The 243793-nt window shown below is 41.0% G+C and overlaps 7 protein-coding genes across 15 annotated transcripts in view; 6 read left to right on the plus strand and 1 right to left on the minus strand.

The window, feature by feature from the left end:
• LOC124140305 (soma ferritin) overlaps positions 1–364 on the plus strand; it is a 4047-nt gene extending 3683 nt beyond the window's left edge. The window contains exon 4 of the mRNA XM_046507813.2: positions 1–364. This exon is cut by the window's left edge and continues 49 nt beyond it. Within this exon, the coding sequence (XP_046363769.1) occupies positions 1–89 (89 nt within the window). The 3' untranslated portion in view covers positions 90–364.
• A 5867-nt stretch (positions 365–6231) lies between these two features.
• LOC124140363 (protein TRACHEARY ELEMENT DIFFERENTIATION-RELATED 7A-like) lies at positions 6232–6960 on the plus strand. Its single transcript, XM_046507915.2, has one exon. It carries the CDS (start codon positions 6232–6234, stop codon positions 6958–6960), a length of 729 nt encoding a protein of 242 aa, XP_046363871.2.
• A 19148-nt stretch (positions 6961–26108) lies between these two features.
• LOC124140306 (soma ferritin) lies at positions 26109–32037 on the plus strand. The gene is made up of 4 exons (XM_046507816.2): positions 26109–26344; positions 30510–30656; positions 30921–31046; positions 31673–32037. The coding sequence occupies exons 1-4, from the start codon at positions 26240–26242 to the stop codon at positions 31808–31810; spliced, it is 516 nt and encodes a 171-aa protein (XP_046363772.1). The 5' UTR covers positions 26109–26239; the 3' UTR covers positions 31811–32037.
• A 9062-nt stretch (positions 32038–41099) lies between these two features.
• LOC124140307 (betaine--homocysteine S-methyltransferase 1-like) lies at positions 41100–56294 on the minus strand. Its single transcript, XM_046507817.2, has 7 exons — positions 56111–56294; positions 47220–47416; positions 43961–44155; positions 43166–43277; positions 42850–43028; positions 41973–42054; positions 41100–41578 (listed from the first exon to the last, which is right to left on the minus strand). Exons 1-7 carry the CDS (start codon positions 56121–56123, stop codon positions 41289–41291), a joined length of 1068 nt encoding a protein of 355 aa, XP_046363773.2. The 5' UTR covers positions 56124–56294; the 3' UTR covers positions 41100–41288.
• An 8535-nt stretch (positions 56295–64829) lies between these two features.
• On the plus strand, positions 64830–85278 carry LOC124140308 (BTB/POZ domain-containing protein 10-like). 3 transcript variants are annotated; one of them, XM_046507818.2, is made up of 11 exons: positions 64830–64939; positions 65574–65635; positions 70154–70384; positions 70907–71332; positions 71450–71552; positions 72131–72251; positions 73889–73986; positions 75764–75863; positions 76163–76273; positions 76579–76632; positions 78472–85278. In XM_046507818.2, the coding sequence occupies exons 3-11, from the start codon at positions 70239–70241 to the stop codon at positions 78723–78725; spliced, it is 1413 nt and encodes a 470-aa protein (XP_046363774.1). In that variant the 5' UTR covers positions 64830–64939; positions 65574–65635; positions 70154–70238; the 3' UTR covers positions 78726–85278. The 3 variants fall into 3 exon arrangements, with proteins under 3 accessions (XP_046363774.1, XP_046363775.1, XP_046363776.1); XM_046507819.2 differs by lacking the exon at positions 65574–65635 and having other exon boundaries at positions 64836–64939; XM_046507820.2 differs by lacking the exons at positions 64830–64939; positions 65574–65635 and adding an exon at positions 69404–69490.
• Positions 85279–91938: 6660 nt separating this feature from the next.
• On the plus strand, positions 91939–107346 carry LOC124140373 (calcium-activated chloride channel regulator 3A-1-like). Of its 2 annotated transcripts, XM_048384580.1 has the most exons (18): positions 91939–92314; positions 93223–93336; positions 93997–94227; positions 94980–95238; positions 95596–95728; positions 96129–96271; positions 96575–96679; positions 97020–97187; positions 98151–98325; positions 98797–98906; positions 99475–99643; positions 100441–100691; positions 101987–102164; positions 102641–102748; positions 103472–103720; positions 104533–104646; positions 105608–105769; positions 106079–107346. In XM_048384580.1, the coding sequence occupies exons 3-18, from the start codon at positions 94004–94006 to the stop codon at positions 106327–106329; spliced, it is 2799 nt and encodes a 932-aa protein (XP_048240537.1). In that variant the 5' UTR covers positions 91939–92314; positions 93223–93336; positions 93997–94003; the 3' UTR covers positions 106330–107346. The 2 variants fall into 2 exon arrangements, with proteins under 2 accessions (XP_048240537.1, XP_046363878.2); XM_046507922.2 differs by lacking the exon at positions 91939–92314 and having other exon boundaries at positions 92842–93336.
• A 12637-nt stretch (positions 107347–119983) lies between these two features.
• LOC124140309 lies at positions 119984–239788 on the plus strand. 6 transcript variants are annotated; one of them, XM_046507821.2, is made up of 20 exons: positions 119984–120549; positions 181932–182066; positions 186708–186806; positions 191347–191405; positions 199624–199652; positions 203477–203515; positions 205779–205892; positions 208315–208418; positions 216541–216594; positions 221239–221335; positions 221699–222288; positions 227145–227216; positions 230582–230695; positions 231053–231131; positions 231780–231928; positions 232531–232746; positions 233556–233706; positions 234164–235224; positions 235910–236041; positions 236253–239788. In XM_046507821.2, exons 1-20 carry the CDS (start codon positions 120109–120111, stop codon positions 236574–236576), a joined length of 4059 nt encoding a protein of 1352 aa, XP_046363777.1. In that variant the 5' UTR covers positions 119984–120108; the 3' UTR covers positions 236577–239788. The 6 variants fall into 6 exon arrangements, with proteins under 6 accessions (XP_046363777.1, XP_046363783.1, XP_046363778.1 ...); XM_046507827.2 differs by having other exon boundaries at positions 221699–221922; XM_046507822.2 differs by having other exon boundaries at positions 208315–208415.
• The last annotated feature ends 4005 nt before the right edge of the window (positions 239789–243793 follow it).

Here is a 243793-nt window from a genome sequence, read left to right on the forward strand (position 1 = left end):
TCAAGAAGCTCTCCGACCACGTGACCAACCTGAAGCGCGTTGGACCAGGTCTCGGAGAGTACCAGTTCGACCACGAGACTCTCAGTTAAATTGGTCCGCGGCCTTCCGGTCACCATGGTAACCGATGACAACGCCCGACAACGCCTACTGCTTCTGTCCTATACTTTCTTGTAAGAACTAAAGCCCCGCTTCTTGTAACTGGCAGCCTGCTTCACGTGACGCGTGACGTGAATTCCAAAATGAGATGAAACATTTAATTTTTATACGTGTCTTATCTTTTTATACATTTTGTCTGTTGAATTTTGTTAATTTTCCCTGTTATAAACTCCTGTAAAACAACATCTGCAATAAATCCAAGCATGCATATGGGCGTCTTCATCCTCTATAGACATCTTCAGTGATCCGTACGTGTGCAATTGCTCCTCCTCGGCCCTATACACAGAGACAGGCAGAAAGACTCGTGTGAAGAGAACAGCATTTGAATCTGTTGGAGACCCGTGAAGCACCGGGTTAGAATAGATCTTCAGCAACCCATGCTTGTCGTGAAAGGCGACTATGCTTGTCGTAAGAGGCGAGTAACGGGATCAGGCTCGCTGACTTGGTTGATGCATGTCATCGTATCCCAATTGAGGGGGTCGATGCTCATGATGTCAATCACTGGATTGTCTCGTCCAGACTCGATTATATACAGTCCGCCCTCATATAGCTGGAATATTGCTGAGTGTGACGTTAAACAACAAACAAACAAAAGTCAGTTAGACAAAGTCACTTTGAGCAGAATTTCAATCATTTCACAGACACGGATTGTCAGATTCAGCAGGTGACTGGCGCTAGAAAATATCAAAGTGATGTAGATCCTAGACGACTGCCGGTCTAATTCTACATTCAGTACTCTATATACATTCAGTACTCTACTCTGCCCTGCCCTGCCCTGCCCTGCCCTGCCCTGCCCTGCCCTGACCTGCTCTGCCCTGCCCTGCCCTACCCTACCCTACCTTCTACGCTCTACATTCACCACTCTACACCCTACCCTACCCTACCCTACCCTGCCCTGCCCTGCCCTGCCCTGCCCTGCCCTGCCCTGCCCTGCCCTGCCCTACCTTCTACATTCTACGCTCTACATTCACCACTCTACATCCCACCCCACCCTACCCTACCCTACCCTACCCTACCCTACCCTACCCTACCCTACCCTACCCTACCTTCTACATTCTGAGCTCTACATTCAGCACTCTACACCCTACCCTACCCCCAGCCCTACCCCCCTACCCTATACATTCTACGCACTACACAAAATTTACTTTCTTCAATCAGCAATTTATACTCTACGCTCTACATTCTACGCTTTATATTAAAGACTCTACATTCCACGCTCTACTCCCTAACCTACAGTCTACGCTTGACACCCTAAGCTCTACATTCTACTCTCTCCACTACTCACACTATGAATCCAGAAGGGACATTTTCGCCCTTTGAAAACCAAGCAAAAAGTATGACAAAAATTAACAATTGTCGTATTTGGAATAGTTTTGATTTTTTATAGAAGGGGGACAAAGTGGCAGGTCACGTTGTCAAGTGGTTTGAAGTGCTATTCAAACACATAAAGATTTATAGTGATGTAAGTCACCTCATATACCTTATGGTTGGATTCGAACCTGTTTTAATTGTATTTTGTGCGAACGCATCCAATAGTAGACCGCAGAACCCTGTAAGATGTGGTTGAAACATTCAGTTCCTGTACAAAAATTATTAATCTCAGACGTGACCTCGTTCTATACTTCTCAGGGAGCTGAACGTCATGGCACCCTGTAATCTGAGTATGTATCTCTGCTCATCAATGAGTGTCACTGAGTTGTGCTACAGAGACCAGGGTGTCATTATACAAGAATAAAATAATGGAAACGTGGTAATAGGTTCACAGGTTTATTATTATCAGCTAGTTGTATAGACTAGTATAGATGACAATAAAAAGGATCAAAATACCCATGTTACACTGACAACGACCACTGATTAATTAAACCAGGACACATATACAAGCTGAACGGAACTTTTTTCCACTCAGGCTGCTATCAGCATCTTCCCGAGGCAAGAGAGTTAACTGACTATAAAAGTCCAGTTTCCACCCTTGCCGAACTAGGCTGGTATTATGGAGTTACAGTTTGGCTGGACTAACGAGTCTATGCATAGTCCAATCAAAATTGCGCACCGAAATCGAAATCCGGTTCGTAAACTGTCGAGCAGATTTCGATCGATTGCAGGATTTGCAAAGCATGTGCACCGCCAACTCGTTTTCAGCAGATATTCTCCGAATCTTTTCATGTTTTTAATCAAAGTGATTTGATGCATTTCGCGATGTAAGACCCGTTTTATCACAATATAGATCTTGATTATCGATCAGTTCATCCTGACTTGGGCGCCACCATTTTGTGTAAAGCAAACGCAAGTGATACGAGAGGTGGAATCTGATTGGTCCATAGGAGAGGCTTAGAAGGGACATAACTGGTAATAGCCACTGGTGGCGCTACGATCGAGCCCAGTAATTCCAACCTAGTTCGGCAAGGGTGGAAACTGGACTTTTAAAGTCAGTTAACTCCCTTGCCTCGGGAAGATGGCTGTCAGCGGCATCAGAGGTACACAATTATTTCAACAACATAATACATATAAATATGCATGCATATATACAGAATCACTAGGGTAACAATGTACCTGTATGTACAATTCAATCAGAAGAGAGTTACTTGATAGATTTGAACAATGACAAGATGGTTTTACAAAATGTGGACAATTTTCTCAATGGTCCTAATCGTGGATTTTTTAGAAGTAAATTCATTATACACATATTGGGTTCAATGTCGTAAATCTGTGTAAAAATTGTTTTCTTTCGTTTTCTGAAGATAGACAAATTAACAAATATTGGAATCACCTTAACAAAGCGGACATTTTCTTTCGGTTAAAGCTTTTTTTCTCCATCTCCCAGTTTCAACAGGTAGATTAGGGTTACAAGTTCAAAACTGAAGTAAGACACGCCAAACGTTTTCCTGCAGTAGTTTAAGTAATATTCAAAATTTAGACAATCATTTGTCATGACACTATACATTGTGCCTTTCAAAGACTTATCTCTTGCACTTATCAAACGCTGTAGGTTAATGTCATTTAATTTAGATTAAGTAGGATTAAGTAGTAGCTAAATCAAGACTTTTACAAGATATTGACAAGATACATAGACGGCCAATTAAGTTGACTGTGACTGGGTTAAATAGCAGGAAATAAACACAGGGTCCATCCCCAAAACAAGTCTCTTGGACAATAAAATAGGCGAAAAACGCCGAATAGCTAACTACTCTTATAGACGAAAGACTTAGTCACTTTGACAGGGCAAGGAAATTCTAAACTTCCCAAAGATACAAGGTACTTGACCTACGGAGTATCTAGACTCACAATCATTATAAATGTACTTGGCCGAAAGAGTAACTTTACGCCCAATAAGAAATAGGTATTTGACCTAAACTAGTCAATCCCGGGTTAGTTGGTTATCCATGGATTTCTAGAAGAAGGGAGTATGAAAAATCCTAACCAACAAGTTGAGCTCAGTACAACTAGAATACGTCAGTACTAGATTAAAACTGCCCTGTAATTACTTACGAGTGAGTGAGTGAGTATGGTTTTACGCCGCTTTTAGCAATATTCCAGCAATATCACGGCGGGGGACACCAGAAATGGGCTTCACACATTGTACCCATGTCGGGAATCGAACCCGGGTCTTCGGCGTGACGAGCGAACGCTTTAACCACTAGGCTACCCGACCGCCCCAATTACTTACGAAGGAAACGTATGTATCGAATGACAACCCAGCAGCAAGACGACCCGTAACGGTCTAGCGTTGACTGTCGGTCAAGACACAGGATTTCGCCGCGGACCTCGGAGAGAACAACCTGTCCTGGTCAGCAGTGGGAATGCAACAGCCTGGTTAGGCAACCGAAGTGAGTTTAGTTTCCCTAAAGATGGCACTTGTTGTTACCCTGCCAGCGCTCGGCATTTTGGGGCTAAAACAAGGTCAGGTCGGCTCGGCGTCAGTATACTGTGTCTGAGTGGGGTATTCATGTTAAACTGCGGCATGGTACCTCAGTGTGCTAGCACTATAAATCGTACATGCACGTCGCTATATAAGTGCAATAATCTTGGACGCGACGTTAAACCCCATTTCAACTCATCGGTAAGATTGATATGGCATGCAAACGCATACCCAACGTTTTTATAGCCCAACAAGTAATGTTGCACGCGCATATCATGTTGGTGTGGTTCGGCGCCATATATTATTAGTTATGGTGTCTTTACGTGTCATACGGTGTCATATAAGGTTAGGAGAAAATATTGTGCCTTGCCCACGCCTCGCCCAATATATTTCTCCAAACCTAATATGACACCGTATACGGCAACTAAAGACACCATAACTAATAATATGAAGTATTATATTGAGCCTTGTTATACTAATTTCTAACGGTTTTGGTGAGACTCTGGTGATGTTCTACAGCTGTCCTACAAAATCCCAGGCCACCCCCATTGTCCTCGAACTCGGTGTCGCGAAAGAGAGTTGTCTCCCCCTAATAACTGGAGGGAGCATTTGTCACCACGCATCTTTGTGGAGGAAGGTTAATGGGAAACGTTCGTCCTCACTAGTGTCCCATGGTCCAACCCTATGTCGTTGTCATTCGGTGCACAAGTAGTTGTTACTTGACAAACTTGATAAACAGCACGTATGTAATCAACATTATCTATTCCTACAAGATATGTCCCGTCACGCGGTGTTTGTCCATCTGAGCACCATTGTGGCGACACATTTATTGAAACATCTGTTTCTTATTATTGACGTCAGGGAAAGAAGTAGTATATTAAATCTGTCAACATTTGTATCACCTGTTGGGGGCACGGGTGACCGAGTAATCTAAGGCGCCGCGATTCGCTGTGCAGAGTTGCGTCCCTTAGGCACGCCAGAAAACAATGATTGTGGGTTCGAATCCCGGTTCGCCCCGATTATGTCTCTAGATTTGTCAGCACCATACCCGTGCTCGTGGGTTTCACCGAAGTGGTAAACGTCTGAGACCTGCATCACTTCGGGCTTTCCTCCTACATTAAGCTGACACGCCGTGATATAATAATGTTAAAAGCGGCGTTAAACCCAACTCACTCACTCACTCATTGTATCTCCTGGTATGAATTTCATATTCACACGCCATCCTTAAAACAATGACTATCATGTGTAAATGTGCAATTTGTATTTAAATATCAAAATCTACAGTCCTTCACCTTTTTGTCCCGCGACTTCGCTCATCACATATATTCTGTAATACACTGGTTTACACGGTTTGTTACGGGTACTCGTCTTGTTGTCATTAAGACACACCCAGTTGAACTGCACTTTATATAAAAGCTATTATATGCGTAAATTTTTAAATGGATCCGGCGGTCAAGTTTGGTGACTTGATTGCTGACATCGTACCCCTATCGTGGGATGTAGCTCAAACCGTCAATCACTGGTTTATCGGGTCCAGACTCAATTATTTACATACCGTCGTCATATAACTGCAATATTGGATGATGTTGAGTTCAAAAACAAACAGGGCGGTCGGGTAGCCTAGTGGTTAAAGCGTTCGCTCGTCACAACGAAGACCAGGGTTCGATTCCCGACATGGGTACAATGTGTGAAGCCCATTTCTGGTGTCCCCCGCCGTGATATTGCTGGAATATTGCTAAAAGCGGCGTAAAACTATACTCACTCACTCACTCAAAAACAAACAAATAAAAAGTTATGCAAGTTTCTACTGCCAGTGGTGCTGTGTGATAACAGGTGTTATCTCGCCAGGTGCCAATCCTAGTTTATGTGCACTACTAAAGACGTGCACGTCTTGCTATCATGCTTTCGTGACATATGCTGTAATGGTTTCATTTCATATTCCTTTGCCAACATAAGTTAAAAAAGGGTCGGTATGGGGCGGGTGAGGTGGCATTGGTTTTAACGTCGCGTGCATGCACGCCGCTAAAGAAGTGAAATACTCGTGATGTTAAACCCCATTTCACCTCACCCCCATCTCCATTCCTTAACAATTAGGCGTTATTATTGTTACCAGTATAGGGTATGAATGTATTCATATAATATATAGGAAATATATAGGAAACCCAAATCAAACCGACTACAGCTCCATCATCCCGCGTCACACCGAAAGACTGTGACTGATGAACCCGCCTACGCCTTGCCCTAACAGCATCTGGACCTGCCCCCCTTCCTCCAACCTCCACCTCACCTTGTCCCACCTCCTCTCACCTCCTCCAACCACCACCTCACCTTGTCCCACCTCCTCCTCCTCCTCTCACCTCCTCCAGCCACCACCTCACCTTGCCCTGCAGCATCTGGGCCTGCCCCCCTTCCTCCAACCTCCACCTCACCTTGTCCCACCTCCTCTCATCTCCTCCAACCACCACCTCACCTTGTCCCACCTCTCACCTCCTCCAACCACCACCTCACCTTGTCCCACCTCCTCCAACCACCACCTGACCTTGTCCCACCTCCTCCTCCTCCTCCTCTCACCTCCTCCAACCACCACCTCACCTTGTCCCACCTCCTCTCACCTCCTCCAACCACCACCTCACCTTGTCCTGCAGCATCTGGGCCTGCCTCCATTCCTCCAACCACCACCTCATCTTGTCCCACCTCCTCTCACCTCCTCCAACCACCACCTCACCTTGTCCCACCTCTTCTCACCTCCTCCAACCACCACCTCATCTTGTCCCACCTCCTCTCACCTCCTCCAACCACCACCTCACCTTAACCTGCAGTATCTGGACCTGCCCCCACCCACCCCCCACCCCCACCCCCCTGCCCTCTTCCACCAACCACCACCTCACCTTGTCCTACCAGCATCTGGACCTGTCCCCTTTCCTCCAACCTCCATTCAATCACCTTAGAGTGAGTGAGTGAGCGGGGTTTAACGCTACTTCGGACAGAATTCAAGTCATATCACAGCGTGTCAGCTGGAGGTGGGAGGAAAGCCCGTAGTGATGCAGGTGTCTGACGTTTACCACTTTGGTGACACCAACGAGAACGGGTATTATAGTGCCGACAAACTTCGAAACATAATCGAGGCAAACCGGGATTCCAAACCTAAATCAGAGGTTTCTGAGGCGTCCAAGGGATGCAACTCTGGACAGCGAAATGTGGCGCCTTAGACGATTTGGCCACCTGTGTCCCCATGAAGATCCGGATTAGAAAACATCAGCAGCAACCCATGCTTGGCGTATAAGGCGACTAAGAGCATGCCATGGTATCCCAATTTCTCTTCCTTAAACATAAATCTGTTCAACTATAGTCAGTAAACACACAAATACAGAAAATATACATCAACGTCCGTACATAGCAGTGATCAGTTTTTGGGAGATGAAGTTCCCTCCTTACAACACAACCCGCAATGTGTAGAATTGAGCTAGATTTGCATCAGTGAGTGAGGGTCCAATGCAACTTTGATCTTTATTTCAGTCTCAGCAGCGTGTCAGTTTATTGTGGGTGACCCATGTCACAAACGTTTTACTACAATAATCGTGTGTGACAAAAGGGACAAACAAGGACAGTCGTCGTGGACTCGACTTTTAATTTGGGGGCACAGGTGGCCCAGTCGTCTAAGGCGCCGCGATTCGCTGTGCAGAGTTGCGTCCCTTGGGCACGCCAGAAACCTATGATTGTGGGTTCGAATCCCGGTTCGCCCCGATTATGTTTCTAGGTTTGTTAGCACCATACCCGTGCTCGTGGGTTTCACCGAAGTGGTAAACGTCCGAGACCTGCATCACATCGGGCTTTCCTCCCACATTAAGCTGACAAGCCGCGATATAACTGGAATACTGTTAAAAGCGGCGTTAAACCCAACTCACTCACTCACTCGACTTTTAAGTAATGCCAATCAAGCAATAGATCGGCCAGCGAAAAGGGGAGGCAACTCTGCACCGCGAACTTCTTGGCCTCACGTGATTGGCGTCTGTGTCTAGTTTTGGTGTGGTTGTCTATCCATACATCTGAGCATCTGTGTGTCTTCTGGCCGTTTCGACGCCGACTCAGTGTAGCATGTGACCTGAAATGCACAGGCAGGCAGGGACAGCCAGAGAAAACAGGCAATGATAGGCCCTCTCAGTCCTGTGAGATGCTACTTGACCCAGTTGCAGGGGTTAAAGATCACATACATGTGTTATTGTTGTAGATAAGGGAAGGTCATCTTCACTGATACCGATCTGTGAACAACATTATGTTTGTACAAACACCTGTTGTATCTGTATTTGTGACCTGTGGATATATTTGAAATCATTTGCACAGAAATCTGTAATTAATATCAATAAAATAATTCCAGATTTTCATCGAGTGAGTGAGTGAGTGAGTGAGTATGGTTTTACACCGCTTTTAGCAATATTCCAGCAATATCACGGCGACGGGCACCAGAAATGGGCTTCACACATTGTACCCATGTCGGCAATCGAATCCGGGTCTTCAGCGTGACGAGCGAACGCTTTAATCACTAGGCTACCCGGCCGCCCCTAGATTTCCTTGGATTTCCTTGGAAGCTGCTGTGGACTCCCCATGAACGATATATCTGAACTGAACTCACCTTGGAAACGCTACATCTGAACTGAGCTCGACCTAGAAACGATTCATATATGTGATTGATTTACACATACATGTTTGATTTGTAAAATAATATTTTGATGTACTTTTATATGCATGTACTTGTTCCATCACTAATAAGGGTTATCACCTGTCTTCACTGATAACACATCGTTACATGGATGTGATATATCAGTTACACAGGGGGCGAAGAACAGGTAGTGAGATTGTAAATCCGTACGTCACATCGGCACCATACAAGGTGACCTCGTATTGACCTCGTTTTGATAAGATAACTGTGACCTTGAAGCGGCCATGTTGGAATATCAAAATAGTCAATATGCAATAGAAAGTCCACTCATTTGAACAACGGGTATCTGACGAGTACTAGTTTAGTATCATATATTTACATTTGACATAAATAAGCAAACGATATAAAGAATTTAGAAAAATGCATTCTTTGTATCGGAAAGTCTACCCCATTTTTCCCACACAAAGAAATATTCAACATCCTCCCTTTCATTTAACTCACAACCCGAGAAGATCCGGGCTAGAATAAGTCATCAGAAACCTATGCTTGCCGAATAAGGCGACTATGCTTGTCGCAAAAGGCGACTAACGGAATCGGATGGTCATGCTCACTGACTTGATTGATGCATGTCATCGTATTCCACTTGCGATTGTTTGGTCCAGACTCGATTATTTACAGACCGCCGTCATATAGCTGGAATATTGCTGAGTGCGGCGTTAAACAACACACAAACAAACAAAACAAACATTTTACTTAGCAAGGTACTGTATAAGTCGAAAACTGTTTTATTGCGCATTTGACAAGACAGGACAATAGGTATGACTCATGGGCCGTTCACTGGCAGCGCTCCAACCTGAGCATCGTCCCATGATCCTGTGTGTGTGCGTGAACATATATGCTTTGCGTACTTGCGTTTATTTACGTGTTTATTCTGTGTGACTGTGATGTTAACTCATTCGATACAGACCATGTTCTGGTACTGAATTTGCAAATTGTTCATATCATTCTAAAAGCAGGTGACTGTCAATTGCGCTATGCCAGGTTGAACGCAGATCGCTCGATAACAACGCGACTAGCAAACCTTCACTATAACAACGTAACTTCGTTTTATCGCGGAACCAGCATAGATCTTGACATCAATGCAATAAACCGACTGGAACGGCTGAGCTATCGGAAGTCTATGAGGCAGATTGTTTCAACCAGATAACTATTCTTTAGCCAAAACAAAATCTCCATCAATGTTTGTAAGTATCATAACACTCAAACATCCCGGGAGTCCCGGGATCCACGAGCACGTGGGATGGTGATGTGACACAGTGGTCACCTGACTGCTTGGAAACCTTTGGCCTCAAACTGTTTAGTTGTCTTAATGTGATAACATGATAACATATATCCCAACAATCAATATTGGTTATCAACAGCCGGCTATACGAGCGTCGGTTTGTGGTTGGTTGGTTGGTTTGTTGTTTAACGCCGCACTCAGCAATATTCCAGCTATATGGGGGCGGTCGGGTAGCCTAGTGGTTAAAGCGTTAGCTCGTCACGCCGAAAACCCGGGTTCGATTCCCGACATGGGTACAATGTGTGAAGCCCATTTCTGGTGTCCCCCGCCGTGATATTGCTGGAATATTGCTAAAAGCGGCGTAAAACCTCACTCACTCACTCACTCACTCACTCCAGCTATATGACGGCGGTCTGTAAATAATCGAGTCTGGACCAGACAATCCAGTGATAGTTATCATGAGCATCGATCCACGCAATTGGGATCGATGACATGCATCAACCAAGTCAGCGAGCCTGACCACCCGATCCCGTTAGTCGCCTTTTACGACAAGCATAGTCACCTTTTACGGCAAGCATGGGCTGCTGAAGACCTATTCTACCCCGGAATCTTCACGGATCGTGTCGGTTTGTGACTGATGAGTGAACACAGTCAGTTGCATCACAAAGTCCCCATCCACACTGGTAATTCCCCAATCTCAAATACAAATACAGTAAACTACGTTTATAACGAACACGCTTATAACGAATTGACCTATATAACGAACTAATTTTTTAGTCCCGACCATTTGTTGTTTAAATGCTGTATATATGCTTTTAACGAACTACGGTTATAACCAACTGAAATTAGAGGTCCCTTCGAGTTCGTTATAACCGTAGTTTACTGTATCAGATGATATTTCATGAATATATTTGTGATGCAAATAATCGTTCTGTAGTTGAGAGTAGGTGCCTTGCATCTGTTTCACGACGACCTGTAAACAATCGAGACCAAGCAAACCAGTGGCTAATAGCATGAGCAAAGATCCAGTCAGTCCCACATTGTGACCCACCGATCCGCATTTATATTGGCATAAAACCAAACATAGGTACTGAGGGTCAATATATTTTGTAACCCCCTAATTTAATACTAAACACAGAGTTCAGACAAGCAAAAGAAATCCAATTAAGTTTGTGTTGCTCAGATACAAATACGTATGAAAACCCATTAGCATAACAACGCTCTGTATAATTAATCGACTTGCGTGTATATATTTCTTTACAGATATATTTACTGATCGAAAGTTGGTACCACACATGAACTAAGCTGCAGTGAATATTATATAGTGAGTGAGTGAGTTGGGTTCAACGTCGCTTTTAACAGTATTCCAGTTATATCACGGCGTGTCAGCTTAATGTGGGAGGAAAGCCCGATGTGATGCAGGTTTCAGACGTTTAACACTTCGGCGAAACCCACGAGCACGGGTATGGTGAATAATATATAAAAAAATGACCGTCTATTTTTTCGTTAATTGGACATATACATGACTGTTGTAAGTTTATGATACATGTTACAGACTTGGGGTAACATCCCAATACATATTATACTCAACAACAAAAGTTCCTGTGACACCAATATTTTAGTGTATTTTTCAAACAAGTAAAATTTGGTTTTCAATATTGTAGGACATGTATGGAATCAAGTCACAAAAACGAAATTGCTGCAGAAAAGCATGCATTCCATGCAAAAGTTGACTTTTATGCAAGCCCCATGCATTTCACTACCCAAGAATGGGTATAAAAACATGTGCGTTAACGGGATTCCATATGGATTGTTTAGCATCGTGCTGACAACAACCACTCAGAAAAACCACAAAATTTCGCAAAATATTCAACATTACGAAATGCCATGCCTGTCCGAAAATGAGCGTCTGCAAGCCATTGGTATGCTTGAAGCAGGGTCGAGTCAACGTGATGTTGCAAGACAATTTAACGTCCACAGAAACACCATTTGGTGTTTATGGCAACGTTGGCAACAGACGAATGCAGTCGGAGACCATCCTCGGAGTTGCAGGCCAAGCGTAACCAATAAACGACAAGACAACACACCTACGAAATCGATTCCAGCCAGCAACAGTGACTGCAAGAAGCATCCCTGGACTTCGACGAATATCTTCACAAACCGTACGTCGTCGCCTCAGATGTGCAGGGATTGTGGCCAGAAGACCCGCCAGATGTCCCATTTTGACAGGAAACCACCGTCAAGCACGTCTACAGTGGTGCAGACAGCGTCTACGCTGGACGGCCATGCAGTAGGGACAAGTTCTATTCACTGACGAGTCTCGTTTTCACCTCAACCACAGCGATGGACGGATTCGAGTGTACCGACGTCGAGGTGAACGTTACGTCAATCATTGTGTCATGGAAGAAGATCGGTTCGGGGGCGGCAGCGTTATGGTATGGTGTGGGATTACAGCAAGACAGAGGATTGATAGTGGTAGAAGGAAATCTCAATGAACAGCGCTACCGCGGCCCTGCTGTTCTACCGTTTTTGCGTCGTCATGGCCCAGGCATTACCTTTCAAAATGACAACGCCCGGCCTCATATTGCTCGACTTGTTCAGGATTCTCTTCAACAAAACAACGTGAATGTCATCCCCTGGCCGGCTTGCTCCCCTGATCTCTCACCAATCAACCACGTGTTCCACAGACATTCCAGGAACTTCGAAACATGCTCCAGCAGATATGGACAGACATCCTACAGGACTTTGTGCGACGCCTGGTCCATTCCATGAGGCGAAGATGTGTTGCTTGCATCGCAACCAGAGGTGGACACACACGCTATTGATTTGTAAATTGACATTTTGGCATGTTCATGATTTTTTTTATGAAATCACGCATTTTCTGAAGTCAGTATGGCAAATTAAACCATTTGAACACTTACAGGTGTCTTTTATATGTTGCAAATCGAAATTGTTTCAAATTTGGTTTTACATAACTTTGCATTAAATCTTATTCAATGTCACAGGAACTTTTGTTGTTCAGTATTTATAAATTACAAGTCTCTTGAAACAGCATTTTAAGCAGACCTATGTTAAAATAATATCTACTTATTGGTGTAAACATACCCAAATGACAGGACCCAAGGGAGTAATATTTACTGAATACCCCCCCCCAAAAAAAAATAACAAAAACCCCACGTGAATGGTAACTTGGGAGTGAATACACAAAGGATGAAAAAATGTCCGGAGTCACATGGCCAGGAAGTTAGCCAACAATGGGAAACTGTCACTTGACTGAAACACATTGTGACAGTTGCACTATAAGGAAATTATTACCACAGTTGATCCATGAACAGTTTCCCTGTAGCGTAGCTTACCACAATTATATTAATTTATTTAACAATGGCAGCAACAACTTGATCTATTTAGTTGAATTATGTTTGAAGACAATCAACATATGCATTTTTGACCCGTGAAGATCCGGGGTAGAATAGATCTCCAGCAACCCATGATTGCAGTAATAGCGACTATGCTTGCCGTAAGAGGCGACTAACGGGATCGGGTGGTCAGGCTGGCTCACTTGGTTGATGCCTGTCATCGTTTCCAAATTGCTTGGATCGATGCTCATGATATCAATCACTGGATTGTCTTGTCCAGACTCGATTATTTAAAGACCGCCGTCATATAGCCGGAATATTGCTGAGTGCGGCGTTAAACAACAAACAAACAAAACATATGCATCATTCGGGGGATAAACCTATTCTGTGTTGTCATCTAAAACGGAATGCGTTCAACTATGATTCAAGTCAACACTTAAAAACAGGGGGCGGTCGGGTAGCCTAGTGGTTAAAATGTTAGCTCGTCACGCCGAAGACCCGGGTTCGATTCCCGACATTGGTACAATGTGTGAAGCCCATTTCTGGTGTCCCCCGCCGTGATATTGCTGGAATATTGCTAAAAGCGGCGTAAAAACCTCACTCACTCACTTAAAAACAGGATAGGTTTGTCTGTGATCATGACGAAAATTCGTACCTAAAAAGGACTCTTTCTCGTACACACGTATTCCCTACAGCGAGGCGGTCAGAAGTAGTTAATGCTGTTTATAAGCACTTTCAAATGAGCAAGATCATCTTCCCCAGTTCGGCAAGGGTGGAAACTGGACTTTTATAGTCAGTTAACTCTCTTGCCTCGGGGAGATGTAGTAAGATGGACTAATCAAATTAAGATCATCCTTCGATGTCATGGTAGAGTGTGTTTTATTGCTAATGTAGCTCGCCTTCCATGACCACTACACAAACACGCAGCACAAGAGGAAGAAGGGAAAGATGGGGTGGCCGTGTGGTTAAAGCGTTCGCTCGTCACGCCGAAACCCATGTTCGATTCCCCACATGGGTACAATGTGTGAAGCCTATTTCTGGTGTACCCCGATTGGTATAGTGTTCAGAAACTACAACAGTTCATCTGTGTCAGATTTATCTGCGTCGCACTCACCATCCTCGTGAGCGATTCATAAGCGCATCCTTTTACTGCACTATAAACGTGGTGATGAATATGCAATTATATACCACCGTGCGGATGGCGTTATTAAATCGTGATAAGCCCTTAGGACGTGAAAAACAAATGATAGAAGTATTTGTGCTTCAATCAGAGTTGTATTTTATATGATCTGGCGTTCAGCTGTTGCTCGTAGATTATAACGACCTCATCATTCAGATGTATCTATCACGTGACTGTTTACGGTTTCAGGACCATAAAGCATATCGGCCGCATCATAAAGCCATGGAACGACGGCAAATTACAGTCAACACAAAGAGGTGTCTACTTGCAGCAGGTGGTACTGTAGCATGTACATGGTATTGGGTCAGAATGGTGGTGCATGACTGTCCTGTTCATAAATAGATGGGTGATTGGTGTCTGATTATGGTGTATAGGATCGGTACAGACAAAGAGACGGTCGGTGTCTGTATGGTGTCTAGTGTCGGTACAGATTAAGATAGACGGTCGGTGTCTGTATGGTGCCTAGGGTCGGTACAGACAAAGAGACGGTCGGTGTCTGTATGGTGCCTAGGGTCGGTACAGACAAAGAGACGGTCGGTGTCTGTATGGTGCCTAGGGTCGGTACAGACAAAGAGACGGTCGGTGTCTGTATGGTGTCTAGGGTCGGTACAGACAAAGAGACGGTCGCTGTCTGTATGGTGTCTAGTGTCGGTACAGAACAAGATAGACGGTCGGTGTCTGTATGGTGTCTAGGGTCGGTACAGACAAAGAGACGGTCGGTGTCTGTATGGTGTCTAGTGTCGGTACAGATTAAGATAGACGGTCGGTGTCTGTATGGTGTCTAGGGTCGGTACAGACAAAGAGACGGTCGGTGTCTGTATGGTGTCTAGTGTCGGTACAGATTAAGATAGACGGTCGGTGTCTGTATGGTGTCTAGGGTCGGTACAGACAAAGAGACGGTCGGTGTCTGTATGGTGTCTAGTGTCGGTACAGATTAAGATAGACGGTCGGTGTCTGTATGGTGTCTAGGGTCGGTACAGACAAAGAGACGGTCGCTGTCTGTATGGTGTCTAGTGTCGGTCCAGATTAAGATAGACGGTCGGTGTCTGTATGGTGTCTAGGGTCGGTACAGACAAAGAGACGGTCGCTGTCTGTATGGTGTCTAGGGTCGGTACAGATAAAGATAGACGGTCGGTGTCTGAATATGGTGCCTAGGGTCGGTACAGACAAAGAGACGGTCGGTGTCTGTATGGTGTCTAGGGTCGGTACAGACAAAGATCGGGGTTTGGATTGGGTCTGATTGGGTGGGATCAGCGCTCCTGTAACGTTGTGTCCTCGTCCTTAACGAGATCCTCTATTACGGCTTTCACGTCGCATTTCTCGTCGACCGACTCCATGAGTTAATCCCGCCTCATGACAAAAAGTACATGCCTACACGTTAGCCTCTATCCCACTGCTTGGTGGACCCATTGTTACAGCATTACATAATTCATTACGTCACATACACACTGCATCGTCACGCTGACGCACATTGCCGTGACATTCGTTACAAGACAACATTGCGGGCCTTCTGCGACGCAAGCACGACAGAAAGGCTGACCTAACTTCTATATAACACCTAGCCTTCCTCCTGAGCAACGTTTGTTTAAACCTCACCTGAAGCCTACACAGGGCCGCCAGCAACAACGACTTCATCAACCTCCTCACATTGGCAAGACACTGACTGGACATAGGCTGGACATAGGTCAGTGGCGACTTACATACAGTTGGATGGTTGGTATGTTGTTTAACGTCGCACTCAGCAATATTCCAGCTATATCGAGTCTGGACCAGACAATCCAGTGACAGTTATCATGAGCATCGATCCACGCAATTGGGATACGATCACATGCATCAACCAAGTCAGCGAGCCTGACCACCCGACCCCGTTCGTTGCCTCTTACGGCTAGCATGGGTTGCTGGAGACCTATTCTACCCCGGATCTTCACGGGTCTACATACAGTTAATGATATTATATTCTGACAAATGTTCTATTCGGGATTACACTTTCTCAGTAAAGTACAAATTCTAGTACTGTTTTGGGTTGAGTCCCACCCGGGATTAGTGATTAGCTGCCTTGCTCTGAGACCCTATCTGTTATTTGATCACTTTCTGAAAGTCATTGAGTATAATATTCTTTATCATTTAACTTAAGCATTTATCCATGACATAAGCTTATGACATAAAAACATGTATGTCATACCCCAATGACATAAGTATGCAAATTAGATATGCAAATTAGATAACCGGAAGAGGGAGCGGTTTGATTTGAAACTATATATTATAAGTGAAGTTACACCAGAGATATAATCAGATTACACAGAATCGTTGTTGTTACCGTTATTAAAGTTTCAATTATTCTGCAAAAGTCTGTTCAAGTATTTTGTTTAAAATAATCCGAGGAACTTTTTTTCTCAGCGAATTGTTTATTTTGGTTTACATGGCTATGGAACACATGTATCACTACGCACGATCTATACGTAAGATTTCGACAAGTTGCTGATGTTAATGTTTAATGCAATTATTCCTTTATTTTGAAGCAAAAATGTGAAAATGATAAATAGAATTCATCACTCGTGTTTTTTAATATGGGAAATATCAACCTCGTCCCGTTAATCGGTATTTGCCTCGCCAAAGGCTCGGCAAATACCGATTAACTAAGACTCGGTTGATATTTCTCATATTAAAAAACACTCGTGATGAATCCTCTATTTATTACTTGCCCGTGAAGAGATCACCCGTTTAATAAACATACAGCTGTATTACACATTGTGTAATACCAAAACGTGTGCTTATGTACTCTCGGAACACGTTTCACGAACAAATATTAAAAGCTCTCAACATCCCTTGGCTTATTCAACGACATTGCGTGTGGAGATGATAGATCACTGAGAGGAGCTTATGCACACTGGATGACCCCAGCAACCTTGTTGCTAGGTTGACGTCACATGGCATTGTTTCGCCGAAGGATCTTGCAACAAAATTCCACAAATTACGTCATCGGGTATTGTGACGTGATTGTAAACTTTGAGGTGCAAGGCCCCGTTCCACAAGGCGATCGTACGGTAGCGCGACGACATTCGTTGGTCAAAGTTAAAGTATATGAGTTGCGATAACCTTAACGCTACGATAATTTTGTGGAACGGACGCCTGAATTCTAAAGGTGGACCCTTGGATGGTATTAAATTCAAACGTTTCAACTTTTGACGTATTTGAAGTATTACTGTCTTAAACTCAGTTTGATTATGCCGTGGATCGTGTAGGTGTCAGCCTATTCACACTCAACAGTATAATTCTAAAAACGTTATAAATGGCCAGTAATAAATAAAATACTAAACTCGCTCCCGTGTAAAACCAATTTTATGAAACTCGTGAATAGTAATGGTATCTGACTCGCTTTCGCTCGTCAGATACCAGACCTATTCACTCGTTTCATAAAATTGGTATTACACGGGAGCTCGTTTAGTATTCTATATATCCTGAACAGCTGGCTGGAAGAAAAAAATCACATCATACAGCTATCGCACAGTTTATACCACTCCACTGTTAATAGGGCTATTGAGACATTTCATACATACAAACATGTCCTTGTGATAAATATTTAGATTGACGTATCCTCGAATAATGAGAATACCCATATCTAAAGTTTGTTATTATTTATCATCCAAATCATCCACGTAAGATATTGCGTGAGTGACATTAAGTGAGGCGATAGCCCTACATTGACATTAACTCACAATACTTTGCAGAACAACGTGACGTCATAAGTCACCATGACGTCACAATCAAATAACTTTTTATTTTTAATTTTACACGATATAGGGCTTTTTCCATTGGATGAGAGATAGGTCACATGACCGCGAAATTGACGTTCATATGTGTATTCAATTTGACTACTGCCACATTCCTGGGGAAACCCTGGGAATTCCCTAGCACGAATACATACAAAAGCGTAGCCACGAGTGAAAATATCTCCTTTTACCCCGTCACGAGATAAGAGAAACATGATATTTCACGAGACATATCCTATTTATAATACATTTTTTTTGTGTAGGTGTCAACCGGAAAATTAAATTATTTCAATAAAAACGAGACCGCCTCCGTGGGCTAGTGGTAGAGCGTCCGCCCGGAGAGCGGAAGGTCCGGGGTTCGATCCTCGGCCGCGTCATACCAAAAGACGTTAAAAGATGGTACTTGTTGTTACCCTGTCTGGCCCTCGGCATTAGGGGCTAAAACAAGGACTGGTCGGCTCGGAGTCATTATACTGTGTGCTAGCACTATAAATCGGCATCAGTCCGGACTAGTACAAGCAGCCACACAAACACACACACGTACATGCACGTCGCTATATAAGCGCAATAATCTTGGACGCGACGTAAAACCCCATTTCACCTCACCTCATCAATAAAAACGAAAAATCTTGAAGCGTAAATTCTCCAAACCTAACACACAGGGACAGGTCATCACCCCTTGTGTCTGCGACTTAAAAGTAGTTTTGTGTTTGCAAAATCTTAAACAATATAAGCAAAAGTATTAAAAAAATGTAAAGGGTCATGAACATTCTTTATCATGCATTTAGATATGATTATATACAAAATCAACTTTAACAAAAATAATTCCTTAAAACTAGGAGACCGCTGTTGGAAGCGAAAGAATACACGCTGCTCAAGTGACAATAATGGCGCTTTGCGAAACGAACAGTCTCGAGTTAGAAATTAGAAATTTACAGTTTATAACGGAACATTTTCGAGAGAATAACAAACGGCAAGAAGTGATATTAACTCCATACATGACAATCTGTCAGTATTTTTGCCTTGTCGGTGTGGAACTAACGTAAAAAGGAAGACAACAGTTTGTGTACGGGCGCGACACTTACGATAAAGCGAGACAAGTGTTATGTTCACTGCTATGAAAATGTCACTTTTCTCAACTTCAGAAAACTCAGTCTTTCACACTGAAGTGTATAATAAACCTGTACACTGGCCATTACTGTATATAAGATAGCTACGCTATAAATCACAAAAAATTAGGAAGAATGAAGCGTGGTTTATTTCACGATAAAACATTATTCTATCACAACACAATTTCTGGAGATTCGCACATGCACTCACAACTTGAGAGGAGGTGTCTGGTGAGTTGTTTCCCATAGATGTAGCTGGGCAACGTAGATAAACGCGATAGTCGAACAATTGCATCAAAAAGCGGGAGAGATATGACAATCGGTATTGGGAGAAAAGGTACAGGTAATCGACGTGAGTATTGTGAGAATATGCGGGAAATACCCACCTGTTCACGAAATGGACTTGTCCGACATTGCTGAAGTTGGAGTCTATTTAGAGAGTCACCATTATTTAAATACGGGTAAATCTTATAAATAAGCGACTCGTGGTAGTTGTTAATCGTACAATAAAACACTGCAGGGAGACTAAACCATGAGGGGCGCACGAGCTTTTTTCTTTTCCTTAATTACAAACAGATGATAAATAGAATCTCGCTCTCGTGTCTTTTGATATCAAATATATGGATAAAAGTTTAAAACTCCACTCCTTGTGTTGACACTATTTGGTATGAAGAAACACTGAGGTGAGATTTTCTATTTAACTAAGTCGCGTATCTTATAGGGACAAAAACGCTTTCCTCAGGCACGTTGAACTATTCTGAGATGAGAAGAACCTGTCAGCTACACCCAGCGTTTGTTCAGACAACACTCCGTGCATTGAAACAATCGCGCTGGTTAATAACAAAGCTATGTCCGGCAATTATACAAAGAAATCGTTAAATGCCACATGACATATGATATAAACATCATATAAATACAACAATATCACACCTTGCAGTTCAAGTAGTCCCGGGTCCTTGCTTATCTAACGCCTAACACTGCAATTACAAATCATTCACTGCACCGGTCGACCCGGATATTACCATAGAAGGCATCAATTGCCACGACACCGGAATCTTTCTGTGACTTACTGCGTGCTAAGTGGAATGACGATGCAGATCAGGAATAAGTCATTATGCGTTGCCTCGTATTATGTACTAAAGATCGTGTTTGTGTATGATTGCAGTGCCAACTGTAACACCGCGTGACCGATAGTTAATGCCGATACAGAAACCAGCTCCATATGTTGACCTCGTGTGATCTCCGTTATGAAACGCCCAAGGGCACATTACCCCATACCGCACACATTAAAGCCACTTAGTACCACTATTGACCGTTTGCCGGAGAAATCTTGGAACAAATGACGGCAACAAGTGTGTAGATTTAATAATACATATATAACGACAGGGCATGACCGGGGTGTTGACAGGTCATTCCTACACGGGTACCTGGTCATGGAATCACCGGCATCTACCCGATGGAAACAAAATGGGGTGGGCACCCTTGCTATATCCCGTTATAGCGGGTGGGTTTCTAGCTACACCCTCTATATCCCGTCACACGGGGTGGGTTTCTAGCTACTCCTCTATATCCCGTCAAATGGGGTGGGGTTCTAGCTACGCCCGCTATATCCCGTCACATGGGGTAGTTCCAGCTACCCCTCTATATCCCGTCACACGGGGTGGGGTTCTAGCTACGCCCGCTATATCCCGTCACATGGGGTAGTTCCAGCTACCCCTCTATATCCCGTCACATGGGGTGGTGTTCTAGCTCCCCCTCTATATCGCGTCACATGGGGTGGGGTTCTAGCTACCCCTCTATATCGCGTCACATGGGGTGGGGTTCTAGCTACCCCTCTATATCCCGTCACATGGGGTGGAGTTCTAAATCCCCCTCTATATCGCGTCACATGGGGTGGGGTTCTAGCTACCCCTCTATATCCCGTCACACGGGGTGGGGTTCTAGCTACTCCTCTATATCCCGTCACATGGGGTGGGGTTCTAAATCCCCCTCTATATCGCGTCACATGGGGTGGGGTTCTAAATCCCCCTCTATATCGCGTCACATGGGGTGGGGTTCTAGCTACCCCTCTATATCCCGTCACATGGGGTGGGGTTCTAAATCCCCCTCTATATCGCGTCACATGGGGTGGGGTTCTAGCTACCCCTCTATATCCCGTCACACGGGGTGGGGTTCTAGCTACTCCTCTATATCCCGTCACATGGGGTGGGGTTCTAAATCCCCCTCTATATCGCGTCACATGGGGTGGGGTTCTAAATCCCCCTCTATATCGCGTCACATGGGGTGGGGTTCTAGCTACCCCTCTATATCCCGTCACATGGGGTGGGGTTCTAAATCCCCCTCTATATCGCGTCACATGGGGTGGGGTTCTAAATCCCCCTCTATATCCCGTCACATGGGGTGGGGTTCTAAATCCCCCTCTATATCGCGTCACATGGGGTGGGGTTCTAAATCCCCCTCTATATCGCGTCACATGGGGTGGGGTTCTAAATCCCCCTCTATATCGCGTCACATGGGGTGGGGCTCTAGCTACTCCTCTATGTCCCTCTATATATCTAGCAACACAAGACAACACCGAATACATACAGAAAGTAAGGAACGTGGGAACACAAACAACTAAATGTTTCAAAGAGCAAACTTCTGCACAAAATACAACACATTTACATTTACACAACAGAATTACCAAAGGTCATGACGTCATAAACCCAGGTCAGCGAGCAGTTCCATGTGGAATATACAACCCAAGCGGCAGAACTCCTGTAACTTTTGTTTGTTAGTTTCTTGTTTAACGCCGCACTCAGCAATATTCCAGCTATGTGACCGCGGTCTGTAAATAATCGAGTATGGACCAGACAGTCAAGTAATTGACATCATGAGCACCGATCCACACCATTGGGAAACGGTGACATGCATCAACCAAGTCAGCGAGCCTGACCACCCGATCCCGTTAGTCGCCTCCTACAACAAGCATAGTCGCCTTTTACGGCAAGCATGGGTTGTTGAAGACCTATCCTACCCCGGATCTTCATGGGTCTGTAACCTTTGTTGGACAGCATTGTCGGTCTCTCCGTGTTTTTGTTTAGTCATTTCTCTTGTACATTCTCACGGGAACTCAACCTTGTTGGTAACTACATACTGTATTGTACTGTACTGTACTGTACTGTACTGTACTGTACTGTACTGTGGGCTTTAAAAGAGATAGTCATTGTTAGAAAATGAACAATTAAACACTCAGATATGAATTTCATATAAACATTTGTGACAAAATATAGGTAATTAAGCATGTGACTTCGATGAGTGATAGTCTCGGCAGGCCTGGGGTAGCTGTCATGCAGGGAATACCGCTGACCATGACGGTACATGAATGTGACTGTTGGCTCACGTTCCTTCACATGTGATCTATGACGTCATAATAGGTACAGTGCTTATGCAACAGAAACAAGTTATACCCCTGTGTCATGGTGTGAAAATAATGTATGCCTGGTCACATCACGTCGTGTGTTATATTGCGACGTCATAATAGTTAATAATAATGTGATAATGTGAGGCGAAATTTGGTTTAACGTCACGCTCAATATTATTGCACTTATATGGCATATATAGTGTTGTGTGCTGTACAAGGGGGAGCTGTGTGTACTAATCCGGACTAATGTCGGTTAATAGAGCTTAATCACTGCGATACCATGCCGCAGTTTAACAAGGATACGATAATACCCCACTCAGAAGTCTTGTTTTATACCCCAAATGTCGAGCGCCAGGCAGAGTAACAACAAGTACAATCTTTAAACCTCTTTTGGTATGACGTGACTGGGGATCGAACCACCGAATTCCGCTATCCGGGCTGACACCAAAGCACGGACGCGGTCAGTGTGATAATAAAATTGAAATAGGTGATAATCATTAGTATTGGTTCAGAGGAGAGGAAATATTTGGTCTCTTGACGTCAATTCTCATTTAGCTAATGTTATGTCTCACCATTTGCATTCATTCCGCTGTGCAGAGTTGTGTCCCTTGGCTACGCCAGAAACCAATGAGTGTGGGTTCGAATCCAGGTTCGCCCCGATTATGTTTCTAGGTTTGTCAGCACCATATCCGTGCTCGTGGGTTTCACCGAAGTGGTAAAGGTCTAAGACTTGAATCTTCAGGCTTTCCTCCCACAATAAGCTGACACGCTGTGATATAACTATAATACTGTTAAAAGCGGCGCTAAACCAAACTCACTCACTCATTTGTTCGTGTAGAGAATAGGTCTTCAGCAACCCATGCTTGTCGTAAGAGGCGACTAAAGGGATCGGCTGGTCAGTCTCGCTGACTTTGTTGATGCATGTCATCGTATCCCAGTTGCGTGGATCGGTGCTCTAATGTCAATAACTGGATTGTCTGGTTCTGACTAGATAATTTACAGACCGCCGTCTTATAGCTGTAATATTACTGTGTGCGGCGTTAACCAACAAACAAACAAATCTTGTTCGTGTGACCTGTTCTATACTGAGTATAATGGGTGTATCCATACTTCACTCCAACAGCTGCTGTCAGCTGAAGGCTTATCAGTACGCTAGACTAACCACATCGAGTGTTACGTACAATAGTTGTTCCTGGCATGTCTAAACATCTATCAGTCTACCCAATGCAGTGTATACAGTCTAGTCACGGCCCGTACACGCTCTGTGCTCATCCAATGAAACACAAGTAATCAGAGCGGAACCGTTTTCTAAAGAAGATAAAACAAAAAAAATTGGAATGATCTCGAACATTTAATACTCTATCAATCAAATACCTTTATTGGAAAAAGGCATATCCATGGATGGGGAATCAAAGGAATCAAACCGAACATAGAACCTGAATATAAAAAAGAAAAAAAAGATAAATCTACATAACGTACATAGGTCATTTTCAGTACAAATGGATATATATGTATCAAATGGATATATATATATATATATATATATATATATATATATATATATATATATATATATATATCAAAATGGATAGATATATATATTATCCATTTGTACTGAAAATGACCTATGTACGTTATGTAGATTTATCGTTTTGGTTGTTTTTTTGTTCAACGCCGCACAATATGCCCGATATATGACGTTAGCCTGTGTATAATGGAATCTGTACCAGACAATCCAGTGATTGATACGCGTATCGACCCACGTTACGATGACACAAAATCAAGGAAGTCACGGAGTCTCAGCCCGATCCATTAAGTCGCCATCACGCCACCATAGGTACCTGGAGTCTCAGCCCGATCCATTAAGTCGCCATCACGGCCACCATAGGTACCTGGAGTCTCACCCCGATCCATTAAGTCGCCATCACGGCCACCATAGGTACCTGGAGTCTCACCCCGATCCATTAAGTCGCCATCACGGCCACCATAGGTACCTGGCCACCTAGACTGGGACATCAAACTAACGGGCAAAACATTTTAGTTGATTTTATCATGTTATAATACGCATAAATTGCATAATACACAGCTGTGGATGTGTATCTTAGAAATCGTATCTTTGGCATCAATAAATTCCCTTTTTTTCTGCGCAAATTTACAACATTTCAAACATGGTATGGGTCATGTGGTTGCAAATTCATTTCTCACCCTAGACTTCACTGACCTAATTAATTGTACGCAAAACTACCCAGCCAATGATTACTTGTTTACAAACTGTTGCGGGAGTGAGGGATGGTTATACTGTAGTCTTGCACCATGACTGTGGAAGATATTTATTTTATGAAAAAAACACAATCTAGAAACGTATACAAAGCAAGTCTAGGCAGCTCTAGATAGCTCTATGACTAACTCAATGGTAGTCTCGTTACACTGGTTTAATCAAATTTAACGACAGTGCTTTCAATTTTCAATAACAAAAACACAAGTCGGTATACATACTTTTACCCATCAGTTTAAAACCGGGTAATGATTCGGCACCATATTAAAAACACGCATGAATACGTATCAGATATTCATGTACCTACATGACTGTAGAAACATCAATTTGATAAAATAGCAAGTGCGTCTGTCTAACTAAAATATATATGACCCACAAGATGTTGAGGACCCCCCGATTCACTCAGATAACTATAGTTACTGTCATGGCACTTGGTCTTTGACTAGTTCTTTTAGTAGTATATATGCAGGTTCGAGATACCAAGAGACAAGACTCTTGCCAGAACTGACTAATCCAGACACCTGTCTAAACCGGACTAATATCATCAGTTCCACAAGACCAAATTAGACAAGTTTAACTATATAAACGAGTGATTTGGGAGGGAAATTTCGCTTATAGCTACATATTTATTTAGAATTGATGCTTAATTTTGCATTGTCGTCTTTAAAATGACAACTTATTTATGTACCTTAAATAATTACAAGGCTACATAACGGAACCCGTGAAGGAATATTGATAAATGCAACTTAAATAACCTCCACTAAAAGCCACACCCCAAACTCGTATAATACATTGATAAATATACTCAAATGACACCTGCATAGGGTGATTGGTGTGTGAAATTCTTTGAGATTTTTTTGAATTGCATATTTTCCAATCTTAAGAATATATGTTTCAGCAAAACTGCATATTCATACCTTCGGTGGATTTTCCTTAAGCAAATACACCCAGCACGTGACATTGAGTTAACGCCACCTCCTCAACAGGGCCTCAAGTAACCCGGATGCTCTATGACGTCACCGTATTGTTGTGACCCAGCGCTCTGCTATAAAAGCGGGGTCGCGCGGAGTGTTCAGCAGATGTTTGTCTTGCTGCGTCAGTGAACGTACGGGCAAAATCGACGCTATCAAAAGCACTTCTTCAACACCCATTTAATCTCATTTATTCCCAGTTGTCAGTCCGAGAATCTAGCAAGATGGCCCAAACTCAACCCCGCCAGAACTTCCACTGCGAGAGCGAAGCCGGCATCAACCGCCAGATCAATATGGAGCTGTACGCCAGCTATACCTACCAGTCAATTGTAAGTATATAATGCGCATTAATGGCTGGACTGTTTCCGATGTTAATCCAGGGTAATTTGGGCAGGACTAAAGTTGTTTTGCCAAGATCTGTATTTCGAACCCATATTTATGCTTGATGACATTCACTGATTCAGATCCATGGTATGGCATACCTGTGACACGTTGTATGTGGGAACATGAATTTGCGTAATTGTTCATTTATAAGCGACTGTTGAGAATTCGGAAATGGTATGGCGTTAGCGATTTTACATTTGGTGATTGGAGGTAGTTGACAGACTGTCTGGAGGAAGGTGTTGGGACGAGGATGTGTAAAACTTGCTGATAGTGTGTCGATCTTTGCAGGAACACTTTTAGATGACTAATATGTTGACACGTATACAAACATATCCTGACAAAATGTGATACGTCCGGCATATTTCTGGTCAAGTCCTATTGACTGACAAATAGTTTACGAAACTGAACCCGGTGGTGATATGTTTACAACCTTTAGAGAAGGGGGGAAGGTCACTGATCACGTGATCAAGCTTGTTCACCTCACGAGGCAGAACACGTGACTTTCCATGATCGTGCAAAATCTGGTGTAGTGCCGTTGTGTACGTGTTTTGCATTCTTTGTATTCGTGTACACGATTTTCACGGATCAATGACTACTGACAATACAGTATACTCGTGACGCATAGAAACGTCATTCTTGCTGTATCCTCTTACTAAATAGATAAATGTAATAATTCTATATCAGTTATTGAAATGTCCCAGGTGAGAATGGTCAGCCTGTTACTGGAGGAAGAATGAATCACCACATTGCATTGCGCCCATGGTCGTGTTTAGCTCTGGTAAAAAAAATAAATCGGTTGACGCAGTGACAGGGATGATTCATAGCGTGATGAGCTGGAACACATCCTCGTCGTCATCCGTTCTCTCACACATCTCCTAACACACTGTTTCACACATCACACACTATGTCACACACATTACACATTATCGCACACAAGACATCCTCAAACAATGTCTCCAAACTTTTGGGCACATAATATATTTATACCGCAGTTATCCAGGTACTAGTATCTGCTGAAATGTGGTTTTATTTGTTCCTCGACCAGTGGATCCGTCCGTTTCCATTCCAGTTATCATTCTCAACTCACTGGGGAGTATATAGCCCAAGCTGCTAAGGGGCGCAAGAAGGTTTTCACACCCACCTCACATATCGGGTACCCATTCCCTGCTGGGTGAATAGAGGCGCATATGAACTATCCTCATACATTATCGCCCATATCACACACATCACCTTATCACACACTATCTCATATATCACACATATGACACACAGCACACACTATCTCACATATGACCTCACACAGTATATCGCATATCACAAACCACATCCTCACTCACAATCACCAATAGGGTATTATGTCATGATAATGGGCCGCCCAATATTGCAGAATTATGTTATACCTCAACTCCAACAGCTGGTCACACTTGCACACAACGACTCCTGTACTAACTAACAAGATGGACGATCTGTTATCGCTAAGTGAAGACCAAGTCAGGATGAATACGAACTACATCGTGACCTACATCAATACATCAAACAAGATCACTGAGCTACGTTAATATCTTCAGTCAGTAGGTGTGGCAGACGGTGTATAAAATACGTAATCTGGTCAGGTCGATAGACAGATCGTCTCTCCTGTAATCAGAGCGTGGACAGGCTCGCTGACTTGCTTGATGCATGTCATCGTATCCTAATTGCTTGGATCGATGCTCATGATGTCAGTCACTGGATTGTCTGGTCCAGACTCGATTATTTACAGGCCCCCGCCATGTAGCCGGAATATTGCTGAGTGCGGCGCTAAGCAACAAACAATCAATCAATCAATGTAACCGGGGCCCGAATTATCGACAAAGTGTCATAATAGGTAAACAATTCCGTATGATCGAAAGATCTATAAGTTTACCGTATGAACTGTGGCCCCACATAGATTCACAGAATCCTTTCAGCTGAGATCTAATCCTTACCAACATGTGTGCGTCTCACTGGAAGAAAAGAAACATTCAATCGCTGAGAACGCGGCGGACGGGCTTTCAAATCACCATTAATTGTCCACACAAATAGCTTATCGACAATTTGGAAACTTTCCAAACGTCGAAGGCTCCGGGAGTCTATTTTAAGTTTGGCCATATAAAGTGTTGTCATCTCTTGAAAGATTTATTACTTTCATTCGGAAAAGTCTCCCAAGATGTTCGTGCTCGCAAAGTAAACAATGATCAATAATAAACAGCCACCCTCGGAAAAAAGGGTCAGTAATTAATCTCGGAAACAGAGCAACCAGACAATGTTCAAACTTTGTCGTCGAGTTGGGAAACGTAAGGTAGCCATTGTTAGTCCTATTTTTGTATATGGTTATATGGATGAGCGTGCAACCAGTATCGTAACCCTACTGCCTGTCCCTACCCCCACCCCACACAGACTTGCGTCACAAGCGATACGCTTATCGTTTCCTTTACAACTGGGAATACGGGAGACGAAGCTTGTTTAACCCCTGAGATTCCATATAAGGACATTATGTCATAAATTAAACATCCTTATTCCGACATTTCCGTGTCTAGGTCTTTGGCATATATATTGTGAAGTAATTACGGATGAATATCTGTATGTACGCCAAGCAGCAGATCTAACTGCCCATCACGCCCCGTCCTCGTGACTTGACTCACAGCCTCGTTCTGGGCAGGTCTGCTATCTAGCCGCCGCCATTGTTGTAATCGTTAATACATATACATATAGGCGTGGTTCCTCGTTAAAGGCATAGCGTTGGCCATTATATCTCAAAATAATAAGAACATATCAGCAAATAAATGTCTCAGTCGTATTCTTAGCTATTATTCACTGAATTAGAGTCACAGTTCACAGTATACACCATACATATGTTGAGTACTGTCATTAAGCTTAAGTAGGCAGCATGACTCCCTATAGTTGTTTGGAAAAGCGTACGGCCTTTTCACACAGCATTGTGATGATACGTACGTACATGGCGAACTCAAGGCTGTACGTGTACGAAGTGAACTTTCCACAGATATATCCACAAAGGATACTTTTTGTGCGGACGTAATCTGGTACACAATGGCTTGTTATGATATGTGATGCGCCTGTCGTGTATATACATGCATTATACACATTGTGTAATTGCCCCCAAGGATATGTCAGTCAAGATTACGTAAACCAGATCGTGACAGAAATATTGCCGTCCTAATAAACTCACAAATTACTTATCAAGTGCACTCTAAAAATAGACTGGATGACGAATCCGCCTTGTGTTTGCAGCTGAACTGATATCTCAGTCGACCCGACTCAAGATAACCGTTGTGCGTTGGTTCCTGAATGTGGGTCAACGTGTACCCAAGCTCGCTTGAACCAGTGGTTATTTAACGTGTGGTTGTCGATTGAGGAAGACACCACGAACAGGAGAGCTTTGCATTTTGTTGCGGCGCTGAAGGTTCAGATGTTCCCCCGAGAACACCCTGTTTGTTTGTGTGTTGTTTAACGCCACACCCAGCTATGTGCTCGCTATATGACGGCGGTCCTTAAGTAATCGAGTCTTGACCAGACAATCCAGTGGTTGACATCATGAGCATCGATCCACGCATTTGGGATACTGATGACATGCATCAAGTCAGCGAGCTTGACCACCCGTTCCCGTCAGTCGCCTCTCACGACAAACATGGGTTGCTGAAGACCTCTTCTAACCCATATCTTCATGGGTCAAGAACACCCTGCCATAACATAGACACGTTCTACGTTCCTACAATAAATTTTGATATTCACTTGTCATTGTTATATATTCTCCAGGCGTGTTTATATTCTAGAGGCGTGTCTCTATATCCCCTAGGCATATTTCTAGTATTCCATACACATTTACGATATTCCCGAGGCGGGTCTACATTCAGTAGACATTGTTCTGTATGTCCCTTGATTTTGTTCTATTTTTCTAGTACGTGGTTACCCAAAACGCGTGTCTATATTCCTCACAAGAGGAGTACCAAATTGCAAATTGGTCTATATTTGTACGACACGTTTCCGTATTCCTTTAAGTCATCAGATGTGTTTCCAACCCCAGTTTGCTGATAACACAGACACAGTGTGTGATGGTTGTGTTTTCTCTTACAGGGGTTCTACTTCGAGCGCGATGACGTTGCTCTGCCTGGCTTCAGCAAGTACTTCAAGAAGGCATCCGAGGAGGAGCGAGAGCATGCCGAGAAGCTGATGAAGTACCAGAACACCCGAGGAGGTCGCATCGTCCTGCAGGACATCAAGGTGAGGGGACCAGGACAGCATTATCCTGGGATGGGGGGTTCGGATGGTATGCACTCTATGGGGATAAGCTTTCGAAGAGCAGACTGAGGGTGTTAAGGTTATGTTGTATTTAGGCTGGCTGTATTGGGTTACTACAGGGAGTGTATTATTTGTGGAGGGACGTGAGCTGTTTGTTTGTAGCAGTACTAATTTGTTTCCGTATTCTGCAGAAGCCTGATAAATATATGTTTGCAGCAGTACTAATAGTTTATTTCTGTTCTGCAGAAGCCTGACCGGGATGAGTGGGGTACAGCACTGGAATCCATGCAGGTGGCTCTGTCCCTGGAGAAGAACGTCAACCAGTCCTTGCTGGACCTCCACGCTGTGGCCAGCAAACACAGCGACGCACAGGTGAGGAGGCAGTCACGCCTTTACTTTCGTCAACTCACCATCGGTGTTTGTTCTCTTGTGTAAGACAGAGAAGAACTATTTAGAGCCCTGTATGAATTGCTTTATGTGAATGTGGATATGTAACTGCTTGTTTGGTTATAAATCTGTTGACCGAATGACTGGAGGAAACTATGAATGTTATGTTTGGGATATACACAAGCATTGTTAAAACGGCTGTCTTCACTATTGATGTCACCCACCATTGCTACTTTCCATCACTTGTGTCTTTTCTCATCCACCAACATGTTTCCCACGGATCACCAATGTCTCTCCCCACCCACCACTAACCTCTTCCGACAGGTGAAGATCCAGGGTGGAATAGGTCTTCTGCAACCCATGCTTGCCCTAAAAGGCGACTGTGGTTGTTGTAAGAGGCAACTAACGGATCGGGTGGTCAGGCTCGCTGACTTGGCTGATGCACGTCATCGTATCTGAATTGCGTGGATGCTTTTGATGTCAATCACCGGATTGTCTGGTCCAGACTCTATTATTTACATACTGCCGTCATATAGCTGGAATATTGCTGTGTGGGGCGTTAAACACTGAACAAACAAAACAAACCACTAACATCTTCCCTTCTCCCACAGATGTGCGACTTCCTGGAGAGCGAGTACCTTGAGGAGCAGGTGAAGGCCATCAAGGAGATCTCGGACCACATCACCAACCTGAAGCGGGTTGGGGCTGGCCTGGGTGAATACATGTACGACAAGGAGTCCATGGAGTAGTCCCCAACCGTCACGTGGGCATAGTCGCACGTGGCCGCACCCAGTCAGCCCATGTAATGCAGTGAACATCTCTGCTTGTAATACTGGGGCCGCGAGGCCGTCCTTTGATTTCATTCATATTATCGTTGATGAACGTTTTGTTTCTGTTGAACAGTTTTATATGTTTTGTTTGGGCTGACATAACCTGAAAAAAAACCAATTTAAATAAAAGGGTCAAGTGCATCGAAGACTGTATCTTGTTGTCATTTGTAAAGTCTATCATGGTGTCCAATAACTATGATCTTCTGGTATCGACCAGGGAACCATTGAAACAGATTCTAGAATTTCGATTAATGTTTCAATTATTTCACGAACTTTATAGAGAATGTTATAGTTCTTATATGTGGGGGAACTCTTGGAGAACACACTATAGTAGTCCCACAGTCAACCAGCAAACACATTGGTGCCAGTCAAACAGCAACCATTGTAGCCCCATGGTCAAACAACAACTACAGTTGTCTCACAGTCAAACAGCAAACACATTGGTGCCAGTCAAACAGCAACCATTGTAGCCCCATGGTCAAACATCAACTACAGTTGTCTCACAGTCAAACAGCAAACACATTGGTGCCAGTCAAACAGCAACCATTGTAGCCCCATGGTCAAACAACAACTACAGTAGTCCCACAGTCAACCAGCAAACACATTGGTGCCAGTCAAACAGCAACCATTGTAGCCCCATAGTCAAACAACAACTACAGTAGTCCCACAGTCAACCAGCAAACACATTGGTGATAGTCAAACAGCAACCATTGTAGCCCCATGGTCAAACAACAACTACAGTTGTCTCACAGTCAAACAGCATTAGAAATATCTGCCCAGTCAAACATGTCTCCATCGTTACTGCCCCCACCCGACTCCAGCCATCCGATAGTAAACATGCACCCGTTGTTCCTCTCCAGTAACGTCACAAAACGTCCACACGCCTCAGACAAGTACAATTGTGGGGATTAAGAGAGAAGTCCTTTCGCCATTGGTGTGACCTTAAATACGCATATCCGGTAACGGTATCAGTCTTTGCCCGACGTCTTGTGTTGAGATAAGTCAGTATTCAGTTCATCCTAGAACTCTAGCGTTTTCCGGTAAATCATTCAATGGGGGGGGGGGGGTGTACAAGATACTCCAAGAAGGGGACATTTTCTGCTAACCTCCGTTACGAAGCACTGCTGAAATTTGACAATGAATCTTTGGAGACCAGTATTCTGATTCCAATGATCGCGTCCAGTGACTAATTCTGTAAATGCCCTCAAAACTTCTCTTGATATATGCCGAGTGCACTTATTTCTCCATGCCGACTCGCTTCATGCGCGTACGAGGCCGCTGATGGCGCCTTAATAGTTAAAGGGAGATAATTCATACTGGACAATCATATATACCGCTTTACATATACGTATGTCAACTCGAGTCAACATGGGATTCTGTATTGTCGTGTCATCATAATGAAAACAAATGCAGGTAAAACACTCCCTCACTCCCAAATCAGTATATACATTATACAAATATTTACCCTTGTCAAGCGAAACAATAACCTAATGACCCTACCCCTGAGCTGGCCTGACCGATGAAGGGGTCGGGTCCGAGGGTTTTAGTGTGCGGCGTTTAACAACAAACAAGCCAAAGACATTGGACAGAAAACCCGACGAACAACAACTAAATAATTGCATTTCGAAATTCAGCAACATTCACACAGCCTTGCATCTGGCGCCACTCACGACGTATTGTCTCCCCTACCATAAAGCTTCCAGGCATCATTGTCTAAAGGACATTATGACGTCAGAAAAGAGGCGTGTACCAGAGAAATACACGCTAAATGGGTGCTTCGTATTCCCTATTGGGCACTCTTGGAATAACGGTTAGGGTATATGCGCAAGAGGAACTTATTGTCTCGTATTTAAGAGGGTTAGGCATCATCAGAGAAATTTAGAATAAAATGCAAATATTCACGGCATAAAAGTAATCGCCATTGTTCCCTAAATATATTAGACTCAACCGATGCCACGTTCTTCGTCACTTCCGCTTTTACAAAAAAATTCACGTTGACGAATACGGTTTCGAATTAAATATATCGAGCTTCGTTCGAAACCAGGAATTGTAAACACACAGGTTATCTCCTGAATTGACTTCTTCTCGATATCTTTTTGATTCATGAATTTTCTCTAATTCATTAAATGATATATCCATACAATGATCGCACCTCCTCTAAGGTAGGGGCATTTATATTATTAGTTGTGGTGTCTTCAGTTGCCGTATACGGTGTCATATTTGGTTAGCAGAACAATATTGGGCGAGGCGTGTCATCTAAAGGCGTGTCATCGAGGCGTGACACAGTATACGGTTACTGAAGTCACCAAAACAAATTTATTATGCAGAAAAGTTTACACTCTCTGGTATCCATATCGCACGTGTCATGTCAAAATGAAAACTTGACACTTACAACCGTACGTTGACGTGAAGGGTCAAAGGGAGACAACTCTTCAAACCTTAGAGACCAAACCTTGTTGAAAATTTTAACTATAACCTTAATCAATAAAGCCACGAACGCCAATCACAATTAATGATAGTAAAACATAAAACAGTGTCAAATCACGAATTTCGGTACCAGAATTTCCATGTGAAATATGTGAGGTGAGTGTTGGAAAATCCAAGATGGCTGTTACTGACGGTATACGGTCTCATATTAGGTCAGTATCAACCATTTTGGATTTTTACTGACGGTATAGGGGCTCATGTGGGGTCAGTAGATTTGCTCTATGTTTGGTCAATCTCACTTTGAGGCATAATAAAGCTTTTCATAGCTCAGATCAAGAACACAAGTTCTACTCGGAGGAAAAGGTAGGTTTGAATAACAGTAAAATGGGTTATAAATCAAACATAGTGGTGTCACTGTCTGTCATCAAAACCGTAGTGTGTGAGAACAGTCGAGGGGTGTGCATTTAAAGGTTATAATAAAGTGTGGCTGTGGTTGCGATCAAAACATTGCTTACACATTATTTCTTAACGAAAACGATTTGTGGCATATTATCTTTAGATGTCGTTGCGAGAGTGTGCGTACTGATCCTACGAATGAGTGGCAGAGTGTCTGTATTTCCAAACGAGAGCAAGGGAAATTATTTATTCTGACGGTAGGAACAGTCACGAATGTTAAACTCTTTATAAGACAAGTTGTAGCATAGAGGTTGTGGCTTCCATACTCACAGTTATAACCTCACTGCGTCACATTCACGGTCATATGAGTGTGGGGGGCACGGGGGGCCCAGTCGTCTAAGGCGCCGCGATTCGCAGTGCAGAGTTGCGTCGCTTGGGCACGCCAGAAACCTATGATTGTGGGTTCGAATCCCGGTTCGCCCCGATTATGTTTCTAGGTTTGTCAGCACCATAGCCGTGCTGGTGGGTTTCACCGATGTGGTAAACGTCTGAGACCTGCATCACGTCGGGCTTTCCTCCCAAATAATGTTAAAAGCGGCGTTAAACCCAACTCACTCATATGTGTGACGTCAGTACAACTCGCATTACCTCAACAATAGTGCCGACGCCATGCAATTGTTATCACACTAGATATCCGTATCGAGTTTTATCATATATTGGGTATAGTTTTTTAGGCAGGATAAAGCCAAAGGATAAAAACGATATTCGTTGCATGGTGTCATATTTGGATAGAGATGCAAATATTAAAGCGTATGTAGGGACTACTGTCAGCGTTTACAAACAAACATAGCCTCGCCTTTGCCATTCTGTGATCGAGTCAGAAGTAACCATCGGGAACCTGAAGAAGCTACTGGGATAATTGCTATCATTACCAAATGATGTGTCTAATTTACTGAAAATAAGTGTCTGTTGTGACGTTGCTAAGGCATTTTACAAGTTATGGCAACTTTGGAGCAACTTTCTGAATAATTTAGCGAGGACACTACCCCCACCAAGGCTCGCTAAATACAATGTTTATTCCTAAAACAGGATATTTACCACCCCTGGACACACTCGCGTAATAGCCTCTATGCATTAATTTTATTATTTTTTTAAATATAACCTATTGGTGTTTTAACATACACATGACAGTGATTTCCACGTATTAGAACTAATGTTAAAATTAGTTTGCAGCCGCCCATGCTTGTAAAGCCTCACTCACACAGACAATGCGACCGCGATGTAACCTTCTGGCGATCAACATATTTTTTTCACTGAGGTCGCTACAAGGTTTCAGAGCGGTCGCAAAACCCATTCGGTCGCAACCAGTCTTTTGAACATGCACATAAGACTGGCTGCGACCGATTTGGTCGCTCGGAGGTTTCACTGGTCTCCTTGGGGTCCCAAAGTGGTGTAATTCTAATCGCAGATTGGTTTCCACTGTGCGGCGATCGGTTTCATCTACACAAGGGTGTTGACTCTTTGCAATCTAGTGGCGGCCTATCGGTGATTGATCAGTGATGAGGCTGTTATCCACCCGCGCTTCATCGGTGACTGGTCGTCGATCAGTTGCAAAGTGGTTTCCAGGCGTGCGTCGATCATTCGCCGTTGGGTTTGTAACATGTCACCGTCTGGAAAAAGACCTGTCTGTGCATTACACTCTACAGCATTATTTTGTCATAAGTACCCAGAGAGTTCACATCAATTATTTCCATTCATCACTATGGTCCGTAAAGGCAAGATACAATGCAACTGCTGTGGTGCACAGGTCTGCTACAATTGAGCCAGAGTCAACAATATCTCAACAAAAGAAGATGCGGATACCTGATGAGGAGAAAGAGCCAATCAGGCTCCATTCTGAGCTCGCCCATGAAATCACCACGACTTTGTCTCTCCAACTCTGCCATCAGATTCACCTGTGGCCTTCTTGCGATCCAAGGTCTCAGCCAGTACTGCCTTCGCCTTATCCTTCTCATTCTTCTGGGGGCGGTCGGGTAGCCTAGTGGTTAAAGCGTTAGCAAGTCACGCCGAAGACCCGGGTTCGATTCCCCAAAAGGGTACAATGTGTGATATTGCTGGAATATTGCTATAAGCGGCATAAAATCAAACTCACTCACTCATTCATTCTTCTGTACATCATCATGGCGGCAACTGCAGCATTTTGATATTTTCTTTGCAGGCAGAGCATCTGCAACTGTTCTGCTGTTAACATCTGGGCAACTTTCAAAGAAATGATTCCCCGTTCAATTGCAACAAGTCACCGAATATTCGCTGACTAGTCACCGATCGGTCTCAACCGGTTGCAAACATTTCGCCGTATCTGCGGTGAACAGTTGCCGATCAATCACTGACAAGTTGCTAATGATCGGCGATCATACCCTAATTCAAAATATGGGCAGAAGTAGTTGCACCGGTACTCGCTAGTTGCACTCGCTAACTTTGTTGATTCATGTCATCGTACTTTGTAGATTGATGTTTATGATGTCAATCATTGAATTGTCTAGTCCAGACTCGATTACTAACAGATGTTACTGAGTGTGATGTTAAACAAAGTGGAAATAACAGCATGTAACTATCGACTAGCCCGAAGAGGGCTCTTTATACGGCTTTCTGGGGTTCAACACATAAAACAAAAACACTGTGAAAAATATGGAGTTTTTTTTATCAAATTATTATCTTCCAAATGAGAGTTGGAAAGCTGAAGTACGAGTACGATTTTGAGCTATGAGTTTTCCTCTTGTGAGGTGAATTGTCAAAATGCACACGGATTCATAACTGTCTCCAAATTCTTCAAAAACTTTCGATGTTGATACCCATTCTTGTTGATTGCGTCTGAAGGATTCCAGAAACAACATCGAAGTGAACCGTTTAATTAATGGTCAGTTTAATTCATCAATCATTCCCGAAAAAATGCCCAAATACAAATCCAGTGATTTGAATTTCACTCAGATTGACATTATCATTTTGATTGCCATCAATGTGAAGCGCACGTACAATCTCTAAATTCATCAGCGAAAATGTTTTTTTGTTTTGTTTTTTTGTTGTTTAACGCCGCATTCAGCAATATTCAAGCTATATGAAGGCGGTCTGTAAATAATCGAGTCTGGACCAGAAATCCTGTGATAGATATCATAAGCATCGATCCACACAATTGGGATCGATGACATGCTTCAACCAAGTCAGTAAGGCTGACCACCCGATCCCGTTAGTCGCCTGCTACGACAAGCGTAGTCGCCTTTTAGGGCAAGCATGGGTTGCTGAAGACCTATTCTACCACGGATCCTCATGGGTCGTGTCTATTTGAAAAACAAGGAGATATAGCTGTAAATAAGCAGACAAAATGACCCTGGTGCATGTGTGTGGTTTAATATGATTACACAACGAAACTGAATATCAAAGCAATCAATAAACAACGAAAATCCGACATCAACTTTGAAAAAATAGAAGTTCCATAATGGCGTGCGGCAACCTCTTCACTTACATGCATCGGGGTCACATTTCAACTCCCATGTAGCATTTTTTATTAACTTCGGTAACTGAAAATAACATTTATTTACGAAAGCTGTTATAACAATTGCTTGTAACGGGGCAAGCCCCACAAACCCCCTGTTAATTTTGTGGCTACAAATGGCGACCGAACAACTTTGAAACCGATACTAAGGAAGGAGCTCGCACACACCCCTTACCAAAATGGCGGAAGGTATCCGGTAAAGTGCAATCTTGTGAAAGAAACACCCAACAGTGTGTTCATCTTGCCAATATCTCTGTGTCAGAGCTAAACAGTTACTTATATTGCCTTGCCAAGCATAAACATTGTCAGGATCTCGTTGGAATCGTTTCAAACTTACGTAACCCCAAGCGACAGTCATGTTGTTGGCAATATTCAAGCTCCTTCCCAGCGCGTGACACCTTCGCTGTGAGGAGCTTGGGCAATATTGTTCCAAGGGAGATCACTTTTAGATGTCAAAAACGCCTCGTTATCTCACCACAGCCACGAGCTAATTTGCATATTTCGTGACCTGACTGCTCTCTTGTTTGTAAATGAAAAGCGACAAAACCCTTTCCATATTCATCAATAGTCGATTGTATGATTCCGACTATATCACGAGCATGTGTTTATGAATCACTATCAAATAGAGATCTAGTGATGATGCCAGTTATGGTAAGCGTATCCTGCCCCACCAGTGGTACACGTCACAAGCAAATGCAAAGGCAAGTCAATCGTACATCATATTTTGTTACTGATGCGTCAAATTTATGAAAATGTCCTCCTCTTACCATAATATTTTCGAAAGCTTTACTGGGGCCTTGAATGTTGTAACTCTAGTATGACGCTATTTGAAATCTCGGTTCAAAGAGAATGTTCGATCGTTCCTCAAAAGTTGTGATATGTGACACCGTTTATGTCACTGATGCGTCAAATGTGGAAAGGTCCTCTGCATGTCTATAAACAAAGGCTTTGAAAGCTTTACTGAGGCCTTGAATGTTTTAGAGTCGTATGTCACTCTTGGAAATCTTGGTATAAAGACTATGTTCGATTGTACCTTAAAAGTTTTGAATTTTGGACATCAAGGGCTGGAGCTGCTGGAATATTGCTCGACGTAAAGGGAAAGCTGACCATTGGAATACAGTCTTGTGGAGAGTGTTTTGTCACTCTGATTCTTTATGCATAGATCTAAATATGAAACTGGCCTTCTTTATGTCTAGTTCAGGTGAGTAAATCAGTGGAAGGGAATTGGCGTTTTGATGATTACTGAACAAATTGCTCTAATTCTAAAATCAAATCTGTCTGCATGCGCTATATACATATCCTTACACATCAAAGTGAGGGCTTCTCCAGCTATCCAAGGTCTTCGATGACTGCACGTGGAACCGTAAGGAAATTTCTTTCGTTTGAATCGAATAAAATTGATTCCTCTTCATGCCCAAACCAGATACAGCCAAGCCATAGAGAAAGCAGCTTTAATTTCAGAAGTTGGAGACAGGGTGTTGCGGAAAAGGCTCTTCGCCAATCATCTTACAGTAATATACAACGTCACTGTGGCGTCAGAGCAAGGGAGCTCAGATGGCTATCGGTTGAACCCAGAGGGTTTCGTGGAGGGATACAATAGTCAATAAAATGTGTTATGTGTAGACAATTAAAGGTCTTCGGCTAGTACTGCAGGGGGCGTACAGTGTGTGTTTGTTATTTGTGTCTGGTTTGAGGGTAGGGGAAGAGAACAAGCATTGTAAATATAGGATATAAACGCAAAAGCAAATAGGTTTTTTACGTTTCGGGATATTTTTGAAGAAAAAAAAGAAACAGATGAAAAACATTTTAACTGATTGAACAGACTGCAAGATGTGACGATGTGAGATTTGGCAGAGGTACTATGGGAAGTGGAGAGAGTCGAGCGGCGAACTTTAAAGGAAAATCATATTCGGTCACGTTTTTCACGCGAAATTATGTCCCTTTGCTTCACCGAATCTTTGAGTGTTGCAGTTCCACCTTGGTTACCAACACCGTCATGGCAGCTACATACGTAACAAAACATGTATTCCACACCAGCAAGCATATCGTGGTTCCCACGGAAAATAGATTCTGGACGCTTGCGTCACATCAGGGATTTTTCACTTAACTCTTTGTCAAAAAGTCCCCACTTTTGACCCTCTCGGCATATCCTTAAAGGTACATTATCTAGGATCGGACATATCACGGATGTATGTTAAAAGATTCGTCGCCATATCTAGAACCAAGCCTATCCAGTATTTTTGATCAACTTTAAAATTTGTAAAACATTATCGGAATAAATCTGTGGGTTGCTTGTTGCATTCAATTTCCCATTCAAGAGGAGACCAAAATGTTATTGTTGTGTGAAATGACAAGGCCTTTTAAAATTCAGATTTATGTAAGACTTTGATCTAGGTTATCAAGGCAAACGAAAAGCACACACATGTTGTGCCGAGACAGTAGATACCTCCACTCCTGCCGTCGATATAGGTCGCCCAAGTTGTAGGCCACGTCAACAGCTTACACTAGTTGTCACGAATGTATATGGGTCATAAACATATCTCTATGTGCATGTGTTACTGGTGAGTCGATTCCCATAACGTCACTTGGAACCAAGAGCTGCTTGAATTGCACTCACGTGCCACTGGTTTGTGGAAAAGGTCTTCAGCAACCTATACTTGCCGTAGAAGGCGACTATGCTTGTCGTAAGAGGCCACTAACGGGATCAGGTGGTCAGGCTCCCTGACTTGGTTGATGCATGTCATCGTATCCAAATTGCGTTGATCGGTGCTAATTATTTACAGACAGTCGTCATATAGCTGGAATATTTCTGAGAGCGGTGTTAAACAACAAACAAACTAATGAAATGTTTTATTACGTTCTTCAGTGAATGCATTGGTCGTTGTGCGTGATTTAAACCTGTTGTCATTCAGCAGATGGAATAATAAGTTAACCTTTGTCAGGTTTGAAGGATTTCTTCGTCTCAGATAATGCATGTCCATATCTCCCCTACCAAGCGACTTGGTTGTTCTCTGTGTTGCTGTCTTACGACTGAATGTCCCCAGTCACGAAGGATCTAAGTTTACTGATTCTATCACCTCTAGAGAACACCTCGACATCCCCAACAAACAGGCTCCTCTCAAGATCTGGCTTATATTTGGCCGCTGGTGGGTTGCGGCCGTAAGCAATGGCGACCTCCCTCAGATAGTAGGAGGCGCTGCCACAGCACAGACCTATGTACTGTACGCCCAACTCCCGCGCTTCTGTAGCAAACTGGCGGATCTCGGCCCGGGTACACTGCAGGGGAGCTAACTCTGTCGGGAATGCCTTGCCTCCTGGACAGAAGAATGACATATGCAATTTTACGGAAATATACACGATATGCATGTCAAATGACTCGTTGTGTATATATATATATATATATATATATATATAAAGTTTACATCCCATCCCGTCCGCAAAGGTATAGTGATGATATGCATGTCAAATGACTCGTTGTTATATATATATAAAGTTTACATCCCATCCCGTCCGCAATGGTATTGTGATGATATGCATGTCAAATGACTCGTTGTTATATATATATATATATATATATATATATATATATATATATATATATATATATATTAAAAGTTTACATCCCGTCCGTAATGGTATAGTGATATGGAGGAGGCATATTTCACAAGTTCCAATGAATTAACAACCCATTGCAACAAAAGCACTAACCTGTCACCGGGTCTGTGAGGCACTGGAAGCACTTCTGTTGGGGCGTGGTGCGGAAGGTGACAGGCAGTGCAGCTATAGGACCCTGGACAGTCAGAGAAAACAGTGCAGTATTCACAATAGTGTGGCAAGCCCGATCAAACCCTAAGATATTATCGGTTAGCTAAAATCCTAAATTTAAACAAAAGATGAGAGAATAGACTCTGTTGAAGGACAGTTGATCCAGAAGGGAGGCAAGAGAGACTTACTCTGACAGGGACCATGAATCACCTTACAGGTCTGTCTGATCTGTTGACTCACCTGAGAGACTGTATCATGGACCAAGACTCACCTTACAGGTCTGTCTGATCTGTTGACTCACGAGAGAGACTGTATCATGGACCAAGACTCACCTTACAGGCCTGTCTGATCTGTTGACTCACGAGAGAGTCTGTATCATGGACCAAGACTCACCTTACAGGTGTCTCTGATCTGTTGACTCACGAGAGAGACTGTACCATGGACCAATACTCACCTTACAGGCCTGTCTGATCTGTTGACTCACGAGAGAGACTGTATCATGGACAAAGACTCACCTTACAGGTCTCTCTGATCTGTTGACTCACGAGAGAGACTGTATCATGGACCAAGACTCACCTTACAGGTCTGTCTGACCTGTTGATCCACCAGAGAGAATCTATCATGGACCATGACTTACCTTACAGGTCTGTCTGATCTGTTGACTCACGAGAGAGACTGTATCATGGACCAAGACTCACCTTACAGGTCTGTCTGACCTGTTGATCCACCAGAGAGAATCTATCATGGACCATGACTTACCTTACAGGCCTGTCTGATCTGTTAATCCACCAGAGAGAATCTATCATGGACCATGACTCACCTTACAGCTCTGTCTGATCTGCCTCAGTAGTGGCAACATGGTGGCCGGACCTCTACCACAGTTCAGACCCACGACTGCCGCCCCCTCCTCTTCTAGCCTCCTCAATGCCTGGGGGAAGGGGACGTCGTCTGTGGTTCTGTCCGGCACATACGCCGCCATTGTGATCACAGCAGGAAGACCTGGAGTTATAAACAGTATGATGCCGCATGACTCATCTAAGTATTCGACAAAACACGCCAAAAGGAATTTAATGGTAACTGCTAATATGTCGATGTGATTATGCGTCCGCCAATAAGTAACATATATTATAACGTGCCTTTTCCATACTTCCGGACGGCCTCTAGAGCGAGGCTGGCCTCACTACACGAGTCGAATGTCTCCGCAATAAAGTAGTCCGCCCTCCCCTTCACGGCCCACTCTACTTGTTCCTAGGGAAACGAATACAGTAACATGACATCATTAGGAAAGGAAAATGTCATAATCTTATAATCAGACATGCCATCGAAGTATCCAATACGGTCATCGACAGCATTACCGTAGACAAAACAGATGTGATCTTACGTTCTGTGTGCGTGGTGGGAAGGAGGGGGAGGGAGGGGGGAGGGGGTTGATGGCGGGGGCAGATTATTTTAAAATCACCACAAATTCGATTCTTTGAGACGAGTCGCCAAACCGTTTATTGAACATTCCTTTTATGAACAACAATAATGTCCAATTATCAATGTATTTGACTTAATATATGAGGACAAAGTATTTTTCCAGCATTGCCAGGAACAGATTAATCGTTTTCAAATAAAATAGACGGTCGGCCCCTCACTCTCAGTGGCCCACGAGGAAGTACTTGCACTAAGACTATCTGACAGTAAGACTAATATTATGTTCAGCAAAAGGCCGCGGTATTTCTTCCACAAAGAGATCTTAGCTCTTAGACTAGTGTGATTCCAATACTGTAACATAAAATTAAGGTAAAAAATAGTTTATGATGAATAACCTACTGCCTATGTTGTGTTGTTTGTATTGTTCGTATTGTTCATGGGGAGTTGTTTATTTATTCCAGATCTGAATCAAATTTGGGTAAAAAGTTGTATTGACATTGTAATACACTACATACTTTGAATATGGATTTGACCTCTTCCACAGACTCTGAATTTCCCGGGTCATATATTGTTGTGTTGGAAAGGTTTCCCGCCATTAGTGTTCCCGTTTTGTCAGCAACATCTCGCGCGATCTTCAATGCTGCGAGATTTAAGGCTTCAAGTTCATCTTCTCTTCCAATCATTCGCAGCTTTGCTCGGTGGCCGTAATACTGAAGAAGAGAAACTTTCATTCAACAAACTAGATATAGATACAATGTACAATGTATGGTCGGTGGTCGTGATACTGAAGAAGAGAAACTTTCATTCAACAATTTAGATATAGATACAATGTACAATGTATGGTCGGTGGACGTAATACTGATGAAGAGAAACTTTCATTCAACAATTAAGATATAGATATGGATACAATGTACAATGTATGGTCGTTGGTCGTGATACTGAAGAAGAAACTTTCATTCAACAATTTAGATATAGATACAATGTACAATGTATGGTCGGTGGCCGTGATACTGAAGAAGAAACTTTCATTCAACAATTTAGATATAGATACAATGTACAATGTATGGTCGGTGGTCGTGATACTGAAGAAGAGAAACTTTCATTCAACAATTTAGATATAGATACAATGTACAATGTATGGTCGGTGGCCGTGATACTGAAGAAGAAACTTTCATTCAACAATTTAGATATAGATACAATGTACAATGTATGGTCGGTGGACGTAATACTGATGAAGAGAAACTTTCATTCAACAATTAAGATATAGATATGGATACAATGTACAATGTATGGTCGTTGGTCGTGATACTGAAGAAGAAACTTTCATTCAACAATTTAGATATAGATACAATGTACAATGTATGGTCGGTGGCCGTGATACTGAAGAAGAGAAACTTTCATTCAACAAACGAGATATAGATATAGATACAATGTACAATGTATGGTCGGTGGTCGTGATACTGAAGAAGAGAAACTTTCATTCAACAATTTAGATATAGATACAATGTACAATGTATGGTCGTTGGTCGTGATACTGAAGAAGAAACTTTCATTCAACAAACTAGATATAGATACAATGTATAATGTATGGTCGGTGGCCGTGATACTGAAGAAGAAACTTTCATTCAACAATTTAGATATAGATACAATGTACAATGTATGGTCGGTGGCCGTGATACTGAAGAAGAGAAACTTTCATTCAACAAACGAGATATAGATATAGATACAATGTACAATGTATGGTCGGTGGTCGTGATACTGAAGAAGAGAAACTTTCATTCAACAATTTAGATATAGATACAATGTACAATGTATGGTCGGTGGCCGTGATACTGAAGAAGAGAAACTTTCATTCAACAAACTAGATATAGATACAATGTACAATGTATGGTCGGTGGTCGTGATACTGAAGAAGAGAAACTTTCATTCAACAATTTAGATATAGATACAATGTACAATGTATGGTCGGTGGACGTAATACTGATGAAGAGAAACTTTCATTCAACAATTAAGATATAGATATGGATACAATGTACAATGTATGGTCGTTGGTCGTGATACTGAAGAAGAAACTTTCATTCAACATTTAAGATATAGATACAATGTACAATGTATGGTCGGTGGCCGTGATACTGAAGAAGAGAAACTTTCATTCAACAAACTAGATATAGATACAATGTACAATGTATGGTCGGTGGTCGTGATACTGAAGAAGAGAAACTTTCATTCAACAATTTAGATATAGATACAATGTACAATGTATGGTCGGTGGCCGTGATACTGAAGAAGAGAAACTTTCATTCAACAAACTAGATATAGATACAATGTACAATGTATGGTCGGTGGTCGTGATACTGAAGAAGAGAAACTTTCATTCAACAATTTAGATATAGATACAATGTACAATGTATGGTCGGTGGTCGTAATACTGAAGAAGAGAAACTTTCATTCAACAAACTTGATATAGATACAATGTACAATGTATGGTCGGTGGTCGTGATACTGAAGAAGAGAAACTTTCATTCAACAATTTAGATATAGATACAATGTACAATGTATGGTCGGTGGACGTAATACTGATGAAGAGAAACTTTCATTCAACAATTAAGATATAGATATGGATACAATGTACAATGTATGGTCGTTGGTCGTGATACTGAAGAAGAAACTTTCATTCAACAATTTAGATATAGATACAATGTACAATGTATGGTCGGTGGTCGTGATACTGAAGAAGAGAAACTTTCATTCAACATTTAAGATATAGATACAATGTACAATGTATGGTCGGTGGCCGTGATACTGAAGAAGAGAAACTTTCATTCAACAAACTAGATATAGATACAATGTACAATGTATGGTCGGTGGTCGTGATACTGAAGAAGAGAAACTTTCATTCAACAATTTAGATATAGATACAATGTACAATGTATGGTCGGTGGACGTAATACAGATGAAGAGAAACTTTCATTCAACAAACTAGATATAGACACAATGTACAATGTATGGTCGTTGGTCGTGATACTGAAGAAGAAACTTTCATTCAACAATTTAGATATAGATACAATGTACAATGTATGGTCGGTGGTCGTGATACTGAAGAAGAGAAACTTTCATTCAACAATTTAGATATAGATACAATGTACAATGTATGGTCGGTGGTCGTGATACTGAAGAAGAGAAACTTTCATTCAACAATTTAGATATAGATACAATGTACAATGTATGGTCGGTGGCCGTGATACTGAAGAAGAGAAACTTTCATTCAACAAACTAGATATAGATACAATGTACAATGTATGGTCGGTGGACGTAATACTGATGAAGAGAAACTTTCATTCAACAATTAAGATATAGATATGGATACAATGTACAATGTATGGTCGTTGGTCGTGATACTGAAGAAGAAACTTTCATTCAACAATTTAGATATAGATACAATGTACAAAGTATGGTCGGTGGTCGTGATACTGAAGAAGAGAAACTTTCATTCAACATTTAAGATATAGATACAATGTACAATGTATGGTCGGTGGTCGTGATACTGAAGTAGATAATAAACTATAATGAAAACATCCGGCCTGTGGTTCAAGCCAAGGTTAAGGAAACTCAAAAGCAGTAGAACCCTACACGTATTGAAGTACCTATTGAGTAACACCATGTACTTCGCATGATAAACGGGGAATTAAGGGAAGTAAACAATCTCAAGAACAGAATATACGATGTACATTGACGGAGACACACAAACACGGCTTAGTCAGCAACAAGTATCACCGTAAAGGCCTCCACAACGTCACTTCCGGCATGGACAAATTCTTCATGGAGGTTTCGGACTCTTTCTGGATGATCCATAACCACTTCCGGTGTGAAGACTCCGGATCTGAGGTAACCTCTTCTCTCCAGCTCCCACAAGTATCCCTCCGCACAGATGACGTTCTCGCCATCTCGTAGTCTCTCCACCAAACCTTTCACTTGAAATATGAAAATAATGTAAATGTGACACAAAAGACGACACAAAGGTCGAGAAAGACTTTCTTGTGAGGGATTAACAACATAGCATCACCGCCGACGATATCGACCCCAGGCCTGTTTTGCCCCTGAGGTCGTATGCGTACAGTTATACTCAACCTCTTCTGAAACCAATATAGTGAAGAAACCCACCCAGTGTGAACCACATAACCGTGTCAATTGTACAAGTTTGTTTGGTTCTGCCCAGCAAATTGGTCCTTATACACCCACGGGGAGAACAAGGACAAGTTTATAATATGTGTTGAAAGATTTCCCCATTGCCAAAATGAAATGGTCTTTTGAAGAATCGTGTCTGTGCAAATGTCAATCTTTGAGTAGCAGACAATAGATAAATCATCGGCGGTGGAGTTCCGAATCCATACAAAAGATGACACTACCGTTTTACAAAGCTGCTAATAACACCAGCTCATTTTGTTGCAACCCTTTAATTCATTCAGCCGATTCTTACAAAAGTTTGCACATCGGTTTTTCATCTGTGCTGAGCTGCGATCCACAGTTGTAGGTTAAACTAAGATTAAACTGTCAGATTTGAAGGAGTAAGCATAAACTCCGAAACGTTGTGCGCCTCATGATGGAGAAGTTGACATCCATAAATTCGCTCTCTTACATGTAGATATATATTATTATTAGCAGTCCGACGTAGCGGTGCAGGAAAAATGCTGATCTCGGTGAAAACGAGCACTCACTGACCCACTCTTTCACTTATCACAATGTTCAGGCTAGAGTCCTTGATATAGCTGCCCTAAATGGAGATCTGACCTAGATGCTGATATTGGGTAAGGCAACTGCCGTAATGCCTGTAAATATCATACCAGCATTTGTGGTTCTGTCAATATATTACTGTCTTTCACTTTCGTCAACCTGCATTTCTATAGATCACTGATATACATGGTCCGTTCCTTAAATAGCTGGACTTTTTTAAAGCCGACGTTATCTACCCTAGGCCTGCTCTGCCCTTGAGGGTCATATACGTACATTTGCACTCTACCCCAGCAACCATTTTGGTGAAACTAAATATGATGAAAAAAAACTTGACGTTTATTTATCAGTGGGTTTGCTCCAGCGCAGGAAATTAATTTTCATATTTGTATTTCCCCATCAGACTCAAGGAGGGTCAGTTTTCAATGAATCTTCATCAGTGAGTGAGTGAGTGGTTTTACGCCGCTTTTAGCAATATTCCAGCAATATCACGGCGGGTGACACCAGAAATCGGCTTCACACATTGTACCCATGTCGGGAATCGAACCCGGGTCTTCGGCGTGACGAGCGAACGCTTTAACCACCAGGCTACCCGACCACCCCTCTTCACCAGTGAAAACCCAGACCTCCAGACGCACCTGTGAGGAACACCCATACATGTATGTCTGAACCGGTATATCCCTGTCCCCGAAAACAGCCCGTGACGTCCACTGTATAATCCGCCCACCCGACTAGTCGATGCCAGACAACATCTATCCGTTCACTTTAACAGGGAAATCATTGGTATATTTGGTAAGTTGGCAGCCGTTTCAGGTATCGTAACAATGAACATAGAAATAGAGTATATTCGGTAGGTATTCGCCCAGATAACCCAAACACATCATTACAAAGGTTCAGATCTGTGACTCGATTGTCCACGTCCAAATTATTGTTTAAAATCCAAAGCTCAACTGCGTAAACAGTTTTGACATTTTCTAGTACTTATCAACCCAGTGTTTGCCTTTTATCCCTTGCTATGCATGCTAGGTGGCGCTCTACTGTTAATACACAACATGCTAGGTGGCGCTCTACTGTTAATACTCAACACGCTAGGTGGCGCTCTTCTGTTAATACACAACACGCTAGGTGGCGCTCTACTGTTAATACACAACATGCTAGGTGGCGCTCTACTGTTAATACTCAACACGCTAGGTGGCGCTCTTCTGTTAATACACAACATGCTAGGTGGCGCTCTACTGTTAATACTCAACACGCTAGGTGGCGCTCTTCTGTTAATACACAACATGCTAGGTGGCGCTCTTCTGTTAATACACAACATGCTAGGTGGCGCTCTACTGTTAATACTCAACACGCTAGGTGGCACTCTTCTGTTAATACACAACATGCTAGGTGGCGCTCTACTGTTAATACTCAACACGCTAGGTGGCGCTCTTCTGTTAATACACAACATGCCAGGTGGCACTCTTCCGTTAATACTCCACATGATGATGATGATGATGATGATGATGATGATGATGAAAGTATATTTATAACGCGCTACTTTCCATATACAAAATGTATGCTCAAAGCGCCACAATGTCAATTACTTAATTTACAATGTGTACATAGCAGTAGGAGCAACTACGAGCGTATGTCAAGAATTCATACGTCGTAGTTCTTTCGGTAAAGGCGTGTAATCAATTTCTGGAAGTAGTCCAGGCTAATTTCTAGCGGGAGTTCATTCTAGAGAATTACTGCGCTGAAGCTAAAAGATCTCTTGCCAAAAGAGTTTAGTTTCCTCTCGAGGAGAGTAGTACATGTTTGTCAGCAGATCGTAAGGCTCTTATCCCAGGTGGCGCTCTTCTGTTAATACACCACATGTTAGATGGCACTCTTCTGTTAATACACCACATGTTAGGTGGCACTCTTCTGTTAATACACCACATGCAAGGTGACACGTCTGTTAATACACCACATGCAAGGTGTCTCTTCTGTTAATACACCACATGTTAGGTGGCACTCTTCTGTTAATACACCACATGTTAGGTGGCGCTCTTCTGTTAATACACCACATGCAAGGTGACACTTCTGTTACCACACCACATGCAAGGTGACACTTCTGTTAATACACCACATGCAAGGTGACACTTCTGTTACCACACCACATGCAAGGTGACACTTCTGTTAATACACCACATGCAAGGTGACACGTCTGTTACCACACCACATGCAAGGTGACACTTCTGTTAATACACCACATGCAAGGTGACACGTCTGTTACCACACCACATGCAAGGTGACACTTCTGTTAATACACCACATGCAAGGTGACACGACTGTTACCATACCACATGCAAGGTGACACTTCTGTTAATACACCACATGTTAGGTGGCGCTCTTCTGTTAATACACCACATGCAAGGTGACACTTCTGTTACCACACCACATGCAAGGTGACACTTCTGTTAATACACCACATGCAAGGTGACACGTCTGTTACCACACCACATGCAAGGTGACTTCTGTTAATACACCACATGCAAGATGACACTTCTGTTACCACATCACATGTAAGGTGACACGTCTGTTACCACACCACATGCAAGGTGACACTTCTGTTAATACACCACATGTTAGGTGGCGCTCTTCTGTTAATACACCACATGCAAGGTGACACTTCTGTTACCACACCACATGCAAGGTGACACTTCTGTTAATACACAACATGTAAGGTGACACTTCTAATAATACACCACATGCAAGGTGACACGTCTGTTACCACACCACATGCAAGGTGACACTTCTGTTACCACACCACATGCAAAGTGACACTTCTGTTACCACACCACATGCAAGGTGACACTTCTGTTAATACACCACATGCAAGGTGACACTTCTGTTACCACACCACATGCAAGGTGACACTTCTGTTAATACACCACATGCAAGGTGACACGTCTGTTACCACACCACATGCAAGATGACACTTCTGTTAATACACCACATGTTAGGTGGCGCTCTTCTGTTAATACACCACATGCAAGGTGACACTTCTGTTACCACACCACATGCAAGGTGACACTTCTGTTAATACACCACATGCAAGGTGACACGTCTGTTACCACACCACATGCAAGGTGACACTTCTGTTAATACACCACATGCAAGGTGACACGTCTGTTACCACACCACATGCAAGGTGACACTTCTGTTAATACACCACATGTTAGGTGGCGCTCTTCTGTTAATGCACCACATGCAAGGTGACACTTCTGTTAATAAACGTTACTTACTTACTTATATTGGAGATGTTACGTGTGCTTTCCGACTGCAAGCGCATGACGCACACGCGCCCGCCAGGCCATTAAATGTGTTTCCGAAAGGGGGGAAAGGAAGTGGTGGTGCAACCCAGGAGGGGGGTTTAAGGGTTGCTTATATAGTAATTGTGAGATTTTGAAATTTGGAATGAATGCCAAGAGTGGGTAGGGGACGAACTAAAGGAGCTATGTGATTTTGGTTTTATGAGTTTATTTGGGGTTTAAATGCGACTAATTAGTCCTGTTTTAATTAAGAATATGCCTAAGGCTTTGAATTTTTCTAATTTATTTTATGGATTTAGGATTGGTTCTAGAGTAAGTGCAGTATTAAGATTTAGGGTGGTTTGTAGTGTTGTTCGGTGTGTTTGGTAGTGTGTGCAGTGAATGAGTACATGTTCTGGTGTTTCTTGTTGTTTGCAATGTGGGCAGTTTCCTGTTGCGTGTAGTTTAGCTATTTTAAGGTGGTTATTTACTTTGGTGTGGCCTGTTTGTAGTTTAGTGATTATTCTATCGATTTTTTTTGATGGGTGTAGTATTTATGGTTAGTTAGTTGTGTTTTAAGAACTTTTCTAATTTGGCTATTTGAGTTTAGGTATATATTTTGCCATTTTTTGGTGTTTTTTTGTTTAGTGACACTTTTAATTTCTGATTTTGAGATAGGTAGGTTTAAGCTTATTTCTGGGAGTTAAAGGGATAATTTGGCTGCTTTATCGGCGTTTTCATTGCCAAAGATTCCTACGTGGGCGGGGATCCAAATGAATTCTATTTGTTTGCCTGCCATAGTCGTTTGAGCTTTAGAGTATTTGGTTTATTAGTTTGGGGCGGTTTTTTGTGTTTTTAGTTTTGAGGGCTTGCTGTCCACTGAGGGAGTCGGTTAGAATAAGGATTTTGGGGTTTTTTTAGATTGCTGATTTGTAGGACTGAGGCCATGCCCATAAGTTCGGCCGTGAATATGGATTGTTGTTTGGGAGTCGGTAGGATTGGGTGATTTTAGTTGGTTGTGCGATGTGGACTCCGAAGCCTGTGTGTTTGGAGATCGGATCTGAGGATCCGTCTGTGTATATGTGACACCAATTTGGCTAATTTTCGTGTATGTATGCTAGTGTGGTGGTTTTAGCGATGTTAGGGTCAGTCTGTTTATTTAGTGTATTGGCTAGTGTTGTGTCTAGCTAAGGTATTTTAAGTGTTTGGGGTGAAGATATTTGATTGTTTACTGTTTTGTTTGAGATTACTTATTTTGTGTTCTTTTAGGTAATTGATTATTATTTGGGTTATTGGAGTAAGCAGTGGATGTTTCCGGGCTAGGGCTTGGTTTCTGGCGCTAATATTGTTGTTTATTATGTTTTGGATTAGAGGGTTTGATTGGGACGCGGCCCAGAAGTTTAGGGTTAGTTATTCCCTACGTAGTTTAAGTGGCATTTCTCCTGTTAAGGCCTGGAGTGATGTGCTGGAGGTGCCATGTTGAGTTCGTGTGATTAGTTTTAGAGCCTAAAACTGGTTTGAGTCTAGTTTTTTAATGAGAGAGCTGTTTAGGGTGTTGTAAATGGAACAGCCGTAGTCTAGTTTAGATCTAATTAGTGATATATAGAGTGAGAGGAGGGTGTCCTTGGAGGCCCCCCAGTTGGAGCCGGTTAGGCATCTTAGCGTATTTAGATCTTTGCTGCATTTGGTTATTAGGTTTTTAATGTGTGCATTCCCAGGTAAGATGTTCAACGAAGATTAATCCTAGAAATTTTGTTTGTTTTTGAAATTTGATTTGTTTGTTGTTTAGTTTGAGATTTTGGGAGGCGGGTTGCATATTTTTGTGTTTAAATACTATTCCTGTTGTTTTTTCCGAGTTTAGGGAGAAGCCCCATTTGTCTGCCCATTGCTGTATTTTATTTAGAGATTTTTTAAGTAAGTTTTGGGCCATTTTGATGCTTTTAGTGCGGATCCAGTGGGCTCCATCATCCGCAAATGTTTACTCGGGGGGGGTGGGGGGTGGGGTAATCCCTCGAAAACGTCGTTGATCATAATATTGAAGAGTGTGGGGCTTAGGATGCTGCCCTGGGAAGTGCCATTTTCTAGGGGACATTGGTCCGATAGAGTTTGGTCTATGCCCACGGTGATTTTGCGGTTTGTAAAGAAACTTTGAATGTAGTTTATGATCTGACCTTTAAGTCCTATTTTTTGTAGTTTTTTGTATTAGCGTGTGCCAAACCATGTCGAATGCTTTTGAGAAGTCTAGAAAGATGCCTGTAGTATATTGTTTGCTGAGTTGGCCTGTTTTAATGGCCTGCTCTAATCGGGCAAGGTTATCTAGGGTTGAGCGGCCAGGAGTGAAACCGCTTTGGTCTGGATTGATTATGTTTTTTTGTTCTAAATAGTATTGTCGCCTGTTTTTTTGCCATTGCTTCCATTACTTTGCATAAGTTAGAAGTTAGGGAAATTGGTCTGTATGAGTTAGCCTGGTCAGCTGGTTTGTTTGGTTTGGGGATCGGTATGACCATAGCTTGTTTCCAAGGTGATGGGACCTGTCCGTTTAGATATATGAGGTTATAGAGTTTTAGAAGAGTTTGTAGTAGTTTGGGGGTTAGTTGTTTAATTATCTGGTAGGGAGTGAGATTAAAGCCTGGGGCTGTGCCCTTTTTCCTATTTTTGAGGACGTGGAGTAGTTCTTCCATTGTGTATGGGGGATTTATTTCTAGGTTATTATCTTTTGGTTCTTTGGTAAATTTGGTTTCTGATTTTAGTTGTTCCTGGAATTTTAGGTTGAAGTTGCTGTTACTACTGACGGCCGAAAAGTGGTTTGCTAGGTTATTTGCTTTTTGAGAGGGGTTGGTTGAATTGTTTATGTTGGGAGGTTTTTTATGACGTTTAATGCCCCTAATGGCGTGGATTTTGCGCCAGACCGTTCTGGCGTCCGTGTGGCGATTAAATTCTTCGCAGAACGTTTTCCAATTTCTTGTTTTAGCTGTTTTGACTAGGCTTTGTACTTGGTGGTTTAGTTCGTGTTCTATTTTTAGATGTTTGAAGTCACGTTTGGCTTTATTGAATGCGGTTTTGCGTTTACGTCTAGTTTGTTCTATTTCTTCGTTCCACCACGGAACCGTAGGTTTGCCTATTTTAGTTGTGGAAAAGTGGATGGAGCTTTTGGCTGCGTTGATTATATAGTCTGTTAGGTTTTTGCGATATGTTTCGAGGTCGTTACTTTCTATATCCTCTAGATTAGCCTGGTTGCAGATTTCCTGAAATTTGTCCCAGTTTTGGTTCCTGGTTTTGAGTTGGTGTTGGGATGTTTAAGTCTTCTATAGTTATATATATGGGGAAGTGGTCACTGCCTAAAGGTACTCCGTGTACATCCCATTGAATGCTTTGGGCTAGATCTGGGGTGCATATAGTTAGGTTGATAGCCGACATTGTGTGGTGGATTTTGCCGTATCTAGTGGTTTGGCTGTTATTTTGAAGTATTAAATCGTTTTCTTCTATCCATTCTGAGATTAGTTTGCTATGTTTATCTAATTTGTCAGCAATGCTCCAGGTGGTGGACATTGAAGTCTCCAAGGAAGATTGTTGATTTATTTCCTATTTAGATGAGCGTGTCTAGATCCTCTGATTTAACTTGTTTTTCTGCCCAGTGGTATATATATATTTATTTACTTTGTTTTTGATTGTAATTTGGATGCCATTTGCTTCTAAGTTTGGTGTGTTTATTTTGATTTCTTCGTAATTTCGTAATACACGGCTTAGTTCTTGGTCTTATACAAGACGCACAGACACAGCGGCCTTTAGACTAACATCTAGTCTCTGAAATGAACATATCGTACAGAAAAAACAGTTGTTCAGTTGTCTTAATAAAAATATAATAAAAGGGAGCCCAGTGACTCTCTTTATTTTCAGATACTGCAGTAATCTAGACTTGCCAAACATTATAGACTTGCATGGGCTGTATTTGATATGTATTTGTATCAGGGTCTGTAAGACAGATTAAGAGGCCTCCTGCCACATAGGGACCCCAGAGCGCGGAGATGAGGTAGGAATACTCTTGTACAAACCGACTGGAGTGTGCATTGTTGTGATGAGGAATCCTCATTATCACCGTCATGAGCAAAGCGTGTTGTTATTCTTGTGATGATAAATGCATCGCAGCCTTTGCACATCAGTAACATATTTCAAACTATTTTTGAAAAAGACAACAGAAAACTACCAGTTTCAGCGCAACTGAGCAACTACTCTAAAATCAACGGGATATGTTCACGAAAACACAAAACTAACCACTGCCATATGTCCCAACCCTTTTCTTACCATACGTGTTACATGCGGAGTGGATGAATTGTCTTATTCAGTTAAGCAGACCCATCACTCCCCAACGCTATTGCCTTGTAACTGAATCCAGCACTATATTCACGAGTTAGTGATAACTGAGATAAATGCATGAATAAATACATACTATAAACGATAATTGGGTACAATGTTCAATGTAGACCCGTTACACTAGAAACACGCTCAGCGAGAATCCCACTTTCGTCTCCCCATAACAATAACGATGAGGTCTTACTAGAATAAAAACAGAAATGTTGATGAATTGCACAATAAGCCGTAGTCTGTAATCATCCTACAGGTGTTAACCTGATGGGGCATTGGCGGTCTGATCTGACTTACCTGTCGATGCCATGCTGACATACAATCTGTGTCTCTCTCCACCAGACACAACACTCCTTCTGATTCTGTGTGCTGCCACCCCTGTGTGATAATGGTATGTCCCAGGTCACTCGGTTAGGCGTGTCGTTTTCTGGTCACTGTTTACTCAGTTACACAATCTACAGTTTGATATAATCATCAGAGGTGAGGTGAAATGGGGTTTAACGTCGCGTCCAAGATTACTGTGTGTGGCTGCTTGTACTTGTCCGGACTGATGTTCCAAAAAACGTAAATGAGATATATTTTTATTAAACGAAAGACCACGGTGCAAACTAATTCTCATCTGTGCTGAGCTGCGATCCACAGTTGTAGGTTAAACTAAGATTAAACTGTCAGATTTGAAGGAGTAAGCATAAACTCCGAAACGTTGTGCGCCTCATGATGGAGAAGTTGACATCCATAAATTCGCTCTCTTACATGTAGATATATATTATTATTAGCAGTCCGACGTAGCGGTGCAGGAAAAATGCTGATCTCGGTGAAAACGAGCACTCACTGACCCACTCTTTCACTTATCACAATGTTCAGGCTAGAGTCCTTGATATAGCTGCCCTAAATGGAGATCTGACCTAGATGCTGATATTGGGTAAGGCAATTGCCGTAATGCCTGTAAATATCATATCAGCATTTGTGGTTCTGTCAATATATTACTGTCTTTCACTTTCGTCAACCTGCATTTCTATAGATCCCTGATATACATGGTCCGTTCCTTAAATAGCTGGACTTTTTTAAAGCCGATGTTATCTGCCCTAGGCCTGCTCTGCTCTGTCGATGCCATGCTGAGGTACAATCTTATATAGCGACGTGCATGCACGGGTGTGTGTGGCTGCTTGTACTAGTCCGGGCTGATGCCGATTTATAATGCTAGCACACTGAGGTACCATGCCGCAGTTTAACATGAATACCCCACTCACTGACTCCGAGCCGACCAGTCCTTTTTTAGCCCCCTTAATGCCGAGCGCCAGACACGGTAACAACAAGTATCTTTTAACGTCTTTTAGTATGACGCAGCCGGGGATCCGGCCGGACGCTCTACCACTAGACCACGGAGGGGGTCTAATTATCATAGAGAATACCTTCCTGAATAACCCGTTGGGATATTCACAATAACAATAAAATGGCAAAACAATAGCTGTGTCTGCACTATTACAGAAAGCACGAAATGTGAACTTACTCTTTGTGGTATGGTAATATTTCAGTGCAGCCTTAAGAGTCTCTCAAACTTCCACGGACAAATGAATAAACAAATGAATTAATAAAAGAATGAATCAATAAATGAAGGAAGGAAGCAAGCAAATACTGTAAAGAATCTGTTTTCTTTTCCCCATTTTGACTACTCCAACTTCACCTAGACAGTCACCGAACCATGAACAATATGTATTGAAACTAATTCAAAATGGGAAGTAGTTATAATGGAAAGACACTAGTTTCAGTTGATTATGTGAAAAATGTAATTTAAACACGCCCCTTCGTTGTAACGGCCGAACTCCTTCACCGCGAGACTACCCACACCGTCCCTGTTTTGGGTCTGATTTCCTCGCGGACTCAGTTTAAACTTTTCATCTCTTAGACGATGTTGTTCAATGTATCAAGGAGAATTATAAGAGACAGTGTTGTCTCATTTTTTCTGTACACTCAAGTTTCCAATAATATCGTCGGTAAGTCGGGATATCTGACAGTATGTGTTCTAACGCGACCACATCTGGAGAACATGGTTACGTTCAGCGATCCAGACATCAGACAGACAGACAGACAGTGGTATAACTGTGCTTGGTTCACTGTGCTCCTACAATAGACATTGTGATGTGCCTAGTTCTACACACTGATGTTGTTCCTTATCCTACACCACTGCGCCATGACGCGGCAGGTTGTTCTTTTGTTTGTTGTTTCACGCCGCTCTCGGCAATATTCCAGCTTTTTGTCGGCGGTCTGTGAATAATAGTCTGGACCAGACAATCCAGTGATTGACATGATGAGTATCGATCTACGCAACTGGGATACGATGACATGCATCAACCATGTCAGCGAGCCTTACGACACGAATGGGACCAATTCTAACCCGGAATCTTCTTGGGGCGCGTGACAGATGGTGTAGCGGGAAGTGTACATAGCACAGTCCTGGCTTCGACCCAAACACTCACTCACTAACTTAACTCTGGTGATACTACTTAATATGAATGAAATTTTAGTTACGTCTACATTTCCACTGTCAAACAATTCTAAATTAAGAGTGTTTGAGCAAGGAAGTACAGCGAATATATACTCTTCACAAAAAGAAACGCAATACGGACAATTTGGGCTATAAAAGCAAAATTAGCGGACCAAGATGTGCAAAATGAAGAGGTTTAGTGTGTTATGGTGTCAGTGACAAATTTCCCGGATCAAAATGCAAAGCTTTCGTTCTACTCCGCGCGTCACAATTACGGTATCATCTCGCTCATTGTGACGCCAAAAATATGACGTCACTGTCGTACATAGAAAAGCACCAAATTCCAAACTCTCTGTTCTCCCCAAAATTTAGAATACATTCTCTTTGTAGTTTCTATAGTGTTTTCTGCACGAAATGTATTACCACACAACCTTTGAATATTGTAGTAATTTTGCATTTTGTAACATATAATTGTAGATATAATTATATAAGTATTCCTACCGACAATGACTGAAAAAAGCTGCCGACAAACCTCAATCAGAGGGGGGTTTATTGTGATTTGACAACTTCTGATTGATCCATCACAATCGAGTAATCGGGTGTCGGATAGTGGTGTACAAAGTTGAAAAAATATGTTTAGACAGGGTTGAACTTTGGTTCTGTTCTGAGTTGCAAAAAGTCAAGCAAATCCTTTGAGTTTTTGAGAATCCACATGGTATATAAAACCACTTGTCTCACATGTTATGTGAATAAGAAGAAATTGCTTCCTTTAAACATGGAGTTGGTGGTACATTTGCTCTCTTTGTACGAATTTTTATGGAGCTTTAGAATCCATCACGAAAGAAAAATGGACATGTCTTCAGGTTTTAGGGTCAAGTCAAAAGTTCCTAGTACTGATGCATGGTTTGGGCAAATGAACATGCTGGGCTTATGTAGGGCATTATTTCATATGTCATTTTGTTTATAAAACTATAATGTGGTGATGCTTACATATTATGGTGATGATATTTGAGGCCCTGTCAGGGAGAACCACTGCAAACTTTTCCTGTAGGACAGCCCGACCTTGGATGACAGCTGGCTGGGACAGAATGGACGTATTGCAGCGTTTTCCACTTTTTCTGTTTGTGCATGTTGTGAACATGTACACATGTTGTAATTAATAGTGTCATAAACAATACGAATATAAACATGTTATGATTAATAGTTATAACAATAAAAAGGAACAAAAATATTATAATTAATACTGTACTTACAAAATAAATATTATCATGTTACAATTAATTGTGTAGTAAACAATTCAAACTTGAAACATGTTATAATTAATAGTGTCCCACACAACATTAACATTATTTTAGTCAATATAACACCTGTTGTCAAATGTGGGAGAAATTCACAAGTACGGGTATTATTCTGCCAAACCAATAAACGTAAAAGGGGCATATTTCGACCCATGATGTTAAGATCCAGGCACCAGTGAGGACAAAAAAAGACGTGAATTTGAAAAAAACGAGTCATTTCTGAGACATGCCATTATAAAAAAACAGATTCCTCGTCATAACAGTATTTATATTTATGAAAAGAAACAAAATTCAAGAGAGAATTATTTGTTTAGAAATCTACTAGCTATCCAAATAACGAAGCAGGATTTAGTCAACCACACACCTATGGGGAAAATGCCTTTTCATCACCGTTCCATGAATTTTCGAGCAAGGAAAGTCAACTTTATTTGTCAATTATATTGTAAAACACAAGAATAGCTTCAATATTGTTGAGTAAGCGGAAATATATAAACTCTCACTAACTTGTAACCTTTATATCACAATGAAATGACAGCATCACAATATTCAAAACATGAATATAAGTTTACATTGCGGTACATTTTTAGGCGAACATAACGTTTCAGTCGCTTATAACAATTGTCACTGTTTGAATAACGAAGATACAGGTGTTAATTCAAGCCTTGTTATCGTTCACCAAACTTTCTACAAGTCATCTTCTAATCTTGAATGTTTAGTTTGTTTTACAATTACTGTCTTTTGCCTAATGTACAGAAATACGGTTTTCTAATGGCGAATAAAACGTGTTGCAACGTTGCCAAAACCCTCTATCATATGATATCCCGCCGTCACGTATTAATAGATTAGAGATGGAAATGTATATCTAGTGTCTCATAGACTTGATGATTTCTTTCGTGCATATGTTAAAGAGATATTTTTAACTTTTATGTGAAGAAAGGTATTGCTTCATATTGTATATGACCCGTGAAGATCCGGGGTAGAATAGGTCTTCAGAAACCCATGCTTGCCCTAAAAGGCGACTATGTTTGTCGTATAAGGCGAGTAACGGGATCGGGAGACATGCTCGCTGACTTGGTTGATGCATGTCATTGTATCACATTATATCGATGCTCATGATATCAATCACTTGACTGTCTGGTCCAGACTATTATATACAGACCGCCGTCATTAAGCTTGAATATTGCCGAGAGCGGCGTTAAACAACAAACAAACAGTACCAGAGTATACCTTCAGTATTATAGTATTTGTACCTTCAGTACTATAGTATGTGTACCATCAGTACCAGAGTGTGTACCGTCAGTACCAGAGTGTGTAATACCTCAGTAGGTGTTATGGACTTCTGCCTTGCTAATGATAACGAAAGTGGGAGCTTATTGTGGGAGCTGTGTTAACAAAGGATCCAAGGGATCCAGTGTCACAAGGGTCAAAGTTCGCTTTGTGACGGTGCCTGTCTGCCGTCGCTATCACTGCCCCTGGGAGTGTTCCTGACCCACACACCAAGTGTTGATGCCAGTACTGGAATACACACTGCCACGAGTCATGATGAGTCAACACATTATCTCGCAATAAGCATGACTTGCACAAATTTACTCTCTCGTACAAACATTACCGTATTCTTTCTACATAATCAATGCAACAATTGGGTAGAGTATTTATTGTAACAGATATTTGAGAATCACAGAAAGGTTACGGTTAATAATCCATCTGTACCTGTTACTCTTTTGGCATTCACGAAATAATGGCTTAGGTGACTCTTTCACTGTACCAACATCTAGCCATGCCTCCATCTCAGTGTGCCTCCATCTTATTGTGCCTCCATCTCACTGTGCCTCCATCTCACTTTGCCTATATCTCAGTGTGCCTCCATCTTATTGTGCCTCCATCTCACTGTGCCTCTATCTCACTTTGCCTATATCTCATTGTGCCTCCATCTCATTGTGCCTCCATCTCACTGTGCCTCCATCTCACTTTGCCTACATCTCACTGTGTCTACATCTCATTGTGCCTCCATCTCACTGTGCCTCCATCTCATTGTGCCTCCATCTCACTGTGCCTACATCTCACTGTGCCTCCATCTCATTGTGCCTCCATCTCACTGTGCCTCCATCTCATTGTGCCTCCATCTCACTGTGCCTACATCTCACTGTGCCTCCATCTCATTGTGCCTCCATCTCACTGTGCCAACATCTCACTGTGCCTCCATCTCATTGTGCCTCCATCTCATTGTGTCCACATCTCATTCTGCCCACATCTCGTTATGCCTCCATCTCACTGTGTCTACATGATATTTTCACTACAGTCGAATGTGCCACTCGTAGACATACAAGAGATATCTCGCTAGCTTGATCGTTGTATTGTGTTGAGATAATGCACATACCGAATATTACAGAAAACGTCAACGCCAAAGATAACCATTCTCGATCATCCGCCGAAACAGTTCCACTTGGCGTTAAAGGCAAAATAGCCGTGAAACTTATATGAATGGATCACTGAAACAATTATATAGTTCATATGTGGATTTTGGGGAAGAAACAATTTTCGTTTTTCTCCATATACCATAAACCGTAAAGAGCAACGAAGAACGAAGCGTGGTTCATTTGACGATAAAACATTGTTCTGTCATTACGTCTTTTCTGGAGATTCGAACATGCACGAGCGGTTGGTGTCTAGTGAGTTGTTCCCCGTAGATGTAGCTGGGCAACGTCGATTAACGCAACGGCCAAACAATCGCATCCAAAAGTAGGATAGGTGACAATCGGTATTAGGTGAAAAGGTACAGATAATCGACTTGCAAATTATGAGAATATGCGGGAACGACCAAATGAACCGCTATCCCGACCACCATCCCTACCACCCCTTTTCATAAAATGGACTTGTCATACATTGCCGACGTGGGATTCTTTCCAATGAGTCATCATTATTCAAATACGGGTAAATATTTTCTAACCTTGTACATAATAGTAACATCCTAAAAGAGGCTGTACATAATATTGATATCTCATAAAAGAAATAAACGACTCGTGGTCGTTGTTTATCGTACAAAACACAACAGGGAGAATACACCATGTCGGGCGCAGTTTAAATATAAAACATGATCGTCTTCTCCGGGTGCCTGGCATCCTTTTACATAAAGCATCGTTATCAGTAATAATTAACACCTCAGTGATTATTAATTATTGTGCCCAGTTCTTAACCAGTTAATAATTCACCTATACACAAGAGAATGTATTTCATGTAGGTAAATAGCACCATTCATCAGTGATGTAGAATTGATGTACATTTCTAAGGATGCTCTATTTGTACACAGCCCTCCAGTCCTAAGCAGAATCATCATTGACACTTTTGTGTAACAGTCTGTCATCACCTGTGCGAATATACAGAACCAAAACAGAATACATTTATAACATGACACGGCGGGGTCTGTTAGCAACAGATAATGACATTTTATCACATGAATGTGGAAACCTATCGGGAGGAAGATTCAGTTCACACCGCCATTACATTATATATTTACATAGATATACACCAGATGATGGATATATTCCAGCTCCTCCACTCGCGACACAGTTGGATTACCTTTACCCTATTCTCAACATAAATGTACAATATGTTCTATGGATTTATTCCTAATAATCTTATATGTCCCCTTACCTTTAAAATGACACATTATTCTTATAAAAAATCGGGAACATTCGCTACAAATACATCATACCTTTTGAGATGGGATTTCGCTGGACACAGAACCATATTTGTTTGATCTGCTTCTGTCTTACGTGCCTTCGACCAGACAAGCTATGATGTGATAACTAGGCCTAAATATGTATATGCATTTAACACACACACACACACACACACACACACACACACACACACACACACATTAAACTATTGTTCACCTTTGAACGATCCCTCCTGAATCCCCCTTGACACTCTCCCATAGTTGAGTCAATTTCCAAACAGAATTCGAGACTCTGTGAATACCTTGCACATTACTTGATGAGTACGTAAAATCGCTATGTATGTGACGAAGATTCATTACGGCCACACTAAATTTGAATCTACATTTTCGAATTTTCTATGGTAACAACAGAGACGGCGGAAATAAATTATCATAACGATTTATTTTGTATGTAGATAATGATGGATTATTACTTGCAAGTTTTACTTTCATTGGGGAACATAGATATGTTTTTGGGTCCCACATTTTTGCATGACTTTACATGTCAACGCAAGAGGCGACAAAATTCATCAGCAGGTCAAGCTGTGTTACTTGGTTGACTGTCAGTCGTACCGCGACCGAGGCCGTAGTTAACCACCCCCACCACCCCTGGCTACGGCACTGGCGACGTATTATATCCAGGCTATCGTGTTACAGACCCTTGACATATCGCTATAATATGGCTTGGTGTGGCATTAAACAACACCGCGCGGATACACCTTTTTTAAAAAGGTGGGAGCATTTAACATTTTCAAAATACTGGCACATAATTCAGAGGCAATTTGCGTTTGTTAGCCTAAATCGTCACCGTGATCAGTATCCTAAAAAAAACATCAACCTGCTAACCAGCTAAGAAAATTGTAAATGCCTATGTATTTAAGCTCAGAATACAAAATGTCTTTATTCCTTTTTTTTATGTTATCCACTCGACATACAAGATATTCCAAAACAAATATTTACTACGCTCGCCTTTCAGGTTTCGCCTATTATTCATATTGTGGTCTAAGCTGTGTTGTGCGTACCCTTAGTTCTGCATCAATTATACGAGAAAACACAGTTTTGGATTATGAAAAACATTCACTCTAAAACTCAGATTAGGCCGAATGAAATTGAGAAAAGATATATTTATTTGTTTTCAAAGCTTATTGCTCCCTTTCTATTTATAACACTAAATTTTACTTAGGACAAATGTTGTTATAACGCAAAGAGAAAGAAACGCCTGTAAAATGTTTACGAAATTACAAAGGGAGAATACTCATTACAGATGGCGCTTTGACGAACCCTTGACTGGGTACTTGTCTTACTTTTACACTAGTCAGTATATCTATTGGAGAACCCGTATATCTGTAGTGCAACCAAATTGAGTGAACTGATGATATTTGTTACTATAATAGTTGATTTACACTAATTACTTATGTTTGAAACATAACAAGGAAAGAAGTATATCCTAACTGCAAATATTTAGCTAAAAACCTTTTTTTCATGTTTCAAGAACGCTTTTCCCACAATGCATTGGGGATTTGCAAAACAATCATGGCGTCGAAATTTTCTCTAATAGTCACCCAAGCCAGTCTAATCTGAAGCATCAATTTCGTCTCGAACGGCGGATCTTTTCACCTTTTAACGTAAGCTTAGATTTTATTATGGTATTTGCTTCTATTGAAGACACATAAATCGGTATAAATGGGAAAATCCACTCTTTCATTTTGGATATTGATGTTGTGCAACTGTGACAGAGCTGTGGAATTTTCAGGCAGTTCTGGAGGCTTCTGCTCTTCTGTTTCCCATTTCGTGTGTCGAATCATCATGAATTCAACAATATCGTTTTCACATGTATGACATCTAACTAAACAACTTATTCCATCTCCATAACGGTATATTTTTTTTTATCTGTTTTTATATTGTTTACTCCAGAATAGGAGTTGGCAAAATCAGGCTGATATTTACGTCTTTGCATTTGTATCTTTTTGGGCATTGTCACTGGGTCCACTACCTCGACTTTTGTAGTTCATACGCTAGTGTGTGTGTGTGTGTGTGTGTGTGTGTGTGTGTGTGTGTGTGTGTGTGTGTGTGTGTGTGTGTGTGTGTGTGTGTGTGTGTGTGTGTGTGTGAAAGAGAGAGACTGTGACTGTGCGGTGTGTGTATGTATTTTGGGTAAAGAATATATTTTCAAAACTCAATGGGCAGATTTTAGCAAATGGTAAATGACAAGGTTACTCAGTTTCAGACTTAACATGGTAACATTGTTTTCTTTGACAGAATTTGCAGACAAACAACTGATTGGTTATATGGTCCAGTCATGTGAAACTCTCAAGGTTCTTGTGAGTTGAAGTCATTAGATAAGCAAATATATGCATTGCACCTAACCATAATCCATGTCTAACTGCAGAAATGCATACTGATGCAATTTCAGTATTGAATGTCACAATTGTTATACTTTACACAAGAACATCAGATTGTTTTCATGTGACAGTTGATGATAATTTGGATAAGGGCTGCTCTATATTATATGGTTAATAAGAAAGGAAACAATCATCATGATCATAACTTTCTTTTCAAATTGCTATGTACAGTTGTGTATCAGGCTTGGTTTTCTCATTTGTAGTCGTGATCATGATGATTGTTATGTAAAGTAGTTACTATGCAGTTTATTAAATTCTTCATCTTTACTCATCATGCTCATGAGATTTCTTACACATGGAAGCCTGGTATGATACATCAGAATGTCTTTTTCTACACAATCATTGATGCTAAATACTAGTATTACTACTGCCACATATTCTGCCGTGAGACATACACCCTACCCTGCTACTGCATACAGTGAAATAGCAGTAATACCTAACACATTGCTTCATCATGCAGTTAATCATGTTAATAGAGATCCACCTAATGGAGATTCCATGTTAGAACAGGTCCCCAGCAACCTATGCTGGTTGTAAGAGGCGACCAAATGAATCAGGTAGTCAGGCCTGGTGAATTGGGGGATTGTGTTGTACAATGAAGGTGTGGGTTGTTGCTCACAATATCAGTCACTGGATTGTCTGGTCCGGACTAAATTATTTACAGATTGCCATCATATAGCTGGAATTTTGCTGAATCCAGTGTTCAACTACAAAATGCAGTTAATAGAGATACTGATTGTTGCATTGCGTGAAAAGAAATTAGTTATTTTTCTGTTTTGTTATGATATTTTGGTTTGAAAAGTGTATATTGATTAGATTCTTACTTTAAAACAATGTTTGATGAAGTATTGCATCATTAAACTAAAATAGTTAAACTTCCATGTACCTGTATTTCTTTATTAACAATCTGATGTTGGTAAGAGTTTAAACCCTCCCTGTTACAAGTATTATGTCAAATTCTTCAGATTTAAACATGTTAGAGCCTTCTGTTTTCAAAGCAAATGATAATCAGTTAGTGTTCATGTAAATGAGGGGCCATGAGTGGTCCAGTTGTCTAAGGTGTCGCAATTCGGTGTGCAGACTTGTGTGTCCCTTGGGCTCACCAGAACCATGTCTGTGTGTTTGAATCCTGGTTCGCCCCAATTATGTTTCTAGGTTTGTTAGCATCATACACATGCTCGGGGTTTGATGAAAGTGGTAAATGTCAGAGATCTGCAACACATCAGGCTGTCTTCCCACATTAAACTAACATACTGTGATATGACTGGAATACTGTTCCTAGAAGTGTTAAACCAAACAATGTCATCTCATGTAAACGACAACATCCGCGCCAGTGATGTGGTGATGTAGTTTAAAGGGAGTAATGGCATCATCACTGTACACTGATATTGACTTACTGTAATATGTAGGGCTGGATAAATTATCAGATCAGAATTATCGTCGATGAGAAGAAATATTAACAATGATCGATATGAAATAGTTGTAATCGATAATAACTTACATAAACTATTGTGATGAAATTACGTTTAGATTGATCGAAACAGACTTGTTATTGTTAATGATGTAAATTGTCGAAGACAAAAAGCAACTGTTTTTGTTATATCTCAATGTCCACAAAGTAATCTATGCATAAACGTGTCACTGCTTACCAGTGGCATGAAATATGTTGATTTCTTTTGAGACTTTATTGCATATTTGCTTTAAGTAACTTCTCTGATATTTATCGATAATAGATGGATACTTAGTTAGTGGTTATCCTTATCTATAATCTATAGTAATTATGGTCATATGAGATTGTCCAGTTGGTAAGACACACGAACACGGATGCCATTCCACAGACTGCTGTCCACAGGTACCTCACCACGGACTGTTTGACAGCCACCAAAGCAGTTACACCTCACTACAGACTGTTTTTCAGACGTGCAAGCAGTGATGCCTCACCATTGACTGTTGGTCAGACACGAGAGCACTGATTCCTCACCATTGACTGTTGGTCAGACACGAGAGCACTGATTCCTCACCATTGACTGTTGGTCAGACACGAGAGCACTGATTCCTCACCATTGACTGTTGGTCAGACACACAGACACTGATGCCTCACCACAGACGGTTCAGACATGCAAGCACTGATGCCTCACTTCAGACTGTTCAGACATGAGCACTGATGCCTTACTTCAGACTGTTCAGACACACGAGCACTGATGCCTCACTTCAGACTGTTCAGACACACAAGTACTGATGCCTTACTTCAGACTGTTCAGACACACGAGCACTGATGCCTCACTTCAGACTGTTCAGACACACAAGCACTGATGCCTCACTTCAGACTGTTCAGACACACAAGTACTGATGCCTTACTTCAGACTGTTCAGACACACGAGCACTGATGCCTCACTTCAGACTGTTCAGACACACAAGCACTGATGCCTTACTTCAGACTGTTCAGACACACAAGTACTGATGCCTTACTTCAGACTGTTCAGACACACGAGCACTGATGCCTCACTTCAGACTGTTCAGACACACAAGTACTGATGCCTTACTTCAGACTGTTCAGACACACAAGTACTGATGCCTTACTTCAGACTGTTCAGACACACAAGTACTGATGCCTTACTTCAGACTGTTCAGACACACGAGCACTGATGCCTCACTTCAGACTGTTCAGACACACAAGTACTGATGCCTTACTTCAGACTGTTCAGACACACAAGTACTGATGCCTTACTTCAGACTGTTCAGACACACAAGTACTGATGCCTTACTTCAGACTGTTCAGACACAGGAGCACCGACACCTCACCATAGACTGTGGGACAGGCACAAGAACACTGATGCTATGCTACCAACTCTTGATCAAACAAGAGTTGAAGACTCCCTCAGGGTTTAACCTTTTAAGTATATGTCATGTGTTTGATGGAAATTCATATAAGTGTAGCGGGGCTCAGCAACTAATAAAGTTGAATAACTACTTCTTTTCAAATCTTTTGAAATGTGTTTTGTCAATAATATCTAAACTTGATCAGTATTAATTACTTGTGAATGTATTTAGCCTGCTAAATGTCATCTGTTTGATACATCTTACCATGCTTATGAAGCAAACTGGGGCTAATGTAAATATCTATTGATTGCTAGGATGAATAATGTCTTCTTTATTTTATGTCTAAATTTTCGATATTGAGAAGTTATTGTAAACATGGTAAAGATAATTCAGAGCTGAGCTCCTTACGTTCAACTGCTTGAATTAACTTTGGAATAGAACATACAAATACATGTATTGTAGACTAGATTACAATATAGTATATATAATGAACATGATCATCTTGACCCCTTTCTGATCCATGACGCTAGTTGAGAGGACGCCTTGAGGCAGGTCTAGCATGATAGTGGTGATAGGTATTGATAGAGCTGATGGAGCTCTACCCTGGGGCTCGCTTTCCTTTATGATATAACATGGTGGTATTTGCCTATGTCCACTGGCCACACACAGGTGACTCATGTCAGGCTTCGCTGCCCACGAGGAGAATGTGCTCTGTCACATCACCAGGGAGTGACTGTCTCACTGAAGGCTTTTGTCCCCGACTCCACACTCTGTTGTGGTTGTCTCTACAACAATATTGTTAACTTCATAGTCGGTAGACTTCACAATGGTAAAGTATGTGGTTACTCATTCCAATGTTTATTTTTACTGTTTAGTTATTTGCTTCGTATCAGGCGTTGTTGTGTACCTATTGTCGGATGTAAGCCACTGATGGCATCGTAATGCAGTAGATGGGTTGGTTCTGTTCATTTGTTGGGTAACCCTTGATGTTTATTATTATGACCTTTTGCATTTGTAATCAAGATGTCTCAGTCAGGATTACTAGGATTGTTGTACAAGTATGAACTTTGCCTCGACATTGAATGTGGAAACTTGGTGTACCATATGCTTGTAGTTGTTGTTGTTGTCGTTCAGCTTGTTTTCATAAAGTGTAGGATTTTTCTTCATCTATTCTACAAGCATTGCATTTGCAAGACAATCCATCTTATAATAAACCCATTTCTACCCTCAAGAATTATTGAACCTTTTTGTTCATGCGAGTTTGAGACTTTGGAGCATAACAAACTGATTGTGTAGTTCCTTGAGTGTGTTGTCAGGAGTAGAGTGTAGTTTCAGAATACTGACAAGTTAATATAGTTTCATATCTCTGTGTGCTCCTATAAATAATTTTGATATTGACTATAGCATAGAGATACAGTTATCGCAGCTATTTCAGAATACTGTCAACATCTAGTGTTTGTATATCAGCAAACTTTATGTATGTTTGACAAACGAATCAAAACAATATTCACAGAAGATTACCTTGTATTTTTGAAGTATTGCTTTCAGGTTTCAAAAAAAACATTCTCATGAAGTATTTATGTGAATGTAGTAACTTTACCCATGTGTGTGTTTCAGTCTCGGGGCCAGTTAAGTGTGCCAGCTGGCCAGCGGACATTCCCGTCGTCAGCTCCACCCATCTAGTATTAGGAGCAGAAGTGGGATGGCCTGTCGTAGGCATTGCTCACATAGTCATAGGGAGCATAGAGACCATAGAGATCATAGAAGACTGTACGATAGTAATAGTGATGAGGACACAGACTTCTCGGAAACAGATGACAGAAAGAAAACCTGCATAAAAAGAACAAGGTATGACTGCTTTCTTCAGTCCCTCCCCATAGGGTTCTCAGGTCAGAATAGCAACCCGTGCTGGTTGCAGGAGGCAACTCGATGGATCTGGTGGGTACACACTTGGTGTTGTGTGGCATTGTACCTTGACTGAGTTGATCAATGCTCATTATATCAACCACTGGTCTGCCTGGTAAAGATTTGATTATTTACAGGCTGTGGTCATATGGCTGGAATATTGCTGAATGTGGCGTTAAACAATAAGTGTACTAACATTATAAACTTTGCAAAGGCAAAATTCATGATGATGAAGAACAGTCAGTTTTGGTGGATCTGATGTATTTTGTGCCTAGAGTTGAGTGTGGTGTTCGACAAGTATACAAACATTGTTAAGTTTTGATGGATGATGAAGACAGTCAGTCTGGAAGGATTTCATGTATTTCTTGTCTAGAGCAGTGCTCACACGGATATACCGTGTAATATATATTATGTCAACAATTGCAGCTTAGAACCTCATTCTCTCACCATCTCACTCTGTTTCAGTACAATTGGGCAACCTGCGAGATCCAAGTCCTGTTTGGTAAACCGTGTTCGTTCTCTGAGCTTAGAGAACACTAGCAGCAACGAGGAGGGCGGGGCATCTGATGGTCGTAGTGCCTCATCCATGCCTTTCTATATGAGTCGCAGCTACATGCAGTCGGGAGAGGTGGGCTCAAGTCGCAGTCAGAAAGTGTGTTCCCGGTTGTCGGGTTCCTCCAAGAACTACTTCACCCTGGACTACGGGGAGCAGGCCATGGCGGCTCCGAATTTGTCCTGCAATCTAAACATGAATATGAACATTAAGATGAATGGCCCTTGCTCTGCACCAACAGCAACAAAGGGAGAGAGACTTACTCTAGTTGTAGATGAGACACGATTTGTCATTGATCCAGAACTCTTCAGGGCAAGGCCAGAAACCATGCTTGGAAGGTGAGACAGGAAATGTCATTTGCTCTTTGATGCTGTATCTTTCCTAGTATGAATGTGCCTATGACTACTGTACTCACTGTGAGTGAAATGTATTTCTGAATGTGTATTGTTTTGCAGAATGTTCACATCATCACTAGAGAACAAGTTCACACGTCCAAATGAGAGAGGAGAATATGAAGTAGCTGAGGGGATCTCTGCAACAGTGTTCAGGGCTATTCTAGTGAGTGTTATTATCCTCTGCCAGTGTTCAGGGCTATTCTAGTGAGTGTTATCCTTCTCTTCCACAGTGTTCAGGCCTATTCTAGTGAGTGTTATCCTTCTCTGCCACAGTATTCAGGGCTATTCTAGTGTTTTCCTTCACTGCCACAGTATTCAGGGCTATTCCAGTGAGTGTAATCTTTCTCGGGCAGTGTTTCAGGGCTATTCTAGTGAGTGTTATTCTTCTGTGCGAGTGTTCATGGCTATGCTAGTGAGTGTTATCCTTCTGTGCCAGTGTTCAGGGCTATTCTAGTGAGTGTTATCCTTCTGTGCCAGTGTTCATGGCTATGCTAGTGAGTGTTATCCTTCTCTATCAGTGTTCAGGGCTATTCTAGTGAGTGTTATCCTCTGCCAGTGTTCAGGGCTATTCTAGTGAGTGTTATCCTTCTCTATCAGTATTCAGGGCTATTCTAGTGAGTGTTATCCCCTGCCAGTGTTCAGGGCTATTCTAGTGAGTTATCCTTCTGTGCCAGTGGTCAGGGCTATACTATTCTGAATGAGCCATAGATGGTATATTACAATGTGTGTGTGTGTTTCCAGGAATACTACAAGACCGGCCTAGTGAGGTGTCCACCAAGTGTGCCTGTCCAGGAACTCCGTGAGGCCTGTGATTACCTCCTCATTCCATTCGATGCCAGCACAGTCAAGTGCCAGAATCTGCGTGAGTAGTCACACACTTGTACACTTGTACACACATCACTTGTACACACATCACTTGGACACTCATCAATTGTCTCATACACACATCACTTGTACACTTGTACATTTATCACTTGCACACTCAACACTTATACACAAATCACTTGTACACACATCACTTGGACACTCAAAGGGGGCTAAAGTGCTGCCATTCACTGTGCAGAGTTGTGTCCCTTGGACATGCCAGAAACCTATGATTGTGGGTTCTTATCACGGTTTGCCCCCAATTATCTTTCTAGGTTTGTCAGCACCATACCCGTCCTCGTGGGTTTCACTGAAATGGTAAACGTCTGAGACCTGCTACTGGCTTTCCTCCCATATTGAGCTGACACACCGTGATATAACTGGAATAATGTTTAAAGCGGTGTTAAACCCAACTCATTCACTCACTCATCACTTGTACACTCCACACTTGTACACTCATCACTTGTACACACATCACTTGTACACACACCACTTGTACACACATCCCCTGGCCACACATCACTTGAACACACATCACTTGTACACACATACCCTGGCCACACATCACTTGTACACACATCCCCTGGCCACACATCACTTGTACACACATCACTTGAACACACATCACTTGTACACACATCCCCTGGCCACACATCACTTGAACACACATCACTTGTACACACATCCCCTGGCCACACATCACTTGTACAAACATCACTTGAACACACATCCCCTGGCCACACATCCCCTGGCCACACATCACTTGTACACACATCCCCTGGCCACACATCACTTGTACACTCCACACTTGTACACTCATCACTTGTACACACATCACTTGTACACACATCACTTGAACACACATCACTTGTACACACATCCCCTGGCCACACATCACTTGTACACACATCACTTGAACACACATCACTTGTACACACATCCCCTGGCCACACATCACTTGTACACACATCCCCTGGCCACACATCACTTGTACACACATCCCCTGGCCACACATCACTTGTACACTCCACACTTGTACACTCATCACTTGTACACACATCACTTGGCCACACATCACTTGTACACACATCCCCTGGCCACACATCACTTGTACACACATCACTTGTACACACATCCCCTGGCCACACATCACTTGTACACACATCACTTGTACACACATCCCCTGGCCACACATCCCCTGGCCACACATCACTTGTACACACATCCCCTGGCCACACATCACTTGTACACTCCACACTTGTACACTCATCACTTGTACACACATCACTTGGCCACACATCACTTGTACACACATCCCCTGGCCACACATCACTTGTACACACATCACTTGTACACACATCCCCTGGCTACACATCACTTGTACACACATCCCTTGGCCACACATCCCCTGGCCACACATCACTTGTACACTCATCACTTGTACACACATCACTTGTACACTCATCATGTATATCTTCATGAATAACACTGCTGTGGGATTTGTTATTCATTTCATTAAATTAAGGATTCCTCTGACATACTTACATCTGACTGTAAGACAAGCATCTTTGAAAGGTTGCTTTTAGGTGTCTGAAGGGGGCCATGTTTTGTCATATGGTTGCTTGTTTTCTCCAGGTGGTCTTCTACATGAACTGTCCAACGAAGGTGCTAGAAAACAGTTTGAAGTATTCCTAGAGGAACAGATCCTACCTAAAATGGTTAATAGTGCTCAGGTATGGACCACTTATTCGTTTTGTGATTTACACCAGGGTCACGGTGGCCCACTCGTCTAAGGCGCAACAATTCACCTGTACCATCCCTGTTATTGTGGGTTCGAAACCTGGTTCGCCCCGAATATGTTTCTAGGTTTGTAAGACATCACTTTGGGCAATCCTCCCTTGTTAAGCCGACACGCCATTTAAATGTTAGGAACTAACTCCTAAATATCTATCTTTATGGGTCCCACCTAATATATCCAGCATAACTGGATATAACCTTCGTACTTCTAATGACTTCGAAACCAGTGCAGGACGCTTATCCCAGTATAATCGATCTTTTTTGCCATCTGTTATACAAGCTTGGAATGCACTTGATATTAATATTAGAAATGTAGATTCCTTATCTCGTTTTAAGCAATTAATTTCTAGAGAAACTAAGCTTACTGCAAATTTTACATCTTTTGCTAGTTATGGCCAGCGGCAATGTCAGGTGATTTTATCTAGACTTAGGCTAGGTTGTAGTGATTTAAAATCACATTTATTTGACAGATTTCTGATTGATAATCCCATCTGTCCATGTGGCCTAAATAGAGAAGATGCTTTCCACTTTTTTCTATCTTGTCCACGCTATGCCAAGTTTAGAATTGATAAATACTTTTTTGTTAACCAGCTCAGCATACATACTATACTCCACGGCAATGAAGATTCATCTTCCTCAGACAATGAATACATTATAAAATCAGTTCACAATTACATCATTGAAACAAACCGCTTTACGTAAGTTTTGTGTCAACTTAAGAATATAAAATGCATTTGGTATTTTGCTTTCCATTTTATTTCATGTTGTGTTACACATTAATGTCTGCTCTATAGACTTCATTACAATCTATATGTATAATGTACAATATTAGGAGAAGCATTAATATAGGCCCTTTTGGCCTGCTAATCCTTTTTCCATTTTGTAATGCTATTTAATGTAAAATCTGAACATTAATGGAAATAAAATACTGTTTAAATCAAATGTTAGGAATATTTTGTGTTCATTATGGATTTTCTTTTGTAAAGATTGAAATTTCCGAATTGCTTTGGTAAAGATATGAACATGATTGACTCGAGAACCCAGGCATCCTTCATTTTGATTGGGCAGTCAAAGTTTGCTCAGGGTTTGCAGGGTCCATCTCCAATAGACCTCCAGCTAAACAAGAAGTAATATTTTATTGTTTTGTCGTCTTAGTTTCCGGTGCAAATAATATACAAAGCAAGTTTTTTTTAAGTTCAAGTCTTGTAATAAACATCTTTTACTTATGTTAAAATGTAAGTCTGATAAATTTAAAGTACAGGCCGATAAACATGGTAAATATTTTACCAGCAGATTTGCAGTTTATTAGCATTAGTGAATCCCAGAAGCTAAACGTATGTGCAGCTTATTGCTATTTCCAGGTTCTTCTACAAGACAATTATACATATGATAATATACATTTGTTTCCGAAACGTGTACCCAAGATTGTGCGAAGAAGTACATTATTCTCAGCATTCTTTCATTTGTATGGACCTGTCGTGATATTGCTGGAATATTGCTAAAAGCGGCGTAAAAGCTCACTCACTCACTCATTTGTATGGTACGTCGTGTTTGCAAAATAGGAAGGCAGTTGTTTGACATTGTATGGCCAGCAATGAAGTCATTATGGGATGTTCTGTGAATACATAATGTCTGTTAAACCGTTATGAAGAGTGCCAGGTATTCCTATATGACTGGGGACAGTTGACTGCAGGTGTTTTGTATGTGTTTCAGCATGGTGACCGTGAGTGTCACATTGTAGTGCTTACAGAGGAGGACATTGTGGAATGGGATGATGACTATCCTCCTCAGATGGGGGAGGAGTACTCTCAGAGTAAGTGCTTGTCCCTTATTTGAATACCATAATCATCGTATAACAGTACTTGCTTGACAAAGGTACTACCAGCCTTACCTACACATTGCATAGAAAAAATAAAGTAGTTAATCCATAAACAAGTCAGCCATGTCTTCATAGAGAAAGACTGTTCACACCTGCCTCAGGGTATGTTTAGCAGATGAGGCATCAACATGATTAACAGGAGTAGTAATGTTTATTGATCCTTACCCTCAATAATGCTGTTACATGTGTGAAAAAGCAATTTGTCTGATTTGATGCTTTCTATTCTGTTACAGTAATCCACAGCACAGCAATGTACAGATTCTTTAGATATATAGAAAATAGAGATGTAGCTAAGCAAGTTCTCAAGGAACGAGGCTTGAAGAAAATTAGACTTGGCATTGAAGGTGAGGACACTTTTCTCTTGCACACAAGTTTCCTGCTGGTTGTACTATTGGGAACTGGGACATGGCTCATGCATGTCATCAGACATTAAATGATAGCTATATCACTGTTCCTATTTGCGTGTAGTTCATCAGATGGGGTGCTTAAAGCATTCGCTTGTATCGCCAAGGACCCAGGTTCACTTCCCTCATGGGTACAAGTGTGAAGCCCATTTCTGGTGTCCCCCGCCATGATATTGCTGCAATATTGCTAAAAGCAGCATACTCACTCACTCATCATATGTTCCTAACGTGTGTTTGTGTTCCAGGCTACCCAACCAACATGGAGAAGGTGAAGAAGAGACCTGGTGGACGACAGGAAGGTATGTTAGTGGTCGGGTGGTGTGCACTGTACTCAGGCATGGATATAGGAGTATCTGGTGCTGGGTCACCCACTGTCTGTCATTGTCGGTCATATGCTTTGGATAAATCCAAACAGGATGATATTCAGATGAGCATATTTCTCTATCGCTATCCCTATCCCTATCCCTATCCCTATCTCTATCCCTAATCCTATCTCTTACCCTATCTCTATCACTATCCATATCCCTATCCCTATCCCTATCCCTATCCCTAATCCTATCCCTATCCCTGTCTCTTACCCTATCCCTATCCCTATCTCTATCACTATCCCCATCTCTATCACTATCCATATCACTATCCATATCCCTATCTCTATCCCTTTCTCTATCCCTATCCCTATCCCTAATCCTATCCCTATCCCTTTCACTTACCCTATCCCTATCTCAATCATTATCCATATTCCTATCTCTATCACTATCCATATTCCTATCTCTATCCCTATCTCTATCTCTATCCCTATCCCTATCCCAGTCACTATCCATATCCCTATCCCTATCACTATCCATATCCTATCTCTATCCCTATCCCTATCCCAGTCTCTATCTCTATCCCTATCCTTATCCCTTTCCCAATCTCTATCCCTATCCCAGTCTTTATCCCTATCCCTATCTCTATCCCTATCCCTATCCCTATCTCTATCCCTATCCCTTTCCCTATCCCTATCCCAGTCTCTATCCCTATCCCAGTCTCTATCCCAATCTCTATCTCTATCCCTATCCCTATCCCTATCCCTATCCCAGTCTCTATCCCTTTCCCAATCTCTATCCCTATCCCAGTCTTTATCCCTATCCCTATCTCTATCCCTATCCCTATCCCTATCTCTATCCCTATCCCTTTCCCTATCCCTATCCCAGTCTCTATCCCTATCCCAGTCTCTATCCCAATCTCTATCTCTATCCCTATCCCTATCCCTATCCCTATCTCTATCCCTATCCCAATCTCTATCTCTATCCCTATCCCTATCCCTATCCCTATCCCTATTTCTTGAGCCCATGGCTGAAACACACATAATGCCGGTAAAATCAAGTTTTCATCCATTTTTATGTCAAGTAACTATAGTGTAGCAATTGTGAAAGGTCCTGGTCAAGGAGTGTAATTGTAGTAACTGGAAAAAAACTCTGTAGGTTAACCGTTGTGCTTTGCTCTCCACTAAGCCAACATCAAGAATGTTTGGATAGAAATAGTTTGTGCATTCCAGAGGCAAGAGAGTTAACTGACTATCAAAGTTTCCACCCTCTTTGAACTAGGCTGGAATTATGGAGTTACATTTTGGCTGGACTCACGAGTCTATGCATAGTCAAATCAAAATCACACAACGAAATTGACATCCGGTATGTGTCTGCCATGCAGATTTTGATTGATTGCAGGATTTGCAAAGCATGTGTACTGTCATCTTCATGTCAACAGATACTTTCCAAATCTTTTCAAGGTGCTTACATGATTTGATGTACTTTGCAGAGCAAGACCCATTTTATTACAACATAGATCTTGATTATCGATCAGATCATCTTCACTGGGTGTCGCCATTTTGTTTGAAACAAATGCAAGTGATATGAGAGGTGGATTCTGATAGGTCAGTAGGAGGAGCATAGAAGGGACATAACTCATAATAGCTACTGTCAAGCCCAGAAAACCCAGCTTTGTTCGGCAAGGCTGGAAACTGGACTTTTACAGTCAGTTAACACCCTTAAACACTTCAGTTAATGGGTCATGCTGATATTGCTGCTATTAACATGACCCTCCAACTCCCTCCAGTTAATCAGTCACACATGTTATCATGGACCTTTTGTCTTCTGCAGTTATCTACAACTATGTTCAGAGGCCTTTTCTTCGTATGTCGTGGGAGAAGGAAGAAGCCAAGAGTCGCCATGTTGACTTCCAGTGTGTTAAATCAAAGTCCATCACCAACCTAGCGGCAGCTGCCGACGCCTCACACGACCAGGGTATCGTCCAGCAGGACCAGGATGGAACCATCAACGTTATTCCACCCCAGCCCTCCCCTTCCGAGCCCTACCCCGATGTACAGCTGCCTCCAGAGGGCGATGCCGACTGACTAGCTGGAGTTCACTACTGCTGCTGTTTTGCGGATGCATGTTTAAAATAACTGTGAAACCCTAAATGCAACTGTGGAGTGTTCAGTGTGCTTTGTCAGAAGATGCTATGATATAGTCTCGTATGTCAAGTAAATCTACATGTTGACTGACCGGTAGTAGAAGAGCAGACTGTGGATTAAATACTGAAGTAATAACGGTGGTGTTAAAGGTCAGGCATCTGAACGCTCTGCTAGATGGATCTGTGTCCTTCATCCAAGTGCCTCCTTCCAGAGTCATAGTCACTGTTGCATTTTGAGCTTCTGATAACAGGATGGAAAGAAAAGAACATATTTCTTGTGAAGTTTTGTCAACTTTGTGTCACATGTCCAGTTTGTACTGCCAAGTTGAAGCATAAGTATTACATGTGCAGTTCTTGACGCGACCTGTTTAACACTAGTAGCTGTTGGTCCAAGATGAAGTATGTTCTTTTCTTCATCACTGCCAAAACTGAAAAATAAAAAAGAGAATTCCCATGTATGATATTTTAAAGTGTATTACATGTGTCAATGTGTTCACCTCGTACAATTACATAGAGCTACAAAATGTTTTCCTTAATTTATCTGTAAATGTTGAGTATCTGTTAATATATATATATATATACATATATATACAAGTTTCAGTGTTTTGGGGAGAAATATTTTCCCTTAAAAGATATGTTATGGTATGTTAAAGACAATTCGAAAGTATAATTGTTTGATAGTCAAGTATTTCCAGAGATGTTCAGATTGGGTTCTTTCTTTGACCACCATGTTTCAGTGTCATGTTCGATGATTGTTGCTATGGAAAATGGAGATACATGTATTTTAAGGTTGGTTTTATTGATGTCCTGGGGCTATTAAAAAAAAGAGTTTAATATCTGTTTGGTTCACTTCTCACGATGTTTAAGCTGTTGAAGATGTACTCACAGTTTAAAGGTTTGTATAAACACAGATGTAAAAACAGAGTTAATGATACTGAAAAATATACCAGCTTCAGTCTCCTTGTAGAATGTCTGGACGACCACTTCATGATTTTATGTGTATGATTGTCATCTATATACGCACAATATGTCAATAACATTTTGTAATCAATTTGAATATAGCCAATTATAGTATTTGCTGCTGATTTGAACATTGTGTATTTCTATCCATGATTATGTCGTCATATAATGGGAATGATTTGATGTAATGTAAATGGCATGTACTATGGAATGACATTTTACAGTTTGAAGTGTGGTTGTATGTCTCTCAAGTTCATTCATATTGTGGTGTACTTAGGATATTTTATACAGTGTACGTTCACAGTGTAAGTGCTCGATAATTTGATGGTTCATATTTCATGTGATTGAGTCACCTTAGCCACGTTGATCATACCTGTCTTCATAGTCTTTTCCTAAACAAACACCAGTCATGCAAGAAATTGTTGAAGCAATTTAGCCAGGGGGTGAACTTGAAGAAACTTGAGATGGAAACTAGAGTTTATCTAGCCCTACAGCCAGAGACTACTAAATTGTATTGAGGACAACGATGGTAGTCTTCATTGACTAGTAGCATTTTAGGGCTTTAATTCTGAACCAGTTCTCAATGCTTCAGTTTTGAACCAGTAACATTTTCAGCATTAGAAACTAACAGTTTTCGTCCACTAGTCCTTATAATGATAACATATAGCAAAACCCTTAAAAATGGCAATTTTCTACTAGTCCTTATGATACCTTTACCACTCGGCAGTTTGGCAAGGACTACAGGACTAGTGCCAATTTCTAACCCTGATTTTCGTCTCGTTCAAGCAAGACTAGCTAAAAACTTTGAAAACTAGCTTATATGGTTTCCATTTCCTAAATACTGAATTTCTAAGGCTTTACTTTTCCAAGTAAGTAAGGAATTTTTATTTGTTTTGTTACGTGGGTTATGATCAGTCAATACCATACGTCGTCCTCATTCACTTATGTTATGAAAAAGTGTGTGGAAAGACAAAGGGAAATTCATGGAGTTATTGCAAGTGGACTTTTCTATTCCTTATGCTGGACTTTGATCTCAAAGCACATGTGTAATCTGTCTTCAAAATCACTGCATGCTCAGTACAGGATCATCCAAGTATATTGTTTCAATGAGGGAGTGTTCCACCATATCTTCCTGTGCCCAATGACTGTAGTTCCATCGTGGGGAAGAACTACCATCAAGGCTATTTAGACTGGGTTGACACAGCACTATGTTGAGTGTACACGGTCAGACCATGTTCGTTGATGAACAGATGAGCCTATTGTCATTTTTTTTTAAATTTTTCAAAGTATAAACGTAATTTGCTATATGGAAATGAACGTTTCTTTATTACAAACCCCTGCCTGTATTATCAACAGTCTCCTCAGAATATCCTGATTTCTTATGTTGTCAATACCTGATATTTCAGTGTATGTAACTCTAGTATCCAGCAAATCTCTAGAACATGAAACCACGGACTTGTATAAGGTTATATAGGTCCGTGATGAAACACATTGATCTTCTCTGGTTGTAGTGAAATGTAATTCCAAGGTTTTCAAGTGTTTATTTTTAATCTGTACTCTGCGATGAAGACTTACTTGTATGTACGGTTGGTACGTGAAGAGAGTATTGCATGATGAACATATGTGGGATGATGTCTTGTGACTTCACAATGTTCACATGAAAGTACTGTTTACACTGGTGGAACATGGATTTGTTTTATCTTATCATAAAGCAGCAACGACCAGTCAGAGAGTACAGTTGATAGACCATAGGTCAGAATTGGAGGATTGGTAATGCTGTCTATGAAGGTTTTGTTTGCTGCAAATCAGTAATGTGAGAAATCCCAGGATAGTGATGGTAAATCCCGGAAGGTTTGGGCATAGTATGCCAGTAGGAGTAGAATGGTTGCTGAACACATGATTTAAGACATGTGTATGTAACACAGTTGTGTTAGTGAAGACTGTGGAATAACACTATCTTGTATGTAACACAGTTGTGTTAGTAAAGACTGGAATAACGCTAAATTGTATGTAACAGTTGCGTTAGTGAAGACTGTGGAATAACACTGTCTTGTATGTAACACAGTTGTGTTAGTGAAGACTGTGGAATAACACTGTCTTGTATGTAACACAGTTGTGTTAGTGAAGACTGTGGAATAACACTATCTTGTATGTAACACAGCTGTGTTAGTGAAGACTGTGGAATAATACTATCTTGTATGTAACACAGCTGTGTTAGTGAAGACTGTGGAATAACACTATCTTGTATGTAACACAGCTGTGTTAGTGAAGACTGTGGAATAACACTATCTTGTATGTAACACAGCTGTGTTAGTGAAGACTTTGTAATAACACTGTCTTGTATGTAACACAGTTGTGTTAGTGAAGCCCATGGAATAACACTATCTTGTATGTAACACAGTTGTGTTAGTAAAGACTGTGGAATAACGCTATCTTGTATGTAACACAGTTGTGTTAGTGAAGACTGGAATAATGCTATCTTGTATGTAACACAGTTGTGTTAGTGAAGACTGTGGAATAACACTATCTTGTATGTAACACAGTTGTGTTAGTAAAGACTGTGGAATAACGCTATCTTGTATGTAACACAGTTGTGTTAGTGAAGACTGTGGAATAATGCTATCTTGTATGTAACACAGTTGTGTTAGTGAAGACTGTGGAATAACACTTTCTTTTATGTAACACAGTTGTGTTAGTGAAGACTGTGGAATAACGCTATCTTTTATGTAACACAGTTGTGTTAGTGAAGACTGGAATAACACTAAATTGTATGTAACACAGTTGTGTTAGTGAAGACTGTGTAATAGCACTATCTTGTATGTAACACAGCTGTGTTCGTGAAGACTGTGGAATAACACTATCTTGTATGTAACACAACTGTGTTAGTGAAGACTGTGGAATAACACTATCTTGTATGTAACACAGCTGTGTTAGTGAAGACTGTGTAATAGCACAGTTGTGTAAGTGAAAGGCTGTGGAGAGTTCAATGGTGCTTGTATTACCTTGTATATTTTGTACAGTTGTCTCAGTAGTATATTTTCTTGTATTCAGCTTTTATATACCGGTACGATCATCTTGCAGGGGACTAGATGGCACCATCAGAACACACTCAAGAAAACTGACATTTCTTGTGATGGACTACCAAAGATTGCCAGCTTTGTGTGTGTGTGATGTTGTGGCTCTCTTGTCAGCACTGAGTGCATGTACACAGAGGCTGGTTATTAGTGCTGTCTACCGCTGATTGTAATTGTTTCGGTTGTGAGTGATGCCAACTGAAGGATTGCTTGTTTTGATGTTTGACATGATATGTGTATATTTTTAATGAGTGGATACAATAGTGCCCAAGAGGTATATGCTTGAATGATTATGTAAGAATTCTTTTATTATATTACTTTATATACTTGCAACGTTTGTATTTACATCTCGATGTAAGGGACTGACCATTTGACATTCAAGGGGGTAAGGGTAGGGGTGGTGGTGCCTGGGATTTTATCGAAGAAAATAAATTGTCCTTGAAAAAAGAAATTATGCTTCAGACCTGTGAAAAAAACATTACCTGCCACAAAATTGACATTGTTGCAAAGTATTTTTTTGAAAAAATATTTCTGGCTCATCGTTTTCAAAAATATATATATCTGGTTTTGCAGATGAAGCTGAAATAATATTGTAAGCATCACCCTTAATATGAAATGGTTGGTCACTAAGTAAATGTAAAATAATGGAGGTCTTTCAGAAAATTTTGTAACATTGAAGTTCAAAGTCGAATCCCCAGTACTGATTTGATCAGAAAGAGGTTTATTCCAAAATTTGAAGGACACTAGCAGTGAAAATTGATGGTTTTTCACAGCTGCACTTTGTTACAGACATCATGGACAGCTGTTCTGCCATGTGACACTGATACAGTTGTACACAGGGTGTTGCACGTCTCACTTGGTATACAGTGTGCACTCATGTAGGTTCATCTAATATTTCACATCCACCTGCCCCTGTTATGATAACACTTTAACCTTCTTCTTTTCCTTTTCTATTGATTCCTTCATGTTCACCAGGTTCGCTGTTGTTCCACTGTTTGATGTAATCCTACCTTGTAGAATACCTCACTTACAGCATAATCACTGTCTCTGGCATGTCCTCAACACAGCTGAAACTCCTCTAATGACCCCAGCCGTCAAACCCCTCTTGTGTCCCCAACCATCAATCCAATACAGTGTCCCCTGCAGTCAAACTCCACTAGTGAACCCAACAATCAAACCTTTCAAGTGACCCAAGCAGTGAAACCCTTTCAATAAACCCACTAGTCCAACCCTTTCCGTGACCTAAAAGTCAAACATCGCTAGTGAGCCAAACAGTAGAAATTATCCAGGTATAGAATTTGACTATGTACATGTATGCAGTTTTTACCATGAAGATCCGGTCTCAAGCAACCGATGCTTGGTGATCAGGCACACGGAATAGGTTGATGCATGTCATTATATCCAAATTGCGTAGATTGATGCAATTCATGATATCAATCACTGGATTGTCTGGTCCAGATTTGATTATTTACAGACCACTGTCATATTGGTGGAATATTGCTGAGTTGGTCGTAAAAATAACAAACAAATTGTATGCAGTCTCACATTTTGAAATTGCAATAAATACTACTGGATGTTAACATTAATCAGAAAGCTGGTGAAGAATTATATTTGAATTCATGAGCACTGTCAAGTACATATTATACAGTTTCTCCTCAGTAAACAGAATCTTAGTGGAAAAGGGGGCAGTCGGGTAGCCTAGTGGTTAAAGCATTCGCTTATTGGAAATGAAACAGTACGTAATTTGCAATTGTTGTCATGACATCTCAAGAATGATAATAGCAGTGTATAAGGAAGAATCTTCAATACTGGAATCACAGCACACTTTGAGACGACCCTAGTTCTTCCTCACCTGACTCCCCACACCCGACTCCCAACACCCAACTCCCCACACTTGCCCCTGCCCTTGACTGTCTCTCCATGCATGTGTTACTGTAGACCCTGTATGTTCACTGGTCTAAGCGACATCCGTTGGTATCATCATGAATGATCAGCAAATTACAATACCTAACATTACCACATTACTCAATGGCATTTTAAGGATGCAGGAGATAAATGTCAATTCTAAATTTCAGCATTTTCTGTTTCCTCTTTTCTCCTCCCTACATAAAGTAAGTTTTGTGCTGGTTATATATCATCACAAGATTGTTATGATTGACTTGGAACCGTCTCTATTTATCTTCTGTCTAGATGTTACTAAAATACTGTCGATTTTTCCACATCCTTCATGAAGAAGATGAAGAAACACATCAAATAACCCCTTCCTTTCTGCCACAAACACACCACCTGTGGCTGATGAGCATAGCTCATGACTGTGGCCAAGGGGCCAACTGCTAGTATATGAACCTCACCTTTCGACAGCTTCAGCAGCCTGCCTTGTCCTCAGTACTACATGCTACAGCTGCAAAAGCATCCAGCTCTTGCACAATATCATTGTCTAATAAAACATTAATCACTGAATATGGTTTTGTCCTTCTGTTTGTACTTTAAGTATTTCTTTCTCAAAACCAAGAACAGGCCAGGTTGTAACATATGCCAGACATTTTTGTGTCATATATTTCATTGTAAGAATGAAGTAATGATAAAATGAAACTAAATTGGTCCTTTGTAATTATGCGATTTTCGTTTTAGATGTTTCCTTATATATACTAAATAATGCATCAAAAGAATGAATGCAGAATTGATATATACATCTGGAAAAAGCTATGCATTCCCTTCAATCTTGGCTATCAACAGTAAGACTGAAAACATCATTTTGGCAATGGTAAAAATGCCCTTCCATCGGGAGGATGTGAAGTAACAGTCAAAGTCGGGAAATCGGCGGCTGTCCTCTACTCCTTCTATCCCCGCATGTCTCAATGACCAAAGATGGCGAATAACCGCCATAAAAAAAGTAGGTGTGCAATTCAAAGCAATTGGGCGTTTACTGGGTTTCGCGGCGGATGATCTACTGGTCTGAAGTGAGTAGATTCATGCTGCAAGTTGCTGCCGAACACCTACGTATTTGGAGGCACAAACACTGGAACATATAAAGGTTCTGTCATTGTGTGGGGTCGAACTTCTCACGTGCAGCGTAGCCTTTTGTGATTTGCAGAGCATACATGACGATATGGAGAGAACTCATGATGATGATGTGCATGACAGCCTCTTATGATGAGCTGAGCAGGGATTCACAGCGATGTAAACATAAAATTTGCATCAAACTGATTTATTCACCCTCAGACCAGAAGTAATTCCAGTTGAGAATTGATCTCCAGCACCTGCACTTTTTGTACGAGACTTGTGGATCGGATGGTCAGGCTTGTTCACTTTGTTGATAGCCTGTGATCGTACTCTGTTTGCATCAGACATTATTGAAGTCAGCGCGAACACGGGTGCTTAACCTTGACCTTGGCGTAAAGCTAATTCCACATTCTGTAAGTTTGTGTATGTTGTTTAACGCCGCTCTCTGCAATATTGCAGCTTTTTGAAGGCTGTCTGTAAATAATCGAGTCTGGACCAGACGATTCAGTGATTGACATCATGAGCATCGATCCACGCAGTTATGATACGATGACATGCATCAACCAAGTCAGCGAGCCTGACCACCCGACCCCGTTAGTCGCCTCTTACGACAAGCATAGTCGCCTTTTAGGGCAAGCATGGGTCGCTGAAGACCTATTCTAAGCAGTATCTTCATGGGTACATTCTGTAAGTCAAAATGCTCCCTAGTTGCAGTGTCGGTACGGTTGATTAAAGCTTCAGAGATAAGAGTGTTAATGTATGTGGTCACACAAGGATCTGTTCTTGGACCCCTTTAGTTCACGTTGTACACAGGAAGCTTATGTGATGCTGTAGAGAAATACAGCACTGCTGATGATACATCTGACGGAATTAAAGATCTGGAAAACTCTGTCAGTTCTGCAAAGTCTTGAATGTCTGAAAACCGTTTGAAACTCAATGACAGCAAAATTGAAGTCCGGTAGTTATTCCAAAGGGGCTCTGTTACCCCAGCCAACTCCCCAGGGCCTACTTGCACAAATCGATCTTAGCGCTAAGATGATCGTAACTCCAATGCTTTAACATAGGCTTACAATAGTCTTAGCGCTAAGGTCGCTTTGTGCAAGAGAGCCCAGATTCCAACTTTCAGTTTTAACCCGCTGTTAAGAACGCTGGGGTGTTGTTTGGATCAGAACAGAAGAAAGGGACAAGCCGTCAATTTTGTTTGTAATATCTACTATTGTCATCTCAGGCACACCACTCACATTCCACGCATGCTGACAAAGCAGTTTACTCATCACCAAGTCCGCTCATTGATTCTCCCCAGAATTGGGCGGTCGGGTAGCCTAGTGGTTAAAGCGTTCGCTCGTCACGCCGAAGACCCGGGTTCGTTTCCCGACATGGGTACAATGAGTGAAGCCCATTTCTGGTGTCCCCCGCCGTGATATTGCTGGAACATAGCTAAAAGCGGCGTAAAACCAAACTCACTCACTCACTCACTCCCCAGAATGGACTCTGGCAACAGTCTCCTGGTTTACATGCCTAGAACGTACAGACAGCGATGCTCTCTGAGGTTAGAATAGACGTATGACATTAACTCGGCTATTTTCGTGACAGATATAGGGTCAAATGTGCACTTTGTGATACAAGCATGAACCTTGGCACGGTTGTAGGTTCTGATATTCCAAATATCTCAACATGGAGCAAACCAAAATATCCAATATGGCAGCCATGGTCGAATGAAAGTCTAGTATATCTTGAATAAACACGGCCCACAACCTTACCTATATTATGAAAAATGAACATTTGTTTACCCAACACTTCATCTGTAAAATACATAACTGTATCGTTATAGTTTATTTATCATTATTTAGGTAATCTAAAGTGTGAAATGTTTTAAAAACAATATGCATTTCTTTCTTCTTCGGCATATATTTATGACGAACGTCACCTAAGCCAGTCTGTCTCACAGTCCCTGAACCATACTTTTTCCCTTCCTGTACAACCCTTACTGTTATGCAAATGCTCTAAATGAAGCAAGTCTAGATTTTACTGAGGTTCAGGTCCAATCCTCCTGGGTCTCCTTTTCAATTTAAATGGAGTTATTTGGTTCTATCAAAATTATACTTTTTCAGAGACTGTGCTTTGATCTACATTGAAGCCAATATACCAATGTAGCACCTGTGTAGCGCTGACAGTGACACCAATGTAGCACCTGTGTAGCGCTGACAGTGACACCTATGTAGCACCTGTGTAGCGCTGACAGTGACACCAATGTAGCACCTGTGTAGCGCTGACAGTGACGCCAATGTAGCACCTGTGTAGCGCTGACAGTGACACCAATGTAGCACCTGTGTAGCGCTGACAGTGACACCAATGTAGCACCTGTGTAGCGCTGGCAGTGACACCAATGTAACACCTGTGTAGCGCTGACAGTGACACCAATGTAGCACCTGTGTAGCGCTGACAGTGACACCAATGTAGCACCTGTGTAGCGCTGGCAGTGACACCAATGTAGCACCTGTGTAGCGCTGACAGTGACACCTATGTAGCGCCTGTGTAGCGCTGACAGTGACACCAATGTAACACCTGTGTAGCGCTGACAGTGACACCAATGTAGCACCTGTGTAGCGCTGACAGTGACACCTATGTAGCGCCTGTGTAGCGCTGACAGTGACACCTATGTAGCGCCTGTGTAGCGCTGACAGTGACACCAATGTAGCGCCTGTGTAGCGCTGACAGTGACACCAATGTAGCACCTGTGTAGCGCTGACAGTGACACCAATGTAGCACCTGTGTAGCGCTGACAGTGACACCAATGTAGCGCCTGTGTAGCGCTGACAGTGACACCTATGTAGCGCCTGTGTAGCGCTGACAGTGACGCCTATGTAGCACATTGTATGACATTAACTCGGCTATTTTCGTGACAGATATAGGGTCAAATGTGCACTTTGTGATACAAGCATGAACCTTGGCACGGTTGTAGGTTCTGATATTCCAAATATCTCAACATGGAGCAAACCAAAATATCCAATATGGCAGCCATGGTCGAATGAAAGTCTAGTATATCTTGAATAAACACGGCCCACAACCTTACCTATATTATGAAAAATGAACATTTGTTTACCCAACACTTCATCTGTAAAATACATAACTGTATCGTTATAGTTTATTTATCATTATTTAGGTAATCTAAAGTGTGAAATGTTTTAAAAACAATATGCATTTCTTTCTTCTTCGGCATATATTTATGACGAACGTCACCTAAGCCAGTCTGTCTCACAGTCCCTGAACCATACTTTTTCCCTTCCTGTACAACCCTTACTGTTATGCAAATGCTCTAAATGAAGCAAGTCTAGATTTTACTGAGGTTCAGGTCCAATCCTCCTGGGTCTCCTTTTCAATTTAAATGGAGTTATTTGGTTCTATCAAAATTATACTTTTTCAGAGACTGTGCTTTGATCTACATTGAAGCCAATATACCAATGTAGCACCTGTGTAGCGCTGACAGTGACACCAATGTAGCACCTGTGTAGCGCTGACAGTGACACCTATGTAGCGCCTGTGTAGCGCTGACAGTGACACCTATGTAGCACCTGTGTAGCGCTGACAGTGACGCCTATGTAGCGCTGTGAACAACCACCGAGGAGATGGATGATAGCTCCTGACAAGTGGACTGTTATTTTGTGTATTATATTATTATTATTATTACAGTGTCAGTTCAGTGTCAGGTAGAGAGTCACTAGAGTGTGTGTACAGTGTCAGGTACAGTCTCGGGTACAGTGTCAATAGAGAGTGTGAACAGTGTCGGGTAGAGTGTGTGTACAGTGCCGGGTACAGTGTCGGTAGAGTGTGTGTACATTGTCGGGTAGTGTCTGAGTACAGCGCCGGGTACAGTGTCCGTAGAGCGTGTGTACAGTGTCGGGTAGAGTGTGTGTACAGTGTCGAGTACAATGCCGGTAGAGTGTGTGTACAGTGCCGGGTACAGTGTCCGTAGAGCGTGTGTACAGTGTCGGGTAGAGTGTGTGTACAGTGTCGAGTACAATGCCGGTAGAGTGTGTGTACAGTGTCGGGTACAGTGCCAGTAGTGTATGTGTACAGTTTCGGGTACAGTGTCAGTAGAGTGTGTGTACAGTGTCGGTAGAGTATGTGTACAGTGTCGGGTACAGTGTCGGGTAGTGTGTGTGTACAGTGTCGGGTACAGTGTCAGTAGTGTATGTGTACAGTTTCGGGTAGAGTGTGTGTACAGTGTCGGGTACAGTGTCAGTAGAGTGTGTGTACAGTGTCGGGTAATGAGTCAGTAGAGTGTGTGTACAGTGTCGGGTACAGTGTCGGTAGTGTGTGTGTACAGTGTCGGGTACAGTGTCGGTAGTGTGTGTGTACAGTGTCGGGTACAGTGTCAGTAGTGTATGTGTACAGTTTCGGGTAGAGCGTGTGTACAGTGTCGGGTAATGAGTCAGTAGAGTGTGTGTACAGTGTCGGGTAATGAGTCAGTAGAGTGTGTGTACAGTGTCAGTAGTGTTTGTACATTGTCGGGTAATGAGTCAGTAGAGTGTGTGTACAGTGTCAGTAGAGTGTGTGTACAGTTTCGGGTACAGTGTCAGTAGTGTGTGTACAGTGTCGGGTAATGAGTCAGTAGAGTGTGTGTACAGTGTCGGGTACAGTGTCAGTAGTGTTTGTACATTGTCGGGTAATGAGTCAGTAGAGTGTGTGTACAGTGTCAGTAGAGTGTGTGTACAGTTTCGGGTACAGTGTCAGTAGTGTGTGTACAGTGTCGGGTAATGAGTCAGTAGAGTGTGTGTACAGTGTCGGGTACAGTGTCGGTAAAGTGTGTGTACAGTGTCGGGTAATGAGTCAGTAGTGTGTGTGTACAGTGTCGGGTACAGTGTCGGTAGAGTGTGTGTACAGTGTCGGGTAATGAGTCAGTAGTGTGTGTGTACAGTGTCGGGTACAGTGTCAGTAGAGTATGTGTACAGCTTCGGGTAGAGTGTGTGTACAGTGTCGGGTACAGTGTCAGTAGAGTGTGTGTACAGTGTCGGGTAATGAGTCAGTAGAGTGTATGTACAGTGTCGGGTACAGTGTCAGTAGTGTTTGTACAGTGTCAGTAGAGTGTGTGTACAGTGTCGGGTACAGTGTCAGTAGAGTGTGTGTACAGTGTCGGGTAGTGAGTCAGTAGAGTGTGTGTACAGTGTCGGGTACAGTGTCAGTAGTGTGTGTACAGTGTCAGTAAAGTGTGTGTACAGTGTCGGGTAATGAGTCAGTAGTGTGTGTGTACAGTGTCGGGTACAGTGTCAGTAGTGTGTGTACAGTGTCAGTAGAGTGTGTGTACAGTGTCGGGTACAGTGTCAGTAGAGTCTGTGTACAGTGTCGGGTACAGTGTCAGTAGTGTGTGTACAGTGTCGGGTACAGTGTCAGTAGTGTGTGTACAGTGTCGGGTACAGTGTCAGTAGTGTGTGTGTACAGTGTCGGGTACAGTGTCAGTAGTGTTTGTACAGTGTCAGTAGAGTGTGTGTACAGTGTCGGGTACAGTGTCAGTAGTGTTTGTACAGTGTCAGTAGAGTGTGTGTACAGTGTCGGGTAGTGAGCCAGTAGAGTATTTGTACAGTTTCGGGTACAATGTCAGTAGAGTGTGTGTACAGTGTCGGGTAATGAGTCAGTAGTGTATGTGTACAGTGTCGGGTACAATGTCAGTAGAGTGTGTGTGAAGTGTCGGGTACAGTGTCGGTAGAGTGTGTACAGTGTCGGGTACAGTGTCGGTAGAGTGTGTGTACAGTGGCGGGTACAGTGTCGGTAGAGTGTGTGTACAGTGGCGGGTACAGTGTCGGTAGAGTGTGTGTACAGTGTCGGGTACAATGTCAGTAGAGTGTGTGTGCAGTGTCGGGTACAGTGTCGGTAGAGTGTGTACAGTGGCGGGTACAGTGTCGGTAGAGTGTGTGTACAGCGTCGGGTACAGTGTCGGGTACAGTGTCAGTAGAGTGTGTGTACAGTGTCGGGTAGAGTGTGTGTACAGTGTCGGGGTACAGTGTCAGTAGAATATGTGTACAGTGTCGGATAGAGATTGTGTACAGTGTCGGGTACAGTGTCAGTATGGTGTGTGTACTATGAGGGTACATTGTTGGGTGAAGTGTCAGTACGTTGTCGGGTAGAGTGTGTAAAGAGATTGGCACTAGGCGTGACCGGACAGGTCTGTGGAGTGTTGTGAGGGGTCCTCTGGTTTTGTTTATGGCTAACCGTGACATGTTTATGGAAAGAATATTTCCCTGTTGTCCTGTGTAAATAGTTTACTCTGTCACCGACTTTCAGCTATTGATGACACATGCCTGACGCCAACAACCAACACCCACAATGTGACATCCAATGGGTAGGTGAGTAGGTCATCGCCAGTACTTCCAGCTTTGGTTAGGGTGGGATGAACCGGGCAGTGTAACTGAGCCCTCCTGTCAGATCGGAGGAGGCGCCATCTTCCTCATCTTCGTTTCCCACTGTGCAACAGGCAACCCATTTGTATATCTTAGAGGTACACGACAAATATTTTATTATCTTTCATAAAAGTAAACATATCGATACCACTTTTTCGTTGAGAGGCATTTAAAAGTCGGAGTACTAAGTAAGGATAAAGATAAATGGATGAACAACTTCTTTATCACAATTAGGAGCAACGTTTCGGTATATGTTCTAACAGCATTATCAAGAAGTTGTTCATCCAAATATCTTATCCTTAATTTCGATTCTTCTCTTTGTCACTTTTCAAAACAATTTCTATTATTTCTATGTTTTGAGTGGTGTAAGGGGAGACTTGGTCTTCAGTAGACCTGTTCTATATTTATATTGTTACTAGCTTATTAAAAATATCAATAAATATTTCTCTGGAAGGAAAACTTTTAACATTGGAACTATCACACTGCATTATTTCAATTCTTGTCGTTGATATATTATGAAAGAAATTAATAATAACAAAATAATTGAGTTATAGAACGGAAACGTGAAAACCTTTTAATTATCTCAGAGAATTAAGACAACCATGACCTAGGTTTGTCATCACGTGACGTGGGTTTCACCAAAGTGGTAAACGTCTTGGACCTGCATTCTGACCCGCCCCGATGCAACTGAAGTACTGTTCGAAGCATCTTTTGACCAAACTCACTCATCCCCGTGCCATCACCGGAGCTCCGCCTGGCGGGCTGTTACAGGTCAACTCCTGCAAGTATTTAGTACATTCATAGAGACAAAGAATGTCCCTTTCCCCGGCCTTACCCGACGTGGAATAAACTCAAGTAGTGGTTTATGAAGCCACAAATCATCTCAAGGATCGATCCCGGGCTAGGTTTACCATAACACTCAAGGGGAAGTCAGTGGGCGGAAATGTACTACAATTATGATTTGAGCCCACTTACTTAATTTTAACGTCTTATATATCGGATGTAGTTTGTAGAGACACACACGACATGGTAAACGCACCAGGGGGATTATCTTCTGTGTTTATGAAGGAGTCGTTCCAGGCGATAGTCGGTTGACAGCTCGACGTTTACCCTTCTTGCGGTAAGTGTTTCTTGGCAGAAGAGAGATGTTTTATTGTATGAATTCTCTGTTAAATTCCAAGGTTGATATTTCAAATGCAAGTTGGATGTGCTCGTTGTGAGCCGTCGGTGTGTTGGTCACCGTGTCTCAAATCAGTGGAGTTTTTTAGATGTGTTAATAAATTATATCTGGTGAGTGAGTGAGTTGGGTTTAACGCTGCTGTGAACAGTATTCCAGTTATATCACGGCGTGTCAGCTTAATGTGGGAGGAAAGCCTGAAGTGATGCAGGTCTCAGACGTTTACCACTTTGGTGATACCCAGGAGCACGAGTTGGTGCTGACAAACCTAGAAGCATAATAGGGGCGAACCGGGATTCGAACCCACGACCATAGGTTGCAGTCGTGCCCAAGGGAAGCAACTCTGCACAGCAAATTGCGGCGCCTAAGACGACTGAGCAACTTGTGCCCCAAATTATATTTGGGAATTGAAGAACCACCCAATAAACATGCATGGCATTGAATGCCTTTTTCAAACGTTCTCTTCCATTTGATTTCTACGGTATGGTAAATTATAAGCTATCTTTTTCGATCTGTAAATTCATGAAATAAATTTTAAAAAACCGCGAAAACCTTCATATGAGAAATGACAGGGCCACATCAATTGTGTGCGACGTGTTTCAGTTGAGTCATGATGACGTCAGGAATGTATACAACGTTGAGGTCGCTCGCCCCCTTTCTTCTCCTGCTCCCCCTCGCGTCTGGGTGTGGTCGGGGTGTGGTCCACATCAAGGACAACGAGTACCGGGGAATGCTGATAGCCATAGAGGACTCTGTGCCCGAGGACTACTCACTGATCGAGAAACTACAGAGCATTTTCACCAACGCGTCGCAGTACCTGTACAGAGTTACACGGTAGGTGGCCGGGTACAGTCACGCAGTAGGTGGCCGGGTACAGTCACGCAGTTGGTGGCCGGGTGCCTGTACAGTCACGCAGTAGGTGGCCGGGTACAGTCACGCAGTAGGTGGCCGGGTTCAGTCATGCAGTAGGTGGCCGGGTGCCAGTACAGTCACACAGTTGGACACATCCGGGTACTTGGAGGAGACAACACACGTGTCCAACACTAGCTCTAACAGACCAAGGGCTATACTCGGTTCTAATCTGGGATTAGAGGATACTGACACGACTGAGGAACACAGATTGATGCGGCATCCTTTGTCCCCTCTGTTCATTATGTAATGTCGTGATGTTAATACTTATCTTCTCGATATTTTTCTAAAGCGATTTAACAAGTACGTTGTTATACATGGTACGGTGATACATAGCGAGTGGACCAGTGAAGACCCGGGTTAGAAAGGGTCGTCAGCAGCCCATGATTCCCGTAAGAGCCGACTATGCTTGTCGTAAAAGGCGACAAACGGAATCGGGTGGTCAGGCTCGCTGACTTGGTTGATGCATGTCATCGTATGCCGTTTGCGTAGATCGATGATCATGATGTCAATCACTGGTTTGTCTGGTCCAGACTCGATTATTTACAGACCGCCGTCATTTAGCTGGAATATTGGAGAGTGTGGCGTTGAACAACAAACAAACAATCAAACAGCGTGTGCCCACATTTCTCCAGTAAACACATACATGAATGTTCCTTTCCATTATCAACTTTCAGACAGCGGGCATATTTCGGTGACATCACGATCCTGGTCCCAAGGTCATGGTCAGACAGACCCCAGTATGAACCACAGACCAAAGAGACTGTAGATAAAAGCGATATTCTTATTGACCAATCAGATGACAGATTCAGCCATGGCAATCGACCTTTCGTAATTAAGACGACACCTTGCGGCGAGCTGGGACACTACATGCATCTGACCCCAGCGTACGTTTTGAACGACACCGTTGCTGCTCCATACGGCCCATACGACAAGGTGAGAAACATTCTCAGAAGGTGTATCTGACGAGAGTAGTGACGCAAAAGTGAATATTCAATTATATAACATTCTTTACATCAATCACTTGGAACAACCTTATCCAAAGTTTACACCAACAGCGTCATTTGATTGCAGACCATTAAATGGGCAATACTTGTATACAAATGCATCTGGATCAATACGGCATCTAAGAAAAAGACGGTTATTTATACATAGTGAAAGGCAAAATCAACGTTTGTTCAGAATTGGAACAGTATGCTAACGCTTACACCACGACCTTTTAGTTTAATTCCCCAAACCAAGATGTATTATTCTGTAATACAGCAAGAATCCCTGTTTCTGTCCTCAATCCAGACCATCATACATGAGTGGGGACATCTCCGATACGGGGTATTTGATGAGTACTCGGATGAAAGGTCTTCTCAGCAGTTTTATGCTGCGAGTAATGGCGAGATAGAAGGCATCCGTTGCTCGACGGCGATACGAGGGAAGTATATATCTCTTCATATCTCCCTGTAATAGAACTTTAACCATTCTATGTTCTTGTTTCTTGGTGTTTTTGTATTGCTTTCAAAGTTTAACTCCTACTACGTATTGTATACTAGTCAAAGGAAATTAAAGAAATTGATTATTTCATATTACGTGGCATGACAAATGAACTATGGTGATATTAAATAATCCGGTGTTCTTAAACTTCTTTTGAGTAGTACACAATAATTATCAATCATTTGGAACAACCTTATCCAAACCCACACCACCACATGACAAATTACTTATTGTGATATGAAAGAATCGGGTGATCCTTAACGTCTTTTGAGTAGTATGTAACATCATCCCGTTCTCTGGTTGTTATACTTGGTGCTATCAGTCCGATGTTGCCCATGCAGGTCGCTTCTATGATGTGGTCCGACAGACGGAGGGCTGTAGATACCAGGACGGACTTCCGGACGGGAACTGCCGATTCCAACCCTACACAGAAGACACACGGGGAGAGCACGGCTCCCTGATGTACTCCCAGCAGCTGCAGCATGTGAGTTGTCTCCTACAGGCGTCTGCAGACGCCGAATTCAACTGTAACGAGATCAGTTCTCTCATGGAGTGTAATTATTAACTATATTTCAAACTGAACAGTACAATTTTAGATACAATGCATTTGTTGGTGGCCATATAATGAACACTTCAGTGCTGTTCAAGCCCTGCTTTGTGGTCTGTCGGGTTTCGGGCTATAGTCCATGGACATGAGATGCAAGTTTGACACGTTAACCCAGTATTTCTGATGACATCTGAAATTCTCCCTGTGTGTCACGAATCCGTATGTTTTTATTTGTTTCAGATCGTCCACTTCTGTGACAACGACCCGTCATCTCCTCTCACCCTCCACAACCGACAGGCCACAAACAAACAGAATCAGATGTGTGATGGCCGGAGTGTGTGGGAGGTGAAGTGATGTTTTCGTCATCATGTAACCTATAACCCGGAAGTACAATATCCTATGTTACATTTAATCAGATAGTATCACTAGAATTACGGAAAATATCAAATAGAGATCCCCCAATGTCACACAGGTTTAGAAACCGCAATATTTGACATTCGGTCCTCTCATAATAACCTCTCTTTAGTAATCCTGATGAAACTTGGTATACTAAAACAACATAAAACGACAGTTGAGTTACGTCACCCAGCCTTCCGTTTGGTTGAGCTAAGAGAAACCTTGGGTCATGCTGAAGACGTTTGCTCAGTGAAACTGTTTGTTTTATATCAACATCTAATCTACTAAGGTGATGAGAGAGCATGGTGATTTCGAGAAGAATTTCAACCCTCCCCACAACGTGACGTCGACAGTGCCGACGTTCCGCCTGGTCAAGGAGAGCACCAAGCGGACAGTATTGGTGCTGGACACATCCGGGAGCATGGACTCTTTCGATAGGATCTCAAAACTCGCCAGAGTAGGTGCCCTCTCTTGTCATCTCTAAACTTCACACACACACACACACACACACACACACACACACACACACACACACACACACACACACACCTTGTGAAGATCCGGGGTAGAATAATAACCTATGCTTGTTGTAAGAGGCGATAACGGGATCAGCTGGCTAACTGGGTTGATGCTTGTTATCATATCTTCATTGCGTAGATCGATGCTCATGAAATCAATCGATTATTTACAGACCGCCGTCGTATAGCTGGAATATCGCTGAGCATGCAGTGTTCGAAATAAACACCTACATGTACCTGTAGGTCCGTTGCAGGTAGATCTCGTGTCGGGCCCGTAATTTCCATATTGTATAAGTCCTTTGACTTCAGTGAAGTTACGTGTCCATTTATTTGTCACAATAAGCTGCAGTTAAATGAGGGTCTGAAGAGTTTAGTCAGGGCCTGCAGCTTCTAAAGTGTGTGAGTCCTGATGGCAAATCGGCAAATTAGTATATTTCAAACACTCTTAAACAACGTTAAACCATCAACAAACAAAACTACTTGTATTATGAAACAGAAAACAGTCTGCACTTACTGATTACGTGTGATTTTTTTTACTAAAATATACAGTCAAGTCTAGGATCCCGGAGCAAAACAATATTTTATCATATAAAAAATCAGAATTGTAGACTTGTGAAACAAGACAGGTGACGTGTTTATGTTGAAAGTAGAACAGTATGAGCGCAAAATTATGTACGTTTGATATGTTATACTCTCTGTACAACTGACTGTCCAAACTAAACTATCCATATGCCACAGAGCACAATTGACAAAAGACAAAATGAATTTGATAATGATCAGCTACCTCAGTATTGAGATAATCATACCCCATACATGTAGGGTGGCCTAGTGGTGACTGTGTTCGCCCGTCACGCCGACGGAACGGGTTCAGTGCCTTGTGTATAGTTTATGTTGTCCCCTAGGCGGCATCCAACTACATCTCTCGCGTCCTGGAGGACGGGGAGCAACTTGGAATTGTCTGGTTCGACCGGCAAGCCACCATCAGGTCTAGTCTGCTCGTTGTCAACAACCAGACGAGGTCTGAACTTTTACAACATGTTCCCAAAACTGCTTCTGGCGCAACCAGCATCGGAGACGGTAAGTCGAGTTAATCGCATCCGATACGCAGACAGTTGCAGCCTCTCAGTCAGCACTGTGTGCCATACTGCTGGTTGAGAGGCTGCAACTGATTGCGTATGGGGTTCTATACGCGTGAGTGAGTGAGTTTGGTTTAGCGCCGCTTTTAACATTATTTCAGTTATACTACGGAGTGTCAGCTTAATGTGAGAGGAAAGCCCGAAATGATTCAGGTATCAGGCGTTTACCACTTCGGTGAAACCCACAAGCACGGGTATGGTGCTGACAAACCTAGAAACATAATCGGGGCGAACCGGGATTCGAACCCACAGTCATAGGTTTCTGGCGTGGCCAAGGGGCGAAACTCTGCACAGCGAATCGCGGCGCCTTAGACGACTGGGACAACGGTGCTATACGAATATATATCAGACGCCCGTGTGTTGGTCACCTTGGTCCAACAGTTAAGTGGTTATGTTGCCCTTGTCCTTGCAGGCATCCTGAAGGGCCTGGAGGTTCTGGCATCTACCCCGGGTGGGAACATGATCCTCTTGTCAGACGGGATAGAGACCCACCCTCCCTACATCCGGGACGTCTTGCAACAGGTGACAAACCCATGTTTAGTGCAATCTGAATTTTATGTCTGCTCCAGGTGTCCCGTTTTAGCATTTTGTAGAATTCATGTAAAGAGTGAGTGGGTTGGGTTTAACGCCGCTTTTAACAGTATTCCAGTTATATCGCGGCGGGTCAGCTTAATGTGAGAGGAAAGCCCGAGGTGATGCAGGTCTCAGACGTTTACCACTTCGGTGAAACCCACGAGCACGGGTATGGTGCGGATAAACCTAGAAACATAATCGGGGCGAACCGGGATTCGAACCAACAATCATAGGTTTCTGGCGTGCCCAAGGGACGCAACTCTGAACAGCGATTCGCGGCGCCTTAGACGTGCCCCCTCATGTAAAGAATAACGAACCTCAATTATCATGTACAGTGCAATTTACATTTTATATTTACTCTAGGTTCCAAGTCTTAATATTATGTTAAATTCAAGTATGTCCCACAACATGTATCGACCTCAGTCCCCATGTCCAGTGCAATCTGAACTAGTACTCACGTGTCGTTCATTCTGACACAGCTGGACTTCCTGTATAGGTTCTGTCTATTCTGTTCCAGATTGTTGATGCTAACGTGACTGTTGATACGATTGCTGTGGGCGCCAGTGCCGATGAACAGCTGGAGATGTTGGCACAGACGACGGGCGGTATCAGTTTCTTCCATTCCGATAGCGACATCTCCAACGCTCTCAACGACGCCTTCATAGCTTCTGCGGAGCATGGCAAATGTAGGTCTGGGTTTGTTTCTGGAGTATGTTGGACTGGAATTATTACTTAGAAATATAGCTCGACCACACAAGTCATGTTCCCGAGGTAGGGGCGTAAACTGACTATAAAAGTCTAGTTCCCACCCATGCCGAACTAGGCTGGAATTCCGGTTCGTAAACAAGGTGGATTTCAACGTGCAGATTTCGGTCGACTGCAGGATTTCCAAACACGCGAACCGCCAACTGGGCGTCGACAGATATTTTCCAAATCTTTTCATGCTTTTAATCAAGGTGTTCAAGTGATTTGATGCACCTAGCCATGTAAGACCCTATATTACAATATAAGATCTTAATTCAGATCAGATCGTCTTAACTTGGCGCCGCCATTTTGTTTGAAGCAAATGTAAGTGATACGAGAGGTGGAATCTGATTGTCAATGGGAGGGACATAGAAGGGACATAACTCGTAACAGCCACTGGTGGCGCTACGGTCGAGCCTGGAAATTCCAGCCTTGTTCGGCCTTTGTGGTCAGTTAACTCCTTCTTTAAACTTCTCCTCTGAAACCCAAAGCCTTATGAAGCCGAACGCTGATAAAAAATACTTTTCAAGAAACTATTCAAGGACTACACAACCTTGTTGTTTTATTTATCTTTGAAAAAACGGATATTGTTTAAGCTTAAAAAAAACCAAGTCATATAATCATATTTCATTAAGCCTTTAGTCCGTTAAGTGTACTGCATCTACAAACACATCTACACTAAATACACATATTGAGAGAGGATTCAGTTTTTTACAATGTTATCACTTGCCTGCTACAGCTGCCCGTCAGAGAGTCTTGCAGCTGCTCAGCCAATCGTTGCTCCTACAGGCCGGCGAGAGTCACAATGACGTCATCTTCTTTGATTCGTCCATCGGTGACAACACCGACATTACCATTGGCTACAACACTACAGTCCCGCGGGTTGTCATGGTGACCCCTGGCGGTCGTGTACTGAACTCCTCGTCCCCTGAATATACCAACGAGGCTTCCTTCAACACGTCAAACTTTCATTTCAAGGGCTACGAAGAGGTGAGACTGACTAGACTGTGCTTGTCATTGTGGGGGCTGCCAATCGATGTGGTACGCGGCTCGCAAATGTAATTGTATTTGGAACGCAGATTCTAAAATCATTTTTTTAAAATAATGTTGTACGTAAACATTTCCTTTATATAATTTACTTTTTCGATATTATTTCACTAATTTAACTTCAAATCGCATCCTTTCATAACCTATAAGGGTGAACAAATGAGACAGTAAACTACGTTTATAACGAACACGCTTATAACGAACTGGGGGGCACGGGTGGCCTAGTCGTCAGGCGCCGCGATTCGCTGTGCAGAGTTGCGTCCCTTGGGCACGCCAGAAACCTATGATTGTTGGTTCGAATCCCGGTTCGCCCCGATTATGTTTCTAGGTTTGTCAGCACCATACCCGTGCTCGTGGGTTTCACCGTAGTGGTAAAGGTCTGAGACCTGCATCACTTCGGGCTTTCCTCCCACATTAAGCTGACACGCCATGATATAACTGGAATAATGTTAAAAGCGGCGTTAAACCCAACTCACTCACTCACTATAACCAACTGACCGATATAACGAACTTATTTTTAAGTCCAAGCCATTGTTGTATATGTGCTGTTTATATGCTTGTAACAAACTAAAATAAGTGGTCCCTTTGAGTTCGTTATAACCGTAGTTTAGTGTAGTTGGTATTCGGGATTGTTGAGTAGGGGTGGGGGTTGGGGGGGTAGGCACCTTCATTCTAGCATGGTAAACACGATGATGTGCCTGGACGCGTGTACAGGAGACATATTGAGTGTCATTGTCGACGGACAGAGAAGTACTGTCCAGCATTCACATGGGCTTCAGCGACCCTGAAGGGATCCCAGGTTAGACTTGGTCTCCAGCAACCTATGCTGGTTGTAAGCGGATTTAATATGGATACAGGCGGATTTAATGGATTGGGTGGTCAGGCTGGTGAAGTGGTTGATAGCGTGTCATCTTACCCCGACGGCGTGGATCATTGTTCACGCTATCAACCACTGGATTGTCTGTTGCAGAGTCGATCACTTACAGGGTGGCCTTAAACAACAAACAAGCAAGCATAGGCTTCTGCGGGAGTCCGTTCCTGCCAGATTTTGAAATACTCAAGAAAAGTGTCAGAGTTTCGCAGATGCGATGTTTCATTAACCTTCATTATTTGCTGATGGTACAGTTGTGTTGTCCTTTTGAGTTGGTGTTGAACACGATCTAGGTGGACCCAGGGGAAAGTGTTAGTCAGGTGTGAAATTTAATTCCATGACAATTTCCGAGAATCTATTCTTCCAGACTGGCGGTCTCGCTGTGAACATCACCAACACGCACGAGGAGATCCAGGTGGTGACCTTCACCGTGTCCACACGTGTCAGGCAAGGTCAACCGGCACCCATTTTGGCACATGCGCAGTGGGGTAGATCAAGTGTTGCCTTCCCGCTCTTCCAGAATCTCTTTATCAGCGTATCGCAGGGTAACGTATCTTGTTCAAATGATAAACGAGTACACGTGTAGTGTCCCATTTCCATGAAATATATGAGGTTCAGTCCGCTTGACGTTCTCGTGCATCTTGTGACAGAACAAGGCAGTATGTAAAAGTAGTTAACGATGATAAGCCACAGTTTCAACAAAGGTGTTTCGTATCTGAGTGTGTGAGTTTGGTTTTACGCCCCTTTTGGCAATATTCCATGTCTTGGGACACCAGAATAAGCTTCACATATTGTACCCATGTGGGGAATACCTGGGCTTTGGCGTGACGACCCGCGCTACCCCACTGCCCCTTCTGAAATAATACTTGTGGCAGGCAGTATGGAAAACACATCTACATTTATCACAAAGGTAATTTTAGGGCACACTTAGTCATTAAGTATATATTAGGTGCGGTTGGGTAGCCTTGTGGTTAAGGCGTTCGCTCGTCACGCCGAAGGCGTAAATGGTAAATTATTTCAGGGTTGTCCCCCTTGCTGAAAGCGACGGTGAAGGCCACGTTGGAACAGCCAGGGTTGACGGAGGGGGAGGCGACAAGGGTCCCTCTCATGGTCAGGGACAACGGTGCAGGTGGGTGTTACATATGGATACCAGTCACTGGGATGGCAACACGTCACCTGAAGGTATACTACAGTGACTCTAAAGAAGTTAAAGAACACCCGATTAACTGCAGTCATGGGAATCAGTCATGTGGTCTTTTACTTCTTTTGCGTAGTATACATAGAACTGTAGCTGGTTTCATTATAATATACTCATCAAAAGTAGTAAAAGAACTCCTGACTTGGTTCATATGACTATAGTTAATCTGTCATGGCTTAAGCGGAACAGCAGATCAAGGTCATTCAGATACGCCAATCAGAACTTTCACCACAAAAACCATCAAAGTGGTCGTTTCCAGTTGAGTCTCTATATATTTCAGCGTTAAAACATCTCTTAAAATATCTTCCCATTTTTTACGATGAGCTACATTATATGTACGTGCCCGTGGACAACTTTGCCGTAAGTGTGAATTTACAGTATGTTTAGATGTTTAGAAGCATGTGTGGCCCAGTCGTCTAAAGCGCTGTAATTCGCTGTGAAGAGTTGTCTCCCTTGGGCACGTATGTTCGAATGGCGGTTCGCCCGATAATGTTTCTAGGTCTATCAGCACCATACCTACGCTCGTGGGTTTCACCAAAGTGGTAAATGTCTGAGACCTGCATCACTTCGAGCTGTCCTCTGACATAAAGCAGACACGCCGTGATATAGCTGTTCAAAGCGGCGTTAAACCCAACTCACTCACTCTTTTATTAGGCGCTGATGCGACAAAGGATGATGGCATCTACTCGGCTTACGTCACCAATTTCACCAACAATGGCCGCTACTACGTCACCGTAACTGTCAACGACAATGCAGCGACTGTGGTTGCTACGGATCGTGTGGTTGGTGTGGGGGCAGCGGTGGTGGATGACGGAGGGGTGACGTCAAATACACAACAGACTGTGGAGCACTTCCAGAGGTCAACGTCCGCTGGATCATTCAGTCTCACGGGCTTCGCTCCTGGTGGGTTCGTCCAGTGGGGAAAGATTTCTCTCCAATTGATAATCCGGGTTCGATTCCAATATGGTTACAATAAATGAAGTTGGTAGTGTCCCCAATGTGATATTGCAAAGATACTGCCTGGATATCGCTAAACGCTGGGCTAAACCATGAATATCCCTCCCCCACCCTCACTGGTCACGTTGGACAGGCGCCGTGGTCTAGTGGAAAGAGCGTCTGCCCGGGCGGTGGCTCAACCCCCGGGCGCGTCATGCCAAAAGACGTCCAAGGATGGCACTTGTTGTTACCCTGCCTGGCGCGTTACATTAAAGGAATATAAACAAGTTCTGGTCGCCTCGGAGTCAGTATACTGTGTCTGAATATTTATTTTGTTTGTTGTTTAACGCCGCAATATTACAGCTATATGACGGCGGTCTGTAAATAATAATCAGGAGCATCGATCTACACAGTTGGGATACGATGACATGCATCAAGTCAGCGAGCCTGACCACCCGGTCCCGCTAGTCGCCTCTTACGACGAGCTCGGGTTGCTGAAGACCAATTCTTACCCGGATCTCCACGTGTCACGTGGGGGGTCAGGCGAGGTCAGGTGAGTGGCACTGTCCCCTGTGGAACACCTGCCTGAACGACATGTTGTAGTGCCAATATATCCCACCTAATGGAACATTAGTGACGTATTTTGTTGTGTTTTTTATGAAGTTGGTAATTTGTAAGAAGTAAATGGACACGTATGAAATAACGACGTTTCGGAGCCTTCTCGGAAATAATTTATTTGACTTTTCTATATACACTTGATTTAAGAAGTCGTGTTGCAGGCACTGACATATTGCCACCTTGCAAGATTTCCGACCTCCAGGTGACCTCTGTAGGATACAAGGTGGTTCGGCTGGAGTGGACGGCACCCGGAGACGATCTCGACACTGGCACAGGTATGGGGTCGGAATTGAGTACTTTAAACTCCCGTTCCTGGAATTCCCGCAGTTGTGGTCTGTTTATTCATGTTCCCTATACCACAGACGCTGGATAAGAACAATGTGGTCATACCAGGAGTCTCGAAGCACAGAATGCAGACTGTACACGTACCTGAACCATATTATTGTCCCGTCCGCCCAGCCCTTACTGTAATGCAATAGCAAGTCTAGATTTTTCACAGGTCCTGCCATCTCACTGGGGCAGCGTGGGTCTCCATTTACATTTTAATGTGGCTGCTTGTTTCTACTATCAAAATCATATATTTTCAGAGACTAAACGTTAGCCTGTCTGTACACGGTACTACCTACGCTAACATAGTCCCGTCAGCACGTGATGTTAAGTCACGATGACCGCTGTTTATATTAAACAGTACAAAATATCTTCAAAGGGGAATAATGAACCTGATGTGCAGTAAATTGGTGAAGCGCTGGAATCGGGTATATTGATGACTACATCAGGAATGCCATCTTCCCGAGGCAAAGGAGTTAACTGACTATAAAAGTCAAGTTTCCACCCTTGCCGAACAAGGCTGGAATTCCGGAGTTACATTTTGGCTGGACCATGGAGTCCATGCATAGTCCAATCAAAATCGCGTAACGAACTAGACATCCGGTTCGCAAACAACATGGATTTCAACGTGCAGATTTCGATCGACTGCAAGATGTGGAAAGCATGTGTACCGTCAACTGAGCGTCGACAAATATTTTCCAAATCTTTTCAAGTTTTTAATCATGGTGCTCAACTGATTTGATTCGCTTCGCGAGGTAAGACCCGTTTTATTACAAAATAGATCTTGATTATCAATCAGATCGTCTTGACTGGGCGCCCCAATTTTGTTTGGAGCAAATGCATGTGATATGAGAGGTGGAATCTGATTGGTCAATAGAAGGGACGTAACTCTGTGACATTGTGTTCCAGCCACCACGTATGAGCTGTGGATGAGTACTGAGTTTGACCCACTGTATGAAAACCACACGCTGACCACACCAGTGACCGGAGAGATGTTGGCCGAGGGAGATATTATGAGCCCCGCGGCGTCCGGGACGGCAGAATCCATCGTTGTCAAACTAGATAGGGACGGTAAGGATGGGACTTTTCAATGTTTAAACAAATCAAAACTGCAAATGTAAAGCAGGAGATATATCAGATGGTCACTGGCGACATTAGGCGTGCTAAGATAAACGTCTTGTTTGTCATGACCCATCCACCCCCCAATGGTCGCAAGCGTGGGGATTACCAAAAATGATAAATTTGAGTCAAGTTTAATTGTATAGATTTCTACCTGCCAAAGAGTCTTTTAAACACCCCTTAGTTTTGAAAGTAGTCTTTAGAAACAAGAATAATTGTTTCGCGTTGTTAATTTTTTTATCATTATTTTTTTTTACCCAGGTGATGTGACGTATTATTTCACCATACTTGCAACCGATGACGTCGAACTGCGAGGACCACGCTCCAACATCGTCAGCGTTTCCATGAAGCACGTACAGCAGCCTGATGATGTCAACGTGGCACTGATTGCTGGGATAGTGACGGGCGTCTGTGTCCTGGTGGTTTTCGTTGCCGTAGCAATTGGCGTAGTGATACACCGGAAGAAGAGAAGGGGATTCATCGTCACAATCAGGAAGAAGTACCTGGGTTGATATTAGTGATACTCATCCTATTGATTCCATCTAAACATTTACAGAAACTGACTACAGTCTGGCTTTCACGTACTTCTGGGAACAAGTATTAGTTTTTAACGAATTTCCTTCACACTTCAGTTACTAGTGAAGCTTGGTTAACATTTGTTTTTCCTATAGTGACGCATATACAGACAAACTGTTTTCTGATCATGGAGTGAGACTGCTTCAGCACGTGACTAATGTGTGGTATTGTCACGTGTTGATTCCCAAGTTGTAACGCGAAGGTTAACCAGACATCGGTACGTACAGAACTAGCTTGTGAAGTCAATAAATAACCACACAAGATTAATGGGGAATCAACAAATTATTTAAAAACACAGGATTTGTGTTACAATGATCAAAGGTAATACAAAGGGCCAATGTGTGGCGGCAGCTACAAATAACAGGCCTTATTACAGAAGTCAGTGCACTCAGAAATGGCCGGAAGTCGTCACAGTCGACTGTCTTGAATGAGGCGCGTGCTCCGTTCTTTAATCCAGGAACCAGTGTTGGAATCGGGCAGAAAGAGACACGTATCCTGTCTACACTGGGCAAGTAGATAAGTTAAGTCTTAGGATTCGTCCTCACCCTCGTCTTGCTCTTATATATATAAGTACAGCAAACCTTCTAGAAACTGCTATCTCAAATCGTCTCGAATCATATAGTGATTCGACAACCTTAAAACAAGCTCCTCACAGGGGAGGGAAACGATGGTGTCAAGCGTTGGGAAGGAGTTTGGACTATGAACAACCACAACTAAATTTATAGCTGTCAAGGTCACCACAACAACTCAATATTGTACGAGCGCCTCAATCAATTTGCTGCCACTTTCAATCAACACTGCGCCATCAGCCTTCAAACAGCAACAGCTACTAAATGTTTTTATCCGTTATGTAGCAGTGCAAATGTACTACTCAAATGAAATTAAAGAACACCCAATTTTTTTCTTTTTTACTGTATCTGAATAAAAATACGTGTGGAAAGGGTGTAATCTGGGACATGGTCGTCGTGATTCTGTCCATCAATCGTAATTATCTGTTTGACCATGAAAACAATATTTCCATACAGTCAAGTCCCGTTAATCCGATATGGTTTGTTGCATATGATTATGTCTGATTACCGAGTATGAAAATAATATCAATGTTTGTGATAAAATATCGGACAACTTCACGATAGATAACGATGCGAACACGTTGTAATAAAAAATGAAAAATGAAATATTCATATTATTATGTTACATTGTTAGCGGAATATGTTTTCTAATCATGCAACCTCTAAAGCTTAACACAAACTACGGTTACGGAGTTTATGACTGGTTTAAAATACGTGTATAAAGCATATTCTGGAATGGAAGTCGCCAGTTAACGAGTCCGCTCGTCACGCCGAAGATCCGGGTTCGATTCTCCACATGGGTTCAATGTGTGAAGCCATTGATTTTGCTGTAATATTGCTAAAAGCGGAGTAAAACCATACTCACTCCTTGACGGCAGCCACGTTCTGAAGAAAATCAGGAAGCAGGACTGATAGTATCACATTTTTTATGATTTTTCAGTGATCCATTCTTATAATGTTCACCGCTATTTTGCCTTTTCAACCCAATGGAATCTGTTTCGGCGGATAATCGTGAATGGTTAATCACTGGTGTTACTAATTCACATAGTATAGTCGGTTAGACATAGTTTTGTTATTATTGCGAGTGCCATATGATCACGTCATGCAAAGACAATGGACTGTAATGATTGATAAAGTAACTGAGAGCAAAGATCTTTTTTTCGTTTCGCATGGTGCTCGTGAGATCACGCTGTCGTGTAAAGGTGTTGAGTACAAAGGGAGGTAATACAGAGTTGATTACCGTTGATGAGATCTGTAGACCAGCTGACACTAAAGATACGTGTTCAATCCTCATATATGCTGGGTCAGTGGAAAAGAGTGATTTAAACTGTAATGTATTTTTTTGCCATCCCATTCAAGCAGTTGAAATAAATTGGAGCATGTTACCAAATTAACTATGAAATAGACTCGTGAAGATCCGGGTTATAATTAGTCTTTAGCAACCCGTGCTTGTAAGAGGCGACTAACTGGATCGAGTGGTAAGACTCGCTGACTTGGTTGATGCATTTCATCGTACCTGATGATGTCAATCACTCGATTGTTTAGTCCAGACTCGGTTATTTTATAGCTGGAATATTGCTGAGTGCGGCGTTAAATAACAAACAAACAAACAAACAAATATACCCTCTATACCAGACCAACGCTAAGTCTCTGAAGATATACAATGTTGATAAAAATAAGCAACTACATCTAAATTGAAAAGAAGCCCCGGTGAGATTGGAGATTCTGAACGTGTAGAAAATCTTCAGACCAACTTGCTTCATTTAGTATTACGGGGCGGTGGGGTAGCCGAGTGATTAAAGCGTACGCTCGTCACGCCGAAGACCCGGGTTCGATTCCCGACATGGGTACAATGTGTGAAGCCCATTTCTGGTGTCCCCCGTCGTGATATTGCTGGAATATTGCTAAAAGCGACGTAAAATCAAACTCACTCACTCATTTAGTATAACAGTAAAGGCTGGGAAAATATCATGGTTCAGGTACTGTGAGACAAACTAACCCCCATACCAATGTTGAAAGAAGCCACACCTAAGGGGTCGAACGACTGAATACATTCTCAGCTCAAATGAAATCTTAAAAGTGATTTCATAGTGTTCACGGGGTTCGCCAGAATCGCCCTGGTCGTGATCCTAGTTTTGTGAGCACCATGCCTGCCTGTATGGGTTTCTCCAACGTGATAAGCGTCTGCGGTCTGGTACCATCTATCGACATGCATGTCGTGAAATAGGACAACAGAAATATAAAAGCATGGATAATACATGACAGTTGCGTCCCTGTGCATAAGTGAGTGAATGTTGTTTTACATCGCAGTCCGCAACGACACAGCTGTATCGTGCGATCGAGTCTTCCCTTACATCAATACCATGCCATGACACAATTGTTCTGTGTTGATATTGTATATTTAGCACTATATGCTTTTAATCTGCATTACATTTTTGTTATTTTAACTTTTGTCCCGGCAGTGTATATCATTCTTTTTACTATCAATTAGTAACTTTGCGATTGTGCACTGTGGGACACACAAATAAACTTATTTTCCTCTTCTTCTTAAACTACGAGGAAAAAAGAAATAAGCATGTCATGGCCTTATAATTAGACTACAATAATTAAGTGTATTTTCAGATTTTGAAATAACTTTTGTATAACTTTGTATTCGTGCAAATAACCCTGCCATTAAACCGTTCCAGGGTCCGTGTTGACATCAAAGATCTGTTGTGAACAATAAGGACACACTTAAAACAAATAAACAATTCTGGCAAAAGATTGACTCGGAGGTTTATCTTTGTCTTCGACGTACAAAAAACTGTGCGTCCAAAACGTTACTGCAACATCTGTGCGCATCATCTCTAGGTCACCCATACACACATGAATGGATGTGAAGAAATATCCACTCACAAGATCAATAAAAGCTTTTATTGGTCAGTTTTTCTGGCCACGACACACGTGCATGAGCGAGCGAGCGGCGTCAGCGTTCTGATTGACACCGGTCAACCGTCGCGTGTCCAGTTTCTTAAACAAAGGGTGATCGATGAAGATCAAATAATCTTCCTGCCCGCCCCCCTCCGTCTGAGGCCCCTGGGGTATTCACAAACAGTCGGTATTTGCCTGTTAACCAAGACGCCATTCTTAATAGTGCTAACGAGAGAGGCGACCACCGCAAGAAAACGAAGGTCACGCGCCAGTTGTATACTGCAAATAAGGGTGGCGGGAAAGGGCACGTGCGTGGGAAAGACGCACCTGACGGTTGGATTATCTGCGCATGCTCGTCGTCCCACGGCTCCGTTTTGTCAACAGTTTGGTCTAAATCTTACCACAACTTGAATGGAAGATTAAAATTCCTGTGCACAATTGAATAGCTTTATATTTGTCAATATGTATCGTCTTTCCTCAAGGCAAGCATTCAGGATATGTCAGTTATTTCACAGTTGTATGCATTGCAGGGGAACGATTATCCCACATTCTTGGTGGCGTATTTCTCATGTGAACCGTAGTCCCATGCAGAACTACTTAGGCCACACGTAATGAAATAATATATCAGTGCACCGCCAGTGGTGGTGAATCCAGAGGGCGGGGAAGCAATCATTTAATCAAACGTCTGCAAAGTCGATGGGAATAAAATTTTACACTTGAAACATGTTTTGAGAGTCCGAAAACAACATGAACGAACTTCACTAATAAAGATAAGGGGAATAACTCTATTATCCTTAACTCGATCTACAAACGCAGCCGCAAAATAGTAAGTTTGTGGTTCAAGTTCGCTTAGCCTTACCAATAGAATAAACGGTCAGATCAGCAAAGCAGTTGGAACGCTGTGTCAAGTAGTCATCCTCCAAGTCACACTAACTTCGATGTGTGTAGAAATATGTAGACATCGTTTGTTCTAGATGCCAATAAAATACTTGAGATTATGTCGAAATTCAATTTAACTTCCCAAAGCAGTGATAACGTGTTTTAACAGCCGCCTGCATCGTTACGTAAATATAACACATGCTATATTACACTTTTTTAGTAAAGTACAAATTCTAGTATTTTTTTTTTGATTCCCATCCGAATTCGAACCCACACTCTCAGATCTGCAGAGTGAGGCACCTAATCGCAATCCCACAAAGTCAGCGATCTAACCCACTCAGCCACAGAGGCTTACACATGTAAACGCTAGCACCTGCGAAAAGGAGTGTTTCTCGCATGCACCACCCCTTCACAGAATGGATTACAGTGACAGCTAGTCCCTGGGCTATAGAGAACTCCTATCTCAACTCAGTTCTACTTCTACCCATATCTATATCCTTGTATTCCTAATCTGTATACAGGGTCGTGGAATGGCCCAGAGGTTGACGCGTTCTGCCGTTCACATCGACGACCCGGGTACGGTTCACCACATGGGTACAATGTGTGGAAACTAAGTCTGATGTTCCCGTGATATTGCCGGAATATTGTCAAAAGGCGTAAAACCCAATTCGATAATAATTGATTGTTGGTTGGTTGGCTGGTTTGTTTGTTGTTTAACGCCGCACTCAGCAATATCCCAGCTATATGACGGCGGTCTTAAATAATCGAGTCTGGACCAGACAATCCAGTGATTGACTTCATGAGCATCAATCCACTCATTTGGGATACAATGTCATGCATCAACCAAGTCAGCGAGCCTGACCACCCGATCCCGTTAGTCGCCTTTTACGACAAGCATAGTCGCCTTTTACGTCAAGCATGTGTTGCTGAAGACCTATTCTTCCCCGGATCTTCACGGGTCCATTAATTGCATATGAGGGATATTCTAAACATGAGTTAATACACGTTAAAAAATTCATAGTGTGATATGTGCGCTGAAGGATTGGGCTGTGAATATTCATTCTGCAGTCATGTTAAGGGCTAGCTGAATAGAACCTTCAAAGCGGCGTACAATCCCCGTATATACGCACAGTTGTGTACTCAGCTATATTCCAGCCATATGACGGCGGTCTGTAAATATTCGAGTCTTAACCAGACAACCCAGTGGTTGACATCATGAGCATCGATCAACGCAATTGGAAAACGATGACATTCATAGACCAGTCAGCGAGTCTGACCACTTGATCCGCTTTATAATGGCCGCCACTTACGACAAGCATGGATTGCTGAAGATCAATTCTACAGGTGCGTGTGCGTGTGTGTGTGTGTGTGTGTGTGTGGCGGGGGGGGGGGGGGGGGGGGGGGATCTTCACGGGGTTCAAGCATGGGTTGCTGAAGACCAATTCAAATACGGGTCTTCACGTGGGGCAAGCATGGGTTGCTGAAGACCAATTCAAATACGGGTCTTCACGTGGGGCAAGCATGGGTTGCTGAAGACCAATTCAAATACGGGTCTTCACGTGGGGCAAGCATGTGTTGCCGAAGACTTATTCTGACCGGGATCTTCATTGGTATGTTCGTGTAGTTATATTAACTGTACGCACTGTGGTAAATCGATTAAACATGAATCTTATTCTGTCTGTCTTTACACCTACTACCGATGGTAAAACACGCAAGACCTGTATTTAGATTTCAACGTGTATCACATTCAATCATCTAACCTGCAGGAGCAGATACACAACGTCGCTCGCGGCGGCAGCCGTGTACCGAGCTCTGCCTGATTTCTTCTCCCGGATATATTGATGATGATCTAATTATACACAATTCGCTTTAAACCTCCAAGCTACAAACACACTGCGCGCACCTGTACAGCGTATTACATGGGGGGGGGGGGGGGGGGGGTATTGTCACTTTGCCCGGGGGATATACAGCGTTCCCCCGGTCGCGTGACGTCAGTGCATTGTGTGTTGCAATACGTGTGGCATGCGGATGTAAGTGACAGCGGTGTATATCATAAATAAACATTAAGCGATATACAATTATCGACAGTCATTAATTAGCATTTGCTTACATGCAGACTGATGGCACGCGTAGTTGGTGTTGTAAATAACAGGACTGAATAACGGTACTTCCTAATTGTGGTCATAAATATAACTGTTCATTAAGTATACTACCCAACAAAAGTTAAGGACCACTCGATTCTTTCATATTACTATAGTTCATCTGTCACCGATCCTGTCATAGTATTATAGTTGATCTGTCACCGATCCTGTCATAGTATTATAGTTGATCTGGCGTACCATGACAGTTGAATGATAGCAATGTGAAAGAATCAAATGGTTGGGTCGTCCTGATTTTTTATTTGTGGAATACTTTTGATCGGCCCTTGTACCTTCAAACTCACGTAGACCCACCCACACCAGGATTCGAAAAACGAATCACCAATAACGAATAACGAACCCACTGGAAATACGGTATCTTATATTTGTTATACCAAGTCTGAATAACGAACCCGGTGCTGGTTTGTTTTTCGTTATTCAAAAGTACTGAATAACTAAACAGCTTTTGAACGATGTAAGGCGAATCTGCTGTCATATATTTAAATGAGTTTCAGTGTATTTGACCACATTACTGTAGTTGTTTAATATACAGCATTTGAATAACGAACCCGTTGTCGGCTCGTTTTTCGTTATTCGAAAAACGAATAACGAACCCTCTGCTAACTTCAGGCCCCACGTGGCTGGCCTAACGGGTCGTAGTATCGGGAGGCTGAGTAGACATTGCTTGGGCACAGCTTCTGATATTCGCTCTTTCGTTACATGGTCCATTTTCTGATGTTTGTTAATAATGTGTACATCAGACTCAAGCTCTTAACATAGTTATTAAATGTACAGATCTTTTCAAGAATGTTACATTTATACACATAATATTTGGCCGTAAGTAGAAGATAATTGAGTATCGTTTCATGGGTGGACACACTCTTTTTCACTCAAAATAATACTGTATCTCTTATATGAACATTCAGGTAAAGGGTTCAATATGTACAGTAAACTACGGTTATAACGAACACGCTTATAACGAACTGACCGATATAACGAACTTATTTTTTGGTCCCGGCCATTTGTTGTATATATGCTGTACATATGCTTATAACGAACTACGGTTATAACGAACTAAAATTAGTGGTTCCTTTGAGTTCGTTATAACCGTAGTTTACTGTATGTGGCTATAGTCTGCAGCTGAAAGCCTGTGTACACGTCCATCACATGCCATCATACATTCACACCAGTCTATTACATGCCATCATACATTCACACCAGTCCATCACATGCCATCATACATTCACACCAGTCGTCGTATATCTACACCATTCTAGAAAAACGGATTTTATACATGGCGCTCACCAATGTGTAGACGTTGAATACCGCCTTTTACTTCCCACAGTAAGATGTTTAAAGTATATTTCTGGAATCTAACCCACGTCGTGGTTCTGATTGTAGGACATAGAATAGATGGTCGCCAGTCTGGCTGGACAGGAAATACTTCAAAGTAGCCTTATCAAAACACAATTTCTGTGAATACAACGTGTATAGGGCTTTATACAATGAGTACAATACGCACCTTAAACATACTTTCCACTATCCGTTTAATACAAGTGTGAAGTAGGTCTTATTTTATGTACCCAGTCATGCGTATCGGACAGAGGTATCTCGGCGTATCCGGTCCAGCGTTGTACCCTGGGGGCGGTTCACTCCAATTTGCATGGCGTTAAACTCCCTGGTGTCCCATCGTTAGACTTGCACATGTCTCTAAGGCAATAATTATTAATTTAAATGATAAATTCCAGATTATGTTAACAATAAGAACAGGATGTCCCTATAAGAGACTGGTGTAGTCCACATATCTAGACTTGCCTATTAAGTGGATATAATAACTACACATCCATGGACTTATCTTTCAGTTAGCCTTGGAACAAGGCTATTCAATCGTTTCCTCATCAATGTAAAGCACCGTCACTGACAGTGCACTCGTAAACAATCCTGCAAGACGGACGCTCACGCGAGATGCTTGTTCAGGTCGTCAACATCAACACTCCGAGAATAGGTTATGGCATTCACTGCCCTCATGAGTGTGTTGTTCGCCTGGTCGTGTAATGTGGCGTGTCATGGCTCCATGAAATCAGTGTATTCCGTATAGTCCATAGTCAATACTTAAATCAATTCCGTTATACGCCACATGTATGTTAGGGAAGCGGGAAGATTACTTCCCTGTTCCTTTTGTAAATTCTTTTTGTCTAAACTGTGTCGAAGATGGGAAACATTTTCTTTTACCCTGTCCTTTAATGATACCCGTTTAGCTGAAGTACCAAATACGTTTAATAATCCAGCATTTGTCAATAACGCCCAAGATGTTAAAATGAAAATGAAATTTTTACTACAACAAAATGTTGTGTTAGAAAAAAAGGGTAAAATGGGTCATAAAATTGTTCTCGCGTAAATGACTTAAAGTCAATTTAGTCTTTATATATCTCATTACGTAAAATGTAAAAAGTACATAAACATGTTTCAATACCACATGGCTACTTTATCTGAATATACACATGTGTAAGTGTCTCATTGGCTGAATAAGGCCCTGTATACAATATGCCACACTGTTTATCTATATATCTGTACATGTAATTTTATGCCCGAGACTTTAATAAACAAACAATTCATTCACTTTTATTTCACGCTCGTGTGTACAGTACATGCAAAGGTATTGGTTGTACAGGTAATTACATGCAGCTTTACAAGATGCAGAGAGTATTATAAACTTATATACCCGTTTTGTTTGTTTGTTTGTTGTTTAACGCCGCATTCAGCAATAATCCAGCTACATGACGGCGGTCTGTAAATAATCGAGTCTGGACCAGACAATCCAGTGATTGACATCATGAGCATCGATCTACGAAATTGGGATACGATGACATGCATCAACCAAGTCAACGAGCCTGACCACCCGATCCCGTTAGTCGCCTCTTACGACAAGCATAGTCGCCTCTTACGACAAGCATAGTCACCTTTTACGGCAAGCATGGGTTGCTGAAGACCTATTCTACCCCGGAATGATATACAGTATGGCATCTAGACACAGACTGCTGGTATAAGCAAGTTAAAATATCAAACCCATGTAAGGTGCTAAAAGAAATAATCCGATGCATGTCACACGAGTTTAGCCCCTCTCAATATAGCTTTTGGTTGTTGTTAGTGTCAAAGTTATCACAGAATCTGTACTAATTCAAGGATTGTTACCACATCGCGTTTCCTTCTGTGCATGGACCCCTTACAGTTTCCATTGATACAGTGTGTTTACTGCACAGTGGATGTATACAGTGTATACCAGCTTAATTATGAGTGATTGTTAGAACCAGTAGGACGTGATGTGTACACGAGGTGAGAATGTATGGAGGTGTGAGGAGCGACACGACCACACGGTGATGTGACGTGTGTGACGTCATAGTGTGGCCACGGTGACTACGCGAACGATTGCCATTGGTCGAATATCCCATTGTGCTACCTTGTGTAATATTCAGTATTATACACCAGATATCGTTCTATATTTTACCCTAAGCTCGTTAATATGAATAACAAAGAAGTTGTTATGAATATTCCTTGCTCTATGTTAAATACGTTGCATGAAGGAATATAATTTCAGAAGACAAATATGTTATTGTGTATTGCATGAACAATATTACGAAATACTACGCCAGTCAAGCCTTCTAGTATATTTGCCAGTATTATACAGTAAACTACGGTTATAACGAACTCAAAGGGACCACTAATTTTAGTTCGTTATAACCGTAGCTCGTTATAAGCATATATACAGCATATATACAACAAATGGCCGGGACTAAAAAATAAGTTCGTTATATCGGTCAGTTCGTTATAAGCGTGTTCGTTATAACCGTAGTTTACTGTACTAGTACTGGAATGATTTATGTACATGAAAAATCATGAAAATATAATTATGTCCGTTATCATATTGCAGGAGTAACGTAATAATTACAGTGGATATCTATATTAATTTAAATATGGTAAAGTGCACAAATATTGCTACAATTATATTACATTTTATCAATAATTAACATCTAAAATACCTAATTATAAGATTAAGTGATGGCGTCAGAATGTGTAAATCCCTGCAATTAGTGTCATGTTATGAGACTACGGACGACGTGACTGCAAACACGGCCATCTGCCCCGCCATTCACCCAGTCGGACAGAGGATGACCAGGTTATAGAGCAGCCACTGATAGAATGCCGGAATTAATTCATAGCGGAAAACTGAGACCCATGATGGCGTGAAGACATGCGTTGTCTGCCCCCATTCAGTATAATTCGGGCTGCGTGCCCCGTGTGCAGATAACCGGATTAGACCCGGCTGGACAGCTGCGACAGCTGAGTTGACCAAGTCCGGTTTTATTCCCAGATATGTCCGCTTAATTCATTTGTTGGATTTTTTGCCGTTTCCAATGCCTTTTATTAATGAATTTAGCTCATCGGGTTGTTTATTTATCTCTGATTTAATCTCAGTGGGCTGTAGAAATTAATGGGAAATCCGTTTGCAATAACCTTAGATATTAGTCATTGAAGTTTGAAAGAATGGGTCTGTTTGTGCTAAGGCCACGTGTTAATTTGTCATTGTTTTCGATTATGCTGATTCACATTGCAGTTTGACTGACAGTCGTGATTCACAATTAAACGCAATACGATTAAATAACTTCTCACTTGACCTACATCTGAACATGAGTTGCATGGACTTACTGGGTTATGGTTTGTTTTTGTTTTTTTGCTTTATTTTTGGTTTAATATTGCACTCAGCAATACTCCAGCCTGGTGTTCCCATGATATTGCCGGAATATTGTCAAAATGCGTAAACCCCAACACGATAATAATTAATTGTTGGTTGGCTGGTTGGCTGGTTGGTTTGTTGTTTAACGCCGCACTCAGCAATATTCCAGCTATATGACGGCGGTCTGTAAATAATCGAGTCTGGACCAGACAATCCAGTGAATGACATGATGGGCATCGATCCACGCAATTGGGATACAATGACATGCATCAACCAAGTCAGCGAGCCTGACCACCCGATCCCGTTAGTCGATTTGAATCCATGACTCAGGTTTTCTAGCTCCATTACCCAGTGTAGTATGTATCGCTTCTGTTATCATACACACTCTGTGGGCGATAGTAGCACTACTTAGTCTTGTGTTCTACTCCGAAAGCCTGGACTTCCCAGGTGGACCCAAGTTAACCTCGGAATAAGAGTGTTTGTTCGAATCCCGGATGGGACTCAACCTCAAAAAGATCTAGAATTTGTACTTTACTTGGAAAGTGTTATCCGAAATATAACATATGTTTACATTCGACCATTGTGTTTTCATAGCTTTCGGCCATGGGAGCCGTGCCAATTTACACTTGTCAGAGGGGTACACAACTTGACGGTACTTGAACTAGACTATCACTTGTCGGTTTTTCATTTTTGCGGAAGCCTCGGTGGCTGAGTGGGTTAGATCGCTGACTTTGTGTGCTGTCCATTAGGTGTCTCATTCTGAGAGTGTGGGTTCGAATCCTGGATGGGAATCAACCCCAAAAAAGATATTAGAATCTGTACTTTGCTAAGAAAGTGTTATCCCAAATATACCATTTGTTACAAGTTATCCAAGGTGGACCAGTGTTAGCCCAAATTAACTGATATACGTCCTAATTCGGTTGACCTAAGTTGCCCATACCTAATGACCCCCTGGGGTGGGTACACTGGTGAGCGGCCGCCAAGTGACGTAATCGTTAAAGGTAATTATTTCACGTATTGAATTAGTCATGAATATAAGCATTTTAATGAAAATAATTAACCAGGTATTGATAGAACATATGTATTCTGATATGCGTCTGGGAAATTTAACTTTCGATTATTGACAAATATACTTCAGAATCAATAATGCAACTTTGATGATTACCTTGCATCTCATTCGATGCGTTATTTTGAATGTTCTTATCGTGTTAAATGGATTTAATAGAAAAGGTACAATGGCAGCTTTATCAAGCAATGAAACACTTGTTAACCTCTCATAGCTGTGTTATTATATTATATATAATAATGGTAGTTGTGTTTCTCCTTCTCCTGACGGCCGTTATTATAATCAAGGTTTCAATTTATGTGTTTTGTTTTGGATACTGCCCTTATTTCTCTTTGATTAACGCTGGTTAACTTGCGTTGAATCAAGTCAACATTGGATGCCGGAAAGTGATAAGCTCGGTCGACTCATCTAGGTCACTCAATTTTAGTAATCGAACTCGCGTACTGCTTTAAAACTAAATCCGCCCCCTGGACGTTCACTCCTTTATATTCAACACACGTTTGAAATGCGACAAGATGTCCTCTCTGTGTAGGTTCCACCATGGCGCTGTTTACAATAAACACTGACATTGTGTTTCATTATTATCATTACCGTATGATATTTCTAACTGTCATGCCGTAGAATGTGTTTAATTTGTTTCTGTACCATAATTTTTTTAATGTACGATAAAATTATTTTATTTATCTACTCATAATAATAGAATTGCTGTACACTGGATAATCGAGGATATGATTTTCTAGCTACAAGATTTATTTTTTCTATTTCGCAGTTTTCAGATAGACCTGTATTTTTGCAGGGTTTTACACGTTGACATGCGCCATCAATTGCCAGTACTCGAAAGTCCCAAATTTTTATAACGACTTGACAGTTTTATGGCAGATGCTTTTATTGCTAAAAAGGAAAGTGTGTGTACTTAATTTTGTTTTATTGGGATTGTTTTAAAATAAATGATGAGAATATACGATCATGTTTCAGCAATAAAACGAAGTTACGACAATATGTCGTGACATTGAAGGAAACTATTCATTAACAATGATTATAAATGCCGATAAAATTACATCAGCTAATAAAACAGAGATTGTTCCTTCGATTACGTAATTTATGATGGCATGAAAGAGTTGAGTGTTATTACAGTAATGTGTGAATTAGTTAGCGACCCTCATTTTAATGTCTGCAGCAATCTCGCCTGTGTTTACATTTCCCACTGAACACGTGTTATCAAAGGGAAATCCCGACAATAACAGAGGTAGTCCCCGTGACGTCACGTAACGGGGTCTGCGCACGCATCGCACGAGCCTTACACTGTGTGTAATCATTTGTAGCAGGTTTCATCCATGGCGCAGACGACAGTGGTTAGCCTGCGAGATGTGAATGTATTGAGTGAAAATCTGCGACAGTTTTTGTAGTGTGGATGCAGCAGAATGGCGGATAGCATTGTGGAAGGGTGGTTGCGTTCTTTGAACCTTGTACACTACACACAAGCGTTCTTAGACAATGGCTATGACGACTTGGAAGTGTGTAAACAAGTCGGAGAGGCGGATTTGGATGCGATCGGTGTCACCAAACACGATCACCGAGAAAAGCTTCTGCGCGCCGTACGGATACTGAAAGAGGAGGGAGGAACGGCTGTGTATTTCACATTGGAGGACCCTATCTCGCCGGAAAATAGTTATGAGGAGACAGTAGTGTTTGCGGATCTGGGCCCTGCCCCAGGATCTCCACCCCAAGGCCTGAGCGCCGAGGCCTACGACGCGGGGAAGACAGCCCTTTTGACTTACCCGAAAGTCCAACTCAAACATATATTGAGGGACAAGTTAGTTGAAGATGAGATCGACTTGTCCAATCCGCCATTCACCACGACGGTAAGTTATGTTCACTTCGGCATCTGATTTTCAGTGAAAGACAGAAGCTGCCTCGTGTTGAAAAGTGTCTAGGATCGGTTCGTGAAATAATGGATTAAATCGCCAAGGGAAATGGGGATTGAAAAAGAGACATTATCGATGATATTTGACATGTAAGCGTCATCAGTTTTTCTTCCGTTTATTCCACCGAGACGGAAGATTCCCGTTGTATATTGCATTAAGTTCCATAATGTGCAACAAACTACTGACAAAGTTGCAATTTCCAAACGGCAGTGTGATGTGATCAAAGATACACAAAACACGGTGATAGCTACAAAATGGAACTATGTTCTGAAATTGTATCAATTTGGCCGTGGCTACTTCAGGAATCTGATTTGGTCATCATGACAGTGGATAATATGCCCACAGCAACCTTCGGGTTTGGTAAAAAGAGCGAGTGGTCATAACCATTCACTTTTAAGCCGTCGTTTTCTGGTGAATGAAATGTTATGTTTCTTCTTCTCTCAGTGCGATCTTGTGAGAGCAGTAACATAGCCACTCTAAAACCATGCTTCAATCCACAATACCAGTTCATAATCCTCCAGCGTAGGCAAAACTCGGACATCGTCCAACGTAAACAAACAAGGAATAGCCTTCACTCGTGAGTGTATAACGGATTGTTTTTGTCAGATGCCTTTCCCTTTTCTAAAGAAAATCGTGTTTACAGAAATAGGTGTGAGGTCAGTCTGTCAAATCCCGAACCCCCACGTAGTAAGAAAACCGCCATCGCCGCGGGATCGCCACGCCGGGCGGTCTCTTTTGAAGTATGACAATCGAGTCAACTTTCGCTAATGTTTCTGTCTACCACTACCCTCAGACATCATCTTTTCACCCCCTTATGGTAATCAGATTTCGTTATAGGGATCATTATTCATTCCTGCTCATTCAGGCATGACTGACTTGGGTTGACACGTTTGTATTTTGGAACTGATTAGATCAGTCCAGAATGCGATACGTCTTTGTTCAGGATTGTTTTACACAGTATTGGCGTGATGAGGAGAAAATATATTTCTTAACAATAACCAACTGACCTAAAACAAATCCTGCTTGATACTATGTATGACTTCTACACCACCACTATTATGACAGCTGAAAGTACAATTATTTAACATTTATAGTGCTAAGCGTACTTCATATGCACAATATCAGATTTGGACTGATAATCACGAAATATAATGGAAAATTAATCACATGAAATATATCTACTTAAGGGTTATATAACCCAGGAGTCAGTGATAATAAATCCTCGCAAGATAGGCTTCGTAACCTTGTTGATAAGATGGGCATGTTTAAGATATGCCTGTTTCTCCAGTGGCGCTGTTGGTGCTTCGTCAGAGGGACTTGCTGATAGTAGTGATTGTTCATGAAGTGTTTATCCTGGCTGATACCCCCCATAATGATGAAAGGTAGCCCCATTGCACAGGTTATGTGTCAGACCAAAGTTCAAAATCTCATAGTGAAGTAACTCAGGCAACCAGAAAGCAGGTAACCAGGATATGTACCCAGTGATAAGCTATTGGCATATAAACAATAGATGTCATTAATCATTAGGTTGTTTATAGTGATATGGTATTAATTTTCAAAATTGATATGATGCCAATATGGAAGGCACACATGCTCTCAAACACTGTGTATATCCTATTGATAACATCCTTAATTTGTGCCAATCTGATTAATTAATCTGCTCCCGTGTGAGATGCGCATTCTGCCAACTAAGCTGTTTCACTGAAGCAGTTTTCTGAGCCAGTCATGTGCATCTGGGTGTGACGAAGGATTCACAGAGGATTGACAAACCATTGCTGTGGTCTGATGGCTGTATTGTTGGGTATTGTCAGCAGATTACCATCAATTATGGCTAATTGCAGTGTTGTCACTCAACCGCTACTGGTTGCTTTATTATTATAGTCAAAATATTAACCACTTCTGTTTTTCAAAACAATGTGACTCAAATAATTAATGAGTGTGTATTTGTGTAAAGATTTATGGCTCTGTGTATGCCTTGTTCTTGTTGTCATTATGTAGCAAAGGAAGCTTCCTGCATCAGGCTAGACTACCATCTAGTTTCTGAAATTAAATATTTTACAGGAAAATAGTTGTTAATTTATTGTTGATACTTACTCCATGTTCCTGATACTGAAGTAGTCTAGACTTGCCAAATATTTGGTTCAGGATCTGTGAGACAGACTAGCACTGGGCTGGTATTCAGGTTATTGCTCAGGTAGAAAAAATATGGTATCTCAGTGTGCTAAGTAAGTTCAATGTTCAGAATCATATTAAGCATCTCAATCTGAATCAATTTGTCCCCAGGTGTATATTTGTAAGATTTGGTTGATATAAACTATGACAGGCTTAGAAACTGGTCTGTGTGATAGTGTGTTTTGAATACTACAAGTATCAGTTGTATGACATCACAATGGAGAACTACATAAAAATAGAACTGTTACAGTTGTATGACATCACAATGGTAAGAAAACCTTGCAAGTATGGTGACAATGGTATGACATCATGGTGAAAGATATATATGACCCAGGAGAGAAAAGCTTGTCAGTTTCAGTGGCCTAGATATTCTGATCAGGTTTTTTGTATGCCAGTGGTTCCTGCTGTGAATAAAATATGTAAATTGAGGTGTGATCAGCATACCTCTATTGTCTCAGTAATAAGACCAAACATGACTAGCTATGTGAAGATGGATGGTTAAGATGGTGGCTATTGTGAGGCATGGTATTCATCATATTAATGGGGATTTAATGACTTGTTTGAAGTAAACAAGAATTACTTGGCTAAATATTTCATGATATGCCGAAGTTGTATATAGACTGGCTCTTTATACAGTGTACTTACTGCATCCACACTATTGTTGACCCTCTCATCAGATATACAGGCCCAGACAGGCTATGAGTATCTTTTTTCATGCAACTTTTGGTGCCTTCCCTAAGTAAGATATTTTGATCCAAATTCTCGACAATTACATATATTGCCATGCATGTCTTTGGTTGATTTTGAGAAAACAGTTTCTGTACCGATACACCAAGATTTGGAAATGTAAACTTGTAGAACCATGAGATGTTATGATGGTCTCTTTTTCAAAGGTTTCTCCTTTGGCTTACAACATGGAGAAATGTGGGGCAGGGGGACAGGCATGAGTTCAAGTTTTCCATGTGTAACTGTAATATGTTAATCCCATTGTTGGTGTCCCCCATCGTGCAGCGACTGCAGCATTGCTTCAGGTGACTAAACATCTACTCACTCGCTTAATGGTTGACTGAAACGCTGACACTGTAACTCTAGAACGGAGGCACACATGACGAGAAGCCATCAGGGGAACAGCTACTGCTGACTTCAGGTGACTGTTCCCATGGGCAACACCTTGACTTGAGCTTATTGCAAACCAAAAAAGTTAAACATTATAAGATCACTCTCAGTCACACGTGAAAATAAGATAAAATTGAGAGTCAAATCATTTTTTCTTGTATTACCGATCAATAAACTTTCCAGATTCGTACAGAAATATACGAACTCCAAAAAAGTTAATGATCACCCGATTCTTTCATATTACTATAGTTAATATGTTGTGCCATGACAGATCAGCTATAGTTATATGAAAGAATCAGGAGATCCTTAACTGTTTTTGAGTAGTATGTTAGGGTCAGTCAGAACTTGGAATACAAGTGAGCACTTCATTTTATGCCTGATGCATGGCAGCCTATGCCAGCTTCTTGGAAGGTGACTTAGTGTGGTGTGCAGTGTACATGGTGTAGGACTGGCGCACTGAGAAGTCAAACATCCGTCATAAAGCCTTGTCAGTAGTGAGGGGACAGGAGACACGTTTACCTGGTGCTATGACAGGTGGGGAGGTTGACCTGGTGTTGTGACAGGTGGTGGAGCGACTGTACAGCAGGACACAGCCTATTGCTGATCGAGGTATAACGTTACGCTTATTCATGTTGTGGGGCTTGTGTTGATAGGTGTAGGTTCCCATGTTGGCTGTTCCATTGCCTGGTATGTGGGCATGATATATAAAATAATAAGATTAGTTTGCAGCAGTAGAATCTAACATATTTAATCCACTGGTCCTTTAATGATAACATATAGCAAAACTCCTAAAAATGGCATATTTCTACTGGTGCTTACGATACCTTATTTATTGGGCAGTTCGGCAAGGACTACAAGACAAGTGCCAATTTCTGACGCTGGTTTGTGGGAACTTTCAACATGACTTTTTTTTCCGTAATTACAAGAATGAATTTTTTATTGTATATTTATTAATGTTTTTTTTTTCTATATTACTTACATATATGGTAAACAACTTTCAAACTCATAGGTTTGTACTACAAAGCTTCTTGTTGCTGTTTAAAGGCATGAGTTACGTCATTGTCCTTAGTCAGACATTGTTCCTCCGCATACTAATAGGAACTTCGAAACACAGCTGTTCAAAAAGGATTGAAGTCATTTTAATGGATTAAAGGACTTGGGTCAAGTTAATGGCCACCTGAAAAAAGATGCGTGGTCTGGAACTAGAAGGCATCTAAAACACTTGTCCATGTTGACAACATCCATGGTTGACTTGATGAAGACATTTTTAATTCATTAACTCCCCCACATAATTAGGAATTTCCTCTGCCTCCTAGCTGTGTGACCTAGCAGGGCTATGTTGGCAGCATACACAACCACCAAGATGTGCATATTTAATCTCGTTAGTCCGCGTGCTTGGATCACATGTCCCCGCCTACGGCCAACGCTAACTTTACATCTCGCTTAAAATAAAATTTAATCATGGAGCGCTGAAGTTGGTTGGAATCTGAACATGATTGCATGCAGCAATGGTGGATTCGTTCAGGGGAGAGTCTCTTGTTTATGTATGATGTAGAGTATGATGAGTATTGATTATGTAGATTATCTGTATATCCTTTACTAGCTTATGTCATGGCCACACTACATATTGAAGATGAATTGTTCTCTCATCAAGTATCTTTGGCTAGTGGCGCTATGCATGGGCCATATATCACATAGCAATTACATCTCTCTGTTATATACTGTTGTGTATTGTCCATTTATCACATGGCAATATCTATACAGCATTATAAATTACCGGTATGTATTATCCATATATTACTAGAGAAAATCTATACAGCATTAAATTGCCAGTCTGTATTATCCATATATCACATATCAGTATCTATAAGTTTAGATATAAATGATATGGTGTAAACTGTACCAATCCACAATTAAAAAAGGTTAAGCTGGCAATAGGCACATAGATGACAAATGCATCTTTGTACAGCTGAATTTACAGACAATATTCCTTGCAATGACCACAGAACCATGTACAGATTTTGTTCAACATGATCCATTTGAAATACATGTATACACATGTGATAACAAAATAATCAATGTTTATCATATGTTTTGGCTGGATATACATACTGTACCATAAAGTCTGTTGATACAGAATGTTAGTATGTGTATGTTGCTGTGTGTATGTGTGAATGTAGAACTGGCTTCATGGCAATACATGTCTTACGTTAAAGAAAAGAATCCTTTATTAAATAATTACACAGCCTGACAAAGTGAGGCGTCACTCCCTTTACGGAAGGAAACCCATAATATTGTCCTAAGATGGCAAATGTTCCACTGCAGTCACTGAAGATGTGACAAGTTTTAAAAGCTTAAGAAAGAAAACTGACCCTATAAGCTTAATGATAAGCTTGAGTGTCCATTTCGCACGTGTTTTAGGGTATGGGGATTTGAAAACCCCTGATGGCCCCACACAGCTAGTCAAACAAAAACAACACAAAGCCTACCTCTAACATGCTTAGTGTTGTTTTGCGACCTTTTGTTGGTTTTGAGCAGTTTAATTTTCAAATAATGGCACTGGCCCCCACCGCATTTAGTCTGTTTACTCAAAAGACAAGCTAAATATGACAAGTAAACACAAGGGCTAGCTCCTGAAGAGGCCTAATGTGGCAAAGTCTGAAGTTTCTCTCTGAACTGAGCCCCCTTGTGGACCGCAGCCACATGTAGATGTGCAAACACGCCTCTGTCACACGGACAGCACTGGGGGTCTCAGGATATGGGGATTTCGGCCAGACTTAGGGGATAATCTCTGTGCAAAGTATACATATATCACTCAAAACAGGTTAAGGACCTCCCCGTTATTTCATTTTTATGTTTTTGCCGTGACAGATTAACTACAGTAATATGAAAGAATCAGGTTGTCCTTAACTTCTTTTGAGTAGTATATGTATTTGTTACTATGCTAATGGTATTGTTTTATGCTGCTGTTGAAATACTATGCAATGCTTGTGCTTGTCAGATTGAAGAGTTGCGTGAATATACGGTAAACTACAGTTATTAACGAACTCGAAGGGACCACTAACTTTAGTTTGTTATAACCATAGTTGTTATAAGCATATATACAGCATAACTATAGCAAATAGTCGGGACAAAAAAGTCAGTTTATTAGATCCATCAGTTCGTTATAAGCGCGTTCGTTATAAACATACTTTACTGTAGTTTGTTTACTCATTTTGGTGTTGGAACATTGTCTCATGTACGTTATTTTCAAAATGTAAGAAGTCTGGCTGATAAGATCGAAAGTATGGAGAGTTATTCAAGTTTATGGATTGTATGAAAATGGCATTTCTCATTGATTAAATACAATAACATTTTATAAAACTTGAAATTTATTCTCTTTGTATATATTATGCTTTGTACACTTTCCCATTTGTACATGTGTTTACTGTATTGATGCAAGATATTTCTGTGCATATGTTCCACGCAGAGACCGTGCCAATATTCTGTAAGCTATATAAACATATTCATAATGAGTCACGATAACAATAAGGAAAACCCAATACCAATATTGCCTGGTATTGGCAGCACTTCTGAATAAGAACTACTAAATAGCATAGTATAAGTCCATTATATCATTGCTTCATAGTCATACATAAATATGGTATAACTTATGAATAATATATGACCATAATAGCCATATTGAGAGATAAAGACTTTAAATTAGATACTGTTTTGTGAGTGATATGAATATGCAAGGCATTGATTGGTTCTATCTGTCCGCAGTGACTGTGTGTACAAGTGCATTGCTATAACACCTAGTTTCTCCGGTGGGGGATGTTTTATGTCCCGTTTAGTTGTGATTGCCGGGAGATCCTCCTGCAGGAGCAGTCCCTTCATTAGACACAATTTCAAAAAGCGAGGCTTCATACTCAACGAGTATCGACACACGAGGGGGCTTTTGTTGAAATCGACTACCGTTTCCATGGCAGCCATCAAAATGAAAATCATCGGTTTTTGTACCATTATTGATTTGGATGGGATTATTTTTATGAATGAGTTTACAGGTGAATTTCCTCAAGTTAAGAAATGGTTTATCAATACCCGGCAGCAGTTTGCAGTGGTTCGGATTGGGAAGACTGATAGGCGTTATCATTGGCAATTCACTGTCAATTCTGGCATCTGTGACTTAAAGATATTGACAGGACTCGCCTGGCTTTATGGAATCTGCTGCATACACTGAAATGATTAATTTACAAAAGCATGTGTGTCGGATGGAAAATATTTTTTCTTGATTCTTAGTCATTTGTTACTGTTAGTCACGTTGGTTGAAGAAACAGATGGTGAATATATTTGATAACAGGAGAACTGAGGTGGTGTGTCTGTTTTTTTGTGTGGGCAAAGATGTGTGTTCAAATATTGTCGGCTGTCCATATAGAGGAATGGCATGTATGATTGTATCCCTATTACGTATTGTATCAGGTCAAACAGGGCCCTATGGAAAAGGTCTACCATCTGAAGTTCAAGAAGGGCAATAAGTTTATCATCAATTAGGTATTGAGTCTTTAACTGATCTGTTAATTGCAACTTTTATCGTGAGTTAATCCAGATGGACCCCCGGTGAACCTGGGTTGATCTGATCAAGGTGAAGCCAGACTGGGATCGGGGCACAGTGACCTGAGGTACTAAGGTCATAGTGCTGTCCAGTTCACTACCGGGATTACTGTCGCATATAAACATACAGATTGGATAATCAGTAAATTACATTTATGGAAGAAAGTCACTTGTGAATTTAATTTCTGACAAGTATCAAAGTTGAATCTTTGGTGCATTGGATTAGAGACACTGCTTGAACTCTTCATGCCTTTGTGGTCAGCAGTGCATGAGAAAGATTTATTAAGAAACGGTTTGACATTTGAATAGAAGGATTTAGTTTTTAACAGTAGTAATAATTCAGATACGAAGAAAAGCTTTCACCTTTATTGTCGAAGTGGGGTGATTACCTCGTTTGTCAGTTGAGATGAGACTGTTAGTTCCTATGTAGATGGTGCTGTGTGTACTGTTGAAAGGCTGTGTAAGTAAGGCTGATGTATCTGGTGTTCAGTAGCCTACTATGCAGAATAGATGGCTCACCAACACTCAGCAGGGTAGTGAATTGATGTTTAATTATTCATTCAACTTGAGGAGGATTGTTGGCATCACAATACTATCTTGTAGACTGAAGTATGACATTGGTTGCTGTGCTTGATGATATATACAATCTCTACCATGACGGTAAACAGCTCATGCGGAATATGCACCAATCTCTGTGATGATAGTAAACAGATTATGCACCAATCTCTATGATGATAGTAAACAGATTATGCACCAATCTCTGCCATGACAGTAAACAGAATATGCACCAATCTCTATGATGATAGTAAACAGATTATGCACCAATCTCTGTGATGATAGTAAACAGATTATGCACCAATCTCTACCATGACAGTAAACAGAATATGCACCAATCTCTGCCATGACAGTAAACAGAATATGCACCAATCTCTGCCATGACAGTAAACAGCTCATGCAGAATATGCACAAGTCACTTTGATGACACTAAACAGCTGATGCACCAATCTCTGCCATGACAGTAAACAGCTGACGCACCACTTTCTACCATGTCAGTATACATATCCCACATTGATCTCTATAATTGGGTACAGCAGCCACTCTGAATCACTGATGGTCTAACAGTTGTGAAGTAAGGGTTATTGAAGTGAGATGAATCATTCTATGTGCCATAAGCTTCATAGTTGCAACACATTGTGACAATGAAGCACATGTTAGACTCTGGTAAACCAATCAGGAGGAACGTTACATCACACCTGGTGGCAACCACACAAAGAACCTGTCACAGATGGTATGTGGGAATGTTGTGTAATGTTGTAGCATCAAGGCATTGCAGCGGGGAGGGGGAATCAGGAAGGGGAGGGGGAGTCATTTGGAAATTGGTATATGTTTTATTAGATCAATGCAGACAGATGTGCATGCTTTTGACATTGAAGTAGGAGAACGTAAAACGAGCAATGTGTAAATAATCACAGCTGTCTTAGTGTTATAACAAGCATTGTTCTCTGGCTGTTTTAGTTGTGATGATATATGTGACATTTGTTTGTTCTTATCATGTGGAAGTTTGTCCTAAACCTCCAGAAAATTATTTCCATAACTCAAAAGCTCTTTGGTTTTATTCAAAATTGTGACTCATGGTGAAAATTTCTGAACTATTTGGTTATGCTGTTTTTCTTATACATTGACAATTTTTTCGACTTGTTCCTTGAAAACAAAATTCTTCTAAGTGAGAGTGACATTTTTTACATTTGTTGATATGTGCCACACAGTAAACTTTGCGTAACTTTACACTTTGAGTTGGGCAAGAGCAGTTGATGTAACTGCAGATGAGTGTGTTCCCCTGCCTTGTACAATGCCCCACATAGCTGGGACACTATCAGTAGAAGACATCTTGTCTGTGGTGTACCCAGGACTATATTGTCACAGCCTGGCTCAGTTTGTCTCCAACCAGGATCACTTTCCCCGCCTGTAGGAGCAGGGGAGGAATAGGCCATGTTATGTTAGCCTTGCTCCAAGGCTGTACTGAAAGAAAAGTCCATGGATTTGTAGTTATTCTATCCTCCTAATAGTCAAGTCTAGACTCCAGTCTCTTAGAGGGACAACTTGTTCTTATTATTTCAATAATCTAGAACTTAGGATTTAAACTAATAATTATTGCCTTAAAGACTTGTGTAAGTCTAGTGTTATGTGTGTAGGGAGAATCTGTCTAGAATAACAGTAGATTTGGGAAACTGAAAGCCATGTGGGTGAAACATAGGGCAGAGTTTAACTTTAGAACCTTTGACAGGTCATGGCAATCATTTGTACAGAGTGTGGGAAATTGTAACAATGTTTTGGATGTAGACATGGCCTGGGACATTATATATTTTAGAATGGCTGTGTGTTTGTGCTATGTCAGAACCAGGCTGTGATTTATGAATCTTCTTGAATAAATTTTCTGTGAGTCAGATTGTATGTTTGATCATTGATCTGATCCTTGGCATTTCTCCAATGCTGACATTTAAGATTAACAGTTTAAGATATTGTGGGGTTTTTTTAAAAAAAGAGAGTTGATTTTTTTTCCAGTTTTGCTTTACTCTTAACTGAACTCCAACACCTATGGAAGTCTTTAAGGATATCAAGATTGAAAGAGATATCTCCTCTGCAGTGAGTGAGTGAGTAGGTTGGCTTCAGGCCACATTGAGAAATATTCTAGAAATATCACGTTGGGGTACACCAGAAATGGGCTGCACACATCGTACCCATGTCGGGAATCGAACCCGGGTCTTTGGCGTGATGAGCTAATATTTTAACCACTAGGCTACCGCCCTTACGTGATCGAACAACAATTCCTAAGAATGTGTAAGAGGAACTTAACATACTATAAGATGTAGATGCCATTAGGTCCTTAGGACACCAAACTTCGGTCTTGGGAGTGACAATCTAATACTCTAACCACTAGGCTACCCCACCACTCCTCTGTAGAAGTGACAGGAGTCCTGAGTTCTGTTGCACACACTGATGCTACGTCATGTACATCCACTCACGGTTCTAAATACAGCAAGTAGCTACTTTCTCGTCAAGACCAACGTTTTTTCTATACAGATCAATCAAGTCAGCATGATACATGCACAAATGGGTACCATTACAGTAAACTGCGGTTATAACGAACTCAAAGGGACCACTAATTTTAATTCGTTATAACCGTAGTTCGTTATAAGCAAATGTACGGAATATACGCAGCAAATGGGTGGGACCAAAAAAATAGTTTGTTATATCCGTCAGCTGTTATGAGCGTGTTTGTTATAAACGTAGTTCACTGTACGTCATTTCCCCATTCTTGGCTCGAGAAGATTGTGTGTAAGTGAGACGTCATGGTTATGATATACACAGTTATGTCACTGACTGGTTGTGTCTCAGATAAATTACTTTAAGATGTAGGCACGGTGTTAGCACATCTTTTCCTTTGGGTTGGATTCCTGACTATGTGACTTTGCCCTCCAGCTTTCTCTTCTACTGTCCATGATATTTTATTATATACTGCACAATGGGGTGGGTAGCCCAGTGGTTAAGGTGTTCACTCGTCATGACAATGGTCTAGGTTTGATTCTCCACATGGGTACAATGTTTGAATATCTTTTCTGGTGTCCCCTGCCATGATAACACTGGAATAATCATGCCTAAGTGGAAACCATACTCTCTTTTATGAATCAGGAACTTGCTCTTCTCTCTTTGTGGTTGAGATGCTACTGATGTGACATTAAATTATGACTCACTCACTCACTCTGCAAGAAGTTCGTGTGAGCATTAGATGTGGCTCTTGGTTGACTTGCGAACCTGCAAAGCTAGTCCTGACAAGCTTGCATAGGAAGCACTCTCACAAGATAAGGTTTTCTCACTAAACTTCATTTGATGATGTGATAATCTGAAAGCTCAAGCCTGATTTGCAAGCAAATGTTCTGATTATGAAGTAGAGACGGGATTCTGGGGTTGATCAGATCAGGTTGGAGGTTCACCTGGATAGGATTTCCATTAAGTAATGATGAGGCAAGAACCGGGCAATTTCCAGAGGAAAATGAGCAAATGGTGAAAAACATTTAGAACAGGAATTTTAGACCGTTTTGGGATCTGTGGGAAAGTGCAAATCAATTTTGTGAAAACATCTGACAACCAGGAAGATGGAAAACATAATGAAGACACATCTAGATGCCATTTACTTTTTGCCCCTGCATCGGGGGAAGGGGACTGAAGCCGGCGCATCATCTTGATCCTATAATTTGAATGTTAATGGGAGTGTTTGTTGTTAAAAGGCAACACAGATGAAATTTAGCTTTGGCTTTGCTATGTGCTTATGTATGTATGACTGCGGATATGCTTTTGCCATGTTGCATCTGTTCCTTACTGGAACGTTCCTGCAATAAATTACCCATCTATGGATAGTGTATCAGGAAATTAACAATTCCTTGTTTGTATCACCTGTTTCTTTATTATTTTGTTAAAATATTCTCCATATAAACTGGAGGACACGTCACCCTGCTGACCTGTCATTGAGTTGATGAGAGGTCAGACAGTTGCTCCAGGTCATGGAAATAATTCCTGTGTATATTCTCTGTCTTTTGACACTGACAAATGTTCCCATTTACACTTGTGATAAAGAACTGGTCATTCTTCTTGTCAACACTCTATCATGCCTAGAAACTAGAGTTGGTATGTGATATGCTATAACACTCTGCAATCTGTAGTATTACAAGTACTGTTGCAAGCATTTTGTGATGTGGTAATTTGTGTTCTGTAATCTTGGAATTTTATTGAAACATCACGTTATAGTGTTTATTTAGTTTATTTAAATACTTTTTGTATACCAAACAACCTATAAGATTCCAGAATGTATAACAAGTTAACATACTTCCAGAATGTATAACTAGTTAACATACTTCCAGAATGTATATTTTTTCTCATCTAAGTATGTGTATTAAGACTTGAGTTATGGTTTAGTATTGATAGATGTATATGGCCAAGAAAAGCCACATTGTTACTTGCTTGGCAACTCTACTACTTAGCATGTATGGGGAGATAACAAATTTATGACCTTCTTGAGACTGCAGTTGAACAATGTTTCAAAGTGAATTTATTTTGACTTGTGCACAATCCCTAGTTTGATCCATTGTTAAACCCCTAGCAGTTACAACATTGTGTATACAATAGGTGTAGATAGGGTGGTAACAGAGTTATACCCACTAGAAGACACACATATTAACAGTCTATTCAGTGTGTGTTGTATTTGATTGTTTGATGTTTAACACTGCACTCAGCAATATTACCGCTATATGACGGTGGTCTGTAAATAATCGAGTGTGGACAAGACAGTCCAGTTATTGAAATCATTAGCATCGATCCACACAATTGGGATACGATAACATGCATCAACCAAGTCAGCTAGCCTGACCATCCGACCCCGTCGCCTTTTACGGCAAGCATGGGTTGCTGAAAACCTATTCTACCCTGGATCTTCATGGGTGTGTTGTATGTACAGGAAAGTGTACAACATCATACACATGCATGTACAGTTTACATAGAGCGAATGTGTGACACAGAATCTCACCCTAGGGGGCCAGTGTATAGATTGGGTGTAGATGTCCCTCTGGAGGGTATTAAGGTTTCAGATATTTGAGTATGGCTTCTGACTGTTTGGGATCATGTGTTCAGCTGCATTCATAGTTACCACTATATATAAACAACTCGAAAATAGGCTACCTGATGAAAAAGCTGAAAGGGAAAGTGATGGTATGTTAGAAATATAAAAAAATGAAATGTTTTTTAACATACTTTAGTCATTCCGGCAAGACAGTTAAAAGCTTAGGTTACAGCAGCAGGGAGAAGAGGATCAATGTCAAGCAATTTGTCAGGAATATGCAACAGGGACAGCTGCAGTGTACTACCAGGATTCTAATGAAGCTTCTGACATGAGACCCGTGAAAAACCCCAACATGAACCCAGGAGAAGCATGCACACAACAGACATAAACAAATTGGTTTCTAACAGGACTAACAGTAAAATATTTACTGTTGAAGCCTGTGTTGTCATGGGGACTCTGAACAGAGGGCATGGTGGATCTGGAGCCTGACTTATCTCAGTCTGAGACTCAGGACATGACAGATGATCATGGTGGTATGTGGAGAGGCTGACCCTGGTCAGTCTGTCTGATGGACTGATAGCATGTGCCACAAGCCCCTCAGTGGGGAGGTGATGGCAGAGTCATTAATGCAACAGAAACTATAGGAATAACGGAGGGGGTCCTTGGTAGCTGTTGATAATGAAAATACAGAGACTAGACATGTCCCAGTATGTTACTTGGTAGCTTTATGATATCCATATTGATCTTGGAGTTCATTAAATGGAGGTTCTGGCTGCAACAAGGAAACATATATATCATGTATATAGCATGTTGCTTCCAAGAAGAAGACGACTTTATTGTACATAAACACCTACAGAGGGCAGGGTACAAAGCATGAACATGACTAGTTATAAAGGAAGCAACATTGTATATATATGACATATTTAGTCTACTTTTTTCAAATAATGAACCAGGTAACATAGAAATAATCTGCTATCATGTATACAACTTCAAACGAATCTGAAGTATTTATTATAGATAACCCAAGGTTGTAATGTAATATTTTGTATTAATGCTTTGTCTTGTTACCCTGACTTCTTATGTATCTGTCTATATAGTTAATAGAATACTGTCACTGTTTCTACATGGAATGTTTGCGCGATAAAATCTTGTATCTTGTGTATAATGTCTATATCTACACTAATAGTTGCTGGATAAGCTGGTGGTTAGTCTTTCAGCCATAAAGCTGGACATCTGGATGCAAGGGACCACATGGTAGCAACATGTCAAACCCAGAGGGTTAGGATCTGTTTGTTATCTTACATAATGATTGTGAGAAAGACGTCTTGAAGTACTCAATTAATCTGTTCAAACCATATGCAGCAGTATGTTATTGTGACACTAGACTGGCCAAGGATAAGCCTGGGTCATGAAGGCTTCAAAGGACCATTATGTTGATGGTGGGAAATTTCCTAAAGGTTGCATCAACACACCAATCACTCACTCACTCTAGAGTCAGCTTGACAGGATCTTTGTGGGTATCCTTTTGGTGAAGGGGCATAGTTCCTGCCTGGACAGTTTTCATGTCATTTTGGATTAAGTTGGAGAGGTTGAATGTTACCAGACATGAAGCATGAACTTCACCATGTTGGGCGACTGATACAAGGCGATGTAACATGTCCTTCATGATTCAGAACATGAAAGACCTTTGGTCAGAAAGTGATCAACACCAACATGACAATTAGAAAGGAAGAAGGCTATCTCTTTACAGCTTTTGGGACCACTGAAGCCTTTTGTGAGGCAATAACAGAAGCACCTGAAGTCACACCTTGTCCAGGGTGATTGATGTAGGGCCCAAACACCACAAAACAGACAGTGAGTGTTTCAGTTGCCAGAGGGACTTGCTGTTAGTGTAGATCTGTGAGTGAGTGGATCCATTTATTTGTCTGACAGGGCTGTACAGCAGTGATAGATCGGGCGATGAGTTGCTGCGGAGTGAGTCTGCTGTTCGACTATGTACTCCACTTAGTGACTAAGAGGCTCCTACACATACCTTTGTGTGATATATACACATACAAGTTTCTTCCAACAGGCCACTGTAGACCACAGGACTGGGATCAGACCTGGGACAGACAAACCAATAAGCAAAGCATTAGTTATTGGTACACAATGACACATGAAAAACTAGGCTGCAGTTGCTATTTGTCATTCTGTGGAATCCCTATTCACCTCATACAGATACAGATACTGAAATAAGAGAGCCAACCTTAATTACTTAATGAAAGAAGTATTTTGTTTTAAATACTAAAAAAATGAAAATATCAAGTGGTAAATCTATATTTGTGACTCCATTTGAGAAAAACTGTTCATACATACATGTATATATACAAGACTGTCTGTCTCATAGTCCCTGAAATGTTTTAGTTTGACCTCCAATACTTCCAGTCATGCCATAGCCCTAAGTGAAGCAAGTCTACATTTTAAACAGGTTCACTGGGCTCCTTTCAATTCAAATGCAGTTTATTGGTTCTATCAAAAAAATGTTTTCAGAGACTAAGCATTAGTCTAACTGTACCTGTTACTACTTACGCAAACATATTCCATCAGCATGTGATGTTAAGTCACTAGGCTGCTGTTAGCATATTAATTAAACAGTACAATATATGTGGCCTAACGAGGATGTGTTCTGATACTTACAAACATTAAAGGAAAATCAATTAATTAAAGTAAATTCTTGAATGACAGCTCTGTGTATTTATGGCATGAGCTAATGCCTGGCAGCATGCAGTTCTCCACCTGATCATGTGTTGATACCACGAGGTGGGCATGCCTTGCTGCTGGGGAGATAAGATGCCCAACTGATGAAGGAATGGTGGTGAAGGAGAAATTGACGTTTAGTGTTGCATCTTTCCACCCAATCGCCATCGTGTCTTACTCTTATCAGTTCTATCACATTGGTGGAGGAACATCAGCAGACTATAGAGTTTGGTGTTATCTTGTGTGGAATCCTGTAGTTCCAATTTCCGAGATTCAGTGTGCCGCTGCAGCTGACCAGTGCATTGCACCATCATGTTAGCTGATAAGATTTCAGGGGAATTCTACAAAACTAGAAGACATAGATACAATCTGGTTTGACATTGATAAACATATCCCCTAATGCGATTTTCAAATATTGCAGTAGTTCTTGGTTAGGGTTGTGTTTGATATATGACCCATCAGTGACCCTTGGAGTTATTTTTTGGTAAATTTTGAGTCTTTCGTTGTAGTTCTGATTTGTTTGGTAAGGTTTTAGCCACACTTGTCATGATGTTCGGGTTGGCTTGTGATAATGATAGTTTAATGTTCAGGCATAGTAGTACACATACCTTTCTATGTATATGTATATTGTTATAGTAGTCGCCCTTTTATCACAAATGTGAAAAGTAGTTGACATTTCTGGGGTCAAATAGAGTGACCCTTTCCAAATATACCTTTACTTTGGGTGTTGGACATCACTGGATTGTCTGGTCCAGATTTGATTATTTAGACCACTGTCATCTAGCTGGAATATTGCTCAGTGCAACGTTAAACAAACAAACAAGCAAACAAAAATTAGGAAACGTATGCATCTTGAGAGTCAACTTTAACAAAGGTCAGTCAATAGGTAGATATTTTACTGCACAAACGTTCTATAGAAATAGTGGCAATATGCTGACTACTGACAAACATAGATGCAAATGGCACAATAACAAACTGAAACACACAGTGAGGGCAGAATAAAGGAGCAATTGGGACTGCAAATGTTGTGTAGTAACCCATACTGGACAGCCCCAGAATACATAAAATATATATATTTCGCAGAAACAGTGATAGGATTGACAGAAGCAATGTAATTTTATTGGCTTGGCAGCAAGGAGGAGCCACTAATGAGATTAGTCTGTGGTATGTTGTTGACTAGTTAGGTCAGTGCGTGTCTCCCGTCTCACAGGAGCATCAATCTTCTGATGTGGCCCAGCGGTTTCGTTTCGTCCCCAGGCCAGGGAATACCAAGTCACTCCACAGTAAGCCAGGAACGTGTGGCTGATGTATGTAGGTCTCCACTCCATGCTGGACATACCTCCTGCTCACCACTGCCTGGAGTAGGGCAATCATCGGTTGGATGTTCATCTATCTTTGTATACTCACCACCATAAGAAACGCAAACCATAGAAACATAGGGACGTATATAGATTAAGAAGAGACGTTTCCAATGTGTACCACTTAATGACAAAACTAACAATCAGTCAAGTGTTACCACATAGTGTCTTTATTCTTATCAAGACATGCTGGACGTGATTTCCAAACTTTACATGCCAATCCTGCGAGAGATAAATGGTGCATTTCGAGTCATGGATTTATGAACGTGATGTGTTCATAAACGTTGGTTCACACACCATAACGATATGTTTGTCCATCGAACCAATCTAAAATCTATGAATATAAGAAATTCTTCATGTATGAACCAACATGTATGGTATTCACGTTTCTTTTGTCAGTGAGTATATTATAGGAGGCCAGTTGGGTAGCCTAGTGGTTAAAGTGTTTGCTCGTCACGCTGAAGGATCTGGGTTCAATTCCCCACATGGATACAATGTGTGATAGAATATTGCTAAAAGAAGCAAAAATATCAAACTAGCCCACTCACTATTTGTTGACAAATACCTTGACAATTACCGACAAATGTTGTGATAAATCCATTAAGTATGTTTTGTGTTTTGCACTCTATGTGCTTTAACTCAAGTCTTGTAAAAAACATGCAAGCCTGAAGGTGTAATTTCATTTATAGTAATATACAGGCTATCATAGTCTATGGGAATCTTTATCTCACAATATTTCTGTTGCACTCAGAACTTGTGATGTGATTATGACCATGATCATGTCAATATCAGTGATCATAATACCTTCCTGGTTGATAAATTACAGAAAAACAAATTTGATTGTCTCAAAATACCCCACATGACTGAAATACGCATTAAAAATCAAATATTAGTCAGAACATGGATGTAAAATCCAATTTGTCATCTTTGTTAATATCTGATGCTCACTTGGCAGTAACACAGTAATTGGTGTCAATATTGCCATCCATCCATGCCATTGGTCGTATTCAACCCCCCCAGTGGACCACTCTGTCCTAGGCACTTCCTGGTCAGTCCTCCTTGTTCGTGGCGCCCAATCTCTTCTGACAATCCAATATGCCCTGTTGACCCTTCAGGTCATCGTGACCTTGATCATCTGACTTCCAGAGAGGGATTAGGAGTTGGTGGCATCTCTTGTCTTTGGTTTCTGGGAGAGGTTTCTGATGATCCTTTGGTCCTAATGATGTTTGTCTGACTGTGGATGTTGATTAATTTATGGATGATGATTTATGACATGGTGTTAGACTCTTATTGATTATTATGTCAACAGAAATGAAATGGCATATCTTGAAAAATATGGATATTGCATCCCAGCCATGTATTGATGTTACAGCAAATAGATAAAAACTACCCCCAAAATATGAGTATTTCTGTTTTATCAGCAAGAATACCCTTTTATCTGAATTGAACACGTACATAGTTAATGAGAATATTCATCTAAACTTGTTCCTGTTTTATTGATATTATCATTAATGTATTGACAAAGATAACAGCGTCAGTTTGTATAAAACCTGATGTAGATCACCTGATTGATGACTGTGAGTGAGTGAGTTTTGAGCTGCCAGAAATGGTCTTCATGTGTTGTACCCATGTGAGGAATCAATCCCACACCATTGGCGCTATGAGCGAACTAGATTAAATTATACAAATACATTGCAAATAAATTTAAAATTTGTAAAATGATATGTGTAGAAAGAGTTCTGTCACCAGTATATTCATTTCCATCATGTTTTCATGGATTTATGTTATGTATTGTAACCAATGTTCTATCACTGCGCCATATGAACGCTCTATTTTTGTGTCATGTCCCAAATGGGCATTTTTGTATAATACATTCTTGATACAATATACACATATGATATTTTGTAGATATCCCTTGTTCCCATAACTGTTCATGTCTGTATACATCACACTGAACCAGGATAGTAAGAACATATCCATGTATACTTCATTGTAATAAATATGTCAATAAATCCCTCATTGTATAAATACCAGTATCTCCCAGGGTTGCCAACACTAGGGCAGCTCGTTATAGACCCAGGAGCCAGATTGAATTCTCATATAATTCTGATACGAAGTTAGGATTTTGTATTTTAAGTGCATCCAATCACGCTTCCAAACAAAGGGGTTGTCGAATGCTGTTTTGGGATTGACTCTCAACACCACAGTCTACTGGTGTGTCGAAACATTCTATTGTATGGAAATGATCTGACCTGATCTTACTAGACTAAAAGAAATTTTACTAGACTCTGGCCTAGGAGTAGTGGCTAAACGCAGACTGTGAAAGCCCTTGTTTATCGTCTAGAATAGTATTCTCTAGTGTATGTTTGGTGAATGATGTCCGTATTGCAGTAGAATGTCCTCAAGTTAAGTAGATTGTCCTGTTGTGAAGTAGAATGAGAAATTCAGATTTCCTGTTATAATGGCCTGCTGTCATGTCACGGCTGCAGTGCGGGTTATAGGGACACCCATGGTGGGGAATACCAATCTGTGTTGGTGTGATGAAAGCATATCAGTGTTACCCACAATGCTCTGGGAGTGTGTCCCAGGAGCCAACGTTGTGCAGGTGTGGGGGCAATGTGTTGACACTGTTGCCACATATTAATGAGCCATCTACTTCCGTTTAGACCAAGAGGGCTGTAGTTACCACTTGAACGTCTCCTTCCAGGAATAACTGTCTGATTTCCATGTATATTGGGTCTTGTATGTCTATTCTGGTTATAATAGTCTTATCACCCAGCAACGTGGGCACTGTAAAATACAATCATGTGACAAAAATGGTGAGGCGCCATCAGACATGGCTTGTTATTAGTTATATGCTGTAGGCAGAAAGCATCTGACCATCTGAGAGCCTTGGAACAAATAACTTTGAGCTACTGGACAAATCAAAGGCTTTTATTAGTAATAGAATATATGTTATAGCGTTTGGATTGTTTTTTATCATCATGTAAAGATATGGAATTTAGAAACTGTATATTTAAAAAGGATTCTTAAGTATAAATGAGTGAGTGTGTTGAAGAAAGTGAATATATTATATTCCTCTGAATTGATGTATGAAAAGGCATTCCATTATATGAGAGTGAATCTAAGAGTTGGAAATTGTCTGTGCACATCAAGTTAAGAAGCTGATGTCCATACGGACCTGTCTCTGTTATGACCACCAATGGCTACATATCATTCAGCCCCCAGTTCCAGGACATAGACTGTGGCCATGTTCAAACAAAGTCTTTGAAATCTATCAATATTTTCTCATTCATCATGCCTTTCATATGATTAAAACCAAAGACGTTAATGATACTTAACACAACAGGTCTTGAAAAGTAAGAACAATTATGGTTGGAAATTCCTCAATATCAATAGCGTCTTGATCCCATTTGAGATTTGGCAATTCCCTGAGGGATGACTCAAATTGCTGCATCTGAATACAGGAGGCTGATGACTGTTGGATACTCCTTGGTCACTCCAGTCGGTCGGTCACCATTTGTCCAGCGTGTGTCCACAGGCAGGGTAGGCTTTAATGAAAAGCCTCCATGCATAGCAATGAGGAAACTGTGTGGGGATAGAGACTGGGTACTGCTTGGTGAGGTCAGCCATATTGGCAGTCGTCAATCAAAGATTGACTAGCTTTGTCTTTTATTGTGAGTGTCAGGAGGGATAGGAGATGAGGATAAGAAGGGAATTTGATTTATACACATAAAGTAAACATCAAATGATGGGTTTATTGCCATCTGGCCATATTTTGGTCATGGTTAGTGTCACTGTGGCATGGAGGATGGGCTGTTTGCGCAAATATCCTGACGTGCTTGATGATTTAGGTACAGCTTTTGTGCAAAATGCTTTGTAGTTTGTAATACAGTTTATTGTGAATGCAATGGGAAGATTGCGTTCATGATTCTTATCATTATCTGTCAGGTAGCCGTAGTTAATGTTTTGAAATGAATTTGAATATTTTTTTGTTATTTGGGGAATATCATCTGTCTAAAGTAATTGGTTTTGTAACTGATGGATTTGTTTGTGTCTTGGGAATGGATTTACATATTCTTCATAATGGCAAAGAAAGAACTGTTCCAAGGTTGTTGGAGATGAAATCGGGAATTGCGTTATGCAGTGTTTTACTGATCTTGTGCAACCAGCTTCATACATCATTGATAACCAGACCCTTGCATTGTCGAGGAAGGTACTAATATACCAACACCAATTGGAACATGAATATATACGAAGAAAATTGTTTGAAGTGATATGAGACCACAGCAAACACAGAACCCATGATCACAGATGATCACACAACTTTCACACATTGATCATCTGATGCTCAGTCCCTGGCTGCACAATGTATCTTTCAGTAATTCATAAACCAGACATATAAATGTATTTAGTAATCCTATATTCCCCGTTGAGACCGTTTCGGTTTCAAATTGGCACCATGATGTAACTGGCAGTTTGGTCCTGCTGAGGATTGTATTCACCAGGTGCTGGACATGCTGTTATGGTGTATATCACCATTGCCTGGACCAAAACTTCAACAATGACATCAGTGTGCTGTATCCAAACCATTGGCAGTTGTGCCTTGCCAATAATTCCATTACCCATGTTAGTCTCAATTCCAGGGCCAGCTATTATGAGCAATATCACTTATCTTGGGTGTAAATTATGGCGGTTCTTTGTAACAGGCCATTATCCATGACATAAAGCTATTGGTCAATAACACTTTAATCATGTTATTTGTTGCTTCATGTCATCACAGCTTGTGGCCAGACCCAACTGGAGCGTCTTTCCAGTAGCAGCCTCCATCTTGGCATTCTTGACCCCACTCCATATGTCAGTCAGCCATCAAGAGCAACTGTTATTGGACAAAAACTTGCAATCTGCACTTGGGAGGACATCCACAAAAGACCTAGCCATTATTTAATTACTTCAGAGAGCAATGAGTCTTAAATTTCCTGAAAGATTTCCAAATTGCATTTCTGTTCTGAAGGAACTGTCAATAAACTTTTCTTTAAGAGTTAAATTTCTGCACACTCTAATGCCTTCCATGAACATTTGCAGTATCTGTTAAAAATCAAATTAAACATGGCCGTGAAACATTGATACATGCACTTCACCACTCAGATTAACACTTTTTGTTCAAATTAAAAGGCACATTCTATTCTTGCCTGGATATTTTGAAAACTGTTGTCTACCACATATGTGCCTGATATTCTTAAGTGTTACAAAAACAAAAAGCATACTGTCCTAGCTAAACTAGTAATGTACAAGTGGCACCATGGAACCAGACCATCTTAGTGAAAAACACTTGATGTTAACTGTTAGAACTCACACCTATGTCCAATTAGACTTGGCATGGCACTATGTAAAATGAACTTGACATTGATTACATCTACTCGAAACCCAAGAAAATAAATCCATTTTTTTTCTTTAAGATATTGAATTGACTTTTAGTTTTGGACCTTAGTCAAAATGGTGGTGCAGTCTAAACACTGTGCTGATGGTGTTTGTTGGAGAAGATGTGGCGTGTAGCTGTTAACCATCCAACTGAAATACTCCATTTATCAGCAGGTGCTTCCTTGTAACAGTCACCAGACTGCTGGTGTAGGTTACTCCCTGATTTTGGAAGATCCGGATTAGGGGGTAAGGTTGGAGACACACAGCTCTCTAATGAGACCTGATGTCAGGGTCGGGCAAAGCAAGGCCAGCTTAATAATGAAAATTAGATAATTTATCGCACAATATATCCCATTATTTTGTCGAATGTCATCTTTGTGTATATAGTACAGTGGTGATTGATGTCTGTGTTCAGCCTGGTGTTGTAAATGTTTATAGGTGGAGTGGAACCCTGACAGTATTTCTACAATGTGGAGTGAAGAAGTATATATTAATTCCACAGTCATGGTGCAGGACTCTTACATATGTTGTACATGGAAGTGTGGCAGAACAGGTTCCTATTTTCCATGCTTGCTGCAGGAACTGCCTACGATATGAAGTGAATGGTTAGAGCACTCCATCACAATCACTCTCTGTCCTTAATATCAGAGATATATATCAACATGAATCTTTGTTAATATTAATTATCTGCTTAGCTGATTTAAAAAATATCCGCTGAACTGCAAAAGGCAGTTCCATGTAGAATATTGCAGTAAAGAAATGGCAGACAAACGGCAATAAACCCCTCGTTTATTCGCAGTTTACTATATATAAGCCCTTGTTTGGTTAGGTGTGTAAAGAAAACAATGGAAGATATGTGTCTATTTTGCAGAGATGGTCGAGAGATTATTGAGGTTTACCTGTCCATATATCATAGTTTGGAGTGTCGTCTGAGTCATGATGAGGGTGTTTTCACCTAATTGGGTATTTGTGGTGATATGATGGGCGCCACTGGTGTAGAATGGGACAGACAAAGTTGTAAACGATAGAAAGGGTATCGATCACATGTGACACAATTCAAGTTAATCAGACCCATCCACAAAGAACTGCACGAGTCTTGTTCGGCTGCCATTTCAAATTGGTCATTAACCGGACAGCCTCTTGCCACCTTCAAAAAGACAATGGTCACATTAATGGCTGAAAAACAAATATTGATAGCACTCAAGTGTCTGTGTGGTGCCGAGATGTCGGAGTGTTCTATGGAGTATTCTGATTGTCCATTTTGACCACATTCACTCTGTGACTGGTGTCTTGTGTCTGGTGCCTGTCTCTTCATGCACGCCCCACTGACTAACTCGCCACTGTGACTTCATGGAGACGGGCTGATAATAATATTCCCCTTATCCTCTGTCCTGAAGTATGTTTGAGTATTTAAGTAGCCACGAACATTCATGTAGAGACAACAAAGGAATTGGGGTGTATATCTGTCTGAAGCTTGACATGACAACTATTGAAGGTCCTTCAGCAATGTAGTGAATTGCACCTGTGATCTTTCTTGTTCTGGTGGTGTTGAACTCCAAGTAAGAAAGAAACACTATTGAAAAACTTTCATCTTTTTTATTATTATTTTGTTAAATTGATGACCAAGATGGTTTTGTCTGTGACGAGATTATAGGAAGAAATGTGTAAAAATTGTACGATTGTATTTGATTGTGGAGGGGGTTCGATATGGAATTGACTGTGATCATAGTAACAATAGAAAGTGCGTTAGAACTGCAAACTGGTTCAAAACAATCTTCAGATATGATTCAGAACTAAACCATACACAGACATACTGTCAAATGCAGAATGACAGAGTTTGAATTTGCATGTATCTAATATGAGATATAAAATATGGGTGTGGGGAGGGTGGGAAGAGAATTATACAAGAGTATTGGGCCTTTGTTTCAGTATAATTAGCACTGAACACAAACCTTACAGTGAGATAGTAAAAGGGGATCCAAGAGCTAAGATAGCAAAAGGAAGAGTATCTATGGATGTCAACTTCTTTATGATAAGGGACACAATGAGTATATACTTACTCCTTTATCAGGTGAATTAATGCCATGAAGCAGATAACATACCTGTAAAAAGAACAAAAATAATAACATGACAAAGAAGTATATACTCCGAGACGTTGTGTTCCCCATTATAAGGAAGTTGATGTTCGTAAATTCTCTTCCTTATGTGTTTCACTTCTTCATTCAAAGAATATGATAGCAAAGTTGGAACTTGTTAAATTCTAAACAGAACTCTCAAGAGAGAGAAAGGGCTCAAGGGATCATGGAGTGTAATGTCAGGCAGCTGCAACCTGTAAACTTGACTCCTGACAGTTAGATAGGCCCCTTTTCTTTTACCCAGAAAGACCGCCTCCGTGGTCTAGTGGTAGAGCGTCTGCCCGGAGAGCGGAAGGTCCAGGGTTCGATCCCCGGCTGCGTCATACCAAAAGACGTTAAAAGATGGTGCTTGTTGTTACCCTGTCTGGCTAAAGGGGCTAAAACAAGGACTGGTCGGCTCGGAGTCACTATACTGTGTCTTAGTGGGGTATTAAACTGCGGCATGGTATCTCAGTGGGCATCAGTCCGGACTAGTACAAGCAGCCACACACACACACACGTGCATGCACATCGCTATATAAGTGCAATAATCTTGGACGCGACGTTAAACCCAATTTCACTTCACTTCACTTTTACCCAGAAACATGAACCATTATGTTTTGCCTATTTTTGAAAGGCATGTTATGAGTTCTACAACAAATTTTGCTCCACTTTAGGTATAGACATGTCTTCAGATCATCAGTGTTGGTATCAGGGCTATGCCGTTCATGCAGGCCAGCTTTGTGATGTGTTTTTCTCGGTGGTGAGTCTGCTCTTTGGCATTCACCTGATGGTAACATTATCCGCTCCAGCATTGCATCACAATTAAAGAGATGTTTTTATTGATAGGATCCAGTTGTTAGTTGACTGACCGTTGTGTAGACATGATCCTTCTATGAAATGATTACCATATGGAAGGAGGCCTCAGGGTGTGGGCCCCACTGGCCTGTCCGAGTGGACAATAGAGCTGTCTCCAACACTGACTCGTGTATTGAGGCCCAGATTAGGCCCCTTCTCTATGTAATTTATGACTTGCAGTTCTATGGAAGCTCATAATACAGCTTGATTACCATAAAGAGGAAATAATATGGTTGATGCAGAATGATAAATTACAATAATCAGCAATTGATTTTTTACGTTTTTATCCCTTAATTGACTTCCAAGTTAAGGATTTTGTATAAGAATTGAACTGAATTATGCTAGTTTCTGGGTGTTGTTGCACTGCAAGAAGATACAAATCACTACATATTTGCCTTGACACAATTTCATTTCATAAATGTCATTGCAATGGCTGCTGTCATGTGCAGCCTGCTCGGAACACTCATGTGCACATAGGGAAATCCAATATGGAGCATTTAGCCTCTGATATTGCACTTAGTAAATCTAATATGTGGGAACTGGCTTTCAAAATGGTCCAGCCGGCTACAGTTTTGTATTGATTATCAATAAAGGACCACTACATACTTACTGTTGTTGTTAGATTGGGGAAATGGAATACATGACAAGCATGTTCATGCTGGAATTATTGACAGATATTGTCGGCTTGTGTGACTGAAAGATTGGTTTCATTTTTCATCACATTAGGGACACAGATAGAGGTTCTGTCTGGCCATAAATATGTCTCGGTATCTTGTGGATGTAAGGTCATCTTACAATCAGAAACGAAATGATAACATTAGGTGATCATTATTCATTTAATAGCTGTGTTGATGGTGTTCCATGCTAAGGTTGCAATACCATTAATGGGTTTCACAAATTCTGGTCTGTTGGGAGTCAAACCAGGACTTTACCACATTGAGCAAATATCACTGGGCTCCACGTAATTGAACGATTGATCAAAATGTGCGTGATTAACTGTATGCATGCAGCGTGTTGGCAAGAGTGAAATGTCAGTCTGTTTGTCATTTCCTGCATGGTCAGGTCGGTATATCTGTGAATATTTCAGTGAACATGACACAATCAGCTGACTCCGTAGACATGACACAATCAGCTGTCAATCAGTATGTCAGTGGAAATGACGACCTGTGAAGATCCGGGATAGAATAGGTCTTCAGCAACCCATACTTTCCATAAAAGGCAACAATGATTTTCGTAAGAGGCGACTAACGGGATAGGGTGGTCAGGCTCGCTGACTTGGTTGATGCATGTCATCGTATCCCAATTGCATGGATCGATGCTCATGATGTCAATCATTGGATTGTCTGGTCCAGACTCAATTATTTTTCAGCCCGCCATCAAAGTATATATCAGTGGACATGACACAATTGGCTGACTCAGCATGTGTCAGTGGACTTGACACAAGAAGCTGACTGGGTCCAGGACAAGCCTATAGCGTACACATGTGAGGCGTATGTGCTTCACAGGGCAGTAGATGTGATCGGCTGTAGGTGTGTGGCGTGGTAGGACTAAGCAGGTAGCTGAGGCATGATGTGATACAACACATTGATTATTCATGCTTGTTGATCAGGAAGCACTGGTGTAGAAAACTACATGATTATATCGGATATTGGTCATTTTGCTTGACAGCTAATGACTAAAAAGTAATCCTCATGTAGAAAAAGTGTTTGACATAATTATATTAGATTATGTTGCTGTCCTGTATCTTATTACCTTGATTTGTCATGTGTTAAAAAATGCATGTTATTAAAAACCATGTGAAAAACCACGAAGCATATACCGTTACATTCTTAATTTCAAATTGAGCTTAAACCAAATGTTGTAAAAGATATTTATTAATGTATCAGCAACTATTGTTAATTTATGTATACAAAGAGACTGTATTTGATGTTGCTGAGGCTATATTTAATCTGAATCGAAGAAGATCAAAATCACTTTTTTAATTTTTGATAATGTTCAAATTGACTCCTACCAGAATCTCATTTTCACTTCAGTATTTTGTAGTATGCTTTCTTTTACACAAGGTATCTGACATGTCAGACAGAAATCTACAGCAAAATAACTGTACGAATATAATAATTCATTCAAAGAATATTGATTGATTCTTGTTCACACTTGCATCAACCAATGCTGCCTATTTCTACGACCTCGGTAAACATATATTCCTTCCGATTCTTTGATTGACATGAGAGTATTGACTTGGCCGTTCAAAATTAGCAGAACCAAGACATGAATATAGTGGCGAGATTGATCCTTCATGCCCTGATGTTTACCGAGATCCCAGCGCGGTCTAGTAGACAACGTAGATCACGAGATGGACAAGCTTTGACTACTTGCAGGCACCTGCATTGGGATAAATCACCTTAATTAATGTGTTTTACAGTGGTCTCGAATGAATGTCGCCATCAATCATAGTAGCTAGACTTGTGGACACATCATTACAGCTGATTGGGTGATACAGTTAGTGTCATAATATTTGCTTATGTTGCAAGGATTAATGAATGTTGGTTTTCCTTTTCCTAATCCTGACACGACATACTTGATTACTTCCAATCATTGATCATTCTATTATATTACAGTAGGCAGTTTATGTAGGAGATTCAACATGGCGTTCTAGACATACTAGGATCTTGTGATGGCTGCTCAAAACCTTGCCTGTGAGGCTGGTTCTTTGGCTGGAGCAACATGGGTCCTAAATGAACGCTCAGTCGCTGAAAATGGTTAATTTTGATAGAAACAAGCAGCTACATTGGTACTGAAAAGGAGGCTCAGTGAGATGGAAGACTTGACCTGTGGATAAATCTAGACTGGGCTATATCATTATAGTTAGGACTGGACAGAAAGGAAAATAATATAACATTTTAATAACCTTATCATCCTAAACTGGCTTCCACAGGAGCTATTTCTTGGGTGATATGAAGCAATATATCTGAGGAGGTATCATTATGAATTGCATGACATTGTTTTATCTCTGCTCCAGACTTTATGGGACTCTTTTTTTATAGGTTATATTCCCTATTATGTGAACAAAGAAAATTCTAATGTGCCCCATGGCAGGGGGTTAGTGACAACGCTGTTTTCTTGTTATTTCATACATCAATATGCATATGAGATTGAATTGTGGTAATTTTCCACCGAGGTCTGACATGTGTCAGATGGTGAATATGATGGCTCCCACCTGTAAATGGAAAAAAACAGTGCTGAACCCAGGGCATTGTTGCTGACTGTTAATGATTTTTTTAACTCATGACATTTATGATATTGACTTGTGGTAGAAAAGATTGGTGCTGTGACACTTGATTGAAGGGGGAAGATCTCTGAGAAGATATCAATATAAAACCTATCACAGAAGGTATCGTAGGTGGTTTGGGCTCAAGTGCCTCTCTCCGGCAGTCGATGAAGGAATGGCAGTTTAATCAATTCAAAAGAAAAAAAATAATCCATTTAAAGGAAAAAAACACTTGACTGTTCCGGGTTTCATTCTCTGAGGCTTTGCGATGGAAAGTTGTGGAGATGGCAAATGCCAGGAGGTCCAGTGGGGGCGGGGGTGGTCGAGTGGGTGATGTGGTCGCTTGACAAAGAACCTAGTTGAATCCTCGTATAAGTTTTATTTTGTCTGTGTGTTTGCTATGATAAAACACCCTCATGGGCAGAGTAGCTACATTTGGGAGTACATATTATTGCAAAAGATGTTATGGATATTTTAGTTTACGAAAAAAGAAAGAATAGCCATGCACTTAATCTGTTACTTTTGGGAGGTGGTTTCGAATTATGTTGTTGGTTGTCTGCAGTGGTGTGTTCATGGTGTTACCGTTGTTGGTGCAGAGACATCCCCAGGAAGGAGAACACTTGGTTCATCTGGATCAAACAAGGTGCTGAAGTAGACACAGTATGGGAGACGTGTTGGGAATGTTACAGGTTTTATTTCGGGCTCAGATCAGAATCAAAGGAAGCCCACAAAACACATATTTCAGTATTTGCTCTATTCTCGTGTTTCTTGAGGTCATTAAAGGTGCCAGAGGTGAGTGGTTTGGGACGAGAGAGGTCGCTCAGCTTAACCCTCACCCTGAGTTCACTGGCAGGGAAATATTGATATGCCAGCCTTTTTACACATGTGTATCAATCCTATAATTCTCCATTGGGGATTTCATAGAGGCATTCCCATTGGAGATAGGGCAAATAGAAACAGTCGATTTCCTCCAAAAACCATTGTGGAGTACGACTCTTGTTTGTTTTTAATTACCCATGATCCTTTGTCCGAGCTGGGTCGGGGTATCCCCTGTGAAGCATGCAGGACTCAACTGCATCTGGTCAAGGAGAGTCGGAGACCTGGTGTTTTCGCAGCCGTTGGCCAGCGGAGGCCTGTTTGGACAAGACTGTTTACCAGTGGAAACATATGCTTACACCAATTGTAGAGTACTGTTACTTTCCTGGTACTTGTTGAATTCTGCGCAAAGGTTCAATATTCGTTCCAGACTTAGCACAATTGGCTAAAAGCTTTCGCAAGGTGAAAAAATGTTTGGGTTGCAGTTGGCAAAACTAGCAGGTCTTTTGACCTTTTCAGCAAATACACAGTAATACATAATTTTTTCTGAATTTTGGGGTATGTTAAAAGGAAATTGCTTTTCATAAATATATACTGGTAAAATCGTCTGATTATAGTTTGAAGAGAGAGAGCAATGTGACCAGAGCAGCTGTTTGGACCTCGGAAAAATTTGAATGCCAGAAGAGTGAAAATAAATTCAAGAGAACTGTACAAAGGAAAGTAGATTACAGGGAAGTCGGAGGCACTGCAGCATGTCAGAGAGTCACTGTGACTCCACAGCACTGATGATGGCCATCAATAGTATCTGTCAGGAACACTTCCACGCGCACAAACACATCCTTCAAACGCTGAAATATAAAAACACAGGACCTTCCACTAATGCTATTAATGTTCAAGAACATTAGAAAATTGATTAAAAGTTTGGGTGAGATAACAACAGCCAGATAGCTATGATTAATTCATCACAAGTGAAAATAGTGGAGCATCGGGCGCATGTGAGATTGTCGGCTGTTTCTTAGCGCCTATCTCAAGGTGGTACTGCAGCTTCTAGGGATTTATCATTACTGTCGAGTACCACTTGAAACTAGTGCAGATGTTTGTTGTAATTAATTATTTTGTTAATGAAAAAAACCTCAAGTGTTATGAATAGGGGATTGGTTAATTCAATATTTCAGATAGCTCTTGACATTGATTGTGGAAGGAGAGCTTTAGTACAAGAAGGATATTAATCAGCTCACCAAAACACGTGGCCTTTTAACTGTATTAAAAATGTTGATATGTACCACTCCTACCAGTCTCTCATTCAGATACTAAAACAAATATATCCAATACAGCTCATGCAAGTCTTATGATGATATACCCTGTCTGGCGCTCGGCATTAAGGGGCTAAAACAAGGACTGGTCGGCTTGGAGTCAGTATACTGTGTCTGAGTGGAGTATTCATGTTAAACTGTGGCATGGTATCTCAGTGAGCTAGCACTATAAATCGGCATCAGTCTGGACTAGTACAAGCAGCCACACACACACACACACACATGCATGCACGTTGCTATATAAGTGCAATAATCTTGGACGTGACGTTCAAACCAATTTCACCTCACCTCTTATGATGATAGTTGGCAAGTCTAGACTACTGCATACTATATCCTCCAGTGGTCAGAATTTGTTCAGAACCGATTAAGATAATTTAACAGCATTTTATTTATTAAATATTTTCTTATTAGAGACTAGATGTTAGTCTATACTCTTACCAAAATTAGTCAGATTCGGGGTGTCATTACTTCCATATGATGCTTATTGCTCCAGGTGAAAACTTTATCCGTCCTGATATTTATTTTCTCCCTAACTTCGTTCTAACCCAGCGTGTGAGCCATGATTTGAAAATCATTTAGTTGGAATGTATTTTTATCAGTAGCACTATAATTTCATGAGTGTTTGAGCTTGTGATGCAAGCAGTGGGCTGGGAGACTGAAGCCATTAATTGTGCCATGGTCGCAGATCAAAGACAGACTGGCTGGGGCGGTGTACAGGAACACGTTCCTGATCCAGAGCTGACTACTCTATGCTAGACTTAGCACTGGTTTCCCATCAGTGAGCCTTGCCCAGACTCAATCAATGTCAAACTCGCATGTTAAATTGTGAAGTGTCGTTCCCTCCAACACTGCAGTTAAATACTGAAATGATATTGGTGAATTATGTGACGTTTCCTTCCTTTCTTGTAGGAGTGGACAATTAATGTTAATTTAAGTTGTTCTGTGCTCTCTTACCTGGAAGTGATAATGAAGTTCCTGTATATACAACAGAAATGGAGCTGTAAGACAAGGGTTCACTCCCATTGATCCATAAAGACAGAGGAATGGAACTATTCTTGTGTCACCCTTATCTTCAGTATTGCCTATTACGAGCACGACATGCAACTAGCAAGCTATCACTTGCCAGATCTCTGTTCATAAACCCACAAGTGAACAGTTTTCATTGAACGAACCATTTATTTTGTTATAGGATGTAGATCGGTTGTGATCTAAAATTAATTGACAATTTGTTTCTTCATGATTATCAAGAAGCGATACCATCACAGGACTTTTCCTGACAGAACAGATACATCAAAGGCCGTGCCATTGGAAACATTTCCTTTTTACAAACCACTTTTATTAGTTAACGTTTCTTGCATTCTTCTGTCCGTCAGAGTTATAGATTTCTGAGCTGGGCTGAAGCCTCCTTGGTTTCTACTTGAAGCGCTTCACACACGGGCCTGCTGTATACTATTTACCTTACCACTTGACTCAGGGGGACTGCTACATCTTTCCTAACCACTAGTTGCCTAACAGAATTGGGAAATGTCATGGAAATGTGGTTGATTTATAGAGACTTTCTATCAAAAGAATTGACCAAATAATGTAGATTGAATGAGTCATACGTTCAGAAATACTGCTGACTAGCTCAGTATCAATGGGCACTGATTTGGCCAGAGCCTGCACATGGCTGTAGCTGTCATGTTTCCTTTAATGTAGGAAGGCAATAATCTCTAACTCTTCCAATTCAATCTTATTTGTAATATCAAAGTAAATAAAACTGTCAAAATATGAAATTCACTCAATTCCTCACGATTGTATGATATAGTGCATTTGATGGCACGACGCTGCTGAAGTGAGCACAACGTTATTCCCAGGGCCACTGTAGCATTCATTCCATCAATACACTGTAATAGCGTAAACAGAAATGGAAATATTCTGGAAAGTATGTTATACTTTCATAACAACTGTTCAGAATATGTTACAGTGAGTTCAATGCCAGTTCAATATCAATCAGGCAATTTGACTTAGCATAGAGGAGGACAGATGGTCCTTGTATTGTGAAGGACAGTTGGCCCTTTGTATTGTAAAGGACAGTTGATCCTTGTATAGGAAAGGAAGGCAGTTGGTCCTTGTATAGAAAAGGAGGACAGTTGGTCCTTTGTATTGTAAAGGACAGGTGATCCTTGTATAGAAAAGGAAGACAGTTGGTTTTTGGATAGAAAAGGAGGACAGTTGGTCCTTTGTATTGTAAAGGACAGTTGATCCTTGTATAGAAAAGGAAGACAGTTGGTCCTTGTATAGAAAAGGAGGACAGTTGGTCCTTGTATAGAAAAGGAGGACAGTTGGTCCCTGTATAGAAAAGGAGGACAGTTGGTCCCTGTATAGAAAAGGAAGACAGATGGTCCATGTATAGAAAAGCACCATAGCTCAGTGAGAAGTTATTTTACTCTTGTCTGTGTTGGGAGTGAGCTGATATGGTAGGGTTAGAAATTGGCACTACTCCTATAGTCCTGATCAAACTGACCAATTGTTAAGGTATAGTAAAGACTGGAGGAAATTTGCCCTTATTATTGTTATTGTTAGGATCAGTGGTCTAAAACTGTTAGTTTCTATCCCTGCATGGTGTGTGACAAGAGGACAGGTATCACATGGACACAATCTGTGGGTTGTGTTTGCAATTGTGTTTATGCATCACCCTCTGGCAATGCAGGGGCTGCACACTGTCAGGCAGGCAGGCAGGCAGGCAGGCAGGCAGGGAGACAGAGTCAGTATTGCAGCGCTGTTGCAGATCAAACAAAGAAATTTGGCCATTGTCTGTTTCGCGTACTGTCTGGTGGCTTCCAGGACTAGTTGGTCTTGAGGCATGAGCATGAATACCACGCTGGTTTTTAACGTTTTCATTCACAGCAAATGGTTGATATTTTAGTTGTAAAAATTAAATATTTGGGGTGCCAATTACCTGATACGTTACTGCTGACAAACGGTTTCATAGACTTTTTTCTCAATAGGTTCACAAACTGTATCCTGTTGTTCAACTGTTATCCTAACGAAATTAAGACTCAGTTGCCATAATCTGGAGATTGAAAGACGCAGAAACACTAACACACCTGCTCACCAGAGACTATGTAGCATATGTACCTAAACAAGGTAGAAGATGAAAACACCATATCCGTGCTTGTGGATTTCACCAAAGTGGTAAATGTCTAAGACCTGCATATCTCCGGGCTTTCCTTCTACATCAAGCTGACAAGTGGTGATATAACTGGGATACTGTCCAGAGAAGAATTGGACCCAACTCACTCATTAATCCTCAGATTTACCTTACCTTACTCTATGTTAACATTGCAGGTTTATAACCATAAAGATAGTTGCTGCTGTCCAGTACGTGAGTCACATGCCAATGTCTGATCAGTGTAGCAATGAATTTATCTAATAGATTTGGGCAGAAATATAAACAGCCATTGGATAGCAGGCATATGTCTATTTCAGACACTGCTTTGAACCCATGTAAATCAACATTAGTTGTAAGTGAAATAGTGCATTTGGATAACCCAGTGTCACCTTAGGAACAGGATCAGTAAGGCTCAGTTTTTAGAATAAATATTAAAACGTCTGTGAGGTACGTGATCAGTACAAAAAAAATATTAAATAAATAATAGGCTGGAAATAGCAGTGATCAAAAGGTAACTTGAAGCATGCCGTTATTCCAATCAGGCCTGACTCGGATCGATGGTTTGTTCTCATTCGGCTGTATTTGTATAGGCTTAGTTTAATAACCGCACTTCTATATGTGAAACATCTCATAATTATGTAAAGGTAAATGTTGATAGGGACGTATTTTCGAGATTTGATGAATAATACAAGAACTTTATGCATGATGTGTTTAATTGGTGAATTGTGACTTTACAATGAAGGTTGTCAGGTACATAAACGAATACTTTGGCGTTTATGATCCAGAGCTAAATGGCAATTTGTTGCTGATTGCACTGTTAGTGGTAGTACATGCTACTTGATGACTGAATAGTGATCTTTCTAATGCTTGTTGCTCGTAGAACAATCAGAGACAGCTGTAAGCCTCATCTTACACTTTGCGTGTAGTGGCTGTGGGTTTATACAGCTAAGCCGTTTGCACTGAATGGTATGAAATGGTTTCTGCATGTTTGTCACCTGTGACTTAGAAATGAGGATTTAAGTGTCTGTCACGGCAGAGATATACCAGCTCAAACTAACCATAGAGCTGAGTTTGTGTAGTTATGAGGAATTAATGTAGACATTGTGCTCTGTACCCACAACCAGCTGACTTCTTAATGACGACTCATCTTTCATTGCGACGATTCAGTAGCTTGTCTTTTGTCAATCCCTCAATGCCTACAGTATGGGGGCCTGAACATGCCTTTGTAATGTTGGCAAAAGGTTCCCTTGAATGCCCTGCGTGGTAGGGAAATACGTGTTCATAATAACCAGGCTCAGGGCAGATTGAGATTTACAACAGACTGCTACTCACAGTGTTAAAAAAGTAAACCTGGGACACTGAATGCGTCATGAAGTCATTAAAACAGGTCATGAGATGACACTTCAGGGGTCTTCACGAGGAGGAACAGGTGGTAGTGCTGAAAAAAGAATGAATGGAAATGTCGTAAAATGTTGTGAATGGTGTTATAAAACATTAACAATTTTAATGAGAGATTTATGTATGAATGCTTGTCTCCTGCTACTCTTTCTTTTAACCTCATGTTGCCTTGAGCATGTTGGGTAGAAACATGATTAAATATGTATTTATTGTGTCACATATTAGGTGTCAACAAAACAACACATAACTGGGCAAGCCGAGCTGAACTAGGACTCTACCCCCTTATCTACACAGTATTAATCAAAATAGCAAATTTTTATCACCATGTCTGTTCTTCCAAAAACATAATACTTCAGAACGCTTTTACAGAAAGTACATATTTGGTGAAAAAACGATTAGGATGGGTTTACCAGCTAAATATATTCTTAGGAAAACACAATTTGAGTATTTCAGCTTTGCTTTCACCAATATTCAAAGAGACAATCAAATCTAAATTCAACTCCCTCTTCAAGGAATCTCTTCAAGATGTAAATACAACAAGAGGCACAGGAAACAAACTTAGGACATATAGGCTAGTTAAAAATGAAATAAAATTAGAACCCTATCTCAGCAACTGTAAAGTAAAAAAATATCGAGTTCACTTTTCTAAACTAAGATTAAGTAACCATAAATTAAATATTGAACTTGGAAGACACACAAAGCCACCAACCCCACTACATCAGAGGCTATGCTCTACATGTTCAATCATTGATAACGAAAAACATTACTTACTTCATTGTATTAAACACACTCGAGAAAGAAATATACTATTTGAAAAACTATCCAGACAAAATGTAAATGTAAATGTCCATAGTCATGAAGACAAATTATTTCAATACATCCTGTCAAATAATGAAGCAGTCAATATCAACTGCATTTGTTTCCACATCTATAATTTCAAACAATAAATACCCCCTCATAATCAACCGTCGGCATTTTATGTATAAAATATGTAATATTGATTATTTTGTTTTTGTATGTGTCTACAGAAATGTAGATTATGTTTGTCTGTATATATGTATATATAAATCATAATGTCTTGTCTTTTAAAATTGCATCTGTCCCGTAATGGAACGTTTCTGCAATAAATATTATCTTATCTTATCTTATCTTACATACAAGAGTTTTGAAATGCCCAATGAACAGCCTGTGCCAAAAACAGGCCAGAAGCCAAAGATCGTGGGTTTGAATCCTGGTTATCCCTGACTCACTCACTAATCTACTCACTCACTCACTCACTCACTCACTCACTCACTCACTCACTCACTCACTCACTCACTCACCTATTCACTCACTCACTCAACTGCAGATGCGTACACACGGTAGAACTGAATGACATAGATATTAAAAGTAAGAAGGGTCATCTAAAATTCTGAAAGCTAAGCTAAAATTTGTCAAACCCAACTCACTCACTCATTAGTCATAGTATGTAGATTAGCATAAGTTGATTTTTACTCGACTCTGGTTTTTGGCAGAAATTTCTTATAAATATGGAAAGGGTGTTGTCAGATTTTTTCACTAAACCTGAAGACATATTGCTGACCTCAGACTTCAGACTAGTGGCTCCAGTGATAGACGGAGTGAATGGTATGTGGTCTACTAGAAGCCTGCAGGTTGAGAAAATGTATATGTATGGGTGGACAAGCTGAGATCTCCTCCAGGTGTTGACCGTTACACTGAAGTGTTACTGGACTCCCAGCCTGGTCTCCTCAGCAGATGAACACTTTGCTTGGACTCAATAATTCATCACCAGGTTAAAAATCTGGCTCCCTAATTACATTAAACTGTAGATGTTTGCTGACTGTAGGTTTGGTGTTAGATGTACACTGGAGATGGTACATACGGGTGAATTGGTGTGTAGGATTTATTCTCCCTTTTTCTTTCTTGTTGTGATGTTGAAGCAAGACCTGATGTCGCATAATGTTCCTATGTTGGGATTTGAAACCAGACTAGAGCATGATTGGCAAACGCTCTAACCACAAGGCCACCCCAGTTTTCCTGAGAACATGGCTGGGAACCAGCATTGATGTATTGGTTCCAACTGATACAAGTTCCACCAATCTGAGAATAAAATACACCCCTGTGTCTTTCTTTGCGACATCGATCTGGGCAAGTTCTGTATACATTTGCTGCATGATGTTTGCTACGAGACAAAGCTGATCCTCTGGTGGGGATGTTCATTCACAGCTTGAATTCAACCCTTTACATTTTAGATCAGAGGCTTTGCTCAGGAACTAATTTCAAACAAGTTGGAAAGAGATGAGAATCTGTTTGAGTTGTGCAAGACTTGCACTTCTAATTTGGTTGTAAGTGTCATACAGGTTAAAAACCTCCATATTGATTGGTTGAATCAAGTCACATGACCATAATACATTGAAAGCAACTTCAGGGATAGCTGCATTCGGACGTCTACTTGGATGATGAGGTGAATTGTTGATTACACCCGGCTTCTGCTTGGTAAACACAGTTTAGCAGCCATATTGATTAATGTCCCGAATCAGGATAAGCATGAAGCTGTTCTTCCTCCAGTGAAATGTGAGAATCTCCAGGTCAATAATTGGTCGAGGTCTGAATGGTTCTTTGCCAAATATTTTAGTAAGACTGCCCCTGATTGAGCCATTTAATCAATTGTAGTGAAGGAGGCACAGAGGAATGATCTATGCATATTCCTTGTAAAACTACAAACACAGCAGCAGTCAGTCCATGCTCAACAAACCTGAGGGTTTCCTGAAAGGTATCCAGAGGGTTTCCAGAAGGTATCCAGAGGATTTCCTGAAGGTATCCAGAGGGTTTCCTGAAGGTAACTAGAGGGTTTCCAGAAGGTATCCAGAGGGTTTCCTGAAGGTATCCAGAGGGTTTCCTGAAGGTATCCAGAAGGTTTTTCGAAGGTTTCCAGAGGGTTTCCTGAGAGTTCCTGAAGGTACCCAGAAGGTCGTCGGTGGCCTGACACACATTGTACAAGACGATTAATTCTGCAGCACAACTAGTAAATCTGTTTATGTTAGGAAACAATGACTTGTACTCCAGAGATTTCCCTTTTTTCCGAGAAGACAGAGTGTTATGGTCTTAACACTACAGCGGATATGACTGTTTATACTTTAAGAGGCACATGATGTGCAATGGTCCGAGTTGCCACAACTTGCTGTGCAGTGTTGTGTCTAGATTAACATACAGTCCCTGAAGTTAGGTATTAGATTAAAAAAACATGTACTTGTACTAAGGAAACCACAGGTCACTAAGTTTCAGAGCGGAAAAGGGGATGAACAGGCTGCCAAGAGCTAAGAAGGGAGTTTGGGTGAATGTTTTTTAAAATATATGCCCGGCGTCTGTAAGAGTGAGTGAGTATGGTTTTACGCAGCTTTTAGCAATATTCCAGCAATATCACGGCAGGGAACACCAGAAATGGGCTTCACACATTGTACCCATGTCAGGAATCAAACCTGGGTCTTCGGCATGATGAGCAAATGCTTTAACCACTAGGCTACCTGGCCGTCCGGGTCTGTAACAGACACTATGCAACTTGTAGTTCCCACGATCTAGTTATCACGGGTTGTTTAATTGGTCAGTTCCTTTAAAACCAAAGTTAACAGAAACAAATTTCTTATGATAATGCTACAAACTAAACCTATTGGTACCATGCCAGCACTACCACACAGGTTGGAAGCAGGGGCATTTGAGTGGTTACAGGTCTAGGGTAAGTTTGCCATACAAACAGTCAAGTTTGCCTTTTTTTGTGTGGCTTTTGAGATTGATGGAGAAATAAAGAACTGAACCAAACTGACCATTATCGAATTAAGCCTGCATGTGTGAGAGTCCTTGCAGTGTTAGTGACTCTGTCAACTTCAAGTATGTGTTGGTCAGTTTTACCTAGACTCTGCTCAAACAAACCGTCATCCTCAAATGTTTACACTTGCACCACGTGGATGGAGAGGACAGCCATGCCTCCCACTGACCATAACAAACATGACTTCCCTCGACGGAGTCCAATACATTTGTCTTCGAAAGAGATTTTCTCTCATGTTTGAATTCCAAGTATTGAACACAATCTGACATTTAATGACTCTCAACAATAAATCCCTCTTAGCGGTATCAGATGAAAAGGTTTGTTCAGAAATATACATTAATGTTTTAGCACAGTTGAAGTAATGACTCTCAATGTTCTTTTTGACTTTTAACATTATTGCTTTGGAACATCAATGAAAGCAAATCTATGTAGTTTTTAGTTTTGATTGTCATATGTTTTAACTGCTACTTAGCTTGTTTGAAAAAAAATTGTTCGAATTTTATCCATTTGGCAGAGCTGATAAAGGCTGGCTTTTATCATTTTCCTATTTCAAAAAATTGAATTCTCCCTTGTCAGGATATAAAGAGTGAACTGACATTCGCTACATCATAGTTCTGCCGATTATTATTGAAAAAGTGTTGAATGTCACAAATTATTTCAAGTTTTAAATCCAATTTCTTTGCTTCAAATGATTGAGTTAAAGATTTTTGACAAATAACACTAATTTGCTCATTTCACAACAGAAAGTGACATTTATTGTATTATGGCCTGAACTATCAACTGTCAAGTGAGCTCAGGCAATTTATTACAACAAGTGGACAAGCTGGCCGGCCATAATGGACACTAAGGATAGCTTCACATCTCCCTCTGGATACAATTGACACTTTCAAATGGTTGCATAAAGGAACACAAAAAATGCATGCCCGAAGCAAAGAAGTGCAAGTGTGCACCTTGGAGGCGCACTGGTTGTGAGGCCGCAGGATATGTGAGTCATGGGTTGTTCTGAAGAGAAGACTGTGTTCACATGGAAACTGTTGTGTACAGCCAACAGCATTGAGGGTAAACTTGTGTGTCAATACGTTATTTGACGATTATGATACCGCTAGGGGCTGAAAATACGGACGGACATTTTTCAACAATCACTTTGGTAGTGCAGGTTCAGGGACAATAGTGCTATTGTTCATTTGTTAGGTTTGAATATTGATTGCAGCATTTCAAGTTGGCAAAATGGGAGGGTATTGTCAGAACTACCCTTCAGCAATCATGTGACAAATTGTTTAAGTCAAAAAGACTCTTCGGGTCTTTTCGGTAATTAGAATTTATTGATTGTGAGTTTTCATTAATGGTTTTCATTTAGCTATTTTTTACATGTGGATTCAGCATAGTGAGACTAATTTGTTGTTTTCTTTGCAACATGCAACATTAAGTCTGAGAAGTGACATTTTTCCATGGGGGGGTGGGCGGTATCTTTGGAATGACTTGGTGCCTCTGATGAACTTCTCAAAGATATCAAAGCCTTGGTGTACTCGGGATGACTTGAGTGACATCTGTTAACACAATGTTCCTCCTGTGCACATCACAGTTGTGACAGGGAAATGATTCGTGGTCGGGTGACAAGCCATGGCAAGATTGAATCATACACCTCACGGAAATTACCTGTCCTGCACATCCACCAAACAGAAAGCGCCTTTGATTATCCCTTCTGTTGTGCAATTTCCTCACCCATCCCAATGGACTGATTGCCTTTAATTGCCATGGGTCATTTATGAAATTGATAATGAATTTGAATTGCTTATGATTGTCTTTGAGGAAGAAGAATTAGCTATCGTTACACGAGAGACGCATGGAAATGTTCATCAAGGAAGTTTGACTGGTGGGGATGGATCTGTCTGAAACAAACTTGGTTTAATCCAAAGTCTTAGGAAGGATGATGCACTTTGACATCTTGTATAAGACAATGGACATACAAAATCATGATCAAAGACAGTGGGGTTGAAAACGTCTTGATACAGAACTAATTGATTACACTGAGGCCAGGGAGGCATGGAATTCTGCCTGTAATTAAAATCATGTTAAAGGGATCTCAATCAAATTGTCAGATGAAACCAGCTTGTTCTACACTTTAATGTCCAGTGGGACAGATTTTGTCAGAGTAATGTCAGAGTGTTTCCTTAGTGCAATTCAGCACATAAACCTGACAGTGGCTCCTGTCTAACAAAGAGTGGTTGCTCACGTTTGGTGGACAACTGGTTTTCGGAAGGAGAGGCGTACAAACAGTTGTGAAGTTGTATTAGTTCATACAACAACTGGATCTGTTGTACCAATTATGTGCTGCACTGCACACAGTCAGGCTTTGCTCTTCTATTGCTACTGCCTACATTTCAATGCGAAACCTCCTTCGTCAAGTCTTGGTTTTAGTGTCAGGATCAAGAGCTGGGTTAAGGGTAGTAGAGAGGAAAGTAGTACCACACTTTGTTCCATGCCAGTTAGCCACATTGATTCACTAGAGAAACTATTCATGGTTTGGAAAATGCAATTTTACACCCCATTAGTTTGGATGATTTAGTTTCCTGATGTTGTTGCTAGAATTTGACAGGAAATATGCCTTTTCACAAATGAGGAATATTTGACTTTTCTATCATCAGTATAAAAAAATATTTTGTAAAGAGATTCATATTTCATTTTTGATGTGATGAGTTATTGATACATCTACGAGCTGCCGCTGCTGTACCAGTTGCCGTTAATTCCATGTCAGTGTGGTGATGAAGCTGAAATATTGCTGACATCAGCATAAAAAATCCTGTCTGTTGGAGACACACTTCAACATTCTTGTTGATGGGATTCCCAGTTGGGCCATAAAGCAGGAGTGCTTATGTGTCCAGGGTATATATACAGCCTGATTAAATCCCGGTACCAATGGTAATGAGAGTACCACTGGCATTTCCTGCAAGTGTCTGACTTGACCACTAGGTGATGATGGACATCTCAATATGTGTAGGCAGTAGTGGGACTGGTGGTGCTATGAACATAAGCTACTATGATGGAATGTCCTCTGTAATCAGGGCTCCAAGTGGACATGACTCCTCTGACAGCTGATTGATTGCTTAAACACACTGGCAAGGCCACTGGACTGAGAGCTGGGAACGTAACATGCCATTGGCTAATTCAATTAGGACAGATCCATTCAAATTGCCAGAGTATCCTGAAATTGAATCTGTTGGCATGTTGATAAATCGGGGCACAGGTGTTGAATGTACAGATACATTGAATGTAAGAGATCTTGTTAGAAATAGCTTTCTTCGGTATGTTTATGGTGGAACTTATGTGATATATTCTTTTTTTCACTTCTTCATAGCTATATCATACTGAAGGTAAGATAAGATGCAATAATATTTATTGCAGTAAGCATTCCATTATAGTACAGATGCAGTATTTAAATGACAAAACATTTTGATTCATACATACAAATATACATACTGTATTCGATGTAATAAGTGCCCCGCTCTCATAAGTGCCCACAGCGATAGTTGCTAATATATTTGCTAGTGAACAATCCCAATTAGCACTCTTCCGATTGATCAATGTACACAAGACTTATTTGTCCGTATATAATACGCACTCATGTGTTATATGCACCCTTAATTACGGGCAATTAAGTTCTTGAAAATATATCTGTCGTGTATAATACGCACAGACTTTAGTTTTGTATCATTTCAGGCTGTCAGCATAAACCACGAAATTTACGATCTTTCAACTCTTTCACCAAAACTATATTCTAATAAGAGCCCCGTAATTCTAATTTTGAGAGCGCCTTGGGATGTTGAATACAGTACATAATGTAAACACAAAGGAATCATTTAAAGAAAATATTAATATTACAAATCTAATGACACTATACATAATTTTGACAATCAATTTTTCACAGATTGATTATGAATGATGAGTATGTCTTATGTCAGTCTGTTTTCCCTTGAAAGCACTGATTTAATAAATTCTTTTGTATTTATTCCAAATGTAATGTCAGGATATTTGACATTTTACTGTGCGGATAGAAATTGTAAACTGTAAAACAGGAATTTTGAGTAGGCGTAAAGCTGTATTTAAAACTGTGACACATTGTAATGATACGTTTGGTTATGCGGAGTATTTCCTCTGCCTGGACAATACATCTGTACCAATGTCATGTCCTGCTGCAGGCCTGTGTAAAGTCAGTGCCGTAACATATGGGGGACTAGGTCCTGACATATGATGTGACAAAGTAGACTGTGTTACCTGCCTGGCCTACATGCTCTAGTGGAGGTGATCCTCACAGAGGTGGGGCAGCTTACAGGTGCTCAGGCAGAACAACGGCTCAGGTATTCAAAATATTTGTCATTTAATAAAATTTGTGGGGGAAAAAATGAGATGAATCATCTTATTCGTATGGTTTGTATCATGATCTGAAGAGGGTGCCACACCCTGACACACCCTTTAAACATCTACTCAGTCTTTATTACACTCTTAACATAATCGACATGCCAGTATTGATAGGTGTTCCCGCATTTAACAAGGTGTCATATGCTCCAGTATTGATCATTTGCCTCGTTCCACAAAACCATCTTAACACTGAGACTGTCGTAAGTCAGTGTCAAAGTATTTGAGTTATGATCGTCTTAGTACTAAGATCACTTTGTGGAACTGTCTTCACAAAGTTTCATATTCCCTAGTTGCTTTGAGAATCCTGAAACAGATTCTATTTGTAAATGTATATATCTTCCCTTATCTCGACTCTGCAATACTACTGTCTGCATGGTGGTTATGGTATAAATGATTTATGGCCCATGTTTACAAACTGTTTCGCACACTCACAGACTATATAACACAGGTGTGTGTTAACAGTTTCTGTGTTGTTCCCACTCAATGGCATGCACGTCTCAAGGATGAAACAGATGAAGACATAACACCATGATTGAATACAGATGTTCAACTCAGAAGAGATTTATTACACCCCGAGATACTTGTAATGTTCTAAAGGTTCTAGATTTCTTGCAGCCGAGTAGCTGAATTAATTCAAATATAACATAAATGTCAAATGTGAGATGTAGTGTGATAAATACTTCAGATTGCAATTTTGTAAAAATGGTTATTTTGTAAAATCAATGCCATCAGTATATTAATAACGAAAGAGCAATGCCATCATGCATAGAATCGGTTGTCTGAAAAGGGATAGAGCCCCTTTGGTATGCCCTGTGGTGGCGTCATGTGAACATTTCAACCGATTTATTTCTCAAGCTTGTGAATGTAGGAAGGGTAGTATTGTCATGTAGCATGAAGGGTGTCGTGACTACCACGCATTTCCACCTGGCATGTGTGTTGTGTTGTATGGTGCCTGCTGCAGTGAGTGTTGGTGATATGCGCTGTGAGCGGAGGCACTCCTGAATGACTTACACACTAACACACATCCAGCTTTCTGCTGTATCTGCGTCTTGGAGTAATGTTCCACTGACCACATCTGTATACAGGACCCATGAAGATTCCGGTGTAGAATAGGTCTTCAGCAACCCATACTTGCCATAAAAGGCGACTATGCTTGTCGTAACTAACGGGATCGGGTGGTCAGGCTCACTGACTTGGTTGATACATGTCATCGATCCCAATTACGTGGATCGATGCTCATGATGTCAATCACTGGATTGTCTGGTCCAGACTCGATTATTTTACAGACCACCGTCATAGAGCTGGAATAATGCTAAGAGCGGCGTTAAACAACAAACAACAAACAAAACATCTGTATACAGCCTTAATTAACATCTACACCTCATCCCTGAGACTGATTATTGTCTACCTCACTTGTGAGGTATTCTCAATGATTTTAGCCCAACCATACTCCTCTATGAACCATGATAGGATTTCCCAACAAGGTTTTAGTCATCTGTCATCAAAATATCTTGTTTGGGATAAACTATCTCTGGATTCTTAGCACACAGAATGAAGGATCAGTTAAGAAGAATTCCAGATAGCTGCCATATTGCTGACACGACAGTGTAAAGAAAGCCAATAGTCACTCACTGACTCACTAGAAATTAAGACTATTGATCTGGCTACTGCCTCATCCTCATGCTGAAGCCCCCATGTTGTCGAAAGTCTGAAGCTAAGAGAGAGTATTGAGTGAGTATGGTTTTACGCCGCTTTTAGCAATATTCCAGTAATATCACGGCGGGGGACACCAGAAATGGGCTTCACACATTGTACCCATGTCAGGAATCGAACCCGGGTCTTCTGCGTGACGAGCGAACGCTTTAACCACTAGGCTACCCGACTGCCCCTGAGGCTAAGATGGTAATGTTTTGATAGTGTAAATATTCAAATTAGCCGTCATTAAACATGCATGGAAAATATTAGTCCTGCACCATGACTGTGGGATATATTTATTTTCTGAAAAACAAAAACAAACAAAAAACAATCTAATAACACATTCAAAAGCAAGTCTAGCCAGCTCTGGCTTACTAAGCTCTATCCACTATGAAATCAGCATAGGGAAATTTATTTTTTATTTATTTTTTAGAGTCAAGAAGGATATTGTGTAATAAAAGATTTCATAGGCTAAATGTTAGTCTAGGAAAATATTTAGAAAATGAATTTATTTACTATTAGGGAAGGGAAGTATTTTTCCGAATCTGACATCTGATAAATGTACATGGACTGGGAAGGAAAGGAACAGGAATGTGATCATTAATAAAGATGTCTGCATAATCCCAGGAGACAGTATGTCACACAGACAACCACACCCTCTGTTTCATGGTTAGGTGTAGATATTCCCCTGTCTTTGATGTAAGCAGGTATACAGCTAAAATATATCAGTTTGGAAAAAATGTTGTAAAAACTGGGTCCCATTTGTTCTAAAATACTTAAATAGGACATTCAACACAGACATTGTAAAATGTTGCAAAAGGACTTAAAATCAGATCCACAGATAGCCTGCTCTTGGATCACACAAGTTGTCTCCTAGGAGACAGTATGTCACACAGACGACCACACCCTATGTGTGTTACCTGGAAAGGTGTAGATATTCACCTGTCTTTGTTTGTTGTTTAACGTCGCACTCAGCAATATTCCAGCTACCGGTATATGACGATGGTCTGTATATGATCGAGTCTTGACCAGACAATCCAGTGATTAATATCATGAGCATCGGTCCACGCAATTGGGATGGATTACATGTATCAACCAAGTCAGCGAGCCTGACCACCCGATCCCTTTAGTCGCCTCTTACGACAAGCATGGGTTGCTGAAGACCTATTCTACCCCAGATCTTCACAGGTCTCACCTTTCTTTGATGTAGGCAGGTCAAGCTGTTTGTCAGGAAGTATTTAAGGCTCATGTTTGATCATGTACACGCACACAGCAAGTGGGAGGGTTTCCTTTCATATTTCACGGAGTAAAAAATGTCTCTTCAAATATAATGTACATTGGAAAAATGGTTGATACAGCTACAATATGATTCATCTTGGGTTGAGTGTCAGTTTGATAAATGTTTAGCTCATGAAGAATTATGTTGGGGAAATCCAACTGTTTTCTAAATCAACAGTATTAATTCACAATCATGAATGGGGTACATGCCTGTGTTGACTCAAGCCTTTCAAAACTCCATGTAATCCCATATCAATAACAGCTCATTCAGAAATTACATCTGCACCAACACCGATACCGTCTTAACCCAGATTTGTTTGATTTTCCTTGTTCAAACTGACATTGTAATCCTTTTTTTATCCACAATAATGTAAATGTTCCTCTTTCTACTAGTGGGGAATTATCTTCTCAGGGGTTCCTGCGCACTGTTTGCCCAGCACAGTGGCAGTTTACCAGTCTCCCAGAGACAAGGGAGTGTTTCAGTAGGCATGTCTCCCCGCCAAGTAGATAGCGACATCCTACCAAGTGCTATGGGACATCATTTGTACATGAGGGGCGGTCGGGTAGCCTAGTGGTCAAAGCGTTCGCTCGTCACGCTGAAGACCCGGGTTCGATTCCCGACATGGGTACAATGTGTGAAGCCCATTTCTGGTGTCCCCCCTGCCGTGATATTGCTGGAATATTGCTAAAAGCGGCGTAAAACCATACTCACTCACTCACTCATTTGTACATGTTGGTAGTTTGTTATTTGATTTCATTTGATCTTGCTGGATTACACACAAATGGAATATAATGACCCCAAACAGAGTAATCCAGAATCAGGAATTTTAATTATACAGAACACCCTCGTAGGGCAGGGTACAAACTGTTTACATATGGGAATAAATATTACTATAGACATGAGAGGTATAGATATGCATATTATGTACATTATTCATAGGGGTATTACATATTATTTTCATTCATGATACATAAAGGTTTGTATATACCATAGGACGACTGGCAGTCTATACTTAGTGTAAATACAATATTGATAACACACACTAGTTGTATTAAAGATTAACGTCATATCTAAACATTGTCTACAAGATGGGTTCTTTTTGTCAACACGTCAGAGATAAATCTTGTAACAGATTATGCTTTTTCAGAACAGGGATTCAAGATACTAAGCAATGTGTGTATGGAATTATTCTGTTCTGTACAGTGATATATCCCTATATTATGTCTTTAAGAGATAGTGTTGACTCGTAGATTTCATCGCCTGTGTTCTTCCAATGCAACATTTCAGTTCAGATGCTTGTACCTTTGTCAAGCACTTGATCAGGGTACTAGGACCTATACCAAAATGTTGCATTAGAATCATAAAATTAATTCTGTTTCCCTAGATTCATGAATGGCATATGCAGAATGACAACTTACAAAATGATATCTGCAACATGATTCTTACACCCTGCAAGTCTTGTGAAATTGAAAATGGGTTCAAACGTGGATACTCTCTTTCTCCTATTTTGTTTTGAGCATGTCAAGAGTGAATAAATTATTTTTTTTGAAGTAATACCAACAGATTGACATAACCTTTAAAAGGATTTTTGTAAGTCCTTGGGATTACTGTTGAACTCATGTGGAATAAGTCTTCACAGGTTCTCTCGTTTCATGAAAAGAGTCTGTGGAAGGCGTTATCAGTATTGTCCACATGTTTAATGATATTGTTGTGACACTGTGGTACCCCAGGCTCTCCCCATCTATGCCCAGACCGTGTCTGTATAGACTTACCAGATTACTTTGTAACACAACTAAACAAACTCTTTGAAACCTGATCAAATCTGTCAACTTTTTATTGGCACCATGTGAAGTACACCAGCAAGGGCAGACCAATATTTGTTTAGAAATTAAACATTTTGAAGTGGCGGGAAGTGTCTTCTGTTGTGGCATGCTATCGTATTTTCCATCCATTCTCCAGCCAGTAAGAACATACAGGAGACATACCAATTACTATTTAAAGGAATAAAAATGCCTGCAAATAAGTACCACCCAGCATGTTGAGTTTCCTAATTACGTAGCATAAGAAAAGATTAGCAAAGCCCTGCTGTTTATCCTCAAAGACAATTTGTTTATACCAGTACAAAGAATGAACCCAATTAATTAGGTTAACGCGGCACATGCACTCTGAGAATGCGTGGTTTTGTGTAGAGAAATAATATTACACCCTTAACGTGCTGATGTGCAGGGAGGCAGCAGTAACCTATTCTCAAACAACAGTTAATTGTTCTGTGTATTCAGTCCAAATGACATCAACATTATTGTTAAGGTGTGTGAACTACTTTGTCGGAGGTTGATCAGCTGTGGGAGATTGTCGCCCTTCCCTCATTCAAGACCATTCACATGGTCACCTGGGAGCTTGGGCATCCATTACAAAAAGCTATTGTCCTCTTGTGATCTGATGGGCAGCCAATAACCTTGTGTTATGATGATCTTTAAGTGCACAGATAACTGTATACACAAATAAACACGGACGGATTGTCACCTGGGTCACTTCTTTGATCTGTCTTAATGAGACAGGTGATACAAGGTGGGTTGTTTACACCAGGGCCAATGCCGACAGAATTGGTTTCATTATTAAAGGGCCAAGTGGCATCCTACAGGGCAGAGCAGGTCAATGGGGGTCGGTGACGGAGGAGGGTGCGTTGCACTTCTTATGTCCCCCATGAATGTCCTCCTTGAATGTCCCCCATAACTGTCCCCCTGATAACAAATGACCTGTGAACCATACCCACCACCAAATCGCACCCATAGAAACCCACATTCTGTTACTGTCGTGAACTTGGTGAACCATGTAAGCTGCTGTTGTAAAGTGTAATGGTTTTGACTTCTTGCTTTGTGGTTCTAACCATAAGTTAATACTACGTTTGACAGTACCATATTTAGAAGTTAAAGCCCTTTGCAATTTTGACTTTATACATGTGATAAAGAATAACAGTGTATATATGATTGAAAAGTGTAAGTATCTCCGGTGTATTCTGATCCTGCAATAAACATACAAGGGACCAGTGTGACTGAAATGTTGTCAGTTGTTGGCCTTTAAAGACACTACTGCTACACCCTCTCGGAAATAGTCTTTAACCAGTCAAATGCGACAAATAAGAGTCTCATCATGGAGTAAATGGGCAAGAATATATTTAAACTTCCATTTCTATGGAGCTATTAAAGTGCCAAGGTAGTTGTAGATTGCCTCACAACAAATAAGTGTTTGCAGATTTTCAATTCTGCACTCGAAGAGTTTTTTGTTAGCTTGTGTGAGAGTACTGCCCTGTTGATCAGTTGCACCAGATAACACATGCAAGGAGTGATGTTTTCGTGGACGAGTTGGTCTCACGCTTACCAAATGTGCCACTTGTTAGACGCTCAGATGAGGAATTACAAAAAGATCTGTTTTCCTCTCCTGAAAAATGTTTTCCTTCCAGGCAAATAAACGTGTGTAGAGTGTGAGAAGGAAGCACTGAGGGATATGTGGAGAGGTTAGCGGTGAAAGGACTCGTGGACCAAACCTAATCTTGGTCCCCAGTAGCTAGAAGAGGAATAGCCCCCAGCTGTCAACATGTCAAATTTAGAAAGTCCTTGCCAGCCCGATTCAGTTCACTTCTGTCTTCCCGATGGCATTGTCTTGTTGTAAGGATATCAGCATCAGACCAGTGAATACCTAATTGCCCTGTGAATCAAATTGCTTAATATTCCGGATGTCATGCCTACAAGATAGGATGCCTGTTTGTGTTGAATTAGAACACAATACCAATTTCAGTTGATTTAGCAAATTTGCATATAATTGTTCAAAGTTCATGTGCCCTGAGCCAAGTTGAAGATAGTAACAGCACTGGTTAAATGGATTGAACAAATTCTTTTTGTCCAAGTTTATTCCTGTACAGATCCCACTGGAACTAAGACAGTGATAGATTTGAGGCATATAGCCACGTAATACATGCTTTTCTACACATATAGTTAACATTGCAGACATTTCATCCAAGTGCTGTGCATCCCATTTCCTGGGGAGAATCTGTGAAATGTGCATTTACAGCTTGAATGACAGTATGGGGTGATTTGTTTCACTTAGCACATTTGCGGAATGTTCAGTGTGGGCTTGTGAAGTGATAGGGTTAGAGTGAGCCAGGGCAGATTTGTTGACTCAATGCTTTGAAAGGGGGAACTTTGGGGGGTCAGTAGAGTTAGAATACCCCCAGTGATGTGAGGACAGCAGGAACAATGTGGCCAGTTCTTGTGTGACATGGCACAGCATGGAGGAAGTCATGGTTTGATATGTCACAGGTTTTCTTTTAACTGATCTCAAGACCAAAGCATCAAAGCAGATTCTGATCCTCAGTGTTGAAGTCAGATTTAAGACAAAATATTTCCATTTGGATAATCATTTTTAAAATTGGGAAATATTGCATGAAAGGGATGGAAAATAAGTGTTTCTATTTTGAACCTGCTTCTGGAGTGATTGGATAAGTGATGAAACAAGACAGAAAGGTGACAGTTATTTATCATTAACAGAGCAGATGCTTGCTTCGCCAACAACAATTGATTGCAACTGTACAAGGACCTTAAGGCTTACTGTTGTTCACTGTATAGGGAACATCTTCAGCATAGCAGGTGCTTGCTCAGTCCACAGAGATTGATAAATGTTCAAAGGACCCTACTGTTGTTCACTGTATAGGGAACATCTTCAACATAGCAGGTGCTTGCTCAGTCCACAGAGATTGATAAATGTACAAAGGAACTTAAGGCCTATCCGTGTACAGTCACCAACACAGTTTGTGATTTTAGCCACTTGTCCAAAAGCCCATGTTTCAGTCTAGTAATCTACATGCTAATGTTAGTCCACACATTAACGCTAAGATCTACTGAAAATGATGTCAAGTGACAGGTTCGGGATAGTAGATTCAAAAGGTTTTGACACAGACTGTCAACACATATGTCTCCTCTGTCAGGAAAAGCTAGTCATATCACATGTATAAGTGCAACTTACCTAAATATAGTGTTGTATAGACATTAATCTGTCCTGCCTATTTGTATTGAAACACTCAAAGATTTATTCATTGATTCTTGTTGACATTTTTGATTTGTATCATAGTAGGACTTAAGCCTATCAAGTGAGAAGTGTCCACCCTTTGAATAATCAGTCAAAAATAACAAATGCACAATCATGCCAAAATGTAACACGATCCATCAGTCCAAATGAAGTGATTTATATCTGATGAAAGGACTTCATGACTATAAAGGGGCGTATCCCCCTGACTTTCATTTGGTACCCCCACGGGGCCAGACCTCACACTGAGGAGGGATCTGTGAGACAATCAGTCAGAACAATAGCAGGTTATCAGGTGTCAGATTAGGTATCAGCTCTATAGTATGTCTGTGCTGCTGTAGGCATGCAGCAAAGACTACCTGTAGGCAGAAGCGTGGGCGGGAAAGGTCATTTGTCAAGGTCACTGGACAAGGGTAATAGAAAATTAACCTGTTCCCTTTAAATTGAATGAGTGTTAGGGTAGCTGCATGGGTAGTTTATGTGACACTCAGCAATATTCCAGCAATATGATGGCGGTGAGCATGAATCTATGCAATAAGGATACGATGACATGCATCAACGAAGTCAGGAAGCCTGACCACCCAATCCCCTTAATCACCTCCTTTCAACAAGCATGGGTTGCTGAAGACTTATTCTCCACCCGGATCTTCATGTGTATATGCAACAGGTAGTGTGGGCTAAACCAAGTGCTGTTGGGAGAGAGACTCATGTTTTATGTGTCAATTTCTCATTAGATGATCAACTTGTGCAAATACAAACTTATGTTTGGAATTGTGGTCCATTAATCAATTAATCTGTTTCCAAGAAGGATAATTCAGCATGAGATAGCGACTAAAATATTTGCAAAACATATTACAAACTACTTGAGCTCTTGCACCCTCCGATGGCTGAAGCAAGATATCAAATTCATCTTTCTTTTATGCCATGTGCACACCTTTAAAGTAGCTTTTAGCTTGCACCAGAGAGAAAAGTTACATGAATAAATTTCAGTCATTAAAAAATTAACCAAGAAAGATAAAGACAGCATTCTAAGCGATTTGTCACAGCTTAAACGGGAAACGGTAATAATGATCATTAATCACTTGTGTGAGTTGTGGACTGGTTGAATTGCCAGCATCTTGGAGCATAAGACTGCTCTAACTGCATCTTGAAGGAAATGGATGGTCTGGGAGGGGATCAGGACCAGCAACCTGAATTAATCATGTGCTCCCAATTCCTTCTGCTCCCCCAGACACATGACCCTCCCCCTAGTCAAACCCCCCACCCCCTCATTTCAAGAATCAATTGGAGTAAAGAGATTGAGATGCTTCAGTTTAAGACTGACTTGTCAGTTAGTGGGTCCATGTAGATATAGCCTAGGGTCTGTACCAGCATAGCCTTCCTCCAAGGCTGTACTGAATGATAAGTTCATGGGTAGGGAGTAATTCTATCCTTATGATAGGCAAGTCTAGATATGTGGGCAGTATATCTAAGGACTCCAGTCTCTTATTGTGACAACTTGTTCTTTTTATTTACATAATCTAGAAATTGATTTAAACTATTAATTATTGCCTGAGAGACTTGGGCAAGTCTAGTACCTGCACTGTATTGATAAGAGCCAGTAAAGGATTATTGTGGCACCCTTTTATACGGGTCTACGGGGCTACGAAAGGGCTCTGTTGGCAATACATCAGATTAAAAGTTGCTGTCAGAGTTACTACTGCTGTCTGTAGGACTAAGGCTCACAACTACTGTAGGAACACCTCAGAGAAGTTACTTACAGTCTCAGAATACCAGTATAAGAACAGAAAAGAAACTGCACATATATTTTGCTAATTGTCTTAAAGATTATTGTACCTATTGTAAACTGGATTGGTCAATAGTTTAACCTTTCTGAGTTTGTTAATGTTTAGACAGGATTAGCATTTGCAGAGGAAGGGACAGATATATAACACAGATAGGGAATATCTTATGTATAACAGGTGCGGAATATCTTATATATAACAGGTAGGAAATATCCAATATATAACACAGGTAGGGAATATCTTATATGTAACAGAAGGGGTATTGTAGTACAAATCTCTATTTCATCGGTCTACCTAATTATGATTATTACCACAATCCATCATAATTTCTTCCTGACAATACAGTCTGACAGATGATTGAGCAATCTGACTGATGTCCTGACAATCAGTGTGTATTTCTGTGGATTTGTCATCTTCTGCTTGTTTTTTGTGCAGCAACATATTCCTGTGGTTATACACTAGCTACCATAGGCAGGCCCACCATGATGCTACAGTGAAGATTCTCTGGTTCATACGGGCACTAGATTTGCTCTTACATCAGATAGACCATATGGTTTGCAGTACATGTATGAAGGCATTACCACTAATAACAAAGTAGCGTAAATGTAGAATATTGAATCAACATGCCAGGCGGTCTTGGATACACCAATTCTACTTGCCATGTAAATCATGTGGGGAAAGTGATAGCTGACGCAGCACAGATCTTTAGGGAGAATAGAGATGTTTTCTTGTATCAAGGAGAATAAACTATGGTTATTTTATGTGTAACTGATTGATTCCGGGTGACATTTATTCCTGGTTTTATGGGTACCCATACTTAGGCTCTTTGACAGGTTAATTAACAAATAATTAAGCTGCCATATGGCTGTATTGCTGTTCTTGATATGACTTATGGTAGCTATGGCATACTGATGAGAATAACGAAAGAAGTTAATTACTTAGTCAGAGCAGTACCATGAAATGATACAATTTATGTTTATAGTGTAAGATATAAAGAAAATGATGGAAAACACAAACGTGAAAAAGGAACATTTGATCATGGTAGCTTATGATGATGCCAAGTAAATTTGTTTTATATCTTTCTGTTGTCAGATGTGAAGGAATGTTTTTTATCACAGCCTGAAGGAAGGGTTTTGACGTGTGCTATTTGTAAATGTTGTGCGAAAAGTGTACACAGTAGCACCCAAAGTTCAACACAAAGCCACTTGTTTAGAGACAAGACGTCACATATTTTCATATGCCTGGCCTATGTATGGGTCAGTTTCAATATATCTTTTTGAAATGTACCTATGATAATTGTGATAACCTTGCCCAGAGACCCATGAAGATCCAGGGTAGTATAGGTCTTCAGCAACCCAAGCTTGCCATTAAGGCGACTGCTTGTCGTAAGAGGCGACTAACAGGATCGGGTGGTCAGACTCGCCGATTTGGTTGATGCATCAGCCCCAATTACGTGGATCGATGCTCATGATGTCAATCACTGGATTGTCTGGTCCAGACTCGATTATTTACAGACCACTGTCATATAGATGGAATATTGCTGAGTGTGGCGTAAAACAACAAACAAAACAAAACAAAACCTTGCCCAGAATGCTGTGGACATATCATAGCCTAGCCTTGCTCCAAGTCTCTACTGTATGATAAGTCCATGAATGTATAGTAATTCTATCCTAATAATAGGCAAGTCTAGATAAGTGGACAGTACTCGTTTATAGAAACAGTTTGTTCCTATTTTTTATATAATCTTTGAATTATGATTTAAGGTTATAATCATTGCCTTAGAGACTTGTGCAAGTCCTACCATGGCAAGATGACCTTGTGGCTGTTTGTGCCCTCTTCTCGTTGTGGCCTGCTGAGGTTTGACTGCCAAAGCTTTCATTGTCATTGTCAACTATTTGCTGTCAGGTCCTGGTAATATTGACTCAGTGATCACTTTATACACTGTCAATATCTCCTGTTCGACTCACAGGTATAATGTATTATTAAGGTATGTAATCAATGCCATCAGCTTGCTACAGGTCATGCCCTAGTGATCCAGGCCAGCTGGCCTGTTGGCCATACAGGCTTCATGTCATTGTGGTTCCACCACTCCAAGGTTCCCATACACTGTATTGATTTATGAACTAATGTGTTTGATATACTTGTCATCAGTAACATGTTTGTGACTATGTTTGAAATGACCCAAATCATAGCCTTTGTCCAGACAATGGAACATTAAGTCTTTGAATGGCATTTAGAAGTGATACACATAAGGAAGAGAATTTCTTTATTATGAGGAAACACAGATGTCCATAACCATCAGCATTAATTACTGTAAAGTGTTGGCTTCCATTGTCTTTTGCTAATCACCTATCAGCAGCAAGTATCTGTTGGTTCCCTTTAAAGTTTCCACCTTTGTTATCTTAGTACTTTTGTTGCTCTCACATGTACATATATATGCTCTCTGCCTCATAGCTTTCATTCACCTGATGGAGGAGAAATCATATACTCTGAATTGTTGTGTTTCTTCATAATAGAGAAGTTGACATCCAAAACTTCTCTTCCCTAATGTAACATTAGTGCACAGCTCATCATCAACCACTCGTGTGGCGCTCCAATGATGTAGGTACTTACTTCTCATTGTTCACTGCCGGATGAACCAATGCTTTTCTCAAGGCTTAAATGTCATTGTACAAATGGTATCTCTTTCTCATTAAAAATGCAAGACGACTGGAGATACATGGAGCAAGGTAGACACTAGCAACTCGGCCATTTTGATGTCATCTGAGTGTGTAAGATGGTCATTTGGTTCTTCATGTTCATGCAGTGTGGAGTTAGTAAAGTGGTTGAAGAAGAAGCACTTAGTGTTGGCACTGCCATATCTGATTCTTGTATTGGCCAAAGTGGTTTTTCTTGAGAAGGACTGGAACTTGAAAAAGGATGCCATTTGATGTCTCCTTCACCCTCATGCATCGACAAAGAGGCATCGACATAGGTATTCCTAAGTACTGTTGAATTCTATGTCTGTGTAGATCTGAGTTAAAGAGGTATAAAAATGATAGTAAAGGTTTTTAATGCAGATGTGTCAGTGCTGATTAGTCTGTCTCCCAGACCCTTGAGAAAAAAAGCGCAATCCAACTCAAGTCTAGAATGATTTGGCAAGTCTAGATTGCCTCAGCTCTAGGCTGAAATTAAGGATTGGTCTGGGCTCCATTTTGATAATATTTATTATAATTTTTTTATATATATATATTTTTAAATAATAACTTTATTTCTGGGTCTAAATGTCAGTCAGCAGCTTAAGCCTCGTGACTTTCAAATAAGACAAGTTGGATGAGCCCCTGTGTTGTGCCCGACTCCCCACCCTACACTACCCCCTGACCCGTCATTGCACATACATTGATGTACACACTGTGACAAGGCACGTAGTCTCTGTTTGACAAGATATTAAGGTATGAGTCAATATTATCACTATTGATAGTGGATGCTGATCCAGTGAAGGATCATGGGAACTATTGGGTGTGTCACATCGACTGGATAGGTAGTGTACCCAGTACAGAGTGGTGCTTGGACACTTTTGTAGTCATCATGTTCTGATCATTGGAAACCTTTGTGGACTATTGCCAGGACACGACTTGTTAGGACATTCCTTTGTGGGAGTTATTGATTAAGTTGACATTATTATAATGGACATATTTTATGTTCAGAGCAATGTATGGTTTTACAGGTAAAAAAAAGAAAAAGAAAAAAAAAGAAATGAAAAAATATTTAAAAGCATCATGTTTATGTATTTATGATAAATGTAAAATGATAAAAGTTATGAAAATCTGATGCAGTCCAGTTTGCATTCCTTGTTCCAGGACATCATGATGACAGGAGTACACTGTCTCTGTCAGAATCTCTCGATCATGTCTGGGTTGCACTGATAGGCAACAATTAACAAGATAAGAAGTATCATCTTCACCTTTTCTGAACAATGTATGAATATTATTTTCGTACCACATGTAAATCTTGGCGTACTCGAACAAGCAACGTTTTAGGTATCATGTAATGGTTCACAAAGGAGACACATCCATGACAAGTGAAACAGTAGTCTCGTTACTGGCACCTCACCTGTCCATTGCTCATCACCGTCTCAGTGTGAGGCTTGTGTAACATCAACATCCCGCTTCTAACACTGAGTGTAGACAAACATGAGCGCCACAGTTATCTCGTTATCTGACAGCCTCCTACATACATGCCGGATAATTCAACATCCATGCTTCTGAAGAGTTGTCGACTTCTTCGTAAGCAGATTGTAGAAACAAATCAGCCGGGTATCACTGTAACCTCACAAGTCAACACCATGTTGTGTGTTGAAGGTGAGAAAGATAAGACAATAAACAAGCACCTGCTAGGGACCTCGCCAGTGTATGAACCTTACTGTTGCATAGTCTTGTCAAATATGACCAGTCATCTAGTCACATAGATTCATATCAAACGTTGAAAAACAAGCACCTGCAAGGGCACTCTAAACAGTGCAACAAGCTCACTTGAACATACTTCTGTTAAATAAAACCAATCGTATAGTCTCATTGATTCATATCAAACATTGAAAAACAAGCACCTGCAAGGGCACTCTAAACAGTGCAACAAGCTCACTTGAACATACTTCTGTTAAATAAAACCAATCGTATAGTCTCATAGATTATATGAAATGTTGAAAAACAAGCACCTGCAAGGGCACTCTAAACAGTGCAACAAGCTCACTTGAACATACTTCTGTTAAATAAAACCAATCGTATAGTCACATAGATTCATATCAAACGTTGAAAAACAAGCACCTGCAAGGGCACTCTAAACAGTGCAACAAGCTCACTTGAACATACTTCTGTTAAATAAAACCAATCGTATAGTCACATAGATTCATATCAAACGTTGAAAAACAAGCACCTGCAAGGGCACTCTAAACAGTGCAACAAGCTCACTTGAACATACAGTGATCGCTCGCTATTGCGCTCTTCGATAAAGCGCTACTTCGGTTATTACGCGCGGTAACGCATGGCTCCCAAAATTTATGTACACTTTTATTACTGAGAGTTTTACACAGACATAATTGTATTGTTGTTCGTTGTTCATTTGCACATAACGCTTCTCATTGCATAATCAACGGTTTATCGCTGAATGGAGTTCTAATAATCTGTTTGAAAACATCCGCGGCAAGTCCCGGAAATACGATTGTTCAACTAGTTAACTTTTCACACTATACATCCTTTGATCTTAGAAGCGCATGCATGCAATAAAAGAGAACCACAAGCGAAGTTTATATTCTTAATTAGTGGGCAATCCAATTTAAGGCTAAACTGTCACACACATGTAGTTGCTGTCACAACACGGCGGTCATTCATTTCGTAATCGCGCTTTCGTAACATCGCCTGTTTTTCCCCGTAGTTATAACAAGCGATTTCATTGGATTAAAATTTGTTTCTAATGACGCTTTCTTGCCGAAATCTGCTACAAGTTTCGTGATTGGTCAATTTTGAGCACGTGACCTCAGGCAGCCAATCAAGCTGTGATACCAAGCTCGTGTTTGATAAATTTCAGAAGTTAGCGAAAGATTTTTTGTTAAATCGTGTTATTCTGAACGTTTTAAGCAGGAAATCACGATATATATTAAAAATATCGAACTTCGCGAATGTATCGTGCTAGGTTACGAGCTGTGACAAAGATTTTTCATGCATATATTTTTGCATTAAACGTTGTGTCCGAGCCGAGAATTCAAGGCCACGAAAGCCGAGATGTCATTTGACTTACATTAAACGCGATCGCACGAAACGATGGAAATAATAACTTAGATGTAAGTTTGATTACTTTTAGATATATTTTTGTTGATTTTGTTTATCACTTTGTATAATATATTTAAAGATTTGCTTAAAATAGTCTTTATTTTGCTCTTTGACATGTTCGATGCGGACCCGTTGTCGAAATGTGTGTCCGAGAATTTTATTTTCAATAACATCGCGGGAAATAGTGAATAATTTTTTAATTTATTGATAAAAAATGATAAATTAGAATGGAATACGTATTTCAGACATTGTGAAATATGACAGATTTAATAAATGAATGATATTACAGTTAGATCTAGGTCCATAAAAATATATACTATTTTGACGTGACGTGAGATAAACACATAGGCCTATTGATGATTTGAGATTTGCCGAGCGCGCTCCCCCGCCTCGGCCTCGGTTAAACGGCTCATCGTCTATAACGCCCACCAATTATTTGGACCCCATTGGTAGCGCAATAGCGAGCGATCACTGTACTTCTGTTAAATAAAACCAATCGTATACTCTCACAGATTATATGAAATGTTGAAAAACAAGCACCTGCAAGGGTACTCTAAACAGTGCAACAATTGATCATACACCTAGTATGATACTTCAGTGAGGATAAAGTGTATCTATCTTAATTATGGATGTTTGGTCATAACCTGAAGTATCTCCATGTATTTGAAGCTCACTGAAGTTTTAGACTAGGATCTTTTGAAAGTATAAGACGACAGATATTGATATTATAATGATTAATATTCAATGTAATAGTTCATATTTTCAAGTTATAAATATATGCAACAGTACAAAATTAATGGGAAGGAATTTTAGGAGCATCAGAAAAATAGTCCTTAGTGTTATGTTGTGCATTTTTCATGCCTAAGGGAATAGATCAGTTTGATTGTGGGGCTGTTTGACCAAGTGGTATCTCATTACCTTTAAACATATATCCTTATAATAAAACTCCAGTGGTAGTCGACATATGTGGCCCCACATACCCATGATTAGATCTGTTTTAAGGATTCAGTAAACAGTCCAGCCTCAGTTTGAGGGGTCAGAGGTCAGCAGCTGACCATGTGGAATATGACCTAGCTACTCAACACTTCCTCATAAACAGGGAATAAACATTCTCCTTTTGTCACCTTTCCTTTGAAGCCTAATATTAGATGTTTTATTGGCTGATAATGACTGTGGTTTGTGCAGTTATGGGGAGATGTTTCACATGTTTGGATGTTCCCCATGGAGCAGAATGTCCATTTGCAACTTAATTGGTCAATGCTGTAAGGGGAATGGTAGGGGAAGAAAGGTCAACTGTCTAAAACATTCCAATGCTTAATTTGTAATGCATTTCAATGAGCTGAAAGCTGGCCTAACCATCATGGTGTTTCATGTCCCGATTCACCAATACATCAATGCATCAAAAATATTATCAGACAAATATGATATGTTTAGGATTGGTCATAGTGTGCATTTCATTGTTTTGACTTAAATTAACAAACCTGTTGATGAATTGTTCTTTGGTTTTCCAGGAAAACACCTTGTGCCAAAGTAGCCTGACTGCACTGGCTGTCAAATATGCAAAAGAAATCAAGACCCACTTTGCTGATGTGTGGGACCGACTGGAAGACCTGTGGAAAGTGGCCCAAGATATCGACAACTTTCCGGTAAATATACATCCCCCATAACTGACATCTTTCTGGTAGATACACATCCCCATTACTGACAACTTTCTGGTAAATATACATCCCCATAACTGACAACTTTCCGGTAAATATACTTGCCCATAACTGAGATCCTTCCGGTAAATATACATCCCCATAACTGTACTACAGTATTAATCCGGGTTAGAATTGGTCTTCAGCAGCCTATGCTGGTTGTAAGAGGCAGCTAAGGGGATCGGGTGGTCAGGCTTGCTGATTTGGTTAATGCATGTCATTATATCCCAGTTGCATAGATCAATGCTCATGATGTTAATCATAGATTGTCTGTCCCAGACTTAATTATTTACAGACCACTGTCATATAGCGGGAAAATTGCTGAGTGCGGCGTTAAACAACATGCAAACAGACAATACTACTGTATAAAACCAATCTCTGTACGTCGTCTCCTCTGACAAGTTGATTAGGAACATTGTGTTGTGGGGCATGTTCGCTAGACTTCATCAGCACTATGTGACTGGTATTCAGTGATTTATAATGTGTATATAAGGCAGGTATGTTGGCTTATTCCATTTTGGAGATATATATGTGGTAGTATACCAAGGAATGGCATGAATGATGCATATTCCAATGAAGTGTTATGTAAGACAATGTAAGAACATGTATATCTTGGATCGATAATACATACCCGCTAGGCATTGAGGATAGGGTGTTTTTATAATTGACAACTTGTGTATGGTATATATACATATATGTCACATATTTGATTAACTTCTTCATTAATTAATGTCAACATTTAGATTTTTACAAATTGACAAACATGTGGACACCCGACGGCCTTATGTGGAATGCTTTAGGCAATATAATAATATATTTCTTATGTATTAGTATGATGGCATGATTCGTGCATGTACATATAAGCATCAATTGAATGCTTCCTTATCTATAATAGTCAAAATATCAAAAACCTGTTTCACTGTCAGATGAAAGATTAGTGAACAGAAATCTCCTCAACGGGGCAAACACGACCAGATAGCAAGATGTGTTAGTAGTCATAGATAATATGTTGTCTGGATGACTGTCTCTATGGCCATCCTCTACTATCTATTTATAATGTGATGATGAAGTTGAGTCAGTATGTGCACCAAGGTCTACAGGACAGTGAGGAGGAGAGCTGGTGTATACGACTCGTAGATCACTCAGCTCCTCACACCAGTGTGTGACAGGTGCCCTGGGACAGTATCTAGGAATAACAAACAAGAAATTAGCACTCATGCTGATAATGATGTATGCCTTGGGCTTTATGAATAGATCTTCCTTATATGACAACAATAGACAGATTATTACTGGCTCTGGGGATGACATTACCTGGTACATAAACATCAGGCCTTTCTGGTTTCTTTATTATTTAAGACACTGGTGGCTGAGTGGTGAAAGTATTTGCTTGCCTTCAATATCTGTGTTTGTTTCCACCACCATATAAACTGGCCAGTCTTGGTGTCCTTGGGTTAGAGTCCCAGATAATATTGGAATATTACCTTGGGGGATATATCTTATATTTACATCTGATTATTCCACTGAATGGATACTATCAGTGATTATCTTTAAAGAGAAATAACTGCCCTCTGAACTGGTGACAATCCTGGACACTCAAAGCAACAGGCATATTTTCTGTTTGACACATCCAATAAATAAATTGACTGGCTTCAGTCTCATTGAATGAATTTTGGTGTTCTCACATTACGGTTGTTTGAAATATTGGGCCATTTACCAAACCCAGTTAATTGGTGTTGTGAATGGTAAGTGTGGTGCCTATTGTCAACAGGAATGACCTGTAACAGCCTTACATCGCAGGGAACCAGTGGATGTGTAATTTCGATCATAATGTGCCCTTTACATGCAAACAGAATCAAGTTCCCTGATATCAATGATGATTGGTCTCTCTTGGTTCCTATTGGTGGAAGATCCGACTTGAGAGTGTAGGAGTGTAAGGGACTTGTCACAGAGCCTGAAACATGTCACATCACCATTGATCTTTGATGTTGTCTGGGGGTCATGTTTCTCAACAGGGACTGGAAGGGAAGCCTATCTTATCGATATCCTGTCCATCAGGTTATTGGACTTTTGATTTATTACTTGTTGGCTAAGATGAATATCTTCTTCTGTTCATTGGATAGTCCATGGCCAGCTACAGTATTGCAGTATTCATGGAAGCAATTGTTGTTTTGTAAGGGATGGTTATTGTACATGTACAAGATGAAAGTTTTCATTGTGGTGCTGATGTTATTTGTGTGGCTCAATAGCTGTTGCTATGGCTTCTGCTGTAGTTGTAGTGGTGTTGTAGGAGAAAGTTGTAGTGGTGTTGTAGGAGAAGTTGTAATGCTGTTGTAGGAGAGGTTGTAGTGGTGTTGTAGGAGAGGTTGTAGTGGTGTTGTAGGAGAGGTTGTAGTAGTGTTGTAGGAGAAGTTGTAGTCGTGTTGTAGGAGAGGTTGTAGTGGCGTGTAGGAGAGGTTGTAGTGGTGTTGTAGGAGAGGTTGTAGGAGAAGTTCTAGTGGTGTTGTAGGAGGAGTTGTAGTGGTGTTGTAGGAGAGGTTGTAGTGGTGTTGTGGGAGGAGTTGTAGTGGTCTTGTAGGAGAAGTTGTAGTGGTGTTGTAGGAGAGGTTGTAGTGTTGTTGTAGGAGAAGTTGTAGTAGTGTTGTAGGAGAAGTTGTAGTGGTGTTGTTGGAGGAGTTGTAGTGGTGTTGTGGGAGGGGTTGTAGTGGTGTTGTAGGAGAGGTTGTAGTGGTGTTGTAGGAGAAGTTGTAGTGGTGTTGTAGGAGGGGTTGTAGTGGTGTTGTAAGAGAGGTTGTAGTGGTGTTGTAGGAGGGGTTGTAGTGGTGTTGTAAGGGAGGTTGTAGTGGTGTTGTAGGAGAAGTTGTAGTGGTGTTGTAGGAGGGGTTGTAGTGGTGTTGTAGGAGAGGTTGTAGTGGTGTTGTGGGAGGGGTTGTAATGGTGTTGTAGGAGAGGTTGTAGTGTTGTTGTTGGAGGAGTTGTAGTAGTGATGTTGGAGGAGTTGTAGTGGTGTTGTAGGAGAGGTTGTAGTGGTGTTGTAGGAGAAGTTGTAGTGTTGTTGTAGGAGAAGTTGTAGTGGTGTTGCAGAAGTTGTAGTGGTGATGTGGGAGGAGTTGTAGTGGTGATGTGGGAGGAGTTGTATTGGTGTTGTAGGAGAAGTTGTAGTGGTGTTGTAGGAGGAGTTGTAGTGGTGATGTGGGAGGAGTTGTAGTTGTGATGTGGGAGGAGTTGTAGTGGTGATGTGGGAGGAGTTGTAGTGGTGTTGTAGAAGTTGTAGTGGTGATGTGGGAGGAGTTGTAGTGGTGTTGCAGAAGTTGTAGTGGTGTTGCAGAAGTTGTAGTGGTGATGTGGGAGGAGTTGTAGTGGTGTTGCAGAAGTTGTAGTGGTGTTGTAGGAGGGGTTGTAGTGGTGTTGTAGGAGAGGTTGTAGTGGTGTTGTGGGAGGGGTTGTAATGGTGTTGTAGGAGAGGTTGTAGTGGTGTTGTTGGAGGAGTTGTAGTAGTGATGTTGGAGGAGTTGTAGTGATGTTGGAGGAGTTGTAGTGGTGTTGTAGGAGAAGTTGTAGTGTTGTTGTAGGAGAAGTTGTAGTGGTGTTGCAGAAGTTGTAGTGGTGATGTGGGAGGAGTTGTAGTGGTGATGTGGGAGGAGTTGTATTGGTGTTGTAGGAGAAGTTGTAGTGGTGATGTGGGAGGAGTTGTAGTGGTGTTGTGGGAGGAGTTGTAGTGGTGTTGCAGAAGTTGTAGTGGTGTTGTAGGAGAAGTTGTAGTGGTGTTGTAGAAGATGTAGTGGTATTACAGAAGTTGTAGTGGTGTTGTGCTGGTTGTAGTAGAAGTTGTAGTTGCAGTTATTATAACCGTTGCATACTTGATTATCCTGATAACCAGCAGGTCAGCATTCAGGTAACTTACATTTAGCACACCTGTGAACCGCACCTGTGTATTCACCTGAGCTCACCTGGCTGCCACACATGAGTAAACTACAGTTACCTAACTCTCAGAGTGTCAGTATGCCTACTGTTTTAATCATGGATCATTACCATTTATTACAAATGTTCATCAGCTATCAATCAGTCTGTGGACTGGACTGGAAACCCAATCCTTGCGGGGAATACAGTATACCTGTTGTACAATAGACACACCTGTGTAGGATCAGCCAGGGCATATGTAGGGGCAGCAGCACAATGCATGGGGTATACATGCTGTTAATAAACGTATTGTGTACTTGAGCTGCTCAGGTGTGTTACAGGTGCTCATGTTTTGTGTCTGCTTTAATTTTGTTTTTTAATTAAACATGTTTGAAAAAGACAAACTTATTGGGGATAATAAGAAGTTTCATCCATGTGAGATGTAAAACAAAAGTGGTTTGAGAAAGAAATGGTGCCTGGCCGCTTCTTCTCTGCCACAGGGGAAATTTTGCAGTGTACTTATTTTTGTTTCTTTATCCAGAACAGTTATAACTTATTGGCATTCACAAGAGACACCTTATTGATTAAAAACTTACTGGCATCGGCAAGAGGCACCTTATTGAGTCCTTGACAAATAACACACTTAAATGTGATAGCTGTTTTATTTCATTGCATGGAACTTGTTTGTTTCAGAGTGTATGCAGGAGTCCTATGCACAGTATCTATGGTGGATCAAGTCTGTATGGCTTCTCTCCCCGTGGAGTACCGCCGCCTCTGCCCTCATGTCCTCCGGTAAGTCACAATATCTCCAGTGGGTCAGTCTGTCCGGCTTCTCATCTCCCATGTCCTCCGGTAAGTCACAATATCTCCAGTGGGTCAGTCGGTTTCTCATCCTGTGGAGTACCTCCCCGTCTTCTCATTGCCCCGGTAAGTCACAATATCTCCAGTGGGTCAGTGTTTTTGGCCTCTCTCATGCCCCTCCCCTTGAATCCACTGATAAGTCCTCGTATATATATAGAGACCCCCAGTGTTCAATGTAAGGTTACAGTGATAGGTACAGTATGTACATCTCTTCTCCCCCTCCCCCATCCCCCCAGTGAGTCACGGCCAGGACAGGACTTGTCACACCGTCCATCAGACCAATAAGGTACTCCACTGTTCTCTAGGGGTCAATTATTTTAGCTCAAGCAAACCCCCCCCTAAAAAGTGATTTTTCTCGGCTTCATGGCAATGTCTACATTACCAGAAGGAAATAGTGCCACGAAAACATGCTCATGGAAACCAGATATAATTTTAAGTATTACAATAAATGAATAAATGAAAGTCAATAGTATTGACCATGTTTTTGGTGTGTGAATCATAACTTAAAGCTGTGAAACTCACTCACTCACACACTCACTCACTCACTCACTCACTCACTCACTCACTCACTCACTCACTCACTCACCCAGAAAATACCCATTCAGTTCACTGTAATTAGGCTATGCATATCTCGGCATCTTCCAACATAGTCTCCACTACAGGTGAGCTACATAGCCATTGGGCTTCTACGCGGAGGGCTTCGTATAACAGTAATAGGAGGTTAGTCACATGATCATTATGCAGGGGTCATGTACTGTGGTGTGAAAGTATGATTTAGAAGCTAACACTGTGGCAGGCTCGTAGTCTGTCTCCCAGTCCCAGAACCATATTGTTTTCCCTTTCGCCCAGCCTTTTCTTTAATACAAAAGGCCTAAATGAAGTTGGAGAGTTTCCTCAGGTTCAGCTTCTGAATCCCCCATCTCCCTGGAGCTCCTTCTTAAAATAAATGGGAGTTATTTGTTTCTATCAAAATTATATATTTTCAAAGACTAAGCGTTAGTCTAGCAGGCTGGAAGCAGATGCCAAGAGCAAAGCATAGACTGGTTTTGAACTGGCCTGTCTTCAGGGAAAATAATATAGATAAAAAAATGAATCTTTACTAGCAATAGCCAGTTTAGCGGTACAAGAGAATAAAGACAATACATTAAATGAAGTCGGTTTTATATTGACAGTGTAGGGAGACAAGGAAGAAAAACAATGCATATTGAAAGAGCTAGTTAAGTGGTTATGGTAAGGACATTGCGATAAGAGAATGAATAAAACAATGACTATAAGACTTATGTGTGTGTGACATATTCACTGTAGCTTCCCTATCAGATGGAGACAATCCGGATGTGTTCCATCCCGAAACTTGGCCATTATTTCTCTCATATTTCTGTGTGCTTTTAGTAGTCCAGACTAATGCTGATTTTATAGTGCTAGCCCACTGAGATACCATGCTGCAGTTTGACGTGAACACCCCACTCAGACACAGTGTACTGACTCCGACCCCACCAGTCTTTGTTTTACCCCTTAATTCCTAGCACCTTGCAGGGTAACAACAAGTTAATAATACCTTTGGGTATGAAGTAGACTGGATCAAACCCCCAACCTTCCACTCTCTGGGCAAGCGCTCTGCCACTGGACTACGGAGGCGGTCATACACCAGATGAAAACTTTACACTTGCTATGTCAGGAGACTCACATACAACTAAAGAAACACATTTAGTAGATTTGAGTTGAACTTGAGTGAGTGAGTGAGTTTGGTTTAACACAGCTTTTAACAGTATTCCAGTTATATCGTGGCGTGTCAGCTTAATGTGGGAGGAAAGCCCGAAGTGATGCAGGTCTCAGACGTTTACCACTTCGGTGAAACCCACCAGCACTGGTATGGTGCTGACAAACCTAGAAACATAATCGGGGCGAACCGGGATTCGAACCTACAATCATAGGTCTCTGCACAGCAAATCACGGCACCTTAGACGACTGGGCCCTCCGTGCCCCCCTTAATGAATTTGAAGACAGTAACTTCAGACTTCTTGTACATTCAGCAGAAAATTGATTTTACAATTTATTTCATATCATTATGCATATTTACTGGTCTTGCTTTGTAGTGATACATCACCTCATGGTACAGTCCTTGTATCATGATACAGATAAGCGTGATGGACCAGAAATTCGGAGAATTGTTTCCTCCCTATCATTCAGCTGACTCAGTTTGGAGTTGCTCATTGGATTGTGAGTGAGTGAGTGAGTGAGTGAGTATGGTTTTACGCCGCTTTTAGCAATATTCCAGCAATATCACGGCGGGGGACACCAGAAATGGGCTTCACACATTGTACCCATGTCGGGAATCGAACCCGGGTCTTCGGCGTGACGAGCGAACGCTTTAACCACTAGGCTACCCGACCGCCCCCATTGGATTGTGAACACAGAGATGTAACACTGAGCGTAACATGTTACTCAGGGTAGTGCTATTTGGTGTGTACATGAACCATGTTCAATCTGTGTGATAAAAGTAAAAAGGATGTAATTTAATCTATGATGCATTCAACCTTTCTCCATTTCTCTCTTTTAAAACTAAAACTTAATTATGAACCATTTGCAGCTGTTTCATTTCTTTCACCTGAGACAGAACTGTCATTTTGTTTGGTGAAAAGAAATGTTTTTTTTGTTACGCAGCAATATTATCTGGTAAATGTTTTGATTTGCTAGCTCAATTAACAGTGACATGGTTTTGACTTTTCTCTCCTTTGAGTTACATTTAAGTGTTGATTCTAATTGAACAAATTCCTTCCCTACCCACTTGAAATGTCAAGAAAACAAGCTACCAACAGCGTATTAGTTTATCCCAGCGATCAGTGTTGTTCTTGTAGTAATGCCAAAACTGAAAAAGAGACTTAAAGTTGCACTAGTGTTTCTGAGATGAACGTGTACACTTGAAGGTAAACATGCTAATTTCCCAATGTTGGGGCTAGCTTTGTACAAGAAACTTTGTAATGGTTCCAAACAAACGTAAACTGCAACAAACACATTTTTCCTGTTTGAATCTGAGAAAACACTTTCACACTGGCTGATGTGATGGTGTGTTCTTGGACATACACACACACAGGCATTTACACAGGTAGAAAAACTGGCCGAGGAAATGTCTTGATAGATAGTGCTGACGAGGTGCACAGGTGGGCTAGGCTGTCATTGCTGATATGATCATGATATGTTTCACTTGCCGACTCTTTAATCACTTTTACAGGAGAATCTGTTGAGGGGAATAAAATAATGTTTACAGAGTATTAAACACTAAGTCAGCCTTATCATTTCTGTATTAATGCTTTGAAAGCATGTTACAGATGAATGAGGACCATGCTGTCTTGTGAAGTTCAACTCCCCATGTGTAAATCAATGACCAAGCATGGAATGAGTAATGTGTGTAAAGGGATATGAAGTATCAAACTAGGATGAACTTTAACGCCACTTTTAACAGTATTCCTGTTATATCACGGCATGTCAGCGTCATGTGGGAGGAAAGCCCTATGTGATGCAGGTCTCAGATGTTTACCACTTCGGTAAAACCAACGACCACGGGTATGGTGCTGACAAATTTAGAAACATAATCGGGGGGAACCGGGATTCAAACCCACATTCATAGGTTTCTGGCATGCCCAAGGGACGCAACTCTACACAGCGAATCACGGCGCCTCAGACAACTGGACCACCCATGGCCCCCTAAAGGGATATGAAGTATCAAACGAGATGGAACTTTAGATACCTTACAGGTTCCATTATCTGCTGTCCCGGTGCTGTAATCTCCAGTAATACCACCCCATCCCTGTAAATGTCCCTTGAATGGTCAATGGGCGGATACAGAGGGGGGGTGCGGAGGTGTGCACCCCCCCTTTTTATTTCGAAAAAATCTTTATTTCTGTATAAATTACCACCAAAGACAATAAATAGATCTTAATTGTGCACCCCCCCTTTTCCAAAAAGCTGTATCCGCCCATGCGGTCTATAAGTATATTTATTTTACATGTATTAATGGATTGTTTTAGCTTTCCTTGGTCAGGGTATTGAAATTTTGTTAACAGCTGAAATGTTGTAAACAGTAAATTCATATGATAATGTGTTGTGAATTGTTCAATAGGACTCCATTGATAATATTTATATGATTTTGCTACTTTTGTAAATTTGATATGTAGCTCATATGTAGCTCATTAGGTTAATATTACTTTAAAAAGAGGCCTTCTTACTGTTCGTCTCAATCCTGACAGATTATTTTCAGTGAGGTATGTTTTACCAGATGTTGAGCACAACTGAGACATGTTTTGTTTCAAATTGTTCATTCATTGGAATTTCATATTTTTGGTGAAATCAGAAAATGTTCTTGATCTTGTTTACTTTGAAAAAAAGATTGTTTGTTAAAATTTGAATGCAATGATATATAAAGTTTTGTGGCTCCAACAACTTATTAATGTGCCATCTCCTGTTTTTGTTTCAGCCATCCACCAGCCATGTTGACAGAATGCCGGAACTCCCCATCTCGCCATATGCATACAGGTAACACCTTATTATACTACAATGTTACATCCTCACAGCTGAACACTTTACACCTGCAACACTTCAGACTTTAAACCCTGAACACTTTACACCTACAACACTTCAGACTTTAACCCCTGAACACTTTACACCTACAACACTTCAGACTTTAAGCCCTGAACACTTTACACCTACAACACTTCAGACTTTAAGCCCTGAACACTTTACACCTACAATACTTCAGACTTTGACACCTGAACACTTTACACCTACAACACTTCAGACTTTAACCCCTGAACACTTTACACCTACAATACTTCAGACTTAAACCCCTGAACACTTTACACCTACAACACTTCAGACTTAAACCCCTGAACACTTTACACCTACAACACTTCAGACTTTAACCCCTGAACACTTTACACCTACAACACTTCAGACTTTGACACCTGAACACTTTACACCTACAACACTTCAGACTTTAACACCTGAACACTTTACACCTACAACACTTCAGACTTTGACACCTGAACACTTTACACCTACAACACTTCAGACTTAAACCCCTGAACACTTTACACCTACAACACTTCAGACTTAAACCCCTGAACACTTTACACCTACAACACTTCAGACTTTAACCCCTGAACACTTTACACCTACAACACTTCAGATTTTAACCCCTGAACACTTTACACCTACAACACTTCAGACTTTAACCCCTGAACACTTTACACCTACAACACTTTAGACTTTGACACCTGAACACTTTACACCTACAACACTTCAGACTTTAACCCCTGAACACTTTACACCTACAACACTTCAGACTTTGACACCTGAACACTTTACACCTACAACACTTCAGACTTCAACCCCTGAACACTTTACACCTACAATACTTCAGACTTTGACACCTGAACACTTTACACCTACAACACTTCAGACTTTAACCCCTGAACACTTTACACCTACAACACTTCAGACTTCAACCCCTGAACACTTTACACCTACAACACTTCAGACTTTAACCCCTGAACACTTTACACCTACAACACTTCAGACTTTAACCCCTGAACACTTTACACCTACAACACTTCAGACTTTGACACCTGAACACTTTACACCTACAACACTTCAGACTTAAACCCCTGAACACTTTACACCTACAACACTTCAGACTTTAACCCCTGAACACTTTACACCTACAACACTTCAGACTTTAACCCCTGAACACTTTACACCTACAATACTACAGACTTTAACCCCTGAACACTTTACACCTACAACACTTCAGACTTAAACCCCTGAACACTTTACACCTACAACACTTCAGACTTTAACCCCTGAACACTTTACACCTACAACACTTCAGACTTTAAACCCTGAACTCTTTACACCTACAATACTTCAGATTTTAACCCCTGAGCACTTTACACCTACAACACTTCAGACTTTAACCCCTGAACACTTTACACCTACAACACTTCAGACTTTGACACCTGAACACTTTACACCTACAACACTTCAGACTTTAACCCCTGAACATTTTACACCTACAATACTTCAGACTTTAACCCCTGAACACTTTACACCTACAACACTTCAGACTTTAACCCCTGAACACTTTACACCTACAACACTTTAGACTTTGACACCTGAACACTTTACACCTACAACACTTCAGACTTTAAACCCTGAACACTTTACACCTACAATACTTCAGACTTTAACCCCTGAACACTTTACACCTACAACACTTCAGACTTTGACACCTGAACACTTTACACCTACAACACTTCAGACTTTGACACCTGAACACTTTACACCTACAACACTTCAGACTTTAACCCCTGAACACTTTACACCTACAACACTTCAGACTTCAACCCCTGAACACTTTACACCTACAATACTACAGACTTTAACCCCTGAACACTTTACACCTTTCCTACTACAACACTTTACTTTAGCTGTAAGTTACGTCCAGGTCCAAGACGTTTACTGTTGCCATGTAACTTAGGTTCACAGATGTGGTTCATATAGACCATGGATCACAACAGAGATGAATCCAGGATTCAAACCTGTGACCAGTAGATGCTGTCAGATAAGGGAAGCAACTCTGCATGGCGAGAATATTGGTTTTTTTGTCCGTGTTAGATTGGACATTGATGTCACCTCTTGTACTTCCATTATCCTTCCACAAGACTTCGGGGCGGTCGGGTAGCCTAGTGGTTTAAAATCATACTCACTCACTCCACAAGACTTCCACACTGACATGCTTTGAACAGATACAGTGACTGTGAGATCTGTGATGAGAAGTAAGGCCCTCAGTGTGGCATGTATGTTTATGTTGTAGTTTGTTTCTGTGGGGAGAATAGGGTTTCCATTCTACTTCCCTGGAGTCCTTATATCTCTGACTAACTGTGGGAAGAGCAGTTTGTTGATATTACCTCATGGCTGTTGCGAAGTCTTGATGTTCGTGTTTGATTGAACAGCGCACTGGGATGAAGTTTGTACATGCAATATGGCCGTCTGATTAGCATGATGGGACTGCTAGGTTATCATTAAAACTCGGGCAGTTATCAAGTCACAGGATACGAAATGTGTCCACTCAGGGCAGTTCGAATAGTGAGCAGTATTTCTGATTCAAAAGTATCATTAAGGGCCATCTTATGATGTCGTTCTGACCTTGGGAGGTCATCATGTTCTCAAGACTCATCTTTGCTTCATTATATGACAAGGACCTAGTAAAGACAAGCAAATGTTCTTACAGAGATAGGTTGCTTGACATATGGTGTAATCTTTGGGAAAGAGCACTTCCAAATATTTAAGTTTTTTTGTCCTTTTCTTTTTTTGAAAATGTTGTAAATATTTGTTGTTAGGGTAAATGATTAAGTTAATTGAATATCAACACTTACTCTGCATTTGTTTTATTCAGATGAGTATTGAGATGGGGGAATTAATTAAATAGGGCCATTAACAATTCAAATAACAAAAAAAATTGGTTCGATCATATTTCAAAGAAACACCAACAATTTCTTTACTTTGCATGAAGAAATGCACTTTAACCATGCGCGCCAAACAGGTCCATTGAGAATTGGTTTCATAAAATTTAAACACGATTATTCAATGGTAATACACAGTCTTCAGGGAATTGCTTTTGTCGTGTGTTGAAACAGGTGAACAATGCTTGTGTCATGTCACCAAGAATAGCTGGTTTTCATTGCTTTGGTTCCTAGACAGACCCATTGCACGTCTATCTTGGGTTTTTGAGAGATTAGGCCCCCATTAACCCTTTCACCACTTTCTTGCTGAGATGCTGAATGGGGATCATGAGGACACAAGGTTCTGTCAGACTGGGAGGTACTCTCAGCCAGACCTGATAACTGTGCAGTGTGTCTTGGCAATTACAACCTAAAAAGTAATACAGTCTTAATGCCTGATACTTACTTTTTTTTCTATGGATATACAAAACATTTTCCTCCAATGTTATGCTGACAGGCTGTGATATGTCATCACTGCATTAAGGAGGCAATAAACGCCCACTCACTCACTCACTCACTCACTCACTCACTCACTCACTCACTCACTCACTCACTACCTCACTCGCTCATTCACCACCTCACTCGCTCACTCACCACCTCACTCACTCACTCACTCACTCACTCATGATTCGGGGCGGTCGGGTAGCCTATTGGTTAATGCACTAGCTCGTTGCGCAGAAAACCAGGTTTCGATTCCCAACATGGGTACAATGCGTGAAGCCCTTTTCTGGTGTCCTCTGCCGTGATATTGCTGAAATATTGCTTAAAGCGGCGTTAAACCATACTCACTCACTCCCCATGATTCTGTAGCTTAGTCTGCTGACTTGGTCAACACAAGTTCCATTTGTATTGCAGGAGTTGTGATCCATCTTGTCATTGCTGATCTCATATGATTTGGAGAGATTACTGCTATTTATATGATAATGCCGACGCATCAGCTCGAATAATCTTGCAGGATATTGTTAGGTTTCTGTAATGGACGATTCCTCTCTGAATAACATTCATTTCAGAACACTGAGGTGGTTGAGTCAAACTATCGCCATTAGTACTTGATGTAATGAAATGTCATATGTAAATTATGGAAGTGGCAGTTTTATGAAAATTTGATTTTCTCATTCCATGAGGATTGGTTTCTGTGTATACCAGTTGGTTGGTTGGTTGGTTTGTTGTTTTATGCCACACTCAGCAATATTCCAGCTATATGATGGCGGTCTGTAAATAATCGAGTCTGGACCAGACAATCCAGTGATTGACATCATGAGCATCGATCCACACAATTGGGATTGATGACATACATCAACCAAGTCAGCGAGTCTGACCACCTGATCCCGTTAGTCGCCTTTTATGGCAAGCATGGGGTGCTGAAGTGTGTACAAGTAATGTATCCACATAAGGATCAAATACATGATGCTTCTTTTGACGACCCAGCATAAGCATCATGCCTGGTTGTGTCTTGTCTGATTTCTTTTGTATCAGACAACACCATCATGTGTGTCAGATAGTATATGGGTGGAACTGCTTTGTATGGACTTTAGATACTCCTTGTACACATTTCACTGGAATGTTCAGTGTATGTAAGACGTTGGAAAGCTTAAACTTAATGATTGTTGGAAGAGGTGACTATGCTTGTTGGTCAGACTAGGCAACTAGTTAAACAACTAACAGGATCGGATGGTCAGACTTGATTTGATACATGTCATCGTAGCCCTATTGTGTAGATTGATGCTCAAATCAATCACTGGATTGTCTGGTCCAGACTCGATTATTATGACAGCCGTCATACAGATGGAATATTGCTGAGTGCGGCGGTATTAAACAACAGACGAAACATATAGATAAATAATTAGATGTCACTATTCCTTGAGCTGATAATATAATAAATACTTCATGTTTTTACTCATATTCCCACATCGACCAGGGGCATTGTTTCTTTGTGATTCTTTGTGATTTGTGCTCAAGGAATCCTAATGGTGTCAGTCTAAAAATCAAGAGGCTAAAATATGGATTAATCATAACGCCAACTTTTGTTTTGATTCACTTTAGGTTGCTTTTCACTTCATTTTTTGTTTTGAGTGCTTCGCAACCATTAGGATAATGGTGATTACGATCAAGACATTGCCATATTTAGTGCCATTACAAGCTAGGGAAAACAAAACAACACTGTCATCACTCACGGAATTACTTTAAGAATAGATCCCTTAATATCATAGAAAAAGTCTGATTAACTGAGACCTCCCTGGAGCCCTTCTACAAAATCAGGAAGTGAACCAATGCCACCATATTTAATGGCCGATCAGCAGTTTGCAACATCCGGTTTGTTCCCGCACATTCAGAGATAATATAAGCGATGAGTCGTTGTGTTGTGCGTGTTTCCTCCCCGAGCAGAAGAGTGGAGTTGCTGCAATACTTGACAATAGAGACAAAAACGCTTGAGTTGTGATTGTAGCCAAATGGCCATCGAATCATTACAGCAACCTCCATTCATCTCTGTGTAGGGAATATATTACATCACCAAATACATGTGTTGGTGTCTCATAAACAAAGAAAATAGTTTTTGTTGTCGTGAAGTAAACATTAGAAAGAAATGTAGTTTCTATGTTTGCATCTAATGCTGGTTCAAATATTAATTTTTTTCGCAGTTTGGTCAAATATTGACAAACATTGAAGCATTCTTGTTATCTAAAATTTTGATGAAGCTGTGTTTGAAATCAATAAATACAGGAGTTTCAAGTGTTGACATTCTGCATGTGTGGTAGGCCATTATCCCAGGGAGGAGAACAACATTATGTTGTTGACATGGAGAAGCTCCTGCTGGTGGGGGACATGTTGTATTGACTGATACTTGCCTCACAACTAGCTTTCGTTTCCTCTTTGAAACTGAGTTATATCTCGGGGGGGGGGGGGGGGGGGGGGGGGGGGGGAGATATTGGTGAACACCAAGTTGGAAATTGAGTCATGGTTGCCTTTAGTGCTGGGGTGTTTCCCCTCTAACCAACACAGTAGCAATATCCCTCTGATCAACCCAGTAGCTATATCCCTCTGATCAACACAGTAGCAATATCCCTCTCATCAAGCCAGTAGCTATAAAGCTATATCCAACTGATCAACCTAGTAGCAAATCCCTTTGATCAACCCAGTAGCTATATCTCACTGATCAACATAGTAGCAAATCCCTTTGATCAACCCAGTAGCTATATCTCACTGATCAAGCCAGTAGCTATATAGCTATATCCCTTTGATCAACCCAGTAGCTATATCTCACTGATCAACCCAGTAGCTATGTAACTATACCCCTCTGATCAACCCAGTAGCTATATCTCACTGATCAACCAAGTAGCTATATCCCACTGATCAACCCAGTAGCTATATAGCTATATCCTCAGATCAACCCAGTAGCTATATAGCTTTATCCCTTTGATCAACCAAGTAGCTATATCTCACTGATCAAGCCAGTAGCTATATTCCAAGGATCAACCCAGTAGCTATGTAACTATACCCCTCTGATCAACCCAGTAGCTATATCTCACTGATCAACCCAGTAGCTATATAGCTATATCCCTCTGATCAACCCAGTAGCTATATCTCACTGATCAAGCCAGTTGCTATATTCCAAGGATCAACCCAGTAGCTATGTAACTATACCCCTCTGATCAACCCAGTAGCTATATCTCACTGATCAACCCAGTAGCTATATCCCACTGATCAACCCAGTAGCTATATAGCTATATCCTCTGATCAACCCAGTAGCTATATAGCTTTATCCCTTTGATCAACCCAGTAGCTCTATCCCTCTGATCAACCCATTAAGTCACTTTAACGAACCCCCTACTAACCAACCCCAGGTCCAGTCCCCTCAGCGTTTTCCTTTGGGTGCTCAAGTTTATCACAGACAAATTAACTCAATGCCTCACAGATAAAAGAAATCATCATTTTTCCCAAAATGGTTTAGAGTTATGTCCCTTCCCCATGGTGATTTGGGCCTGTTTTCTGATATAATCTGGTCTGATTGTACACTGAGTTCCATGTGGTCCGGAGGCTGCATTATCATCTTGGTGCTAATCAAATTACTTGGCATGATTTAGATGGTATGATGAGCAATTTGAATGGATCAATTTAGCCAGGAATATTTCAGTTTGCAAGATATGATAATGCATGACAGTGTAGTTTTCCTTTCGTTTATGACTGAATGGCACAAACTAGTTGACATGATCACATTAGTGTCATTTCATTGCAGATTAGTCAGAAATTGTGAAAAATGTGGTAAAAATGAATTTGTAATGAAACAATGATGAAATATTCTTTGTATTAGGGGATATCTTCTTGGTGAGTGGCGACATGATGACAGTAGTTACCAATTCTAATGTCGTACAAATAAGATTTTAGTACAAGTAGAAAGGAAGGTATTATGATGTTTCGTAGGTCTTCTATTTAAGTGGTCCAAGGTTAGATTCCCAAGTGTGCCCTGGTTATAGTGTACACTACGGTTTTGTTTGTTTGTTGTTTAATGCCACACTCAGCAATATTCCAGCTATATGACGGCAGACTGTAAATAAGTAAATCAAGTTTGGACCAGACAATCCAGCGACTGACTTCATGCGTACCGATCCATGCAATACGAGACATGCATTAACCAAGTCAGCGAGCCTGACCACCCAATCCAGTTATTCGCCTCTTACGAAAAGCATAGTCGCCTACCACACCTGCACTAATATGTTACCTGAATCTGGTAATCCAGCCTTTGAAGTTCACGCTAGTTCACAAGCCTGTGACGACTGGACTGTGCTGGGGACAAGTGAAAAACCCAATGGTGGTACTCATCATTTACTCTAGTATTTGAGGTCTATGATTCTGAACCAGTTCTCAATGCTTCAATTTTGCTACAAATTGGAACTGAATAGAAAATGTAAACAGTTTTGTCTCTTTCAAGCAGGATGAGCTACAAACTCAGGGCCCAGAGAAATAAGGTTTACACTAGCCCACTTGACTCAAACCCCCCCACATTTTCTAAAACAGTTCACATGTCTAGGACCTGCTGTTGAGCCTTGACAGACTGATGTGTCAGTAACATTCCTTACTAGTGGTACATCTACTTCATGTTTACACACAATGCAATTTAATGTTTGGTGTTAGTTTGTATCAGTGATAATGTGTTGTTATTACTTCTGTAATTCAGCCTCTTTCTTCTGTTTCAGTCAAGAAAACTATGTGGCCATTGATGGAGGTAAGTTCACATGTGTAGTTTTAGTTTGTATAATTCTGTATTATTTTGTCAAATAATAGTCTTCAAGTTGTTGCTTTGCTCTGAGAATGACCCAGTGTACACAACTGTACCAAAACAAGAGCCAACAGCGACAGTCGTATCAATTATACATACATATGGCTGTGAGTGTATGAGGCATGTAGGAAGACAATCAAATACCAGCTGCTCAGCTAAGGAAGCTCTCTGAATCTGAATTAGGCCAAATCAGTTTTATTGTTCGGTTATGATTTTCTTGTCCAATACGCCAAGATACAACCCAGTAAACACTTGTAGGGTCCTGAGTCTACCTTGTTATGCAGTCAACATAACACACCTCAAATCATCACAGATAGTCTGTCATACAGACCCTGAAACAAATATATCCAATACAGCCCATGCAAGTCTGTAATGTTTTGCAATTCTAGATTACTGCAGTCTGAAAATGAAGAAAGTCTCTGGGCTTGTTTTTATTATATTTTATAAGTATTATTTAACGACTGTATTGTTTCCTGTAAAATATGTTCATTTCAGAGACTAGATGTTAGTCTACATCACAGACCGTCCCTTTAGCTGGTTCTTACTGTTGTGAACACAGGTCATTCTCAGCCTAAGACTTGTCTGCTTTGTTTCTGTTTGAACAATATATATTGTTATACATCTGTTTTCCTGTTGTAAAATTGGTCTGATGACTATAATCCTTGCAGTGTTTCTGCTATTTGAATTGGTAATTTTAGGACTTTAAGCCTTGTAAAAGTTTGCTAAACAATGTAAATTTCTTTACACGAGGATCTATTGTGTTTCTGCACTTTGATACACGTCCTCCACTCATCGGCAATCAGTCTCCTGCACAGCACATGCAGTCAGTACCTACATGCTGTCATCATTGTCATTTCCTTCATGCTGCCATGCTAATCATTGTCATGCTAGCTCATGTGTCACTTCCTTCATGTTGTCAGTCATTGTCATGCCAGCTCATTTCCTTCATGCTGCCATACTAATCATCGTCATGCTAGCTCATGTGCCACTTCCTTCATGCTGTCAGACATTGTCATGCCAGCTCATTTGGTATCTGCCTTCATGCTGCCATGCTAATCATTGTCATGCTACCTCATGTGCCACTTCCTTCATGTTGTCAGTCATTGTCATGCCAGCTCATTTCCTTCATGCTGCCATGCTAATCGTCGTCATGCTAGCTCATGTGTCACTTCCTTCATGCTGTCAGACATTGTCATGCCAGCTCATTTCTTTCATGCTGCCATGCTAATCATCGTCATGCTAGCTCATGTGTCACTTCCTTCATGCTGTCAGACATTGTCATGCCAGCTCATTTCTTTCATGCTGCCATGCTAATCATCGTCATGCTAGCTCATGTGTCACTTCCTTCATGCTGTCAGTCATTGTCATGCCAGCTCATTTCCTTCATGCTGCCATGCTAATCATTGTCATGCTAGCTCATGTGTCACTTCCTTCATGCTGTCAGTCATTGTCATGCCAGCTCATTTGGTATCTGCCTTCATGCTGCCATACTAATCTTTGTCATGCTAGCTCATGCAGTCACTACCTTAATACAGTCAGTCCTTGTCATGACCTCTTATGCAGCGTTTCCCACTGTCAGTCAGTCATTGTCATTTTAGCCTATTTTCCTCCTTCATACAGTCAGAGTCAGCCATTGTCATGTCAGCTATGTGTGTACACTCATCAACCAAAGAATTATCCCCGTTTTGCATGCTTGAAGAAAGTTCTGCGAAGTAGGTCTAGTACTTAAATGGAGAACTTGTTTTTGACATGTGGTCGTACTCCAGTGATATAGTAGGTTGCTTATCCAATGGTTTACCTGTTCCAGATTTGATCAGAAAGAGCAGGCAGATGTGGTACATCTTTGTCTTACCGATAATTGGTTAAAACCCCATTCCCTCACTCACTCCATCACCAAGAGTAAATGGTCTTGAATGGTTTTATTAGCCAAAATCAGGCCAGTAATAATTCGTATCAGGTATTTCGCATGGTGTCACACCAACACGCTCACAGCCATTTCTCAGTCATCATTAAAAAAGGAATCATAAATTTTCTGGAACAAATTCAGCTACTAATTCAGTCTTGATGTGTTATGGATCTGTCCAAGTGGAGTCATTATTCCTGGGATTATTCTGATCAACTTCCCCTTTATGTATTGACCAACTTGAGCAGTTTTGTAAGAAGAAACAGGAAAAAAGTAAGAAAAATGTGTTTAGGCAGAGATGTATTGTTCAGAAACGGTGACGGAATTGATCACATAGGCTCAGCTCGGATGAAGCGCTCGGATCTCGGTGACTCATGACACTGTGATCGGTTTGAATTCGGAGGAACTTTTTAACCAATACAAATAAATTGAACAAGCAGAATAATTCCCTTTTGGGTTATTTGGAGCAGTGATTTGGAAGTCTTAAACTCTTGCCCACCTCTTTGACAGGGAGTAGTAAATTTAGTTCTTGATAATTTCGGTGTCATTTGTAGATTGGAAATATTGATGTCTTAAATTGGGGGGTTAATGTGTACTTAACCCTGCGCATGACCACACATGTAGAAGGTGTTCCTCCATTACAATAACTTCCTGAAGGACATGCATGCCTATAAACTGTCAATAATGCAAGAATATTTTTTAACCTCTGTTTCCACAAAGATCAACAAAATAATATTTATTGTAATGTTTCTTGATGTATCTTTGACATGAAGGGAAATCAAGTCACGACTATTTTGATACAAAGGTCAATATAAAATAAGCAGTGCTACGGTAGACTGACATTTATTCCCGGAAAGATTGTATCCTAATTGTACAAAATATTAAGTAAACTCCAATTGGAGCCAAGAACGATGCTTGATAGACTAACATATAGTCTATGGAATCATTCATTACACAATACATTTCTCGCCTCTAAAATTAAAACAATTATTTTTCTGCTGATTTCATTTGTGGAATAGTGTTGGCTAGAGCTTGCTAGACTTGTTTTTGTATGTATATCGAGATTGGTTTTGATTTTTACAAAATAAATATATTCCATACTCATGGTGCAGGGCTAAATGCTTAATTTAAAGCTGATACAGTCCAGACTTGCCAAATGATTCTCGACTTGAGTTGAATTCCTTTCTAACTTTATCCTCTCAGGTCTGGGCGACAGACTAGTATGATATCTGATGTTGTTACATACATGGCCTGTCATGACCACCAGGGGTACTCTGTCATAAGCTAAAGCAGCAGCATCAGTTGCCCTGTATGCAGTCCTGAATTGATCCATGTGTCCTACCTCAAACCTTCACTCTGATACGGAGCCATAAACATATTGCCACGCCATGCTTTTCAGGCCCATTGATTCCATCTGACTCTTGCCACACTGCTCATGTTGTCATTTGTATCTTGAAGCATCAGATCAATCAGCAGCCATGCTCTCACTGTATTCCCAACCTGTATGCACTCCCTTCAATTGCATGTCCATAATGTTCATATCCACCACTCGCCCCATCCACTCTCACTTACCCGCCACTACTCACATACCCATCAGCTCTCACTTCAGCCATTCCACCCATCATGTTTCAATCCTTGTTGGCACATACCCGTCCTTGCTCCCTTCAACCATCCTCCCCATCCAATGCATGCAGACTGCCCATCCATGTTCCCATCCTTCTTGGCCTTTAGACCTTCCATCGCATGAAGCCTGCCCTTACAGCGTGATAACTCCCATATACAACACTGTGGAGATATTCATATATAAACTGTAGCTGCTTTGTGTGTTGTCATAGCTACTAGACTTCCTTGTATGTTTATCCTACAGGTGTATGTTGTCTGTTTTCTCGAAAAATCACCAGGCCAGGTATTTTTATATTTTTCTTGCACTTTTGTTTGGCATCCTTTTATGACATATGTACAATGTACCACTACTTGAATACTATTTCCTGCTAACAATGAAGCATCTGTTGATTAACCCCAATCTTTGACTCATGTTCAGATTTGTACTAACACCCGCCTTGCATATATTCACACACAAATCCTCTTTATGTGCAATAAAAGCTTGTGTTTTTATTACTTGTTTTAGAGATTTGAGAGGCCATTACGACAAGATGATTAAGCAAATCAATTATTTGTTTCATTTTCCACTTATTTTCTTGGACCTAAATTTCTTTTGGGGAATTAGGTGGAATTATTGTTGTAGAGCATATTCTGCAAAGAGCAGTTTTATCCTAAAGACAAAGACAAACCAGTCTACTGTTCTGAGTAGTGTTAGATATAAATGAAAGTGCGAGGATTTGGTGTGTATGGATATATGCAAGAACATGCTCCCCAGCCTAGTTTTGTTTTCACTAATTTTTCCTTCCAATTGGTTGGCTACTGTGGAGCTTCCCCAGGGTGGTAATGAGTGGTTATAAAATCCTAACATCCTACTTGTCACAACAAAGTTTGCATTATAACATAATTACACACTGTTCCAAATATCTTGAGATGAATGTGTAATATATACATTGATACAGGCAAGATCTTTTGTAATAATTGTGTGTGATGACTGAGGAGTAATATGACATTGATAAATCTATTTAAATGCTCGTAGAATGCTCAATAGAATGACTACAAACATTCTCAAAACACTGTCAGTGTCAGGAATATAATTTGATAAGAAAGAGAGGTTTCTAAATGTTTATCAAGTTCCCCCTGCATGCCTGTGCCAAGTTTTTGACATATAAATTATTGAGAATGCTTCATTGGGTTACCTTGTCTCCTAACTTAAAATCAATAGCTTTTTAACACAAGAAGCAAATGCTGTAGTCTGTGTATGGCTGAAGTTCTGATGTTGCAGAAAACAAAGCTTTTTGCCTAGCCCTATCATATATCCTGTGCTACGAGCTTAAGTATCTGACTGCTACAATTAGTGATTTAAAGATTTACCATCATCAAGATTTAATGATTTTAAGTGCCTTAAGTGGAAAAGTATTCTCCATATCTCAGAGCTTAATGCACATTAGAAAACCTTGGTTTGTGAAATGGACAATTTCTTCTCGTATGGCAATACCATGTCAGACTAGAACCTGATAGATGTTTTTTTAGTTGTGTTTTGTTTTGGTATAAATTTAATAATATCTTAATAACTCTATCAATATGGTATTACTTTCAATCATTGTTAAGCCAATTATTATGGAGAAGATAAATGCTTATATTGGGGAGATGGGGAGAGTTGGGTAGCCCATTGAATAAACCTTGGACGTCAAGGTCCTGGTTTGATTCCAGACGTGGGTGCAGTGTGAAGCCCATTTTTGATGTCCCCACCATATTGTTAGAGTAGTGCTATGAGGGGTGTATAACTCACTCACTCACTTTCTGAGATGGGACGTGTCACCTGTAACTGCTGTTGGTTACAGCCATTGACATACACAAACACAGCGTATATCATCCACAGATGCTCTAACATGTCTTTGTTACCTATTGGTTACAGCCATTGACATACACAAACACAGCGTATATCATCCACAGAAGCTCTAACATGTCACTGTTACCTATTGGTTACAGCTATTATTGCACACATATTGTATACACTGTCCATGGAAGCTCTAACATGTCACTGTGATCTATTGGTTACAGCTTTTATTGCTCACATATTGTATACACTGTCAATGGAAGCTCTAACATGTCACTGTGATCTATTGGTTACAGCTATTATTGCACACATATTGTATACACTGTCAATGGAAGCTCTAACATGTCACTGTTACCTATTGGTTACAGCTATTATTGCGCACATATTGTATACACTGTCCATGGAAGCTCTAACATGTCACTGTGATCTATCAATTAAAGACATTATGGCACACACTGTGGAAGTTACATCCATGTAAGCTCTTAACACATAACTAACAGTAACAGAACTATCTTGTTGAATTAATTTTTTTTTAAATATTTCACTTCATAATGTGTTAATAGGGCATTAAATGTCATAACTAGTTCAGATATATTTTTCCGAGTAAGCAAATTGGCTTGAAGGTGACAGACATGAGTAGCCTCCCTTTGGTTTCTGAAGTGCTCGTAGGCAGTACATGAGTTATGCAACAGAATAGGATTGTTTAGATGGGTGAATCTTGTACTTTCAGATGTACGGGACACTGTGCTGTCGGAGGGCAAGAAATCATCCTCTTTGGGCAAATTTTTACGAAATATTGGGATACGTCGGTCAGGAAGAAAGAACTCGTACAAACAACATTCAGGTAAGGCTGAATGCCAGTTAACTGTATATAACAAAGTTAGGTCAGGTGTTTGTTAAAACTGTCTAATAACTGTCAAGGTTACTGAGTAAATACTTTTCACTTTAAAACCTGTCTGTGTTTACACAGTTTTGCTTATAAAGATCTATGACATGAAAACAGAGTGAGCTAAATATTTCTGATGTTATAATGCACTTATGAATTTTTCTAGTCTAGGACTACAGCAGACTTTTGTCAATTTTGAGACCTTGAAGAAAATATGGTGGTGCTGTAAATGGGAGAAAGCAATGGTAGCTTGAGTTGTTTCTAGCTTTGAAGTAATATTTGTGATGTGCAGCATGGGGAAGCCTGGGCAAAGAGGTCGTCCAAGATGGGGCTATGTTTGATCACACTACAGCACAGGGTTGTTTACATGTCTCTGTGACGTTTGATAACATGCAGCTACATAAATATCAAAACAATGATAGTGTTAGTGTCACCTTATCATTAAGCGACCGCCTCCGTGGTCTTGTGGTAGAGCGTCCGCCCGGAGAGCCGGTTTGATCCCCGTCCGCGTCATACAAAAAGACGTTAAAAGATTGTACTTGTTGTAACCCTGTCTGGCGCTCGGCATTAAGGGGCTAAAACAAGGACTGGTCGGCTCGGAGTCAGTATACTGTGTCTGAGTTGGGTATTCATGTTAAACTGCGGCATGGTATCTCAGTGAGCTAGCACTATAAATTGGCATCAGTCCGGACTAGTACAAGCAGCCACACACACACATACACGTGCATGCACGTCGCTATATAAGTGCAATAATCTTGGACGCGATGTTAAACCCAATTTCACCTCACCTCACCTTGTCATTAAGCTGTACTGCACCTCTCCCTGAAGGTTACTCGTTATCATTTTGAAAAAGGTTTTTCTGAGAATATTATGTCAATATGAGAATTTCTTTTGAAGTGGTTGGGGCCTTTCCAGTTTCCTTTATTGTGTTATGGAGGAACTTACTGTTTCGCAAAATCAATATGCTGAACATAAACTTACGATTTGACTTAGTGTTAGCTTATTTCAAAAATATTTTTGATAGTATTGTTTTAATTCACATACATTTCAAGATTTTTTAATTAAAGGGTAATTAAGCACATATCTTTATGATCAACAAACTTTATATCAAAGTAGAATACTGAAATTTATGAACTTTGCATTGATCTTGTTCTGTAATTTAGCTCAAATCAACAATAACAATATTTTCATTTTATTTTGTGGCTTGTCATTTTAAAACAAGGGGTAAAGTTAATCTGGCCTGATTTGGAATGGAAAATAATTTGCTATGTTGACAGTGGAATGTTTGTAATGGAAGCTGTGGGTTGCAGGGAGCGGGACCTAGTGGGAAGCACACCACGTGGTGGGGGTGGCAGAGTGAGTGAGGGACTTGTGTTGTCAGGAAATAGTCCAGCCAATGTGGCTCTGGGGGTTAAATAAGAAGCCTGGATAGTATGACCTCCTTTTGACTGACATTTAGTCCCAGAAAGAAGTCCCAGAAATCATTCCATCATCATCCATAGTGACTGCAGACTGACCTGTGGTATTTCCGCCATGACCGCTCCTTATATGGTAGTTGCCTCATGCATGAACACAATCATGATAAGTGGTCCAGTGTAGAACCGTGTCTGGCAGCTCACCTTCACAGGACTGGGATTTGGGGCAACTACGGGGGTCGTAAGAGCGACTCAATGGATCAGTGGTTAGGCTCGGTGACTTACTTGATAATATTTCATCATACCCAAGTGGAGTGGATCGTGCTCACAATATCAATCGCTGGATTTTTGGGCCCTGACTTGATGTATAGCTGTAATGTTTTTGAGTGTGGTGTGGAACAACAAACAAACAAATACTGGACTGATGCATGCTCTACAGTATACACTGGTACTAGGATGCAACTCCATCACTGTAGACCCCTATTGCAATGCTTGGTAACATGATGATAAAAAGTGTGAGGTTCGGTCATACAACAAATGTTCACAGTCATGTCAGGAGGATTTACTCATATATCAAGCCAGCAGGTGCTTGTCCCACTTCAATATTAGTTCTACGCCATGACTGTGGAATTAATGTATATTTGAATTGAAGTGTTTTTTATAAAAAGCCTAGGCAAGTCTAGATCACACCAAGTCTAGTTTCTATGATTATTGAAACAGCAGTTTTCTTTTGAAAAAAATAAATGACTCTTTTTTAATTAAATGTTTTCATTGACTATTGTGTATGGAAATAGTAAGAAATATCCTAATCCAAGGTTGAGTAGAATATTTATAAGACAGCTGCCATAAAATCCCAGGCTGATGGCTGGACATGAAGCTGGGCAAGCCAACCATGACGCCCGCCAACACTCACCAGATGGTTTAATGGAGAAACAAGGCATATGATGTGTTATTTACCATTCCAGGCGACCTGCTGGCCTCCGATATCACGATGAGCGATGAAGACCGTATAGCGCTGATGGTGATGGTGAAGGAGGGCAAGATCTCCACGGAAACAGCTTTAGAGGTGGTGAGTTGTTATCTGCCTGTATATTCGCAGCTTTATTTGCTTCCTTGTGGTATTGTTATTGTTAGAATCATACTATGATGTGCAGAAACATCAGTGCTAGTGTAGTCTTTTTTTCTGTGAAGTGATTTTGTGGTCTTACTGTTCACCCAGCTGAGTACTCTATCCTGGGCTTGAGTCTGTACGTCGTGGCAATGTCAGCTTCTAGAATAGCCATTTCTGTTGGGTACTTCTTCACACTATGTGTTGGGAAAAAAGCAAACAAAAGCTGGTTTTATCATCGTGGGATGTGAAGTACTGCAAATGAATGGGGCATCTAAGGACTTGCAAGATGTTCTTGTCCTTGTTCAATGAGAATGGCGTGGTTTACAGCAATACGTTAACCTGTTCTGAAAATTTAAGTTGCTGTCAAGAACCACTTCATTTGATCACAAGTATGATACAACAGTAACCCCAATGCCTTTTCATTGTGAAGCTGACATATTGGATTAACTCCGTCTATCATCCTTTGTGTCCCTTCACCATGTAATGAACTAGATCAACAAAGTGGCATTTGGGATTAATCACTTCTCTGACTAACGACCATCTTCATGCTGCTCGCTGCTTTAATATGCTTCTGCAACATAACCTTTGATATAACAGTCATATATTGGACATGGTAGTGGGACGTTGATGTCATTTACTGGACACGGTCCTTGGACTTGGTTGGTTCTATGGAAGGACGGAAGGATGGGTCCCATGTGCTGTTCAGTCCCAAAGTGATGCTATCATCATGATGCTGTTTTTGTGAATTAACTGGTAATAATAACACTGGATATGGGATGTTGAAAGTGTTGACACTAACGACATAGAGTGTACTGGATGTTGACACTTAGGACATAGAGCGTACTGGATGTTGACCAAAGGACATAGAGTATACTGGATGTTGACCAAAGGACATAGAGTGTACTGGATGTTGACCAAAGGACATATAGTGTACTGGATGTTGACCAAAGGACATAGAGTGTACTGGATGTTGACCAAAGGACATAGAGTGTACTGGATGTTGACAGTAAGGACATAGAGTGTACTGGATGTTGACATTAAGGACATGGAGTGTACTGGATGTTGACAGTAAGGACATGGAGTGTACTGGATGTTTACAGTAAGGACATAGAGTGTACTGGATGTTGACCTAAGGACATAGAGTGTACCGGATGTTGACACTTAGGACATAGAGTGTACTGGATGTTGACACTAAGGACATAGAGTGTACTGGATGTTGACACTAAGGACATAGAGTATACTGGATGTTGACACTAAGGACATAGAGTGTACGGGATGTTGACCTAAGGACATAGAGTGTACTGGATGTTGACACTAAGGACATAGAGTATACTGGATGTTGACACTAAGGACATAAAGTGTACTGGATGTTGACACTAAGGACATAGAGTATACTGGATGTTGACACTAAGGACATAGAGTGTACTGGATGTTGACCAAAGGACATAGAGTGTACTGGATGTTGACACTAAGGACATAGAGTATACTGGATGTTGACACTAAGGACATGGAGTGTACTGGATGTTGACAGTAAGGACATAGAGTGTACTGGATGTTGACACTAACGACATAGAGTATACTGGATGTTGACAGTAAGGACATAGAGTATACTGGATGTTGACAGTAAGGACATAGAGTATACTGGATGTTGACACTAAGGACATAGAGTGTACTGGATGTTGACACTAAGGACATAGAGTATACTGGATGTTGACACTATGACATAGAGTGTACTGGATGTTGACAGTAAGGACATAGAGTGTACTGGATGTTGACACTAACGACATAGAGTATACTAGATGTTGACAGTAAGGACATAGAGTATACTGGATGTTGACACTAACGACATAGAGTATACTGGATGTTGACTGTAAGGACATGGAGTGTACTGGATGTTGACAGTAAGGACATAGAGTGTACTGGATGTTGACACTTAGGACATAGAGTGTACCTGATGTTGACAGTAAGGACATAGAGTGTACTGGATGTTGACACTAAGGACATAGAGTATACTGGATGTTGACACTAAGGACATGGAGTGTACTGGATGTTGACAGTAAGGACATAGAGCGTACTGGATGTTGACACTAAGGACATAGAGCGTACTGGATGTTGACACTAACGACATAGAGTATACTAGATGTTGACGGTAAGGACATAGAGTATACTGGATGTTGACACTAACGACATAGAGTATACTGGATGTTGACACTAAGGACATAGAGTATACTGGATGTTGACAGTAAGGACATGGAGTGTACTGGATGTTGACAGTAAGGACATAGAGTGTACTGGATGTTGACAGTAAGGACATGGAGTGTACTGGATGTTGACAGTAAGGACATAGAGTATACTGGATGTTGACAGTAAGGACATAGAGTGTACTGGATGTTGACAGTAAGGACATAGAGCGTACTGGATGTTGACAGTAAGGACATAGAGTATACTGGATGTTGACACTAAGGACATGGAGTGTACTGGATGTTGACAGTAAGGACATAGAGTGTACTGGATGTTGACAGTAAGGACATGGAGTGTACTGGATGTTGAAAGTGATGACACTAAGGACATGAAGTGTACTGGATGTTGAAAGTGATGACACTAAGGACATGAAGTGTACGAACTGTCGTGGGATTTTTAGTGTTAATGCATAAACACATAGTCCAAATGATGTGACTTGTGCTATTTCTATGACTAATGCTATACAGGGCATAGTTGTTTTGTTCCATCCTTGAAACATCTTGATGACTTTGGTATTGTAGGGACCTTACGAATAGTGCATAAGATACAATAAGATAGCTTGTACCCAGTTGTCTGCCAGGGCAGACCTAAAACATGTAGTGTTGCGAAGTACTTTGAAGACAGAATATGCCCTAGATATGAAGGAGGATTCAGACGATATATGGATCATATGGACGAACAAGATGCTGAGTTATGTACTAGTTTCATGGATTTTTTAATGCTCAGTTTTTTATATTCATGTGTCTGTCTACACTTCGCTCGTCAAATATTTTTGAAGCGTGATTAATGTATGCCTTATTATTTCAACAGCTGTCTTTAAGTGAGCTATTTAAAACTATTTCTAGACAAGTATTGGCATTTTTGTCTGAAAAAATATGATTTGAATCCTTGTGCCCATCAGTGATGACCTAAGGCAATATTTCACACTGATCAATGCCACTTTGTATTTGAGCAGGGAGTATGTGTGGTAGGGCTTATCCCATGGCGCGACAGGGATTACGTTCAAGAATCAAAACTGATAAATGCCCTTTTACATGAGAAATTAACATCAAAGCAAGCAGAGGGGATATTTCAGATTTGGAGAGACAATAGAAGTTACTCAATCCAAGACATCACATTAGAGCTTCAGTTCAGTAGATTTACTCCTTACTCGCTCCTTTGTTCCATGCATAAAGACTGAGTTCAAGAAAAAATTCGAAGACAGCCTTGGTGTTTCTGATTGGCCAAATCAATGAGAGGTCTGGATTTTGTGGCAGTGTGAATTTTCATGGTTTCATGAAAGGTGGCAAATGTATTTATTCAGACGTATTGGTCCTCAAAAGCTACTTAATAACTGAATTCATGCTCCCCAGGGAAGACTGGTTGCCAGTGATGTTGGAATTACATTGATGATATGATTCCCAAATGTTTGCACAGAAAGTTGTTATATGCACTTCCGATGTTCATGCTCTGTGTGGAGCTGTCAGAAAATTAGCATGTGCTATTCTTGGAGCTAATGGATTATTGGATTTATATCTTATGTAAACTTTATCAGCAAAAATGATTTTTCACTATTAGCAGATTCAATAAATGCAGATGCAAGAACTTGCTTGGAAAAGTTGTTTTCAAATATTGGTAATGATTTTCCTGTTTCTCAAACGATTAATGGTATTTGTTTCACATTTAAGGATTGGGGTGGGTTGGGGTTGTTTTCACCATAGTTGGTGTATTTGAGGTTGCATGTTTTACAAATCCCTTCATTTGTTACATGCTGTATTACATAAATCATATCAAGTTTTAGATGGTTGCTGAATGTTCAGCATCTGGAAATATTATTAAAATTATTTTGTGCTAATGGACACTACTTTAAAGCCTTCAAGACAGACATTACAAATTCCCTTCAGATCTTTTCAGACAGTAGGTGCTTGCAGCCAATCAGTTTGCACCACTATTCCACCAACAGCAGCTTCACTTACCGTTTCCATCTGTGCTTGGCGCCAACGGTGTATGTGGGCAATGTCACTGTCAACGCCTAGGTGTTTGCCTACTCTGGTATTACATGTTTGTAGTCTCTGCTGTTCACACTGGGGTGACGTCTTGTATACAGCAGTTGACAGGGCAAGGTTCATCATTGACACTTTGTTGGTTACATGTCTACAAGAGCTGGTGTCAGGACTAGCCTTGCTCCAAGGCTGTATTGAACGATAGGTCCATGGATGTGTAGTAAGTTGTCTCTTATAGGGACAACTTCTTATTTACATAATCTAGAAATGATGATTTAACCTAATAATTATTGCCTTTGAGACTTGTGCAAGTCTAGTGTCAGGACCTGTAGAGGGAAATGGCGGTGCACTCAATTTAAATTTGTTTACATACAAGTTGACAGGTCAGGACTCCTCATACTGAGTGAGTGAGTGAGTTTTGATCTGTATTCCTGTTATATCACGGTATGTCAGCTTGATGTGGGAGGCAAGCCTGAAGAAGGTCTCTGATGTTTACCACTTTTGTGAAACCCAGGAGCATGGGTTGGTGCTGACAAACATAGAAACATAATTAGGGCGTACTGAGAGACTCCTCGAACAGCTTGCTCGTTCACAACTGCCAGTGCTGGTGCCAAGAGACATAGAGTCATGCAGTGGTTATCTGTTTCCATATTTTCATATTTCATAGATTCTGTGTGAATTGATGGATTATCCATTGCTGAGACATGAGATCACATGACAAAGGAAATATGGTTCATTATAAAGGTTGCTCTGTTTATCAACAGAAAGTGAACCGAGAATTGCTTTGTCTGGTTAGATGAGGAAGTAAGTAGGTGCACACGAGGGTTGATGACTCTGTCGCCAGGTGTAATATTATCTCTGATGGTTTCAACTAACCCTGTGTTTAAGGGCTGAATCTTGTTAACAATTACTTGACAGATACAGCTTTTACACATTATTGTACTTTCAGAACTACTTTGTAGTAACAATAATTGAACAACCCATGGAGAGAGAATGAAACATGGAATCAAGCCTTGTAACTCAATACACTCTTATCCATTACTGCCTACTTGCCTGAAACCCTATTCCTGCACCAGGACTGTGGAATATATTTATTTTATGAAAAACAAAACCAATGTTAGTCTTCTACACCCCCACCCCATTGTGCCTGTGTCTTCGCCTACACCCTCCCTTTGCCTTGCTGTCTTGCCTGTCTGTAACGTAACGCCAGACACGCCTACACCCTCCCTTTGCCTTGCCCTGTAAGCCCTACACCCCCTCTCTGGTGACTACAGAACACATGTGGAGCCCAGGTCTGTCAACATGAACATTAACCAGAAAGAAAGACATTTAGAAACATGTTTGTCATAGAAATGTTGTTATTTGTGAGGATTCCAGTGCTGCCACCAAGTGTTACTGATATAGTGAGCGACAGATCTAATAACAGACTACCAGCAGCTTTGAGCACTTAAACAAAAAACTTCCAGATGTCATTGCCATGCTTGTTGTCAACTTTCTTCAACGCCTACTCAAAGTTCAGCCCATGTCTGCTTGTTCAAATCTGACTTTCATTTTGTCTCTTGTGTCTGCCCACAACAGTATAGGCTTATCTGCTCTTCTTGACAAGCTCAATTTGAACACTTCCAGGCCATTTTGTAGCAATAGATATCCTGCCACTCAACTTCAGGCTCAAATGACTACAAATCCGTTTTTGTTTATCCTCAGCTTCTCGACCCTCAAGTCTCTAACCCTTTTTCATTCATATAATTTTCACGGCTTTTTTGCTTTCTACGCCCAATGGAATTTGTGTCGATGGATAATAGAGACTCTCTGGCGTTACGTTACAGCCAGCAGATCTCTGAACCATACACCCCAAACATCTGACACCCCCACCCCCTTTCAACCATTGATGGGGTCATACCGCCCACACGGCCAGCTGTGTGACCCCACTTCAACCCCACCCCAACAGGAAACAGACTAGTAACCCCACAAGATTATCATACAGCAACCAGTGCAAAACATTGATGGGACACACCACTTGCGCTCCACCCCCACAAGAAACAGACTAGTGACCCCACAAGATTATGGTACAGCAACCAGTGTAAAACATTGAAGGGACACTCCACTTGATCCCCACCCATACAGGCAGCTGTGACCCCCTCAAGATTGTCCCAACCAGCGTACCACCATGCAAGAGAGTTAGGACATTCTGAGTTGACCTCACACATGGCTTATATCGAGAATCTGAATTCTGTCAACACCCACATTATGTAACATTTAACAGGACTCTGGCTTACAGGAGATTTAATTTTGGTTGTAATCTGATTCTAGAAAGCTGTGGGTTGCCAGGCCTGGGATCCTAACACGGAAACCATGTGATGGTGACACACAAAAGTAGTCGCATGTCATGACTCACTGTGCAGACTTAGACACATAAACAACGCACATTCCATGGGGGGCATCGTGGCCTTGTCCTCTGAGGCACCGCCACTTGGTTCCCCCTATGGGGATTCTTTGCTGGAATTATCCCAAGCAGCCTTGCTCCATGAATGGTAAATCCAAGATTTATATAATCCTTAAATTAGGCATACTAGGATGCCAGTCTTTTATAGGGGTGAGGTGAAATTGGGTTTAATGTCACGTCCAAGATTATTGCACTTATATAGCAATGTGCATGTGTGTTTGTGTGGCTGCTTATACTAGTCCGGACTGATGCTGATTTATGGTGCTAGCTCACTGAGATACCATGCGGCAGTTTAACATGAATACCCCACTCAGACACAGTATACTGACTCCGAGCTGACCAGTCCTTGTTTTAGCCCCTTTATACCAAGCGCCAGACAGGGTAACAACAAGTACCATCTTTTGACGTCTTTTGGTATGTAGCGGCCGGGGCCGGCCGCTCTCCGGGCGGTAGCTCTACCACTAGACCACGGAGGCCGTCCCCTTTTAAAGGGACATCTTGTTCTTATTATTTATATGACCAAGGAATTATGATTTAAACTAATAATCAGTTCCTCAGAGACTTGTGAAAGTCTAATACTGGATATCAGAGGCAAATCAAAGGATCAGCTGGTCAGGCTCACAGACTTGGTTGATTAATTGTCATCGTAAGCCAATGTTGCTCACACCAATCACTGGATTGTCTGGTACTTGATCCAGTACAAGACACTGTCATATAGCTTGAACAACAAGCTTGGTACTTCAAGATATGTGCCATTGTAGCGCTAAGGTGATTGTAACTTCATACTTTAGCATAGACTTAAAACTTTCTTAGTGCTACAATCACTTTGTGGAACAGGCCCTAGTGGCTTTGGCTAAGTACCGACCATTGGATATTCTGGGAGGGGGGGTGGGGGGCCGGGATTTTGTATCAAGATTAGATATTTTTTAGGCTACAGCTACAAAACAAGATATTTTTTTTAACAATGTGTAGTTTTTTTGTGGCAGGCAATTCCTTAGTCCTTCAACAATCTGAATCATAGTTCATTTTTTTCAAGAATTTTTTCAATAAAAATCACACAAAAATTATGATAGTTAGAGCTGGCTAGACATGCTTTAATATACATCTGGATTGGTTTAATGAAATAGATATATTCCACAATCATGGTGAAGGACAGGCCATGGGTTTGAAACTGTCATTGGTATTATTGTGGCCCTTGGCGCGGCAACACCGTATGTGCACAACTTCACATCACACTCTTCCCAGAGTAAGTTGATGATGCCATGATATTTTCATCATTATTGGGGCACTGGAAAATTGTGTTGGGCGTAACAGTAGGTCATGAATTATTACAGATTTTTGGTTCACATATACATGTCTTTTGCATACAGGTTGTTTGACACACAGAATATATTGTCATTTCATCTTGTTCAAGGTGAAAAGATTTGAGGATGACAGAAGAGCTGATGAAGTGAAGGAGAACCGTCTGGTAGGTTGCCTAGTTACCATGGTGATTGGACACATATGCTAAGCCCCAAGTACCCCAGAGTTGACTTGGGCTGGTTTACACATTATGAACGGAAAAAGTTTGATTATTATTGTCATCATTGTTGAACAGACACAAAGCTATCTTAGCGCTACGACAATCATAAGTCTATGTATAAGTATGGGAGTTACAATCATCTTAATGCTATCGTCGCTTTGTGGAATGAGGCCCTGGGTAGTTCCAACTATCTCACTAATGGTCGTCACAGGCAGCCAGCCATACAGTGGGTATGAATGGCGAGAATGAAGTATGTTCCTGATGGTTCTGGCAGTAAGTCAATTTTTATTACCCACAAGGGAATTATTTTTACACATGGAAGTGTAAGTAGCTACTGATTATATGCATAAAATCCAGCATACAAACAAAGATCTATAGAAAAGGTACATTATTTAACAATCATTTAAGAGAGGGATACTTGTTGAGAAAAAAGATCTGAGAGCTCTACTTGTCTTAGAAATGTAGCATTAAATATCATCATCCAGAGTGAAGTTGTGCATACTCTTTGTGTAAAGGGGTGGTCGGGTAGCCTAGTGGTTAAAGCGTTCGCTTGTCACGCCGAAGACCCGGGTTCAAATCCTGACATGGGTACAATGTGTGAAGCCCATTTCTTGTGTGCCCTGCCGTGATATTGCTGGAATATTACTAAAAGGGGCGTAAAACCATACTCACTCACTCACTTTGTGTAAAATGTGATTGGGGACCGCTAATTTTGTTTGACTGTTCTTGTATGAAACAACTAAACTGTCAAAAGATACTCCAGCTATTTTACTAGCTAAATAAAACAATTTTGTCCAAGTGTGATATATTCCACACTAAAAGATGCCCATATGGCTGGAACACTGAATGGAAAGCTTTAGAACACTTTAAACAAACAAGTGATCAGAAATGACACAATATATATTTTTTATCAGGAATAAGAGATTTTAGTTTTGCATAAAATTTAATCTGTATTGACATTTCTTGAAGACGGCGTCAATATGGACTATCCCCCACTTCTCCTCTTTAGGTAGAGTCACAAACATACTACTCCAAACAAGTCAAGGAACAACCCCAACTGGAAGACTGTGTGTTGCAGTACCCACCAGCCATGACAGATTAACTGTAGTTATGCATAAAGAGTGTTCTTAACTTCTTTTGAGCAGTGGGGGCACGGGTGGCCCAGTCATCTAAGGCGCCGCGATTCGCTGTGCAGAGTTGCGTCCCTTAGGCATGCCAGAAACCTATGATTGTGGGTTCGAATCCCGGTTCGCCCCGATTATGTTTCTAGGTTTGTCAGCACCATACCCGTGCTTGTTGGTTTCACCGAAGTGGTAAACGTCTGAGACCTGCATCACTTCGGGCTTTCCTCCCACATTAAGCTGACACGCCGTGATATAACAGGAATACTTTTAAAAGTGGCGTTAAACCCAACTCACTCACTCACTCACTCTTTTGAGCAGTATACATCAACTCGATCAGAAACCATTGTGATCCAAATTTTGAGTTGAATAACCATTTTCTATAATTTACCATTTTTATTAGGTTTCTTTCAGTATTAATCTAGTGGCAGAGAGGCTCATTGTAGAAGCTATGTAATAAAATGGCCTTTGATTGGCATTGGAAGTTGAATGTGTACATTGTATGCTATTACAGTATCAGATTAGGGAGTGACATGAAGAGATGAAACTGTTCCCTATCAGATTTGTAACATTGGTGATTATTTTAGACTGTTTGAAATAAAATGAGAAGAGTTGAAAATTTGAGTCGCTGACAATTTCAACTGTCAGGGCTGCTTGTGTGAGTCATGATAGCTTTAATCAGGTAGTTCTGGATTATTCTCGACTTTATTAAATGTACGTTCAATCATGTTCCCTGTGTTGATTCTTGAGTCATCCATTGATCATAGGTTTAAAGATGATCTGCCAGGAATACTGGTGTAACCAGCCTACCGGGATCAGGTGTCGGTTCACGCTGCCTGTTGCTCATGCAACAACCAAACACTGTTGTCAAGGGAATGTCCTCTCGCAACCAAAACTGTCAATTATTGCAGGAGACGTGCAGATCAAACATTTCTAATTCCATCTCATTACTCAATGTAAATGGTAGCCATCTCTATGTTATTCATGCTCCAAATCAGGAAGGCTCTGTGTAGAAAGCCATTACAAGCTATTTCACTTGCCACTCACCTTAGGGAGGGCTGTATTTTTTAGTCATAATGATCAGTTGTCAAGGAAGTATCACAATCAATTTATTATGAATGATTTTGCTGGTTGGTCACTGAGTGAGTTGTTAGGAAAGTGTTGTGGTGAATATGATAGAGCCAATTTAACCTGAATGCCACGGACTTGAAACGATAATATTATTCCAAGGGTCCGAAGGTTAGCGTATTCTCCTCCGGGAATTCCATTCAGTTTTATCTTGATTCGTTGTGAGATTCTGAACTAGATGACAAGTCCCTGTTTGTTTTTGCTAGCCATTATTGGTTTAATTCAGTAATATCTCAGCTGTCAGATTCTATCAACATTTATCCAAAGTTTCCTTTGATCAGAATTTTCGTAATTTTTCTGAATTGATGCAATTGAAGACTTCTTCTTCCTACAGAAAATTGTTCCTATTGGGAGGTGTGAGACACTTTCATTGATTAACTCAAACTTTATTTAATTCAAGATTCAAGTTAAATATGACATTCTTCGCTGCACAGACAGAGACTTGGCTTTCACACAAGGTCAATAAAATACACATTTATTCAAGAACTTAGAATTAGATTAAGTGAAATGAAAATTGGAAACAATTTAAGATGAACATTTCTCTAAGGGTAGTCCAATGTTTGCTTTGGCTGGTTTGATGTAGTTGGAATGTAAAAAGTAATTTTTTGTGACTATAGATACCAGTGGTTGTCACCACTAAGATTAAAGCTGCCAGTCCACACCTCAATTCTGACTAGTGGTTTATGTAACTTAACTAGATTTTGGGGGAAAACAAGTAGACAGATTTCCACGAGTCTTGGAACGACTAAGTTATTTGTCATAACCCTACATGTAAGAAAAGTATGAGATGTCTCTTGAAGACATGTAAGGCTGCCAAGATTAATATGAAGTTGGGGATGCCATGTTTGCCAAAAGATAATTAACCGCCATGTTTGATGAAGTCTGTGTTAAGGCATTGGTTAATTCTAGTGGTATGATTGACAAAAGTCAGGTTAGAGCATTGGTTAATTCTAGTGGTATGATTGACAAAAGTCAGGTTAAAGCATTGGTTAATTCTAGTGGTATGATTGACAAAAGTCAGGTTAAAGCATTGGTTAATTCTAGTGGTATGATTGACAAAAGTCAGGTTAAAGCATTGGTTAATTCTAGTGGTATGATTGACAAAAGTCAGGTTAGAGCATTGGTTAATTCTAGTGGTATGATTGACAAAAGTCAGGTTAAGGCATTGGTTAATTTTAGTGGTATGATTGACAAAAGTCAGGTTAGAGCATTGGTTAATTCTAGTGGTATGATTGACAAAAGTCAGGTTAAGGCATTGGTTAATTCTAGTGGTATGATTGACAAACGTCAGGTTAGAGCATTGGTTAATTCTAGTGGTATGATTGACAAAAGTCAGGTTAAGGCATTGGTTAATTCTAGTGGTATGATTGACAAAAGTCAGGTTAAGGTATTGGTTAATTCTAGTGGTATGATTGACAAAAGTCAGGTTAAGGCATTGGTTAATTCTAGTGGTATGATTGACAAAAGTCAGGTTAAGGCATTGGTTAATTCTAGTGGTATGATTGACAAAAGTCAGGTTAAGGTATTGGTTAATTCTAGTGGTATGATTGACAAAAGTCAGGTTAAGGTATTGGTTAATTCTAGTGGTATGATTGACAAAAGTCAGGTTAAAGCATTGGTTAATTCTAGTGGTGTGATTGACATAGGTCTTTGTTAGAGCATGGCATAATTCTAGTGGTATGATTGACATAGGTCTGTGTTGGAGCATGGGAATATTCTAGCCCTATGATTGACATAGTATGTTTTGGAGCATTGGTTAATTCTAGTGATATGACTGACATAAGTCTGTGTTGGAGTATGGCATAATTCTAGTGATATGACTGACATGAGTCTATGTTGGAGTATGGTATAATTCTAGTGATATGATTGATTTGTGAAACGGGGCCCTTATCAGGGCTATTAAACATATTCTGTTCCATATTAATCATATGACATACTAATCAAAAGAAATTAAGGCTAACCCGATTCATTCATATTACTATGTGCTGTAGTTAATCTGTCATGCTATGACATATTAACCATAGTAATATGAAAGAATTTGGTGGTCCTTAATTTCTTTTGATTAGTATATGATATGGATATGGATTCTTGCACATATTTACAAAACAACAACGTGAGAGTAGCATTGATTTGACAGGAAGTGGACTTAACCCTGTGTTGTCGATGTGGTGCTGTGACATCTGTCTGCTTTGTATGGGTTTCAGAACACACAAGGACAAATTGGGTGTGAACCTTGGTGTTAACCTGAGTGAAAGTTTGGTGAAGCATGATTTGAACCTTGTTGAACAGGGTGTTAATGTATTAATTGCTTGAATGATTTGTCTCTCTGTTCCCCTTGCAGTTTGAGTCACCAGCGTCCCGGAAAAGCGGGAAAGATAAGAAAAAGAAAGCAGGTGTTGGAGGAAAACCTACCAAATCACACTCGGCCGTGTATACAGGTATGTGAGATGTCACAGCCAGCAAGTCTTATCTCCCAATAGTCTTTGTGATTCTTCCTTTCAACAACATATTGGGAAAGCAGCATTGATACCCCTTATCCTTGGCTGTAAGGCCACCATATATTAGAACCATGTGAAGATCTGGGTTAGAATTGGCAACCAGTGCTTGTCGTCAGAGGTGACAAATGTGATCAGGATCAGGTTCTTCTACTTGGTTCATGTATGTCATTGTTAACCAGTTGTGTAGTTTGATGCTCATGATGTCATATAGTTGACAATTCTGTTAGTATTGAATTACTTACAGAAATCATGCTGGTCAGTTACCATTGATTCAGTTTTGTGAAAATATTCTGTTTGTTTCAGATGAAGCGCCAAAGTGCCATGTCTGCAAACATCTAATGCTCAACCAGGACTACGAACTGCCCCTTCCACCGCCACCTTCCGACGGCCAGCCGCTGTACGAGTGTTGCCGGCATCGACGCGTGCACAGTGTCGGGCATATTGACTTTCCACAGCATCTACATTCCCCACCGTTTGTGCGCGCATTCTCCTGTTCACCCACCCGCAACGCCACCCAGTCATCAGTGGTGAGTTCCCCGGGACCTGCTCATAGTAGACTCTACTCCCCCATACTGTCACAGGCACCCCGGATACCCACAGTTACCTCGCAGTCAGCTCTACCTCAGGGAGCGGAGAATCTCAAAGAAAGGCTCTCAGGAAAACCACAAATATTCCTTCACAAAACCCCGTCAAGGACATCTTTACTGTCCTCGGAGTCGGACCATTCAATGGAGTGTACGTCACATGCCCCACTGAAATCAGACGTTGTGACCACACGTAATGATGACATGAACTATTGTAGCACAAACTCTACTGTGTCCATGAGTTCCGATAACTCTCCTGCTCAAGGGAGGAAGAAAAGTGAAAATGCTGTTAAAGCTAAAGGTCATAGGGTAAGGATCTAGAATTACTCAACTGTTACATTTCTGTTTGCAGCAATGTTATTTTGTGACTTGCTGCACATAGCTGACCTAATACAGCTGCAGCAGGAATGGCCAACCATTTCCTGAAAAAAGTGTGTGAGGGATTGGGTTTGGTTTAACGCCTCTTCGAACAGTATTTCAGTTATATCACAGCGTGTCAGTTTGATTCAGGTCTCAGACATTTATCACTTTGCTGAAAACCACATGCGTATGGTACGGTGCTGACATATCTTGAAACAATCAGGGCAAACCAGGATTCGAATCTATGATCATAGGTTTCTGGAATGCCCAAGGGACACAACTCTGTACAGCAAATTACAGCGTCTTAAACAACTGGGCCAGCTTTGTCCCGATTGATCAGTTAACACAAAAGGCATGGATTGATGTTCACAGTTCAACAGTTTTCCAGAGAAGAATTTCTCCCAAGCACCCTTTATGTGTTGTGTGATTGAGTGAATATTGCTTAATGCTGAATCATCAGTCTTGCAGCTATTTGCAGTGAGCAGATTGTATGAGGCAATGGATGTTTCAGTTTCCCAGAGAAGATTTTCTCCCAAGCACCCTTTATGTGTTGTGTGAGTGAGTGAATATTGCTTAATGCTGAATCATCAATCTTGCAGCTATTCTCAGCGAGCAGGTTGTATGAGGCAATGGAGGTTGTGTGGTCACAACGGCTTTTGAATATGAATAGTCATTAATTGGAGCCACATTCCAGACTTAATTGCTTGGAAAGACTTCCGCCCGCATCCCCCCTCCAAATGTTATATATATTTACATATAGTGTGTTTCTTCCGACTATATATGTACTATATTTATACGGCGGAAGTCTTACCAGCTGCTCGACATATCCCTTGGTGAAGGTATCATTTTACTGACTGACATTAACCTTTTACAGAAAAACACTCATGATTGGTTTGTCTGCTCCTAGCTGACACTAGCATCAGGATAGAACTACAACAACACAATGAGAATACATTCACAAACCTGCTGCGAATGTTTGTCACAAATTACCATGGTGTCTCAGCTGCTGAGTCGATGCATGATAGGAAAACAACCTGATATGTAGCTACAGTGATTAGCAGGAGGCCTAGTGTCATCATATATCTGCTGCACGTGCAGCTCCATGTCATCACAGTTATCTCCCTTGGTTTACCTTGTGGCTTTTCAACTATATTCGATGCTAATATGACAGAGCTAGGACATGCTGAAGGACAATGGCTACTGTCAGACTTGTCCTCATATATGTATCCACATTTTGTTTTTGTCACATCCCCTAATTACCGATTGGTTTCTGACAGAAAATGAAAGTCAGGCGGTTTGCAGAAAAGCTGTCTGCTCTGGAATGGAAGCAATTTTGAAAAGATAGTTTCCTCTGTCATGTGATTAGCAACAGTCAGAATTGAGGGAGAACTTGTGGACCAAAATATGGACTATTCCATATGTCGAGTTCATGTGATAGCCCTATTGTCCCAGTACAATTACTGATGGACCAATGGTCTGAAATGATTATGAACCAATGTGTGCTTCCATGTCCATATACGTCCTTGCTACCTTTTGCCAGCAAATATAAAAACATGGCATATTGATATTTTCTGATGCTCATGTCTGACTGTTCAGGATTCACATCAGTGATCTGCCCAACTTGGCAGTCAAGCCTATTGAACAGCATGACATCACTTGTTAAAAATAAGGTAGACTTTCCCCTCAGTTATGAATGAGGCTGATGGCCCTGCAGATTTCTAGGCTTGCTTTTATTCATGAAATAAATTACAAAAACAGCTTTGATAATTGCTTTTCTATGTGAGCATTTTCCCGAGTTACATTAAGCTGTGTATCATTCACTCATGCATAGAGAGAAGACTGCAACCAAGTGATGTCCATAAGCCCTACAGTTTCCATTAAGGATGAATGTGTCGGGAGACGAGATTTGGCTGCCGAGGACGAGTCGAGTCAGGCTTCTGAATAGACAAAACACATTTATTTGCTTCCATTCAAACTAGCAATATACCAGATGAAGCTAAAGTTCAAATCCATTATTACTGGAAATAAAATTTGATGCGTTCTATTCTTGTATGGATACGAGAGTCCTATCTCCTCCAGACGGAATTATTGATACATGTAATCTAAATGCATCTGCGTCAAACAACTGATGTGACAGAGCTTAAATTTTGTGAAATGGCTACAAATTGTTTCAATTTGATAAATTTAGATCCCACTTTGACCTTTTCAAAGATACGATTTATTTATACCTTCATCGGTATCATGTAACCATATTATGTTGTGAATTGATATTTTTGTGTAAGAGATTAGGTGGCTGTTCCCAATGTATTAAGAACAGCCATTTTGACGTCAGCTGCGTGCGTTGTTGAATAATAACTTGCGTGGGTTTGTCCCTTGGTGCTGCTGTAGATTGGGGAGAAAGACATGGGGCTAGCAGATAGTGATTGAAGCCAGGGATTGTGAAAGTACTCACACATCCAGTATTATGTGGAGACACTGCTGAGAGCCCGCACTGCCAGCGACACTCTTCGATGCATGTATTTGTTGCTCTGATCAACTCTCTAACTCCCTTCATAGACTTAGATATTTACAGTTTGGGAGAAATTTTGTCTGTAGAAAAAGGTTGTTTTGAGGTTATTTTCGGATCAATATATGTATAAGCCTGATGGAAGGTGGAGTGTGTCGCTTCTTTCATGTGCTGTCCTCATTCTCTGTAGGGAGTTGGGAGTGCAGCTGGTCCCAGTGCAAATTGCAGCTCAGTACAAGGTGGCTCAGATGCCTGTAATGGCTGCTAGGTGTGAATATTACTCATCAAATGACCACAAGGGAGGTTGGGTCACTGCTTGTATTAAGATGTGACCTTGGTTGTTCAACCCACATAAGATATTGACCCTCACACATCCTGTACTCAGATGTGACCTTGGTCGTCCTACTCTGATGAAAGGATTGAACCTCACACATCCTGTACTCAGATGTGACCTTGGTCGTGCTACCCTGATGGAAGGTTTGAACCTCACCCGTCCTGTACTCAGATGTGACCTTGGTCGTCCTACTCTGATGAAAGGATTGAACCTCACACATCCTGTACTCAGATGTGACCTTGGTCGTGCTACCCTGATGGAAGGTTTGAACCTCACCCTTTCCTGTACTCAGATGTGACCTTGGTTGATCAACCCACATAAGATATTAACCCTCACACATCCTGTACTCAGATGTGACCTTAGTCTTTCTACTCAGATAAAAGGATTGAATCTCACACAAACCTGTATTCAGATGTGACCTTGGTCTTTCTACCCTGATGAAAGGATTGAATCTCACACATCCTGTATTCAGATGTGACCTTGGTCGTGCTACCCTGATGGAAGGTTTGAATCTCACACATCCTGTATTCAGATGTGACCTTGGTCTTTCTACCCTGATGGAAGGATTGAATCTCACACATCCTGTACTCAGATGTGACCTTGGTCTTTCTACCCTGATGAAGGGATTGAATCTCACACATCCTGTACTCAGATGTGACCTTGGTCTTTCTACCCTGATGAAAAGATTGAATCTCACACATCCTGTACTCAGATGTTACCTTGGTCATCCTACTCTGATAAAAAGGTTTGAATCTCACACAAACCTGTAGACAGATGTGACCTTCGTCTTTCTACCCTGATGAAGGAGATTAAACATCACACTGGGTTATGAAGGTGTACCTAAACCAGCATTTCTTACGTGATGCTTGTTGGCATAACATCCTACTCACTCACTCACTCACTCACTCACTCACTCACTCACTCACTCACTCACTCACTCACTCACTCACTCACTCACTCACTCACTCACTCCTGGCCTGTCATCTTTTTAGAGTCTCTATAACTTAAGCTGTCTTGATGTCATTCAAGTGATGTCTTAACCCTGTTTTATGGGAGGCCCAGGCACGCCTTCATGCCAGTCATGCAGTAATTTCTGTTCCATGTTCTTTGGGAGGTCTGTACATGTGAGGGACCAGCTCCTGCAAATCAGACACCGGTATCACACAGTTTAAGAGAGAACTTTCTCCAATTGGCAGCCAAGGAGTAAAGATATTATTCAAGTAGCAACATAGGTGCCTAATGACTTGGAATAGGCAGCACTCAGACGAGAACGCTTTTGTGAAGAGTCTGCAATTTCCCTTTGAAGTCAGTATTGATTTTCAGCGAGATAAGCTATTTATCAAGGTCTACTCAACCTCCATTATTTCTGGCCTCTTCTACTGATGTTGACGTACAGACAGGTGACTCGGGTAGAATGTGCTGTCATGTTGTGATCTGGTGTCCGAGACACTCGCAGGAACAGGACATAGATATGTAATAGGCATCAAAGCCGTGTTTGATCTGTGTTTTATGATAGCATCTAATGGTGCAAAAATATACAGATTTTTTAAATTGCTAGATCCTATGACACATGTTTCCTTGTGATCTACTTTCAAGACTATCTGAATTTCTTTGTTTTGATTAGTTGGTGATTTTTTTAAGAGTACATTTTTTTTTTCAATCAAAATAATTTCCTTTAATGTTGACTTATCTAGAGTTTTGAGTTGCCTCATGAAATGCTAATAAGATGAAAGAGTGACCCACAATGGAAGGACCACTCATTCATTTTGAAGTGGCTGTTTCAAAATGACATTGTACAATACATAGTCTGTTGGTTCAAAGCCTGAGTTTATAAAAAATGGGCAATTCAGTTTACGATTATAAAAATGGTATCAGTAACGCGTTCACTAGAGGGAAGTTGTGCATTTTTGATTGTATGTATGTGGTAGATCAGAGGATCACGATTTGATGGTTACCGTGTTTCAGTGGCATCGGAGCGCCAGCTATAGCACAGGGGATGATGGGATATCTTCGGAGAACGACGATCATGATGATGCAGTAAGTATCTCCACACACATACAAATACAACCTTGATATTGCTGGAATATTGTTAAAGACAGCCTAAACCCACTCGATCATACATAAACACACACACACACACACACACACACACACACACACACACACACACACACATACTCTCTCTCTCTCTCTCTCTCTCTCTCTCTCTCTCTCTCTCTCTCTCTCTCGAACGATCTCAAATGATCTCAAACGAACGAACGATCTCAAACGAACGAACGATCTCAAACGAATGATTTGATAACCACTACAGTCTGGAGTCCACACCTGATGGATTGTTCATGCTGTCCGATAGATGGCTTCATAGATTCCTTCTCTTAAAGGAATTATCTTGATGAAGGGTGCAGCAATGGACCCGGGCGGTAGAGTCTAGAGAGTAATGAACCTAGGCCTGTGCCAACAGTGCTACCCGAGTCAAGTCTACCACTGCAATATGGGACAGAAGGTGTAAATATGAATGTACTCTGTCTATATTGGAACTGAGGTGAACAGAGAAAGCGTGATCACGGAAGAAGATCCATTAAATGATGGCGATCTTCTGTCAAGAAGAGAAGACGAGCTCGAGACTGCCGAGGGAGACGAGGGGCAAACATGGTGTAGCAGGCCACTTGTTCTCGGGGGGCGCCATATTGATTGCTTCCAAAGTCAATTATACAAATACTTTGGAAAGCACCAATCAATGATGCACGGATTAATGGACAATTGCTCTGTCTGGCTTGTTTTTTGGTTGGCTGAACTCTACATGACTTTTTAAGAAAAACGTTCTGTGGTTTTCTTATTGTGGGATTATATATAGAGATTGGAGAACAGAGGGTGTTGTATGAACAAGATGGATATTGCCATGTAGGCAAAAAATGCAGTTAAGAAGTTTTGTTGGGGTCTAAAAGTGAACATGTTCAGTAGATGGATTATTGATATTTGATTACAAAGCTGACTTGAAATGCAGTTTGCAAAAGTTGTTTTTGACTAGGAACATTTCCCCAGGGAAATGCTCACTGTAGGTTTATTGAATTCGTTTATGTGAAATTGAGGTTCAACAGTTGGGGTTTCAAGGCCATGGAATAAATGTTGAATGCAGGGCAATATTATTCGTAATTACAGCATTGTTGGTCATGGATATGACATGGAGAGTAGCTCACTTGATCCCTGCATGGGTTCTATTATGTTTGATTATGTAATCAGTCTGCTGACCTCAGCCATTCAGTTCTGATCAAAAGGCTTAAGAAATAGCAACTCAGCACAATTTCTGCTGTGTCAGCAGTTTTTCTGCTGTTTTTTTGTGAGGAGAATCCCCACTAGACCAGCATCTGCTGACATGGAAGGCATTGACGTGCACCATCAGGTCACAATGCACATTGAATCACATGTCACAGCTACCAACTGGTCACTTCTCTCGCTGGTCTCTGATGAAAGTTCTGTCTGTACAAGTAGTCATTGTGGCTCCTGATACTGGTGCCTTTTTTAAATCTCCTTTCTGACAAAGAAATAAAATAGGGGAGGTGGGGTAGTCTAGTGGTTGAAGCGTTCACTTGTCTAGCCAAAGACATGGGTTTGATTCCCCACATGGGTACAATGTGTGATACATTCTGGTGTCCCCCGTCCATGACATTGCTGGAATACTGCAAAAAAGCAGTTAAAACCACTCACTCACTCACCCACCCAGATTCTCACTCACCCACTCACCCACTCACCCACCCACCCACCCAGATTCACACTCGATTATCTACAGACCACCATCATATAGCTGGAATATTGTTGAGTGCAGCGTCAATGGTTAAACAACAAACAAACAAAACAAACATGTCCACACTTGGAGAATGACACAAATGATCCATTATTAATGAACTCTTCAAACTACAGTGGCTTCAGGACCATGTACACATGGTCAGAAAATTAATATATTAAAATTTGTTTTCATGCTGGTCTTCTTGATAAGTTGGTATAATGATGTGTTGCTAAACAGTGTGACGCTATGATTCCCCTGTGAAGATACGATTTGCCCTGGGGGATTCCAAGTTAGAACAGATCCACAGTGGCCTATGTTGGTAGTAAGAGGCGAACAAATGGATCGTGTAGTCAGACTCACTGACTTGGTGGATAGTGTGTTCTCGTACCCGACAGGGGCACGGAAGGCCAAGTTGTCTAAGGCGCCGCAATTCGCTGTGCAGAGTTGCGTCCCTTGGGCACGCCAGAAACCTATGATTGTGGGTTCGAATCTCGGTTCGCCACGATAATGTTTCTAGGTTTGTCAGCACCATACTCGTGCTCGTTGGTTTCACAGAAGTGGTAAACATCTGAGTGAGTGAGTGAGTATGTTTTACGCCGCTTTTAGCAATATTCCAGCGATATCACGGCGGGGGATACCAGAAATGGGTTCACACATTGTACCCAAGTCGGGAATCGAACCCGGGTCTTCGGCGGGATGAGCGAAAGCTTTAACCACTAGGCTAGCCGACCGCCCCTGTAAACGTCTGAGACCTGCATCACTTCAGGCTTTCCTCCCACATTAAGCTGTCACGCCGTGATATAACTGTAATACTGTTAAAAGCGGGGTTAAACCCAAATCACTCACTCACTCTCATACCCGACAGCATGGATCATTGCTCACAAAGACCAATCACTGGATTGTCTGGTCTAGACTCGATTGCTTACATCTGCCTGCTGTTATGTAGCTAGACTACTGCTAAACAAACAAACAAGAGAGGATACGATCCGCCTTTAGACAATGAAGACAGTTATTAGTTGAATTAGGAGGTTCAATCCATAAGTCAACTCGGTCTTTATGGATAAGACAGCTTCTAAGTTAATCTGTATTGTGACACACATGATGCACTGCCTGCCAGTGACTGGGTTGGTTGGTTTGCTTCTTGTTTAATGCTGCACTCAGCAATATTCCAGCTATATGATGACGGTCTGTAAATTTTCGAGTTTGGACCAGACAATCCAGCGATTGATATTATGAGCATCGGTCCAAGCAATTGGGATCAATGACATGCATCAAACAGGTCAACAAGCCTGACCACCCGATCCCGTTAGTCGCCTCTTGCGACAAACATGGTCGCCTTTTACAGCAAGCATGTGTTGCTGAAGACCTATTCTCCCCCAGATCTTCATGGGTGCCAGTGACTGGGGAGGGTCCTAGTTTGATTGGTACTTGCTGCTTAATCTGTCATCCGAGAACAGCGGTAGAAACAGTCCACTAGTGCTGTAATGATAACATATATCATATATCAAAACCCTTAAAAATGGCAAATCTCTACAAGTCTTATGTCACATTAACTATTGGGCTGTTTGGCAAGAAGTACAGGACTAGTGCCAATTTCTAATGCTGCATCATCTTTCAGCATCTGCTGGGTGCTGTCAGTCGAGACGTGTGTCGCAACGGCGGCAAGTTGAGTGGGCGACTCCGAGACATGAAGAACAAGGTGCTCAAGGGAAGAGAAGGTCACGCAGCAGAGGTGAGAATAGGGACAGTGCTTGCCATTGGTTATGTATAAGGCTTTAAAAAAATGGTAAATTGAGGACATTTATTTCTACAGCAATATGTTTTCAGTAGAAGCTGAAACCAATGTAAGAAATGGACTATGTTGATACTGTTGAGAGTAAAAATTGATATTGTTGCTGAAGTCGCATCTTGTACAGCAGCTTGGATGTTGAGATTGCCTTCTGCAGATGTGGAATAGCTTGTTTAGACTTTGAATATTACTGTTAGGAAATGAAATCCTAGGATGTAAGTTGCCCCCGATAGATTCTTGTTGGTAAAGGACAACTAGATGCTCCGAGAAATTGTGTTGATGTAGATGTTTCTGCTTCAGCTGGACTTTAGAACGGCTCAGATGGTTCACCGGCCGCCGCTCAGAAGAGAGAACTCCTATGGCGGGACAAGGTCACCAAGTAAGACGTCCCACCTTGAAAACTTGAACACAACTTGTAGCTCTATGACAATCTGTATGTCCCACCTTGAATTCTTGAACACAACTTGAACCTGTATTATGATCTATGACATCCCACCTTGAATACTTGAACACAACTTGTAGGTCTATGACAATCTGTATGTCCCACCTTGAATTCTTGAACACATCTTGAACCTGTATTATGATCTATGACATCCCACCTTGAAAACTTGAACACAACTTGTAGCGGTATGCCAGTCTTGTTACGTAACACCTTGAAAACTTGTACACAACTTTTAGTGGTTTGACGGTCAATGACGTCCCGCCTTGTAGAATAGGTTCCCAGCACCCTCTCACTCAAACCTGCAGAAACAGGGGTAATAAATAGATAGTGAAAAATAGATCACATCATTTCCTGTAGTCAAGGGGAGATAACTATGTAAGACTAGCTGTGTGCTATATATTCCAGGTTTAGGAAAGGCAGTGCAGGAACTATTAACTTTCTTCTGCCCTTTTAGCGTTTTTTTTTTTATTGTTGAGGGAATGGAATACTTTTCAGTTAACGTTTTATTACTGAATGAAATTTGTAACTATCTTGTTAAAGATCTTTGAAATATGACTGTACTAATGTTTGTGTTCTCCGCTCCAGTCTACAACTGCCACAATCCAGTGGTCTCCCACCCCCAGGCTGCATCCACCCCAGACAGGCCAGTCTACGCCACCGCCCCCATCCTGGGGCGTGCCAGGGTCCACACAGACTTTGACCCCCAGTGGCGTGAGGATTTCCTACCCCTGAAGGTGAGGTCCCTGTGACTGTTATAACATGCTGGTAGGTTTCTGGCAGTCAGGCACTTCTGAATGCAGCAGAAATATTGGAATTATTTTATTAGAAATGGTGTATTTTTCATTATGACTTGCATAGTTAAATGATTTGGAGATCTGCAAATATTTGACGGTAAAGACAAGATATTTTGTGGATGACAACTTCTTTATTCTATTATGATCTGACGTTTCGATATAGATCCTTATACCGTTGTCTTTGATCACAGTACAATACCATTTAGAAAGTGGTCAAATGTAACAAATGTTATATCTGGGATAACACTCTATTAGTAAATTACAAATTCTTGTACTTTTATGGTTCGAGTCCCGTCCGTTATGCGGACACACACTGCCAGAGTGACTCTGTGTGCTGGCGATAAGGTGACTCACTCTGGCAGTGTGGGTTCAAATCTTGAATAGGACCCAAACCCCAAAAGTACTAGAATCTGTACTGTACTTAGAAAGTGTTGTCCCAGATTTCACATTTGTTACATAAAATATCTTGTGTTTACTGTTACTTACCAACTTCTAGATATGCAAATCCAACAGTGCCAATATTTGGTTGGTGTATGTTCCAGCGAGGGGATGTAGTCAACATCATCAGCATGGGCCACTCGGGGATCTGGAGGGGCGTTCTCAATGGCAGAGTCGGCAACTTCAAGTTCGCCCATGTGGATGTGCTGGGAGATGATTGGTTGAGGACACAGCGCAAGGAGAAACAGTTACGGCGCCACAACTCCCGCAAGTCTAAACCCAAGTCGGTGGAGGAACTCATGCAGAGAATTGGCTTGGAGGTTGGTGAATATTACCATTGTGTTGTGTATACAACCAAGAACTTGTCCTGGGACCTGTTCCTCAAAGCTATCGTAGCGCTACAACAGGCGTAAGTCTGTGTTAAAGTATGGGAGTTACGATCATCTTAGCGCTACGATCACTTTGTGGAACGGGGCGCAGGATTATATCGGGGCTCCCATGGAGGTTGAACATGACCACTGTGTTGTGCATTCAGCCCAGAGCTTGCTTGGCCTGGTGTCATAAAGTGGACTGAGGGTGGATGACATGTCAGCTGCAGCCGGCTGATTCAGTACATCATGGTCCCCTATTGCATACAGATCACTCGCAGTGTTGACCACGAGGATGAGGGGTTTGCGTAGTGTTTAAATTGGTTGCTTTTCACCCTGAAAACCTTGGTTGGATTCTTCACAATGTTTGGGGGGCGGTCGGGTAGCCTAGTGGTTAAAGTGTTCGCTCGTCATGCCGAACACCAGGTTTGATTCCCGACATGGGTACAATGTGTGAAGCCCATTACTGGTGTCCCCTGCCGTGATATTGCTGGAATATTGCTAAAAGTGGCCTAAAACCATACTCACTCACTCATTCGCAATGTTTCGAAGCATGAAGCCCATTCTTGGCGTTCACCAGTGTCATGTTGCTGGGTTAATGCTAAAAGCAGCGTAAAAACTTTCTTCCTATTGACACTAGTGTCTGGTCCAGACTTCCATGCCACTGATACAGCTGTAATTTAGGTAACCAATCTTGCAGTCACTTAAGTGTGTAGTTAATGACTCCACCTTATGGTTACATCTGTTATTCTATTTTTCAGCACCTGACCAGTTTGTTTATGCTGAATGGATTTGAGATGTTGGAGACCTTCTCCGAGCTGGATGAGGACGACCTGAACACTCTGAACATCACTGACCCTGAACAGAAGGCCAAACTCCTGACAGCGGCTGAACTACTCAATGACTGTGATTGTAAGTGGGAGGCCGTGAAGTAGAGGACAGTTACTACACAAACTCTCGTGAAGATCTGGGGTAGAATAGGTCTTAAGCAACCCATGCTTGCAATGTTGAAGCCAATCATTCACCCACTAGGTCATATGTTCCTGTTAGGCCATACAACACCAAGTACAGCGTGGATACAGAGCTGTAGTTGTGGTTTGATGCTAGTCTGTCATACAGACCCTGAAACAAATATATCCAACAAAGCCCATGCAAGTCTATAATCTTTGGCAAGTCTAGATTACAGTATCTGAAATTTGAAGAAAGTCTCTGGGCTCCATTTTATTATATTTTTTAACTATATTTTAACAATTGTTTTTTCTGTAAAATATGTTTTTTTCAGAGACTAGATGTGATGTCTAGTTTGCTGCCAGAAAATCTTTTCGTCCTGTTCCCAATTCTGCCTAAAACATCAGTTTCTTACTTGCAGCCCATGATGCCTCAGATGGCCACACTAGAAGTGACCGATCAGGATCTGGTACCAACTCCTCAGATACACCATCAAGTCTTTCCCCTGCCACCGTCACTGGGGCTGAACACGCACAAGCAAGGACGGGTAACTCCAGCAGGGACTCCGGATGCTATGCCAGTAATGAACAGTTGATGCTCAAGGATGCTCAAAAACCCCACTCTAGTCAACAAGCAAAGGTTGTCATGACAACAGCTTCTCAAATCAGGCCTGCTAACACAGGGGCAGCCCGCTCAGATGCCGATTGTAGTGGTCACATGTGTGGTATGTGTGGTAAGCCCAGGGTTCAAGGTCAGTCACCTCTGCGGGAGGATGAGGGTATGGAAACCGATCGAAGTGATAAGGATTACACAGAGGAGGACAAGGAGGTGTTTGCTATTACTAATGGATATTTGCAACAAAGGACAGGGTCGCCTCCTGATAAGAGTAGCAAGAATTCTAAGAAGATGAGTGGATATTGTAAACATTGTGTTCATAGTAAAATGCCAAGCAAACCGAAGATGTCACATTCTCCTTCTCGAGGAACCCCTAGTGCTAACAATTCCTTGTCTTCTGACACGAGCACCAGCACGACCTTGACAACTATCCACTCCCCAAGCAACCCCAACCTCCAGTGCTCAGTGTATGGCTCCAGTACACAGGCCAGGAGGAAAGTGAAACCAGTGCCACCACCCCGAGCTCCCGGCACCGAGATCACATCGGTCCCGACGCCAGAATATGCTGCAAGGGACATGTATCCACAAGTCAGGAACCAACGACCAAAGGACATCAATCCAGTGAGTCTGTATGGACGGCACCAGATCTCAATGCCACAACTGCAGATGCCTTTGTCCATGTACTACCCGGAGAGGATTGCCTCCCCTCATGGTAGCATCATCTATGGCCAAGGGAAGCAGATGATACCAGAGCCGATCTATGGTCAGGTAACCATCAAGAATGTCAGTCGGTCGCTCATCCCCTTGGTGTCCACCAAGCTGAGTGCCGAGAAGATTGATCTGAGTGAGGAGCCATATTCATCTGAGGTAGGTGCAACTTCAAGACAGTCGAGGAGGGGAATAACGTTTTGAACCATTTATTTGTATCCAATAAGGATCATGAACGCTAAATATATGTAAGACGTCACAAATTTTAATGTGGGCAGAGACTATAAAATATTTTATGGTCTCTAATGTAGGCCGTCTAATCTTTCAATTTTACTATTAGTGAGTGCACAAACAAAATATTCAGAGATATAAAATGCTGGATGAAAGTTACATTGTAGCATTTGCTTATTAAATTCATGAAATACATTTTCACACACGGTATTACTGAAGGTGGGGTTCAATGTCTCGTCCAAGATTATTGCACTTGTATAGCGACCTGCATGTATGTGTGTGTGTGGCTGCTTGTACTAGTTTGGACTAATACTGATTTTATAGTGCTAGCCGACTGAGATACCATGCCGCAGTTGTACAGAAATACCCCACTCAGACACAGTATACTGACTCCGAGCTGACCAGTCCTTGTTTTAGTCCCTTCATCCTGAGTGCCAGGCATGGTAACAACAAGTACCATCTTTTAATGTCTTTTGGTATGTCGCGGCCGGAGATCAAACCCCGAACCTTCCGCTCTCTTGACGATCTTCCAATAGACCACAGAGATGGCCTTGGTATTACTGAAAACATATAATGTTAGTTGATGTTATGAAGTAAGTTTGTTTTTCTGCAGCTTGGCATGTGCGCCATCCCACCCCTGCTGATCCAGCGGTACGCGGAGGAGCTCCGACAGGACATCCATAGTGTGTCCCTGGTGCTGGAGCAGGTCCGACTCTACCATCTACAGAACCACCAGAGGAACTCGGTGAGCTATACCACAGTCTGATCCTCTTTGGTTGACAATTCGAAGCACAGGCCATATTGATATGGCATATAATTATATTGTCCAGATCTGTTTGGTTAACATGTAAACAAATGCATCATGTACTGTTCTCATGTGGTAAAGTCCGTCTTATGTGTCCATCAGTTGCCTCATTGATCATTGTGTCTGACTGCATGCATTCTTTCTGTCACAGATTCCCAATGACAAGTTGTCTGAGAGCTGCAGCAATGCTGTGGACCTGAAGATATCTTCCATCGAGGACTTCTTCATCTCGATCGGCCTGCCCATGTACATCGACCCACTGTATGAGAAAGGATGTTGCACTATACAGCTGCTGCTCAATCTGACAGAGAATGATCTCAACAGGATAACCGGAGCTGATACCCGGCATCTCAAACGCATGCAGCATGCCATAGAATGGGTCCGACACAAACTACAGTCACCTGTCAAAAGCCCAAAATCTCCAACCAAAAGTCCAACTTCTACCAAGCAGACATCAGTCAGAGACAGAGTTTAAGAACTTTGTAATTTAGACCTTGTTGTGATGTTTCGTACACTCTTCCTGCTACGATCTTTAAAACAAACCTCTAAGGTCTGTCAACAATCTGAGTCAACTGTGACCTGGTGACTTCCAGCCTTCAAATACAGGCATGAGAAGCAGGTGCCCCTTCATGAACAATTATTGTACATTCAAAGTTGTATATGTGAAGACAGTGAGGTTGTTTGCATGCAGACATTTGTAAATTGTATTGTTTTTATAATAATATGAAATTTTATTGTACTGAAATCTGATGTCAGTACATGAATACCAAATGCCCTGTACACATATGGCTGTTCGTATGGTGGATATTACAGGGCATTAAGCTCTTCTCACTTTTTAACTTCAAAATTTGTAATTATGATCTTTCTGCTGAAGATTTTGTGATTGGCGTACTCATTCATACAAAATAAGGTTTATTGTTCGAAGGTGGGAAATAGTGAAGTCTCACAGTCTAATCTGTACAAGTGTCAAAAATGTTTTTTTTATTTTTCTTGTATGTGCATCTGTATGGTACGAATGTATCCTCTCTGCCTGGTCAGTATATCCAGTACAGTGATAGTGCAGTGTGTATGGCATGTTCAACAAACATAATCGTAATACTCTGTGAATAATGTATAATCAGTGGATCATTATTTGTGATTTGTACATTTTTACATTGGCAATGTGTACATATATCATTGTATTGTATGACTGTGGATGGTGAGTTACTTCAACACAAGTTCACACTGTTGATTTATCTAATATAATGCAAGTTAATGCCAACAATTGTGAATACAAGTTGATGATTGGTGAGGATGCACTGAAGTATGGAATAACAGCTACGTATGCCCCTAGGCATTGTTTGACTTATTAACTGAGAAACAGTTGCTTTAAGTGTAAATAGCAAAGAAAATTTATGTTTAATTGTAATATAGACACTTATTGAATTGTTACAATCACATTATTCTCATAATGAATTTCTAGTCGAAAAATGTTATGGCATTTATGCATGATCCTTATGTTCATGAATATTCATCATTTATCCTTGCAATTTGTAGTGCATCTCAAGTTGGATGAAATAGTGCTTGTTGATTGAGTGACCTGGTTGAGAGTTGAGTCTAGAGATGTTGTGATAGAACTGGGCTCGCTTAGAACTGTATGGGGACTTCTTTGTACAGGGACAAAGACCAGTCATATGGCGGAAATATTGATGAGAGCAAGCTCACACAAACAGTTTTTGAGGGAAAACTAAGTTTTAATAAAGTATCATGTTTCTGGTCTTCTGGTGTGACCTAAAATGACGTGGCCTTTTTTTTCTCTCATTTTCTTACAAGCTCATTTGCATGGAGGTAAGACATAGTTGTCTCCGGTATTAAGGTGTCCTTTTAAAACTTCAGTAGAGTCATGTCTATACTGTACTCGCACTCAACAAGCCCAAAAAGTCTTTTAGTCTTCCAGGGTTTTATCTGGACGTACTAAAGTGGGAGTCCCTGGTACCCCCAATAATCAATTTAAGGTTCCTTGTAGGTAATATGAGGTAATATGTAATGGTGTAGTGTACTGTATGTTTAGATAACTGCTTTGAAGCCTGGAATGAATCAGTGATCATGTGGACAGTGGTCATGATCGATGGATGAAATGAGAGACACCCATAACTGCTCTTTATGCACTGAAGATACAATCAACATTATTGTGCATTCCTTGGGACGCTGAATTTTTTGCGTGCGTCCATTCTCTACATTTGTGCGTACTGGACTCAAATTTTGTGCATCATGTAAAACGATGGTCTTCCTACACACACAAGTACAGACATGAGATTGTGCATTATGTGGTGTTTGTACGTTCATTTTTGGGAAAGCAGGTTACAGTTACCTGCCCTTGAGCTGGAATATAGCTGGAATATTGCGGAGTGTGGCGTTAAACAACAAACAAACAAAACCTGCCCTTGTTTAAATATGCAGAAAAAATAAGAAAGCAAGACCATGTGGGTTGACAATGATTTGCGGGCACCAGAAATGTAATACTTTTATTGGTGGGGGGTGTACGGTTTCATGATCTGGCTGTATTGAATATCTTGAGTGAGTCTGTGCAACGTAGGTCATATTACCTTTTTTGTCTTTTAATCCGATATTGAGGAAAATAGATCTTAAGGCATTATGAATGATTTTTATAAGTACTTTTCGTCCACTATTGGTTGTTTTTAGACTTGTATACTGACATTTTAGTTTCAGTTCATGCCATGTTTTGTTTCTTTTTATTTCTATTTTGATCAGTTTTATTGATAAGGAAGGCATTTTTGTGTGAACTATACACACAATAGTGAGTCGACAGTACTTTTATATTTATTTTCTTAAAGACATTGTTGCATGGTTATTTGAGAATCAAGTATGGCATTAGATCAACCACTGTTCATTGGTTTTGTGCACTCTTGAGATTCATATTGAATTTCAAAATACATTGATCAAACATCCCAGCAAAAGCCTGGTATGAAAATATATGAATTCTGTTTTAAACGAGTACGTTGTCTGTCAGATGATTATCATGTATTCTGCTGAATCTCTCCTTGTTAAGGGACCAGTCATTTTGAAGTGGCGAGAGTGTGTGCAGTTGTATGATATTGCAGGTCTTAGAGATGCTAGGAAAAAGAACGATGCTTTTGTGAACGTTTTGAAAATAATTGACAAGCATATATAAGATGGTTTTACATACATTGGGTGATGTCTTGATCTTGGAATTGAAAAGACAAAACTTCTGAAGTCCTTTCTCATCCCCCCTCCTGTTAAATGACTGGCCCCCAATGTCAGATGAACCCATCAAACTGTTAACAGAAGTATACAAAATGTGATATTTGCTTGTATTCTGGTTGTTGCATAAAACTGAAAAATTCTCCAATTTAGCACTGTTGGTGAAGTAGTCAATAGCTAGAGAGTAGCAGCTAGTGTAAATGTGAGGCTAATTTATAGACCAGTGGAACTGAACTGTCTGTGCAATATTTGACTGTATTCACTTGCTCCACCTTCCAGTCATAATGGCCCTGCCTTTGTTTATACTGGGAGCCGGCTGTCATGATTGGTGCTGGATGTTGGATCAGTATTTTTATAATATATTGGACATATTGCGACGGACAGCGCGCTTGTCTGTCTCTCTCTCTCTCTACTTGTTGTTCACTCGTTCCGAGAACAGTGTTGGAAATAAACCATTTGAACATACTAAAACTCTTGTCTTTGTTCACTCGTCAGTAGTTTTGCTGTTCTAGACCTTAACGCAGAAGGCATTAAAGGAGAAACAAGGGATGTATGACTGAAATAACACCACAACCAAACATGAATAAAGGGATATATGACACACCATAAAATAACCACAAAGAGGAAAAAAGGGATATATGACTTACCGTAAAATGACCACAAAGAGGAAAATAGGGAGGTGTAACTTTTATAACCAAAAACAGGAATAATGGGATATATGACTTGCCGTAAAATAACCACAAAGAGGAAAAAAGGGAGGTGTGACTTTATATAACCACAAACAGGAATAAAGGGATATATGACTCACTGTAAAATAACCACAAAGAGGAATAAAGGGAGGTGTGACTTTATATAACCACAAAGGGGAATAAAGGGATATATGACTCACCGTAAAATAACCACAAAGGGGAATAAAGGGGAGGTATGACTTCTTATAACCACAAACAGGAATAAAGGGATATATGACTTACCGTAAAATAACCACAAAGAGGAAAAAAGGGAGGTGTGACTTTATATAACCACAAACAGGAATAAAGGGATATATGACTCACGTTAAAATAACCACAAAGAGGAATAAAGGGAGGTGTGACTTTATATAACCACAAACAGGAATAAAGGGATATATGACTCACTGTAAAATAACCTCAAAGAGGAATTAAGGGAGGTATGACTTTATATAACCACAAACAGGAATAAAGGGATATATGACTCACCGTAAAATAACCTCAAAGAGGAATAAAGGGAGGTGTGACTTTATATAACCACAAACAGGAATAAAGGAATATATGACTCGCCATAAAATAACCACAAACAGGAATAAAGGGATATATGACTCACCGTAAAATAACCACAAAGAGGAATAAAGGGAGGTGTTACTTTATATAACCACAAACAGGAATAAAGGAATATATGACTCACCGTGAAATAACCACAAAGAGGAATAAAGGGAGGTGTGACTTCTTATAACCACAAACAGGAATAAAGGAATATATGACTCACCATAAAATAAACACAAACACAAAGAGAAATAAAGGGATATTTGACTTGATATGACCACAAGCAGGAATAAAGGTATGTATGACAGAATAATGCAACCACACATGAATAAAGGGATATATTACCAGATATAACCACAGGCAGGAATAAAGAGAGGTGTTACTTAATAACTCAACTACAAGTAATTACACACACACTGTATGACACTGTCCTGCTGACTGTACGACATTGTATGATACAAATGTATCTGTATGGTGTTGTCTTGAAAAACAAATAGAGTCAATGTTTTAATTTGAGATTCAGTATACATACTTTAGGAAGCGGAGAATCATATATCTAAGTCAAGAACATAAATGATGTCATGTTTAGCGTTTTATATCCTCTCCAATGTGTAGAGGGTATGGTTTCTATCATTTTACGTGAGCTTCAACAAGTTTTGAATATGTTCATCGCGGCATGTCGAGTTCTCGGTGACATAGCGAAGGCTACATTTTTAATAGAGATCCAATATATATATCTAACAGTCTGGTGGCGGCGCATGAGACGTTTGCCCCAATGAATCCCAGTAATGTTTATTATAGTTTCCCTACAACCAGGCCATGTGTTGCATAATGTACACAACTTATGGACAGGATTTTATTCGTAAGAAGTTTGGACGACACATGTCATGTACCAAATACGTATATACGTCCGTGCATGTACTCAAGCTGGACGTCATGCTAGCAAGGATCTCTGGGTCCCGCAAGTTTAATCTTCTTGAAGAGTGAGTGATTGAGTTCGACTTTACTCGCTCTTAGTAATATTCCAGAAGTGTCACGACGGGAGACACCATGCATGGGCTGCAAACATTATACCCATGTATGGAGTCGAACCTGCCCTACCACTGGGCTGGGATGTAGAGCGGGCTATATATTCCAATTCCTGATAGTGTGGGAAACGTAACTCCTGAGTTTTGTCTTCTGTCGTCCCACTGAAAACTGAGGGCAAAACTAGGGCTCGTGGACAGATGATTGAGAACTATCCGGGTAGCGTGAGTTTGTGGTGGCTCACGCACGATCCCGGTGCCCTAACTCTCAGCAAAGCACACGGTAGTTCAGAGGTAATTGGAGACAAGTAGCGTCACGCCAGCCGCCATCTTGGCAGACGAACGAAGATGACATCAAGGCGGCATCCAAGCCTACACGATCATCATCAATAAGATACAGCAGCCTTTAACTAGCAATCAGCAACTACAACCAGACCAAACAATATCCATATAACCATGTGACTACACCGACTTTCACCGTCAAGATTCATCAGCAAGTGCCTCTCGATATTCATCATCCAGTCATTGTTTGTTTGTGTAACAACCTAAAGCCTTGTATAGCTATACAAACCTAATACAGTAAACTACGGTTATAACGAACACGCTTATAGCGAATGACGGATATAACGAACTTACTTTTTGGGTCCCGACTATTTGCTTTAGTTATGCTGTATATATGCTTATAACGAACTACAGTTATAACGAACTAAAATTAGTAGTCCCCTTGAGTTCGTTATCACCGTACTTTACTGTATAAGAAACAAAACCCCTGACAATTGTCAGTCAGTCACTCAGACAATAAGTGCAGGAGTAGCAACCTAAAGCTTTGTACGAGTAACAAAAAAACCCACTAATTTATGTGAAGGATGAAACATGTCAGAGGTTTTTTTTAGGTTTAAAACCCGAATACAGGGTATAAAACCGAGGGGCCTCAGCCTCGAAGCTTTACCCCGAGGATGAGGGTTTTAAATCTCATAAAAAAAACCGAGGGTAATTGTTTATCTAACTTATCAACCGAAAAAGAAACATAAAGAAACGGGCGTAAAATATCTATTGCTAGCGTACGAGTATTTGAAAAAGACATTCTTAAAAGTATTGTGATTTATCAGCGTATCTGTAGCCTAGTGGTTAGGCCTCGGTAAACAATAAAAACATAAGTTATGCGCAGAATGAAACACGTCAGAGGGTTTTTATAAGATTTAAAACCCGAATCCAAAGGATAAACATTCACATGTTACACTATAAACGGAAGTTGTATTAATAAAATCCCTTGGATATAATACCATACCTGTTTATAAGTATAACCCGACAGTTGTCAGTCGGACTCTCGGACAGTAAGTGCAGGAGTTGCAACCAAAAGCCTCGTATCACAATAATGCACAGTGAATCCATATGCTCCCTAATTAATGAAAAATCATGGAGAATGCACTATTTAATGTGTACTAAGGAAAATACATAACACGTAAACATTGTATAAAATAATAACAACACATCCACAAATATGCCAACAGAGCTTATATTAAATACAAACAACACAGTCTAATTATTCAGTGTTTTCATAATACTGAGAGTCGAAGGCCTATAGTACATGCTGTAAAGGATATAAAAAGATAAAATAACATATTTGGAACTTCTGAGATTCATAGCATGCAGTATTGACATTGACAGTTGTTTGATATTACTACATTGTTACTTGACATTAATAAAGTTTTCATACTCAGATAACGGATATAATATTTATCATTGTACTGTTTTCGGAGTTCAATATACAACGGATATCTTATTACGAAAAGGTATGTATTTTCTACGGTGTTTAAATCGCAAAACTGACAAATTCTTGTTCTCTTCAGATTCCCATGTGTCTTCCCACCTCGATAAACCGTTCGTGTGGTTTACATCTGAATCTTGCAAATGCTATTCAAAATTGTATATATTAAATCCATATTGCTCTGAACAGATACTGGTTTTTTTAAACAGGCATAATTTGATAGTTAATTGGATAATGATAGACAACAATGCCAATTATTAATGTACAAATCAATTTGAGTAAAAGCCCGATGAAATGATCTGGTATGCTGGTATCCTTTTCTATCCGTCTGTTACAATAACCACAGCTGTTGTTTTACAGATGATTTGGTTTGTTGTTTAATGCCACACTCAGCCATATT

This window comes from Haliotis rufescens, unplaced genomic scaffold (genome assembly GCF_023055435.1).
Source record: "Haliotis rufescens isolate VD_foot unplaced genomic scaffold, xgHalRufe1.0.p SCAF_5, whole genome shotgun sequence".
In the NCBI taxonomy this organism is placed as follows: domain Eukaryota; kingdom Metazoa; phylum Mollusca; class Gastropoda; order Lepetellida; family Haliotidae; genus Haliotis; species Haliotis rufescens.

Excerpts from the sequence above, each read along its gene's own strand:
- LOC124140363 (XM_046507915.2), top strand. The coding sequence starts at position 6,232 with ATGAACCCGCCTACGCCTTGCCCTAACAGCATCTGGACCTGCCCCCCT.
- LOC124140306 (XM_046507816.2), top strand. The coding sequence starts at position 26,240 with ATGGCCCAAACTCAACCCCGCCAGAACTTCCACTGCGAGAGCGAAGCC. Across the intron at positions 26,345-30,509 it reads GCTATACCTACCAGTCAATT|GGGTTCTACTTCGAGCGCGA; the intron begins GTAAGTATATAA and ends TTTCTCTTACAG. Across the intron at positions 31,047-31,672 it reads GCAAACACAGCGACGCACAG|ATGTGCGACTTCCTGGAGAG; the intron begins GTGAGGAGGCAG and ends CTTCTCCCACAG.
- LOC124140307 (XM_046507817.2), bottom strand. Across the intron at positions 43,029-43,165 it reads CGTCCGGAAGTATGGAAAAG|GTCTTCCTGCTGTGATCACA; the intron begins GCACGTTATAAT and ends TTATAACTCCAG. Across the intron at positions 42,055-42,849 it reads AGATCAGACAGAGCTGTAAG|GGTCCTATAGCTGCACTGCC; the intron begins GTGAGTCATGGT and ends CTGACTGTCCAG.
- LOC124140308 (XM_046507818.2), top strand. The coding sequence starts at position 70,239 with ATGGCCTGTCGTAGGCATTGCTCACATAGTCATAGGGAGCATAGAGAC. Across the intron at positions 70,385-70,906 it reads ACCTGCATAAAAAGAACAAG|TACAATTGGGCAACCTGCGA; the intron begins GTATGACTGCTT and ends ACTCTGTTTCAG. Across the intron at positions 73,987-75,763 it reads AAATGGTTAATAGTGCTCAG|CATGGTGACCGTGAGTGTCA; the intron begins GTATGGACCACT and ends TATGTGTTTCAG.
- LOC124140373 (XM_048384580.1), top strand. The coding sequence starts at position 94,004 with ATGATGACGTCAGGAATGTATACAACGTTGAGGTCGCTCGCCCCCTTT. Across the intron at positions 96,272-96,574 it reads ACTCCCAGCAGCTGCAGCAT|ATCGTCCACTTCTGTGACAA; the intron begins GTGAGTTGTCTC and ends TATTTGTTTCAG. Across the intron at positions 105,770-106,078 it reads TGTCAAACTAGATAGGGACG|GTGATGTGACGTATTATTTC; the intron begins GTAAGGATGGGA and ends TTTTTTACCCAG.
- LOC124140309 (XM_046507821.2), top strand. The coding sequence starts at position 120,109 with ATGGCGGATAGCATTGTGGAAGGGTGGTTGCGTTCTTTGAACCTTGTA. Across the intron at positions 191,406-199,623 it reads ATCTCGCCATATGCATACAG|TCAAGAAAACTATGTGGCCA; the intron begins GTAACACCTTAT and ends CTTCTGTTTCAG. Across the intron at positions 233,707-234,163 it reads ACTACTCAATGACTGTGATT|CCCATGATGCCTCAGATGGC; the intron begins GTAAGTGGGAGG and ends TCTTACTTGCAG.